Source organism: Coregonus clupeaformis, chromosome 40, assembly GCF_020615455.1.
Source record: "Coregonus clupeaformis isolate EN_2021a chromosome 40, ASM2061545v1, whole genome shotgun sequence".
NCBI lineage: Eukaryota > Metazoa > Chordata > Actinopteri > Salmoniformes > Salmonidae > Coregonus > Coregonus clupeaformis.
In genome coordinates this window covers 29431181-29719538 of record NC_059231.1, presented here as the reverse complement: position 1 = coordinate 29719538, position 288358 = coordinate 29431181, and positions in this window count along the sequence as shown.

The window sequence follows — 288358 nt, the reverse complement described above, 5'->3', positions numbered from 1 at the left end:
CAACCCACTCAAGTGACGCACCCCTCCCAGGGACGGCATGAAAGAGCACCAGCAAGCCAGTGACTCAGCCCCTGCAACAGGGTTAGAGGCAGAGAACCCCAGTGGAGAGGGGAACCGGCCCGGCAGAGACAGCAAGGGCTGTTCGTTGCTCCAGCCTTTCCGTTCACCTTCACACTCCTGGGCCAGACTACACTCAATCATATGACCTACTGAAGAGATAAGTCTTCAGTAAAGACTTAAAGGTTGAGACCGAGTCTGCGTCTCTCACATGGGTAGGCAGACTGTTCCATAAAAATGGAGATCTATAGGAGAAAGCCCTGCCTCCCGCTGTTTGCTTAGAAATTCTAGGGACAATTAGGAGGCCTGCGTCTTGTGACCGTAGCGTACGTATTGGTATGTACGGCAGGACCAACTCGGAAAGATAGGTAGGAGCAAGCCCATGTAACGCTTTATAGGTTAACAGTAAAACCTTGAAATCAGCCCTTGCCTTAACAGGAAGCCAGTGTAGGGAAGCTAGCACTGGAGTAATATGATCAAATTTCTTGGTTCTAGTCAGGATTCTAGCAGCCGTATTTAGCACTAACTGAAGTTTATTTAGTGCTTTATCCGGGTAGCCGGAAAATAGAGCATTGCAGTAGTCTAATCTAGAAGTAACAAATGCATGGATTAATTTTTCTGCATCATTTTTGGACAGAAAATTTCTGATTTTTGCAATGTTACGTAGATGGAAAAAAGCTGTCCTTGAAACAGTCTTGATATGTTCGTCAAAAGAGAGATCAGGGTCAAGAGTAACGCCTAGGTCCTTCACAGTTTTATTTGAGACGACTTTACAACCATCAAGATGAATTGTCAGATTTAACAGAAGATCTCTTTGTTTCTTGGGACCTAGTACAAGCATCTCTGTTTTGTCCGAGTTTAAAAGTAAAAAGTTTTCAGCCATCCACTTCCTTATGTCTGAAACACAGGCTTCTAGCGAGGGCAATTTTGGGGCTTCACCATGCTTCATTGAAATGTACAGCTGTGTGTCATCCGCATAGCAGTGAAAGTTAACATTATGTTTTCGAATAACATCCCCAAGAGGTAAAATATATAGTGAAAACAATAGTGGTCCTAAAACGGAACCTTGAGGAACACCGAAATGTACAGTTGATTTGTCGGAGGACAGACCATTCACAGAGACAAACTGATATCTTTCCGACAGGTAGGATCTAAACCAGGCCAGAACTTGTCCGTGTAGACCAATTTGGGTTTCCAGTCTCTCCAAAAGAATGTGGTGATCGATGGTGTCAAAGGCAGCACTAAGGTCTAGTAGCACGAGGACAGATGCAGAGCCTCGGTCTGACGCCATTAAAAGGTCATTTACCACCTTCACAAGTGCAGTCTCAGTGCTATGATGGGGTCTAAAACCAGACTGAAGCATTTCGTATACATTGTTTGTCTTCAGAAAGGCAGTGAGTTGCTGCGCAACAGCTTTTTCTAAAATTTTTGAGAGGAATGGAAGATTCGATATAGGCCGATAGTTTTTTATATTTTCCGGGTCAAGGTTTGGCTTTTTCAAGAGAGGCTTTATCACTGCCACTTTTAGTGAGTTTGGTACACATCCGGTGGATAGAGAGCTGTTTATTATGTTCAACATAGGAGGGCCAAGCACAGGAAGCAGCTCCTTCAGCAGTTTAGTAGGAATAGGATCCAGTATGCAGCTTGAAGGTTTAGAGGCCATGATTATTTTCATCATTGTGTCAAGAGATATAGTACTAAAACACTTAAGTGTCTCTCCCGATCCCAGGCCCTCGCAGAGTCTGTGCAGATCCAGGACAGCTAAGCCCTGGAGGAATACGCAGATTCAAAGAGGAGTCCGTAATTTGCTTTCTAATGGTCATGATCTTTTCCTCAAAGAAGTTCATGAATTTATCACTGCTGAAGTGAAAACCATCCTCTCTTGGGGAATGCTGCTTTTTAGTTAGCTTTGCAACAGTATCAAAAAGAAATTTTGGATTGTTCTTATTTTCCTCGATTAATTTGGAAAAGTAGGATGATCGAGCAGCAGTGAGGGCTCTTCGGTACTGCACGGTACTGTCTTTCCAAGCTAGTCGGAAGACTTCCAGTTTGGTGTGGCGCCATTTCCGTTCCAATTTCCTGGAAGCTTGCTTCAAAGCTCGGGTATTTTCTGTATACCAGGGAGCTAGTTTCTTATGACAAATGTTTTTCGTTTTTAGGGGTGCAACTGCATCTAGGGTATTGCGCAAGGTTAAATTGAGTTCCTCAGTTAAGTGGTTAACTGATTTTTGTCCTCTGACGTCCTTGGGTAGGCAGAAGGAGTCTGGAAGGGCATCAATGAATTTTTGTGTTGTCTGAGAATTTATAGCACGACTTTTGATGCTCCTTGGTTGGGGTCTGAGCAGATTATTTGTTGCGATTGCAAACGTAATAAAATGGTGGTCCGATAGTCCAGGATTTTGTGGAAAAACATTAAGATCTACAACATTTATTCCATGGGACAAAACTAGGTCCAGAGTATGACTGTGGCAGTGAGTAGGTCCAGAGACATGTTGGACAAAACCCACTGAGTCGATAATGGCTCCGAAAGACTTTTGGAGTGGGTCTGTGGACTTCTCCATGTGAATATTAAAATCACCAAAAATTAGAATATGATCTGCTATGACTACAAGGTCTGATAGGAATTCAGGAAACTCAGAGAGGAACGCTGTATATGGCCCAGGAGGCCTGTAAACAGTAGCTATAAAAAGTGATTGAGTAGGCTGCATAGATTTCATGACTAGAAGCTCGAAAGATGAAAACGTCATTTTTTTTTTGTAAATTGAAATTTGCTATCGTAAATGTTAGCAACACCTCCGCCTTTGCGGGATGCACGGGGAATATGGTCACTAGTGTAACCAGGAGGTGAGGCCTCATTTAACACAGCAAATTCATCAGGCTTAAGCCATGTTTCAGTCAGGCCAATCACATCAAGATTATGATCAGTGATTAGTTCATTGACTATGACTGCCTTTGAAGTGAGGGATCTAACATTAAGTAACCCTATTTTGAGATGTGAGGTATCACGATCTCTTTCAATAATGGCAGGAATGGAGGAGGTCTTTATCCTAATAAGATTGCTAGGGTGAACACCACCATGTTTAGTTTTGCCCAACCTAGGTCGAGGCACAGACACAGTCTCAATGGGTATGGCTGAGCTGACTACACTGACTATGCTATTGGCAGACTCCACTAAGCTGGCAGGTTGGCTAACAGCCTGCTGCCTGGCCTGCACCCTATTTCACTGTGGGGCTAGAGGAGTTAGAGCCCTATCTATGTTGGTAGATAAGAGGAGAGCACCCCTCCAGTTAGGATGGAGTCCGTCACTCCTCAGCAGGTCAGGCTTGATCCTGTTTGTGGGTGAGTCCCAGAAAGAGGGCCAATTATCCACAAATGTTATCTTTTGGGAGGGGCAGAAAACAGTTTTCAACCAGCGATTGAGTGCTGAGACTCTGCTGTAGAGCTCGTCACTTCCCCTAACTGGGAGGGGCCAGAGACAATTACTCGATGCCGACACATCTTTCTAGCTGATTTACACGCTGAAGCTATGTTGCACTTGGTGACCTCTGACTGTTTCATCCTAACATCGTTGGTGCCGACGAGGATAACAATATCTCTTCGGTAGCCCTGCCCCCTGGTAAACAGTGTATGATCGCTGGGTGATTCGTTTTAAGTCTAATACTGCGGGTAATGGAGTCGCCAATGACTAGGGTTTTCAATTTGTCAGAGCTAATGGTGGGAGCCTTCGGAGTCTCAGACCCCGTAACGGGAGGAGTAGAGACTAGAGAAGACTCAGACTCAGACTCCGACTCGCTACATAATGGGGAAAACCGGTTGAAGGTTTCTGTCGGCTGAATGAGCGACACCGGTTGAGCATTCCAACAGTATTTCCCTCCAGAAGCCATGAGAAAGTTGTCCGGCTGCGGGGGACTGTGCGGGGGGATTTATACTAACATTACTGTCTGTACTTACTGGTGGCACAGACGCTGTTTCTTCCTTTCCTACACTGATATTACCCTTGCCTAACGATTGCGTCTGAAGCTGGGCTTGTAGCACAGCTATTCTCGCCGTAAGGCGAGAATTCTCCTGTATATTATGAGTACAGCGACTGCAATTAGAAGACATCATGTTAATGTTACTACTTAGCTTCGGCTGTTGAAGATGTTGATGAACCATGTCCAGATAAAGCGTCCGGAGTGAAAAAGTTGAATAAGGGAAAAAAGTTGCGATGGAAAAAGGAAAATAACGTAAAGTTGGCAGCTAAAACGCACAGGAAAAAGACTCTTCTGACTCTTCTGTCTCGGGATAAACGTCCGGGGTGAAAAAGTTTAACGAAAAAAGATGAGTGAGGACAAAACTAAAAAGTTGGTAAATTTGTTGAACACAGAGATTGATTAAACGTTTATTAAAAGTAAAACGTGAATAGTTTGTTAGGTAGCCAAGTAGCAACAAACAGCAGAGCAGCACGGAGACAATGCGGAAGCGAGACGGAAGTCACGTGACAGTCTCTCAGAATACATCAGTGTTATATTGAGTCTAAATCTGTGTTATATATAAATAGGGTTAATCAGTGTCAGCGAGTATAAATGAGTGTTATATTGAGTCTAAAACAGAGTCAGAAAGTCTAAATCATTGTCAGCGGGTCTAAGTCAGTGTTAGGGAGTCTAAATCAGTGTCAGCGAGTCTAAATCAGCATCAGCGAGTCTAAATCGGTGCCAAACAGAGAGAGAAACATGCTGTAAAGTGTGCAATTATATTTTTTTGTAACAAAGCAGTGAAGCTGCAGCCTATTGTGCAATAAGTCTGCGACTCAATTTCGAAGATGGAATGAGGCTTGTAAACATGTAATAATGGACCATCGGACTATCGAGTCTTCATCATCATATTTGACTATTTTACTCATTGAATGAGAAATGGTCCACTGAATCATGAACAAGACTGTATCCAATTCAGTTTGAATGGCTTTTGATTTAGTCAGTTTTGCCCAATACTCTCTTATTCATCAGCAGCTAGGCCCCTTTTTTGTCTCCTAGTCTTTCAAATCAATATTACGGAGTGTGGTTGTGGAGTGTGGGTTGGGTTTTTTCTTCAAAGTGGTAATTCTGGAGTGTTCAGCCATCTGCGCACTCTCTCGCTCTCTATCTATCTCTCATGCTCTCTCTCCCTCTCTCTCTCTCTCAGCAGTGCCGTTCATTAAACACACCCTTAGTAACAAGCCGCGAGTACCAATCTGTGCCGTGATACGGCCAAACCCTGTCGACTGGGAAGGGAACATCATTAAAACTATTTTGTGTTGCCATGGAAATAGAGACCTCAATAAGTTAATCTTTGCATGTGTGTGTTTTTTCGGGGCTTGGCAGTTGATTGGTTGGTTGGTGATTGCAGAACTGTGTGAGCTCTTGCCTCCCTGCACCAATGAGTGTGTGTGTGCATGTGTGTCTCTTTGCCTCCGTGTGTGCTTGCTTGCTTGTGGGTGTGGGTGTTTTAGGGCCTGCCAGTTGGTTGGTTGGTGGTTATGTGAGCTGTTGCCTCCCTGCACCAGTGTGTGTCCAGTGTGTGTATTCTCTACAGTCTACTCACACATTTCACAAAATGTAATGTCTGGCGAGGGGAGAGGGGATGAGAAGACAGAGTGAATGAGAGAAGAGCGAGAACAAGAGGAGAGAGGGATGAGTGGAGAGAGGGAATGAGAGAATAAGAAGAGTAGAGGGATGAACAGAGAGAGGGGATGAGCAGTGGGCTAGAGGCAGAAAGACTGAATGACTGACTAGTGACTACTAATCTGGTTTAGGTGATAAATGGCTGTGAAATGGGTCAGTGAACTATGTGTGATGCAATGTTTGAACCAAATTAGATCTGCTTGAAAATGTTGTAATTCATTACAGATGAGGTCAGTAGGTTATGTGATGTCTTTCTTCCCTCTGTTTGACATTGAGTGTTCAGTGTGTTAGCTGCCATCACGGTTTCCATTGATATTTTGGTAGTAGTAGTACGTAGTAGTAGTAGTAGTGGAAAAGGTGCCTTTGAAGAAAAATTTTTTTTCCAGAAACACTGAGGGAATACCAATGCACAGGTGTGAGAGGGGACCTCAGGTGTGTGTATATATTTGAGTGCAAGTGTATGTGTACATGCTTTCCTCAGTGTGTGTGTGTGTGTGTGTGTGTGTGTGTGTGTGTGTGTGTGTGTGTGTGTGTGTGTGTGTGTGTGTGTGTGTGTGTGTGTGTGTGTGTGTGTGTGTGTGTGTGTGTGTGTGTGTGTGTGTGTGTGTGTGTGTGTGCGTGCGTGTATGTGTTAACATGTGTGAGTGTGTGTGTATCTGCCTGGGTGTGTGTGTGTGCAGCTTGTTACAATGGAGTGTGATGCAGCTTGATCAAACGGTTTCTAGGAAGTCGTCCCTTTGATAATGTTATTTGTTTGAACTCTGTGAGGTAGCTGGTGTAATCAGAACATTTTATCTCACACTCTCTCTCTCTAAGGATATCTGTGGAGAAGAAAAAGAGTGTTGTGATACGTTCAGATCTGTGGTTTGATAACGCTGGTGTATTTATTGCTTTCTAATTATGTGTGGGAGTGTAAGTGTCAAATCAATCAAATTCAATTGTATTTGTCACATGCTTCGCAAACAACAGGTGTAGACCAACAGTGAAATGCTTACTTATGGGCCCTTCCCAACAATGAAGAGAGAAAAATATAAAAATTATAGAAAGGTAATAACCTGAGGAATAAATACACAATGAATAATGATAACTTGGATATATACACTGGGTATCAGTACCGAGTCGATGTGCAGGGGAACGAGGTAATTGAAGTAGATATATACATACAGTGCCTTCGGAAAGAATTCAGACTGCTTGACCTTTTCCACATTATGTTATGTTACAGCCTTCTACTAAAATTGATTAAATTGTATATTTTCCTCATCAACCTACACACAATGCCCCATAATGACGAAGCAAAAATAGGTTTTTAGAAATGTTTGTAATTTATATATATATATTTCTAAAAAATTAAATATTACATTTACATAAGTATTCAGACCCTTTACTCAGTACTTTGTTGAAGCATCTTTGGCAGCGATTACAGCACTGATTCTTCTTGGGTTTGACGCTACAAGCTTGGCACACCTGTATTTGGGGAGATTCTCCCATTCTTCTCTGCAGATCCTCTCAAGCTCTGTCAGGTTGGACGGGGAGCGTCGCTGCAAAGCTATTTTCAGGTTTCTCCAGAGATGTTCAATCGGGTTCAAGTCCGGGCTCTGGCTGGGCCACTCAAGGACATTCAGAGACTTGTCCCGAAGCCACTCCTGCGTTTTCTTGGCTGTGTGCTTAGGGTCATTGTCCTTTTGGAAGGTGAACCTTCGCCCCAGTCTGAGGTCCTGAGCAGGTTTTCATCAAGGATCTCTCTGTACTTTGCTCCGTTCATCTTTCCCTCAATCCTGATTAGTCTCCCAGTCCCTGCCGCTGAAAAACATCCCGACAGTATGATGCTGCCACCACCATGCTTCCCCCTTAGGGATGGTGCCAGGTTTCCTCCAGACGTGACGCTTGGCATTCAGGCCAAAGACTTCAATCGTGGTTTCATCAAACCATGTTTCTCATGGTCAGAGTCCTTTAGGTGCCTTTTGGCAAACTCCAAGCGGGCTGTCATGTGCCTTTTACTGAGGAGTGGCTTCCATCTGGCCACTCTACCATAAAGGCCTGATTGGTGGCGTGCTGCAGAGATGGTTGTACTTCTGGAAGGTTCTCCCATCATCACAGAGGAATTCTGGAGCTCTGTCAGAGCAAACATCGGGTTCTTGGTCACCTCCCTGACCAAGGCCCTTCTCCCCCAATTGCTCAGTTTGGCCAGATGGCCAGCTCTAGGAAGAGTCTTGGTGGTTCCAAACTGCTTCTATTTAAAAGGGATGGAGGCCACTGTGTTCTTGGGGACCTTCAATGCTGCTGAAATATTTTGGCGACCTTCCCCAGATCTGTGCCTTTCACACAATCCTGTCTCGGAGCTCTATGGACAATTCCTTCAACATCATGGCTTGGGTTTTGCTCTGACGTGCACTGTCAACTGTGGGACCTTATATAGACAGGTGTGTGCTTTTCCAAATCATGTGCAATAAATTCAATTTAGCACAGGTGGACTCCAATCAAGTTGTAGAAACATCTCAAGGATGATCAATGGAAAAAGGATGCACCTGAGCTTAATTTCAAATCTCATCGCAAAGGGTCTGAATACTTATCTAAATAAGGTATTTCATTTTTTTATTTTGAAGACATTTGCAAATATTTCTAAAAACCTGTTTTTGCTTTGTCATTACTGGATATTGTTTGTAGATTTTTGTCGACATGTGTGTAGGCTTTTGTCGACGTGAGCTAGCTAGGCTACATAACGTTACATACCATTCAGACAAGTCGCAGGACAGGGGTGGTTGAACTTGTTTTCCGAACTCACATCTTCTTCGTAGCTAGAAGCTAACGGCTCGTACATATATAGTTGGATATGTTGGAATTCTTTCTCCAGATCTTCTAAGGGAAGCGAATCTCCCTCGTGATGTAGTCAGACAAAAAGCTGCTCTCGCTGTCCGAGACGTCTTTGTAGCCCATTGTTCCATCGGTGATGTGTGTGTGTTGTTGACGGAACTAGTAGCACACGTACCCTCCCACTTTTGCAACGTAATGTTTGTCGTTTGACCTTACGCCTGCTCACATGTTAAAGTAAATCACATGATAAATGAGGTGAAAAGGAGGCTGGACGCCGTCTTCAAGGTGCCGCCAGCCGCCTGTGGTGTGTGTGTTTTAATGGTTCAAACACACTGTTGTGTGCAGGCTCTCTTTAATGGTTGCCATATGGTGTGTGTTTGTGTGTGTCTGTGCACGTTTGTGTGTGTCTGTGCACATTTTTTGTGTGTAGGTGGGCAGGCTGGCTTACCGCACGTGGTGTGTTGTGTTTGTGGTAGCAGAGTGTGTGTGTTTAATGTTTTTGTTGGCGCTGATAAAAACATGTAAGGAATTAAATCCACGATCCACGATCCGGACAACGTAATTACTTAATGCCATTACGATTAAAATCTTATCTGGGATGGTACCAGCGATGCAATTTGTTCCATTCCTTTTTATATTCAGATCATTTTAATTTCAAATAACAGATCCAATATAATTTAGTACATTTATGCGTAGGGAATTTAAATACAACTGACCCCATTTATTCATGTGAACCAAAACCCCTAGATCTCCTGGCCAAGTTTTTCCAGCCATAGTGAGGGGGGTCAAGAGTGGGAGTCACTAGGTTTAAAGTAAGGGTTGTTAACCTGTGTGTGTTCTATCTTATCAGCATGTAATCAGGAGGCCATCCTTAACTTGATAAAACTGATAAGGAGGGTCTGAAAGTGCATCTGTATGCCAGGCCAATTGTCATGCAGGAAAAAGGGAATTGTAGAGGAGAGTGGGAAAGAAAAAGAGTGTAAAGAGAGAGAGGCAGGAAAGCGAGGTGAATCTCCAATCCTTCGATTGCTTGGCCAGCAGAAGAGAGGGAAAATGGAAAGTGTAAGAGAGAGACAGTGAGAGAAAAGATAGAAAATAAGGCATGCACTGCTAAAAATACGTGTGCTTTGCGATTCTATATAGAACCTTTTGAAGTCCAGAATGAAGCAAGCCATTGAACCGTATTTAGTTCTATATAGCACCATTTCTTCTAGCAGTTTACAGAGAGAAAGAACAGGAGAGAGGGATGTAGAGAGAGAGAGAGAGAGAGAGAGAGAGTGAGAGAGAGAGTGAGAGAGAGAGATAATTAATTAATAAACAAATTAATGAATGAATGACTGAATTAACATATTTTAAATACATATAGAGTTGAGAGAGGGAGAGTGAGAGACAAGGAATGAGGGAGAGCGAGAAAGAGCGAAGGAACAAGAGAAAAGGAATAAGAAAGAGAATGAATGAGAGCGAGAGGAGGAAAGTAGGGTGACGTACCATGAATGTCGGAGGGGTTGGCTAACCTACTTTTCTGTCCTCTGGAAATGAAGATGTCATTCCATTAGCAGCTAAAAGGCCTTACTCACAGTTTAGCGCAGTTTAGAATGAAGGATTTCTGTATGCTGCTATAGCCCGGAGGTATGGGACAGAATGGAGAAGGAGATTTATAAGGATTAGTTCCCCACATGTTTCCCTTTATTATGGAAAAGAAGCCATACTCAATGAAAAGGTGAGTTGAGGAGAAAGGATGGAATACTGAGAAGGAGGGAGGGAGGGAGGGAAGGAGGGAGAGGAGAGGGGGAAGGGTATTTGTTCCTTCATATTCGTATAGGTAAGACACGCGTATGCATGCACGCACGCAAACACACACGGCAGCTTTTGCAGCTCTTTGAAATAGGAAAATACAGCCTGGCCCTTGTGTTTACAGTAATTTGTCTTTTAGATTTATTTTTATTTTTTGATGTACCTAAATGACAGAAATCATTTGTTATATTGTACAGTTTATCAGTTCCTCATGTTTCCAATTATATGTGCAATTTGACAACCAACAATCATAGAGCATACTGTATACAGTACCTTGCTGAAGTCAATATATTTCTAATGAACATGCTAAAAACATGCGGACTGTTTATTATCTGTCATGTTGCCTAGTCACTTTATCCATACCTACAATTGAAGTCGGAAGTTTACATACACTTAGTTTGGAGTCATTAAAGCTTTTTTCTTCAACCACTCCACAAATGTTTTGTTAACAAACTATAGTTTTGGCAAGTCGGTTAGGACATCTACTTTGTGCATGACACAAGTAATTTACCCAACAATTGTTTACAGAGAGATAATTTAACTTATAATTCACTGTATCACAATTCTAGTGGGTCAGAAGTTTACATACACTAAATTGACTGTGCCTTTAAACAGCTTGGAAAATTCCAGAAAATGATGTCATAGCTTTAGAAAGTTCTGATAGGCTAATTGACATAATTTGAGTCAATTGGAGGTGTACCTGTGGATGTATTTCAAGGCCTACCTTCAAACACAGTGCCTCTTTGCTTGACATCATGGAAAAATCAAAAGAAATCAGCCAAGAACTCAGAAAACTCTGGTTCATCCTTGGGAGCAATTTCCAAACGCCTGAAGGTACCACGTTCATCTGTACAAACAATAGTATGCAAGTATAAACACCATGGGACCACGCAGCCATCATACCGCTCAGGAAGGAGACGAGTTCTGTCTCCTAGAGATTAACATACTTTGGTGCGTAAAGTGCAAATCAATCCCAGAACAACAGCAAAGGACCTTGTGAAGATGCTGGAGGAAACAGGTACAAAAGTATCTATATCCACAGTAAAACAAGTCCTATATCGACATAACCTGAAAGGCCGCTTAGCAAGGAAGAAGCCACTGCTCCAAAACCACCATAAAAAAGCCAGACTACGGTTTGCAACTGCACATGGGGACAAAGATCATACTTTTTGGAGAAATGTCCTCTGGTCTGATGAAACAAAAATAGAACTGTTTGGCCATAATTACCATTGTTATGTACGGAGGAAAAAGGGGGTCCTTTGCAAGCCGAAGAACACCATCCCAACCATGAAGCACAGGGGTGGCAGCATCATGCTTTGGGGGTGCTTTGCTGCAGGAGGGTCTGGTGCACTTCACAAAATAGATGGCATCATGAGGAAGGAAAATTATGTGGATATATTGAAGCAACATCTCAAGACATCAGTCACAAAGTTAAAGCTTGGTCGCAAATGGGTCTTCCAAATGGACAATGACCCCAAGCATACTTCCAAAATTGTGGCAAAATGGCTTAAGGACAACAAAGTCAAGGTATTGGAGTGGCCATCACAAAGCCCTGACCTCAATCCTATAGAAATTGTGTGGGCAGAACTGAAAATGCCTGTGCGAGCAAGGAGGCCTACAAACCTGACTCAGTTACACCAGCTTTGTCAGGAGGAATGGGCCAAAATTCACCCAACTTATTGTGGAAAGCTTGTGGAAGGCTACCCGAAACGTTTGACCCAAGTTAAACAATTTAAAGGCAATGCTACCAAATACTAATTGAGTATATGTAAACTTCTGACCCACTGGGAATGTGATGAAAGAAATAAAAGCTGAAATAAATCATTCTCTCTACTATCATTCTGACATTTCACATTCTTAAAATTAAGTGGTGATCCTAACTGACCTAAGACAGGGAATTTGTACTAGGATTAAATGTCAGGAATTTTGAAAAACTGAGTTTAAATGTATTTGGCTAAGGTGTATGTAAACTTCCGACTTCAACTGTACATACAGTGGGGCAAAAAAGTATTTAGTCAGCCACCAATTGTGCAAGTTCTCCCACTTAAAAAGATGAGAGAGGCCTGTAATTTTCATCATAGGTACACTTCAACTATGACAGACAAATTGAGAAAAAAAATCCAGAAAATCACATTGTAGGATTTTTTATGAATTTATTTGCAAATTATGGTGGAAAATAAGTATTTGGTCACCTACAAACAAGCAAGATTTCTGGCTCTCACAGACCTGTAAGTTCTTCTTTAAGAGGCTCCTCTGTCCTCCACTTGTTACCTGTATTAATGGCACCTGTTTGAACTTGTTATCAGTATAAAATACACCTGTTCACAACCTCAAACAGTCACACTCCAAACTCCACTATGGCCAAGACCAAAGAGCTGTCAAAGGACACCAGAAACAAAATTGTAGACCTGCACCAGGCTGGGAAGACTGAATCTGCAATAGGTAAGCAGCTTGGTTTGAAGAAATCAACTGTGGGAGCAATTATTAGGAAATGGAAGACATACAAGACCACTGATAATCTCCCTCGATCTGGGGCTCCACGCAAGATCTCACCCCGTGGGGGTCAAAATGACCACAAGAACGGTGAGCAAAAATCTCAGAACCACACGGGGGGGACCTAGTGAATGACCTGCAGAGAGCTGGGACCAAAGTAACAAAGCCTACCATCAGTAACACACTACGCCGCCAGGGACTCAAATCCTGCAGTGCAAGACGTGTCCCCTGCTTAAGCCAGTACATGTCCAGGCCCGTCTGAAGTTTGCTAGAGTGCATTTGGATGATCCAGAAGAGGATTGGGGAGAATGTCATATGAAACCAAAATATAACTTTTTGGTAAAAACTCAACTTGTCGTGTTTGGAGGACAAAAGAATGCTGAGTTGCATCCAAAGAACACCATACCTACTGTGAAGCATGGGGGTGGAAACATCATGCTTTGGGGCTGTTTTTCTGCAAAGGGACCAGGACGACTGATCCGTGTAAAGGAAAGAATGAATGGGGCCATGTATCGTGAGATTTTGAGTGAAAACCTCCTTCCGTCAGCAAGGGCATTGAAGATGAAACGTGGCTGGGTCTTTCAGCATGACAATGATCCCAAACACACCGCCCGGGCAACGAAGGAGTGGCTTCGTGCGAAGCATTTCAAGGTCCTGGAGTGGCCTAGCCAGTCTCCAGATCTCAACCCCATAGAAAATCTTTGGAGGGAGTTGAAAGTCTGTGTTGCTCAGCGACAGCCCCAAAACATCACTGCTCTAGAGGAGATCTGCATGGAGGAATGGGCCAAAATACCAGCAACAGTGTGTGACAACCTTGTGAAGACTTACAGAAAACGTTTGACCTGTGTCATTGCCAACAAAGGGTATATAACAAAGTATTGAGAAACTTTTGTTATTGACCAAATACTTATTTTCCACCATAATTTGCAAATAAATTCATTAAAAATCCTACAATGTGATTTTCTGGATTTTTTTTCCTCATTTTGTCTGTCCTAGTTGACTTGTACCTATGATGAAAATTACAGGCCTCTCTCATCTTTTTAAGTGGGAGAACTTGCACAATTGGTGGCTGACTAAATACTTTTTTTCCCCACTGTATCTACCCCCATTATCTCGTACCCCTGCACATCGCATCAGTACTGGTTCCCCGTATATATAGCCAAGTTATCGTTACTCATTGTGCATATATTCCTCATGTTATTATTTTTATATTTTTGTATTATTTCTCTTTTTTTTCTCTCTGATTGTTGGGAAGGGCCGGTAAGTAAGCATTTCACTGTTCGTCTACACCTGTGGTTTACAAAGCATGCGACAAATACAATTTGATTTGATTTGAAATGGCACTCTATTCCCTGCATAGTCACTACTTTTGACCAGAGCCCCATGGACCCTGGTCAAAAGTAGTGCACTATAAAGGGAATAGGGTGCCATTTGGGACGCAGCTGTGCGCTCAAATCCAGATAAATGATGATGATGAGGCTCTTTGCATTTTCACAGCAGAGATCGCTCAACACACATGAAATGGAGGGTGGGGACCCATCCTAACCACTCTTGTTTGGTGTGTGTGTGTGCCTGAGCGTGTGCGTTTGTGTGAGAGAAAGTGTGTGTGTGTGAGAGAGTGCACTGTGGCTATCTGATCAGCCAGGTCGTTCAAGATTGAAGTCGAAATTAGACAACTTCTAAATTTGACATTTGGAGAAGGTGTAACGTCTAATTCTGCAGTGAGATAGTGAGAGCTTGTTGATCTGATATGCTTGAGTTGTGAAGTTAAAGCCTTCATTATCTCGGCATGAGGCACAAGGTGTCACCTTCACTGGTCCTGACACAAACGCTACTCAACCCATGGGAAACCACACACACACATAGCTGCAAGAAGTACTTTGGGGTGCTGAGAAATGTTGTTTTTCTTTGGGAGGCGGGGACATCTATATCAGTCTGCTAATACAGGAAGACGTCTATATCGATCCGCTAATACAGGACTAATAAAGTCCCAGTGCACTACTTTTGTGAACATATTTAAACTAAATGTAATTGAGTGTTTACCAGCATTTGTAATTTGAGTCTGATAATGATCTGTACAAAACAGTTAATCTGATAATACCTGTGGAATATAAAATAATTGCTTAATTGTGACACTCTGGCTCTAGGACTTTTGTATGTGAGCTAGAGTGTATGTTGTTTTGTTGGGGATTTGGGTGTTTTTCTATGTTGGTAGTTCTGTCGGGTGTATTTCTATGTTTGCAGGTCTGTGGGTTGTTTTGCTAGGTGGTTGTATGTTGTAGTCAATGACTCCCAATCGGAGGTAACGAGTGTCAGCTGTCGGCTCGTTATCTCTGATTGGGAGCCATATTTAAACTGTCAGTTTTCACCTTTGTTTTGTGGGTTATTGTTTCCGTTTCAGTCGTGTCACTGAGGACTTCATGATCGTGGTTTATTGTTTTTATCGTGGTTTCTTTATAAATAAAGTCATCATGTTCACTCCACGCGCTGCGTATTGGTCCGCTCCTTCCGACGATCGTGACAGAATAACCCACCATAAAGGAACCAAGCAGCGCGTCCAGGAACAAAGGGTCTGGACATGGAAGGAACTGGTGGAAGGTAAAGGGTCCTGGACTTGGGAGGAGATCCTAGATGGTATGGATCGCCGACCATGGAACGAGACGGTGGAGAGGCGACGGCGAGAGGAGCAACGGCATCAGCAGGGCCATCATCGTCGGAAGGACGAGAGGCAACCCCAAGAAATTTTTTGGGGGGGGCACATGGCTTGGGCGACGGAGCAGCAGGAGGCTGCCACAAGGCAGAGTCAGAGGGCTGCCAGGTTAAGGGGGCTGACGGAGGCAGAGAAGGGACGGATTCAGTGGGCTACCAGGTCAAGGGGGCAACTGGGTAAAGCAGGGAAGGAAAGCGTTGAGGCACGGCGTGAGGTACTGGGGTGTGTAACCAGTTCGGTCCGGCCCGTTCCTAGTCCCGTGGTGCAGCCAGTAGTGTGTGTTCCCCGTACGGTACGGCCTGTTCCGGTCCCTCGCACTAAGGATACGGTGCGCGTCGCCAGCCCGGCCCGGCCTGTTCCTACTCCTCGCACCAGGGATACGGTGCGCTTCGCCAACCCGGCCTGGCCTGTTCCGGCCACTCGCACCAGGGATACGGTGCGCGTCGCCAGCCCAGCCCGGCCTGTTCCTACTCCTCGCACCAGGGATACGGTGCGCCCGCCAACCCGGCCCGGCCTGTTCCGGCCACTCGCACCAGGGATACGGTGCGCGTCGCCAGCCCAGCCCGGCCTGTTCCTACTCCACGCACCAGGGATACGGTGCGCTTCGCCAGCCCGGCCCGGCCTGTTCCGGCCACTCGCACCAGGGATACGGTGCGCGTCGCCAGCCCCGCCCGGCCTGTTCCTGCTCTCCGCACTAGGCGTTATGGGAGTCCCCAGGGTCCAGCATGCCCTGTTCCGGCTCCCCGCACTAGGCGTTATGGGAGTCCCCAGGGTCCAGCATGCCCTGTTCCGGCTCCCCGCACTAGGCGTTATGGGAGTCCCCAGGGTCCAGCATGCCCTGTTCCGGCTCCCCGCACTAGGCGTCATGTGCGTTCCCAGGGTCCAGCAAGCCCTGTTGCTTCTCTCCGCACTAGCCCTGAGATGCGTGTCCTCAGCCCGGTACCTCCTGTTCCGGCACCACGCACCAGGCCTACGATGCGCCTCAGACGGCCAGAGTCTGCCGTCTGCCCAACGGGGCCTGAACTGTCCGTCTGCCCAACGCCGTCTGAACTGTCCGTCTGCCCAACGCCGTCTGAACTGCCCGTCTGCCCAACGGGGCCTGAACTGTCCGTCTGCCCAACGCCGTCTGAACTGTCCGTCTGCCCAACGCCGTCTGAACTGCCCGTCTGCCCAACGGGGCCTGAACTGTCCGTCTGCCCAACGCCGTCTGAACTGCCCGTCTGCCCAACGCCGTCAGAGCCTTCCGCCAGACAGGATCAGCCAGAGCCTTCTGCCAGACAGGATCAGCCAGAGCCTTCCGCCAGACAGGATCAGCCAGAGCCTTCTGCCAGACAGGATCAGCCAGAGCCTTCTGCCAGACAGGATCAGCCAGAGCCTTCTGCCAGACAGGATCAGCCAGAGCCGTCTGCCAGACAGGATCAGCCAGAGCCTTCTGCCAGACAGGATCAGCCAGAGCCTTCTGCCAGACAGGATCAGCCAGAGTCTTCCGCCAGCCAGGATCCGCCAGAGCCGTCCAGCCAGGATCCGCCTGAGCCAGCCAGCCAGGATCTGCCCCTCAGTCCGGTGCTGCCCTTTAGTCAGGTGCTGCCCCTTAGCCCGGTGCTGCCCCTTGGTCCGGTGCTGCCCCTTAGTCCGGTGCTGCCACTTAGTCCGGTGCTGCCCCTTAGTCAGGTGCTGTCCCTTAGTCCGGTACTGCCTACTAAGCAGTTTGTGACTGTGGTAGGGTGGGGATCACGACCGGGGCCAGAGCCACCACCGTGGACAGACGCCCACCCAGACCCTCCCCTAGAGCGTATGCTGGTGCGCCCGGAGTGCGCACCTTTAGGGGGTACTGTGACACTCTGGCTCTAGGACTTTTGTATGTGAGCTAGAGTGTATGTTGTTTTGTTGGGGATTTGGGTGTTTTTCTATGTTGGTAGTTCTGTCGGGTGTATTTCTATGTTTGCAGGTCTGTGGGTTGTTTTGCTAGGTGGTTGTATGTTGTAGTCAATGACTCCCAATCGGAGGTAACGAGTGTCAGCTGTCGGCTCGTTATCTCTGATTGGGAGCCATATTTAAACTGTCAGTTTTCACCTTTGTTTTGTGGGTTATTGTTTCCGTTTCAGTCGTGTCACTGAGGACTTCATGATCGTGGTTTATTGTTTTTATCGTGGTTTCTTTATAAATAAAGTCATCATGTTCACTCCACGCGCTGCGTATTGGTCCGCTCCTTCCGACGATCGTGACATTAATATATGTTTTCCTGTTTCTTGAAATACTTTGCAAATGCAACTTATTTCTATGTGAAAGCTGAAATGGTCTATTCATTCCTATTAAGTAGACGCTCACCCAGAGCAACTTACAGTAGTGAATGCATACATTTTCATACTTTTTTGTACAGGCCCCCAGTGGGAATCAAACCCACAACACTAGCATTGCAAGCGCCATGCTCTGCCAACTGAGCCACATCATCACAAACCACTTGATGTCAAAATCGACTCTTACTGTATTGTGCACTGTTTTTCTTCATGGTGATGGAAAGTGTATAAATACAAACCTAGATGACCAGCCTATGTACAATACTGTAATGTACATTTACATTACATGGTTTGTAGGTTGGTAAATTAATACTGCACAAAAAGTGGTTGTTGGAAACTGAGACAAAAGGCTGTGAGAAGGGGGTTTAATTGAGGATACGTGGAAAGTGGGGTGTATACGGAGGCTGTGGGGCAACAGAAGGCGAACAGCAGAGGGGCTAAGGACCTTATAGATGGGGAAAGGGCCGATAAAATGGGGGGAACGTTTGCGGGACTCCACCCAGAGGGGCAGATCCCGAGTGGAAATCCATACCCTCTGCCCAAGACTGTAGCGGGGAGAAGGGGTCCGGTGGCGGTCCGTCTCTCATCGATACCTGGAGGTGGTCTTGAGAAGAGCGGCCTGGGCTCTCTTCCAGGTACTGCAACAGCTACGGATGAACATCTGGGCAGAAGGTATGCTGACCTCTTCCTCTTCCTCTGCTACTCTTGCAGAAGGTATGCTTCCTGATATTCCAGGGAAAACTCAAAAAGGCGAGAGACCAGTAGCAGAACAGGGAAGGGTGTTGCGGGCATATTCCACCCACACGAGTTGCTGGCTCCAGGTGGTGGATTAGTGGAGACGAAGCAACGAAGAGTCGTCTCCAGGTCCTGATTGGCTCGCTATGATTGGCCGTTAGACTGGGTATGAAATCCAGAGGACAGGCTGGCAGACGACCCAATGAGGGTGAAAAACACCTTCCAGAACCGGGATGAGAACTGAAGACCGCGATCGGAGACCATGTCGACCGGAAGTCCATGGATCCGGAAGACATGCTGCACCATGAGCTGGGACGTCTCCTTAGCTGAGGGCAACTTAGGAAGGGGGATAAAATGGGCGGCTTTGGAAAACCTCTTCACCACAGTAAGGCTGGTGGTGTTGCCCTCTGACGGAGGGGGACCTGTGACGAATTCCAAGGATATATGGGACCAGGGGCGGTGAGGAACAGGGAGTGGTTGAAGGAGGCCAGCCGGAGCTTGCTGTGGAGTCTTGTTCTGCACACACACAGTGCAGGCGGCAACGAACACGGAGACGTCAGGAACCATGGTAGGCCACCAAAAACGTTGTCGGACGAAAGCCAAGGTCCGACTTGAGCCAGGATGAGAGGTGAGTCCGGAGGACCGGAGCATGGGCAGAGTCGGGGACAAACATCCGGTTAGCCGTTAACATCCACTGCGCCTTGCGGACCAGACTCTCTATTCCCCAGATGATGGCAGCCACTAGACAGGAAGTAAGGAGGATGGTCTCGGTGTCTGATGGTGTAGTAGCGGGGTTATACAGATGTGAAAGTGCATCAGGCTTCACATTCTTGGACCCCGGGCGGTAGGAGATAGTGAAATGGAAACGAATGTCGCCTGCCTGGAGCTGAGGCCCTTGGTGGTGCGGATATATTCAAGGTTCTTATACCCAAGAATGGGTGTTCCGCTCTTTCTAACCAGTGCCTCCACTCCTCCAACGCCATCTTGACTGCGAGTAATTCTCAATTTCCCACGTCATAGTTCCTCTCAGCAGGGTTAAGATGATGGGATAGGAAGGCGCAGGGATGCAGCTTCTGGTCCTGGGCAGAACGCTGGGAAAGGACAGCCCCCACTCCAACGTCCGAGGTGTTGACCTCCACCACGAACTGACGGGACGGGTCCGGATAGATTAGGATGGGAGCTGAGGTGAATCACTGAATGAAGTCTGAGAATGCCCGGTCAGCTGCTGGAGACCATATGAACGGAATCTTGGGAGAGGAGAGTGCAGAGAGGAGGGAAGCAAGGATGCTGTAACCCCGGATGAAACAACGGTAGAAATGAGCAAACCACAGGAAATGTTGCAGCTGCACTCTGGATGTGGGTTGTAGCCAATTCACCACTGCTCTCACCTTGTCAGGGTCCATCTGAATATTCCCTGCTGCGATGACGTATCCTAGGAAGGAGATGGTGGAGCGATGGAACTCATATTTCTCCGCCTTCACGAAAAGCTGGTTCTCTAGGAGACGCTGGAGAACCTGTCGGACATGGAGAACGTGCTTTTGAGCTGATCGGGAATAAATGAGGATGTCGTCAAGGTAGAAAAACACAAATTGGTTCAACATATCACAGAGCACATCCTTGACCAGGGCCTGGAACACTGCGGGAGCGTTGGTTTGGAAAACCTCTTCACCACAGTAAGGCTGGTGGTGTTGCCCTCTGACGGAGGGGGACCTGTGACGAATTCCAAGGATATATGGGACCAGGGGCGGTGAGGAACAGGGAGTGGTTGAAGGAGGCCAGCCGGAGCTTGCTGTGGAGTCTTGTTCTGCACACACACAGTGCAGGCGGCAACGAACACGGAGACGTCAGGAACCATGGTAGGCCACCAAAAACGTTGTCGGACGAAAGCCAAGGTCCGACTTGAGCCAGGATGAGAGGTGAGTCCGGAGGACCGGAGCATGGGCAGAGTCGGGGACAAACATCCGGTTAGCCGTTAACATCCACTGCGCCTTGCGGACCAGACTCTCTATTCCCCAGATGATGGCAGCCACTAGACAGGAAGTAAGGAGGATGGTCTCGGTGTCTGATGGTGTAGTAGCGGGGTTATACAGATGTGAAAGTGCATCAGGCTTCACATTCTTGGACCCCGGGCGGTAGGAGATAGTGAAATGGAAACGAATGTCGCCTGCCTGGAGCTGAGGCCCTTGGTGGTGCGGATATATTCAAGGTTCTTATAACCAAGAATGGGTGTTCCGCCCTTTCTAACCAGTGCCTCCACTCCTCCAACGCCATCTTGACTGCGAGTAATTCTCAATTTCCCACGTCATAGTTCCTCTCAGCAGGGTTAAGATGATGGGATAGGAAGGCGCAGGGATGCAGCTTCTGGTCCTGGGCAGAACGCTGGGAAAGGACAGCCCCCACTCCAACGTCCGAGGTGTTGACCTCCACCACGAACTGGCCGGGACGGGTCCGGATAGATTAGGATGGGAGCTGAGGTGAATCACTGAATGAAGTCTGAGAATGCCCGGTCAGCTGCTGGAGACCATATGAACGGAATCTTGGGAGAGGAGAGTGCAGAGAGGAGGGAAGCAAGGATGCTGTAACCCCGGATGAAACAACGGTAGAAATGAGCAAACCACAGGAAATGTTGCAGCTGCACTCTGGATGTGGGTTGTAGCCAATTCACCACTGCTCTCACCTTGTCAGGGTCCATCTGAATATTCCCTGCTGCGATGACGTATCCTAGGAAGGAGATGGTGGAGCGATGGAACTCATATTTCTCCGCCTTCACGAAAAGCTGGTTCTCTAGGAGACGCTGGAGAACCTGTCGGACATGGAGAACGTGCTTTTGAGCTGATCGGGAATAAATGAGGATGTCGTCAAGGTAGAAAAACACAAATTGGTTCAACATATCACAGAGCACATCCTTGACCAGGGCCTGGAACACTGCGGGAGCGTTGGTTAGTCCGAACGGCATCACCAGGTACTCGTAGTGCCCGCTTGCCGTGTTGAAGACTGTCTTCCACTTGTCTCCTTCCCGTATCCGAACCAGATAGTAGGTATTCCGAAGGTTCAACTTGGTTAAGATGACCGCCCCCTGGAGAGGCTTAAAAGCTGAGGAGATGAGTGGTGGTTTTTAACCGTAATGTCATTAAAACCCCAGTAGTCGATACACGGATGCAGGGTCTTGTCCTTCTTCTCCACAAAGAAGAACCCTGCACCGGCGGGGGAGGCAGATGGATGCATAATCCCTGCAATGATAGAGTCCTCAACGTACCCTTCCATTGCTTTGGTCTCCAGACCCGACAGGGAATAAAGTCACCTCCGAGGCGGTGCTGTGCCCGGGAGAAGGTTGATCGCAAAGTTGTAGGGCCAATGCAGAGGAAGAGATGTGGTGTGGGCCTTGCTGAAAGCCCCCCGGAGATCCTGGTACTCCGCGGGAATGGCGGAGAGGTCCGAGGCTTCTTCCGAGCCCACAGGAAGACGGCACGGGGCAGGCTGACTCCAACCCATGATGGAACCCTTAGCCGAGTCGATTTGGGGGTTGTGCCTCTGGATCCATGAAAACCCCAAAACCATGTGTACATGAGGAGATTCCAGGAGAAGAAACTGCATAACCTCACTGTGGTTGCCTGACACTCGCAGGTTGATAGGAACCATATTGTGAGTGACTCTGCCCATAGAGCGCCCATCCAGCGCTCTGACGTCCATCGGGATGGAAAGGGGTTGAGTGGAGATACCCAGCTCCAACACCAGGGTAGTGTCCATAAAGCTCTTGTCGGCCCCAGAGTCAATGAGCACCCGGATGAATTTGGACAGGTCTCCCCACAATAGGGTAGCATAGAGGGGGTTACGAGTAGAGGGAGATTGGAAACTCCCGTTATGGCTCACCAGTGTACTCGTACCTACTGATGAGCCTGGTCTTTTGATGGGCAGGTAGATAAGAAATGTCCCGTAGCTCCACAATACAGTCAGCTCTTAGTGTTTAGTCTGCATAAGCGTTCAGCAGGAGACAATCTAGCCCTGCCCACTTGCATGGGCTCCGGAGGAGGAGGTGAGTCGGCAGCCCTCTGTGAACTCTGTGGGAATGCGGGTGACACCGGACTCTCTCGGAAATGTAGACTTCGGGGATCTTCGGGATGCCTCTGAGGCAAGGTGGAATTCGAGGACGAGCGAGGGCAACAGGGAACAGACTCCCTCTCCCTCCTACTTTCCCGTAGCTGCCCATCGATCCGGATGGTCAAGGCTATGATGCAGTTGAGGTATATGGGCAGCTCCCGGGCTGTGAGCTTATCTTTAATTACCTCCAATAATCAGTAAAGGAACGTGTCGAATAGGGCTTCCGGGTTTTCAGCCGCTAACGTGCGAAAATCCACCAGGTAGTCTGCTACACTACGGGAGTCTTAAAGTAGATGGAGCAGCTTAAGAAGAAAGAAGAAGCGCTGCTGGTGGTGGAGTTGCTGAGAGTCTGGGGGGTTACTGTTGTGGCTTGCTGCCTAGTTGGGAATCCACAGAATTGCTCCAGCAATGTCTTGAACGCATGGTCATAGCGTTCTGCCATGGTATGGAGTCCCTCCATAAGGATTTGTAGTAACCCCTCATGTTTTCCAATGGTGGCTCCTTGGGAGGAGACAGCGTTGCGGAGCTGGTCCGAGTCTGCTGGGTCAGTCATGGCCAGTTCGTACTATCACGGCTCAGGCTAAGACCCAGATGCAGACACTGGAGGCAGATTGTACGAGTCTCAGAGTTTATTACAGTACAAGGGGCAGGCAATCGGTAGGTCAAGGCAGGCAAAGAGTTGTAATCCAAATCAGAGTCAGGCAGGTACAGGACAGCAGGCAGGATCAGGGTCAAGACAGGCAGAAAGGTCAGAACTGGGAAGACTATAAAAAGCAAAAACTAGAGCACAGGAAACACGGGAACAAGCTGGTAGGACTTGACGGGACAAGACGAACTGACAACAGACAAACAGAAAATGCAGGTATAAATAAATAATGAGGTAATGGGAGACACCTGGTGGGGGTTGGAGACAATCACAAGACAGGTGAAACAGATTTGGGTGTGACACCATTTGATGTAAATGTTTGAGGACAGGGTTTTGTTCTTTCTGCATGCCATTTAGATTTACAATCGCAGAAAAAATTACAGGGCAACAACTCTTACAACTATTGAATCTATTGAATCCTGCAAGATACTGTTTTTAATTATACAACTACCTTTTTTGCCAAAACAGAGATGCTGAAAAAAAAATGTGGGCCATACTACAGACGTCTATATCGGTCCGCTAATACTATACTTCTCAAAAATATAAACGCAACATGTAAAGTGTTTATTAATTTTTTAGGGGGTAGATCAGCTTTAATATTGCAGATAGATTGTAACTTCCATCAATGTAATTGTCTGCATTCCTTCCAATCCCCAATATGTTTTTTTCTCTCGCAAATATACAGTGAGGGAAAAAAAATGTTGATCCCCTGCTGATTATGTACGTTTGCCCACTGACAAAGAAATGATCAGTCTATAATTTTAATGGTAGGTTTATTTGAACAGTGAGAGACAGAATAACAACAACAAAATCCAGAAAAACACATGTCAAAAACGTAATAAATTGATTTGCATTTCAATGAAGGAAATAAGTATTTGACCCCCTCTCAATCAGAAAGATTTCTGGCTCCCAGGTGTCTTTTATACAGGTAACGAGCTGAGATTAGGAGCACACTCTTAAAGGGAGTGCTCCTAATCTCAGCTTGTTACCTGTATAAAAGAGACCTGTCCACAGAAGTTATCAATCAATCAGATTCCAAACTCTCCACCATGGCCAAGACCAAAGAGCTCTCCAAGGATGTCAGGGACAAGATTGTAGACCTACACAAGGCTGGAATGGGCTACAAGACCATCGCCAAGCAGCTTGGTGAGAAGGTGACAACAGTTGGTGTGATTATTCGCAAATGGAAGAAACACAAAATAACTGTCAATCTCCCTCGGCCTGTGTGTTTTGGGTGATTGTCATGCTGGAATACCCATCCACGACCCATTTTCAATGCCCTGGCTGAGGGAAGGAGGTTCTCACCCAAGATTTGACGGTACATGGCCCTGTCCATCGTCCCTTTGATGCGGTGAAGTTGTCCTGTCCCCTTAGCAGAAAAACACCCCCAAAGCATAATGTTTCCACCTCCATGTTTGACGGTGTGGATGGTGTTCTTGGGGTCATAGGCAGCATTCCTCCTCCTCCAAACACGGCGAGTTGAGTTGATGCCAAAGAGCTCCATTTTGGTCTCATGTGACCACAACACTTTCACCCAGTTCTCCTCTGAATCATTCAGATGTTCATTGGCAAACTTCAGACGGGCCTGTATATGTGCTTTCTTGAGCAGGAGGACCTTGTGGGCACTGCAGGATTTCAGTCCTTCACGGCGTAGTGTGTTACCAATTGTTTTCTTGGTGACTATGGTCCCAGCTGCCTTGAGATCATTGACAAGATCCTCCCGTGTAGTTCTGGGCTGATTCCTCACCGTTCTCATGATCATTGCAACTCCACGAGGTGAGATCTTGCATGGGGCCCCAGGCCGAGGGAGATTGACAGTTATTTTGTGTTTCTTCCATTTGCGAATAATCACACCAACTGTTGTCACCTTCTCACCAAGCTGCTTGGCGATGGTCTTGTAGCCCATTCCAGCCTTGTGTAGGTCTACAATCTTGTCCCTGACATCCTTGGAGAGCTCTTTGGTCTTGGCCATGGTGGAGAGTTTGGAATCTGATTGATTGATTGCTTCTGTGGACAGGTGTCTTTTATACAGGTAACAAGCTGAGATTAAGAGCAATCCCTTTAAGAGTGTGCTCCTAATCTCAGCTCGTTACCTGTATAAAAGACACCTGGGAGCCAGAAATCTTTCTGATTGAGAGGGGGTCAAATACTTATTTCCCTCATTAAAATGCAAATCAATTTATAACATTTTTGACATGCGTTTTTCTGGATTTTGTTGTTGTTATTCTGTCTCTCACTGTTCAAATAAACCTACCATTAAAATTATAGACTGATCATGTCTTTGTCAGTGGGCAAACGTACAAAATCAGCAGGGGATCAAATACTTGTTTCCCTCACTGTATGTTTCCATTTATTACTTTCCAACCCCACCACCCCTTAACACCATCCATACTGGATTTCTATTTGCCATATATTTTTCAACTGTACTGTGATGTTTTACAAAAGTTCTGAACCTTTCTATTCTCATTGTTTCTACAGATTGTAAATTGAAAATAAACATTTTTGCTAAAAGTATTATTATACTATTGATTGATTGACTATGACTTTTCAGATCACCCAGTAATGCTATCTGCAGGGTTATTTCCAGGTAAATATTGCAATCCTTTAGCCATTCCTGGACCTGTGTCCAAAAACAAGCTACAAATGGACAGTACCAAAACAAATAATCTAATGATTCTGTTTCTTCGCAGCAAAATCTGCAGAGCTGGGAAGATTGTATCTCCCATTAAATAACATTCTATTGGTAGCAAGAATTTTATATAATAATTTAAATTGAAAAATTCTAAGTTTTGAATCCGGCGTCGTTTTGCGTATCAGTTCATAAACACTATGCCATGGGATCCGTACGTCAAAAATCTCTTCCCAACTATTTTGCAATCTATATGGGACGGCTGTCAATCCTTTGGTCCTTCAATGAAACTGGTATACTTTTTTATTTATCACAGTTTTCTTTAACCAATTATGTTCTTTAATGCAAGGCCGACAGACAAGTTCTGTCCACTTTCCTCTTCCATTTTTGCGGTAATGCTGCAAATATTTGGTTGTAATTTTGGGTAGAGCAGACATTTCCATATGTTTTTGTTAGCTGCATGTTCGACATAACTCCACCAGTCCTTCCGATGATATCATTTACGAAGATTATACCTTTTTTAACATTTTGTAAAAAAAAACATGTTTTTTTATCAATTAGTATATTTGAGTTTAACCACAATATTTGTCACATTATTTGTTCTGTCGCTTCTGGAGGATTAAATTGAAATTGCAAGCAACTTTCTACAGTATGGCTTGTTTTAGAAATAGTGATATTAGGGAGATGATTTCCTTTTCAAATAACTGAAAGTGAGAGGTTGTAATCTGAATAAAGAGAAAAAGGCAATTCTTGAACATTGGGTGAGACAATCTTACTAATTTGCTAGAGAACCAGTTCGGATTTAAGTATAACTTTTGTATGACTGAAGCTTTTAGTGATAGGTCTAATGCTTTAATATTTAATAATGTCTGTCCTCCGAATTCATATTCATTATATAAATAGGCCCAATTAAGTTTGTCTGGCTTGCCATTCCAAATAAAATGGAATATTTTTTTCTCATATAATATACAAAAGTGTTAGCTAGGCGTAGGCAAGACCATAAGCAAATAGGTAAACTGGGATAATACTAAAGAGTCAATCAGGGTGATTTTTCCACAAATTGACAGATATTTACCTTTCCATGGTAGCAAGATCTTATCTATTTTTTCTAACTTTCTATTATAATTTATTGGAGTGAGATCATTTATTTCATTTGGGATAGGTATTCTGAGTATATCCACATCACCATCAGACCATTTTATTGGTAAACCACATGGTAATGTAAAAGTTTTATTTTTTTGTGATCCAACATGTAATATAGTATATTTATCATAATTTGGTTGTAATCCAGAGAGGTTAGAAAATGTATCTAGATCCTCTATGAGACTGTGGAGGGATTCAAGTTGTGGATTTAAAAGAAAACATGAATCATCAGCGTACAATGACACCTTTGTTTTTAAGCCCTGGATTTCTAAACCCTTGATATTATTGTTGGATCTGATTTTAATAGCTAACATCTCGATGGCCATAATAAATAGATATGCTGATAGTGGACAACCTTGTTTCACTCCTCTTGACAGTTTAAAACTTTCTGAGAAATATCCATTATTTACTATTTTACACCTAGGGTTACTATACATGATTTTAACCCATTTTATAAGAGATTCTCCAAAATTGAAATGCTCCAGGCATTTATATATAAACCCCAGTTGTACTTTATCAAATGCCTTTTCGAAGTCTGCTATGAATAGCAGGCCTGGTTTCACAGATTTTTCATAGTGTTCTATTTTTTCCAGTACTTGCCTTCAATGTATCTTCCATGTAAAAAAAACCTGTCTGATTAGAATGAATAATGTCCGACAATACATTTTTAATTCTATGCTCTATACATTTTGCTAGAATTTTTGCATCACAACACTGAAGTGTAAGGGGCCTCCAATTTCTTTAATGGACCGTATCTTTATATTTTCCACTAGTATCCTGTTTCAGTAATAATGAAATATCTACAATTAGCTTCAGTTAGAGGAGATGGAGGCGACTGAAACGAAAACATTACATTTCCGTCATTTAGCAGAAGCTCTTATCCAGAGCGACTTACAGTTAGTGAGTGCATACATAATTTTTTTAACTGGCCCCCCATGGGAATCAAACCCACATCCCTGGCGTTGCAAACGCCATGCTCTACCAACTGAGCTACATCCCTGCCGGTCATTCCCTCCCCTACCCTGGACGACGCTGAGCCAATTGTGCACCGCCCCATGAGTTTCCCGGTCGCGGCCGGCTACGACAGAGCCTGGATTCGAACCAGGATCTCTAGTGGCACAGCTAGCACTGTGATGCAGTGCCTTAGACCACTGCGCCACTCGGGAGACTAAACATATCCTTAAAGTACTTTGTTTCCTCCTTCAACATATAATTTGGTGAATCATGGGTGACTCCGTCATTTGTAACCCGTTTCAGTAAATTCTTTTTGGTAGCATTCCTATGTTGAAGATTAAAAAATAATTTTGTGCATTTTTCCCCATATTCCATCCCGTTTGCTTGGTTTTTTATGATCTATTACACTTGATCTTTCTTGAATAAGTTTCTCCATTTCTTTTTGTTTTTCCTCTATTTTATTCTGAGCCTCTATGTTACAGTTTTTATTGCTATCTACCGTGGGGAGAACAAATATTTGATACACTGCTGATTTTGCAGGTTTTCCTACTTACAAAGCATGTAGAGGTCTGTAATTTTTATCATAGGTACACTTCAACTGTGAGAGACGGAATCTAAAACAAAAATCCAGAAAATCACATTGTATGATTTTTAAGTAATTAATTTGCATTTTATTGCATGACATAAGTATTTGATCACCTACCAACCAGTAAGAATTCCGGCTCTCACAGACCTGTTAGTTTTTCTTTAAGAAGCCCTCCTGTTCTCCACTCATTACCTGTATTAACTGCACCTGTTTGAACTCGTCATCTGTATTAAAGACACCTGTCCACACACTCAATCAAACAGACTCCAACCTCTCCACAATGGCCAAGACCAGAGAGCTGTGTAAGGACATCAGGGATAAAATTGTAGACCTGCACAAGGCTGGGATGGGCTACAGGACAATAGGCAAGCAGCTTGGTGAGAAGGCAACAACTGTTGGCGCAATTATTAGAAAATGGAAGAAGTTCAAGATGAAGGTCAATCACCCTCGGTCTGGGGCTCCATGCAAGATCTCACCTCGTGGGGCATCAATGATCATGAGGAAGGTGAGGGATCAGCCCAGAACTACACGGCAGGACCTGATCAATGACCTGAAGAGAGCTGGGACCACAGTCTCAAAGAAAACCATTAGTAACACACTATGCCGTCACAGATTAAAATCCTGCAGCACACGCAAGGCCCCCCTGCTCAAGCCAGCGCATGTCCAGGCCCGTCTGAAGTTTGCCAATGACCATCTGGAGGATCCAGAGGAGGAATGGGAGAAGGTCATGTGGTCTGATGAGACAAAAATAGAGCTTTTTGGTCTAAACTCCACTCGCCGTGTTTGGAGGAAGAAGAAGGATGAGTACAACCCCAAGAACACCATCCCAACCGTGAAGAATGGAGGTGGAAACATAATTCTTTGGGGATGCTTTTCTGCAAAGGGGACAGGACGACTGCACCGTATTGAGGGGAGGATGGATGGGGCCATGTATCGCGAGATCTTGGCCAACAACCTCCTTCCCTCAGTAAGAGCATTGAAGATGGGTCGTGGCTGGGTCTTCCAGCATGACAACGACCCGAAACACACAGCCAGGGCAACTAAGGAGTGGCTCCGTAAGAAGCATCTCAAGGTCCTGGAGTGGTCTAGCCAGTCTCCAGACCTGAACCCAATGGAAAATCTTTGGAGGGAGCTGAAAGTCCGTATTGCCCAGCGACAGCCCCGAAACCTGAAGGATCTGGAGAAGGTCTGTATGGAGGAGTGGGCCAAAATCCCTGCTGCAGTGTGTGCAAACCTGGTCAAGACCTACAGGAAACGTATGATCACTGTAATTGCAAACAAAGGTTTCTGTACCAAATATTAAGTTCTGCTTTTCTGATGTATCAAATACTTATGTCATGCAATAAAATGCAAATTAATTACTTAAAAATCATTCAATGTGATTTTCTGGATTTTTGTTTTAGATTCCGTCTCTCACAGTTGAAGTGTATCTATGATAAAAATTACAGACCTCTACATACTTTGTAAGTAGGAAAACCTGCAAAACCGGCAGTGTATCAAATACTTGTTCTCCCCACTGTATCTGTTAGACCTTCTATTTCCTTTGTTAGTATGGACTCTTTTGACCTAAATTGCTTTTGTTTTCAAGATGAGTACTGAATTGCATGACTTATGGATTTTTGTTTTAGATTCCGTCTCTCACAGTTGAAGTGTACCTATGATAAAAATTACAGACCTCTACATGCTTTGTAAGTAGGAAAACCTGCAAAATCGGCAGTGTATCAAATACTTGTTCTCCCCATGGTAGATAGCAATAAAAACTGTAACATAGAGGCTCAGAATACTTGTTCTCCCCACTGTATTTGAAATTCTTCAAAATAACCACCCTTTGCCTTGATGACAGCTTTACATTCCCTCAACCAGCTTCATGAGGTAATCACATGGAATGTTTTTCCAACAGTCTTGAAGGAGTTCCCACATATGCTGAGCACTTTTTGGCTGCTTTTCCTTCACTCTGCGGTCCAACTCATCCCAAAACATCTCAATTTGGTTGAGGTCGGATGATCTGATGCAGCACTCCATCACTCTCCTTCAAATAGCCCTTACACAGCCTGGAGGTGTGTTTTGGGTCATTGTCCTATTGAAAAACAAATTATAGGCCCACTAAGCACAAACCAGATGGGATGGCATATCACTGTAGAATGCTGTGGTAGCCATGCTCGTTAAGTGTGACTTGATTTCTAAATAAATCACAGACAGTGTCACCAGCAAAGCACCCCCAGACCATCTAACCTCCCCCTTCATGCCTTAAAGTAATGATGGACTGTCGTTTCTCTTTGCTTATTTGAGCTGTTCTTGCCATAATTTGAACTATATTATGTATACCACCCCTACCTTGTCACAACAGAACTGATTGGCTCAAACTTATTAAGAAGGAAATAATTTCCACAAATTAACTTTCAACAAGGCACACCTATTAATTGAAATTCATTCCAGGTGACTACCTCATGAAGCTGGTTGAGAGAATGCCAAGATTGTGCAACGCTGTCATCAAGGCAACGGGTGGATACTTAAACAAATATATTTTGATATGTTTAATACTTTTTTGGTTACTTCATGATTCCATATGTGTTATTTCATAGTTTTGATGTCTTCACTATTATTCTACAATGTAGAAAATAGTAAAAATAAAGAAAAACCCTTGAATGAGTAGGTGTGTCCAAACTTTTGACTGGTAGTGTATATCAGCATAAAGCCCCCAGATTTTACATATTCTACTCCTATCAGTCATTATATACAGGTCATAGGCCAATCAGCTATTCCTGCCAGCCACTATAGGCCTACTTTCCACTCAGTAGTGCTTGAGGGTGTGCACATGTATTAGAGTTGAATATTTTCCCGGTATTTTACAAATGTTCCATACCGAGAATAAATCATTTTTCTCCCTTACCCGCCAAAACCAGAAGTGTCATTCAAAAGCATATAAAGCATATTAATAGCCTATGTCTGGACTTGATTAGAAATTGCTAAAAAATTCAGGCCTGATGCTACCTGAGCCTGATGAGCGATACATTAAATACATTTCATGAGCCCTACATTAAAGACATTTTATGAGCCCAAGCCCCCCAAAAAACAAATCCAATACATTTATGATGAATAGGCTTCTGCACATTAAACATGACAGAAAAACATAAAAGCCCATAGATGTAGCTAGCTATATGCTCTCTTGGGTAAGTAAATGAAACAAGCTCCAGTAGGCTAATCTTTTTGAGTGTGGACTGTAGTGTATTATATCATACTGTATTATAATGACTGGAATTACGCACCTTGTTCAAACCATGATAAAGAGAACATTTGATTCTGGTGCAGCCCATGCGGCCTACAAAGTTACAAGCATAGGCTTGCGAATTTGATTTACATTTTGAAATATATTTGGGCCTATTTGTATAATTAGTAGACTGATGCATATATTGTACCATTGATAATATGTCCCTTATGTTATTAGCCTACCTCCTCTTTCTCTCTCTAGTGTTGCCTCATTCCTTCCTCGTTTTCAACAGTTAAATGAAATAAGTTCCATTGTCCTTATCTTAATAGTTCTAATGACATGCTTGAATAATACAGGACTAGAATTGGATGCAGATGGCTTTCACTTCTCTTCACGAAGATTGAATGGTTATAAGTCTGAATAAATAACTGCTATATCCTACGTTCGCTCTTCTTTCAAACTACCGGTGAGTTCTATTGGCTGCTGTATTTAACATTCAGAAAACAAGAGCTTTCTTTGAATTGTCTATTGGAATAAGAAATTAAAAAATAAATAATAATAATGTCCAGCAAGCTATTCTAGTCTAGATTTCCGTGCATGGGACCCCAAGGAGAGAGGCCAGCGGTGTCACGATCGTTTAATGACTGGTCGAACCAAGGCGCAGCGTGATAAGCGTACATATTTATTTAAGTACTGAACATGACAAAACAACAAACAAACGATACGTGAAGTCTTAAGGTTGACTAATAACATACCTTTACGGAACAAGATCCCACAAACTAACTGGTGCCAACAGGCTGCCTAAGTATGGTCCCCAATCAGAGACAACGAGCTAGAGCTGCCTCTGATTGGGAACCACCCTGGCCAACATAGATCTAAACGATCTAGAACTAACCATATAAAAACACAACATAACACGGAATATACACACCCTGACTCAACAAATCAACGTCCCCTGAGTCAGGGCGTGACAAGCGGAGTACAGCTGCATGTGTATTTTGAAAGAGACAGAGGCTAGTTAGAAGCTTACTTTGCATAGGACTGCTCGTGCATGCTCTGATTTAAGCAACAATATTCAAGTGATAGGCTGTTTCAAACCTCTGCAGCTGCAATAAATAAATAAAATGTTACATCAAAAAAGTAAAATGATCCCGAAAGCCAGCTGGAAATGTGTAAATTAGATGCGCATTCGGTCCTTATATTTCTGTAGCATAGGCTATGCTGCATCAAATGTAGGCCTACCTGTCATAAGAAAAAAGTTACCATGATGAGATGATAGGTCTACATGTATTGTGAACTGCACTCCATACTGAGATGGGCTGTATGTCCCCACCATGAGCGTTGATGATTGATCATGCAGAGAGCAGAGAGAAGGCCGTAGAGAGCCAGATTTAGACATTGCATATCATTTAACAGTTCCATTTAACGTCATGCTGTTGATATAAATTATTTATTATAATTTACAGGTTTCTCGCAGTTTTTTATCCGGGGAAAAGGGAGTGGTATGGGCGGTAAATCTCTGTAAATCTCAGTAACCGGGTTCCCGCCATTCAACACTAATGTGTATGCAACAGCCACAGAGATGGTGAATGAGAGTACTTAAGGATAAGTGGTGTGTTAGACTCTGCTCTCACTACTCCACTCCTGCCTAAAAGGAGCACTAAAAAAGAGATCTGTTGAATGAAAAGTTTCCTCCTCTAATAACACTCTATCAGTCATCCCTCCTTCACCATTATGGGAGGAGAGGCCCCTAATAGTCTGCATTTGGCAGCTTTAACACTTCCTCTCCAAGTGGCCATTAAGTGAGTGTCCTCACATAACTGCTGCTTTATAGGGACAAAGAGCCTCAATAGAGTTGACACACACGCACATACACACTCATACACTATCGTACACTCACCCATGCATGACGCACGCAAACACACACACACAGACACTATCGTACGCGCATGCACGTATGCATGCACACACACGTCCCTGAAATGGGCTGTGAATTAACACCCCATTTAAAGGAGAGGAGAGATGGTAGGCCATACATTTGGTGCAGTGTGTGCAGTCCCATTGCCAGGAGGAATAGCTCTCAACTTGCTCTCAAAGTCTAAGTCAGAATTTGACGTTCATCCATGTTTCTCAAACGTCAAACGTTGAAGTTATTGCAAACATCACATTTCTAGGTGTTTAAGGTTAAGTGAAGGCAATAACTCCACATTTTTTAAGTTAGGGTTAAGATTAGGCATTAACTCGAAATCTTAGGCGTTTACTCTGAATGGTTAAGGTAAGGGTTAAGGTCCCATCCCCGTTTACAATGCCTTAGCAAAACCTAAACCCACTTCAAGGTAACAGCGCTCACTGTTGCCCCTTGCGGCCAGTTTCCACGTCATCTTCCGACGTCCTCAGACATGGATGGACGTCGAATACTGTTTTGAATCATGGGTGACCTGGCTGTAATTTTTTTATATCATGCAAATCGATGTGGTAAAAGCAGATTGCGACTGAAAACGTGGGTATAAGTGAATTCACCGCGACAAGGTGTTTTATATGGAAGCCCATACCCGCCACCCAAAAAATTCTATAAAATGCCTCATGATTTGTCAACGTGCTCAATTAATCTGTGCTTGATCAACTGTAACCTACTGATAACAACCATAGCTGCAGGTAGCCTAGAGAAGCCTACAGTTGAAGTCGGAAGTTTACATACACTTAGGTTCGATTCATTAAAACTCGTTTTTCAACCACTCCACAAATCTCTTGTTCACAAACTATAGTTTTGGCAAGTCAGTTAGGACATCTACTTTGTGCATGACGCAAGTAATTTTTCCAACAATTGTTTACAGACAGATTATTTCACTTATAATTCACTGTATCACAATTCCAGTGGGTCAGAAGTTTACATACACTAAGTTGACTGTGCCTTTAAACAGCTTGGAAAATTCCAGAAAATTATGTCATGGCTTTAGAAGCTTCTGATAGGCTAATTGACATCATTTGAGTCAATTGGAGGTGTACCTGTGGATGTATTTCAAGGCCTACCTTCAAACTCAGTGCCTCTTTGCTTGACATCATGGGAAAATCAAAAGAAATCAGCCAAGACCTCAGAAATTTTTTTTGGACCACAAGTCTGGTTGATCCTTGGGAGCAATTTCCAAACGCCTGAAGGTACCACGTTCATCTGTACAAACAATAGTAGGCAACTATAAACACCAAGGGACCACGAAGCCATCATACCTCTCAGGAAGGAGACGCGTTCTGTCTCCTAGAGATGAACATACTTTGGTGCGAAAAGTGCAAATCAATCCCAGAACAACAACAAAGGACCTTGTGAAGATGCTGGAGGAAACAGGTACAAAGGTATCTATATCCACAGTAAAACCAGTACTATATCGACATAACCTGAAAGGCCGCTCAGCAAGGAAGAAGCCACTGCTCAAAAACCGCCATAAATAGCCAGACTACGGTTTGCAACTGCACATGGGGACAAAGGTCGTACTTTTTGGAGAAATGTCCTCTGGTCTGATGAAACAAAAATAGAACTGTTTGGCCATAATGACCATTGTTATGTTTGGAGGAAAAAGGGTGTTGCTTGCAAGCCGAAGAACACCATCCCAACCATGAAGCACGGGGGTGGCAGCATCATGCTGTGGGGGTGCTTTGCTGCAGGAGGGACTGGTGCACTTCACAAAATAGATGGCATCATGAGGAAGGAAACTTATGTGGATATGTTGAAGCAACATCTCAAGACATCAGTCAGGAAGTTAAAGCTTGATCTCAAATGGGTCTTCCAAATGGACAATGACCCCAAGCATACTTCCAAAGTTGTAGCAAAATGGCTTAAGGACACTAAAGTCAAGGTATTGGAGTGGCCATCACAAAGCCCTGACCTCAATCCTATAGAACATTTGTGGGCAGAACTGAAAAAGCGTGTGCGAGCAAGGAGGCCTACAAAACTGACTCAGTTACACCAGCTCTGTCAGGAGGAATGGGCCAAAATTCACCCAACTTATTGTGGGAAGCTTGTGGAAGGCTACCCGAAACGTTTGACCCAAGTTAAACCATTTAAAGGCAATACTACCAAATACTAATTGAGTGTATGTAAACTTCTGATCCACTGGGAATGTGATGAATGAAATAAAAGCTGAAATAAATCATTCTCTCTACTATTATTCTGACATTTCACATTCTTAAAATAAAGTGGTGATCCTAACTGACCTAAGACAGGGAATCTTTACTAGGATTAAATGTCAGTAATTGTGAAAAACTGAGTTTAAATGTATTTGGCTAAGGTGTATGTAAACTTCCAACTTCAACTGTATACTTTAGGAGTGTTGGCTCAACGAGACAATTCTGTTGACACTGCTCTGCTTCAAGTGGGGCAACTGTTGGGTGAGTGTCGTGCTCTACCTCCAGAGGTTAGGTTTATGGGTTAGAATATGTGTAGCAGACAGTATTTTTAGGAAATGTATAGTAAGTGTGAAGAGGCTCTTTGAGTTTAATTAACAAGCCCTTACTGGGGCAGACAAGCTTGTCACGGTTTACTAAGCCAGAACCCAGAAGCAGACCAGGACAAGGTAAATTGAACCAAAGGTGAGTGTTTATTTCATAGATCCACGAGTGAGGCTGAATAATCCAGGGAACAGAGCGGGTGGCGTGGATGGGTTGTTGAGGGTGCAGTGGTAGGTCCAGTAATGGCTCGGCAGCCGCCGACCATCAGGCAGAGGTTGGGTGAAGGTTCCGGGTGAGTGACTGCAGATAGAACAAAACGGAGGTAAGTATACAGCAAGTCAAAAAGGTGCAAAACAACAAAACTAACGCTAGAAGTTCCAAGGCTGATACACGGACAAACATACTGTTCATGGCTAACGATCCGGCAGGGAATGGATGTTAGGACAGAGCCTAAGAAGGGTGATGATCAGGACCAGGTGTGCAGATTGCTGATGGGATGCAGGTGCGGAAATCAAGAGAGCTCCCGCCTAGCAACGTTGCCCGGCAACCAGGCAGGGAGCGTTCCAGAACCCTCGGGAAACTGGAGATCCCGAGCAGAAAAACTAATACCCAGACAGAAACCGACTCAGACTGCAGGGATCGTTACAGTACCCCCCTCCGACAACGCCACCGGGCGGACTCCCCGGAGCGCCAGGATGGAGGCGGTAGAAGTCACGAATGAGGTCAGCATCTAGGATCTGTCGCCGCGGAATCCAACTCCTCTCTTCAGGACCATACCCCTCCCAGTCCACGAGATACCGGAAACCCCGGCCCCGCCGTCTGGAATCCATGATGCGTCGCACCGTGTAGGCAGGACCACCTCCGATCATCCGAGGAGGAGGAGGAGGAGGCGGAGGAGGCAACAGAGGACTGAGGAGAACAGGCTTGAGGCAGGAGACATGAAAGGTGGGATGGACTCTGAGCGTCCTCGGTAGTTTGAGTCGAACTGCCACCGGATTGATCACCTTCTCCACCACAAACGGACCAATGAACTTCGGTAACAACTTCCTAGACTCAGTCCGTAAAGGAAGATCCCGTGTGGCCAACCAGACCCTATCTCCGATGGTATAGGTGGGAGCGGGGATCCGGCGACGATTCGCCTGGAGCTGATACCGGTCCGAAACTCTAAGGAGTGCCTTTCTGGCCCGATGCCAGGTCCGGTGGCAACGACGAATATGGGCCTGAACAGAGGGCACTGAGAGCTCCTTCTCCTGAGAAGGGAACAAGGGAGGTTGGTAGCCATACAGGCACTGGAAGGGAGACATCCCAGTGGCAGATGTAGGGAGAGTATTGTGGGCATACTCAACCCAAGGCAACTGAGAGACCCAGGAGGTGGGGTTGGAGGAGACAAGGCAGCGTAGCGTGGATTCCATCTTCTGGTTGGCTCTCTCCGCCTGACCATTAGATTGGGGGTGAAAACCAGATGTGAGGCTGACTGTAGCTCCAATGGCCAAACAGAAGGACTTCCAGACAGCAGAGGTAAACTGAGGGCCACGGTCGGAAACGATATCACTGGGCAAACCGTGGACCCTGAAAACCTCCCTAACCAGGATCTCGGACGTCTCCGAGGCAGAGGGAAGCTTGGCAATAGGCACAAAGTGGGCGAACTTGCTGAATCTGTCCACGATAGTCAGAACGACTGTGTTTCCCTCAGAAGCGGGCAACCCAGTGACAAAGTCCAGGGCCAGATGCGACCATGGTCGCCGGGGAATAGGAAGGGGGTGAAGTAGTCCAGAGCTGGGCCGATTGGTACTCTTATTCTGCGCACACACTGGACAGGCAGCAACATAACCCCGAGTATCCTCGGCCATGGCAGGCCACCAAAAACGTCTGCGAAGAAACGCCATCGTCCGAGCCACGCCAGGGTGACAAGCCATCTTGCTGGCGTGGGACCATTTGAGGACAGCAGGACGAACCGACTCAGGCACAAACAACCGACCGGGTGGACCGTTACCGGGACCGGGCTGCGTCCGAAGGGCCGCCATCACCTCCTCCTCAATCTTCCACCTAACTGCTCCCACGACGCAGTTCCGGGGGAGAATTGTCTCGGTCTTGGACCCACTCTCCTCCGTCTTGGAGAACATCCGGGACAAGGCGTCCGCCTTGCCGTTCTTAGATCCAGGTCGGAACGTCAGGGAAAAAATTGAATCGTCCGAAAAACAACGCCCACCTGGCCTGACGGGAGTTGAGACGTCTAGCCGATTGCACGTAAGCAAGATTCTTGTGGTCAGTCCAGACAATAAACGGTTGCTCCGCCCCTCCAACCAGTGGCGCCACTCCTCCAAGGCAAGTTTCACCGCGAGAAGCTCCCGGTTACCCACATCGTAATTCCTCTCCGCAGGCGAAAGGCGACGAGAGTAGTAGGCGCAGGGATGGAGTTTACTGTCCGTGGAGCATCGCTGCGACAGGATGGCGCCAACTCCCACATCAGACGCGTCCACTTCAACGACGAACTGACGGGCCGTGTCCGGTTGAGAGAGAATCGGTGCGTTGGTGAATCGCCTCTTCAAATCCAGAAACGCTCGATCCGCCTCCGGATTCCACTTGAAGATCCTGATACTGGAAGTCAAGGCAGTTAATGGAGCGGCCACACGGCTGTAATCCCGGATGAATCTGCGGTAGAAATTCGCAAACCCCAAAAATCTCTGGAGCTGCAATCTCGTACCGGGCTGGGCCCATTCCAGAACCGCTCTAACCTTCTCCTGGTCCATCCTAATCTCTCCCCTGGAGATGATGTACCCGAGAAAGGATGTCGTGTGGGCGTGAAACTCGCACTTCTCGGCCTTCACGAACAGGCGATTCTCCAACAATCGCTGCAGAACCTGCCGGACATGCTGGACGTGGTCGGAAGGTTCCTTCGAGAAGATCAGAATGTCATCCAGGTAAACAAACACAAAGAGACCGATCATATCTCTCAGGACGTCGTTCACCATACTCTGGAATACCGCTGGAGCATTGGTCAGTCCAAACGGCATCACCTGATACTCGAAGTGACCCATCGGTGTATTGAAACCCGTCAACCACTCGTCCCCCTCTCTGATCCGGACCATGTGATACGCATTGCGTAGGTCTAGCTTGGTGAACACCGTAGCACCCTGTAAGGAGTCGAAGGCAGAACTCATCAAGGGCAGGGGATACTTGTTCTTGACCGTGATGTCATTCAACCCCCGATAATCAATACACGGTCGAAGAGAGCCATCCTTCTTACCCACAAAGAAGAATCCTGCCCCCAGGGGTGATGACGAGGGATGAACGAGACCAGCAGCTAGGGACTCCTTGATGTAGGTCTCCAAAGCCTCACGTTCAGGTCGGGAGATACTGTATAACCTTCCCTTGGGGTAGACAGCTCCAGGGAACAGGTTGATGGCACAATCATATGGTCGGTGGGGAGGGAGTGACAGAGCCTTCTGCTTACTGAACACCTCCCCCAAATCGTGATATGTCTCGGGAACCAGGGACAAATCTGGGGGTTTAGCCTCAATCACCTGACTGGGAACCGAATGGGGACAGGCAGTCTTGAGACAGTTAGCATGACAATCAAGGCTCCAACTCGTTACCTTGCCCGTCACCCAATCGAACGTGGGATTGTGTTCCTTCAGCCAGGGGTATCCAAGGACCAGAGGAACATGGGAAGACGGCAGAATAAAGAATGAAATCATCTCCGAATGATTCCCCCGACAACAGCATCTTAACCGGTTCAGTCCTCATCGTGATACGTGCCAGACTACTGCCGTTCAGAGTGGTCGCTTCAATGGCTTCCGGCAATTGCTCCTTGGAAAGCCCCAGCTGTTCCACCAACTCGGCATCAAGAAAGCTTCCACCGGCACCTGAATCGATAAAAGCGTTAATCGCTAAGCTCTGATTCCTGTTCATAAGGGTAGCCGGAAACGGGGTCTGACAGAGGTATTGAGAGGTCGAAACTGGCTCGCTAAAAGTCCTCCCAACTTTAGCGAGCCGCGCAGTTTGACGACCGCCGGGAACAGGTGGCGAGGTAATGTCCCGAACCACCACAGTAGAGGCAACAGTTAGTCCTACGTCTGAGTTGGCGTTCCTCCTTGGTTAACCCGTGCCGCCCTACTTGCATTGGTTCAGAATCGGGAGACAGGACCTCTCCACTAATCCTGTGTGGTGGACGATGATCGACGTATTCTGGTCCAATCCCCGACCCGACTGGAACCTGAGAAGCTGATCGATTGGACGGAACCCATTGCTTCTCCCTCCTTCGCTCTCGGACTCGATTATCCACCCGAATAGACAAGGCTACCAAGCTGTCCAGGTCACTAGGCTCCGGATAGGAGATCAACTCATCCTTGAGCTGCTCCGACAGACCCTGGTAAAAGGCCGCTTGCAGAGACTCCTCATTCCACCCACTCTCCACAGCCAACGTCTTGAACTCGATCACGAAGTCGGCCACGCTGCGAGTTCCTTGGTGAAGCGAAAACAGGCGCCTAGCTGCGTCCCTCCCTCGGACGGAATGGTCGAAGAGCTTCCTCATCTCGGCCGTGAACCCCTGGTATGACGCCATGCAGGGGTCTTGTCGTTCCCAAACGGCTGAAGCCCACTCCAGCGCTCGACCACGCAGCAACTCAATCACAAAGGCTATCCTAGCCTTGTCTGTGGCATAAGAGTAGGGCTGTAGATCGAACACTAACCCACACTGCATAAGGAAAGAACGGCATCTTCCCAGCTCCCCCTCATATTTATCCGGCGTCGGAACCTTGGGCTCACGGAAGGACACAGCTCCAGAAGCGGTAGGCGAGATGGGTGAAACCGGTAGTGGATCCTCCACCGGAAACTTGCGCTGGTTCTGGACCTCCGTCAGACCGGTAGAAAGGTTCCGAACTGCCAACGCAATCTCCTGTAGCTCCGTGCTATGATGGCCCAACATCTTCTCCTGATGGGTAATGGCATGGCGAACAGAGTCCAGGTCCGCTGGGTTCATTACTGGCCGGATCGTTCTGTCACGGTTTACTAAGCCAGAACCCAGAAGCAGACCAGGACAAGGTAAATTGAACCAAAGGTGAGTGTTTATTTCATAGATCCACGAGTGAGGCTGAATAATCCAGGGAACAGAGCGGGTGGCGTGGATGGGTTGTTGAGGGTGCAGTGGTAGGTCCAGTAATGGCTCGGCAGCCGCCGACCATCAGGCAGAGGTTGGGTGAAGGTTCCGGGTGAGTGACTGCAGATAGAACAAAACGGAGGTAAGTATACAGCAAGTCAAAAAGGTGCAAAACAACAAAACTAACGCTAGAAGTTCCAAGGCTGATACACGGACAAACATACTGTTCATGGCTAACGATCCGGCAGGGAATGGATGTTAGGACAGAGCCTAAGAAGGGTGATGATCAGGACCAGGTGTGCAGATTGCTGATGGGATGCAGGTGCGGAAATCAAGAGAGCTCCCGCCTAGCAACGTTGCCCGGCAACCAGGCAGGGAGCGTTCCAGAACCCTCGGGAAACTGGAGATCCCGAGCAGAAAAACTAATACCCAGACAGAAACCGACTCAGACTGCAGGGATCGTTACAAAGCTAATGAAGGGAAATTACCAGTCAGTTTTTGTGTTGTCTTCGTAAGCATGGGACACATACAGTATATGTAGGGTAGAGGGCCAAAATATGGTTTGTGGCTATGAAGTTAGCTGGAATTGTGGCTATATTTAGTAGGGGAAATGGCCAAACCATGGTTTGCGGCTTGGCAAGTGGCCTGAATCTTTGGTAAATCTTAGGATTTTAGGTTGAGTGAATGTTCAATTCAACTTGGGCCCGATTCCGACCCGAGTTAAGCGAGTGTAAATGGAACGTAATTCCCTTGTAATGCACTTTTCTCACTATGCGTATTCTGACCTTGAACTTAAGGATGAAAATAGCGTGCTATTCACCTGCTATTCGGTTTGGGTGGAGATAGAACAAATGAAGGTGTGGGGGAGGTGTGTCCTTGACTTAATTCCCTAATAATTCCACCACCTGTCTAGCGAACCTACCGGCTCCAAGTGGAAAAAGTATCTACTTAATTTTTACGATAGAAATAACACCATTCTCCATGCACTGTAATTTATAACTTGATAAGAGCTAGGTAAATGAGTTTGGATAAGGGAATTGTAAATATAAATGATACTTGTTTTAGATATTTTACCTTATAATCGCTGGAGACAAATTTGAAAGCAGTCATATGGCAGCAAACTGAAGCATATCAACATATCAACTTTCCAACAGTAAAGTTTATGAAATGCTGTGCCATTATGCAGAATTTAAATTGTACAGTCTTAACTTGCAGGGATGGGCACTCTCGAATGTCTTAATTATAGGCTATCCCAACCCTTTTCTGTTTCCTATCATGTTAAATATGATCCACTATCAGTATCGACCATCAGTAGGCCTTATAACAACACATATTCAACTGCCAATGTATTGTTACTTCCCTTCAGTTGGTATAGCCTAAATTATCATTCAATTTAATTACATTGTTTCGTTTAACTTCATTAGCTTCCTCTTTAAACTCTATCATGGCCATGTGGTTGTTGCTGAGGATCATTAGTAACAGTTGATTAAAAAAAAAAAGAAGACATGTAGGCTAATTAAATCATTACAGAGCGGAGCACAGACCAAGCCGTAACAGTTTGAACCCGACGCGTGGCCCAATCAATACTTGGCTGTCATCTCACAGTTCCATGGATAGTGCAGGCAATAGACAAGGGTATAGCCTACTATTCTACACTCTTCTCCCTATTGTAATTATATGTACACTAATCTTCCAACATTACCATGGGGTTAAAGAACTGAATGTGGAGATTTTCTGAATTAATCAAACCACCGTTTTCTTTCTTTTGTGTGTAAAGGCTCTCCAAACCTCTTTTTTTTATGATTCATAAATACTTTCCTAACCCTAAATAAGCTACAAGATCAGAGTGTTTCTAAATCTATCAATTTGTGCTGAAATGGAGACGAATGTGCATATATTTTAATGGCTTTGTTTCATTGATCCCTAAAATTCTGAACCTGTTCTCTTGATAAATTCTATTGAGTCTGTTGACAAAATTCAAACTAAAAAGGTACACCGTATATAAAGGGAGGGCTTAAGATAAATGTACTGAAAATCCTATTGAATGAAAACTCCATGAGAAATTCTGTTGGCCAGCAAGTGGAAGGGGCGGCAGGTAGCTTAGTGGTTAAGAGCGTTGTGCCAGTAACCGGAAGGTCGCTGGTTCTAATCTCCGAGCCGACTAGGTGAAAAATCTGTCTGTGCCCTTGAGCAAGGCACTTAACCCTAATTGCTCCTGTAAGTCGCTCTGGATAAGAGCGTCTGCGAAATGACAAAATGTAATCAACGGTTTAATTACATTTACTCAGCTTGCGCAAGGGAACCACCCTGCAAAGCCCGCTACTGTGATGGGTGATTTGAAGGAGTCAGGCGCAGGAGGGTAAATCACAGAATAACAGAGTTTATTCCGGAATACAGAATTACGCAGTAATGCGTCAAAACAGTCCAGTGTGCAAAACAGGCGCACTGGAACCAACAAGGCACACAGGGAAATACCCCGGCAATACAAAATACAAGGAGCTCAACCGAGCTTTACTTTCCTCACAATAAACAATCACACACAAGGACAAGGGGGCAGAGGGAACACTTATACAGGTACTGATGAGGGGATATGAACCAGGTGTGTGTAATAAACAAGACAAAACAAATGGAATGATGAGATGAGGAGCGGCAGTGGATAGAAGGCCGGTGACAACGAACACCGAAGCCTGCCCGAACCAGGAGAGGAGGCAGCTTCGGAGGAAGTCATGACAGTACCCAGCCTTGACGCGCAGCTCCAGCAGTGCGCCAACACTGGCCTCGGGCACGACCATGAGGACGCGGATGGTGACGGTGGAAATCCCGCAACAGGGAGGGATCGAGGATATCCCTTACAGGGAAGCAGCACCGCTCCTCCGGACCGTACCCCTCCCACTCCACGAGGTACTGAAGACCCCCCAACCGATGCCTCAAATCCAGAATGGAACGGACGGAGGATGCCGGGGCCCCCTCGATGTCCAGAGGAGGTGGAGGGACCTCCCGCACCTCAGACTCCTGGAGCGGACCAGCCACCACCGGCCTGAGGAGAGACACATGGAACGAGGGGTTAATAAGCTATAGGTAACCTCGTTTATTCTCCTCAGGACTTTGAATGGCCCCACAAACCACGGGCTCAGCTTCTGGCGGGGCAGGCGGAGGGGCAGATTCCGGGTCGAGAGCCAGACCCGATCACCCGGTACAAAGTCCGGGGCCTCACTGCGGTGGCAGTTAGCGTTGGCCTTCTGATGACCCACGGCGCGTTGGAGGTGGACGTGAGCAGCGTTCCACATCTCCTCCACGCACCGAAAGCAATCATCCACAGCATGAGCCTCGGTCTGGCTCTGCTCTGATGCCACGGTGCCAAAACAGGTTGATAATCTAAAACACATTGGAATGGCGTTAGGTTAGTGGAGGAGTGACGGAGAGAGTTCTGGGCATATTCGGCCCATGGCAAGAACACCGACCACTCCCCAAGCCGGTCTTGGCAGTAGGACCGCAGGAACCTACGCACATCCTGATATACCCGTTCCACCTGCCCATTAGACTCAGGGTGAAAACCAGAGGTCAGGCTGACCGAGACCCACAGACGTTCCATGAATGCCTTCCAGACCTTGGATGTGAACTGGGGACCGCGAAGTGCCGGAAGATGTGTGTAAACAGGGCCTCCGCATTCTGCAGGGCCGTGGGGAGACTGGGCAGAGGAAGGAGGCGGCAGGCTTTGAAAAAGTGGTCCACAACGACCAGGATGGTGGTGTTACCTTGAGAGAGGGGAAGATCAGTAAGGAAATCAATACTCAGGTGGGACCATGGCCGTTGTAGAACTGGTAAAGGCTGTAACTGACCCGCTGAAGGGTGCCTAGGTGCCTTACTCTGGGCGCACACCGAGCAGGAGGAGGCATACACACTCACGTCCTTAGCCAAGGTAGGCCACCAGTACTTTTGGTCAGGCAGCGTACTGTACGACCGATACAGGGGTGACCAAAGGAGGAGGACGTGTGTGCCCTGTAGATCAGACGGTCACGGACAAGAGCAGGCATGTACTGCAGCCCAGCTGGACACTGAGGTGGAGATGGCTCTGTGCGTAACGCCTGCTCTATATTCGCGTCCATCGCCCATACTACTGGTACCACAATGCAGGAGGCCGGGAGTATGGGGGTGTTGTCTCTGGGCCTCTCATTTTACATTTACATTTACATTTTACATTTTAGTCATTTAGCAGATGCTCTTATCCAGAGCGACTTACAGGAGCAATTAGGGTTAAGTGCCTTGCTCAAGGGCACATCGACAGATTTTTCACCTAGTCGGCTCGGGGATTAGAACCAGCGACCTTTCGGTTACTGGCACAACACTCTTACCCACTAAGCTACCTGCCGCCCCCTCTCCTCTGTGTCGTACAGCCGTGACACGTGTTTGCCTTCACATTCTTCATATCTGGGATGTATGACAGTATAAAAGCAAACCGGGTGAAGAATAGGACCCACCTGGCCTGGCGAGGGTTCAGCCTCCTCGCTGCCCGGATGTACTCCAGGTTACGGTGGTCCGTCCAGATGAGGACGGGTGTTTCGCCCCCTCGTGCCAGTGCCTCCACACGGTCAGGGCTCTGAAAACAGCAAACAGCTCCCGATCACCAACGTCGTAGATCTGCTCCGCCGTGATGAGCTTCTTGGAGAAGAAGGCACAGGGGCGGCGCTTGGGTGGCGTGCCCGAGCGTTGAGATAGGGATAGGCGCGGTCCTATCTCGGATGTATCCACCTCCACTACGAACGGTAGTGATGGATCGGGGTGGGCCAGTACCGGGGCTGAGGTGAACAGACCCTTCAGGTTACTGAAGGCCCTGTCAGTCTCAGCAGACCAGTGGAGCCGGGACGGCCCACCCTTCAACAGAGATGTCATGGGAGCTGCGACCTTGCCAAAACCCTGGATAAACCTCCGATAGTGGTTGGCAAAGCCAATAAAGTGCTGCACCTCCTTTACCGTGGTTGGAGTTGGCCAATTACGCACAGCTGAAATGTGATCTCCCTCCATCTCCACACCTGTGGTGGTAATGCGGTATCTGAGGAAGGAGACGTACTGTTGGAAAAACAGACACTTTTCTGCCTTGGCATAAAGGTCATGTTCCAACAGTCGGGCCAGCACTTTGCAAACCAGGGACACATGCTCGGCACGCATAGCGGAATACATCAGAATGTCATCGATGTAGACCACTACACCGCAACCAAGCATGTCCCGAAACACCTCGTTCACAAAGGACTGGAAGACGGATGGAGCATTCATCAAACCGTAAGGCATCACCAGGTATTTTTAATGCCCCATGGTTGTGCTGAATGCTGTCTTCCACTCGTCCCCCTCTCGGTCACGCACCAGGTTGTACGCACTCCGGAGATCTAATTTTGTGAAGAAGCGTGCCCCATGCATTGACTCGATCACAGATGGAATGAGGGGTAGAAGATAACTAAATCGTATCGTCCCCTTGTTCAGTGCTCGGTAATCAATGCAAGGGCGCAGACCTCTGTCTTTCTTCTTCACAAAAAATTAACTTGAGGAGGCGGGCGAAGTGGAGGGACGTATAAACCCATGGCGCATGGACTCGGAGATGTATGTCACCGTAGCCTCCATTTCAGCCTGTGACAGGGGATACACATGACTCCGCGGAGGCACAGCGTCTACCCGGAGGTTTATCGCGCAATCCCCCGCCCGATGAGGTGGTAATTTGGTCGCCTGCGTTTTGGAAAACGAGTGCGCCAAATCGAGGTATTCGGGGGGAATGCGCACGGTGAAGGTACTGTCTGGATTTTCCACCGTGGGTGCACCAACGGAAACACCCAGACACCTACCCTGACACTCTCGCGACCACCCCGTGAGAACCCTCTGTGGCCATGAAAAGGTGGGGTTGTGGAGTGCTAACCAGGGAAGACCTAACACAACAGGGAAATCAGGAGACTCAATAAAAAAGTGACTTGCTCTCGATAAGTCTCGTGTGTAACCATAGTGACTGGTGCTGTAACCTCCCTAACGAACCCGGACCCTAATGGTCGACTGTCAAGTGCTCTGATGGGGAGTGGAATGGATAGTGGAACCAATGTAATGCCTAGACTATGTGAAAATGACCTGTCCATAAAGTTCCCAGCTGCGCCTGAATCGACCAGCGCCTTACATTGGGGAACTACGTAATCAGGAAAGTGGATGGGTAGGGTACAGTACGCAGCAGAGGGCTCTGAACAAGTGTGGGTGTTCGATACCTAGGGTGACGCGAGAGTACCCTGCCTGCCACCTCCAGACCCAAAAGAACGCTGACGACATCGTGCAGTGAAATGTCCTCTCGTGCCACCAGTGACACTGGCGCTGTCGTCCTCCGCTCTCCTTGATCGCCGCACCACCCAGCTCCATCAGCTCGTGATCCGGGTCGGGCGTGGTTGGAACGGGCAGGCCCATTCCAGGATGTCCTCTGGCCGCCAGCAGGTTGCCAACCGGATGGCAATGTCCACAAGTTGAGTGAAGGACAACATGGTGTCCCGGCAGGCTAGCTCCCTTCGGACGTCCTCCCGTAGATGGCACCGGAAGTGGTTGATGAGGGCCCGCTCGTCCACCCGGACCCAGCTCCTAGAGTCCGGAACTCCAGGGCGAAGTCCTGCACGGTCCTCGTCCCCTGCCTCAGGTGGACCAGCCGCTCGCCCGCCTCTCTACCCTCGGGCGGCTGATCGAAGACAGCCCGAAAAAGGTGAGCGAACTCCCCGTAGTTGTCCAATGCGGCTCCTCTTTCATTCCAGACCACGTTGGCCCACTCCAGGGATTTCCCCGAGAAGCAGGAGACGAAGGTGGACACCTTCTCCCGCTCCGATGGGGCCGGGCTGATGCTTGAATAGTAAAGCTCCAGTTGGAGGAGGAATCCCTGGCAGAGAGCAGCTGTGCCGTCGAAATCCCGTGGTCGGGACATATGGATCCCTCTTGGTGCTGGGGTGTGTTATTCTGTGATGGGTGATTTGAAGGAGTCAGGCACAGGAGGGTAAATCACAGAATAACAGAGTTTATTCCGGAATACAGAGTTACGCAGTAATGCGTCAAAACAGTCCAGTGCGCAAAACAGGCACACTGGAACCAACAAGGCACACAGGGAAATACCCCGGCAATACAAAATACAAGGACCTCAACCGAGCTTCACTCTCCTCACAATAAACAATCACACACAAGGACAAGGGGGCAGAGGGAACACTTATACAGGTAATGATGAGGGGATATGAACCAGGTGTGTAATAAACAAGACAAAACAAATGGAATGATGAGATGAGGAGCGGCAGTGGCTAGAAGGCCGGTGAGGACGAACGCTGAAGCCAGCCCGAATCAGGAGAGGAGGTAGCTTCGGAGGAAGTCGTGACAGCTACGCACATTCATAAGGTAAGTCTGAATACCAACTATTGAGAAGTGCGTAGGAAAGGTGTGCATAAAAAATACGTAATTTCCTAAGTCAGACTCGTGCCCCTTGAGAATGTATTCTACCTTATTTGCATATTTCCCAGAGTGCCTTTCAAGTGAATTGTAGCCTAGTTACCAGCCATGACTGTATTTGTTAGTGACAGAGACATGGTGTGGTGCTAAATAATATTTAACAATTTACATTTAATAAACCTGACTATCTGACTCTATTTGATATTATAGTAAAACCATGTGCAATCAAATTGTGCTTTAACTGACTAAGATCAACGAATGGTCAAGCGAATATCAAAGCAACTTTGTAAAATGAATGGATTCACATACAAGGCATAAAGCTTAAGTTACAAGTCAATGCTGACATTAACATAGAATACACAATCTAGGCATACAAATCTTATGGTTACAAGCCAAAGCATGAACAAAGAGATACCTAGTAAGCCAGAGGCCTTGAAGCCTAGGAAATGAGAACAACAGACCATTCCATATATACCAGACTTGTTTGTATTCAAAATCAATTGCTGACCAATCCTCAGACCAAACCACAGGTAGTAAAACGAAGATATCCAATCAGATCAAAACAGCCAACATCCTCTAGGAAGGGGGTCGCATCTATGTCTGATGACCTGAGGGAGGGCAATTGCATACAGTAATCATATCATATGCCATTTAGCAGACGCTTTTATCCAAAGCGACTTACAGTCATGCGTGCATACATTTTTTTTTTTTGTGTATGGGTGGTCCCGGGGATCGAACCCACTACCTTAGCGTTACAAGCACCGTGCTCTACCAGCTGAGCTACAGAGGACCACTGTGTCGTTAGAGTTCACACTGAACAACTACAAGTAACCACAGAGATCCGTATGGATAGCTTCAGAGTTCTATTCAGAAGACATGTTTTAGATAGATATCAAACATGGCTACAATAGTGTTAATCTAACACACATTTCTGTAGTCAATTCTCTGCTTACTGTTGGAGAGAGATATATACATTATGGCCCCTCAGAGGGGGGAAGGGCATACTGGCCCTTAAATAATTGTCCTTAGTGTCTTCCTTGTGATCCTGGGCCATTTGCCATGCAGTCCCAGGTGACAGAGAGCACATAGTTTAGGGACAAGCCTACAATGGTTGTTGTATTCAATGGTTTTCAGTACTTTAGCCTTCACAAAGTGAGTGTCTAAGTGAATAAGATCTTTCAAATCTTTCTAATTAAACTCGTTATGACAAAACATTACAAGTACAATACAATACATTACAAGACAAAACAATACATTATATGTAATGTATTGTCATAATGAGTTTAATTTTAAAGATAACATTCACTTGGACACTCACTTTGTGAAGGCTATAGTACTGCAAACCATTAAATACAACAATGTGCCAGTAACCGAAAGGTCGCTGGTTCTAATGGTTCTAATCCCCGAGCCGACTAGGTGAAAAATCTGTCGATGTGCCCTTGAGCAAGGCACTTAACCCTAATTGCTCCTTTAAGTCGCTCAGGATAAGAGCGTCTGCTAAATGACAAAATAAAATAAAAATAAGGCCTTTCTCTGAGGGCTTAGTTACACCCTAACACAGTGGTCTGAAACTCCTGATTTACAGGCCACATCAGGCCTGCAAGTCACATTATGCTGGCTTGCAAAGTGATGTGTAATTCCTATTGGAATCCAGTCAGAGTGAGGATATCCACAATTGGAACTTTTAATCACCTGCAACCTGCATTCAGAATGACTGCCAGGTTAGAGAAGATTGATCATTCAGACTACCTACATCATATAAACTGGAACATCCCTCTCAGTAATTGGTGCAATATGTCCAACTACTAACATGTTGGATTAGTTTAGCAAGAGAGCATGCTGCAAAATATGATAATGATGGGTTTTGAGTTGTTTTGAGCAAACATGAAGTTGTAATGTTACTCAACAAGCTTTTTCAAATTCAGTTGACTTCGAGCAGAGTTTGTTGAGTAAACACACTTTAACACATTAGCTCAAATTCTCGTCGTTTTGAAGTCCACTCAACTCATAGAATAACGCTGATTAAGCAATTGGTTAAGTTGGCTTTTCTGTGTGTGTGCACGTGCGTGAGAGAAAGAAAGAGATGAGCTTGTCAGTGGTCACAGTAAGGAGCTGTAAAGCCTCTCAGGTTTCAGTGTAATGTTTTAGAGTCAGCCCCCTGGAGCTTCTGACATGTCTCAGCTGACATCTCACAAACAGACACACAGTCAATCTCTTCTCTTTACACATGTTAGAAAAAGATCATCCATCATAGTCAGTTAGCTAAGAGGGTAACTATTGTGGTCCTCTGTAGCTCAGCTGGTAGAGCACGGCGCTTGTAACGCCAAGGTAGTGGGTTCGATCCCCGGGACCACCCATACACACAAAAATGTATGCACGCATGACTGTAAGTCGCTTTGGATAAAAGCGTCTGCTAAATGGCTTATTATTATTATTATTTTGATTAGCCGATGATAAAACCACATGCTGATCCAACTTCAGGCCTGCTTACATTCTGAATTCTGAAACTAACGTAAACTACTGTATGTTACTCACAAATTGTGTGTGTGTGTGTTTGTGTGCACTTGAGTTCTACCTGGTGTGTGTGCGTAATTGCCTGTGTGTGTGTGTGTGTGTGTGTGTGTGTGTGCGTGTGTGTCTGTGACAGTGCTACCTGTGTGTGTGTGTGTGGTTGTGTGTGTGTTTCTGCCCCCAGCAGCTCTGTGCCTCAGGCCTGTAGCCAGTCAGGTCAGAACAATAGAGGAGCTGCTCCCCCTGCTGCCACTCCCCTGAACTGTTCTCTCTCCTTCTGGTGTGTGTGTGCGTGTGTGCATGTAACTGCACATACATGTGTAACTGTACTCATTTGAAAGTGGTCTAAATGAGATGTTGCCCAGTGAAAAGGGCTAAGTAAATGAGAGACAGTAGAGTTGTCCTTGTCCACAAGTGCTGCTCCTGTCACTACTCTGCTCTGTGCTGGTTGTTCCTTTTCTTTCAGGAATGAGGTGTGTGTGTGTTTGTGTGCGCTTGAGTTCTACCTGGTGTGTGTGTGTAGTTGCGTGTGTGTGTGTGTGTGCGTATGTGAGTGTGTGCGTGCGTCCGTGTGTCAGTGCAGACATGCGTGTGTGTGTTACAGTGTTCATTATGCAGACAATTTCCATGACCTTCCTTTAAAAAACAATAATGCAGTTGGTTCATTTAACTTCTGTAGTAATAAAACCCATCCATGTGCATCCATTTATTGATTCACCATCATTTCCCCAAGTAGGCTATCCATAAGACATTTTCTCTAGAATAACTAATCCGACCAAGACGTTATTGTCCAGCACACTGACTAAAGGCATATGGCACAAACGGAACACTGGACAGATATTTTTCTACAACAACAGTAACTGACCAAGATGTCATTGGATGAGTCCCAAATGACTTTGACCAGGGCCCAGGTCAAAAGTAGTGCACTACCAGTGGCGACGCATTATTCTTTTTTTGGGGGGAGCCTGTTTTGCATGTTATTTTGGCATTAATACATGTCACATATCAGTTTGCAAACAATGTAAAAAAATAATAATAATTGAGTTAATAAAGCCGCATACAAACATGGTCTCTTTTTTCTTTCTTGAGTAAGGCAGCTCCAAAATGCAGGTGTTTCAGCTTAGCTCAGTGCTTTCCGTGGTGGAGGGGCAGCCAGCGGAATATACAGAGCGTAGGGGTTGGTAATGTTCTCTAGTTGCGCCGTGATTGGCTCAGTGTTCTGTCACTCATTGTGACACCAAGTCACCGCAAAATCTATGGGTAGAGCAAAAAAATTCAAGCCCCTTGGGTGCTGCCATGAACTTACATTAGAAGTGCCCATCCAAGAAGGCTCAAGGCAAATCCTTTTCAATCCTTGTCATATGAAGAGAAATTATAGATAAAACGTATCGGTGCTCATCAGCCATTGGATATGAAGATTACACAACAAGTTGGAAATCGCAAATTCAGCAATGAGTGCTAAGGCGCCACCACAGCCCCGGGTTCGATACCAGGCTGTGTCACAGCCGGCTGTGACCGAGAGACCCATGAGGCGGCGCACAATTGGGGTTTGTCCGTGTTAGGGGAGGGTTTGGCCGGCCGGCCGGGATGTCCTTGTCTCATCGTGCTCTAGCGACTCCTTGTGACGGGCCGGGAGCTTGCAAGCTGACTAAGGTAATCAGTTCGACAGTGTTTCCTCTGACACATTGGTGAGGCTGGCTTCCGGGTTAAGCGAGCAGTGTGTCAAGAAGAAGTGATGAGACAAGATTGTAACTATCAATTGGATATCACGAAAAAAGGGGGTAATGCCATGGGCCAGAAAAGTTTGAATACATTGGCCATGCTGTCAATCCAGCATGACTTCTGCCGCATTCAAAACAACTGGAAACTCGGAACTGGGAAATGTTTGACTTCAGTGAGTTCAAGACAACTGGGAACTCTGATAAAACTAGCTCCAACTGGGAAAATACAGAAAATAAACTTGGAATTCCAAGTCGGGATTTCGGGCCTCTTTCAAGAGCCCAACAGAAAGGACCGCCACACAACCTTCATGTTCAAGTGAGCACAGCACAACCAGGTGAGTCCAAAAATGTATTGTATGCTGCTGCATAAATTATGTAATATTACCAGGGAGATATGTATACTGTAGCCTAGAAAGTAATACTAAGTGTATGTTGTGTAGTAAGCTGTTAGTAGCCTATGTGCCTCACCCTAATAATTTGGTCCCTTTCCTCCCTCAAACTTAGCCTACTGTTATGACTTGATGGTGCACATGTAGCCTACAGCCTGTTTTAGAGAAATGTAATCATCAAATATTGTAAGAGCTTTCATTGTCTGCTTATATGCCCCCTTTATTTATCCTACAGTTCTGACTTGGTGTACAGGGAGAATACTGTAAGAATGGTCCATGTTCTGAATTCTGTGCTGAACAAATAGTTATGTTGACTACGTCCGTCCTAGCTCGCTCATTAATGTCTTAATCAAAATTACGGATTGCCTCTTATCCGCTCGTCGTTCCCTTATGCCATAGTTTGTCAATCTCAATTGTCAGTAGAAACCACATTTTTTAAAGCAAGTCAGCCATATCAGCTATGTTTGTAAAAAAGGCAGAAAATGAGGTTGAATGAACTGTAGTGCAATTAATGCATTCTTTAGTGTTGTGTAAAATCGCCACTGTGCACTACATAGGGAATAGGGTGTCATTTGGGATGCATCCATTGTCTCAGTGTCAACTGACAACAGGCACATGGGCCTAACAAATAGAACATCGGACAGAAATGTGAAAGATATCCAAAGGTGTTCTCAGAGTTATTAATCCAATCGACAGAAGCTTTTTCCTCTCCTCTCCTTTTCCATTTTAGTCATTTAGCAGACACTCTTATCCAGAGCGGCTTACAGTTAGTGAGTGCATACATTTTCACACTGGCCCCCCGTGGGAAACGAACCCACAACCCTGGCGTTGCAAGCGCCATGCTCTACCAACTGAGCTACAGGGGACTCCTCCTTGCTCAGCGAGTGACGTGGGTCACACACACACAGCTAAGCACATCTAGAGAGTTTTAAGTGGCCATTGTCTGCTGTGTTATACGGGACATATGGTCAGCTGTCGTGTTGAACCAAATGATCAAAGGCTGAACTTGGCCCTAATTGTTCCACTTCAGCCCAGGCAGGAGCAGGTTGATGGGCTGGAGGAATGAGGTGCTCATTGAGTTGATTTTAATTTGTTGAAGGGGCCCCCATACCCCCGACCACCACCCCTCCTCCCTCCCCCATTAAAGGAGAAGTTCAGAAGTGTGTGTGTGTGTGTGTGTGTGTGTGTGTGTGTGTGTTTGACAGAGTGTTTCTCTCTCATTGTCTCTGAGAGAGACTTGGGGTGGTCTGGGGAGATAAACAGGACACAGCAGGCCTGGTGTTTGTGTTTACTCTGTGTTTGTACAAGTTTGTAAGTGAGGGAAATAGGGGAAGGTGTGAGAGAGGTATAAAAAGAAACAGAAAGGGAGTTTAAAAGGGGAAGAGTTTTTATATGGCAGTGCAGCAGCTGACTGACAGCACCTTGTCTCTGTAAAACACACCTCCATTCATCTATCTATTCCATCACCCCTCCATCTCGCTCTCCTCCCTGCTGAATGACAGATGGAAGTCATTTTCCATCAGTAATGTGAGTGTGTGCACGTGTGTGTGTGTGCATGTGTGTGTTTGCTTGACAGACAGTGTCTCTTTGCAATCGTTACCAATTTTGGGTAAAAAATGACCCCCGTTGGCGTTTTTAAGATACAAATATGTTGATGCTTTTAGGGTTGAAGACAGCCTAAACAGCCATGCATTACTTCACATTACCATTGACACTATTCAGTGGTCTCTTTTAACCCACAATCAACCGACCAACAAGCCCACCCACAACCACAACAGCCTTCCTACTCTACTCCTATCTCTGCCTCTGTCTCTTTCGCTTTCTCTCCTCTCCCTCCAATTCTCTCTCCCGCTCTCTCTATTCTTGTCTTCACTCATCTTTTCTTCCTCCTTCCTTTCTTCATACCTATCATTCTCTCTCCCCATATCTCATCTTTTCTCCCCCCCTTTCTACTTTTGGAACACTATTGAATCTTTTTTAGACATGCAAGTGTGAACTGGTTGGCGAAATAAAAAGAAAAGAAGTTCAGTGACATTTACATTTAAAGTTGGCCCTCCTAGCTGTTATATAATCCCATCTCTTTGTCTCTGACAATGTTTTTACATTTACAGATTCAGTGGGGGCTTGAACGGGAAGAGAGAGCAAACTAGTCTTAATTAGGTTGGGTATTATCTGGGCTCTGGGAGGATAGGGTTCTCACACCTGGACTGTTTCAAATTACCCTAATTGGATTTTGAACAAAAACTCAACAAATACGCCATGTTAAATAAATAGAGAGGGAGAAATTACGGAGTTTGGCATGGGAGGAGGACAAGAAAGGGCCCTTTTGGTTGGGTCACGGTCAAGTTCATCCTTTTCAATTATTTTAAAACACACAGTGGACAGACCTGACAGGCTTGCTCCAGGGTTAGCTGCATAAAGAGCTAGTGAGAAAAGGGGCAGGGGCCCCAGTACTGGTTAGGACACGTGTCAAACTCATTCCCCGGAGGGCCGAGTGTCTGCGGGTTTTCGCTCCTCCCTTGTCCTTTATTGATTAATTAAGGTCACTGATTAGTAAGGAACTCCCCTCACCTGGTTGTCTAGGTCTTAATTGAAAGGAAAAACCAGAAGACACTAGGCCATCCATGGAATGTGTTTGACACCCCTGGGTTAGGAGCTTGGGGATCTCGGTACTGTCTATTCTGTACTGAATACCCAGTTCTAAGATAGGGGCTGGGGAACCAGTACTGTGTGAAGTCAGGAAAGGGGGCCTCAGTACTGTCTAGGGGCTTCCGATTTTGACTAGGGTAGGGCTAGGGATCTCTCTATTGGCTAACTTGTCCTAGATGATGCCCTAAAAGAGAGACAAGTTGGTATCTCATAGAATACATTTTATTCAAGAGTATTAAGCATCAGGGTCATTAATGATATTATGAATAGGAAAGGCGGAGTTGTGTCACATGTGCAGCTAACAAAAATATATAGAAATGTTTGCTTTATCCAAATTTACAACCAACTGATTGCAGCATTACCACAAACATGGAGTGGATGGGGGAGATGGGAGGGAACTTCTTTGTCTACACTTTATTTAAGACCAAAATTGGCACAAAAGAAATCTTCATGAATAGAAAAATATAGCAGTTTAATTTGAGGACCAAAATGTTGACAGCGGATCCATACAGGTTGCAAAATAGTTGGAAAGAGATTTTCGATGTGCCGATTCCATGGCACATGGTTTATGAACTGATACACAAAACAACGCTTGATTTAAAACTTTAAATTATTATACAAAATTCTTGCCACCAACAAAATGTTATGTACTGTATATGGGGCATAAAACCATCTCAGCTCTGCAGATTTTCCTGCAAAGAAACAGAATCATTAGATCACTTATTTTGGTATTGCCCCTATAACACTGAACAAAAATATAAACGCAGCATGTAAAGTGTTGGTCCCATGTTTCATGAGCTGAAATAAAAGATCCCAGAAATGTCCCATACGCACAAAAAGCGTATTTCTCTCAAATATTGTGCACACATTTGTTTACATCCCTGTTAGTGAGCATTTCTCCTTTGCAAAGATAATCCATCCACCTGACAGGTGTGGCATATCGAGAAGCTTATTAAACAGCATGATCATTACACAGGTGCACCTTGTGCTGGGGACAATAAAAGGCCACTCTAAAATGTGCAGTTTTGTCACACAATAGAATGCCAAAGATGTTTCAAGTTTTGAGGAAGCATGCAATTGGCATACTGACTGCAGGAATGTCCACCAGAGCTGTTGCCAGATAATTTAATGTTAATTTATTTTCCATAAGCCGCCTCCAACGTCGTTTTAGAGAATTTGGCAGTACGTCCATCGGCCTCAGAACTGCAGACCACGTGTATGGCATCAGGTAGACGAGCCGTTTGCAGTTATCAACGTTGTGAAGAGAGTGCCCCATGGTGGCGGTGGGGTTATGGTTTGGGCAGGCATAAGCTACGGACAACGAACACAATTGTATTTTATCGATGGCAATTTGAATGCACAGAGATACCATGACGAGGTCCTGAAGCCCATTGTCGTGCCATTCATCCGCCGCTATTACCTCATGTTTCAGCATGATAATACACGGCCCCATGTTGCAAGGATCTGTACACAATTCTTGGAAGTTGAAAATGTCCCTGTTCTTCCATGGCCTGCATACTCACCAGACATGTCACACATTGAGCATGTTTGGGATGCTCTGGATCGACTTACAACAGCGTGTTCCAGTTCAATCCAATATCCAGCAACTTCGCACAGCCGTGCCTCTACTTCTGCATTGCTTGCTGTTTGAGGTTTTAGGCTGTGTTTCTGTATAGCACTTTGTGACATCTGCTGATGTAAAAAGGGCTTTATAGATAACATTTGATTGATTGAATTTGATTGAAGAGGAGTGGGACAACATTCTACAGGCCACAATCAAGGTATACAGTGGGGAGAACAAGTATTTGATACACTGCCGATTTTGCAGGTTTTCCTACTTACAAAACATGTAGAGGTCTGTAATTTTTATCATAGGTACACTTCAACTGTGAGAGACGGCATCTAAAACAAAAATCCAGAAAATCACATTGTATGATTTTTAAGTAATTAATTTGCATTTTATTGCATGACATAAGTATTTGATACATCAGAAAAGCAGAACTTAATATTTGGTACAGAAACCTTTGTTTGCAATTACAGAGATCATATGTTACCTGTAGGTCTTGACCAGGTTTGCACACACTGCAGCAGGGATTTTGGCCCACTCCTCCATACAGACCTTCTCCAGATCCTTCAGGTTTCGGGGCTATCGCTGGGCAATACGGACTTTCAGCTCCCTCCAAAGATTTTCTATTGGGTTCAGGTCTGGAGACTGGCTAGGCCACTCCAGGACCTTGAGATGCTTCTTACGGAGCCACTCCTTAGTTGCCCTGGCTGTGTGTTTTGGGTCGTTGTCATGCTGGAAGACCCAGCCACGACCCATCTTCAATGCTCTTACTGAGGGAAGGAGGTTGTTGGCCAAGATCTCGCGATACATGGCCCCATCCATCCTCCCCTCAATACGGTGCAGTCATCCTGTCCCCTTTGCAGAAAAGCATCCCCAAAGAATGATGTTTCCACCTCCATGCTTCACGGTTGGGATGGTGTTCTTGGGGTTGTACTCATCCTTCTTCTTCCTCCAAACACGCGAGTGGAGTTTAGACCAAAAAGCTCTATTTTTGTCTCATCAGACCACATTACCTTCTCCCATTCCTCCTCTGGATCATCCAGATGGTCATTGGCAAACTTCAGACGGGCCTGGACATGCGCTGGCTTGAGCAGGGGGACCTTGCGTGCGCTGCAGGATTTTAATCCATGACGGCGTAGTGTGTTACTAATGGTTTTCTTTGAGATGTGGTCCCAGCTCTCTTCAGGTCAATGACCAGGTCCTGCTGTGTAGTTCTGGGCTGATCCCTCACCTTCCTCATGATCATTGATGCCCCACGAGGTGAGATCTTGCATGGAGCCCCAGACCGAGGGTGATTGACCGTCATCTTGAACTTCTTCCATTTTCTAATAATTGCGCCAACAGTTGTTGCCTTCTCACCAAGCTGCTTGCCTATTGTCCTGTAGCCCATCCCAGCCTTGTGCAGGTCTACAATTTTATCCCTGATGTCCTTACACAGCTCTCTGGTCTTGGCCATTGTGGAGAGGTTGGAGTCTGTTTGATTGAGTGTGTGGACAGGTGTCTTTTATACAGGTAACGAGTTCAAACAGGTGCAGTTAATACAGGTAATGAGTGGAGAACAGGAGGGCTTCTTAAAGAAAAACTAACATGTCTGTGAGAGCCGGAATTCTTACTGGTTGGTAGGTGATCAAATACTTATGTCATGCAATAAAATGCAAATTAATTACTTAAAAATCATACAATGTGATTTTCTGGATTTTTGTTTTAGATTCCGTCTCTCACAGTTGAAGTGTACCTATGATAAAAATTACAGACCTCTACATGCTTTGTAAGTAGGAAAACCTGCAAAATCGGCAGTGTATCAAATACTTGTTCTCCCCACTGTATGTGACGAACAGATGCATATCTGTATTCCCAATCATGTGAAATCCATAGATTCGGGCCTATTGAATTTATTTCAATTGACTGATTTCCTTATATGAACTGTAACTCATTAAAATCTTTGAAATTGTTGCATATTGCATTTATATTTTTGTTCAGTATAGCTTGTTTCTGGTCACAGGTTCAGGAATGGCTGAAGAATCACAACATTTACCTAAAATTAACCCTACAAGTAGCATTGTTGGGAGACTTGGAACGCCATAGTCAATCAATCAACAATATAATAATACTTTTAGTACAAATATTAAACTTTAACTTACAATCTGTAGATACTATGCGGTTCAGAATTTATGTGAAACATCACAGCAGAGTTGAAAAATACATTGCACATGGAAATCATAAGAGGGCAGTTTATGGAGATAGGCATGATGGACTGAGAGTAGCTGAGGATTTAAACACTCATGTTTAAAAGCTTATGTTCTATAATAGTTATGACTAAAAACACGCTATACACTCAGCGGCCAGTTTGTTAGGTACACCACCCTGTACTTCCCTGTAATCTCAATCACAATTAGTATAAGAGAAATATGAATAATATGTAAGAAAAAAAAATATATGATCAAAAAGTAGTTTCTCTCTCATCCGACAGGATTTGAGTGAGTTTCGAGAGGAGCAAACTAGTTTATAGATTACATTGTGTGTATGCCGTGATGTTAGGTGAATTAATTAAGCATATTGATCGCGCAGCAGCGATGCAGTGTGGATTTTTTATTAGCGCATGCTTGAGTGTGTTAAAACTCCTCTGCTCTATCTGAGTGGAACCAAGTGGAACTGAGCACGTCAGCGGAAAACACTGCACATCGTCGCACACACTCGCCATGCACACTACCTCCCCCTAAATTCCAAAACCATGGATTAACTCCCCAAGTCCCATTCTCTGCCTGGAACTGGGCAACCATTTTAGGCCCAGAATAGTGATTCTTCCTCTGCCTTTCTGCCTTTCATTTTGAAGGATTAGGATTATGTTGCCCCTAGATACTGATCTAATGTCAGATTGGACCTCCCCCTAATGTAGAAGGTTACATTTAGGGGATGGTACACTGATCCTAGATCTGTTCCTATGAGACTTTTACCCAAAGCTAATTTTGAAATGGTGACGTAAAGCCTCTCAGTAACACCACAGAATGTCATGACACACACACACACACACACACACACACACACACACACACACACACACACACACACACACACACACACACACACACACACACACACACACACACACACACACACACACACACACACACACACACAGCTAAGCATATCTAGAGAGTTTTAAGTGGCCATTGTCTGCCGGGACATATGGTCAGCTGTCATGTTCACATGAACCAGATGAACAGACACACTCACACACAAACTTATGCACACAAATGCACACTCAACACAAACACAAACTTTTCCCCACACAACACACCCCTCCCCACCATTCCCCGCTCACACACTTGATTTTCTGTCCACTCTCTGGCCTCTATTTTAACAAACCTAACGCACTGGTAAATCTAAGCGTTACCGCTTTAGGGTTGGGGGTGTGTCAGAAATATTCTTGCCATTTTCACAACCAGATTTATGGGCGCAGTAATTGGCGCACTAGCAAGTTTTGGGTGTGTTGAGGCTTGGCGCCTCACTGGTCAATCAATATGTGCTCCATGACTAAATATGTGGTTGCTTAAAGTTGTGTATTTAGGGTATTTTATGTATTGCATTGTCATGAACTCCAACTGAAATGTTAGTCTGTTATAGCCTAATTCTTTAAATACATTGTTGAACATGTTTACAGTCCACATTGTTCTAATTGGGAAAGGGGAAGAGGACACCTAGTCAGTTGCACAACTGAATGCATTGAAACGAAATGTGTCTTCCGCATTTAACCGAACCCCTCTGAATCAGAGAGGTGCGGGGGGCTGCCTTAATCGACATCCACATCATCGGCGCCTGGAGAGCATTGCTTTAATATGGAAATACATTGTTAAACATAGGCTATTCACACTGATATAGGTGCTAGGCCTACTGTAAATTGCAGTCTGGACATGGACATGCTAAAAGTAGTCAATAAGCAAGATTAAATTCACTAGGCTATTGATAAGGCCTGAAAAGACAATTATAATCAAATGAAAAAATGGGGGCTGACGGACACTGACACACTTGCCCCACAGTAACCCCACTGTGTGCCCTCCCCTGGAGGACTCCTCTGGCCTCCCACAGACAGCCATATACTCACAGCTCTTCTCATATAACCCCTCATCACTCATCAATATAGTGACCAAAGCCGTGTTCAGAGCTTTTCTGTTTAGTTAATTGCTTTGGCTGAGTCACACCAGTTTTTCCCCAGGCCTGGCTTGGTCCTTCTAGACTAGAGTGGGTTATCTGCTCTGGTTAAAGATGACATCTCTACGATGCTACAGTAACATTACAGACACTGATAGAGGTGATTCTACCTCATTGGGAGAATCTCAATTGCATACTTCTCGCATCGCCTCCTTCTCAAAACCCATTGGAGGAGAAATATTGAGGTCCCTCCCCTCTGACCTTCTGCTCCAATGGGTTTTGAGTAGGAGGAGATAGGAGAGAGGACGTGAGGAGTATGCATTTGAGATTCTCCCATTTACATTTTAGTCATTTAGCAGACACTCTTATCCAGAGTGACTTACAGTTAGTGAGTGCATACATTTTTCATACTGGCCCCCCGTGGGAAAATAACCCACAACCCTGGCGTTGCAAGCGCCATGCTCTACCAACTGAGCTACAGGAGGCCTAGTAGCACCCAGTAGAATTCATGAGGTGAAGAGTTGAGGTGAAGAGTGCTCCAATATCCACAATATCATACCACTTAGAATGAGGCAATGTACTAGGCAAGTAGCCTGCTAGTGTGTGGCAATTTAGTGTGTTAAAACTCATATTGGAACAGAGTGCAACTCTGAATAAAACTTTTCAGAATGTTGAAGGAATTTTTTGTCATGTACATTTCTCTGGGTAGGTTTATTATGTTTAGAGAACATTAGGGAAATGGTGAGATAATGTTTCAAAAAAGTTCCAAGTGTATATAAGTTGTTAGGTACTGTGCAGTGTGTAGAAAATGTTCAGGACATGTTGAGGGAAGGCTTGTAATGGTTTCAGGAATTATTTGCGTGGGTGTTCCTTTACAGTCCCATATTTTGTGCACCTGTCTCAATAGCCCCCATTTGTCCATCTGTCTATCGGTCCAGATGCAGACATGACTGGTGTCAAACTGCTGTTTAGTTTTCCTCTCAGGGTGAGACCCATCCTGTTCTGTCCTCACATGGTACAGCCTAACGTGCTGAGGACCATAGATCGGGCCTGACCATGACACAGTTCCAGGTCGTCTTTTCTTTTCAGATCTCACAATGCTTAGAGAAGTGTGTTAAAGGGATAGTTTCCTGTCATTTAAAACATATCTTAACATCAAAAGGTTACTTAGAAATCTGTCTGTGGATGATTAATCACAGCAATCAACTGTTTGAGTACTGTAGATCGTCATGTTAGCATATTGCGAATGTTAGCATCTCATGGTACTCTAAACATCCCCATAAAGCTTGCACATACTGCAATCAAACCTATTTCGCAAAAATATCACTCTGCTCTATAAGTCCCATTCAGAAATAAATATTTTGGAACTGTTTCAAATGATTTAAAGTCAAACTTTTCTAGTCAAACCCCACTGGGCACAAACTGGTTGAATCAACGTTGTTTCCATGTCATTTCAATGAAATTACGTTGAACCAACGTGGAATAGACGTTGAATTGATGTCTGATTGCAGTTGGACTGCTCTCTGTGCAGTTTTACCTCATGCTTTGGAAGGTCCAACTTTAGATTTTTGTTGCATTTAGTTCTGCAAACTAGTATTATTTCCCTACTCCCTCTCTTATTTCCTTACTCCCTCTCGAACCTTGTCTCTGTGGCGTATTCCCTCTCTCCTCTCTCCTCTCTCTACTCCCTCACTTCTGGTGACTCACTCTGTCTGCTCTCACATCGATTAGCCAGCCTGCCGAGTGCTGTAACAGCCAGACCACCTCGCCACTGCTTTGCAGGCTTTCATGTTCTCTAAGTCAGTGGTTCTGTTCACTAAACTCCCCAGCACTGTTTGTTTACACTGTTTGTCAATCCAGGACCTCTTTATAGACCAACTTTCTCCCTGCCCTCACTTACGAGTGAGTCTCCCTCGATCTCCGCCCGCCTCTCGTAGTCTTTGTGTGTGTATGTGTATCTGTGTTTTTGTGCACTTCTTGATACATTTTTCGTTAGGGAAAATCAAGTCTGAAATTTCAAAGTGGAAATTACAGACTTCAGAAGGCTTTTTTAAAACTCAATATACGCAGCAAGTTTGCATTTCCTGCTGAGCAGGACAATTCTCAGCAACAATAGAGTGATCAAATTAAGGCGTGCAGGTTTTCTCGTGTATGCATATAGGACCACTCCAAAGCCAGTCCAGTACATGGAGAAACTTTCCCCTTGCCCTCCCACTGGATTTCTCCTCTCTTTCCTCTTTCCTCTTCCCCTGCTCCCTCCACCCTATACCTCTCTCTCCAGTGGATCCTTGCAGTTCAGAGACAGTCATTTCTGTTGATTAGGCCCGGTGTCAGTTTAGCCAACCTTATCGGTGCATATTTTAGCTATGCAGATGAGGGAGGGCCAGCGGAGGTTCACAACTCTGTAGGGCGGAGATGGGGGGGTGACTAAATATATCTCTTTCTCAATCTCTCTTTTTCTTTCCCTTTCCCTTTCTCTCACTCACACACACACACACACACACCGTGAGATCAAACACAGGGCCTGGGGCGGTCTCTTTATTATGTATGAGCGGGTCCAGCCTACAGGTGCCTAGTCTGAAGATTAGGAGAGACAGACAACCAGAGAGAGGCCCATGTTTCGTCAGCTGCTGACCCAGGGACGGTAGTGGGATGTGAGGTGTGGAGTGGCCTGGCGGTGGCCCGGTTGAGCCCTGGTGCTGGAGCTCAATGCAGCCTGGTCTCATAGACTAGACGTAACATAGTAAATGTAAATCCGGGACATTCAAATTATAGTAGTTTGATAAATTACGTTTGGTATGGTTACATAAAACAGAAGGTTACTTAAGGCAAAAACGAAAGGAAGGTGGTTGGTCGGTGTGGATGGGTGGGCATATAACACAAACGTCTAGCAACCAAAAGGTTGTGTGTCAAATCTCACCATGGACATCTTTAGTATTTTAGCTAATTTGCAACTACTGAATTATTTGTAGTAACTAATTAGCATGTTAGCTAACCCTTCCCTTAACCCTAACCTTAACCCTTTAACCTTACTCTTAACCCTAACCTTAACCTTATCTTAACCCTTTATCCGAACTCCTAACCCTAACCTTAACCCTAATCTTAATCCCTAACCCTAACACCTAGCCTACCTAATGTTAACCACTTAGCTAACATTAGCGTTAGACACCTAGCCACCTAGCTAATGTTAGTAACAACAAATTGGAATTTGTAACATATCATACGTACTTCAAATTCATAACACATTGTTATAATTGCAATTCGTAACATATCATATGAATTGATTTCGTAACATATCACATACAAATTGTAATTCGTTACATACAGTGTCTTCAGAAAGTATTCATAGCCCTTGACTTATTCCACATTTTGTTGTGTTACAGCCTGAATTCAAAATTGATTAAATTGATTTATTTTCTCACCCATCTACACACAATACCCCATTATGACAAAGGGAAAACATGTTTTTATAATTTTTTGCCAATTTATTGAAAATGAAATTCAGACATATCTCATTTACACAAGCATTTACACCCCTGAGTCAATACTTTACAGCAATTACAACTGTGATTCTTTCTGGGTAAGTCCCTATGTCACGACTTCCGCCGAGGCTGCCTCCCTTCCTTGTTCGTGCAGGTTTCGGCGTTCGTCATCACCGGCTTACTAGCTGCTGCGATCCATTTATCATCACTCCACTAGTCTTGTCTAATTAATCACACACACCTGGTCCTTATCCCCAATTAGTCATTGTATAAGTGTTCCCTCTGCTTCCTTGTCTGTGTGGGTGATTGTTTGTTGTGAGCTGTGTGTAGCTCGGTTGAGCTACCCTTACCTTGTTGTTGCCAGGGTAGATATTTCCCCTGTGCCTGAGTTTTGTTGTTGCATGCTTGCGCAACTGTTTATCGACGGAATAAACTTAAAGAGCTTTAAGAGCTTTCCACACATGGATTGTGCAACATTTGCCCATTACTATTTTCAAAATTCTTCAAGCTCTGTCAAATTGGTTGTTGATATTTGCTAGACAACCATTTTCAGTTCTTGCCATAGATTTTCAGGTAGATTTAAGTCAAAACTGTAACTCGGCTACTCAGGAACATTCACTGTTTTCTTGGTAAGCAACTCTAGTGTAGATTTGGCCTTGTGTTTAAAGTTATTGTCCTGGTGTAAGGTGAATTCATCTGTCACACCCTGACTGAGGGGACTCTTGTATGTTGAGTCAGGGTGTGGAGTTCTATGTTTTATTTTCTATGTTCTCAGTCTAGGTGTTGTATTTCTATGTTTGGCCGGGTGTGATTCCCAATCAGAGACAGCTGTTGCTTGTTGTCTCTGATTGGGGATCATACTTAGGCAGCCTTTTTGCACTCAGTTGTTGTGGGATCTTGTTCCGTGTAGAGGCTTGTGTTGTGTTTAGCCTGAGGACTTCACGTTACGTTGTTTTGTTGTTTTGTTCGTGTGTTTATTTTGGTTAATAAACATGTATGCATTTCACGCTGCGCCTTGGTCTGACCCGTCCTTCAACGAACGTGACATCATCTCCCAGTGTCTGGTGGAAAGAAGACTGAACCAGGCATGTATGCGGAGATACACACTGTATCGCCAATGCGCATGCACAGCCCAGTGCGTTCAGTGCCAGCGCCCCGCACGTGTCATGCGAAAGTGGGCAGCCAGCCAGGACGGGTTGTGCCGGCTCAACGCTCCTGGTCTCCAGTGCACCTCACCAGTCCGGCCCGGCCCGTGCCTGCTCCCCGCACCAAGCCAGTGGTGCGTTTCGCCAGTCCGGCCCATACCTGCTCCCCGCACCAAGCCAGTGGTGCGTGTTCCCAGTCCGGCCCGGCCCGTTCCTGCTCCTCGCACCAGACCTGTGGTGCGTGTCTCCAGTCCGGCCCGGCCCGCTCCTGCTCCTCGCACCAGACCAGTGGTGCGTGTTCCCAGTCCGGCCCGGCCCGTTCCAGCTCCTCGCACCAGATCAGTGGTGTGTCTTCCCAGTCCGGCCCGTCCCGTTCCTGCTCCTCGCACCAGACCAGTGGTGCATGTTTCCAGTCTGGCCCGGCCCGTTCCTGCTCCCCGCACCAAGCCAGTGGTGCGTGTTCCCAGACCGGCCCGGCCCGTTCCTGGTCCCCGCACCAAGCCAGTGGTGTGTGTCCCCAGTCCGGCCCGGCCCGTTCCTGCTCCTCGCACCAGCCCTGTGGTGCGTGTTCCCAGTCCGGTACGACCCGCACCTGCTCCCCGCACCAGACCTGTGGTGGGTGTCTCCAGTCTGGCCCGGCCCATTCCTGCTCCTCGCACCAGACCAGTGGTGCGTGTTTCCAGTCCAGCCCGGCCCGTTCCTACTCCCACAACAAGCCAGTGTTGCGTGTTCCCAGTCTGGCCCGGCCCGTTCCTACTCCCTGCACCAAGCCAGTGGTGTGTGTCCCCAGTCCGGCCCGGCCCGTTCCTGCTCCCCGCACCAAGCCAGTGGTGCGTGTTCCCAATCCTGTACGACCCGTACCTGCTCCCCGCACTAAGCCAGTGGTGTGTGTCCCCAGTCCGGCCCGGCCCATTCCTGCTCCCCGCACCAAGCCAGTGGTGCGTGTTCCCAGTTCTGTACGACCCGTAACTGCTCCCCGCACCAAGCCAGTGGTGTGTGTCCCCAGTCCGGCCCATTCCTGCTCCTCGCACCAGACCAGTGGTGAGTGTTCCCAGTCCGGCCCGGCCCTTTCCTGTTCCTCGCACCAGGCCAGTGGTGCATGTTCCCAGTCCGGTACGGCCCGTTCCTGTTCCTCACACCAAGCCAGTGGTGCGTGTCACCAGCCCGGTACGACCCGTACCTGCTCCCCGCACCAAGCCAGTGGTGTGTGTCCCCAGTCCGGCCCGGCCCATTCCTGCTCCTCGCACCAGACCAGTGGTGCGTGTTCCCAGTCCGGCCCGGCCCGTTCCTGCTCCTCGCACCAAGCCAGTGGTGCGTGTTCCTAGTCCGGTCCGGCCCGTGCCTGCTCCTCGCACCAGACCAGTGGTCAGTGCCTGGTCCGGCACCGGTCAGCGGCTCCACTCCGGAGCTAGAGCAGTCCGCTCCACCGGAGCCTGATCCAGCTCAGGTCGGTTGCTCTACTCCGGAGCCAGAGCGGGTCCGCTCCACCAGGGTCTAGTCCAGCTCCGGTCAGCTGCTCCACTCCGGAGCTAGAGCAGTCCGCTCCACCGGGGCCCAGTCCAGCTCCGGTCAGCGGCTCCATTCCGGAGCCAGAGCAGTCCGTTCCACCGGGGTCCAATCCAGCTCCAGTCAGCAACTCCACTCCGGAGCCTGAGCAGTCCGCTCCACCGGTGCCCGGTCCAGCTCTGGTCAGCGGCTCCAGTCCAGACCAAGACGTCAGCCCCTCTCCAGGTTCGGGGTCTCCCACACCAGGGTCCAGACAGGGCTTGGAGTATCGTGGGAGGAAGGAGAGGGGAAGCAGCGCGCCGAGGTCCAGACCCGACCAGGGGCACAACAGGGAGGCGGAAAGAATGTGGTCATCACGCCCGGAGCTGGACCCGCCTCCGAGGCGGAATGCCCACCCGGATCCTTCCCTGTTATGTCAGGTTTGTGCGGTCGGAGTCCGCACCTTTGGGGGGGGGGGGGGGTACTGTCACACCCTGACTGAGGGGACTCTTGTATGTTGAGTTAGGGTGTGGAGTTCTATGTTGTATTTTCTATGTTCTCAGTCTAGGTGTTGTATTTCTATGTTTGGCTTGGTGTGATTCCCAATCAGAGACAGCTGTCGCTCGTTGTCTCTGATTGGGGATCATACTTAGGCAGCCTGTTTGCATTCAGTTGTTGTGGGATCTTGTTCCGTGTAGAGGCTTGTGTTGTGTTTAGCCTGAGGACTTCACGTTGCGTTGTTTTGTTGTTTTGTTCGTGTGTTTATTTTGGTTAATAAACATGTATTCATTTCACGCTGCGCCTTGGTCTGACCCGTCCTTCAACGAACGTGACATCATCTCCCAGTGTCTGGTGGAAAGAAGACTGAACCAGGTTTTCCTCTATGATTTTGCCTGTTCTTAGCTCCCTTCCATTTCTTTTTTATCCTGAAAAACATAAGTATTCAGACCCTTTACTCAGTACTTTGTTGAAGCACCTTTTGCAGCGATAACTACCTCGACTATTCTTGGGTATGATGCTAAAAGCTTGGCAAATCTGCTCTGGAGCAGGTTTTCATCAAGGATCTCTCTGTACTTTGCTCCGTTCATCTTTCCCTCGATCCTGATTAGTCTCCCAATACCTGCCGCTGAAAAACATCCCCACAGCATGATGCTGCCACCACCATGCTTCACCGTAGGGATGGTCCCAGGTTTCCTCCAGACATGACACTTGGCATTCATGCCAAAGAGTTCAATCTTGGTTTCATCAGACCATAGAATCTTGTTTTGGCAAACTCCAAGCAGGCTGTCATGTGCCTTTTACTGAGTAGTGGCTTCCGTCTGGCCACTCTACCATAAAGGCCTGATTGGTGGAGTGCTGCAGAGATGGTTATCCTTCTGAAAGATTCTCCCATCTCCACAGAGGAACTCTGGAGCTCTGTCAGAGTGACCATTGGATTCTTGGTCACCTCCCTGACCAAGGCCCTTCTCCACCGATTGCTCAGTTTGGCTGGGTGGCCAGCTCTAGGAAGAGTCTTGGTGGTTCCATACTTCTTCCATTTAAGAATGATGGAGGCCACTGTGTTCTTGAGGACATTCAATGCTGCAGATTTTTTTGGTACCCTTCCCCAGATCTGTGCCTCGACACAATCCTGTCTCGGAACTCTACGGACAATTCCTTCGACCTCCAGGCTTGGCACTGTCAACTGTGGGACCTTAAATAGACAGGTGTGTGTCTTTCCAAATCATGTCCAATCAATTGAATTTACCACAGGTGAACTTCAATCAAGTTGTAGAAACATCTCAAGGATAATCAATGGAAACAGGATGCAACTGAATTCAATTTCGAGTCTCATAGCGAAGGGTCTGAATACTTATGTAAATAAGGCATTTCTGTTTTTTATTTTTAATAAATGTGCAAACATTTCTAAAAACCTGTTTTCGCTTTGTCATTATGGGGTATTGTGTGTAGATTGATGAGAAAATGATTGATTTAATCAATTTTAGAATAAGTCTGTAACATAATGTGGAAAAAGGGAAGGGGTCTGAATACTTTTCGAATGCACTGTAGCACTTTGCATTCTGGACAAAAAGTGAATTGCTTTGCCACTTCTTTTGCAAACAGGATGCATGTTTTTCTGTACAGGGTTCCTTTTTTTCACTCTGTCAATTAGGTTAGTATTGTGGAGTAACTACAATGTTGTTGATCCGTCTTCAGATTGGAAAACCTCCATTGTATTTGTGATTGAGTCTGTGTTTGAAATTCACTGCTCGACTGAGGGACCTTAGAGAAAATTGTATGTGTGGGGTACAGAGATGAGGTAGCCATTCAAAAATAATGTTAAACACTATTATTGCACACAGTTAGTCCATGCAACTTATTATGTGACTTGTTAAGCACATTTTTACTCCTGAACTTATTTAGGCTTGCCATAACAGAAGGTTTGAATGCTTATTTACTCAAGACATTTCAGCTTTTCATTTTTTATTAATTTGTAAACATTTCTAAAAACATAATTCCACTTTGACATTATTGTGTTGCCAGTGATAAAAAAATCTCAGTTGAATCCATTTTAAATTCCAGCTGTAACACAACAAAATGTGGAAAAATTGAAAGGGGTGTGAATACTTTCTGAAGGCACTGAATCATACGGAATGGATGATTGATATCCACAAATTAATACATACCTACGAAACGTAAGATATCATACCAAATGGAGTGTCTCCGATTTTACTTAAATAATAATACGAAATGCTCTGAGACCAGGTTACTCAGTGGGGTCCAGGGATAGTAGCCAGGGATAGTAGGGCTCCTGTGGAGGGACGCTGTGCTCGGAGGGAAATGGTGCAGGGCGGGGACAGCGGCAGTCAATGTGCCAGGCTCAGTTTGAAGTTAGGTTTATTCACCTCAGTGTGGAAATTTTTTTTTGGGTCAATAATCTTCAAACCAAGGTCTTTCTCTCTCCGTCTCTCTTTTTCTTTCTGTCTCTTTTTCTTGCAGTTTCTCTTTTCTCTTTCTTTCTCTCTCTCTCACTCTCTCTCGCTCTCTCTCCGTCCACCTCTCCTTGTCCACACCATCATTGATGGTGGCTTACACAGCAGTATCAGTCATTGACGTCCACAGAACCCATCATGTAGTTCATACTGATTGTGTCTCTTCTCATATTTGTGATCGCCACACTTCACATGTGTACAGGAAACATTGTGCTAGTGCGGATATAGCAGTCCTTAATGAAACACCCCTGTTCATGAGGCAGCTAGGTGGAGCGTTAGCCTGAGCTAGCCAGCCCTGCTCTATTCCCTGCTGTGTGTTGATAAGTAGCTCCTCTACCCTGTGGTCAGTGTTTAATTGCATAATTTTGAGTCCTCCAGTCAGTCAACCTCCTGCTTCCGAATGGAGGGGTGGATGGAGGGAAGGATGGATGGAGGGATGGATTGAAAGGGAAGCCTGCGTGTTTGATGGGGAAAGCCAGGGGAGGCGGAGCTCTACGAATCGTAATTGCACAAAGCCTATGATTTGGCAGAGAATACTATTTGTAGATCAGTGACTCTACACCTCACTTTGCTCAAGCTGATCCTCTCCAATGGACTTGGAAGTTGTAGCAAAAACATTGTCAATTAGGGGCAGTTTAGGGGGATATTCAATGAAACCAACCATGGAAGTATGTTGTAGCGAACGAGGGGGGCAGCCCAGGCCGGGACTCGAACCCTGGTCCAGCGACTTTCAAGCCAACATCTTAACCATTACACCAAGAGCTTAAGCGTTTGGTTGGGAAAATAAATTGCAAATGAGCACTATTTTGGTGGCATCTGGTACATTCTATTACCTTGATTCCATACAAAATATACAGCTACATTATAGAATATTTTAATTTAACCTCTTGAGTCCCACAGTAATGCTGGCTTGTTTTGAACTTCTAACCCCTTATAAACATTGCGTTGTTGTATTAGATTCATCTGTGTGATTAACGGGGGCTGAGCTTGAGTGATGTTTGTGAGACAAGGGCAGATCACGGAAATTGTTATTCTAAAAAGAAGGTCTGTAAAGTCTGAACAGTTTGAGCTACAAACTACAATCTCGCGAATACGTATGTGTGCACAAGAGTCATTAGAAGTTAAGGGGTTCTTCGACATAAAATATCATAGGAAGTCCCAGGACATAGTGTCTATAATACTGTAATAAGCTCACATAGTTGATGTCACAAACTCCAAACTGCACACAGTTGTCACTGACTAGTAGGATATTCATGTTCTACTGAGCAAACCATTTCTATACTTACAGCATTCTTATAGATTCGATGATTTTATAAGGTTCTTGCTTGGCGGACTATATTTATTTATTGACATTTGTCAATCAAAACTCCTGAATGCAACTGTTTATGTACAATTGTTTTGTGTTCTACTTGTAGCCCTAGTTGTCCTGAAAAGACAATGGTCAAACGCTTCAATGTGAGGCTAAATAGGGCAGAGTAAGCAGATGAATGAAAGTAGTGAATTTCAGCATGTTTTACTATGGGATGCCTGGTTCCAATAGAGTTAACGACTTTACCTCCCAGATTGGTAAAATGAGTTGTGGTGTTGAGTAGAAAGACATGACTTTACAATTCAAATGACTGAAAATGTATGAATTCAGTCTGTTGTTAGTTGTTTTGGACATTGTTTAGGTCTATATGATCAGGACTATTTTCTAAGAAACCTTTTTTACATTAAACTTGTCTTCTCTTGAGATTTAAGTCATATTTACAGTTTTACTGCAAGATATGAATTATCACAATGATGTTTGGTCTTCAAATTATGTATTTTATTGGCTCTGCTGCTGTGGACACTTAGGGTAAAGAAACCAATGTGTCATTTTGTAATTTGAGTGAACTATCCCTTTAACAGTTTGGCCTGTCAATCAATCACTGTGGGTGGGATTGTCAGGGGAGGGAGCAGGATGTTTGTGAGTCAAAGAATTGGTAGGGTTTAAGACCTGTCAATCAATCACTGTAGGTGGAACTTTGAGAGAGGGTGGTAGATTAGTAATCCAGTCTGAAAAACTAGTCTAATCTTTCAATTTGATTTACTGTGGCAAAAACAAACTCTAGTCTTTCATTTTATTTTTCTGTGGCAAAAACCTAAGAAAAAAGGTTGTGTTCCGTCAAGTAAATGTGGATAACACGACACAGGATGAGACCCAGTGTCACGCCCTGACGTATGGAACTCTTGTTGGTTTAGTCAGGGTGTGGGAATCTATGTGATGTTTTCTATGTGTAGGATCTAGATTCATATTTCTATGTTTGGCCGGGTGTGATTCCCAATCAGAGGCAGCTGTCGCTCGTTGTCTCTGATTGGGGATCATACTTAAGTAGCCTGTTTGCCTACTATGTTTGTGGGATCTTGTTCCTGTGTTTGGCTTGTATTGTGTATAGCCTTGGACTTCACGTTACGTTGTTGTTTTGTTTATTATTTAATAAACATGTTCACATCGCACGCTGCACCTTTGTCTGACCCGTCTCTCAACGATCGTGACACCCAGATGCAGACACAGGAGGCAGATGGTTCAAGTCTCTGATATTTATTAATCTACAAGGGCCAGGCAAGAGGCAGATTGAGGACAGGCAGAAGTCAAATAGGTACAGGACAGCAGGCATGCTCAGGGTCAGGGCAGGCAGAATGGTCAGTAATCCAGGGCAGTGTCAAAAGGTACACAACGGCAGGCAGGCTCAGGGTCAGGGCAGGCTGGATGGTCAGTAATCCAGGGCAGTGTCAAAAGGTACAAAACGGCAGGCAGGGTCAGGGCAGGCTGGATGGTAAAAACCCTGAGAACTACAAAACAGAGACTAAAGAGAACAGGAGTACAGGAAAAACACGCTGGTGGTCTTGAGGAGACAAGATGAACTAGCAACAGACAAACAGAAAACACAGGTAAAAATACACATGGGATAATGGGGAAGAATGGGAACACCTGGTGGGGGGTGGAGACAAGCACAAGACAGGTGAAACAGATCAGAGTGTGACAGTGGATTGCCTGTTGAGAAACAATACAATACAAAATTGTCAAAAAAAAAAGCTACATAAATCATGGGGAGGACCCACAGATCCCCTGTCAGATTGTGAAGCCCACTTTTATAAAAAGTCAGACGCCCATGAATAGTCCGACAGGTATGATTGAATAATGAAGCAGGTCTTAAACACGATCTTTGCTACACATAAAGCAGCAGTTGACTACTACATTGTCAAGACTTTAATCAAATCAGTAGGCCTATATCAATATCTTTAATAATACCATATAAGCATCATGACATTAGCTTTTATAACCTTCAATATGTTTTTTTAATCATATTTTGGACCAGAATGAGGCTCTCCACCATTGTCGATTTGAGCATGTCAATCTTGATGGGGCAAACTCAAATAGTAATTGGGGGATGCATGCCAGGAAAGCCACTACACAACACTAAACAATAGATTGATTGCACTATAACGGTGACAAACAGTGCCCACAAACTGTTAGGGCCTACATAAAGCTTTCCCAACAGCAGAGCTTTCTTTTTAGCACCATGGAGTGAATCCTTACCACTGCTACACCTGGCTATCAGCGGAGCCTTGTCTGGCAGCAAAGCAGTTCATTCAGCCTCATTTACTGCCTTTTCAAAAAATATAGCTGATATGGCTGACTTGCTTAAACAAATGTGGTTTGAGATGTAGAAACTATGGCATAAGGGAACGATAAGCGTATAAGAGGCAATCCGTAATTTCGATTAAGACATTAATGAGCGAGCTAAGATGGACATAGTCAATATAACTATTTGTTCAGCACTTTTGAAATGTACAGTGACAGAATTCAGAACATGGGCCGTTCTTACAATATTCTCCCAGTACACCAACTCAGAACCGTAGGATAAATAAAGGGGGCATATAAGCAGACAATGAAAGCTCTTAAAATATTTGATGATGACAGTTCTCTAAAACAGGCTATAGGCTACATATGCACCACCAAGTCAGAACAGTAGGCTAAGTTATGAGGGGGAAAGGGACCAAATTATTAGGGTGAGGCACATGGGCTACTAACAGCTTACTACACAACATACACTTGGTATTACTTTCTTAGCTACAGTATACATATCTCCCTGGCATATTACATAATTTATGCAGCAGCATACAATACATTTTTGGACTCATCTTGTTGTGCTGTGCTCACTTGAACAGGAAGGTGCACAGCGGTCCTTCTTGTGGGCAGATTTTGTAATCAAAGTCTGTCATCCTCTGGATTTATGGTGCTTTCAAGACAACTGAGAACTCTAAGAAAACAAAAAAGGTTGAATCATGACTTCAGTGATCTTCAGGTCGGAGCTCTACTTGGAATACCGAGTTGGATGACCGTTCAAAACGTATTTTCCCAGTCTGAGTCGTTTTTTTCCGAGTTCCCAGTTATCTTGAACTCACTTAAGTCTGAGATTTCCCAGTTCCGAGTTTCCAGTTGTTTTGAATACGGCAGAAGTCATGCCGGATTGACAGCATGGCCAATGTATTCAACCTTTTCTGGCCCATGGTGTTGCATGTCAATGTTTATCCTTTTAAGCTTGGAAAAGAGACCCTTAAACCCAGACTTGGACCACACACGCTCTCCACTGAATAGCAGGCTAGTGATTGCTTTGCAACGCTTGCAGTTAGCCACTGATTCCTTCCAAACCACTCCTTGTTGAATTTGCAATTTCCAACTTGTTGTGTAATGTTTATGCCCAATGGCCCATGAGCACCGATAGGTTTTATCTATAATTTATCTTCATATGACAAGGATTGAAATTTTTTTGCCAGTAGATTGTTGACTTGATGCATGATGATGACTGCTTGTCTAGCTTGCTAGCTAAGATTTAGAATGTAATATATTGACATGATCAGTCCAATCAAAGCTACGGTAGATATAACGTGATTTGACATCATTTTATCTGTGGCTAATGACCTTGAGGCTGCTTGGATGGGCACTTCTAATGTAAATCTATGGCAGCACCCCTTGTGGCTTGAATTTTCGAGCTCTGCCCATAGATTTTGCAGTGACGTAGTGTCCCCATGAGTGACAGAACACTAAGCCAATCACGGCGCAGCTAGAGAACATTACCAACCTCTACGCTCTGTATTTTCCTCTGGCTGCCCCACCACCACAGAAAGCACTGAGCTAGGCTGACACCTGCATTTTAGAGCTGCCTTACTCAAGAAAGCAAAAAACAGACCATGTTTGTGTCACGACTTCCGCCAAGGCTGCCTCCCCTCCTTGTTCGGGCAGGTTTCGGCGTTCGGCGTCACCGGCTTACTAGCTACTGCCAATCCATTTATCATCACTCCATTTGTCTTGTCTTCAATCACACACACCTGGTCCTTATTCCCTCAATAGCCATGGTATAAGTGTTCCCTCTGCTTCCTTGTCTGTGTGGGGGATTGTTTATTGTGGAGGTTAGTGAAGCTCGGTTGAGCTCGTGTATTGTGTATCGACGGGAGTATTTTTCCCGTGTGGCTTGTATTTTCCAGTGCGCCTGTTTTGTGCCCTGGAATGTGTTTGACGTATTTCTGCGTAAACCTGTATTTTGCAGATTAAAGCCTGTTATTCTGTGATTTACCCTCCTGCGCCTGACTCCTTTATCACCATCTCATCACAGAATCACCCACCCGCTATGAAGTCAGCAGGAGAGACGCACATGCCTGGAGTCGTGGAACGGATCCAGGAGCATTCAACTATGCTAGCCAGCTTGGGTGAAGCGATCGGTCGGGTTCCTCAGGTCGTCCAACGCCTGGAGAGGAGAGAGCCCGATCTGTCGAGTCCAGCTGGTCAACCGGATTCCGCCACCTACACCCCAGCACCCGGAGGGATCCAGATATCCCGACCAGGGGAGTTCGACGGGACAGCGGCGCTGTGCCAAGGATTCCTTCTCCAGCTGGAGCTCTACTTCTCCAGCATCCAACCGGTTCCATCGGAGCGGGAGAAGGTGTCTGCCCTCATCTCCTGCCTCTCGGGGAAAGCCCTGGAGTGGGCCACCGCAGTGTGGAACGAAGGAGGAGCCGCGTTGGAGAACTACGGAGAGTTCGCTCACCTCTTCCGGGCGGTCTTCGATCACCCGCTCGAGGTGATCGAAGACCGGGCGAGTGGCTGGTCCACCTGAGGCAGGGGACTTCGCATTGGAGTTTCGGACGCTGGCAACGGGGTCCGGGTGGAACGAGTGGGCCCTGATCGACCATTTCCGGTGCCATCTGCGGGAGGACGTCCGACGGGAGCTAGCCTGCCGAGACACCATGTTGTCCTTCAACAAACTGGTGGACATGGCCATTCGTTTGGACAACCTGCTGGCAGCCAGAGGATGTCCTGGTAGGGGTCTGCCCGTTTCCACCCCGGACGACTCGGATCCCAAGCCGATGGAGCTGGGTGGAGCTGCCACTCTGGTGGAACGAAGGGACAATACACCACACGTCGTAGTCAACGTTGTTTTGGGCCGGGAGACGGCAGGCAGGGCACTCTCACATCACCCCAGGTATCGAACACCCACACTCGTTCAGAGCCCTCTGCTGCGCACTGTAAAATACACATCTCCTTTCCTGAGCACATGGTAGTTCCCCAGTGTAAGGCGCTAGTCGATTCAGGCGCAGCTGGAAACTTTATGGACAGGGCATTCGCACACCGTATAGGCATTCCATTGATTCCCCTATCCATTCCACGCCCCATCAGAGCACTTGATAGTCGACCATTAGGGTCCGGGTTGGTTAAGGAAGTTACTGCACCAGTCACCATGATTACCCAGGAGACTCATTGTGAGCAGGTAACTTTTTCCATTATTGAGTCTCCTGCTTTATCTGTGGTATTAGGTATCCCTTGGCTAGCACTCCACAACCCCACCTTCTCATGGCCGCAGAGGGTTCTCACGGGGTGGTCTCGAGAGTGTCAGGGTAGGTGTCTAGGTGTTTCCATTGGTGCAACCACGGTGGAAAGTCCAGACAGTACCTCCACCGTGCGCATTCCCCCTGAATACCTCGATCTGGCGCAAGCGTTCTCTAAAATGCAGTTGACTAAATTACCACCTCATCGAGCTGGGGATTGTGCAATAAACCTCCGGGTAGACGATGTACCTCCCAGGAGTCATAAATACCCCCTGTCAAATGCTGAAACGGTGGCTATGGAAACATATGTCACCGAGTCCCTGCGCCAGGGGTATATACAGTGGGGAAAAAAAGTATTTAGTCAGCCACCAATTGTGCAAGTTCTCCCACTTAAAAAGATGAGAGAGGCCTGTAATTTTCATCATAGGTACACGTCAACTATGACAGACAAAATGAGAAAAATATATCCAGAAAATCACATTGTAGGATTTTTAATGAATTTATTTGCAAATGATGGAAAATAAGTATTTGGTCAATAACAAAAGTTTCTCAATAATTTGTTATATACCCTTTGTTGGCAATGACACAGGTCAAACTTTTTCTGTAAGTCTTCACAAGGTTTTCACACACTGTTGCTGGTATTTTGGCCCATTCCTCCATGCAGATCTCCTCTAGAGCAGTGATGTTTTGGGGCTGTCGCTGGGCAACACGGACTTTCAACTCCCTCCAAAGATTTTCTATGGTGTTGAGATCTGGAGACTGGCTAGGCCACTCCAGGACCTTGAAATGCTTCTTACGAAGCCACTCCTTCGTTGCCCGGGCGGTGTGTTTGGGATCATTGTCATGCTGAAAGACCCAGCCACGTTTCATCTTCAATGCCCTTGCTGATGGAAGGAGGTTTTCACTCAAAATCTCACAATACATGGCCCCATTCATTCTTTCCTTTACACGGATCAGTCGTCCTGGTCCCTCTGCAGAAAAACAGCCCCAAAGCATGATGTTTCCACCCCAATGCTTCACAGTAGGTATGGTGTTCTTTGGATGCAACTCAGCATCCTTTGTCCTCCAAACATAACGAGTTGAGTTTTTACCAAAAAGTTCTATTTTGGTTTTATCTGACCATATGACATTCTCCCAATCCTCTTCTGGATCATCCAAATGCACTCTAGCAAACTTCAGACGGGCCTGGACATGTACTGGCTTAAGCAGGGGGACACGTCTGGCACTGCAGGATTTGAGTCCCTGGCGGCGTAGTGTGTTACTGATGGTAGGCTGTGTTACTTTGGTCCCAGCTCTCTGCAGGTCATTCACTAGGTCCCCCTGTGTGGTTCTGGGATTTTTGCTCACCGTTCTTGTGATCATTTTGACCCAACGGGGTGAGATCTTGCGTGGAGCCCCAGATCGAAGGAGATTATCAGTGGTCTTGTATGTCTTCCATTTCCTAATAATTGCTCCCACAGTTGATTTCTTCAAACCAAGCTGCTTACCTATTGCAGATTCCTTTGACAGCTCTTTGGTCTTGACCATAGTGGAGTTTGGAGTGTGACTGTTTGAGGTTGTGGACAGGTGTCTTTTATACTGATAACAAGTTCAAACAAGTGCCATTAATACAGGTAACGAGTGGAGGACAGAGGAGCCTCTTAAAGAAGAAGTTACAGGTCTGTGAGAGCCAGAAATCTTGCTTGTTTGTAGGTGACCCAAATATTTATTTTCCACCATAATTTGCAAATAAATTCATTAAAAATACTACAATGTTATTTTCTGGATTTTCTTTCTCAATTTGTCTGTCATAGTTGACGTGTACATATGATGAAAATTACAGGCCTCTCTCATCTTTTTAAGTGGGAGAACTTGCACAATTGGTGGCTGACTAAATACTTTTTTTCCCCACTGTATGTCCCTCCACTTCACCCGCCTCCTCAAGTTTCTTCTTTGTGAAGAAGAAGGACGGAGGTCTGCGCCCATGCATTGATTATCGACCACTGAAAAGGGAGACGATAAGATTTAGCTATCCTCTCCCCCTCATTCCTTCAGTGATTGAATCAATGCATGGGGCGCGCTTCTTCACCAAATTAGATCTCAGGAGTGCGTACAACCTGGTGCGTATCCGAGAGGAAGATGAGTGGAAAACAGCATTCAGCACAACCATGGGGCATTATGAATACCTGGTGATGCCCTATGGTTTGTTGAATGCTCCCTCAGTTTTCAGTCCTTTGTGAACGAGGTGTTTCGGGACATGCTTGGTCGCGGTGTAGTGGTCTACATCGATGACATCCTGGTGTATTCCGCTACACGCGCCGAGCATGTGTCCCTGGTTCGCAAGGTGCTGGCCCGAGTGTTGGAAAATGACCTTAATGCTAAGGCAGAGAAGTGTATGTTTTTCCATCAGTCCGTCTCCTTCCTTGGATACCGCATTTCCACCTCAGGTGTGGAGATGGAGGGAGATTGCATTTCAGCCGTGCGTAATTGGCCGACTCCAACCACGGTAAAGGAGGTGCAGCGCTTCCTTGGCTTTGCCAACTACTATCGGAGGTTTATCCGGGGCTTTGGCAAGGTCGCAGCTCCCATTACCTCCCTGTTGAAGGGTGGGCTTGTCCCGGCTCCTCTGGTCTGCTGAGACTGACCTGGCCTTCAGCAAACTGTGGGGTCTGTTCACCTCAGCCCCAGTACTGGCCCACCCCGATTCATCACTACCGTTCGTAGTGGAGGTGGATGCGTCTGAGGTTGGGCTAGGAGCTGTCCTGTCTCAACGCTCGGGTATGCCACCCAAGCTCCGCCCCTGTAAGTTCTTCTCGAAGAAGCTCAGCCCAGTGGAGCAGAACTACGGCGTTGGTGATCAAGACTCGGACAACAGCAAACAGCTGCCGATCACCAATGCCGTAGGGTGATCGGGAGCAGTTGGCTGTTGTCCGAGTCTTGACCGTGTGGAGGCATTGGCTCGAGGGGGCAAAACACCCTTTCCTCTTCTGGACGGACCACCGTAACCTGGAGTACATCCGGGCAGCGAGCAGGCTGAATCCTTGCCAGGCCAGGTGGGCCCTATTCTTCACCTGGTTTGATTTCACTCTATCATACATCCCGGGTACAAAGAACGTGAAGGCAGACGCGCTGCCCCGGCTGTATGACACAGAGGAGAGGCCCAGCGACAACACTCCCATACTGCCAGCCTCCTGCATTGTGGCACCGGTAGTATGGGCGATGGACGCGGATATAGAGCAGGAATTACGCACGGATCCCTCTCCACCTCAGTGTCCAGATGGGTTACAGTACGTGCCTGCTCTTATCCGTGATCGTCTGATCTACTGGGCACACACGTCACCTTCCTCTGGTCACCCAGGTATCGGCCGTACAGTGCGCTGCCTGATCGGAAAATACTGGTGGCCTACCTTGGCTAAGGACGTGCGGGTGTATGTCTCCTCCTGCTCAGTGTGTGCCCAGAGTAAGGCACCTAGGCACCTCCCAGCTGGTAAGTTACAACCTTTACCAGTTCCAAAACGACCATGGTCTCACCTAAGTGTTGATTTTCTAACTGATATTCCCCTCTCCCAAGGTAACACCACCATCCTGGTCATTGTGGACCGCTTTTCTAAAGCCTGCCGCCTCCTTCCTCTGCCCGGTCTCCCCATGGCTTTGCAAACTGCGGAGGCCCTGTTTACACACGTCTTCCGGCACTATGGGGTAACAGAGGATATAGTGTCTGACCGAGGTCCCCAGTTCACGTCCAAGGTCTGGAAGGCGTTCATGGAACGTCTGGCGGTCTGGGTTCCACCCCGAGAGTAATAGCAGGTGGAATGGGTAAATCAGGAAGTGGGTAGGTTCCTGCGGTCCTACTGCCATGACCGGCCGGGGGAGTGATCGGTGTTCTTGCCATGTGCAGAATATGCCCAGAACTCTCTCCGCCACTCCTTCACTAACCTAACGCCTTTCCAGTGTATTCTAGGTTACCAACCGGTTCTGGCACCGTGGCACCGAGCCAGACCGAGGCTCCTTCGGTGGATGACTGGTTTCGGCACGCGGAGGAGACATGGGATGCTGCCCACGTTCACCTCCAACGCGCCGTCCGTCATCAGAAGGCCAACGCTGATGGCCACTGCAGTGAGGCCCCCGTCTTTGTAACGGGGGATCGGGTCTGGCTCTCGACCCGGAATCTGCCCCTCCGCCTGCCCTGCCGGAAGCTGAGCCCGCGGTTTGTGGGGCCGTTCAAAGTCCTGAAGAGAGTCAACGAGGTCACTTATAGGTTATTACTCCCCGCTGATTACCGTATTAACCCCTCGTTTCATGTGTCTCTCCTCAGGCCGGTGGTAGCTGGTCCGCTCCAGGAGGCTGAGGTGCAGGAGGTCCCTCCATCTCCTCTGGACATCGAGGGGTCCCCGTCGTACTCTGTCCGTTCCATCCTGGATTCGAGCTGTCGGGTGGGGGGCCTTCAGTAGCTCATGGAGTGGGAGGGGTACGGTCCAAAGGAACGGTGCTGGGTCCCGGTGAGGTATTTCCTCGATCCCTCCATGATTTCCACCATCGCCATCCGGCTCGCCCTGCTCCGCGTCCTCCTGGCTGTCCCCGAATCCGGGGTCGGCGCACTGCTGGAGCCGCGCGTCAAGGGGGGGGGGGGTACTGTCACGACTTCCGCTGAGGCTGCCTCCCCTCCTTGTTCGGGCAGGTTTCGGCGTTCAGTGTCACCGGCTTACTAGCTACTGCCGATCCATTTATCATCACTCCATTTGCCTTTTCTTCAATCACACACACCTGGTCCTTATTCCCTCATTAGTCATGGTATAAGTGTTCCCTCTGCTTCCTTGTCTGTGTGGGGGATTGTTTATTGTGGAGGTTAGTGAAGCTCGGTAGAGCTTGTGTATTGTGTATCGACTGGAGTATTTTTCCCGTGTGCCTTGTATTTTCCAGTGCGCCTGTTTTGTGCCCTGGAGTGTGTTTGACGCATTTCTGCGTAAACCTGTATTTTGCGGATTAAAGCCTGTTATTCTGTGATTTACCCTCCTGTGCCTGACTCGTTCATCACCACCTCATCACAGTTTGAATGCGGCTTTATTAACTCAATGATTCTCATTTTTTTTCATTGTTTGCAAACTGATATGTGACACGTATTAATGCTAAAATAACATTGAAAACAGACACACCTGCCCTGAATGACGGGTCGCTACTGCTCTTCACTACCTATTGTTCCTGCAGTGAGGATTCAACATCTTCATCGTTTTCATGAATTATCTACAGATAATCGCCAAAAAGCAGTAGTAGCCTACCAGTATGTAAGTTAGGGAGCCAAATGAACAGCTCTCTCAACGCCTAGCGATAGTAGGCCTAAGAAATTTGCTACAAAACATTAATAAAGTGGATTTCAACTCATCGTTACCACTAAGTGGTGGTAACGATGATTAGATTGCAGCCAACCAGAGCACACAAAAATACACAGGTACTGAGAGGCGGGACAGACAGCAGACTGATAAACCAGTGGTGTGCCCCTGTCATCTCTTGCTTTGTGACTGACAGGCGCCTGTCCTATCAATAGATCACTAGAAGATGCATATCGTTCATTCTAGCGGGAGAAGGCTATACAGACTTTTCTGACTAGCGAATTGAAACTTTCAAATTAAAAGAAGCCTAGTTGATTAATGAAGTGAAAGAATTGCCGGCTGGCAGTGAGCCTGTTATCGGCTATTTAGCCGACGGCCGGCGTTTATGAAAAACACTGACCCCAATGCCCTCACCTTTGCCCCTCTCTCTTCACAATGTAGGATAAAGACCATGGTGTTGTCGTAGTACTGTTTGAAAGTTGCTTTGTCAATGCTACAAGTATGCACGCACCGCTACCACACACAAACACATATGCACGCACACGCTCTCTTTCTCTCCCTCTATCTCACTCCCTTTGAAAACCCATGCCAGGATTTGAAATGAATTGGTTATGAATACGCAGGTCACAGAGAAGAGACAGTCCTATTCAGTTAACCCCAGCTGTAAAAGCTTTCACCTGGCTCCTATGAATGGCCCTTGGTCGTGGGTCCTGGGCCCTTAAGAGCACTGGCCGGATGTGCCCACTCATCTGAGAGATAGACCACAACAACATGCACACACACACACACACACAGAGAGACACCCCTGATCTCAGTCTGTGCTCGCTCATCTAAGTCAACACACACCACAACAATTTAGAGACTTCAGAGGCTCCAGTGGGGGCCGGCTGCACCTGCTCAGAATGGACCCTTGGGCAAGCGCTTGGAAGAGGTCCTCATTATGGAGGCCATTGTGTGCCGGTTGCCTTTGGGAGGAGGTGGAGTGGAAAGACCAGCCAGTGTGCTATGGAATGGAGGACCACCTCTCTCTCTCTCTCTCTCTCTCTCTCTCTCTCTCTCTCTCTCTCTCTCTCTCTCTCACACACACACACACACACACACACTCACACACACACCATGAAGAAAAGGGGACTGATTGGTGCAACAACCCCAACCCTACACACAAACACACACAAAGAAGTGATACATGTCACAGAGCATGGCTCTTCCTTGCACCTGAGTGCGGCCATTTAAACTACGACTACTGAAGTTATTATTTATCAATCCGAAGGTGCGCTTTAGTGAGCCTCTTTTAGATGGGACTCTCTGGACCTTGGTTTTGCTATCAAAAATCTCACAGTACAGACCGACGAGGTGTGTGTGTGTGAGTGTGTGTCTGCCTACTTGTGGGCCATGTGTGTCTATGATCTCTGTAATTGCAAACAAAGGTTTCTGTACCAAATATTAAGTTCTGCTTTTCTGATGTATCAAATACTTATGTCATGCAATAAAATGTGATTTTCTGGATTTTTGTTTTGCAAAATCGGCAGTGTATCAAATACTTGTTCTCCCCACTGTATGTTTGTGTTTGTGTGTCTTTAGACCTATGTATGTCCGGGTATCTGCCTACTTGTATGCCTAAGTGCACGTTTATGTGTGTGTGTGCCTCTCTGTACTTCTCCATGTGTGTGTGTGTGTGTGTGAGTGTGTTCTAAAAGGGAGGTCAGCCAGGAGTTCAGTGTGTCTCTCAGCTCCAGCGACTGAGATAATTTTCTCTACAGTTTCCCAGTGAGAAGCTGACACTGGGCTGGAGGAGCCACACCAGGGAAATGTATGTTGATGTCAGCAAGGAAAACACCACCAGCCCCAGCCTCTCCATAGTCCACCTGTGCTCCCGAAATGGTACCCTAGTCCCTTTATAGTGCACTACTTTCAACCAAGGCCCATAGGGCAGCTGTAGGGAGGTCCATGGCTCTCTCACAATGTTTGTCAAACAGCGGTCTGTTCATTCTTGAAAAAAAAGAAAGCTCTCAATCACTCTGTTGTTTCGTATTGATATATTTTGCTGGAATTGCGGATCAGAGCTGGTGAAGGTTTCACACACCGAGGGGGTTGTGTTTTCCAAGAGGCGATTGTTTAACGTGGGGGTTTTGGTCCGTCTTGGCCAGGCTGGTTTGAGGGGTGTATGGCGGTGGGGGGTAGGAGTGTGTGTGTGTGTGTTTGTTTGTGTATGTGTGTGTGTGTTCTTTTGCTTTGGGGCTGGACTGGTTGGGGTTACGACATGTTTTAATGGCACAAACTGTAAGGACTGGATTAAATCCATATCGCGGAGGTATCACGGAAGATCCGCGTCAAAGTTTAAAGGTAATTTCTTTGAATGCAGTCTTCACGAATAAAGGAACATTGCCTTTAAATTTCAATCGAGCTATAACACGGATCTTCCGCGATACTTCTGCAATACGGATTGAATGCAGCCTTAAGTTCTCTGGCCCGTGTGACATCTCGGCTTACATACATAAACAATGAAATAAAAAATAAAAAAACAATGACTAAATTAAAATGACTTTAAGTTGCATCATTTGGGATAAGCAATCTTTCGTTATTCTATGGCTTTATGCATCAAATAGGTCAACACATAAAACTAATCAACTTAAATAATTTATAACCCTCATGGTTGGTTGGAATCAGATAAAGCCATCATATACAAATGTGTTTCATTTATTTATCATACATTTTGTATTAATTAATTAATTTGTATTTTAACCTTAATCTTTTTTAACTAAACCAGAGCCTCTACAGAGGACATTGGAGGACATTTTCTGTCATAGCTTTTTCCCATGTTTGGAGTGTGTTTGGAGCGGCTGTGGGTGTGTGCTTGTGTGTTTGTGCGTTTGAAGCTCTTTGACCGCACACACGCTGAGACATGTTTGGCACACTCCTGAATGCTTTCTGAACAGCTCCTTTCTCTCTGGCATTGTGTTTCATTTTCTGTGGAAGAAAGCAAATCTTGTTATCAGTCCTGATGGACATGGTCAAAGGTGTGGTATTGGCCTTACCGAGGGTTTGGCCAGACAGCATATGCCTTGGAAAGTGCAACTCACGTGCATACTGAGGTACACATACACACACACACCCACCCCCCACCCACCCACACACACTATTGCCTGAAGGTCAGTGATAACAGCCAGGGCTCATTCTGATTGGATAAGAGATCCACAGCCTGGGCTTCCACACAGGAGAGACAGGTTAACAGATTAGACCTGGAGATGACCAGGGGTTTAAAGTAGTGTGTGTGTCAGTGTGTTTGTGTGTCTGAGCGCACGTACATATGTGTGTGTGTTGTAGACAAGCAAGGTTTATAGTATTAACAATAAAGCTGGTTGGGATGTATCTATGGGCTGTTATGGTTGACCTAACTGCATTGGAGCTGTCAAATTGGTGAGCAGCTGCTCTTGATCATTGTCATGAAGCCAAACCCTTCCCACTCGAGTTAGAAGTTCAGAACGAGAATGTGTAGGCTATATAGAAATAATGACTCTCAAATAGAAAATCATGAAACAAAATAATGAGGATTTTTATCAGCCTAATCGAGGTGTAGATTACATCTCACATTCCAGTGTTCGAACTTGTAAACAAGGCTGAATGGGATTTCTCTTAACTTTTTACTGCAGTGGGCAAAATCAGGGTCACACAGAGTGTTCTTGGTAGTCTTCAACAAATCTACTTTGAAACACCTCACATACAGTGGGGAGAACAAGTATTTGATCCACTGTCGATTTTGCAGGTTTTCCTACTTACAAAGCATGTAGAGGTCTGTAATTTTTATCATAGGTACACTTCAACTGTGAGAGACGGAATCTAAAACAAAAATCCAGAAAATCACATTGTATGATTTTCAAGTAATTAATTTGCATTTTATTGCATGACATAAGTATTTGATCACCTACCAACCAGTAAGAATTCCGGCTCTCACAGACCTGTTAGTTTTTCTTTAAGAAGCCCTCCTGTTCTCCACTCATTACCTGTATTAACTGCACCTGTTTGAACTCGTTACCTGTATAAAAGACACCTGTCCACACACTCAATCAAACATACTCCAACCTCTCCACAATGGCCAAGACCAGAGAGCTGTGTAAGGACATCAGGGATAAAATTGTAGACCTGCACAAGGCTGGGATGGGCTACAGGACAATAGGCAAGCAGCTTGGTGAGAAGGCAACAACTGTTGGCGCAATTATTAGAAAATGGAAGAAGTTCAAGATGACGGTCAATCACCCTCGGTCTGGGGCTCCATGCAAGATCTCACCTCGTGGGGCATCAATGATCATGAGGAAGGTGAGGGATCAGCCCAGAACTACACGGAAGGACCTGGTCAATGACCTGAAGAGAGCTGGGACCACAGTCTCAAAGAAAACCATTAGTAACACACTACGCCGACATGGATTAAAATCCTGCAGCGCACGCAAGGTCCCCCTGCTCAAGCCAGCGCATGTCCAGGCCCGTCTGAAGTTTGCCAATGACCATCTGGATGATCCAGAGGAGGAATGGGAGAAGGTCATGTGGTCTGATGAGACAAAAATAGAGCTTTTTGGTCTAAACTCCACTCGCCGTGTTTGGAGGAAGAAGAAGGATGATAACAACCCCATGAACACCATCCCAACCGTGAAGCATGGAGGTGGAAAAATCATTCTTTGGGGATGCTTTTCTGCAAAGGGGACAGGACGACTGCACCGTATTGAGGGGAGGATGGAAGGGGCCACGTATTGCGAGATCTTATCGTCTCTCACAGTTGAAGTGTACCTATGATAAAAATTACAGACCTCTACATGCTTTGTAAATAGGAAAACCTGCAAAATCGGCAGTGTATCAAATACTTGTTCTCCCCACTGTACATGGTTATGGGCTTTAAAAAAATAAGACACGTGTAGCATGTCAGATATATACTTGAAATGAATTCAATTTTGAGTTTGCGTCCCAATGTTACATTTTAAATACAGTACCAAGAGTGTGCAAAGCTGTCATCAAGGCAAAGTGTGGCTATTTGAAGAATCTCAAATGTAAAATATATTTTGATTTGTTTAACACTTTTTTGTTTACTACATGATTCCTTATGTGTTATTTCATAGTTTTGATGTCTTCAATATTATTCTACAATGTAGAAAATAGTAAAAATAAAGAAAAACCCTTGAATGAGTAGGTGTGTCCAAACTCTTGACTGGTACTGTACATCACAGAATACTTAAATAAAACAAAACCGTTTGACATAGAAACACATAGTTTTCAGCAGGTTTCTTTAAATAGTGTTTATTAGTTATGAAATTATGAAAAAGATTAATATAATTCCACCCATGAGGCCACTAGGTAATTTGACTGCAGGAATGAGCTACTGCGACTCCGTGCAGTAGCTTTAGGTATAATGGCAGGAACTGGTTGTGGATATGACAGCTCTAATGCAGTTCCACCTCTGACACTGCCAAAACGACCAATATGCGGATGTCGGCTAAAGTGGATCTCATTGAATCGAGCCCGTAATTTTAGTTTTTGTGTTATGGACAGAAAGCATGCGTGGGAGGCTAGGAACCATTTGGGCTGTAGAGTAAATGTTTTTGGTGGGGGGATCACTTCTTGCAACTGAGGGGCAGAAATGCATAAGATGATGGTTCAGGTCATAGGTTAGTTTAAGCCTTCTCATGATTCCAGTGCTACGTGGTGATTATTGATGTGTAGACAGAGTGTTGGTACAGTTGTGGTCAATTGTTCAAATGAGAACCCTATGGCTGTATGTCCTTGGGTTCTCGAGAGGTTAGGTTCAAATTATAAAGTAAATCTCAATGTAACCCTGTCAACAGGCTATTGCGCACAACACATATAAGCCTGGTACATCAACGATTCAAAGTTGGCTTTAGTAGGAGGGACCATAGAATTCTATGGGAGTGACCTTACTGAGTAAAGTATTTGTTATCATTTAATTTTTGCTAATCACACGACTGTGAGGAGTGGCTCTGTGATTATGGTGTGCTAGCGTACAGGGGAGGGTTAGGGGGGAAGGTGTTGTGGGAGATGATTGGTGGGAAGATTAACCTGATTAAGCCACTACCTATGCGCCGGGAGTTCCTCCCGGTCTTTCTGTACTGGCTAACAAAGGCCAAGTTTGATGCTTGGTCCACCAGACTCTTCGTGCTTTTTGGCGGAAGTGTTTGGGATGAGATTAATCTCAATGTGACTTGGATTTTAAAGGAATAGCGCCGAGACTTGTGCTAAAAATATGTTGGAAGGAAACTTTATCTTGCCCATGTTTACACCAATCCAATGCTTTTTTACTTTAGTGGTACATGTAAGAAAAGTCACGTTAGCTAGTGATAGCTAGTGATAATGATGCACAAGCTAGGCCTTTTAGATTTTTGCCCAAAGTTGAGTAAAATATTTAAATCTGAACATAATTCATGATGGCTTTTATTTAAGTTTTAGTTTTGGAGTGAAATATAATAGTTTCAGTACCGTTTTAGTTTGTCAAAAAAAAAAATCATGATTAGTTTTTGATTTAGTTTAAATTTCAGTTTACAGAGAGATAGAGAGAAACATTTATGAGTAGTGCCAGTTCTTGCTTTTGTTAAAATAAAGATGGAAAGAGATAGATGGATAAAACCTGAGAACGATGAAAAGATATGTGTGTTTCTGTCTGTAGGTACATCTGTGGTAATGTGAGTGTCTACAATACACCACACAATCTGCCTCCCTGTCCCCCAGGCTGGGTGAGATTTGGACCGGGGCCATGCCTCCAGGCTGTTCCAACACCCCACCTCCAATCAGCCCAGGCCTCCCTCTGCTGGGGAGGAGTGCAGAGGCTCACCCCTGGTCTGGTGGAGATTATTTAGATTTTCAGGAGAGAATTAATACTGCCTGTGTTGGTTTGGTGTTTATTTTTTACATTTTAGTCATTTAGCAGACGCTCTTATCCAGAGCGACTTACAGTTAGTGAGTGCATACATTTTCATACTGGCCCCCTGTGGGAAACGAACCCACAACCCTGGCGTTGCAAGTGCCATGCTCTACCAACTGAGCTACACAGGGCCTTGATGAAATGTGAGAGCATCAGAAGCATTGACAGCATACTTAATTGACAGGTAACATACAAAACATAATTGTACACACACACACCTGGAATAATACAAATTGTGGACAAGGGTTGCAGATGTGTGTAATCCTATGACTCTGGATCAGAAGGTTGTATGTTTGATCCCAGTTGTGGACTCTGGTTTTATTTTTTTATTTTTTACCCTATTGCAAACCTTACCCTAAACATTCGGAAGGAGTGCCTAAACTTAATATTTGAACCTTTTCCAAAACCTTAACCCTTAACCTTCTAAATTTGACGTTTGGAGAAACATGGATAAACATCTAATTCTGCAGTGAGACTGAGAGCTTGTTGAGAAAACCTGCCTTACTCAGAGCTATTCTACATTTGTACATAATACAACATTAAAGCTCCTTCTTTGCATGTGTCCTATCCATTATTTATGCCGTGTTCAATCTGTAGGAATATTTTATGTTCTACATTTTTTTTAGGGTAGCCTACCAGAGCCTATAGTTGTGCATCAATATCCTTGTCTCACCTTTTTCTGTTTTTGAATTTTGTAGCTTTGTTTAGATCTTACGTTGTTGGATCGGTATTATCAGTTGAGGAACACAGTTGGAAAATTTTCCTTTTGCTTTGTTTTTCTGCAGGTCATTGCATCAGGTTTGTATAGTCGTTACATTCGGACTGTTAGCTGTGTGAGCTGGAGAGGTAGTATTTTGAATTTGAGAAGTGAGAGATTTCAGACATGTCAAAAATACTGATTTTATGTATACATTTGTCATATGGGTGGCTTAGCCAGGAAAAAGGGCTTACCCAGGAAAATATTCCAATAATGGACTGTTGGAGCACTCTATAAAACACATGCAGATATTTACTTCATCTTAGAATGTCCAGGCTTTATTCCATGAGATAAACAGGACAACTATACTGACATTTTGTTTTCATAATATTATAGACCGGAACCCCACTGCCTGGTGCCTGCCATCTTATTAGTTGGCATGCCTCTTTCCTTCCATCATCACCATGGCAATGTGGGTGTCCTCCTGGTAATCATCACCATGGCAATGGGAGTGTACCCACAGCAACCATCGCCATGGGCCATATGTAAGCCAGAGATACTTAGAAAAGAGGAGATGGGAATCCCACCGGCCAATGAATGGAGAAACGTATAACGCCCCACCCAGCAGACTGTCGACCAATCGCTTTCACGTTGTCATACTGCGTCACGTGGTTGCTAAGCTAATCGTCACGCAATCCCTTCTAAAAGTCAGGGTATGAGTCAAGAAACCTGCCTATGTCAAGATTTCAAAGCTACACGATATTACAGAGAACAAGTTCATTATCTCACATCTCTGAAAAGATTTGTAATGTTGTACTTCTTGTTCACGTAATTCATGCTACTGTTGAATTTTTGCATTCCTTGTCCCATAATCACCCAGAATGCACTGCACAGCCCATTGACGACGTGTGGGCAACGTACACAATGGCCGTTAATACGATTCCAATGGAATTTCCCATCTCCTCAAAAGTATCTCTGTGTAAGCATCTTAACCAGGATTTCTATGGCAATGTGTGTCCGTCTGCCCTTCCTAACCACCATACAAACAGTTTTCAGAGCCATTGTAGCATTAAGTTAATTGTTAGTTAATTGTTGGATCCCGCAGGTGCCTTAGCATCATAGTAGTTTCCCGAAAAACAATAGTTGAAACAATGGCTATTAACGTTGCACTTTAGTAAGAATGCATCTATCGTAAAAAATAACCTAATAATTGCCCTAGTGTGTGTGTGTGTGTGTGTGTGTAGTTGGCTAGGTGGCTAATGTTAGCTAGCTGGCTAACATTAGCAAGGCTAAGGGTTAGGGGTTAAGTGTAGGAGTTAGGTTAAAGGGTTAAGGTTACGGTTAGGGGAAGGGTTAGCTAAAGGGGTTAAGGTAAGGGGAAGGGTTAGCTAACATCCTAAGTAACCCCCCCCCCTGAATCTAGCAATAAAAACAGATTAACAGCAATAGAAACAGATTTCAACTCATCGTTACCACTTACATTTCATGGGACGTGTAACGAGTAAATTAACTCACAGGAGACGATTTTATTTTTTATTTTTTTACCTTTATTTAACCAGGTAAGCCAGTTGAGAACAAGTTCTCATTTACAACTGCAACCTGGCCAAGATAAAGCAAAGCAGTAAGATAAAAACAACAACACAGAGTTACATATGGGGTAAAACAAAACATAATGTCAAAAAAAACTACTGAAAATATATATACAGTGTGGGCAAATGTAGCAAGTTATGGAGGCAAGGCAATAAATAGGCCATAGTACAAAATAATTACAATTAGTATTAACACTGGAATGATAGATGTGCAAGAGTTGATGTGCAAATAGAGATACTGGGGTGCAAATTAGCAAAATAAATAACAATATGGGGATAAGGTAGTTGGGTGGGCTAATTTCAGATGGGCTGTGTACAGGTGCAGTGATCGGTAAGGTGCTCTGACAACTGATGCTTAAAGTTAGTGAGGGAGATAAGAGTCTCCAGCTTCAGAGATTTTTGCAATTCGTTCCAGTCATTGGCAGCAGAGAACTGGAAGGAATGGCGGCCAAAAGAGGTGTTGGCTTTGGGGATGACCAGTGAGATATACCTGCTGGAGCGCATACTACGGGTGGGTGTTGCTATGGTGACCAATGAGCTAAGATAAGGCGGGGATTTGCCTAGCAGTGATTTATAGATGGCCTGGAGCTAGTGGGTTTGGCGACGAATATGTAGTGAGGACCAGCCAACAAGAGCGTACAGGTCACAGTGGTGGGTAGTATATGGGGCTTTGGAGACAAAACGGATGGCACTGTGATACACTACATCCAATTTGCTGAGTAGAGTGTTGGAGGCTATTTTGTAAATGACATCACCGAAGTTAAGGATCGGTAGGATAGTCCGTTTTACGAAGGCATGTTTGGCAGCATGAGTGAAGGAGGCTTTGTTGCGAAATAGGAAGCTGATTCTAGATTTAACTTTGGATTGGAGATGCTTAATGTGAGTCTGGAAGGAGAGTTTACAGTCTAACCAGACACCTAGGTATTTGTAGTTGTCCACATACTCTAGGTCAGACCCGTCGAGAGTAGTGATTCTAGTCGGGTGGGCGGGTGCCAGCAGCATTCGATTGAAGAGCATGCATTTAGTTTTACTAGTGTTTAAGAGCAGTTGGAGGCTACGGAAGGAGTGTTGTATGGCATTGAAGCTCGTTTGGAGGTTTGTTAACACAGTGTCCAATGAAGGGCCAGATGTATACAAAATGGTGTCGTCTGCGTGGAGGTGGATCTGAGAGTCACCAGCAGCAAGAGCGACATCATTGATATACACGGAGAAAAGAGTCGGTCCAAGAATTTAACCCTGTGGCACCCCCATAGAGACTGCCATAGGTCCAGACAACAGGCCCTCCGATTTTACACATTGAACTCTATCTGAGAAGTAGTTGGTGAACCAGGAGAGGCAGTCATTTGAGAAACCAAGGCTATTTAGTCTGCCAATAAGAATGCGGTGGTTGACAGAGTCGAAAGCCTTGGCCATGTTGATGAAGACGGCTGCACAGTACTGTCTATTATCGATCGCGGTTATAATATCGTTTAGGACCTTGAGCGTGGCTGAGGTGCACCCATGATTAGCTCGGAAACCGGATTGCATAGCGGAGAAGGTACGGTGGGATTCGAAATGGTCGGTGATCTGTTTGTTAACTTGGCTTTCAAAAACTTTCGAAAGGCAGGGCAGGATGGATATAGGTCTGTAACAGTTTGGTTCTAGAGTGTCACCCCCTTTGAAGAGGGGGATGACCACGGCAGCTTTCCAATCTCTGGGGATCTCAGACGTTACGAAAGAGAGGTTGAACAGGCTAGTAATAGGGGTTGTGACAATTTCGGCGGCTAGTTTTAGAAAGAAAGGGTCCAGATTGTCTAGCCCAGATGATTTGTAGGGGTCCAGATTTTGCAGCTCTTTCAGAACATCAGCTCTCTAAATTTGTGTGAAGGAGAAGCGGGTGGGGCATGGGCAAGTTGCAGCGGAGGGTGCAGAGCTGGTGGCCGGGGTAGTGGAAGCCAGGTGGAAAGCATGGCCAGCCGTAGCAAAATGCTTGTTGAAATTCTCGATAATTGTAGATTTATCGGTGGTGATTGTGTTTCCTAGCATCAGTGCAGTGGGCAGCTGGGAATAGGTGCTCTTATTCGATGAAGAAGCATCATGCTCTCTCTCCTCCTTCCTCCATGAAAATAAATTTGATCGCAGCCAACCACAGCGCACAAAAATAACACAGGTACTGAGAGGCGGGACTGACAGCAGACTGACAAACCAGCAGTGTTTCCCTGTTATCGCTAGCTTTGTGACTGACAGGCGCCTGTCCCATCAATAGATCTCTAGAAGATGCATATTGTTCATTCTAGCAGGAGAAGGCTATACAGACTTTTCTGACTAGCGAATTGAAATGTTACATGAAAGCCTAGTTAATGAAGTGGAAAAAGCAGCCGGTTGACAATGAGTCTAATCGGCTATTTGGCCGAAATCCGGAGCTTATGTAAAACACTGCATGATGCTTAGGATCATGTATAAAAATGCCCAGTTGTACATTATTTTGGATATCATGGCTAGAAGAACAGATCTCAGTGACTTTGAAAGATGGGTCTCAAAGGAGCATAGGGGGTTTAAAGGGTGTGTGTGTGTATGATGGTTGGTTGCTGACGGGAGAGGTTGTGTTTTCTCTAGCAGGAGAGGTAAGCTTGGCTTCGTTTATGGTGTTGAGTTAAGCTTAAACCATGTATTTAGTTTGTAGGTAGGTATTGTAGTTTGGTATTATAGGTAGCTTACTCCGGTAGTTATTGTAGGTTATTATTGTAGGTAATTATTGTAGGTAAGGATTTTATTCGGCGGAGCCCAGGCGAAGCACGAGGCTAGCTTACCCACTACCTGGACCAACAAAGCTAGCTAGCTAGAGGGTAGCTACCGGTAACTTTTAGCAACAGTGGTTAGCTGTTTCCAATGTTATTTCACGCTTAAGAGTACCTGTAATTGAGCCAGCTAGCTGCCACCTTCAGCTGTTTTTTTTCTAACCTCATTATCATTAACGTTAGGTGGTCGGTAGCTGCTGTACCTAATTTCGGCTACTGATTGCAGTCTGCCAGTTTGCCTTTATACATAGCTTGGGCTTTGTCGAGTAAGGCTTAAACTATGTATTTAGATTGTAGTTAGGTACTATAGGTAGGCATCGTGGGCTGTATATTATTAAGTAGTATAGGTAGGCATCGTGGGCTGTTGCGGGTAGCTGTTGTGTAGTTATTGTAGGTTACTTTTGTATTCGGCGGTGCCGGATGTAGCACGAGCTAGCTCGCTAACTCACCTCCTGGATTAGCTGGCGAGTTGCTATTAGCAACGGTAGCAACTAAAAACAATATCCTTTTAGCCAGCTACATTCGCTCACAGCGACGCCGCTTTTTCAAACAAAGTCAACACAGTAGCCATTGCTAGCTAGCCAACACTACCAGCAGGCTGTGGTAGCTAAATACAATATCTTTGTGCTAGCTACCCAACGTTTAATCATTGCTGCGTTATGAAAGGTAAGCTTGGCTTCTTATATGGTGTTGAGTTAAGCTTAAACCATGTATTTAGATTGTAGGTAGGTATTGTAGTTTGGTATTATAGGTAGCTTACTCCGGTAGTTATTGTAGGTTATTATTGTAGGTAATTATTGTAGGTAAGGATTTTTATTCGGGCGGAGCCCAGGCGAAGCACGAGGCTAGCTTACCCACTACCTGGACCAACAAAGCTAGCTAGCTAGAGGGTAGCTACCGGTAACTTTTAGCAACTGTGGTTAGCTGTTTCCAATGTTATTTCATGCTTGAGAGTACCTGTGATTGAGCCAGCTAGCTGCTACCATTCAGCTGTTTTTCTAACCTCATCCGAGGCATTAACGTTAGGTGGTTGGTAGCTGCTGTACTTAATTACAGCTACTGATAACAGTCTGCTGTAGCTTACAACAATTCTAATTTCTAAAGTGGAAGTTGGGAGAGTTTTATTCGGGTGGTTCAGTGAAACAATTATAGTTTCTGAGGTGGAAGTTGGGAGAGTTATATATTTATTTATTTTTTTGGTGAGGGAGGCCTGCTCTCTCCTTTCCCTGATGTTCAGTTCATTTCATCCCGATCTCCTCTGCATTATTGTAGCCATCTGTTGCAGCCTGTCAACTATGCCTCTGCCTATCCCTGTTCTCTCCTCTCCGCACAGGCTACACAAACGCCCCACACCGCGTGGCTGCTGCCTCTCTAACCTGGTGGTCCCTGCACGCACCCCACACCTGGAGTTCCAGGTCTCAGGCAGCCTCTGGAACTGCCGTTCTGCTGCCAACAAAGCTGACTTCATCCCAGCCTATGCTAATCTCCAGTCCCTCGACTTCCTGGCGCTGACGGAAACATGGATTACCACTGAAAACACTGCTACTCCTACTGCTCTCTCCTCATCTGACCATGTGTTCTCGCATACCCCGAGAGCATCTGGTCAGAGGGGTGGTGGCACAGGAATCCTCATCTCTCCCAAGTGGACATTCTCAATTTTTCCCCTAACCCATCTGTCTATCTCCTCATTTGAATTCCATGCTGTCACAGTCACTAGCCCATTTAAGCTTAATATCCTTGTCATCTATCGCCCTCCAGGTTCCCTTGGAGAGTTCATCAATGAGCTTGACGCCTTGATAAGTTCCTTTCCTGAGGATGGCTCACCCCTCACAGTTTTGGGGGATTTCAACCTCCCTATGTCCACATTTGACTCATTTCTCTCTGCCTCCTTCTTTCCACTTCTCTCCTCTTTTGACCTCACCCTCTCACCGTCCCCCCTACTCACAAGGCAGGCAATACGCTTGACCTCATCTTTACTAGATGCTGCTCTTCTACTAATCTCACTGCAACTCCCCTCCATGTCTCCGACCACTACTTTGTTTCCTTTTCTCTCTCGCTCTCCTCCCACACTACTCACTCTGCCCCTACACAGATGGTAATGCGCCGCCGCAACCTTCGCTCTCTCTCTCCCACTACTCTCTCCTCTTCCATCCTATCATCTCTTCCCTCTGCTCAATCCTTCTCCCTCCAATCTCCTGATTCTGCCTCCTCAACCCTCCTCTCCTCCCTTTCTGCATCCTTTGACTCTCTGTGTCCCCTATCCTCCCGGCCGGCTCGGTCCTCCCCTCCAGCTCCGTGGCTTGATGACTCATTGCGAGCTCACAGAACAGAGCTCCGGGCAGCGGAGCGGAAATGGAAGAAAACTAAACTCCCTGCCGACCTGGCATCTTTTCACTCCCTCCTCTCTACATTTTCTTCATCTGTTTCTGCTGCTAAGGCCACTTTCTACCACTCTAAATTCCAAGCATCTGCCTCTAACCCTAGGAAGCTCTTTGCCACATTTTCCTCCCTCCTGAATCCCCCCCGCCCCCCCCTCTCTCTCTGTGGATGACTTCGTCAACCACTTTGAAAAAGAAGGTTGACGACATTCGATCCTCGTTTGTTAAGTCTAATGACACTGCTGGTCCTACTCACACTGCCCTACCCTATGCTTTGACTTCTTTCTCCCCTCTCTCTCCAGATAAAATCCTGCGACTTGTGACTGCAGGCCGCCCAACAACCTGCCCGCTTGACCCCATCCCCTCCTCTCTTCTCCAGACCATCTCCGGTGACCTTCTCCCCTACCTCACCTCGCTGATCAACTCATCCTTGACCGCTGGCCATGTCCCTTCCGTCTTCAAGAGAGCGAGAGTTGCTCCCCCTTCTCAAGAAACCAACACTCGATCCCACTGATGTCAACAACTACAGACCAGTATCCCTTCTTTCTTTTCTTTCCAAAACTATTGAGCGTGCCGTCTTTAGCCAACTCTCTTGCTATCTCTCTCAGAATGACCTTCTTGATCCAAACCAGTCAGGTTTCAGGACTGGTCATTCAACTGAGACTGCTCTTCTCTGTGTCACGGAGGCTCTCCGCACTGCTAAAGCTAACTCTCTCTCCTCTGCTCTTGTCCTTCTAGACCTGTCTGCTGCCTTTGATACTGTGAACCATCAGATCCTCCTCTCCACCCTCTCCGAGCTGGGCATCTCCGGCGCGGCTCACTCCTGGATTGCGTCCTACCTGACCGGTCGCTCCTACCAAGTGGCGTGGCGAGAAGCTGTCTCCGCACCACGTGCTCTCACCACTGGTGTCCCCCAGGGCTCAGTCCTAGGCCCTCTCCTTTTCTCCCTATACACCAAGTCACTTGGCTCTGTCATATCCTCACATGGCCTCTCCTATCATTGCTACGCTGACGATACACAACTAATCTTCTCCTTTCCCCCTTCTGATAACCAGGTGGCGAATCGCATCTCTGCATGTCTGGCAGACATATCAGTATGGATGACGGATCACCAACTCAAGCTGAACCCTGGCAAGACGGAGCTGCTCTTCCTCCCGGGGAAGGACTGCCCGTTCCATGATCTCGCCATCACGGTTGACAACTCCGCTGTGTCCTCCTCCCAGAGTGCGAAGAGCCTAGGCGTGACCCTGGACAACACCCTGTCGTTCTCCGCCAACATCAAGGCGGTGACCCGCTCCTGCAGGTTCATGCTCTACAACATTCGGAGAGTACGACCCTGCCTTACACAGGAAGCGGCACAGGTCCTAATCCAGGCACTTGTCATCTCCCGTCTGGACTACTGCAACTCGCTGTTGGCTGGCCTCCCTGCCTGTGCCATTAAACCCCTACAACTCATCCAGAATGCCGCAGCCCGTCTGGTGTTCAACCTTCCCAAGTTCTCTCACGTCACCCCCCTCCTCCGCACACTCCACTGGCTTCCAGTTGAAGCTCGCATCCGCTACAAGACCATGGTGCTTGCCTATGGAGCAGTGAGGGGAACGGCACCTCTGTACCTTCGGGCTCTGATCAGTCCCTACACCCAAACGAGGGCATTGCGTTCATCCACCTCTGGCCTGCTGGCTCCCCTTCCTCTGCGGAAGCATAGTTCCCGCTCAGCCCAGTCAAAACTGTTCGCTGCTCTGGCACCCCAATGGTGGAACAAGCTCCCTCACGACGCCAGGACAGCGGAGTCACTCACCACCTTCCGGAGGCATTTGAAACCCCACCTCTTTAAGGAATACCTGGGATAGGATAAAGTAATCCTTCTACCCCCCAAAAAATTGTAAAGTGGTTATCCCACTGGCTATAGGGGTGAACGCACCAATTGGTGAGTCGCTCTGGATAAGAGCGTCTGCTAAATGACGTAAATGTGCCCTTGAGCAAGGCACTTAACCCTAATTGCTCCTGTAAGTCGCTCTGGATAAGAGCGTCTGCTAAATGACTAAAATGTAAAATGTAAATGTAAATGTATGAATGTGTAGTAAACAAACAATAATTTGACCAACTGGGGACATTTTGTTGGTCCACACAAGGTCAAATGCTATTTCTAGGGGGTTTAGGGTTAAGGTTAGAATTAGGTTTAGGGTTAGGTGCTAGGGTTAGTTTTAGGGTTAGGAGCTAGGGTTATGTTTAAGGTTAGGCTTTTGGATTAAGGGTTAAGGTTAGGTTTAGGGAAAATAGGATTTTGAATGGGACTGAATTGTGTGTCCCCACAAGGTTAGCTGTCCAAGACTGTGTGTGTGTGTGTGAGTGTGAGGTCTACCATGGCTTGAGTAGCGTGTGTGTCAGGGCAAGGTGCCGAGATAATGAAGGCTTTAACTTTACAACTCAAGCATATCAGATCAACAAGCTCTCACTGTCCCACGTTCTCCAAATGTGAAATGTAGAAGTGTTTTTGTTACTCCTGCTGCTCTATATCGTTCCACTACTCCAAACGACAAATTTTAAGTTTAGGCACTCATTCCAAATGGTTAAGGTAAGGGTTACGATTTGGGATAGGGTTAAAACATTAAATTTAGGCACTCATTCCAAATATTTAAGGTAATGGTTAAGGTTTGGGATAGAGATAAAACCCCAAATGTCCCAAAATACCAGACTTCCTATAATACCATCCATTATGTCCAAGAGTCATGGGATTATGCAAAACCAAAGCCTACTTGATGGTAAAAGCACTCATTGTTGCTCCTAGTGGCCTATTTTGAAAGCATATCCCGACGTCCTCAGGACATGGATAGACGTACAATTTCGATGTCGATCTTGAACGACCTGGCTGATCAGATAGCCACACTGTGCTCACACACACACATCATTTCTCTCACACAAACGCACATGCTCAGGCACACACACACACACACACACACACACACACACACACACACACACACACACACACACACACACACACCACACAGCAGACAAGAGTGGTTAGGATTTGTGTGTGTGTGTGTGTGTGTGTGTGTGTGTGTGTGTGTGTGTATCAGTCACCAGATCTCAACCCAATTGAACACTTATGTAATTTCTGGCGTGGCGCCTGAGACAGCGTTTTCCACCACCATCAACAAAACAACAAATTATGATTCCACATCCCTCCAATAGAGTTCCAGACACTTGTAGAACCTATGCCAAGGCACATTGAAGCTGTTCTGGCTGCTCGTGGTGGTCCAACACCCTATTAAGACACTTTATGTTGGTGTTTCCTTTTATTTTGGCAGTTACTTGTACCTCCCTATGTACTCTATACCACGTATCATATACAAAACCAAATTAGCCTTTTTTTTGCATATAAAAATCTGCCAATGGTATAACAACTTGAGCTACAATACATAACTCATTATACAGTATACGCTCTGTATGAATCAAAGGAGAGAGCTGTATTGGTGTGCATTCTCCGAAAAGTTGTTATTCTAGGGCAAATCTTATTATAAATTATTACTAAATCTATTTCTCTCAGCAACTGTATTAGTATAAAACAATATCATTTTCATTTTTTTTAGGAGCATTCAATATAGCTCACTATTGGTATTATTTATTGTATACAGTCTCCTTTGCCCATCTTTATCAAGGGAGCCAATAACTGTATACTGTATACTTAGTTGCAGCTAAAACAGCTTATACAAATACTTGATAGAACTGTAATACAGAAACCAGGTAGCCCCTGAATGTACACATAGTACTGTATTGGTATGTATTCTTCGAAAAACAGTTACAGTTGGTGATGAACATGAATTTATCACGCCCTTAAATTTTGCAGTCATGTCGCAAATGACAATATGCTGTTAAATACTTCCACATGTTTCTAGTTTGACCAGCTGTTTTCAGCAACTGGTTTTGTTGAATTTGGTTGTTATGTTGGCAGATTTGCTAGCAGCAAACTATTTAGCTAGTGTTACATTTGCAATGCGATCTCCTCTACTATAATGAACAGGGTCCTGACGAGAGAGCAAATGTTCTATGCCAGGCGAAATCGCACATCATCAGCTCATTGTTATGTATCCAAATAAATGTCACTAGAAAACAGCTTAAACAAATGCAAATGCCGCTACTTTGCTGTGCACTTTGTCTGCATTGTTTGACATGACTGTATTAGCCGTATTTGGCTAGCTAGCAAACAATAGATAAGAACATTGTCAGCCAGCATGGCAACAGGACATTTAGAATTAATGACTGGGTTGTGTCAAAGAACAAAGACTTAACTGAGTGGCGTCTCTGACAACCTAATCGATAGAACTAACAACAATGTTTGGTCGGAGGATGAAAAAGTATGAATTTAAAATAACAATGAAAATGTGTAAATGTGTGCTTTAATATTGTTTTCTTTGGCAACTGTGGTATATGCGGGATAAACGCCTGCGTTCTTTAAATTACCTTGGAACTAATCCCCTGTAACTCAGTAGGTAGAGCATGGCCTTGCAACGCCAGGGTTGTGGGTTCGTTTCCCACGGGGGGCCAGTATGAAAATGTATGCAATCACTAACTGTAAGTTGCTCTGGATAAGAGTGTCTGCTAAATGACTAAAATGTAAACTAATGAACAGCTCCTCCTCGTCCCACTCCGGTACACAAACCAAAAACAGATGTAATGTATCGCTCAGTTATGTATAGAGCCATGTCATCGTGAAATGCTCTGTCAGCAGAGGTTACTCAGGCAAAAAACAAGTTCAGCTTTAAAAAACAGATTAAAAAAACATGTATCACAGCACCTCTCCTCTTTCTAAAGATCTAATTTAACTGTTCTGTATATAAGAATATGTATATACTGTATGAATACTGTTGACATTTACATACACTCAATTAGTATTTAGTAGCATTGCCTTTAAATTGTTTAACTTGGGTCAAACGCTGTGGGTAGCCTTCCACAAGCTTCCCACAATAAGTTGGGTGAATTTTGGCCCATTCCTCCTAACAGAGCTGGTGTAACTGAGTCAGGTTTGTAGGCCTCCTTGCTCGCACACGCTTTTTCAGTTCTGCCCACACATTTTCTATAGGATTGAATGGCCACTCCAATACCTTGACTTTGTTGTCCTTAAGACATTTTGCCACAACTTTGGAAGTATGCTTGGGGTCATTGTCCATTTGCAAGAACCATTTGCGACCAAGATTTAACTTCCTGACTGATGTCGTGAGATGTTGCTTCAAAATATCCACATAATTTCCCTTCCTCATGATGCCATCTATTTTGTGAAGTGCACCAGTCCCTCCTGCAGCAAAGCACCCCCACAGCCACCCCCGTGTTTCACGGTTGGGATGGTGTTCTTTGGCTTGCAACAACCCCCTTTTTCCTCCAAACATAACGATGGTCATTATGGCCAAACAGCTCTATTTTTGTTTCATGAGACCAGAGGACATTTCTCCAAAAAGTAAGATCTTTGTCCTCATGTGCAGTTGCAAACCGTAGTCTGGCTTTTATATGGCAGTTTTGGAGCAGTGGCTTCTTCCTTGCTGAGCGGCCTTTCATGTTATGTCGATTTAGGACTCGTTTTACTGTGGATATAGATAATTTTGTACCTGTTTCCTCCAGCATCTTCACAAGGTCCTTTGCTGTTATTCTGGGATTGATTTGCACTTTTCGCACCAAATTACGTTCATCTCTAGGAGACAGAATGCGTCTCCTTCCTGAGTGGTATGACTGCAGCATGGTCCCATGGTGTTTATACTTGCGTACTATTGTTTGTACAGATGAACGTGATACCTTCAGGCATTTGGAAATTGCTCCCAAGGATGAACCAGACTTGTGGAGGTCTACAATTTGTTTTCTGAGGCCTTGGCAGATTTCTTTTGATTTTCCTATGATGTCAAGCAAAGAGGCATTGAGTTTGAAGGTAGGCCTTGAAATACATCCAAAGGTACACCTCCAATTGACTCAAATTATGTCAATTAGCCTATCAGAAGCTTCTAAAGCCATGAAATTATTTTCTGGAATTTTCCAAGCTGTTTAAATGCACAGTCAACTTAGTGTATGTAAACTTCTGACCCACTGGAATTGTGATACAGTGAATTATAAGTGAAATAATCTGTTTGTAAACAATTGTTGGAAAAATTACTTGTGTCATGCACAAAGTAGGTGTCCTTACCGACTTAGCAAAACTATAATTTGTTAACAAGACATTTGTGGAGTGGTTGAAAAACAAGTTTTAATGACTCCAACCTAAGTGCATGTAAACTTCTACTTCAACTGTATATACATTTGAAGTCAGAAGTTTACATACACTTAGGTTGGAGTCATTAAACTCATTTTCCAACCACTCCACAAGTTTACATACAATAAGAAACTTCCCTTTTTCAGGACCCTGTCTTTCAAAGATAATTCGTAAAAATCCAAATATCTTCACAAATCTCCATTGTATAGCGTTTAAACACTGTTTCCCATGCTTGTTCAATGAACCATAAACAATTAATGAACATGCACCTGTGGAATGCTCATTAAGACACTAACAGCTTACAGACAGTAGGCAATTACACTGCCTTAGGCATGCTGCAGGTAGGCATCAGGTCTGCAGATGTGGCCAGGGCAATAAATTGCAATGTCCGTACTATGAGACGCCTAAAACAGCGCTACAAGGAGACAGGACGGACAGCTGATCTTCCTCGCAGTGGTAGACCACGTGTAACAACACCTGCACAGGATCGGTACATCCGAACATCACACCTACGGGACAGGTACAGCATGGCAAAAACAACTGCCCGAGTTACACCAGGAACGTACAATCCCTCCATCAGTGCTCAGACTGTCCGCAATAGGCTGAGAGAGGCTGGACTGAGGGCTTGTATGCCTGTTGTAAGGCAGGTCCTCACCAGACATCACCGGCAACAACGTTGCCTATGGGCACAAACCCACCGTCGCTGGACCAGACAGACTGGCAAAAAGTGCTCTTCACTGACAAGTTGCGTTTTTGTCTCACCTGGGGAGATGGTCGGATTCGCGTTTATCGTCGAAGGAATGAGCGTTACACAGTGGCCTGTACTCTGGAGCGGGATCGATTTGGAGGTGGTGGTCTGGGGCGGTGTGTAACAGCAGCATTGGACTGAGCTTGTTGTCATTGCAGGCAATCTCAACGCTGTGCGTTACAGGGAATACATCCTCCTCCCTCATGTGGTACCCTTCCTGCAGGCTCATCCTGACATGACCCTCCAGCATGACAATGCCACCAGCCATACTGCTCGTTCTGTGCGTGATTTCCTGCAAGACAGGAATGTCAGTGTTCTGTCATGGCCAGCGAAGAGCCCGGATCTCAAACCCATTGAGCACGTCTGGGACCTGTTGGATCGGAGGGTGAGGGCTAGGGCCATTCCCCCCAGAAATGTCTGGGAACTTACAGGTGCCTTGGTGGAAGAGTGGGGTAACGTCTCACAGCAAGAATAGGCAAATCTGGTGCAGTCCATGAGGAGGAGATGCACTGCAGCACTTAATGCATCAGTCCACACCATATACTGACTGTTACTTTTGATTTTGACCCCCCCTTTGTTCAGGGACACATTATTCAATTTATGTTAGTCACATGTCTGTGGAACTTGTTCAGTTCATGTCTCAGTTGTTAAATCATGTTATGTTCATACAAATATTTACACTTGTTAAGTTTGCTGAAAATATACGCAGTTGACAGTTAGAGGAAGTTTCTTTTTTTGCTGAGTTTTACATGTATATATATATATATATATATATATATATATATATATATATATATATATATATACATACAGTTGAAGTAGAAGTTTACATACACTTAGGTTGGAGTCATTAAAACTTGTTTTTCAACCACTCCACCAATTTCTTGTTAACAATCTATAGTTTTTGCAAGTCGGTTAGGACATCTACTTTTTGCATGACACAAGTCATCTTTCCAACAATTTTTAACAGACAGATTATTTCACTTAAATTTCACAGTATCACAATTCCAGTGGGTCAGGAGTTTACATACACTAAGTTGACTGTGCCTTTAAATAATAATAATAATAATATGCCATTTAGCAGACGCTTTTATCCAAAGCGACTTACAGTCATGCGTGCATACATTTTTGTGTATGGGTGGTCCCGGGGATCGAACCCACTACCCTGGCGTTTAACAGCTTGGAAAATTCCAGAAAATGATGTCATGGCTTTAGAAGCTTCTGATAGGCTAATTGACATCATTTGAGTCAATTGGAGGTGTACCTGTGGATGTATTTCAAGGCCTACCTTAAAACTCAGTGCCTCTTTGCTTGACATCATGGGAAAATCAAAATAAATCTGCCAAGGCCTCAGAAAAATAATTGTAGTCTGGTTCATCCTTGGGAGCAATTTCCAAATGCCTGAAGGTACCACGTTGTCACGCCTTAGGCTCTGGGGACTCTTAAATGTTGAGCCAGGATGTGTAGTTTCTATGTTGTGTTTTCTATGTTTAGTTTCTAGATCGTTTAGATCTATGTTGGCCAGGGTGGTTCCCAATCAGAGGCAGCTGTAGCTCGTTGTCTCTGATTGGGGACCATACTTAGGTAGCCTGTTGGCACTAGTGGGTTGTGGGATCTTGTTCCGTGTTAAGGTATGTTGTGTTGTGCTGCCTTGGACTTCACATATCGTTTGTTTATTGTTTTGTATTTGTGTTTATTCGTTAATAAACATGTATGCGTATCACGCTGCGCCTTGGTCCATCCCGTTCGTCAACGATCGTGACAGAAGATCCCACCAATCCTGGATCAAGCAGCGTGACGAGGAGAGAGGATGGACTTGGGAGGAGATGAGCGAGAGTCTGGCAAGAGGGATGGAGGCCATGATCACGGGGGAGAGACAATCCCCAAAAAATTTAGGGGGGGGGCTCACGCCGTGGACGACGAGGCAGCAGGAGGCCGCGATAGAGCGGTTCCGCTGTGTAGCAGAGGAGGCCACCAGATTAGGGGGGTCATTGGTTCAGAGGGAGCAGAAGGAAAGTGTAGAGGCACGGCGAGAGGAGCTTGTTAGGCAGCAGAAGGAGCGGGGGTTAATGAAGGAACCCAGTCCCGCTCCTCGCACCAATCAAGTGGTGCGTGTCGCCAGTCCGGTCCGGCCCGTTCCTGCTCCTCGCATCAAGCCAGTGGTGCGCGTCGCCAGCCCGGTCCGGCCTGTTCCTGTCCCTCGCACCAAGACAGTGGTGCGCGTCGCCAGCCCGGCCCGGCCTGTTCCTGCCCCTCGCACCAAGCCAGTGGTGCGCGTCGCCAGCCCGGTCCGACCTGTTCCTGTCCCTCGCACTAAGTCAGTGGTGCGCGTCGCCAGCCTGGCCCGACCTGTTCCTGCCCCTCGTACCAAGCCAGTGGTGCGGGTCGCCAGCCCGGTCCGACCTGTGCCTGTCCCTCGCACCAAGCCAGTGGTGCGCGTCGCCAGCCCGGCCCGGCCTGTTCCTGCTTCCCGCACCAGGCCAGTGGTGCGCGTCGCCAGTCTGGTACGGCCCGTTCCTGCTCCCCGCACCAAGCCAGTGGTGCGCGTCGTCAGCCCAGTCCGGCCCGTTCCTGCTCCCCGCACCAAGCCAGGGGTGCGCGTCATCAGCCAGGTTAGGCCCGTTCCTACTCCCCGCACCAAGCCAGTGGTGCATGTGTCCAGTCCGGCACGGCCCGTGCCTGTTCCACCGGTGCATGCTCCGGCACCGGTCAGCTGCTCCACTCCGGAGCCAGAGCAATCCGCTCCACCGGGGTCCAGTCCAGCTCCGGTCAGCGGCTCCACTCCGGAGCCAGAGCAGTCCGCTCCACCGGTGCCTGATCCAGCTCCGGTCAGCGGCTCCACTCCAGAGGCAGAGCAGTTCGATCCACCGTCGTCGGGTCCAGCTCCAGTCAGCGGTTCCAGACCAGACCAGGGGCATAACAGGGAGGCGGATAATAGGGGGTGGTCACGCCTGGAGCCGGATCCGCCTCCGAGGCGGAATGCCCACCCGGCCCCTACCCTGTTATGTTTAGGTTGTGCGGTCGGAGTCCGCACCTTTGGGGGGGGTACTGTCACGCCCTGGCTCTGGGGACTCTTAAATGTTGAGCCAGGGTGTGTAGTTTCTATGTTGTGTTTTCTATGTTTAGTTTCTAGATCGTTTAGATCTATGTTGGCCAGGGTGGTTCCCAATCAGAGGCAGCTGTAGCTCGTTGCCTCTGATTGGGGACCATACTTAGGTAGCCTGTTGGCACTAGTGGGTTGTGGGATCTTGTTCCGTGTTAAGGTATGTTGTGTTGTGCTGCCTTGGACTTCACGTATCGTTTGTTTATTGTTTTGTCGTTGTGTTTATTCGTTAATAAACATGTATGCATATCACGCTGCGCCTTGGTCCATCCCGTTCGTCAACGATCGTGACACACGTTCATCTGTACAAACAATAGTACGCAACTATAAACACCATGGGACCACGCAGCCGTCATACCACACAGGAAGGAGACGCGTTCTGTCTCCTAGAGATTAACGTACTTTGGTGCGAAAAGTGCAAATCAATCCCAGAACAACAGCAAAGGACCATGTGAAGATGCTGGAGGAAACAGGTTCAAAAGTATCTATATCCAAAAGTAAAATGAGTCCTATATCGACATAACCTGAAAGGCCGCTCGGCAAGGAAGAAATCACTACTCCAAAACCGCCTTAAAAAGCCAGACTACGGTTTGCAACTGCACATGGGGACAAATATTGTACTTTTTGGAGAATTGTCCTCTGGTCTGATGAAACAAAAATAGAGCTGTTTGGCCATAATGACCGTCGTTATGTTTGGAGGAAAAAGGGTGTGGCTTGCAAGCCAAAGAACACCATCCCAACCGTGAAGCACGGGGGTGGCAGCATCAGGCTGTGGGGGTGCTTGTCTGCAGGAGGTACTGGTGCACTTCACAAAATAGATGGCATCATGAGGAAGGAAAATTATGTGGATATATTGAAGCAACATCTCAAGACATCAGTCAGGAAGTTAAAGCTTGGTCGCAAATGGGTCTTCCAAATGGACAATGACCCCAAGCATACTTCCAAAGGTGTGGCAAAATGGCTTAAGGACAGCAAAGTCAAGGTATTGGAATGGCCATCACAAAGCACTGACCTCAATCCTATAGAAAATGTGTGGGCAGAACTAAAAAAGAGTATGCGAGCAAGGAGTTCTACAAACCTGACTCAGTTATACCAGCTCTGTCAGGAGGAATGGGCCAAAATTACCCAACTTATTGTGGGAAGCTTGTGGAAGGCTACCCGAACCGTTTGACCCAAGTAAAAAAATGTAAAGGCAATGCTACGAAATACTAATTGAGTGTATGTAAACTTCTGACCCACTGGGAATGTGATGAAAGAAATAAAAGCTGAAATAAATCTTTCTCTCTACTATTATTCTGACATTTCACATTCTTAAAATAAAGTGGTGATCCTAACTGACCTAAGACAGTGAATTTTTAATAGGATAAAATGTCAGGAATTGTGTAAAACTGAGTTCAAATGTATTTGGCTAAGGTGTATTTAAACCTCTGACTTCAACTGTATATATATATATTGTGACGTCACGAGAGGCTACACAGCTTTCAGCGGGATTGCTCAAGTAGTGCAAGGAGACAAGGTTCAAACAAAACAAGGATTTTATTATAGGTCTTGGGAAATTAACGAAAATATAACAAAATTCTGTTCTCTTGTGGCTCTTTAAGGGTTAACAGTTCAGGGATGTCTCTTCCACATCCAAAATCATAATTCTCACTCGCTCAGATAACTTTTCCCCAGCCTTACTGTAGTCCACGTTGCAGCTAGTGGCCAACCCAGCAAAAAGTCCTTCCAAATGTCTCTCACGTATTTCCACAGGTGCATATATCCAAAGGTGAGTATTTTCCAAAGGTAAGTATCTCCAAATCCTTATATTCCTCATGGAAGTGGACGTGCAGCACTCTTGTCCTCCAGAGAGCCCAGGTTGGAGACTGTGTCTCTTCACCCCCCACACACTCCCTCCGTGTGTCTCTTCCCTTCCCAAACCTTCAGCTCATCAGCTCCTCATTTGTTTCAGCTGCGTGGGAAGATTGGCCATAGAGGGGTGGAGTTCCCGACCCTACCAGCAGATGGAGCCATAGCTGTCTGGGTTTGCAGCCACCTCAGGGGGATGTAACGTCCCTCCAGGACACAGCCTCTCGTGACATCACAATATATATATTTAAACAGTACCTGTCAAAGGTTTGGACACACCTACTCATTTAACGTTTTTTCTTTATTTTTAAAACATTTTACATTGTAGAATAATAGTGAAGACATCAAAACTATGAAATAACGCATATAGAATAATGTAGTAACCAAAAAAGTGTTAAACAAATCAAAATATATTTTAGATTTGAGATCCTTCAAATAGCCACCCTTTGCCTTGATGACAGCTTTGCACAGTCTTGGCATTCATGAGGTAGTCACCTGTTTTTTTATTTTTTATTTATTTCACCTTTATTTAACCAGGTAAACCAGTTGAGAACAAGTTCTCATTTACAACTGCGACCTGGCCAAGATTAAGCAAAGCAGTGCGATAAAGACAACAACACAGAGTTACATATGGGGTAAAACAAAACAAAGTCAAAAATACAACAGAAATAAATATATATACAGTGTGTGCAAATGTAGCAAGTTATGGAGGTAAGGCAATAAATAGGCTATAGTGCAAAATAATTACAATTAGTATTAACACTGGAATGATAGATGTGCAAGAGATGATGTGCAAATAGAGATACTGGGGTACAAATGTGCAAAATAAATAACAATATAGGGATGAGGTAGTTGGGAGGGCTAATTTCAGATGGGCTGTGTACAGGTGCAGTGATCGGTAAGGTGCTCTGACAACTGATGCTTAAAGTTAGTGAGGGAGATAAGTGTCTCCAGCTTCAGAGATTTTTGCAATTTGTTCCAGTCATTGGCAGCAGAGAACTGGAAGGAATGGCGGCCAAAAGAGGTGTTGGCTTTGGGAATGACCAGTGAGATATACCTGCTGGAGCGCAGACTACGGGTGGGTGTTGCTATGGTGACCAATGAGCTAAGCTAAGGCAGTGATTTATAGATGGCCTGGAGCCAGTGAGTTTGGCGACGAATATGTAGTGAGGACCAGCCAACAAGAGCGTACAGGTCACAGTGGTGGGTAGTATATGGGGCTTTGGAGACAAAACGGATGGCACTGTGATAGACTACATCCAATTTGCTGAGTAGAGTGTTGGAGGCTATTTTGTAAATGACATCGCCGAAGTCAAGGATTGGTAGGATAGTCAGTTTTACGAGGGCATGTTTGGCAGCATGAGTGAAGGAGGCTTTGTTGCGAAATAGGAAACCGATTCTAGATTTAACTGTGGATTGGAGATTCTTAATGTGAGTCTGGAAGGAGAGTTTACAGTCTAACCAGACACCTAGATATTTGTAGTTGTCCACATACTCTAGGTCAGACCCGTCGAGAGTAGTGATTCTAGTCGGGTGGCAGGTGCAAGCAGCGTTCGGTTGAAGAGCATTCATTTAGTTTTACTAGTGTTTAAGAGCAGTTGGAGGCTACTGAAGGAGTGTTGTATGGCATTGAAGCTCGTTTGGAGGTTTGTTAACACAGTGTCCAATGAAGGGCCAGATGTATACAAAATGGTGTCGTCTGCGTAGAGGTGGATCTGAGAGTCACCAGCAGCAAGAGCGACGTCATTGATATACACAGAAAAAAGAGTCGGCCCAAGAATTGAACCCTGTTGCACCCCCATAGAGACTGCCATAGGTCCAGACAACAGGCCCTCCGATTTGACACATTGAACTCTATCTGAGAAGTAGTTGGTGAACCAGGCGAGGCAGTCATTTGAGAAACCAAGGCTATTTAGTCTGCCAATAAGAATGCGGTGGTTGACAGAGTCAAAAGCCTTGGCCGGGTCAATGAAAACGGCTGCACAGTACTGTCTATTATCGATCGCGGTTATAATATCGTTTAGGACCTTGAGCGTGGCTGAAGTGCACCCATGACCAGCTCGGAAACCGGATTGCATAGCGGAGAAGGTACGGTGGGATTCGAAATGGTCGGTGATCTGTTTGTTGACTTGGCTTTCAAAAACTTTTGAAAGGCAGGGCAGGATGGATATGGGTCTGTAACAGTTTGGATCTAGAGTGTCACCCCCTTTGAAGAGGGGGATGACCGCGGCAGCTTTCCAATCTCTGGGGATCTCAGACGTTACGAAAGAGAGGTTGTTTTAGAAAGAAAGGGTCCAGATTGTCTAGCCCAGATGATTTGTAGGGGTCCAGATTTTGCAGCTCTTTCAGAACATCAGCTGTCTGGATTTGTGTGAAGGAGAAGCGGGGGGGGGCATGGGCAAGTTGCAGCGGAGGGTGCAGAGCTGGTGGCCGGGGTAGTGGTAGCCAGGTGGAAAGCATGGCCAGCCGTAGCAAAATGCTTGTTGAAATTCTCGATTATTGTAGATTTATCGGTGGTGATAGTGTTTCCTAGCCTCAGTGCAGTGGGCAGCTGGGAGGAAGTGCTCTTATTTTCCATGGACTTTACAGTGTCCCAAAACTTTTTGAAGTTAGTGCTACAGGATGCAAATTTCTGTTTGAAAAAGTTAGCCTTTGCTTTCCTAACTGCTTGTGTATATTGGTTCCTAACTTCCCTGAAAAGTTGCATATCGCGGGGGCTATTTGATGCTAATGCAGTACGCCACAGGATGTTTTTGTGCTGGTCAAGGGCAGTCAAGTCTGAGGAGAACCAGGGGCTATATCTGTTCTTAGTCCTGTATTTTTTGAATGGGGCATGTTTATTTAAGATTGAGAGGAAATTACTTTTAAAGAACAACCAGGCATCCTCTACTGACGGAATGAGATCTATATCCATCCAGGATACCTGGGCCAGGTCAATTAGGAAGGCCTGCTCGCTGAAGTGTTTTTGGGAGCGTTTGACAGTGATGAGGGGTGGTCGTTTGACCGCGGACCCGTTACGGACGCAGGCAATAAGGCAGTGATCGCCGAGATCCTGGTTGAAGACAGCGGAGGTGTATTTAGAGGGTAAATTAGTCAGGATGATATCTATGAGGCTACCCATGTTTACGGATTTAGGGTTGTACCTGGTAGGTTCGTTGATAATTTGTGTGAGATTGAGGGCATCTAGTTTAGATTGTAGGATGGCCGGGGTGTTAAGCATATCCCAATTTAGGTCACCAAGCAGTACGAACTCTGAGGATAGATGGGGGGCAATCAATTCACATATGGTGTCCAGGGCACAGCTGGGGGCTGAGGGGGGTCTGTAGCAAGCGGCAACAGTGAGAGATTTATTTCTGGAAAGGTGGATTTTTAGAAGTAGAAGCTCAAACTGTTTGGGCACAGACCTGGATAGTGTGATAGAGCTCTGCAGGCTATCTCTACAGTAGATTGCAACTCCACCCCCTTTGGCAGTTCTATCTAGACGGAAAATGTTATAGTTGGGGATGGAAATTTCAGAATTTTTGGTGGCCTTCCTAAGCCACGATTCAGACACTGCTAGAACATCAGGGTTGGCGGAGTGTGCTAACGCAGTGAATAACTCAAACTTAGGAAGGAGGCTTCTGATTTTTACGTGCAGAAAACCAAGACTTTTATGGTTACAGAAGTCAACAAATGATAGCTCCTGGGGAGTGGGAGTGATACTGGGGGCTGCAGGGCCTGGGTTAGCCTCTACATCACCAGAGGAACAGAGGAGGACTAGAATAAGGATACGACTAAAGGCTTTAAGAACTGGTCTTCTAGTGCGTTGGGTACATAGAATAAAGGGGGCAGTTCTCCGGGCGTTGTAGAAAAGATTCAGGGCATTATGTACAGAAAAGGATATGGAAGGATATGAGTACAGTTCAGGTAACCCTAAGCGTTGGGTAACAATGAAAGAGATAGCATCACTGGAGGCACCGATTGAGCCGGTCTCGGCGTGTATGGGGGTGGAACAAAGGAACTATTTGAGGCAGTTTGAGAGGGACTAGGGGTTCTACAGTGAAATTGTATAATAAGAACTAACCCAAACAGCAATAGGCAAGGCATAATTGACATGGGAGAGAGGCATAAAGCAGTCACAGGTGTTATTAGAGAGAGCTAAGACAACAACTGGTAATAGCGATAACGTTTGGGCTAAGGCTAAACAGAATAAACAGGACAGGGTACCGTGTAAAGGAACAGTCCAGCAGGCATCAGCTGTGCAGCTGAGTGATCATAAGGTCCAGTGAACAGCAATATGTGAGTCCGAGAGCAGTTCAAATTGGTGCTTCAGCACAGCTAGCAGGGAGCACAGTTGTAGTTTGCGTGTGCTAGCGGGCCGGGGCTGGCAGATGGATCTTCGTGGTCGTCGCAACGGGAAGCCTGTTGAAACCACATCAGACGATTTCGTCGGCAAACCAGTCGTGTTGGATCGGCGGGGCTCAGTGTCAACACTAGGAGGTCCCGTCCGGTTGACAGAGAGGCCGTCATCAGGCCGTCATGGTCGGATTGCTGCAAAGAAACCACTACTAAAGGACACCAATAAGAAGAAGAGACCTGCTTGGGCCAAGAAACACAAGCAATGGACATTAGACCTGTGGAAATGTGTCCTTTAGTCTGGAGTCCAAATTTGAGATTTTGGTTGAAACCATTGTGTCTTTGTGAGATGCGGTGTGGGTGAACGGATTATCTCCGCATGTGTAGTTCCCACCGTAAAGCATGGAGGTGGAGGTGTTATGGTGTGGGGGTGCTTTGGTGGTGACACTGTCTGTGATTTATTTAGAATTCACTCTTAACCAGCATGGCTACCACAGCATTCTGTAACGATACACCATCCCATCTGGTTTGGGCTTAGTCCCACTATCATTTGTTTTTCAACAGGACAATGACCCAACATACCTCCAGGCTGTGTAAGGGCTATTTTACCAAGAAGAAGAGTGATGGAGTGCTGCATCAGATGACCTGGCCTCCACAATCCCCCGACCTCAACCCAATTGAGAAGGTTTGGGATGAGTCGGACGGCAGAGTGAAGGAAAGCAGCCAACAAGTGCTCAGCATATGTGGGAACTCCTTCAAGACTGTTGGAAAAGCATTCCAGGTGAAGCTGGTTGAGAGAATGCCAAGAGTGTGCAAAGCTGTCATCAATGCAAAGGGTAGCTATTTGAAGAATCTCAAATATAAAATATATTTAGCTTTGTTTAAAACGTTTTTGGTTACTACATGATTCCATTTGTGTTATTTCATAGTTTTGATGTCTTCACTATTATTCTACAATGTAAAAATAGTAAACATTAAGAAAAACCCTTTAATGAGTAGGTGTGTCCACACTTTTGACCGGTACTGTATATATACCTTTCTTTTTTTTGTTTTTGTTTTTGACCAAATCTATACATTATTTGTTTTTAATTGGGGGTGGGGGGAGGGGCTACATTCATAATACAGAGATATATACTTTTATAGTTAGCTCGCATCACAGAGAGATAAAGTAACAATACATCTTGTATGTAAAAAAGAAAAAGAGAAAAAAAAAGAAGTGAGCCTCCACCCCCAACCACCCACCCCATTCCCCCAACCCCACCTATCCAACATGTCACCTCCAACCAACCAACTCCCGCCCTCCACCCAGAAACCATGTTTTCCACCACTCCCAAACCACCCGAACACCTAGGGTTGCTTGTCAGTTTTATTTTGAATTTAATTTAATATCTTGTCTATAACTGTTCTGTACTTTTATGTGGACCCCAGGAAGAGTTACTGCTGCATGGGCAGTAGCTAACGGGAATCTTAATAAACTAAACGCTGTCGTCCATTATTTCCAAGGTAATGTACAGAACATTGCCGTTTATCCCTTACATATTATATATGTGCAACTTGTTACGATATTTTGTTTGATATAATATTTTGTTTGATGTGAATTTGAGGATTTACTCTGACACATTGGTGCGGCTGGCTTCCGGGTTAAGCGGGCGGGTGTTAAGAAGCGCGGTTTGGCGGGTCATGTTTCGGAGGACGCATGACTCGACCTTCGCCTCCCAAGCCCGTTGGGGAGTTGCAGCGATGAGACAAGGTCGAAAAAAGGGGTAAAATACATGTTTTTTTAAAATGAAAATATATAAAAGAACTTGTTAGAAAATAATTTGAAATTGACAAGTTGAAACATAGCCTATGTATAATAAGCAGGCAGCGTGTGTTAACTGTCCTGTTGCGTAACGATCACATTTTGGAACAGTGAGTGCATTCTGACATCACGTACATAAAACAACTAGATATTTCGAACACGTGTGAAAAGATAAATGCATCTGCCATTCAACTGTATTAGGGCAAAATTTTGGAGTGACAGTGGAATCAACCAATCACATTTTGACAAAAACGTATTGGAACTTCTGCCTTCTTGAAGGCCAACAGGTCACTGCGAAATAGCGAGCAGTAGTTTTTCCACGGTCTAGTTAACTAGCTTTTGTTGTTGGCTAGTTTGCAGCGGCTGCAGCAGGTGTTATCAAAGAGGATGTTGTTGCTAATTTGTTAGCCTATTGAAATCACTGCCACCTATTGAAATCACTGGCCACTTTAAGAAATTGAACACTAGTCACTTTAATAATGTTTACATATCTTGCACTACTAATCTCATATGTATATACTGTATTCTATTCTATAATATTCTACAGTATCTTAGTCCATGCCGCTCTGTCGTTGCTTGTCCATATATGTATATATTCTTAAATCCCATTCCTTGCTAGTTTTGTGTGTATTGGGTATATGTTGTGAAATTCTTAGATATTACTTGTTAGATATTACTGCACTGTCGGAGCTAGAAGCACAAGCATTTCGCTACACCCGCTATAACATCTGCTAAACACGTGTATGTGACCAATAACATTTGATTTGATTTGATTAGCTTCTCCCTTTTCAAGAATAACTTTCAACAAGAAGTTCAGTTTCAAATTATCATCAACTGGTGAGTGGAACTGTGTTTTTTATTGCAGCGCGCTTGCTGTTGTTAGCCATCTCTTTGAAAATAACTTACGTGTGTTAAACATTGTTGCATTTTAAGTGGAACTGACAGCATTTTAGCAACATGAAATCTTATTAAAATCTGGTCATATACACCCCCAGATAGAATGAGACAATCTGACAAGCGACCACTAAGATATGGTCCTTTTCATGTTTGTATAAATTCTTAGCATGTTTGTGAATGATGTATCCTAAGGCATTTGTGAAAATTCTAGAGCAATGTAGAATGGGAAGCGGCCGTGTGTTTGGACAATTAATAGGAACTGCAGTAAATAAAACCGAACAAAAACATCTGTCTAGTCCAGGACCAGAGTCTACGCTGACCAGTGCGCTATAGCCAATCAGACATACAATAGGCCTTTATACAAACAAGCGATTTGCCACAAGTGTCTGCCATTGCCACAAGTGTCTGCCATCATTCACTTTGAAATGGACTGTGTGTTTACAGGCAGTTGCAACAGATCATTGCAACGCATTCGCCAAAAGCCACAAAATACACCTGAATGGATTTCTGCAAATATGTAAACACCATGGGAGTCCGCTTATATTTGGGAACTTTATAGTCCTATTGATCAAACAACCATGAAAAGGTTGCACATCAACAACAACTAGATCAACATCTAATGCTAGCCAGAGCAAGATGAGCTAAAATCTAACAAAGGAACATTAGATAAACTATCTCAAACTTTTTCAGCTAGTTGGCTGTCAAACTTGCACTGATAAATGATGGGGAATTATAGCCTCCTTGTCCTTCTGCAGCTTGCCTGCTGATGCATGCTTGTCCCAATCAAGCACCCAAGCTAACAGGCTAAAGTTGCCTAGCTTGCTAGCTACTTCCAGACACAAATGAGAGAAGACCTCTCTGACCATTTTACTCACCATAGCAGAGCTGGTTAGGTTGTTCACATGTTATCTAGAGCATTCTGGACTGACATATTCAGCGGGCATTGCATGTTCGTAAATTCATCAGTTGTTCTGCGATCTGGCACACTCACACTAGAGTGCTCTGATATCAGAGTAGATAGCCAGAGTGAATTTGCAAACGCAAGAGATATGATAACTGGATAACAGTCGTTCAAGTTCTTGCTAGCTAACCAAATGACACCTGCATCTCTAGCTGTGTATAGCCACCGGAAATCTAAAAAAAAAAGTCAGTCACTCACCCACTGGCATTACATAACATTCTCCTAGCAGCTAGCTAGCTAGCTATCTAGCTAACGTTAGACTATGTGTTTTTATCTTACTACATAAATGTATACATTTACAATGGCTGACTTGTGATCATTTCTCTTGCTAGTTTGATTGTATTGACAATCCCAGCCTTAGTTATATTTGTCAATTTTTGTCCAGAATATTGAGTCATTGAAACTGAAACAGTGCATCCTGAATGGATGCAGCAAACAATGTACCAGGCCAGCTGTGATTTACAACCTGATAGCAATATATTTTTTTGGACTACCAAGAAATATATTGGTGAATTATATTAATAATGTATTGAACTGCATCCATCTTTTCTGACAACAATGTCTTAGTGTACATCATAGAACATTTAGTCAAATAAAAACTATTTTTAAAACCTCTTAAAAAGTTTGTTATGTAGCATGAACTGGGACAATTATTTTTTTGACTGATATTATGATTGTCTGTTTGTTTCGTATCTGCAAAGTAGTTAAAACGCTGTCAGTTCCACTTTAAACTTTAGGTCACCGGTTACTTTGTGTGCTAAACGTCAAATGTTTTTTGCAATGTACATTTCGATTGGGAAATGCTTAATGGTTGTGTTTTTGTATTCTTATGATTGGGACCTACTGGCTTATTATGTCAGAGTTTATGGACCGTTATCCTTTAACATCATGCTGCTGTCTTTCCTTTGCCCCTATGCAGTGGTGTAGTGGTGCCTGGAGAAGTAGGTATACTCACATTTTGCCAAAAAGTTCCCAAACGGCCCGCCCAGTGAAGGAAAGGCTCCCTGTGTGAAACATTCTATGTTTTCCTATGTTTTTTGAAAATTAGTTTTCATATAGATTTTTCAGATTGTCAACCTCAAAATCATACTTCTTTTATTATTCTAGAAAAAATGTGATGGTCCACAACAATGCTTAAACCACATCAATCTGATTGGGTGGGCCTGTCAGGGCCTGGCTCCCCAGTGGGTGGGCCTTAGTCCACCCAGGCCCATCCATGTCTATGCCCCTGATGCAAACAGAGCATGTTAATTGCGCATCACAAATAGCCTACTAAACAACACTTCAAACTAAACTTTTTCAATACCTGGTTTGCATACCCATTGTTGCCTTAGTTAGCATTTACTGGTAGATATCATTAGTTGAAAAGTCTTTCCCACCCTACTGGCTACGGATATGATTTTTCTGTGCGATGTTCCATGCCAAAACCAGTTGAGAGCTGCACACTCTTCTTCCTGCAGATGATATTCTGCTGAAATCTAGGCTATGTGTGCGGCTCGCTTGTGAATATATTTAATGTGCTTTGCGATTGTGTAGGCTACTTTGTGCATGATTTCTCTATTGTACTACATAATTGATAAGTCGTATACCTCTACTACACTACTTTGATACGCATCAGTAGGGATACGCAATGCCCACTGAAAAAAAAGTGGGTATACGTGTTATACCTGCGTATAGCCTGCACTACACAACTGGCCCTTTTGCGTTTTACAAAAAGTGGTATTATGGTTGCTGTCCTTTCAGAATCACAAACCTGGCACACGCTGAAGGCCTATAGGTTCGCCACTGAGCAAACATGTCTATAATTGATATGAAGGCTGTTAACATACTGTATTAATGTTTCAAGAAAGGAGTGTATATATTTGGTCTGGATTAGCAGGTTTAATGTGCTGACTGAATGGAGGCTGATAATTATGAGTGTTTTACTCCACTGATTTCGGCTGGTCTCTGGAAGAAATTAGAGTCCTCACTGTCCGAGTCAAGACCGAGTACAAATGTATCCGACACCGAGACAAGACCGAAACACTTAATATGTGGTCTTGAGACCGGTCTCAAGTACAACAGTAATGATTACAGTTATGAAATGTATTATTTAGCACCAAGCCAGTGGCAACCGCTCATTCAGGGCAGGTGGGACAGAGCACCAACTTTTAAGCAAATACAAATAATATATACACCACCTGTCAACATTTTTGAACACCTACTCATTCAAGGGTTTTTCTTAATTTTTACTATTTTCTACATTGTAGAATAATAGTGAAGACATCAAAACTATGAAATAACACATATGGAATCATGTAGTAACCAAAAAAGTGTTAAAAAAATCAAAATATATTTTAGATTTTATATCAAATAGCCACCCTTTGCCTTGATGACAGCTTTGCGCACTCTTGGAACCAAAAATCTCAAATTTGGACTCCAGACCAAAGGACAATGTCCACTGTTCTAATGTCCACTGCTCATTACTCTTGGCCCAAGCAAGTCTCTTCTTCTTAAAATAAATAATATCCGCAAAACACCAGTCTCAACGTCAACAGTGAAGAGGCGACTCCGGGATGCTGACATAGGCAGAGTTGCAAAGAAAAAGCCATATCTCAGACTAGCCAATAAAAATAAAAGATTAAGATGGGCAAAAGAAAACAGACACTGGACTTTTTCTTTGCAACTCTGCCTAGGTAAGCATCCCGGAGTCGCCTCTTCACTGTTGACGTTGAGACTGGTGTTTTGCGGGTACTATTTAATGAAGCTGCCAGTTGAGAACCTGTGAGTCGTCTGTTTCTCAAACTAGACACTCTAATGTATTTGTCCTCTTGATCAGTTGTACACCGGGGCCTCCCACTCCTCTTTCTATTCTGGTTAGAGCCGGTTTGCGCTGTTCTGTGAAGGGAGTAGTACACAGCGTTGTACGAGATCTTCAGTTTCTTGGCAATTTCTCTCATGGAATAGCCTTCATTTCTCAGAACAAGAATAAACTGACGAGTTTCAGAATAAAGTTATTTGTTTCTGGCCATTTTGAGGCTGTAATCGAAACCACAATTGCTGATGCTCCAGATACTCAACTAGTCTCATGAAGGCCAGTTTTATTGCTTCTTTAAATCAGCACAACAGTTTTCAGCTGTGCTAACATACAGTTGAAGTCGGAAGTTTACATACACCTTAGCCAAATACATTTAAACTCAGTTTTTCCCAATTCCTGACATTTAATCCTAGTATAAATTCACTGTCTTAGGTCAGTAAGGATCACCACTTTATTTTAAGAATGTGAAATGTCAGAATAATAGTAGAGATAATTATTTATTTAAGCTTTTAGTTATTTCATCACATTCCCAGTGGGTCAGAAGTTTACATACACTCAATTAGTATTTGGTAGCATTGCCTTTAGATTGTTTAACTTGGGTCAAACGTTTTGGGTAGCCTTCCACAACCTTCCCACAATAAGTTGGGTGAATTGTGGCCCATTCCTCCTGACAGAGCTGGTGTAACTGAGTCAGGTTTGTAGGCCTCCTTGCTCGCACAAGGTTTTTCAGTTCTGCCCACAAATGTTCTATAGGATTGAGGACAGGGCTTTGTGATGGCCACTGCAATACCTTGACTTTGTTGTCCTTAAGCCATTTTGCCATACATTTGGAAGTATGCTTGGAGTCATTTTTCATTTGGAAAACCCATATGCGACCAAGCTTTAACTTCCTGACTGATATCTTGAGATGTTGCTTCAATATATCCACATAATTTTCCTTCCTCATGATGCCATCTATTTTGTGAAGTGCACCAGTCCCTCCTGCAGCAAAGCACCCCCACAGCATGATGCTGCCACCCCTGTGCATCACGGTTGGGATGGTGTTCTTCGGCTTGCAAGCAACCCCTTTTTCCTCCAAACATAACAACAGAGGATATTTCTCCAAAAAGTACGATCTTTGTCCCCATGTGCAGTTGCAAACCGTAGTCTGGCTTTTAAGGCGGTTTTGGAGCAGTGGCTTCTTCCTTGCTGAGCGGCCTTTCAAGTTATGTCGATTTAGGACTCATTTTACTGTGGATATAGATACTTTTATACCTGTTTCCTCCAGCATCTTCACAAGGTCCTTTGCTGTTGTTCTGGGATTGATTTGCACTGTTCACACCTAAGTACGTTCATCTCTAGGAGACAGAACGCGTCTCCTTCCTGAGCGGTATGACGGCTTTGTGGTCCCATGGTGTTTATTCTTGCATACTATTGTTTGTACAGATGAACGTGGTACCTTCAGGCGTTTGGAAATTGCTCCCAAGGATGAACCAGACTTGTGGAGGTCTACCATTTTTTTTCTGAGGTCTTGGCTGATTTCTTTTGATTTTCCCATGATGTCAAGCAAAGAGGGACTGAGTTTGAAGGTAGGCTTTGAAATACATCCACAGGTACACCTCCAATTGACTCAAATGATGTAAATTAGCCTATCAGAAGGTGTTTTCCAAGCTGTTTAAAGGCACAGTCAACTAAGTGTATGTAAACTTCTGACCCACTGGAATTGTGAAACAGTGAATTATAAGTGAAATAATCTGTCTCTAAACAATTGTTGGAAAAATTACTTGCACAAAGTAGATGTCTTAACCGACTTGCCAAAACTATAGTTTGTTAACAAGACATTTGTGGAGTCGTTGAAAAATGTGTTTTAATGACTCCAACCTAAGTGTATGTAAACCTCCGACTTCAACAGTAATTTCAAACGGGTTTTCTAATGATCAATTAGCCTTTTAAAATGATACATTTGGATTAGCAAACACAACGTGCCATTGGAACACAGGCCTCTGTCACGATCGTTCATGAACGAGAAGGACCAAGGCGCAGCGTGATATGCATTCATATTTATTAACGACTAAACACACGACATAACAACAAACGAAACGGGAAGTCCAAGGTAGCATACAAACAACATACCTTTACGGAACAAGATCCCACAACCCACTAGTGCCAACAGGCTACCTAAGTATTGCCCCCAATCAGAGACAACGAGCTACAGCTGCCTCTGATTGGGAACCACCCTGGCCAACATAGATCTAAACGATCTAGAAACTAACATAGACAAACCCAACACAGAAAATACACACCCTGACTCAACAAATACAAGTCCCTAGAGTCAGGGCGTGACAGCCTCTGTACGCCTATTTAGATATTCCATAAAAAATCAGCCGTTTCCAGCTACAATAGCCATTAATAACATTAACAATATCTACACTGTATTTCTGATCAATGTGATGTTATTTTAATGGACAAAAAATTTGCTTTTCTTTCTAAAACAAGCAAATTTCTATGTAACCCCAAACTTTTTCCACTTTTTGTTACATTACAACCTTATTTTAAAATGGATTAAATTGATTTTTTTCCCTCATCAATCTAAACACAATACCCCATATTGGCAATATTTTTGCAAATGTTTTGAAAATAAAGAAGGTAAATATCACATTTACATAAGTCTTCAGACCGTTTTCTCAGTACTTGTTGAAGCACCTTTGGCAGCGATTACAGCCTCGAGTCTTCTTGGGTATGACACTACATGTTTGGCACACCTATATTTGGGGAGTTTCTCACATTCCTCTCTGCAGATCCTCTCAAGCGCAGTCAGGTTGGATAGGGAGTGTTGTTGCACAGCTATTTTCAGGTCTCTCCAGAGATGTTCGATCAGGTTCAAGTCTGGGCTCTGGCTGGGCCACTCAAGGACATTCAGAGACTTGTCCCGAAGCCACTCCTGGGTTGTCTTGGCTGTGTTCTTAGGGTCGTTGTCCTGTGGGAAGGTTAACCTTCGCCCCAGTCTGAGGTCCAGAGTGCTCTGGAGCAGGTTTTCATCAAGAGTCTCTCTGTACTTTGCTCCTTTCATCTTTGCCTCGATCCTGACTAGTCTCCCAGTCCCTGCCTCTGAAAAACATCCCCACAACATGATGCTGCCACCACCATGCTTCACCGTAGGGATGGTGCCAGGTTTCCTCCAGACATGACGCTTGGCATTCAGGCCAAAGAGTTCAATTTTGGTTTCATCAGACCAGATAATCTTGTTTCTCATGGTCTGAGAGTCTTTAGGTGCCTTTTGGCAAACTCCAAGCAGGCTGTCATGTGCCTTTTACTGAGGAGTGGCTTCACTCTACCATAAAGGCCTAATTGGTGGAGTGCTGCAGAGATGGTTGTCCTTCTGGAAGGTTCTCCCATCTCCACAGAGGAGCTCTGTCAGAGTGACCATCGGGTTCTTGGTCACCTCCCTGACCAAGGCCCTTCTCCCGTGATTGCTCAGTTTGGCCGGGCGGCCAGCACTAGGAAGAGTATTGGTGGTTCCAAACTTCTTCCATTTAAGAAGGATGGACACCACTGTGTTCTTGGGGACCTTCAATGCTGCAGAAATCTTTTGATACCGTTCCCCAGATCTGTGCTTCGACACAATCCTGTCTCTGAGCTCTACGGACAGTTCCTTCCACCTCATGGCTTGGTTTATTCTCTGGCATGCACTGTCAACTGTGGGACCTTATATAGACAGCTGTGTCCCTTTCCATATCATGTCCAATCAATTGAATTTACCACAGGTGGACTCCAATGAAGTTGTAGAAACATCTCAAGGATGATCAATGGAAACAGGATGCATCTGAGCTCAATTTCGAGTCTCACACTAAAGGGTCTGAATACTTATGTAAATAAGGAACTTCTGTTTTTTATTTGTAATTAATTTGCAAAAAAATCAAAACTGTTTTCGCTTCGTCATTATGGGGTATTGTGTGTAGATTGCTGAGAAAAAGAAAATATTTAATCCATTTTAGAATAAGGCAGTAACGTAACAAAATGTGGAAAAAGTCAAGGGGTTTGAATACTTTCCGAAGGCACTGTTGTTGTAATTTTTTTATTTTTTATTTTTTGGTTGCCGGTTTTGCATGTTATTTTGGCATCAATACGTGGTCCTCTGTAGCTCATCTGGTAGAGCACGGCGCTTGTAACGCCAAGGTAGTGGGTTCGATCCCCAGGACCATCCATACACTAAAAAAAAAAGTGTATGCACGCATGACTGTAAGTCGCTTTGGATAAAAGCGTCTGCTAAATGGCATATTATTATTATTATTATTATTACATATCAGTTTGCAAACACTACGAAACCGCCAAATCTAAGGGTAGAGCTCGAAAAATCAAGTCCCTTGGGTGTTGCCATAAATTTACATTAGAAGGGCCCATCCAAGAAGGCTCAAGGTCATTGGCCACAGATAAAATGACGTCAAATCACGTTATATCTACAGTAGCTTTGATTGGACTGATTCTGTCAACATCATACTTTCAAAATCTTAACTAGCAGTCATCATCATGAATCAAGTAGACAATCTACTGGCAAATCCTTTTTAATCCTTGTCATATGAAGATAAATAATGAAGATAAATTATAGATAACGTATCGGTGCTCATCGGCCATTGGACGTATACATTACACAACAAAATGGAAATCGCAAATTCAGCAATGAATGGTTTGGAAGGAATCAGTGGCTAACTGCAAGCATAGCAAAGCAATCACTAGCCTGCAATTCAGTGGAGTGGGTGTGTGGTCCCAAGTGTGGGTTTAAGGGTCTCTTTCCAAGCTTTAAACTATAAACATTCAACATTGGCCATGCTGTCAATCCAGCATGACTTCTGCCACGCTCAAAATAACTGGAAACTCGTAACTGGGAAATCTGACTTCAGTGAGTACAAGACAATTGGGAACTGGGACGCTCCAACTGAGAAAATACATTTTGAACAGTCATCCAACTCGGAATTGTAAGTTGGGAACTTGGTCCTCTTTCTAGATCTCCCAACCTGAAGATCACTGACGTCATCATGATTCAACCTTGTTTTTTTCCAGAGTTCCCAGTTGTCTTGAAACACCATAAATCCAGAGAATGCCGGACTTTGATGACAAAGTTTGGTGACAAAATTTGTCCACGAAGGACCGCCGTGCCATCTTCCTATTCAAGTGAGCACAGCACAAGGTGAGTCCAAAAAATGTATTGTATGCTGCCGCATAAATGATGTAATATGCCAGGGAGATATGTATGCAGTAACTAAGAAAGTGATACTAAATGTAAGATGTGTAGTAAGCCGTTAGTAGCCCATGTGCCTCACCCTAATAATGTATTCCCTTTTCCCCTCTTAATTTCGGCTACTGTTCTGACTTGGTGGTGCACATGTAGCCTATAGCCTGTTTTAGAGAAATGTAATCATCAAATATTGTAAGAGCTTTCATTGTCTGCTTATATGCGCCCTTTATTTATCCTACGGTTCTGACTTGGTGTACAGGGAGAATACTGTAAGAATGGCCCATGTTCTGAATTCGGTCGCTGTACATTTCAAAAGTGCTGAACAAATAGTTATATTGACTATGTCCGTCCTAGCTCGCTCATTAATGTCTTAATCAAAATTACGGATTGCCTCTTATCCGCTCGTCGTCCCCTTATGTCATAGTTTGTACATCTCAATTGTCAGTAGAAACCACTTTTGTTTAACCAAGTCAGCCATATCAGCTATGTTTTTTTAAAAGGCAGTAAATGAGGCTGAATTAAATGTTTCGCTGCCAGACAAGGCTCCGCTGATAGCCAGGTGTAGCAGGTGTTGGGACTCTGTTGTTGGGACAGCTTTATGTACGCCCTAACAGTTTGTGGGCACCATTTGTCACCGTTATAGTGCAATTAATTTATTGTTTAGTGTTGTGTTGTGTAGTGGCTTTGCTGGCATGCATAAAAAATGTTGTTTTGTTTTTGCTCCACCAAGATTTACATGCTAAAACTGCCATTGCACCTAGCACACTATTACTATTTTACCTGACTTGATTCTAAATGTATGTTGTTTTTATTGTGCATGAAAACAACATACATTTAGAATCATGGCAGATAAAATAGCAATAGTGTGCTAAGTGCTAAAAATACATTTCAGATTGGGACTAGGGCTATGAGAAAGACAGTCTGTTGAAGTGGGTTTTAAGGCCTGTTTTAAAAGTACAGAGTGACAGTAATATTATGACAGTCATAGTAACAATGTAACTAGTAAAGGTACCTACATTGGTTCTCTTCAAATTTCCCATGGTCCGGGTTTTCAATGACTTTTTTGTTGTCCATAGCATCACCATAGTAGTATGTTATCTCCCCCCAGAGATCTAGGATTACATCCCCCTGGAGCTCAACTGAGGGAATGACCTGCTGCTCGGACTTCCACAAGCATCTCAGTCACCTAAAACAACATGAACAGACACAAGCATGACAAGTTATACAGTGAGGGAAAAAAAGTATTTGATCCTCTGCTGATTTTGTACGTTTGCCCACTGACAAAGACATGATCAGTCTATAATTTTAATGGTAGGTTTATTTGAACAGTGAGAGACAGAATAACAACAACAAAATCCAGAAAAACGCATGTCAAAGATTTGCATTTTAATGAGGGAAATAAGTATTTCACCCCTCTGCAAACATGACTTAGTACTTGGTGGCAAAACCCTTGTTGGCAATCACAGAGGTCAGACGTTTCTTGTAGTTGGCCACCAGGTTTGCACACATCTCAGGATGGATTTTGTCCCACTCCTCTTTGCAGATCTTCTCCAAGTCATTAAGGTTTTGAGCCTGACGTTTGGTAACTAGAACCTTCAGCTCCCTCCACAGATTTTCTATGGGATTAAGGTCTGGAGAATGGCTAGGCCACTCCAGGACCTTAACGTGCTTCTTCTTGAGCCACTCCTTTGTTGCCTTGGCCGTGTGTTTTGGGTCATTGTCATGCTGGAATACCCATCCACGACCCATTTTCAATGCCCTGGCTGAGGGAAGGATGTTCTCACCCAAGAATTGATGGTACATGGCCCCGTCCATCGTCCCTTTGATGCGGTGAAGTTGTCCTGTCCCCTTAAAAGAAAAACACCCCCAAAGCATAATGTTTCCACCTCCATGTTTGACGGTGGGGATGGTGTTCTTGGGGTCATAGGCAGCATTCCTCCTCCTCCAAACACGACGAGTTGAGTTGATGCCAAAGAGCTCGATTTTGGTCTCATCTGACCACAACACTTTCACCCAGTTCTCCTCTGAATCATTCAGATGTTCATTGGCAAACTTCAGACGGGCCTGTATATTTGCTTTCTTGAGCATGTGGACCTTGTGGGCGCTGCAGGATTTCAGTCCTTCACGGCGTAGTGTGTTACCAATTGTTTTCTTGGTGACTATGGTCCCAGCTGCCATTAGATCATTGACAAGATCCTCCCGTGTAGTTCTGGGCTGACTCCTCACCGTTCTCATGATAATTGCAACTCCACGGGGTGAGATCTTGCATGGAGCCCCAGGCCGAGGGAGATTGACAGTTATTTTGTGTTTCTTCCATTTGCAAATAATTGCACCAACTGTTGTCACCTTCTCACCAAACTGCTTGGCGATGGTCTTGTAGCCCATTCCAGCCTTGTGTAGGTCTACAATCTTGTCCCTGACATCCTTGGAGAGCTCTTTGGTCTTGGCCATGGTGGAGAGTTTGGAATCTGATTGATTGATTGCTTCTGTGGACAGGTGTCTTTTATACAGGTAACAAACTGAGATTAGGAGCACTCCCTTTAAGAGTGTGCTCCTAATCTCAGCTCGTTACCTGTATAGAACACACCTGGGAGCCAGAAATCTTTCTGATTGAGAGGGGGTCAAATACTTATGAAATGCAAATCAATTTATAACATTTTTGACATGCGTTTTTCTGAATTTTGTTGTTGTTATTCTGTCTCTCACTGTTCAAATAAACCTACCATTAAAATTATAGACTGATCATTTCTTTGTCAGTGGGCGTACAAAATCAGCATTGGATCAAATACTTTTTTCCCTCACTGTATAGCAGGGGTAGGCCACATCTCCAACAACATCTTTAATATTGTAAATGTGGATGTTTTCTCAGTCAATTGACCTTGTCCTGCTGTGGACAGAGTTTGGCTCCAACAAAATCTGGTTATTGGCTAGTTTCTAAGCTGGACAATGGTCTTCCACAGAGGCAGGTCTCAACACGCGGAGCGCACCATCCTCTGTCTTCATCGTGGTACTATAGGTATTTCCACACTCGGTAGATAATGTTCTTGTATTCTATTCTATTCTACAGAAGGTAGATGAACTTGAAAGGAACCCCATCTCTACATCTACTGCTGGCTCTGTAGATGCCATGATAGAAGTAAAGCTTGATGCTTATTGGCGACTCTCAGATCAAAGTTACGTATGCCAGCATCCAACTGGGCTGAGATAGCCACCTCCTGGAGGGAGCAAGGAGACACAACTATTCATAGGACGCAGCAAAATCTTTGCAATCTAGCAGAAGTTAACAGAGGAATGTATGTGTTTTTTAAATCATTTTATTTAGTATTTCCTTATTGTGTACTTTGAATTGTTTTGCTGATTTTTGTGAACTGGGTTCCATTGCAAAATATACATTCTCAATGGGACTTACCTGTGTAAATAAATATTTCAGAAAGTTATTCATGTTCAATGGAGGCAGTCCGTACCACTGTGGCTCATGCAAGGATTGAACCAGGATCCCCACCACAGAGTGAAGTATATGGTTCTGGAGGCGAGAGTGTTACCCTCTCAACCAGACTTCCGGTCCCACCAGTCCATTACTTTTGAGCAAGACATCACTCAAAACACACCCAAAACAAACTGCAAAACGCACTCAACGAGTTTGTAGTCTCAAGCTTGATGTATTCCTTGTGTGCAAGGGATATGAGACCAAATACTAAACTTGTGACTACTTGAGTACAGTAGCATTAAAACAGCAATCAGTAGTAGAAAAAACAATGTAATTTCCCCGCCCCTGTTTCGGTAAGAAGCTGAGAGATGGGTCTGGAAAAATTTAACCACTCTCAAATCCATAGACAGAGCAAGGACTAACCATAGTTTTAACCACAGTTTTAACCATGTTTTGAGACTATATAGTGTTTGTTTACATTCATTTGCCATTGCACCTAGCACACTATTACTATTTTACCTGACTTGATTCTAAATGTATGTTGTTTTTATTGTGCATGAAAACAACATACATTTAGAATCATGGCAGATAAAATAGCAATAGTGTGCTTAGTGCTAAAAATACATTTCAGATTGGGACTAGGGCTATGAGAAAGACAGTCTGTTGAAGTGGGTTTTAAGGCCTGTTTTAAAAGTACAGAGTGACAGTAATAGTATGACAGTCATAGTAACAATGTAACTAGTAAAGGTACCTACATTGGCAGTTGAACTAAGCTTATAAGGCATTTATAAGTTATATACATATAATTAATTTATAAGTCAAAAATGTATGTAGCAACTGCTTTTTCAAATAAAAAATAAAAATAAAATGTCACATGGTTTGTAAACAACAGGTGTAGACTAACTGCTTACTTATGGGCCCTTCCCAACAATGCAGAGAGAAAAAATTGAAATAATCGAAAAATAATAACAAAAGGAATAAATAAACAATGAGTAACGATAACTTGACTATATACATTAATAACTTGGCTATATACACAGTTGATTGCCACTTCATTGTCAAATTGTATGATTTGTTTTTTTTGGTTGCATTCTAACAACCCCTCCCATAGAATTGTGCACTAGTTCTTCTCGTGGATTTAATGAAGGGACAGGTATAAGAAATGTTGTGTACACTTCAGGGAGAAAGGTATGTCATTTTTTTAAACCTGGTATAGCCCGATTCCACAGTGTTTCCCCTTGCAGCGATTCAGATAGCTGAGACATACAGTCAGTATTCCTTTTAACCTTTATAGCCATTTCCAAATATATAGAACAATATACAGAACAGGCTATGATGATACATTTGATAAATATGATGAACTTTACGAAATGGTATTAGCCCTCAAGCTTCCAACATATTTTGCATACACTGCCTTCGGAAAGTATTCAGACCACTTGACTTTTTCCACATTTAGTTACATTACAGCCTTATTCTAAAATGGATTAAATAAATACAAATCCTCAGCAATCTACACACAATACCCCATAATGACGAAGCAAAAACTGGTTTTTAGAAATGTTTGCAAATTAATAAAAAATTAAAAACAGAAATACCTTATTTACATAAGTATTCCGACCCTTTGCTATGAGACTCGACATTTAGCTCAGGTGCATCCTGTTTCCATTGATCATCCTTGAGATGTTTCTACCACTCGATTGGAGTCCACCTGTGGTAAATGGAATTGATTGGACATGATTTGGAAAGGCACACACCTGTCTATATGAAGGTCCCACAGTTGACAGTGCATGTCAGAGCAAAAACCAAGCCATAAGATCGAAGGAATTGTCCGTAGAGCTCAGAGAAAGGATTTTGTCGAGGCACAGATCTGGGGAAAGGTACCAAAACATTTCTGCAGCATTGAAGGTCCCCAAGAACACAGTGGCGTCCATCATTCTTCAATGGAAGAAGGTTGGAACCACCAAGACTCTTCCTAGAGCTGGCCGCCCGGCCAAACTGAGCAATCGGGGGAGAAGGGCCTTGGTCAGGGAGGTGACCAAGAACCCGATGGTCAGTCTGTGGAGATGGGAGAAACTTCCAAAAGGACAACCATCTCTGCAGCACTCCACCATTCAGGCCTTTATGGCAGAGTGGGCAGACGGAAGCCACTCCTCAGAAAAAGGCACATGACAGCCTACTTGGAGTTTGCCAAAAGGCACCTAAAGACTCTCAGACCATGAGAAACAAGATTCTCTGGTCTGATGAAACCAAAATTGAACTCTTTGGCCTGAATGCCAAGCATCACGTCTGGAGGAAACCTGGCACCATCCCTACGGTGAAGCATGGTGGTGGCAGCATCATGCTGAGGGGATGTTTTTTAGCGGCAGGGACTGGGAGACTAGTCAGGATTGAGGCAAAGATGAAAGGAGCAAAGTACAGAGAGATCCTTGATGAAAACCTGCTCCAGAGCGCTCAGGACTGGGGCAAAGGTTAACCTTCCAACAGGACAACAACCCTAAGCACACAGCCAAGACAACTTAGGAGTGGCTTTGGGACAAGTCTCTGAATGTCCTTGAGTGGCCCAGCCAGAGCCCTGACTTGAACCCGATCAAACATCTCTGGAAAGACCTGAAAATAGCTGTGCAGCAACGCTCCCTATCCAACCTGACAGAGCTTGAGAGGATCTGCAGAGAAGAATGGGAGAAACTCCCCAAATACAGGTGTGCCAAGCTTGTAACGTCATACCCGAGAAGACTCGAGGCTGTAATCGCTGCCTAAGGTGCTTCAACAAAGTACTGAGTAAAGGGCCTGAATATTTATGTAAATGTGATATTACTGTGTTTTATTTTTTATTAATTTGCAAAAATGTCTAAACTCGTTTTTGCTTTGTCATTATGGGGTATTGTGCGTAGATTGTTGCGGGGGATGCTCTTGATGGTGCAGCTGTATAACTTTTTGAGGATCTGAGGACCCATGCCAAATCTTTTCAGTCTCCTGAGGGGAAATAGGTTTTGTCGTGCCCTCTTCACGACTGTCTTGGTATGTTTGGACCATGATAGTTCGTTGGTGATGTGGACACCAAGGAACTTGAAGCTCTCAACCTGTTCCACTACAGCCCCGTCGATGAGAATGGGGGCGTGCTCAGTCCTCTTTCATCTCCTGTAGTCCACAATCATCTCCTTTGTCTTGATCACGTTGAGGGAGAGGTTGTTATCCTGGCACCACACGGCCAGGTCTCTGACCTCCTCCCCATAGGCTGTATCATCGTTGTCGGTGATCAGTCCAACCACTGTTGTGTCATCGGCAAAATTAATGATGGTGTTTGAGTCAAGGCTGGTCATGCAGTCATGGGTGAACAGGGAGTACAGGAGGGAACTGAGCACGCACCCCTGAGGGGCCCCCATGTTGAGGATTAGTGTCGCAGATGTGTTGTTACCTACCCTTACCACCTGGGGGCGGCAAGTCAGGAAGTCCAGGATCCAGTTGCAGAGGGAGGTGTTTAGTCCCAGGATCCTTAGCTTAGTGATGAGCTTTGAGGGCAATATGGTGTTGAACGCTGAGCTGTAGTCAATTAATAGCATTCTCACGTAGGTGTTCCTCTTGTCCAGGTAGGAAAGTGCAGTGTGGAGTGCAATAGAGATTGCATCATCTATGGATCTGTTGGGGCGGTATGCAAATTGGAGTGGGTCTAGGGTTTCTGGGATAATGGTGTTGATGTGAGCCATGACCAGCCTTTCAAAGCACTTCATGGCTACAGACGTCAGTGCTACGGGTCGGTAGTCATTTAGGCAGGTTATCTTAGTGTCCTTGGGCACAGGGACTCTGGTGGTCTGCTTGAAACATGTTGGTATTACAGACTCAGTCAGGGACATGTTGAAAATGTCAGTGAAGACACTTGCCAGTTGGTCAGCACATGCTCGGAGTACACGTCCTGGTAATCCGTCTGGCCCTGCGGCCTTGTGAATGTTGACCTGCTTAAAAGTCTTACTCAAATCGGCTACGGAGAGTGTGATCACATAGTCATCCGGAACAGCTAATGCTCTCATGCATGCTTCAGTGTTGCTTGCCTCGAAGCGAGCATAGATTTGATTTAGCTCGTCTGGTAGGCTTGTGTCACTGGGCAGTTCGCGGCTGTGCTTCCCTTTGTAGTCTGTAATAGTTTTCAAGCCCTGCTACAACCGACAAGCGTCAGAGCCGGTGTAGTACGATTCAATCTTAGTCCTGTATTGACTCTTTGCCTGTTTGATGGTTCGTCGGAGGGCATAGCAGGATTTCTTTTAAGCTTCCGGGATAGAGTCCCGCTCCTTGAAAGCGGCAGCTCTACCCTTTAGCTCAGTGTGGATGTTGCCTGTAATCCATGGCTTCTGGGTTGGGGTATGTATGTACTGTCACTGTGGGGATGACGTCATCGATGCACTTATTGATGAAGCCGGTGACTGATGTGGTGTACTCCTCAATGCTATCTGAAGAATCCCGGAACATATTCCAATCTGTGCTAGCAAAACAGTCCTGTAGCTTAGCATCATCATCATCTGGCCACTTTTCTATTAACCGAGTCACTGGTGCTTGCTGCTTTAGTTTTTGCTTATAAGCAGGAATCAGGAGGATAGAGTTATGGTCAGATTTGCCAAATGGAGGGCGAGGGATAGCTTTGTATGATTCTCTGTGTGTGGAGTAAAGGTGGTCTAGAGTTTTTTTTCCTCTGGTTGCACATTTAACATGCTGATAGAAATTAGGCAGAACGGATTTAAGTTTCACTGCATTAAAGTCCCCGGCCACTAGGAGCGCTGCCTCTGGATGAGCGTTTTCCTGTCTGCTTATGGCCTTATACAGCTCATTGAGTCCAATCTTAGTGCCAGCATCGTTTTTTGGGGGATAGGTAGACAGCTACAAAAAATATAAATGAAAACTCTCTTGGTAAATAGTGTGGTCTACAGCTTATCATGAGATACTCTACCTCAGGCGAGCAAAACCTCGAGACTTCCTTAGTATTAGATTTTATGCACCAGCTGTTGTTTACAAATATACACAGCCGCCACCCCTTGTCTTACCGGAGTCAGCCGTTCTATCCTGCCGATGTAGCTTATGCTGTAGCTGTATGTTATCCATGTTGTCGTTCAGCCACGACTCGGTGAAACATAAGATATTACTGTTTTTAATGTCCCGTTGGTAGGATAACCTTAGTCTTAGGTCATCCAATGTGTTCTCAAGTGATTGAACATTGGCTAATAGGATTGATGGAAGAGGCAGTTTACTCGCTCGCCGTCGGATCCTTACAAGGCACCCCGACCTACGTCCACGATATCTCTGTCTCTTTCTCATGCGAATGATGGAGATTTGGGCCTTGTCGAGTGTCTGTAGAATATCCTTCGCGTCCGACTCGTTGAATAAAAAGTATTTGTCCAATATGAGGTGAGTAATCGCTGTCCTGATATCCAGAAGCTCTTTTTGGTCATAAGAGACGGTGGCAGAAACATTATGTACAGAATAAATAACAAATAACGCGAAAAAACACACATAATAGTACAATTGGTTAGAGGGCTGTAAAACGGCAGCCATCTTCTTCGGCGCCATCTTTGTTAGTCCTTTGTTAGTCCTTGAGATAGAAGCTGTTTTTCAGTCTCTCGGTCCCTGAGGCAAGGGGGTGCAACTAAATATTAGGAAGGTGTTCCTAATGTTCTGTACACTCAGTGTATGTTCAATAGTCCCATCCTCAATTTAACAGGGCTGCCCTGTCTTTGAGGAACCGGCCTCAAAACAGTTAATGGAATAGGGACTAGATTACTAGATTTGATCCAGGCTGTTTTTGTTGTCTTTGTAGTCTGGGCCTTGGTGTACAGGTTGGACGGAATGAATAAAAGTTTGCAAAGGAGTCACTACTACACTGGCCTACATTTTTAAACACTAGCCTCTATTTTTTTGTACTTCTTCCACTAACACAAACATATGTTTGACCAGCTGAAGCAAGGCACACCATTTTTCTTAAAGAATTACTTACTTTTACTAACCATTGAAAAAACAGAGGAGCTGCAGGATTTGTATTGCCCACAGTATCACCTCGTTCAGCCCTTATGTTTGGGGCTGGAGCCTCCTCAAGGCCCTTTCCAACAATATCTACTCCCTCAGTGGATCAGGTGACTGCCTGGGCCCGTTCCCAGTGCTCCCATTGTATTTATCATATGTAAAGAGGAGCTCCGCAGGAGTCCTGAATGACACGCATATGCCAGAGTAGTCTGCCATTCCGTCTCTCTCACTCTCCCTCTCTATTTGCTCGCTCGCTCACTCACTCTCACTCTCCTTCTCTCTCCCTCTCTGTCTCTGTTTCTCGCTCTCCACCACTCCAGAATACCTTGGGCACCTTGGGGAACGGAGTGTCCCTATCTGTTTGTGACATCATCTTGTATGTCCTGCAAGACAATAGTGAAAGCTGTCAGAACTACAGCGTGTGAATCTGCTGTGGGACTACAGAGAGAGAGAGAGGCATGGGGACATGGTACACACACACATGGTACACACACACACTATGTGTGCAAGAGTACACACACACATGCAAAAACTAAAATGTGCACACTTGAGAGCACTCACTCATGTAGGTGCAAACACAAACACACAGCCTCGTATGTGACATTTATCCACAATCAAATACAGGCACACACAGACATACAAGCACACACACACACTGTACCCCGCTAATCAAATCAAATCAAATCAAATCAAATTTTATTGGTCACATGCGCCGAATACAACAGGTGCAGACATTACAGTGAAATGCTTACTTACAGCCCTTAACCAACAGTGCATTTATTTTAAACAAAAAAGTAAGAATAAAACAACAACAAAAAAGTGTTGAGAAAAAAAGAGCAGAAGTAAAAATAAAGTGACAGTAGGGAGGCTATATATACAATAGAATAAAGTGACAGTAGGGAGGCTATATATACAGGGGGGTACCGTTGCATAGTCAATGTGCGGGGGCACCGACTAGTTGAGGTAGTTGAGGTAATATGTACATGTGGGTAGAGTTAAAGTGACTATGCATAAATACTTAACAGAGTAGCAGCAGCGTAAAAAGTATGGGGTGGGGGGGCAGTGCAAATAGTCCGGGTAGCCATGATTAGCTGTTCAGGAGTCTTATGGCTTGGGGGTAGAAGCTGTTGAGAAGTCTTTTGGACCTAGACTTGGCACTCCGGTACCGCTTGCCGTGCGGTAGCAGAGAGAACAGTCTATGACTAGGGTGACTGGAGTCTTTGACAATTTTGAGGGCCTTCCTCTGACACCGCCTGGTATAGAGGTCCTGGATGGCAGGGAGCTTTGCCCCTGTGATGTACTGGGCCGTACGCACTACCCTCTGTAGTGCCTTGCGGTCAGAGGCCAAGCAGTTGCCATACCAGGCGGTGATGCAACCAGTCAGGATGCTCTCGATGGTGCAGCTGTAGAATTTTTTGAGGATCTGAGGACCCATGCCAAATCTTTTTAGTCTCCTGAGGGGGAATAGGCTTTGTCGTGCCCTCTTCACGACTGTCTTGGTGTGTTTGGACCATGATAGTTCGTTGGTGATGTGGACACCAAGGAACTTGAAGCTCTCAACCTGTTCCACTACAGCCCCGTCGATGAGAATGGGGGCGTGCTCAGTCCTCTTTTTTTCCTGTAGTCCACAATCATCTCCTTTGTCTTGGTCACGTTGAGGAGAGGTTGTTGTCCTGGCACCACACGGCCAGATCTCTGACCTCCTCCCCTATAGGCTGTCTCATCGTTGTCGGTGATCAGGCCTACCACTGTTGTGTCGTCGGCAAACTTAATGATGGTGTTGGAGTCGTGCCTGGCCATGCAGTCATGGGTGAACAGAGAGTACAGGAGGGGACTGAGCACGCACCCCCTGAGGGGCCCCCGTGTTGAGGATCAGTGTGGCAGATGTGTTGTTACCTACCCTTACCACCTGGGGGCGGCCCGTCAGGAAGTCCAGGATCCAGTTGCAGAGGGAGGTGTTTAGTCCCAGGATCCTTAGCTTAGTGATGAGCTTTGAGGGCACTATGGTGTTGAATGCTGAGCTGTAGTCAATGAATAGCATTCTCACGTAGGTGTTCCTCTTGTCCAGGTGGGAAAGGGCAGTGTGGAGTGCGATAGAGATTGCATCATCTGTGGATCTGTTGGGGCGGTATGCAAATTGGAGTGGGTCTAGGGGTTTCTGGGATTATGCTGTTGATGTGAGCCATGACCAGTCTTTCAAAGCACTTCATGGCTACAGACGTCAGTGCCACGGGTCGGTAGTCATTTAGGCAGGTTATCTTAGAGTTCTTGGGCACGGGGACTATGGTGGTCTGCTTGAAACATGTTGGTATTACAGACTCAGTCAGGGACATGTTGAAAATGTCAGTGAAGACACTTGCCAGTTGGTCAGCACATGCTCGGAGTACACGTCCTGGTAATCCCCGTCTGGCCCTGCGGCCTTGTGAATGTTGACCTGCTTAAAAGTCTTATTCACATCGGCTACGGAGAGCGTGATCACATAGTCGTCCGGAACAGCTGGTGCTCTCATGCATGCTTCAGTGTTGCTTGCCTCGAAGCGAGCATAGAAGTGGTTTAGCTCTGCCTCATGAATAATCGTGCATATTCATGAGTGTACATACAGGGTGTTTCGTTCTGCATGGATGCCTTTTATTGTTTCCATGGTGTGTGCAGTGTGCGCGCACACACACACACACACACACAATACCCACATCTGTGTGTTCCTGTGTGTCTGCATGTGTGTGTGTTTCGCTAAAGATCCCGCTGGGTATCAGGAGGCATAGCTTTAAGGTATGATATGTTAATAAAATGTGTCAAGATGTCTGGAAGCCCCTTCTCTCTTTATAAACAAACTTACAGGCAGAGCAGCGTTAATTAGCTTTGCCATCTGCTCAGTTTAGCAAAGTTGTCGAGGTTTACCAGAGAAACTGTAAAAAGACAAGCTCCACACAGCTACCCTATCCACACAGCAGATGACAAGTGTTGGCTCGAAATCCCCCATTCAATTACCCAGTCTGGAGCCTTATGTGTTTTTGGGGGGCTTTTTGTAGTATTTAATGTATTTATTTGATAAAGGAGAAGTCATTTTGTACTTTGCTGTATATCCTATGTTCTTCTGTCAATATGATGTGGTGGTACATGCACACATACATGCACGGACACACGCTTGTATATACTCTCACACATGCACACTCACATGGGCAAGCACACAACACATAAACACAGTTTTGATGTATCAATAATAATATCACTTTTGAGTCTCTGTAGAGGAGAGAGCTTAGAGGCTTGTTAGAGAAATAACCACTGGCACTCTGCTAGTGATGGTAGCTATGCTCAGTAGAGTCCTGCACGGGTCCGTTTTTTGACCAGAGGGGGTTGTATTGGGGGTCCCCCTGATAGCATAAGATAGCAAAATGTAGGAATGCAGGAAATTACCTTTAAAACTGTAACATTTTCTCTCTGCCCCATGGCAAAAAGTTTAGAATTGCAGGAAATAAGCTTTAAAAATGCTAAATGTGTAGAATAGCATTAGAAAACTGCTATTTCTTTCCCTCTGCACCATTAAAACATCTGTTGAAATGCAGTAAGTTAGCCCCAAATGCGGTAGTCCGGCCCTGGACCCAACCCACATAGAATTGTTCAGAGAGCAGACCCATTACCTGCCAATAACATCAATGTATTTAGCACTTCAGACAGAAGGCTATTCCCCAAGCAATTAATTTGTCTGCATGTCAACTTTATTTTCAAGTAGTATATATACAGTGGGGAGAACAAGTATTTGATACACTGCCGATTTTGCAGGTTTTCCTACTTACAAAGCATGTAGAGGTCTGTAATTTTTATCATAGGTACACTTCAACTGTGAGAAAATAACATTGTATGATATTTAAGTAATTAATTTTCATTTTATTGCATGACATAAGTATTTGATACATCAGAAAAGCAGAACTTAATATTTGGTACAGAAACCTTTGTTTGCAATTACAGAGATCATACGTTTCCTGTAGGTCTTGACCAGGTTTGCACACACTGCAGCAGGTATTTTTTGGCCCACTCCTCCATACAGACCTTCTCCAGATCCTTCAGGTTTCGGGGCTGTCGCTGGGCAATACGGACTTTCAGCTACCCCCAAAGATTTTCTATTGGGTTCAGGTCTGGAGACTGGCTAGGCCACTCCAGGACCTTGAGATGCTTCTTACGGAGCCACTCCTTAGTTGCCCTGGCTGTGTGTTTCGGGTCGTTGTCATGCTGGAAGACCCAGCCACGACCCATCTTCAATGCTCTTACTGAGGGAAGGAGGTTGTTGGCCAAGATCTCGCGATACATGGCCCCATCCATCCTCCCCTCAATACGGTGCAGTTGTCCTGTCCCCTTTGCAGAAAAGCATCCCCAAAGAATGATGTTTCCACCTCCATGCTTCCCGGTTGGGATGGTGTTCTTGGGGTTGTACTCATCCTTCTTCTTCCTCCAAACACGGCAAGTGGAGTTTAGACAAAAAAGCTCTATTTTTGTCTCATCAGACCACATGACCTTCTCCCATTCCTACTCTGGATCATCCAGATGGTCATTGGCAAACTTCAGACGGGCCTGGACATGCGCTGGCTTGAGCAGGGGGACCTTGCATGCGCTGCAGTATTTTAATCCATGACGGCGTAGTGTGTTACTAATGGTTTTCTTTGAGACTGTGGTCCCAGCTCTCTTCAGGTCATTGATCAGGTCCTGCCGTGTAGTTCTGGGCTGATCCCTCACCTTCCTCATGATCATTGATGCCCCACGAGGTGAGATCTTGCATGGAGCCCCAGACCGAGGGTGATTGACCGTCATCTTGAACTTCTTCCATTTTCTAATAATTGCACCAACAGTTGATGCCTTCTCACCAAGCTGCTTGCCTATTGTCTTGTAGCCTATCCCAGCCTTGTGCAGGTCTACAATTTTATCCCTGATGTCCTTACACAGCTCTCTGGTCTTGGCCATTGTGGAGAGGTTGGAGTCTGTTTGATTGAGTGTGTGGACAGGTGTCTTTTATACAGGTAACGAATTCAAACAGGTGCAGTTAATACAGGTAATGAGTGGAGAACAGGAGGGTTTCTCAAAGAAAAACTAACAGGTCTGTGAGAGCCGGAATTCTTACTGGTTGGTAGGTGATCAAATACTTATGTCATGCAATAAAATGAAAATTAATTACTTAAAAATCATACAATGTGATTTACTGGATTTTGGTTTTAGATTCCGTCTCTCACAGTTGAAGTGTACCTATGATAAAAATTACAGACCTCTACATGCTTTGTAAGTAGGAAAACCTGCAAAATCGACAGTGTATCAAATACTTGTTCTCCCCACTGTACTTTACCCAATAGCAATAGCGTAAATTAATGATTATGAACAACTGATTTCTTAGCTACCTTTATCCATCTATTTATCAAATTGTCTCCATCTCCTCCCAAAACATGCTCTCTCCTTCAAAATGCGCTCCCTTTTGCTGCAGCATTATCTGTACAGTGCGCATAACTCTGCACGTTCTCCGGTTAAATATGTAAAAATATGCTCAAATCCGACCTGAATTGCCACTCTGCCTGCTTAAAGTAGCTACCAAAATTAATTCTTGGTGAGTGTGGATATTTATAAGGAAAAGAAAGTGAATCATCAATGTAATGAAAACCCACACTGAAATCAACTAGGCTAGCAAACTTCAAGTCTGTGTGCCTGAGAGAGGCATGAGCACTGTGTGTTTGTTTACTAAGGTTGCTAGGCAACCCAACACTACATACTGTAGGGTGGGCTGCCTAAAGGGTCTATGTAGAGTGGGCTGCCTAAAGGGTCTATCAGGGTGCCAAATGTGTAGGTGTACCAGCAGTGTTCTAGATTCCGTTGGCATTCATACTTTTCTAATTCTTAGCGCAGCTCAAGCAATTTCTCCAACTGTCAACACATTCAAATTAATAGAGCTTTGTCCACAGAAACTGAGGGGGGATAGGCGTCCAATTGTGACATAGCTATGCAGCTCTGAGACCACCATTCCAAACCAATGTGTCTCCGGTACCCATCCTCTATTCATTTGAATGTGTTGACAGTTGGAGAAATTTGATTGAGCTGTGTTGAGAATTTGAAAAGCATGAATGCCAATGCTCCAATATTTTAGAACACTGCTGTGCGTACGCATACACGTTTTGGACTATGATGCACAAAGGGGGCGATGAAACAACAGAAGCCCATTCATTTTCAGGGCGAGGGAGTGTGAACAGGACAGGACCAAAGTTGGGGAAAGTTCAACTTTTGTAGTGTACTCCGCGACATCGTGTTGCTATTGACCAATCGAAGCTCACTATAGTTTCCAGACCCTACTGGATTGGCTGTTAATACCTAGCACTACATAGCCTGCTTGCTAGCACCAACATGAGGGCGAAGCAAGCTTGGCTATCCGAATTTATAAATTAAAAGGATCTCAGCCGATAGTCCGGCATCCCATTGTGACTTAGCTACACGGCTCTGACACCGGAAATCCATCTAGCATGTTGGGGGCGATGAAATAAATGAAGGGAATCGAAGTGGGTGGGGACTGTTGGGCAATGTGAGCATGGGCAATGGATCGTGAACAGGCAAGCTTGGCTATTCAAATTTACATGTTAAAGGGATCTCTGCTGTGAGACCATCATCTGTCCACCATCCTTCCACCTTGAAGGAACCGCACAGCCCGAACGCGCACCTCCCCCTAGGAACATTTTCGGAAGTTGGGGAAAGCGGAACTTTTGTTGCGTACTCCGCGACATTGCGTTGCTATTTACCAATTGAAGCTCACTATAGTTTCCAGCCCCTACTGGATTAACTGTTGATACCTAGCACTACCTAGCCTGCTTGCTAGCTGGCTACCACCAACATGAGGGTGAAGCAAGCTTGGCTATTCAAATGTACATGTTAAAAGGATCTCTGCTGTGAGACCACCATCCTTCCACCATCCTTCCACCTTGAAGGAACCGCACAGCCCGAATGCACACCTCCCCCTAGGAACATACAAAGAAGGAACTGTTAGATGCATCATAATACCCCCACAACTAGCCTCACTGGGATCCAAATTGGAAATGGAATTAATTGAATTCATGGAGCAGGTTGGAAAAAATTGCATTAAAACACGATTTAAATGTATTTTCGGAAAGGCTGTGGTTACCATTCATGTAATACATTAAATTAATACAATATATTAGACGGTATTGGGGAGCTATTTGGTAGTTTTTTCACGGGGACATTATTTTCCCATTTCAATCTTATAGCAACCCTATGCTTGGCATGACTGTAATGGGCAGAGCAGACCATTCGATTTGCACTTAAATATTGTGACATGCAACCTTGAATTGTAATTTAAGTGGCCAGTGCTTCTATAGTGAAACGAATCTCACATCCGTGCAATTTGCGAACAATGTTGTTAGGCTAAATTGTTAATTGTTTCGTCATCAGAGTGCACTGGTGAGCAACAACATAATTTCACTTCACCAAGACAACCATGAGTTCTTCAAGTTTAGCACTAGGCCTATATCCACACGTTTGAATGATGATGATGATGATGATGATAATAATGGTGAAGGGGTTGATTGAATTTACAATATATAAGGGGGGGTTGGCAGCTAGGTTTGGCCTCCAGCCAATTTGTTCCTGCTCTTGTAGCTAGTCGGTGGGTCAGAGCATAATTAGCCTATTAGCAAACAGCCTACTAGCTGCCCAATTCATAGCCCTAAACAGTGTAGGCTACACTATACATTTATCACATGTGGTTAGTGGGCTAATCAATTCAATGACAATAACATAATCATTTCGATCTGATTACAGTGGTAAAATCACTAATGTATATGTTAATAGGACTACCTACTCTAATAAAATATATTCATCGTACCGTATTTCTCCAATGCCAAACCAATGTGTCTTGTTTGCAATGAAACTGTAGCTGTTTGCAAATAATTCAATCTGAGATGTCATTATGAATCTAAGCTTGGTACTTTCAGAAGTTGATTTTCCACCCCAGACATGAGGCCCAAGTCAGATACAGAAAGGAGGTAGTCCTAATTAAGGAGTGCATGGTGACAGTATTGGAGGAAATAGCTATTTGCCAACTGACAAATATATGAATAACATAATTGCGTCTGTCAAACCGGTAAGCCTACCTCGTAACCCTTTCTTGCAGTCAATGACAAAAAGCACCCTCTTTGGCTTTATGGGTGCAATGTTATCAATATTTGTCATAATTTCATAATTATTAACGTTGTTTTTTTACATTGAAAATCTGGTGTTTCTATGTCAAACAGTTTTGTTATATTTCAGTCTTCTGTGATGTATATAAAGTGTAATATTGGGATGCAAACTCAAAATTGTATTCATTTCAAGTCTATATCTGACATGGACAGAAAGTTTTAAATTGTCAAGAGGAGTAAAACAAGGTTGTCCATTATCGGCATATCTATTTATTATGGCCATCGAAATGTTTGCTATTAAAATCAGATCCAACAATAATATCAAGGGATTAGAAATCCAGGGCTTAACAATATAATATAATTATAATATGCCATTTAGCAGATGCTTTTATCCAAAGTGACTTACAGTCATGTGTGCATACATTTTTACGTATGGGTGGTCCCGGGGATCGAACCCACTACCCTGGCGTTACAAGCGCCATGCTCTACCAATTGAGCTACAGAGGACCACACAAAGGTGTCCTTTTACGCTGATGATTCATGTTTTCTTTTAATTCCACAACTTGAATCCATCCACAGCCTCATAGAGGATCTAGATATATTTTCTAACATCTCTGGATTACAACCAAATTATGATAAATTTACTATATTACATATTGGATCATTAGAAAATACACATTTTACATTACCGTGTAGTTTACCAAATAAATGGTCTGATGGTGAGGTGGATATACTCGGAACACATATCCCAAAATAAATAAATGATCTCACTCCACAAAATTTTTATAGAAAGTTAGCAAAAATAGATAAGATCTTGCAACCATGGAAAGGTAAATACCTGTCTATTTGTGGAAAAATCACCCTGATTAACTCTTTAGTATTATCCCAGTTTACCTATTTGCTTATGGTCTTACCTACGCCTAGCTAACAGTTTTTTTAAATGATATGAGAAAAAAGAATAAATTTTATTTGGAACGGCAAGCCAGTCAAAATTAAACGGGCCTATTTATATAATGAATATGAATTCGGAGGACAGAAATTATTCAATACTAAAGCATTAGACCTATCACTAAAGGATTCAGTCATACAAAAGTTATACTTAAATCCGAACTGGTTCTTTAGCAAATTAGTAAGATTATTTCACCCCATGTTCAAGAATGGCCTTTTTCCCTTTATTCAGAATACAACCTCTCACTTTCAGTTATTTGAAAAGGAAATAATCTCCCAAATATCACTATTTCTAAAACAAGCCATAGAAAGTTGGTTGTAATTTCAATTTAATCATTCAGAAACAACAGAACAAATAATGCCTCAAATATTGTGGTTAAACTCAAATATACTAATTGATAAAATAAATAACAAATTTGGAATAAAATAAAGAAAATGGATAATCTTCGTAAATGATATCATAGGAAGGGCTGGTGGAGTTATGTCGCACATGCAGCTATAAAAACATATGCAAATGTCTGCTCTACCCAAAATTACACCCAAATAATTGCAGCCTTACCGCAAACAGCCGTCCCATATAGATTACAAAATAGTGGGGAAGAGATTATACCGATTCCATGGCAAATGGTTTATGAACTGATACGCAAAACGAAGCCGGATTCAAAACAGAATTTTTCAATTTAAATGATTATACAAAATTCTTGCTACCAATAGAATGTTATTTATATGGGGGATATAATCTTCCCAGCTCTGCAGATTTTGCTGAAAATCATTAGATCATTTGTTTTGGTGCTGTCCATTTGTAGCTTGTTTTTGGTCACAGGTCCAGGAATGGCTGAAGGATTGCAATATTTACCTGGAGCTAACCCTGCTGATAGCACTACTGGGTGATCTGAAAAGTCATAATCAATCGATCAATAATATAATAATACTTTTAGCAAAAATGTTTTTTTTTTCAATTTACATCTGTAGAAACAATGAGAGTAGAAGGGTTCAGAACTATTGTGAAACATCACAGTACAGTTGAAAAATATACGGGGGGTTGGAAAGTAATAAAGGAAAATATGTGTATATATTTGTGTGTATATGTATTTATATGAATGTATGTATGTATGTATGTATGTATGTATGTATGTATGTATGTATGTATGTATGTATGTATGTATGTATGTATGTATGTATGTATGTATGTATGTATGTATGTATGTATGTATGTATGTATGTATGTATGTATGTATGTATGTATGTATGTATGTATGTATGTATGTGTATATGTGTATATGTATGTATTTATATGTGTGTGTATGAATGTATGTATATATGTATGTACAGTGAGGGGAAAAAGTATTAGATCCCCTGCTGATTTTGTACGTTTGCCCACTGACAAAGACATGATCAGTTTATCATTTTAATGGTAGGTTTATTTAAACAGTGAGAGACAGAATATCAACAAAAAAATCCAGAAAAGCGCACGTAAAAATTTTTATACATTGATTTGCATTTTAATGATGGAAATAAGTATTTGACCCCTCTGCAAAACATAATTTAGTACTTGGTGACAAAACCCTTGTTGGCAATCACAGAGGTCAGACGTTTCTTGTAGTTGGCCACCAGGTTTGCACACATCTCAGGAGGGATTTGTTCCACTCCTCTTTGCAGATCTTCTCCAAGTCATTAAGGCTTCGAGGCTGATGTTTGGCAACTCGAACCTTCAGCTCCCTCCACAGATGTTCTATGGGATTAAGGTCTGGAGACTAGCTAGGCCACTCCAGGACCTTAATGTGATTCTTCTTGAGCCACTCATTTGTTGCCTTGGCCATGTGTTTTGGGTCATTGTCATGCTGGAATACCCATCCAAGATCCATTTTCAATGCCCTGGCTGAGGGAAGGAGGTTCTCACCCAAGATTTGACAGTACATGGCCCCGTCCATCGTCCCTTTGATGCAGTGAAGTTGTCCTGTCCTCTTAGCAGAAAAACACCCCCAAAGCATAATGTTTCCACCTCCATGTTTGACAGTGGGGGTGGTGTTCTTGGGGTCATAGGCAGCATTCCTCCTCCTCCAAACTTGGCGAGTTGAGTTGATGCCAAAGAGCTCGATTTTGGTCTCATCTGACCACAACACTTTCACCCATTTCTCCTCTGAATCTTTCAAATGTTAATTTGCAAACTTCAGACGGCCCTGTATATGTGCTTTCTTGAGCAGGGGGACCTTGCGGGCGCTGCAGGATTTCAGTCCTTCACGGCCTAGTGTGTTACCAATTGTTTTCTTGGTGACTATGGTCCCAGCTGCCTTGAGATCATTGACAAGATCCTCCCGTGTAGTTCTGGGCTGATTCCTCACCGTTCTCATGATCATTGCAACTCCACGAAGTGAGATCTTGCATGGAGCCCTAGGCTGAGGGAGATTGACAGGTCTTTTGTGTTTCTTCCAATTGCAAATAATCGCACCAACTGTTGTCACCTTCTCACCAAACTGCTTGGCGATGGTCTTGTAGCCCATTCCAGCCTTGTGTAGGTCTTCAATCTTGTCCCTGACGTCCTTGGAGAGCTCTTTGGTCTTGGCCATGGTGGAGAGTTTGGAATCTGATTGATTGACTGCTTCTGTGGACAGGTGTCTTTTATACAGGTAACAAGCTGATATTAGGAGCACTCCCTTTAAGAGTGTGCTCCTAATCTCAGGTCGTTACCTGTATAAAAGACACCTGGGAGCCAGAAATCTTTCTGATTGAGAGGGGGTCAAATACTTATTTCCCTCATTAAATTGCAAATCAATTTATATATTTTATATATATATATATTTTTGTTGTTATTCTGTCTCTCACTGTTCAAATAAACCTACCATTAAAATTAAAGACTGATCATTTCTTTGTCAGTGGACAAACGTACAAAATCAGCAGGGGATCAAATACTTTTTTCCCTCACTGTATGTGTATATTTATGTATTTATATGTGTTTGTATGTATGTATGTATATATGTATGTATGTATGTATGTATGTGTATATATATATATATATATATATATATATATATATATATATATCATATACAGTTGAAGTCGGAAGTTTACATACACTTAGGTTGGAGTCATTAAAACTCGTTTTTCAACCACTCCACAAATTTCTTGTTAACAAACTATAGTTTTGGCAAGTCGGTTAGGACATCTACTTTGTGCATGACACAGGTCATTTTTCCAAAATAATTTTACAGACAGATTATTTCACTTATAAGTCACTGTATTACAATTGCAGTGGGTCAGAAATTTACATACACTAAGTTGACTGTGCCTTTAAACTGCTTGGAAAATTTCCAGAAAATGATGTCATGGCTTTAGAAGCTTCTGATAGGCTAATTTACATCATTTGAGTCAATTGGAGGTGTACCTGTGGATGTATTTCAAGGCCTACCTTCAAACTCAGTGCCTCTTTGCTTGACATCATGAGAAAATCAAAAGAAATCAGCCAAGACCTCAGAAAAACAATTGTAGACCTCCACAAGTCTGGTTCATCCTTGGGAGCAATTTCTAAACACCTGAAGGTACTACGTTCATCTGTACAAACAATAGTACGCAAGTATAAACACCATGGGAACACGCAGCAGTCATACGTCTCAGGAAGGAGATGCGTTCTGTCTCCTAGAGATGAATGTACTTTGGTGCGAAAATTGCAAATCAATCCCAGAACAACAGCAAATGACCTTGTGAAGATGCTGAGGAAACAGGTAATAATGAAAATAATAATAGTATGCCATTTAGCAGACTATTTTATCCAAAGCAACTTACAGTCATGCGTGCATACATTTTTGTGGATTGGTGGTCCCGGGGATCGAACCCACTACCTTGGCGTTACAAGCGCCGTGCTCTACCAGCTGAGCTACAGAGTACAAAATTATCTATATCCACAGTAAAACGAGTCCTATATCGACATAACCTGAAAGGCCGCTCAGCAAGGAAGAAGCCACTGCTCCAAAACCGCCATAAAAAAGCCAGACTACGGTTTGCAACTGCACATGGGGACAAAGATCGTACTTTTTGGAGAAATGTCCTCTGGTCCGATGACACAAAAATAGAACTGTTTGGCCATAATGACCATCGTTATGTTTGGAGGAAAAAGGGGGTAGCTTGCAAGCCAAAGAACACCATCCCAACCGTGCAGCACGGGGGTGGCAGCATCATGCTGTGGGTGTGCTTTGTTGCAGGAGGGACTGGTGCACATCACAAAACAGATGGCATCATGAGGAAGGACAATTATGTGGATATATTGAAGCAACATCTCAAGACATCAGTCAGGAAGTTAAAGCTTGGTCGCAAATGGGTCTTCCAAATGGACAATGACCCTAAGCATACTTCCAAAGTTGTGGCAAAATGGCTTAAGGACAACAAAGTCAAGGTATTGGAGTGGCCATCACAAAGCCTTTACCTCAATCCTATAGAAGATTTGTGGGCAGAACTGAAAAACCTTGTGCGAGTAAGGAGGCCTACAAACCTGACTCAGTTACACCAGCTCTGTCAGGAGGAATGGGCCAAAATTCGGCTACCCGAAACGTTTGACCAATTTAAAGGCAATGCTACCAAATACTAATTGAGTGTATGTAAACTTCTGACCCACTGGGAATGTGATGAAAGAAATAAAAGCTGAAATAAATCATTCTCTCTTCTATTATTCTGACATTTCACATTCTTAAAATAAAGTGGTGATCCTAACTGACCTAAGACAGGGAATTTTTACTAGGATTAAATGTCAGGAATTGTGAAAAACTGAGTTTAAATGTATTTGGCTAAGGTGTATTTAAACTTCCAACTTCAACTGTATATTTGCGCAAAAATATATGAGGGATTGGAAGTGATGCAGACAATACATTGATGGAAGTGACAATCTCTCTGCAATATTAAAGTTGATCTACCCCCTAAAAAAGTTTAAATAAATGAATATTGGGATGCAAACTCAAAATATAATACATTACAACTCTATTTCTGATATGGTACAAGTGTCTTCTTTTTAAGCCCATATCCATGTATTTGAGGTGTATACTTTTGTTTCAAAGTAGATTTGTTTTAGACTACCAAGAATCACTCTGTGTGACCCTGATTTAGCCCACTGCAGTAAAAGGTTAAAGGCATATCGGATGGTCTGCCCTGGCCATAAAAGTCACGCCAAACATAGGGTTACTATGAGATTAAAATGGGAAAATAAATGTACTTGTGAAAAAACTACCGTCTGATATATATATTTAATGTATTACATGAATGGTGACCACAGCCCTTCCGAAAATACATTTAAATCATGTTTTAATGCAATCTTTCCCACCCTGCTCCATGTATTCAATGTATTCCATTTCAAATTGGGCTCCCAGTCAGCTTTACTTCCGGGCTATAATGGCGAATCTGACAGTTCCTTCTCTGTATGTTCCTAGACCTCCCCACAATTCCCAACAAACACGGCTCCGGAACACATCCTTTATTCATTTGAATGTTAGTGATGTTCAGTTTGCGAACGATTCGTTCTTTTTGAATGACTCTTTTTACTGACTCGAGAGTCATGATTCATTTTTCTGAGTGACTCGTTCATTTTATTTGTTCCTTTGACCTGTTAGTGCTGGCCTCAATGAGTCCAACAGCAGGATTAATGCACACTCCTCCGGCTCAGCGGCATCAGAGGCGTGCACCGAGCACCAACTGTATGTCATGTGCGCGCAGGAAAATAGATCATGAGCATAGAAAAGAAAAATACATGTTTAGAACTGATAATTGATTGCATGGTGCAAGAATGACTTGATCATTGATTATTGAATGTTATGATGTACACCGCTTTGTAGAACCAAAACATACACAGCCTCTGCTCAACAAATTCAAACTTGAGAACGAATCATTTGGGGGACTGTAGTTCGCAAAGGACTGTGCCAGAGATTTTTATATAATGACGAGTTATGTACGGTATGTTTCCAACCAAAAATGGGATTTGTTGTCCACAGAGTGGAACGGCGGGATGTCAAGCTCCCACCTATTCCTCTTTTTGGATTGGTGGATACATCTCGTTATTTTATTACGTTTTTGAATATTCGATGAGGGGTTTTGACGTCAACCGCCTGTATTCAATGGAGAGAGAGGCTATATTATTAGCCACATGTCATAAATATGCATAGCCATCTCGAGACAGCTCCGATATATAGTGTTTTTTCACAAAGTTGCCAGGATGTCACGTGTCCTACTTATATCAGTACACTCGTTACCACCTAAGCTTGATGAGAATTATATTAGATCAAATAAATCTCACGTAGCAAATAAGCCATTACAGTTTTTGTTTAACAAATTCGACATACTCTCTCGTTGACCTCCTCGCTTTTTTGAGCGAAAGAAACTAAACAACGTCACCTGCTGGAGAAGACAGATTTTTTTTACTTAAAATGTACCACTCTCATGGCAGTCAAGCAATGCATTCTGCCAAGAGTCGTTCACAATCTACTCCAGTTGCAGCCACAACTAGACTTAGTTTCAAATGTATCTAGAAATAATCGTATTTGTATGCCTAGCATACATTGTTTAAAGCACACGTTTAGAAGTCTCAGTCACAAATGACAGCTCCAATAAACCCCCTATGATGAACGACATGTGAATGAGAGGCTCATAGAAACATGATTTACGTGTTTTCAGTTCATCGTTCGCCGGTAGGGGGTCCTGAGTGCTCTGGCAATATTGAGCACGGTTACATGCACACAATAATATGATTATTCTGGATAGTCAGATTAATATAATAGTTTGTTTAAAACGGTAACATATCTAGAAAGAAGAACAATTTCCCTAATAATCCTGTTTACATGGACACATCTGAGTTTGTATGTGAAATCTATTTCTAGGATGCATACTTTCTGTTTTTCCAAACTCATTTCACTCGTGCATAAGAGGGATGCTTGCGCTACCGGTACTGGCACATGTTCAGATCAAATACACCACTGTCCTAATAATTTGAAAGGTTGCTCAGAAAACCAGGTGTTTTAATCAGTGTATGCTTACTTCGATTATGACCTTACGGCGATTAAGATAAGCAGAGTAAGGTGTTTACGTGACTAATGCCATATTCGGCCTTCTGCTATAATAAGTTTAATATTTAATTATTAGTGTGAATTTAAACGTACTCACTGACTAAAATGAACGAAATAAATCAACATAGTAGTCATTTTGACTGAACGAGTCGAAAAGATCAGAGTCAGTAAAAAGAGCCGAATTTCCCATCACTATTGAATGCATTGACAGTTGGAGAAATTGCTTCAGCTGCGCTGACAATTCGAAAGGTATGAAAGCCAACGGTCAAATATTCTAGTACACTGCTGTGTGTGCGCATACATGTTTTGGACTACAATAGAGGCTTTATCCTACAGCTGCAGCACCGCAGCAGAGAGAAAACATTTTGACCCGCAATATAGTTGTTCTGAACCGTGATCCTACCCACGAGTTGAAGGAATATTTTCATTCCACCCACCAGCTGATTTTTTTGTGGGTCACCCATGGAACCGTGGGTACCTGACCTGATCCAGGACTCAAATGTTCAGTGAGAAAGAGAGAGAGTGTGTGTAAGAGAGCGAGAGAGAGAGAGAGAGAGAGAGGTTGGCAGTATACTTTACAAAGATGGTGCCTTCTATTCCCTGTGAAGCAGTGGCAATTTGCTGAGACTACACTGATTGAACTGGCTGGGGCCCAGGTATTGTGCACACTAAGCACTCCACGGTTGTCTGAGGGTAGGTGTGTGTGTGTATGTGTGTGAGGGGGGTGAAGCGAGGGGTCCATCTGCTCTCTTCTGCTCCTCTGCACTGATATAAGATTACGTTAATCTGGGTACTTGTCAGGACAGGTTAGTGAAAGCAGGCGATTGGGTGAGCTCACGCTAAACTGGTTGGCTAGAAAACGGCTGTTTCTGCCCCCTTACTCTGTGGTGTCGAGCATGGCAGAGGACAGCGACAGATCATAGGCCACACTTGTTCAGTGTGTATGCTGTCTTTCAATAGGCTTGCGATTAATGTACAGGGAGGCTCCATATTTTGTGGCCATGGATGATAATGTGTGCTTGTGCGCATGTGTGATACAATGCCACAATGTTGTTTAAAATGTGTGTGTGTGTGCGCGCGTGCGTGCGTGTGTGTTCGTGCGTGTGCATGTGTCTGTCAGTGTCCCAGGCCCTCCTATGGAAGTCAGGCCTCAATTTCTGTCTGGTCCCTCCCCCAGCCTTGCCCTCACATGTTAGGTCCCCCTTTCCCCACCCTCCCCAAAACCTCCCCAAAATGTTTTATTCAATTAAATAGCCCTCCTAAACCCCTGGCCTACATCCTGTGTACGTCTGATGTTGTTTTCTCTCCAAGCACTTTAAGGCCGTAATGATTTTCTAACTTGTTATGCTAATTAAGATGGCCCGGCCTCTCGGGATCTTTCTGCCACGGCTCAGGATTTATTGGCCGTTCGCTTGGGGGGGAAGAAAAGAAACACACACGCAATAAAGCCCCCCCCCCCCACACACACACACACACACACTCACACAAGAAGTTAGGGACTAAGTAATCCCGTTAACCAAGGAAAAATGGGCGCAGTAACAGGGAGGAAAGGAGTGGCAGTTAACCCTGCTTCCTGTCTTTTATTTTCCTGTTAATGTTTCCTCTTGTTTTAACTTCCTCTCAGGATCCCTACTAATCCTCATGCCTGTTCCTAATTGGTTGATTCCCACAGCAGCAACAGGGGCCAGTCTGTGTGAGGAGAGAGGAACAATGCTTTAAAAAAGGTAATGATTGGCTTTATGTTACAGAGCATATAAAACTAATAATGTATTACATTTCTATAGCGCTTTAAATAGAATCACAAGAGCTTCGAGCAAAAAAAACTTGCATTTTTATTAAAATATCTTTATAATCATAAACATTACATTACATTATGAGTACCTAGAGATTTAGCCTATTAGATTAAATGTATTAATATTGTTCCTGTACTGTGAAAATGAATAGTATTCTTAATGGTAGTGTAGAATATTGTTTACTTATAGTGAACAAATATCAAGACATATTTCCCCTTTAAATGCTAATATTAATATTTTATTATTGGCTTCCTGAAATGCTATTTTGATTGAATCCCTCCCTTAACCAGCAGAAAACCAGATAGGACATTTATCTGACACACTGATACACATGGTTGACTCAAAATTCCAGCTTTGTACTAAAATTCTAATTATCAAATCAAACAAAATATGAGGAAAATTATAAATGGAATTAATCTGCAAAGCATTGTCCCCAAAAAATGTAATTTCAACTCTCCACAAACCACTAAAGAATGCCAAACCTTAAACAATTAAATTCATTCAAATTTGTGTTATATTCCTTTATGTTGGATATTTACATTTCTATTCCCATAATAACAGCAAGTAGGCCTATGCATTTACACGTAATATATCAACCTTATTAAAGGCGACATCAAGATACAAATAAGCATTTTCAAACAATGCTTTATTCCTCACTCATTTCTCATTAAGTTTTCTCGTGACAAAATGGCTCACCTGTTTGTTTCAATGTGGAGAATACCCTATTTTTCTTGTCCAAAATGACCTATTTTCTTATATTCTTATAACATTTGTTTTAGTTTCTGAACCACTCAATTTAGCAATTGGAAGTAAAAAGCTCATTTTATTTGTTCTACGTTTCTGAACCATTGCCTTTTAAAGATCAGCTGAAATAACAGCTATAGCGCTAACTCCGTCCTTGCCTACACAGCCTTTCCCTCTTCTCCCTCAGCAGAAAAGGATTTGTCCCAAATAGCACCTTTTTCCCTATATAGTGCACTACGTTTGACCAAACCCCGTAGGGGCCCAGTCAAAAGTAGTGCACTATATAAGGAATAGGGTACCATTTGGGACACATTATTCCCTATAAAGTGCACTACTTTTATACTTTTTTATAGTGCATGGGCCCTGTTAAAAAGAAGAGCACTAAATAGGGAATAGGGTGCCATTTGGGATGTAGACATAGAGTCATCTGACTCCCTGGATCCCATGTGCCCGGAATAACAGTAATAGGCAGATCCCAATGTCTCCCACTTCCAGGGAATTTAAACCCTTAAACTAGACCTCCTTGAAGTCTGTTTGTTCTGGTGTCACAGTTCCCTCAGCCAGAACCCAAAAGCAGACCAGGACAAGGAGAGTTGAACGAAGGTGAGGGTTTATTGGATACGACAAAAAGGTGCAGTATAATCCAGGGACAGAGCGGGCGGCGTGGTTGAGTAGTTGGGGGTGCAGTCTGGGTCCAGTGATGGCTCGGCAGCCGCCGACCATCAGGCAGAGGTGGAGTGAAGGTTCCGGACGTGTGACTGCAGGTGGAACAAAAACGGAGGTAAGAACACAAAACTCAACAAAGTACAAAATAACAAAACTCACGCAAGATACTCTTAAACTGATACACAGTACACCTACTGTTCATGGCTAACGATCCGGCAGGAACTGGATGTTGGGCCAGAGCCTAAGAAAGGTGCTGATTAGGCCCAGGTGTGCAGATTGCTAACAGGAATCAGGTGCGGAAACCAGAGCGCTCCCGGAGCGTTCCCGAACCCTCGGGAAACTGGAGACTACGACCAGACCCCGACTCAGACAGCCGGGATCGTTACAGTACCCCCCCCCTCCGACGAACGCCACCGGGCGGACTCCCGGAGCGCCAGGATGGAGGCGGTAAAAGTCCCTGATGAGATCCGCATCTAGGACCTGTCGCCGCGGAATCCAACTCCTCTCCTCCGGACCATACCCCTCCCAGTCCACGAGATACCGGAAACCCCGGCCCCGCCGTCTGGCATCCATAATGCGACGCACCGTGTAGGCAGGACCACCTCCGATCATCCGAGGAGGAGGAGGAGGAGGCGGAGGAGGCAACAGAGGACTGAGGAAGACAGGCTTGAGGCAGGAGACATGAAAAGTGGGATGGACTCTGAGCGTCCTCGGTAGTTTGAGTCGCACGGCCACTGGATTGATCACCTTCTCCACCACAAACGGACCAATAAACTTCGGTAACAACTTCCTAGACTCAGTCCGTAACGGAAGATCCCGTGTGGCCAACCAAACCCTATCTCCGATGGTATAGGTGGGAGGCGGGGATCCGGCGACGATTCGCCTGGAGCTGATACCGGTCCGAACCTCTAAGGAGTGCCTTTCTGGCCCGATGCCAGGTCCGGTGGCAACGCCGAATATGGGCCTGAACAGAAGGCACTGAGAGCTCCTTCTCCTGAGAAGGGAACAGGGAGGTTGGTAGCCATACAGGCACTGGAAGGGAGACATCCCAGTGGCCGATGTAGGGAGAGTATTGTGGGCATACTCAACCCAAGGCAACTGAGAGGCCCAGGAGGTGGGGTTGGAAGAGACCAGACAGCGTAGCGTGGATTCCATCTTCTGGTTGGCTCTCTCCGCCTGACCATTGGATTGGGGGTGAAAACCAGATGTGAGACTGACTGTAGCTCCAATGGCCAAACAGAAGGACTTCCAGACAGCAGAGGTAAACTGAGGGCCACGGTCGGAAACGATATCACTGGGCAACCCGTGGACCCTGAAAACCTCCCCTAACCAGGATCTCGGACGTCTCCGAGGCAGAGGGAAGCTTGGCAATAGGCACAAAGTGGGCGAACTTGCTGAATCTGTCCACGATAGTCAGAACGACCGTGTTCCCCTCAGAAGCGGGCAACCCCGTGACGAAGTCCAGGGCCAGATGCGACCATGGACGCCGGGGAATAGGAAGGGGATGAAGTAGTCCAGAGCTGGGCCGATTGGTACTCTTATTCTGCGCACACACTGGACAGGCAGCAACAAAACCCCCGAGTATCCTCGGCCATGGCAGGCCACCAAAACGTCTGCGAAGAAACGCCATCGTCCGAGCCACGCCGGGGTGACAAGCCATCTTGCTGGCGTGGGACCATTTGAGGACAGCAGGACGAACCGACTCAGGCACAAACAACCGACCGGGTGGACCGTTACCGGGGCCGGGCTGAGTCCGAAGGGGCCGCCAGCACCTCCTCCTCAATCTTCCACATCACTGCTCCCACGACGCAGTGCCGGGGGAGAATAGTCTCGGTCTTGGACCCACTCTCCTCCGTCTTGGAGAACATCCGGGACAAGGCGTCCGCCTTGCCGTTCTTAGATCCAGGTCGGAACGTCAGGGCAAACTTGAATCGTCCGAAAAACAACGCCCACCTGGCCTGACGGGAGTTGAGACGTTTAGCCGATTGCACGTAAGCAAGATTCTTGTGGTCAGTCCAGACAATAAACGGTTGCTCCGCCCCTCCAACCAGTGGCGCCACTCCTCCAAGGCAAGTTTCACCGCGAGAAGCTCCCGGTTACCCACATCGTAATTCCTCTCCGCAGGCGAAAGGCGACGAGATAGTAGGCGCAGGGATGGAGTTTACTGTCCGTGGAGCATCGCTGCGACAGGATGGCGCCAACTCCCACATCAGACGCGTCCACTTCAACGACGAACTGACGGGCCGTGTCCGGTTGAGAGAGAATCGGTGCGTTGGTGAATCGCCTCTTCAAATCCAGAAACGCTCGATCCGCCTCCGGATTCCACTTGAAGGTCCTGATGCTGGAAGTCAAGGCAGTTAATGGAGCGGCCACACGGCTGTAATCCCGGATGAATCTGCGGTAGAAATTCGCAAACCCCAAAAATCTCTGGAGCTGCAATCTCGTACCGGGCTGGGCCCATTCCAGAACCGCTCTAACCTTCTCCTGGTCCATCCTAATCTCCCCCTGGAGATGATGTACCCGAGAAAGGATGTCGTGTGGGCGTGAAACTCGCACTTCTCGGCCTTCACGAACAGGCGATTCTCCAATAATCGCTGCAGAACCTGCCGGACATGCTGGACGTGGTCGGAAGGTTCCTTCGAGAAGATCAGAATGTCATCCAGGTAAACAAACACGAAGAGACCGATCATATCTCTCAGGACGTCGTTCACCATACTCTGGAATACCGCTGGAGCATTGGTCAGTCCAAACGGCATCACCTGATACTCGAAGTGCCCCATCGGTGTATTGAAACCCGTCAACCACTCGTCCCCCTCTCTGATCCGGACCAGGTGATACGCATTGCGTAGGTCTAACTTGGTGAACACCGTAGCACCCTGTAAGGAGTCGAAGGCAGAACTCATCAAGGGCAGGGGATACTTGTTCTTGACCGTGATGACATTCAACCCCCGATAATCAATACACGGTCGAAGAGAGCCATCCTTCTTTCCCACAAAGAAGAATCCTGCCCCCAGGGGTGATGACGAGGGACGAACGAGACCAGCAGCTAGGGACTCCTTGATGTAGGTCTCCAACGCCTCACGTTCAGGTCGGGAGATACTGTATAACCTTCCCTTGGGGTAGACAGCTCCAGGAACCAGGTTGATGGCACAATCATATGGTCGGTGGGGAGGAAGTGACAGAGCCTTCTGCTTACTGAAAACTTCCCCCAAATCGTGATATGTCTCGGGAACCAGGGACAAATCTGGGGGTTTAGCCTCAATCACCTGACTGGGAACCGAATGGGGGCAGGCAGTCTTGAGACAGTTAGCATGACAATCAAGGCTCCAACTCGTTACCTTGCCCGTCGCCCAATCGAACGTGGGATTGTGTTCCTTCAGCCAGGGGTATCCAAGGACCAGAGGAACATGGGAAGACGGCAGAATGAAAAAATGAAATCATCTCCGAATGATTCCCCGACAACCGCATCTTAACCGGGTTCAGTCCTCATCGTGATACGTGCCAGACTACTGCCGTTCAGAGTGGTCGCTTCAATGGCTTCCCGGCAATTGCTCCTTGGAAAGCCCCAGCTGTTCCACCAACTCGGCATCAAGAAAGCTTCCATCGGCACCTGAATCGATAAAAGCGTTAAGCGCTAAGCTCTGATTCCTGTTCACAAGGGTAGCCGGAAAGCGGGGTCTGACAGAGGTACTGAGAGGTTGAAACTGGCTCGCTAAAAGTCCTCCCAACTTTAGCGAGCCGGGCAGTTTGACGACCGCCGGGAACAAGTGGAGATGTAATGTCCCGAGCGACCACAGTAGAGGCAGCAGTTGGTCTTACGTCTAGGTTGACGCTCCTCCTTGGTTAACCCGTGCCGCCCCACTTGCATGGGTTCAGAATCGGAGAGAGGTCCTCTCTACTAATCCTTAGTGGTGGAGAATGATCGACGTGTTCTGGTCCACCACCCGATCCGACTGGGAACTGAGAAGCTGATCGATTGGACGGACCCCATTGCTTCTCCCTCCTTCGCTCTCGGACTCGATTATCCACCCGAATAGACAAGGCTACCAAGCTGTCCAGGTCACTAGGCTCCGGATAGGAGATCAACTCATCCTTGAGCTGCTCCGACAGGCCCTGGTAAAAGGCCGCTTGCAAAGACTCCTCGTTCCACCCACTCTCCACAGCCAACGTCTTGAACTCGATCACGAAGTCGGCCACGCTGCGCAGTTCCTTGGTGAAGAGAAAACAGACGCCTAGCTGCGTCCCTCCCTCGGACGGAATGGTCGAAGAGCTTCCTCATCTCGGCCGTGAACCCCTGGTATGAAGCCATGCAGGGATCCTGTCGTTCCCAAACGGCTGAAGCCCACTCCAGCGCTCGACCACGCAGCAACTCAATCAAAAAGGCTATCCTAGCCTTGTCAGTGGCATAAGAGTAGGGCTGTAGATCGAACACTAATCCACACTGCATAAGGAAGGAACGGCATCTTCCCAGCTCCCCCTCATATTTATCCGGTGTCGGCACCTTGGGCTCACGGAGGGACACAACTTCAGAAGCGGCAGGCGAGATGGGTGAAACCGGTAGTGAGTCCTCCACCGGACACTGGCGTTGGTTCTGGACCTCCGTCAGGCCGGTAGAAAGGTTCCGAACTGACAACGCGATCTCCTGTAGTACCATGCTATGATGGCCCAACATCTTCTCCTGCTGGGTAATGGCATGGCGAACAGAGTCCAGGTCCGCTGGGTTCATAATTGGCCGGATCGTTCTGTCACAGTTCCCTCAGCCAGAACCCAAAAGCAGACCAGGACAAGGAGAGTTGAACGAAGGTGAGGGTTTATTGGATACGACAAAAAGGTGCAGTATAATCCAGGGACAGAGCGGGCGGCGTGGTTGAGTAGTTGGGGGTGCAGTCTGGGTCCAGTGATGGCTCGGCAGCCGCCGACCATCAGGCAGAGGTGGAGTGAAGGTTCCGGACGTGTGACTGCAGGTGGAACAAAAACGGAGGTAAGAACACAAAACTCAACAAAGTACAAAATAACAAAACTCACGCAAGATACTCTTAAACTGATACACAGTACACCTACTGTTCATGGCTAACGATCCGGCAGGAACTGGATGTTGGGCCAGAGCCTAAGAAAGGTGCTGATTAGGCCCAGGTGTGCAGATTGCTAACAGGAATCAGGTGCGGAAACCAGAGCGCTCCCCGGAGCGTTCCCGAACCCTCGGGAAACTGGAGACTACGACCAGACCCCGACTCAGACAGCCGGGATCGTTACATCTGGGTTACATACCAAATGGCACACTATTCCCTACATAGTGCACTATGCACTATGTATGACCTATGGGCCCTGGTCAAAAGTAGTGTACTAAATAGGGAACAGGGTGCCATTTGGGACTCTCATTGGAGTTAAGAAAATAAGCTTTGGAATCCTTGTAAATGGTATCATGGCTGTATCAAAGAGCTGTCTAGTTATTCAGAGAATGTAGCTAGAGGGATATGAATGTTAACCTTTTACTGTGCTGTTTTCATAATTCCTCTGTTGTTAAAATTACATTTACTGCACAATTACTAGTTTTTCCTTTGGGTATTTTGGTTCGAAAATATTTTTTTATTTTTGTAACTTTAGCAGGGTTTTAATAAGAGTATAATGATTTATGCCAGTCAGATGGTGAAAAACATAGTTTATCGAACATAAAAAATTTAAATAGTTAATTTGTTAAGAAAACAAAATCAAAGATTCCGACTTTCTGCTCTTAATTAAATTGATTATTTACCTTTTCATGGGCTTTTGTTTCTGGGTCTCATTATTAGTCACATTAGGTCACATTAACTTCCACTGAGGGCAACCATAAGGAGACACACACACACGTGCGTGCACACACTCACACGGCGGGCATGCACACACGCACTCTCGCACGCACACATGCACGCACGCAAACACATACACACACACTAGACCTCGGCTTAATTAGCACGACCAACTTAAATCAACCTTCAGAGCGTTAGGAGAAAGTGTATGTATTTCTCAATGTGAACTTGTAGTCCTGCCTCCCACTCTTCAGAAAGGGGCTGTGTAGCATCTGCAGTATGGCTACCGTCACTGTCAGCCATAGGATAGGAGGCAAGGGCATGGGAGAGGATGGAGGGAGGAGAAGAAGCAGATGAGGAGGTAGAGAGGCAGCCAAGAGCACTTGACATCACCTTCTGAAGCAAACCCCCATGTTAATTACCCAACTTAAATAATTATTTTCATGATTTGTTTGTGGTTTTTTTCATTTCCCCTCATTTTCTCTCCCCCTCCCCCCTTTTTTGCTTTTCATCCATGTTTATTTCTTTATTTGTTTGTTTGTTTGTTTATTTATTCCCCCACCCCTCCTCTCTGGGACTTTTTCCACCATATGGTTGCAGATCAAATAATGTCAAACATTTTGCCCTTGCAAGTTTTTGCAATTTGCAGTTTCCAAACATGCGACCTGTTGAAAGCAGGAGTGATAATGGACACGCTCTACCCCCCGCCGTCCCAGTCCCACCATATCTCCCTTCAATTAATGCTACAGCGGGAGTTTCATGTAATAACACTTTCGCTTGTGAGCTGTCCACGTGAGAGGTGGAGAGGGGGGGGGGGTAGTGGAGAGGGTAGCACAAAGCACAAAAAAAACTATTAAAAAGCCTCATGTGGTAGGTGGTAGTGGCAGGCCCTGTGTTGTGTGTCCATGTGAATGTTGCATGTTAGCTAAATGAAGCAGAGAGGATGGGGTCATGCGATTGGCAAAGGTGCATGCTAAGCTTGTCTATCATTGTTGCTGGGTGGAACCAAACCTCTGCAGGCAGGACGGTGGATGCGTTGACAGCTGTAATTACCCATCGCCATGGCGATCACTTTTGGCCTGTCATAGGCGGCCAAAGGAGGGCTCTCCTCTTCCTGGTGATTTTAATCAGATTGGGCTGTCACTCTGTAGACCGGTAGACAGAGGCCGGGCCAGGGGAGTGTGTGTGGGGTGTATGGGACGGAGGTATGTGTGTTTTGGAGGGGCGTTCAGTTTTGTGTGTGTGTTTTGCAGCCATCTGTCTCTAAACCCCAGTTAAGAATGTTTAATTAGGCCCTCCAGATCAATCCTTTACATAAACACATATGCACTCACACACAAACACACACACTGTCAAAAATATAAATGAGAAAGAGATAGTAATGTATTTTAGGAGAGAGAAGAGTAGGTGCGTGCCTGTTTTAAGAGGATGCAGCTTTGTGGTTATGTATAGATTGTGCCTTTGATTTCCCAAATAAAAGCAAACACCATCGACTGTTTCCCTAATACTTTCCTATTGCTGTCTCATTTATAGTTAGGGATGATTTATTGTTGTTTGGTTGGTTTTATGTAATTATAGGACCCAACTGTGCTTAGTGATCATGGTATTTTACTGTAGCCTATCGGAAATAGATTTATATTTTCAAGTCAAACAAATAATAGAATAGAACAGAACAGAACTTTATTGCCCATCTAAGGGTGGAAATTGTTCTTTGGCGTCACTGTGCAAGAATGAAAAGGATCACATGCACCTCATACACATTGACAACAGTCAGCCTACTACAATGTATACATAAACACAGAGAGAACATTGACACATTCATTCATTACTGTCTGCTGCCTTTATTGCATTGTTACATGTACACTTTGACGGGGATGTCTAATCAGGTGTCCATACTAACTCATATAAATAAATAAATACGTGTTTTATTCTTTACCTCTTATTCCCCTTTTTACTTTATAGTCTCCTTCCAGCCCTCTTAACAAATGGGTTCTAGTTAGACGTTCTAGTTAGATATTTCCATGACTTTCAGTTACCCCTTATTTTATGGGGTACTTTTACAAAAAGAAAATACAGAATTTATCAAATCATGGCTATTCACAGATGGCTGGGTAATTTTCTAAATAATCTTATGATAATTTTGATGTCTTGTTGGTTTTCAATGAATATGTCTTAGAAATACCTGGCATAGCTTAGTACTACCACTCGCAGGTAACCAGAAAACATTTTAGATTCAAATGACTTTAATTCTCTCTTTCTCTCTCTCTCAAGAATTGTATTTCTTTACTGATACAGATATGTCATCAAATATCTTCTCTGATATTGATGTGGCTGAGGCCCGTGGCACTGCTATCATTAGAGCCAGTGTAACCCAGATAGAGTTGAGGAGCCAACCAGCCTCTGGTGTAGAGGACTGCCTAGCACACAGGAGACACACAGCTGGAGCAGGTTTAATTAACCAATTGAATAAATTGAATATCATTTTGCTCATTAGCTAGAAATGAAACAGAAATTAAATACAAATCAGGCATTGAGTAGCCAGATCACCAATGAAAAAATCGGATTAATCTAATGTAGAACGAGACTGCCCTTTATTGTGCAACTGGTAACTATTAGAATATTGGAAAGCTAGTGTTGTAAAGTTGGATTTGATTGCAAAATGGTTGTAAAGACTTTGCGTGCATGTCACAGTGTGTGTGTGTGAGAGTGTGTGAGTGTGTTCATTACACCTTTTAAGATTGCCAGATGGAGTTCCTTGCTGTGAGAGGAGAGTCATACAGCTTAAGTGTATATATTTAGAAGCAGGTCATTCCCGTCCTGGGTGACTTTGAGTTTCTTGAGATACTTTGACATTTTGGATCATGCAACTCGACATTTTACATAACTCCATATAATTCCATAAAACATTACATTACTTAATTAAACATTTGATATGATTAATTATGATGTAAGTACACCCCACTCTTCAGTATCCCTCAGGTGCAAAAACACACTACATCTTCTGGTGCAAACCTCACGGCTGGTGAGCAAGGTCTCTGTCTGATCATTACTGTTGTGACAAGCCAAGAAACATGACAAGAGTTTACCCGTCTCGCATAAGGATGATACAGATACATCGAACTAAAATAAAGTGAGTGTGTGTGTGTATATGTCTGTGTCTGGGTGTGTGTGTGCATACATCTGTGTTTGTGTGTGATCATGCGTGTGTGTTCACTGAGCTAACACAGGGCTTGATAACTACACAAGAGCGGCTGGTATATCCTATTGTCTGTAATGATGTGTAGTGTCAGTATTAGGATAGGATGATAGGCCTCACTGCACCAGAGAGAGAGAGAGAGAGAGGGGCCCTGTTAGTCTGTTCTCATCTCCGAGGTGAAGGGCCTGTCAGTCAGAGAGTTGGACTGCAGCCAACTTTCACTGTGTGCTTAGAAAATGACTCGTCCAGTGCCAGCAATGTCCAACTCTGGAACACTGTGTACTTGTTTGATTTCCACTTACAAAATGAATTTGTTGCTGCAAACGTCCCGCAAGATCGTGGCTAATTTGCTGCAAACCAAATAGTGTGCCACAAAATGTTGCCAGAAGTTTTCAAATGTGTTTATTGCCGCTAATGGCAAATCGATTTTTTCTAGCAAAAAATTATCTTGAGATTCTATTTTCATCTGTGGCAAACCTGGGACAACAGTATGTATTGCCACTAGTGGCAAATAGTTACTGGTGAACACATTAGTTCCAAGACCAGTAACCTTTGATGATCAGTCAGGGGGAGAAGAAAAATCAGTTGGAAATGGAAACCAAGCAATCTACAAAGTTGTCCAGTGAGTGTCTAACTTATTGATTTAACTATCTAATATACTTTAAATTGTGTTAGCTAATTGATGCATGGTTAGCAATGCCTGGTTAGCAATGTCATGTTTTCAAGTTCCTCAGCATGCACATCACTGACAACCTGAAATGGTCCCTTCACACAGACAGCGTGGTGAAGAAGGCGGAACAGCGCCTCCTCAACATCAGGAAGCTGAAGAAATTTGGCTTGTTCCCTAAGACCCTCACGACCTTCTACAAATGTACCATTGAGAGCATCCTGTCAGGCTGTATCACCGCCTGGTATGGCAATTGCACCGTTCGCAACCGCAGGGTTCTCCAGATGGTGGTGCGGTCAGCCCAACACATCACCAGGAGCACACTGCCTGCCCTCCAGGACATCTACAGCACCCGGTGTCACAGGAAGGCCAAGAATATCATCAAAGACCTCAGCCACCCAAGCCACGGCCTGTTCATCCTGCTACCATCTAGAAGGCGGAGACAGTACAGGTGCATCAAAGTTGGGACTGAGAGACTGAGAAACAGCTTCAATCTCCAGGCCATCAGACTGTTAAAGTCACCACTAGCCGGCCTCCGCCCAGTACCATGCCCTGAACCTTAGCCACTGTTCTAACCGGCTACCACACGGTACTCTACCCTGCACGTTAGAGACTGTTGTCCTATGTACATAGTCATTGAACACTGGTCACTTTAATAATGTTTGCATACTGTTTCACCCACTTTATATGTATATACTGTATTATAGTGATGGCTCATCCTATATAACATTTTATTTTCAGCATTGTATGTGTATTTTAGCATTTTTTTAGCTAGGTATTACTGCATTGCTGGAGCTAGAAATACAAGCATTTTGCTGCAACTGCGATAACATCTGCAAATCTGTGTACGCGACCAATCAACTTTGATTTGATTTTGTGTTCTATGGGATAGAGTGAAACACATTTTTTGCTAGCTATATCAGTTTCAACCTGTTAGTGCCACTGACTGGCTAGCTAGTTAGTTATCATATTTTTTGCACAATCAATGTGATAGCTAGCTAGCTAACTAATGATTTACTGGATATTGTAAACACTGATATTTTTGGGTGATGACATGTTTGAGCTACACTGTTCAGTAGCATGTTAGTAAGCACTACAGCTGAAGTAGCAACAATATGACTTGACATCAGATGGATACCCTTCCCCTATCCATGGTGTCAGAAGAGGCTGCATTGGGAAGAGGATGCATCAACACCCTGGAAAGATGTTTGTGGTGCACTCACTCACACTTTTTGAGTGATAAATAAGGGTATCATCTTCAAGCTTGATAAGGTAACCAAATGCATGTAGTATTCTCATAAATGTAGCCCATACATTCATTTTTTGTAACAATTAGATCATTCATTGCTTTAAACTAGTAGCTAGCTCATCTCAATCATGTGTTGTTCTCTCTTTCTTTCTAGAAGCAATCAGTTACCAGGCAAAAATATAGATTGAAGCCTTCAATCAAACTGAGCACAGAGAAATATGTGTGCACTACCAGGTCAAGACTTCTTGCATGCATGGCCTTGAGATAAGTTAACAATAATTCATTTTGGAAAAATAATATGAATTGCCATATTAGGCATAACTCAATTCTGATGTTGCTTTTCTTCCACCCAAGCCTTATACACCTGAGTCGGAAAGAAGTCACAACTAGTAGACAACTGGCTCTTGATGATGACGTCCACAGTCTAGATTGAAGATCATAATTAGTTGATTAGTTTGAATCAATTGTGTTGAGGCTTGGCTGGAGAAAAACGTTGCATACTGTGGCACTCTAGGAACATGTGAGTATTTAGTATAGGGTCCAATCTGTCAAAATGTGTTTATGTTAATGAGGGAGGCATGTCTGGGGTTATACAGGTGTGATTCATGAGGGGTCCTGATGGTTATAAAACAGTGGAATTTTACCACGTGTTTTACACATGTGATTTTACCCTGGGATGTAAACCTCAGTTAACTTTTTGGCTTGTGGGGGAATGATCTGGGGGGATGGTATTTAGGTTGGGGTGTGTGCTCCTGTGGCTCTGGGGTTTAGTTATGTTAATTAAGACTGTATATGTTAGGGTGAATAAGGTTTGTGTGGGTTGTCTATGATTGACAGCTGTTTATAACATATCATGTAATGTCAGATAGAAACTGACCCAGGAGGCATGACTTATGACCACAGATTTAAAGTCTGTGATTAGCGGTCAATTTCTATAGAATTGTGTCTGTACTTACAAGTACGATGTAACATTTGAAATTTTATTTAGTCAAAAATGCGTACAATTATATAAGATCTCTTACACAGTGATGGGGAAACAATGGCTACATGAAGCATTGAGGTTTTCCAGCCAATTGTGTCGAAAATAGGTTCATTACTCAAGGCTTTGATCAACACAGTACACTGGTGGCATCTGCTGGTCATAAGAATTTAGAGCAGCCAAATTATTATAGATGACATCCCACACCCCATAGCGTGTACACAGCGTAGCCTTTTTGTCTTCTACCAAACCAATACCAAACCAATCAGGTGATTGTTCGACAAAGCTTTGGATGTCATTGATCAAATGATTCTGGTAAAGTGATAGAGGCATCGGTACACCGCTTCGGGAATTCAAAGCATTCCTCGGAGCTCTGGCATCAAATGTAACATCACTACTCTTAAGCACATGAACATGTGTAACATTAACATTTTAATTAGACCACATTTTGTAAGGTAAGATCATTGAAGATCTCTTGCACATATGAACATAATTCTATCCACTGATGCTGCAGACATCAGGTTTCTAGAAATTAACTTTTTAGACCCGAAATAGAATTCTAGAATGCTGCTGTAGATTACTGAGAATTAGATAAAGCTAAGTTTTGCACACATGTCAAACAAACAGACATAGCTCAAAAACAAAGATTACAATTACAAGTTAACTTAGTTTTAAAGAGCACAACCTCTTCTTTAATTTGACACATTCATGTCAATAGGAATAACACTAATTTTGTCTTCCATTGTCTTCACTATCAAAAAAACGATTACCACTCAACACAACAAAAAACACTAGAGTATTTAAAGTGTGGTACATTTGACTAAATTACTCACAAAAAATATAAAAAGTATAATATATTATAACTATAAATATTATTTACATTGATACAAATACAAGAAATTAGGACAATATTCAGAAACTATTTCAAAACCCAAACAAAGTAGGCTGTTTGTTTGACAACGATTCTTACTTCTTTAACAATGTAAAAATGCAAATAACTATTCAGAGACCATATCAAAATGTAGATAACCTTGCTCAATAAGATTTAGTACAGACCAGGCCTGATACAAAATGTAGAAATAGTAACTTACTTTGACAACAATTCAGTAGATTCAACAAGCACTAGATAGAGACAAATAAAGAGAGAAGATACAAAACACAATAACTGTTGACAGACCATTTTTTAAAGTACACAATTTCCCTATGAGATTTGCGGGACAAATTCATGTTACACTGTCCCTTAGGGCTGGGCGATATCGGCAAAATATCATATCATAGTATTTTTTTTTATGGTTACGATATGACGGTATTTGATGATATTTCATGTTTTTGAATGATAAAAGTTCTAAATTTGCATTATGAGTAGTGCATGACCCTAGAGTGGCAACACATACATTCTAAATTATTTCAATGGTTCTTTCTCCATTCTGATTCTTTAGACCATCAACTTCAACCAAAAATAATTTTCTGCATTTTCATCAATTTCTGCATTTCCTACACTCATTTCAGATCATTTCCACACTACCCAAATGGGCAAACAATCTAGGCCTTATTTTTAACCAAATGTTGCAATTGCGATTTGACTTACAATTTAGAGCAAAATACTTAGGTGAACTGTTGGAATCATGGAAATAGAATGATTATTCTAGTTATATAGTTAGAATATAATAGTGGGCACTTTGAATACAGTGTTGATTGACATGACAACGAATGAACATCCCAGGGAGGAGTTATTGTGACAGGGTAATTTTTTATTTATTTTTTCACCTTTATTTAACCAGGTAAGCCAGTTGAGGACAAGTTCTCATTTACAACTGCGACCTGGCCAAGATAAAGCAAAGCAGTGTGATAAAAACAACAGCAGAGAGTTACATATGGGTTAAACAAAACATAAAGTCAAAAATACAACAGAAAATATATATACAGTGTGTGCGAATGTAGTAAATTATGGAGGTAAGGCAATAAATAGGCCATAGTGCAAAATAGTTAAAATTTCGTAATAACACTGGAATGATAGATTTGCAAAAGATGATGTGCAAATAGAGATACTGGGGTGCAAATTAGCAAAAATAAATAACAATATGGGGATGAGGTAGATGGATGGGCTAACTACAGATGGGCTGTGTACAGGTGCAGTGATCGGTAAGCTGCTCTGACAACTGACGCTTAAAGTTAGTGAGGGAGATAAGAGTCTCCAGCTTCAGAGATTTTTGCAGTTCGTTCCAGTCATTGGCAGCAGAGAACTGGAAGTAATGGCGGCCAAAGGAGGTGTTGGCTTTGGGGATGACCAGTGAGATATACCTGCTGGAGCGCAGACTACGGGTGGGTGTTGCTATGGTGATCAGTGAGCTAAGATAAGACAGGGATTTGCCTAGCAGTGATTTATAGATGACCAGTGGGTTTGGCTACGAATATGTAGTGAGGGTCAGCCAACAAGAGCGTACAGGTTACAATGGTGGGTAGTATATGGGGCTTTGGTGACAAAACGGATGGCACTGTGATAGACTACATCCAATTTGCTGAGTAGAGTGTTGGAGGCTATTTTGTAAATGACATCGCCGAAGTCAAGGATCGGTAGGATAGTCAGTTTTACGAGGGCATGTTTGGCAGCATGAGTGAAGGAGGCTTTGTTGCGAAATAGGAAGCCGATTCTAGATCTAACTTTTGATTGGAGATGCTTAATGTGAGTCTGGAAGGACATCTTACAGTCTAACCAGACACCTAGGTATTTGTAGTTGTCCACATACTCTAGGTCAGACCCGCCGAGAGTAGTGATTCTAGTCGGGTGGGCGGGTGCAAGCAGCGTTCGGTTGAAGAGCATGCATTTAGTTTTACTAGTGTTTAAGAGCAGTTGGAGGCTACGGAAGGAGTGTTGTATGGTATTGAAGCTCGTTTGGAGGTTTGTTAACACAGTGTCCAATGAAGGGCCAGATGTATACAAAATGGTGTCGTCCGCATAGAGGTGGATCCGAGAGTCACCAGCAGCAAGAGCAACATCATTGATATACACAGAGAATAGAGTCGGCCCGAGAATTGAACCCTGTGGCACCCCCAAAGAGACTGCCAGAGGTCCAGACAACAGGCCCTCCGATTTGACACATTGAACTCTATCTGAGAAGTAATTGGTGAATCAGGCGAGGCAGTCATTTGAGAAACCAAGGCTATTTAGTCTGCCAATAAGAATGCGTGAATAAGTGCTTCCTAGGAGACACTATAATCTTTGGCTTTGAATGTTTTCTCTGAGCTACTTCATGTAGCTAACATATTCTTGCTTCACATATTCCTCTTTGATTTAGAAGATACTGTTGCACAAACAACATGATGATTTAGGTCTACACCATCACTGGTATTATCAGGCTGTATAGCTAGTTACGTTTGCTCTGACTCAGTACATTTATTAGCTAGCTAGCCAGCTAACTAGCGATTTAGGCCCAACTTGCTAAGAAAAGACAAACTAGCCGTTTGCAGATGTAAGAAACACAAACTAATAGTGTAATTATAGAACGCTAGTGGATTTATATTAACCACCATATACTAAAATATCCACACAAGTCACTAGCCAGCCAACCATATATCATGAGATTATGAATATTATAATATCTCTTACAGCATCAACAAGGCCTCACAGCCTCACACATAAAACACTCAAGCACACATGCACACAAACACACACACACACACACACACACACACACACACACACACAGAGAGACAGACAGACAGACAGACAGACAGACAGACAGACAGACAGACAGACAGACAGACAGACAGATACACAGACACACACTTTAGCCCTTTGTAGTTTCCCTGTTATTTAAAGCCTCCTTATTAACATTATTGATGTGTGGATAAAACTGTTATCTAAAATGACGTGTAAAAGGATGTTTGTGTACCATACATTTGTAACAAAGTCCCTAAATGCAAGCCAGCCCTAAAATCCTAAAAGAGCAGAGGCAACAGCAAAATCAACAGTGTGTTAAGCTTTCGACAACATTTATTTATTTGGAACCACTAGCTTTATATCTGCAGACCGGAGTGGGCTTTCTCTGCCTCAGATCTGCCTTTTCCACACAATAGGCACAACAAAGAGGCTTACTTATTGTTGTTGCCTAGTTAACCATGTTAAAGGGGATTAAGCTTCGAACATTAATGTTATTATAAAGGCAATGTTGGGTTCCTGCTCCCCGCCACACCAACGGAGGTTAGAGCTAATGGAGCTAAGGCTAAGTCATTAACGTTTTGTTTTTAGGTAAGAAAAAGAGTGTGTGATGTTTGATATTTGATATTTTTGTCCGCTTCCTCTCTCTCTCTCTCTCTCTCTCTCTCTCTCTCTCTCGCTCTCTCTCTCTCTCTCTCTCTCTCTCTCTCTCTCTCTCTCTCTCTCTCTCTCTCTCTCTCTGTTTCTTGTTTCTTCTGTCCTCCCTCCTTCCCCTGGTGACCAAAGCCGCTCAAAGCGTGCGGACACAGGCTCACAGAAATAGCCACAGCCACAGACAGACATACAAGCACACACACACACGCACTGAACTCTCTCTACTTCCTTCCTTCCTCTCTCAATCTCTCCCTCCCTTTTTTTTTCTCTGAAATAAGCAGTATTCTCTGCTCCTCTGTTTGATCCTTTCACTATGAAGGGGCTTCATGTCTGGCCAGTGTTTTTGAATCAGCAGGTAGTCGTAGGCAAGCTGTTAGAGGGTCATCACTCTTCTTCCCTCTCTGCTCTCCTCCTCTCTGTTCCTCACACACACAGATGGGGACCTCCTGAACTCTGACACAGGTCATTTTCAAAATTACATATTTTATACATTCTTGTTTTAGTTGAGGCTTTTTTTGAAGGGAACTCGCGGTACCCACATTGTAAGGGAAGAATGCTTTGACTATATTTTCGTTCTCTCCTCAGATTTAAGGTGTTATGAGGGGCGTTACTGATCTTTTTTTTACCTACCTAAGTCATAGGAAATGTAATTATCTGTGCCTTTTATTTTTTATTTTTTGTGTGAGGGGCAAGTTGAAAGGAGTGTCTGAAGTTTGTGTGTGTGTGTGCGTGCATGCATGTGTGTGTGCGTGTGCCTGTGCATGCATGTCAGTGTGTGTGTGTGCGTTTGTGAAATGTACAGTGTTTGGAGAGAAGACATTTTGGCTCACGTCCAGCTCATTGTAGACTAGTCGGAGTCTGGGCTGTCTTTTATGGCGTCTTTACTCACTCTAACACAGACAGTTGGCATGGTAATATCTGCCCCGTCTTTTAAACACAACAATAATAATAGCAGCATGTTTACCATATCAAATAAGTCATGGATTGAAAGTCTTCTCTAAGATCCTTGGTTTCTCAAATGACTGCCTCGCCTGGTTCACCAACTACTACTCAGATAGAGTTCAATGTGTCAAATCGGAGGGCCTGTTGTCTGGACCTATGGCAGTCTCTATGGGGGTGCCACAGGGTTCAATTCTTGGGCCGACTCTTTTCTCTGTGTATATCAATGACGTCGCTCTTGCTGCTGGTGACTCTCAGATCCACCTCTACGCAGACGACACCATTTTGTATACATCTGGCCCTACATGGGACACTGTGTTAACAAACCTCCAAACGAGCTTCAATGCCATACAACACTCCTTCAGTAGCCTCCAACTGCTCTTAAACACTAGTAAAACTAAATGCATGCTCTTCAACCGAACGCTGCTTGCACCCGCCCACCCGACTAGAATCACTACTCTCGACGGGTCTGACCTAGAGTATGTGGACAACTACAAATATCTAGGTGTCTGGTTAGACTGTAAACTCTCCTTCCAGACTCACATTAACAATCTCCAATCCAAAGTTAAATCTAGAATCGGTTTCCTATTTCGCAACAAAGCCTCCTTCACTCATGCTGCCAAACATGCCCTCGTAAAACTGACTATCCTACCGATCCTTGACTTCGGCGATGTCATTTACAAAATAGCCTCCAACACTCTACTCAGCAAATTGGATGTAGTCTATCACAGTGCCATCCGTTTTGTCTCCAAAGCCCCATATAATACCCACCACTGTGACCTGTACGCTCTTGTTGGCTGGCCCTCACTACATATTCGTCGCCAAACCCACTGGCTCCAGGCCATCTATAAATCACTGCTAGGCAAATCCCCGCCTTATCTTAGCTCATTGGTCACCATAGCAACACCCACCCGTAGTCTGCGCTCCAGCAGGTATATCTCACTGGTCATCCCCAAAGCCAACACCTCCTTTGGCCGCAATTCCTTCCAGTTCTCTGCTGCCAATGACTGGAACAAATTGCAAAAATCTCTGAAGCTGGAGACACTTATCTCCCTCACTAACTTTAAGCATCAGTTGTCAGAACACCTTACCGATCACTGCACCTGTACACAGCCCATCTGAAATTAGCCCGCCCAACTACCTCATCCCTATATTGTTATTTATTTTGCTCATTTGTACCCCAGTATCTCTATTTGCACATCATCTCTTGCACATCTATCATTCCAGTGTTAATACTAATTGTAATTATTTTGCACTATAGCCTATTTTATTGCCTTACCTCCATAACTTGCTACATTTGCACACACTGTATATATATGTATTTCTGTTGTATTTTTGACTTTGTTTTGTTTTACCCCATATGTAACTCTGTGTTGTTGTTTTTATCGCACTGCTTTGCTTTATCTTGGCCAGGTCGCAGTTTTAAATGAGAACTTGTTCTCAACTGGTTTACCTGGTTAAATAAAGGTGAAATAAATAAAAAATAGTAATACCCTGTCACAATAACTCCTCCCTGGGATGTTCATTCGTTGTCATGTCAATCAACACTGTATTCAAAGTGCCCACTATTATATTCTAACTATAGAACTAGAATAATCATTCTATTTCCATGATTCCAACAGTTCACCTAAGTATTTTGCTCTAAATTGTAAGTCAAATCGCAATTGCAACATTTGGTTAAAAATAAGGCCTAGATTGTTTGCCCATTTTGTGTAGTGTGGAAATGATCTGAAATGAGTGTAGGAAATGCAGAAATTGATGAAAATGCAGCAAATTATTTTTGGTTGAAGTTGATGGTCTAAAGAATCAGAATGGAGAAAGAACCATTGAAATAATTTAGAATGTATGTGTTGCCACTCTAGGGTCATGCACTACTCATAATGCAAATTTAGAACTTTTATTATTCAAAAACATAAAATATCATCAAATACCGTCATATCGTAACCATAAAAAAAAAATACTATGATATGATATTTTGCCGATATCGCCCAGCCCTAAGGGACAGTGTAACATGAATTTGTCCCGCAAATCTCATAGGGAAACTGTGTACTTTAAAAAATGGTCTGTCAACAGTTATTGTGTTTTGTATCTTCTCTCTTTATTTGTCTCTATCTAGTGCTTGTTGAAAACGTGATGTATGTTCTTTATATTTTAGTATCTTCTTGTCATTATAAAGCTTGTATTAGGATCCACATCACCATTTATTGATTATTTATTCCAGATATTCTGTTTTTGTCCAGCCAGGTCACCAGTGATACAAGTCAGTATTCAACATCCATCCATGTCTGAGGATGTCGGGAGATTATGTGGAAACCAGCCACTAGGAGCAACAGTGAGCACTGTTACCTTCAAGTAGGTTTCAATTTTGCTAGGGTCTTGATGGGGATGGTGGATGAGTGTAAGCGTCTGCTCTCTGATTCTAAACGTTGCAAGTTCAAATCCAGCGATCGAAAGTTGTTTTTTATATTTTGTTTTACGCCTATCCCAAACCTTAACCCTTACCTCAGCATTTCCCAAACTCGGTCCTCAGGACCCCAAGGGTTGCATGTTTTGTTTTTTTGTCCTAACACTACAAAGCTGATTCAAATGATCAAAGCTTGATGAGTGGTTGATTATTTGAATCAGCTGTGTAGTGCTAGAGCAAAACATAGAACATCGCATATTAAAAATCTTCATATCTGCTTATACATCTGAACTATGCAGCAAAATTATCTGTCAACTATATAATGGCTTCTTAAAGTCCAAATTTGAAAATACACTATACATAAAGGAGAAATGGGAAAGGGAGGGGAACATGGTCATTTCTGTGGAGAAGTGGGAAACCTTATGCCAATCACAATGGAAATGAACAAGCTCATTGACTTGGAGGGAATTTGGATGGAAAAATATTATGCGATTCTTTACCACTCGTCTGCAGAAAAGACATCAGGGTAATGGAATGGGATGTTGGAGATTATGTGGACCTAATGAGGCAAACCATTATCACATATTTTCGGGAATATCCTAAGCTTGTCCCATACTGGCAGGATGTGCATAAATGCATGGAAGCCATATTTAAGGTTGATGTCCCATGCAGAGGTGAGTTCCTACGTATATTTAGGGAACATTACATTTGATCTCAGGGACGCTTTAGAAAAACATTTGATTAGGTTACTCCTAGTAGCAAGTAAGAAAGCCCTGACTATAAAATGGCTACAATTAGAGGTGCCCATGACATATTATTTGATAGATCTATGTGATGGAGAGACTGACCTCTTCTCTGAGACTACATCTACTTCATTTTCAAGGGCCCGGCTGTTGAATGACAATTTATTCCCTTTAAGGTCCCCCACTTCAAATTTAGATGTACTTTTGTAATTTTTGTAAATGCATCCCTTTAAGATTCAAGTTGCTGGTGTTCATTTGGTCTGGCCTGTGCGGTTAATCATTTGGTCTGGTCTGTTTGGGTAATCATTTGGTTGGTCCTTTCGTGTTGTCGTTTGGTCTGGCCTGTTTGGGTAATCATTTAGTCTGGTCTGTGAGGGTAATTGTTTGGTCTTGTCTGTGTGGGTAATCGTTTCGTTGGTCTGTTTGGGTAATCAGTTGCCTCAGCAGAATCTCCAGCAGCATCTGTCATCAAGCGTCTTCTCACCAGGGATCCAGAGTGCTGCCGGAGACACAGGGATATCTGCTCTCAAACTCTGAACATGACATCTGAGCACACACACTCATGGGTGCAAACGCACAGACACACATGCAAGGGCAAACACAGAAAAACACAGACACACACACTAACTTAAACTCACACAAACCTACACACACAACAGCCTGGTCTCATGCTGTTTTAAAATATTTAAGTTTTAGACAAAATGTTGACCGATTTATTTGCTATGATAAATATATTAACGTTTTTCCTGGTGCTAGGTTTGGTGCTAGCCAATTTGTAATTAAGATTATATTTTGAACCCTAACCGTAACTGGTATATCAGAAAAATAATCGTTTTCTCATGGCTCTCTCTTGTCCCTCTGCAGCAGACATATGGTGAGCAATATGTTTGGAATATGGAATCGCATAAAAATAACAGTATTGAATCGCAATACATATAGAATAGTGAGGATCGCAATACATGTTGTATCGGCACCTAAGTATCGTGATAATATTGTATCGTGAGGTCTCTGGCAATTCCCAGCCCTAGTGGACAGGTTGTATCAAAGAATCACTAGCGGCTCCAAACAGACCCCAGACACTAGAGGGCTGAGATAGTCTAAAAGGAACCAATTAATGTATTGTGCTGTCCAACCTGTGGCTGCATGTGTGTTGGACAGCAGAGCAATTGTTGTTGTAGTCTCTGTGTTTGTGTTTGTGGTATAAAACCAGCATGAACCCATCGGAGCAGTGGTGGAGGACAAACACACGCACACATACATGCACGAACGTGCACAAACACACACACACACAATTTTGCCAGGAAAAATAGCTGTGTTTGTTTGTGTACGTTTGTGCATGTGTGTTTGCGTGTGTGTTTGTCCTTCCCTCCACAGAATGCAGAGCCCGAGGGCTGTTGTGCCTGCTGTTTGCATTGTTTACTGTGCACTCCCCCAGCATGTGGATACAGGAGGAGATGGTCGTGCACTTAGGCCCCGCTCTAGCCTTTTAATTATTTACTCTGATTGGATTGGACAGCACAACTGTAGGCCTGTAGCGTGCTACAGGGAGGGAGAGGAGAAGAAATAGTGCAGAGAGGAAGCAGGAGGATGAGAGGAGAGGAGAAGTGGGAGAAAGAGATGAGAGGAGAGGAGAGAAGCAGGAGGAGGAGAGGAGAGGAGAGGAGGTGATGAGGATGCAATACAATGCACTTCAGTCATTTGCACTTGCTTGCATCTGAAACGTTTTTACTTTACTTTCTCTGACTTTAATTGTTCCCCTTTTCCTGCCTTTTTCCTTGCCTTTCTCCTCATCCCTCTGCTCCGTGGGTCACCAGCTGTCAGGCAGCTAGCGGAGAGGGCACCATCCCTCTCTTCCTCTCCTCCTTTCCCCGTCTCCCTCACTCCACCTCTCCGTTTGGAGGCGCGTGCCTCTCCCCTTCCGGAGCATCATGGGGGAACCTCAGGTAAGTGAACCGAACTCTACACCTCCCAGATGTTCCTCTCCTTTTTTTCTCTCCTCCCACCGTCTCTCTTTCCTTTTTCCCTCCTTCCCTCCCTCTTTCCTGCCGTAAGTCTTAAAAAGCTCATTGAGGAGAGTGGAGCTGGAGTTAAACCCTCTTCATTAACTCTCCCCTGAGAGACGGGGGGAGAAAGGTTGAGATAGGGGGGAGACGGGGGGACATAGGGAGATGGGAGGAATAGGGGAGATTTGGGGGAGAGAGGTGGGAGGCAGGTTAAGATTGGGGGAGACAGAGGGGGGAGACAAGCGAGATAGGGGAGGCATGGAGAGACAGAAAGGACATGGGAGATATGGGGAGACGAGACAGACAGGACGGATGCAAGGGAGGAGGTAGAGAACCAGGTAGGCTGCTATTTTGTCCCAGTAGTAGCTACACTCTTCCTTTGGGCACACAGGCAGGTGTACACCACCCCACCACACTTTCCCTCCATCCCCTCCTTGCCTCGCTACCAATCCAGTTATGTGTGTCTATTAAAGTGATAAGGCTGAGGGGTCTAGTTAAATCCCTAGTCCTCCTGTCATGGTGGATGGGGTGTAGGGGCCCTATCGGCCCCAGACAGGGCTTCTGGCCTGGTGGGAAGAGGTGGCCCAGGGAAATTGAATTAGCCATTGTGTCTGAAACACCATCGATTGACTGCTAGAGTTGCCCGAGAGCTGGGGTGGAGAGGAGAGGGTTGGAGGAAATGGCGGAGTGGGGCTGAGGGAGAGATGTGTACCTGTTATATGGAGCTTAGATATCAGAGTGGTAATGGACTTGTCCTTGATCATTTCAGTGGCTTCACACCTGCCATAACACATATGTGCAGTTGCTAACAACTTGTGATGAAGGTCTCATCACAGAAGAGGCAGTGGTCTGTGTCTCTCAGAATCCAGCGGTCATTGTACGTACAGTACCAAAATTACCTCATAGTTAATTTGGCTGTACAATTCAGAGGATGATATTCAGAGGGTACCTATAAAATATGATTCAATAATTATGAGTCCCAAGCCTAGTCCCCTGCAGCTTGCCTATACCACTCAAACCGGTCTCTAGATTACTGGCTATCCACAGCGTTCTGGCCATCTGGACAAACACAACACATATGTGCGAATCCTGTTCGTCAATTACAGCTGTACTTTTAGTAGATATGACAGAACTGTTTTTCTTTTATGATCTTACCACTTAGCACTTTAAATTTATGTTTTTTAAAAATTATATTTTAGTTTTTATGTTTATGTACAGTACATACAATTCTAATATATGTATTACTTTTAATACCAGCAAATGGCAAATAAACTACATGAACTTGAATTTCAGACTAGAAAGATGATTTATGTGGCTAGGAATGTATGAATTAATAACAATATAACTAACAAATTAAGAGGGTACTAATGTGAGTCAATAATAATGAGAGTCTTTACTAATATGAGTCAATCACGATATGAGTCTATAGCCTGGAGGGATGACTGATGAGGCAGTGATGCTCACACTTCCTGTTTCTCTGCTCCACAGTGAGGATGAAATGATCAGGCTTTATTTTGCTGCTCTGGAGGAACAATTGGTCACAGGATGAACGAGTACATCCTGACCCCCCTCCCCCAACACACACACACACACACACACACACACACACACACACACACACACACACACTGGTCTCTCTCTCTCTCTCTCTCTCTCTCTCTCTCTCTCTCTCTCTCTCTCTCTCTCTCTCTCTCTCTCTCTCTCTCTCTCTCTCTACAATTCAATTCAACAGGCTTTATTGACATGGGAAACACATGTTTACATTGCCAAAGCAAGTGAAAAGGAAAGACAAAAGTGAAATTAACAATAAAAAGTGAACAGTAAATATTACACTGACACAAGTTCCAAAAGAATAAAGACATTTCAAATGTCATATTATGTATATATACAGTGTTGTAACGATGTGCAAATAGTAAATCAACATAAATATGGGTTGTATTTACAATGGTGTTTGTTCTTCACTGGTTGCCATTTTCTTGTGGCAACAGGTCACAAATATTGCTGATGTGATTGCACACTGTGGTATTTCACCCAATAGATATGGGAGTTTATCAAAATTTGATTTGTTTTCAAATTCTTTGTGATTCTATGTAATCTGAGGGAAATATGTGTCTCTAATATAGTCATACATTTGGCAGGAGGTTAGGAAGTGCAGCTCAGTTTCCACCTCATTTTGTGGGCAGTGTGCACATAGCCTGTCTTCTCTTGAGAGCCAGGGCTGCCTATGGTGACCTTTCTCAATAGCAAGGCTATACTCACTGAGTCTGTACATAGTCAAAGCTTTCCTTAATTTTGGGTCAGTCACAGTGGTGAGGTATTCTGCCACTGTGTACTCTCTGTTTAGGGCCAAATAGCATTCTAGTTTGCTCTCTTTTGTTGTTAATTCTTTCCAATGTGTCAAGTAATGATCTTTTTGTTTTCTCATGATTTGGTTGGGTCTAATTGTGTTGCTGTCCTGGGGCTCTGTGGGGTCTGTTTGTGTTTGTGAACAGAGCCCCAGGACCAGCTTGCTTAGGGGACTCTTCTCCAGGTTCATCTCTCTTTAGGTGATGGCTTTGTTATGGAAGTGTCACGATCGTCGGGAACAGAGGAGGACCAAGGCGCAGCGTTGCAGGCAAACATACTCTTTATTTAGCGATGTATAGACAAAATAAACAAAATGATAACGTGACAGTTCACGGTCTAACACAAACCAACTAGAAACACAACACAAATCTACACACCCTGGCTCAACATAACAGTGTCCCCAAAGCCAGGGCGTGACAGTACCCCCCCCCCCTAAAGGCGCGGACTCCGACCGCGCCAACCAAATACCACAGGGGAGGGACCGGGTGGGCACTCCGCCTAGGCGGCGGATCCGCTCCCTCTCCAACCCCCCAAAGTACCCCTGGTCCGGTCTGGCCCCGCTGGCCGGAGCTGGACTGCACACTGGTGGAGTGGATTGCTCTAGCTCCGGCGTGAAGCATCTGACCGGTGCCGGACCAGGCACCGGTGGAACAGGCACGGGCCGTGCCGGACTGACGACGCGTACCATAGGCTTGGTGCGGGGATCAGGAGTGGGCCTGACCGCACGGTCGACGCACACCACTGGCTTGGTGTGGGGAACAGGCACGGGCCGTGCCGGACTGACGACGCACACCACTGGCTTGGTGTGGGGAGCAGGAGCGGGCCGGACCGGGCTGGCGACGCACACCACTGGCTTGGTGTGGGGAACAGGCACGGGCCGTGCCGGACTGACGACGCACACCACTGGCTTGGTGTGGGGAGCAGGAGCGGGCCGGACCGGGCTGGCGACGCACACCACTGGCTTGGTGTGGGGAACAGGCACGGGCCGTGCCGGACTGACGACGCACACCACTGGCTTGGTTTGGGGAGCAGGAGCGGGCCGGACCGGGCTGGCGACGCGCACCATAGGTTCGGTGCGGGGAGCAGGAACAGGCCGGGCCGGGCTGGCGACGCGCACCATAGGCTCGGTGCGGGGAGCAGGAACCGGCCGGACCGTACTGGGGACACACACCACTGGCCCTATGCAGGGATCAGGAACGGGCCGGACCGGACTGGTAACACACCCCAGTGCCTCTACACCAGGGTTCTTCAATCCTGGTCCTGGAGGGCCGAAACACTTCTGTTTTTTATTTCTACCTGGTAGTTAATTGCACTCACCTGGTTTTCCCAGGTCTGAATTAGCCCCTGATTAGAAGGAGAGGATGAAAAACAGAGGTGTTTCGGCCCTCCAGGACCAGGATTGAAGAACCCTGCTCTACACCTTCCTTCCCCTCTTCGACCAGTGGACCCGGAACCTGGCGGCCTCCTCTGCCAACCCGCTGGGCTGCTCTGTCGCGGTCTCCTGCTGCCCCGTCGTCCACGGCGTTAGCCCCCCCCTAAAAATGTTATGGGCTTCACTCCTACCCGTGGACCAGGTCTCCATACTTTTTGCCAGCCTTTCGCCCTTCTGCTTCCACGTCAAGCCCCTCTCTTCCTCACATGGCTTGACCCAGTCGAGGAGGCGAAGGAGATCCGCTAGAGATCTCTCAGGCGATGGCTCCTGGACTTGCTGCTCTGGTCCAGTCTTGGTGGGATCTTCTGTCACGATCGTCGGGAACAGAGGAGGACCAAGGCGCAGCGTTGCAGGCAAACATACTCTTTATTTAGCGATATATAGACAAAATAAACAAAACGATAACGTGACAGTTCACGGTCTAACACAAACCAACTAGAAACACAACACGAATCTACACACCCTGGCTCAACATAACAGTGTCCCCAAAGCCAGGGCGTGACAGGAAGGTTTGGGAATCGCTTCCTTTTAAGTGGTTGTAGAATTTAACGGCTCTTTTCTGGATTTTGATAATTAGCGGGTATCGGCCTAATTCTGCGCTATATGCATTATTTGGTGTTTTACGTGGTATATGGAGGATTTCTTGGCAGAATTCTGCATGCAGAGTCTGAATTTGGTGTTTGTCCCATTTTGTGAATTCTTGGTTAGTGAGCGGACCCCAGACCTCACAACCATAAAGGGCAATGGGTTCTATAACTGATTCAAGTATTTTTAGCCAGATCCTAATTGGTATGTCAAATCTTATGTTCCTTTTTAATGGCATAGAAGGCCTTGTCTCAGATCGTTCACAGCTTTGTGGAAGTTACCTGTGGCGCTGATGTTTAGGAATGTATCGTTTTTTTGTGTGCTCTAGGGCAACGGTATCTAGATGGAATTTGTATTTGTGGTCCTGGTAACTAGACCTTTTTGGAACACCATTATTTGTGTCTTACTGAGATTTATTGTCAGGGCCCAGGTCTGACAGAATCTGTGCAGAAGATCTAGGTGCTGCTGTAGGCCCTCCTTGGTTGGGGACAGAAGCACCAGATCATCTTCAAACAGTAGACATTTGACTTCAGTTTCTAGTAGGGTGAGGCCGGGTGCTGCAGACTGTTCTAGTGCCCTCGCCAATTCGTTGATATATATGTTGAAGAGGGTGGGGCTTAAGCTGCATCCCTGTCTCACCCCACGGCCCTGTGGAAGGAAATGTGTGTGTTTTTACCAATTTTAACCACCCACGTGTTGTTTGTGTACATGGATTTTCTAATGTTTTATGTTTTTCCCCCAACACCACTTTCCATCAATTTGTACAGCAGACCCTCATGCCAAATTGAGTCAGAAGCTTTTTAGAAGACAACAAAGCATGAGAAGACTTTGCCTTTGTTTTGGTTTGTTTGTTTGTCAATTAGGGTGTGCAGGGTGAATACGTGGTCTGTCGTTTGGTCATTTGGTAAAAAGCCAATTTTACATTTGCTCAGTACATTGTTTTCACTGACTAAATGTACAAGTCTGCTGTTAATGATAATGCAGAGGATTTTCCCAAGGTTGCTGTTGACGCATATCCCAGTTATTGGGGTCAAATGTGTCTCCACTTTTGTGGATTAGGGTTATCAGTCCTTGGTTCCAAATATTGGGGAAGATGCCAGAGCTGAGGATGATGTTAAAGAGTTTAAGTATAGCCAATTGGAATTTGTGATCTGTATATGTTATCATTTCATGTAGGATACCATCAACACCACAGGCCTTTTTGGATTGGAGGGTTTGTATTTTGTGCTGTAGTTCATTCAATGTAATAGGAGAATCCAGTGGGTTCTGGTAGTCTTTAATAGCTGATTCTAAGATTTGTAATTGATCATGTTTTTGCTGTTTATTCTTTGTTATAGAGAAGTTATTTGAGAAGTGGTTTATCCACACATCTCCGTTTTGGATAGATAACTCTTCGTGTTGTTGTTTGTTTAGTGTGTTCCAATTTTCCCAGAAGTGGTTAGATTCTATGGATTCTTCAGTTACATTGAACTGATTTCTGATGTGCTGTTCCTTCTTTTTCAGTAGTGCATTTCTGTATTGTTTTAGTGATTCACCATAGTGAAGGTGTAGACTCAGGTTTTCTGGGTCTCTATGTTTTTGGTTGGATAGGTTTCTCAATTTCTTTCTTAGGTTTTTGCATTCTTCATCAAACCGTTTGTCATTGTTGTTAATTTTCTTAGTTTGTCTGCTTGAATTTTTTTGATTTGATAGGGAAGCTGAAAGGTCAAATATACTGTTTAGGCTTTCTACTGCCAAGTTTACACCTTCATTATTACAGTAAAATGTTTTGTTCAGGAAGTTGTCTAAAAGGGATTGAATTTGTTTTTTGCTAGGTTTCTACACTACTTTCCTTCAATCTATAGCATTTCTTAATATTGTGCAGTTCCTTTGGCTTTGATGCCTCATGATTGAGTATAGCTCTGTTCAGGTAGACTGTGATTTTGCTCTGACTGTGAACGCTCTGAGAGACTCTGGGTTGAGGTCAGTGATAAAGTAATCTACAGTACTACTGCCTAGGGATGCGCTGTAGGTGTACCTACCATAGGAGTCTCCTCGAAGCCTACCATTGACTATGTACAGACCCAGCGTGCGACAGAGCTGCAGGAGTTGTGACCCATTTTTGTTGGTTGTTTTGACATAGTTGTGTCTAGGGTGGCATATTTGGGAGGGAATGCTGTCACCTCCAGGTAGGTGTTTGTCCCCCTGTGTGATGAGAGTGTCAGGTTCTTGTCCATTTCTGGCATTTAGGTCGCCACAGACTAGTACATGTCCCTGGGCCTGGAAATGGTTGATCTCCCCCTCTCGGATGGAGATTATGTCATCATTAAAGTATGGTGATTCTATTTGGGGGATACAGGTAGCACACATGAGGATATTTTTCTCTGTTGAGATAATTTCTCTCTCTCTCACTCTCACACCACACACGCACACACACACACACACACACACACACACACACACACAGAAAAAAACAACAGGAGAGGTTTCCCTTCTCCCTTAAATCAATACTTTCTTTGCCTTCCTTCTTGTAACCGTAAAAAAAATCAATATCAAAGGTAAATGTAGAAATGCAGAGAATGCTGTCCATGGGGTGTCCTATAGAAGCCCAAACAGTGGGTGTGATGGACTAATTAGCGAGACGTAGTGCATTCCAAATGGCACCCTATTCCCTATATTGTGCACTAATTTGGACCATGGCACGTAGAGGTCTGGTCAAAAGTAGTGCACTATGCATGGTATAGGATCCCATTTGGGACGCATCCACAGTCTACTCAGACATCAATAGGTTCCATCAGACTGCACATTGCCCAATAATAGCTGTCCTCCTTTACCCCATTATAGAGGGATGCAGATTCCTTCGCTATAGGAGCTCAAACAAACAGACCAGACTCACAGAAACTCATATTCTCCAAGATGACATAGCAGTGCGGTTGTGTATTATGTTGTGTCCTCGTGTAAATAGCCATTTTTTTAGTTTTTCTTGGTCTTTTTTCATATATATTTCTCTATCTCACTTTCCATCCTTAACTAAATATACTTTCCTGCAACCCGCCTCACCCAATGTGGAACGGATTCTATTATTTCTTCATACCTTTGATCAAGAACCCACAGCTCAAACTAGCCAGCTAACTAGCTACTTGCTATTAGCTATTGCTATTAGCCACCGTTAGCAGTCTTCACCACTGTCCGTGGCCTGCACTACCTACCAGCCAGCTCTAGCCTGGACAATTATCGGCCAGTATGCACAGCGTGCTATCGACCCAGAGCATTTCGGATGTTCTGCCGGAATCACTGAATCACTGGACCTTAACACCGGATCATCACAACTAGCTAGCTGCAACCGAATGGATGTTGTTGTTGGCTAATCACCACTTGTCCCGAAGCTAGCACCAGTTAGCCTTGAGCTAGCCTCGAGCCAGGCCCATCTCCCAGCTATCCACCTCTCTGTCAACCGGACTGGACCTCTTAGTGTCGACACAGAGCCCAGCCGATCCATCACGACTGGTCTGCCGACGTAATCATCTGATGTGGTTTCAACAGCACCGGCCCGCTAGCACGCGCAATCAACAGCTGTGCCTCCTGCTAGCCTGTGCTGTAGCAGCCTACGAACTGCTCCCGGACTTACCCATTGCTGTTCACTGGACCTTATGATCACTTAGCTACACATCTGATGCCCGCTGGACTGTTCCTTTACACTGTACCCCATCCTGTGTATCTGTTTAGCCTCAGCCCAAACTTTCGTCGCCATTACCAGTTGTTGTCTTAGCCCTCTCGAATAACACCTGTGTTTGCGTTATGCCTCTCTCCCATGTCAATATGCCTAGCCTATTGCTGTTTGGGTTAGTTGTTATTGTACTATTTCACTGTAAAGCCCCCAGTCCCGCTCAACCTGCCTCAGATAGCTTATTTGTCCCACCCCCCATACACGCGGAGACCGGCTCAATCGGTACCTCCAGTGATGCTATCTCTTTCATCGTTACCCAATGCTTAGGTGTACCTCCACTGCACTCATATCCTTCCATATCCTTGTCTGTACATAATGCCCTGAATCTATTCTACAACGCCCAGAAATCTGCCCCGTTTATTCTCTGTACCCAACGCACTAGAAGACCAGTTCTTAAAGCCTTTAGCCGTATACTTATTCTATTCCTCCTCTGTTCCTCTGGTGATGTAGAGATTAACCCAGGCCCTGTAGCCCCCAGTATCACTCCTACTCCCCAGGCGCTATCATTTGTTGACTTCTGTAACCGTAAAAGCCTTGGTTTCTTGCATGTTAACATCAGAAGCCTCCTCCCCAAGTTTGAGTTATTCACTGCGTTAGCACACTCTGCCAACCCTGATGTTCTAGCAGTGTCTGAATCCTGGCTTAGGAAGGCCACCAAAAATTCAGAAATGTCCATCCCGAACTACAACATTGTCCATCTAGATAGAACTGCCAAAGGGGGCGGAGTTGCAATCTACTGTAGAGATAGCCTGCAGAGCTCTATCATACTATCCAGATCTGTGCCCAAACAGTTTGAGCTTCTACTTCTAAAAATCCACCTCTCCAGAAATAAGTCTCTCACTGTTGCCGCTTGCTACAGACCCCCCTCAGCCCCCAGTTGTGCCCTGGACACCATATGTGAATTGCTTGCCCCCCATCTATCCTCAGAATTGGTACTGCTTGGTGACCTAAACTGGAATATGCTTAACACCCCGGCTGTCCTACAATCTAAACTAGATGCCCTCAATCTCACACAAATTATCAAGGAACCTACCAGGTACAACCCTAAAACCGTAAACATGGGCACCCTCATAGATATCATCCTGACTAATTTACACTCTAAATACACCTCCGCTGTCTTCAACCAGGATCTCAGCGATCACTGCCTCATTGCCTGCGTCCGTAATGGGTCCGCGGTCAAACGATCACCCCTCATCACTGTCAAACGCTCCCTAAAACACTTCAACGAGCAGGCCTTTCTAATTGACCTGGCCCGGGTATCTTGGATGGATATTGACCTCATTCCGTCAGTAGAGGATGCCTGGATGTTCTTCAAAAGTGCTTTACTCTACATCTTAAATAAGCATGCCCCATTCAAAAAATTTAGAACTAAGAACAGATATAGCCCCTGGTTCACCCCAGACTTGACTGCCCTTGACCAGCACAAAAACAACCTGTGGCGTACTGCATTAGCATCGAAAAGCCCCCGCGATATACAACTTTTCATGGAAGTCAGGAATCAATATACACAATCAGTTAGGAAATCAAAGGCTAGCTTTTTCAAACAGAAATGTGCATCCTGTAGCACTAACTCCAAAACGTTTGGGACACTGTAAAGTCCATGGAAAATAAAAGCACGTCCTCCCAGCTACCCACTGCACTGAGGCTAGGAAACACTGTCACCACCGATAAATCTACGATAATCGAGAATTTCAATAAGCATTTTGCTACGGCTGGCCATGCTTTCCACCTGGCCACCCCTACCCCAGCCTCCAGCTATGCACCCTCCGCTGCAACTTGCCCATGCCCCACCCGCTTCTCCTTCACACAAATTCAGATAGCTGATGTCCTGAAAGAGCTGCAAAATCTGGACCCCTACAAATCAGCTGGGCTAGACCATCTGGACCCTATCTTTCTAAAATTAGCTGCCGAAATTGTCGCAACCCCTATTACTAGCCTGTTCAACCTCTCTTTCGTATCGTCTGAGATCCCCAGAGATTGGAAAGCTGCCGCGGTCATCCCCCTCTTCAAAGGGGGTGACACTCTAGATCCAAACTTTTACAGACCTATATCCATCCTACCCTGCCTTTCGAAAGTATTTGAAAGCCAAGTTAACAAACAGATCACCGACAACTTCGAATCCCACCGTACCTTCTCCGCTATGCAATCTGGTTTCCGAGCTGGTCATGGGTGCACCTCAGTCACGCTCAAGGTCCTAAACAATATAATAACCGTGATTGATAAAAGACAGTACTGTGCAGCCGTCTTCATTGACCTGGCCAAGGCTTTTGACTCTGTCAATCACCGCATTCTTATTGGCAGAATAAATAGCCTTGGTTTCTCAACTGACTGCCTCGCCTGGTTCACCAACTACTTTTCAGATAAAGTTCAATGTGTCAAATCGGAGGGCCTGTTGTCTGGACCTCTGGTCGTCTCTATGGGAGTGCCACAGGGTTCAATTCTCGGGCCTACTCTATTCTCTGTGTATATCAATGATGTCGCTCTTGCTGCTGGTGACTCTCAGATCCACCTCTACGCAGACGACACCATTTTGTATACATCTGGCCCTTCATTGGACACTGTGTTAACAAACCTCCAAACGAGCTTCAATGCCATACAACACTCCTTCCGTGGCCTCATACTGCTCTTAAACGCTAGTAAAACTAAATGCATGCTCTTCAATCGAACGCTCCTTGCACCCACCCGCCTGACTAGAATCACTACTCTCGGTGGGTCTGACTTAGAATATGTGGACAACTACAAATACCTAGGTGTCTGGTTAGACCGTAAACTCTCCTTCCAGACTCACATTAAGCATCTCCAATCCAAAGTTAAATCTAGAATCAGCTTCCTGTTTCAAAACAAAGCCTCCTTCACTCATGCTGCTAAACATGCCCTCGTAAAACTGACTATCCTACCGATCCTTGACTTTGGCGATGTCATTTACAAAATAGCTTCCAACACTCAACTCAGCAAATTGGATGTAGTCTATCACAGTGCCATCCATGTTGTCACTTAAGCCCCATATACTACCTACCATTGTGACCTGTATGCTCTCGTTGGCTGGCCCTCACTACATATTCGTTGCCAACCCACTGGCTCCAGGTCATCTATAAATCACTTCTAGGCAAATCCCTGCCTTATCTTAGCTCATTGGTCACCATAGCAACACCCACCCATAGAATACGCTCCAGCAAGTATATCTCACTGGTCATCCCCAAAGCCAACACCTCCTTTGGCCGCCATTCCTTCCAGTTCTCTGCTGCAAATGACTGGAACGAACTACAAAAATCTCTGAAGCTGGAGACACTTATCTCCCTCATTAACTTTAAGCATCAGTTGTCAGAGCAGCTTACCGATCACTGTACCTGTACACAGCCCATCTGTAATTAGCCCACCCAACTACCTCATCCCCATATTGTTATTTACATTGTTATTTATTTTGCTAATTTTCACCCCAGTATCTCTATTTGCACATCATCTTCTGCACATCTATCACTCCAGTGTTAATACTAAATTGTAATTATTTTGCACTATGGCCTATTTATTGCCTTACCTCCATAACTTACTACATTCGCACACACTGTATATAGATTTTCTATTTTCTATTGTGTTATTGACTGTACGTTTTTGTTTATTCCATATGTAACTCTGTGTTGTTGTTGTTTTTATCGCACTGCTTTGCTTTATCTTGGCCAGGTCGCAGTTGTAAATGAGAACTTGTTCTTAACTGGCTTACTCTCTTTGTCTAGTTGACTTACATTGAATCACACCACTGGCGTACTACACACCTCCGCAAGACAAGGGGGCCCACAGGCTTTGGGGACCCTCAACCCCCTGGAGGTCGCCCTCTTAGAATTAGGAATTAGAATAGTAGAATGGACATTAACCTTCTTATGATGGGATATAAGTCAGCCATTTTGGTCAGGGAGTTGGTCAACCATGTTTTGCCAGTGCTGTGATAAGATGTTGTGTAAAATAATGAAGAGTTTATCTACACTATATATTTGTTAGCTAGCTAGCCATACAGTTTTAGAGGAATGATTCCGTAATTTCTTCAAATTAACTGCCAATATGCCAACATTCCATTCAAACCATGCAGTCAATCCACAGCCATACACTGGCTGAAATCAGTAGATGATAGGACTTAGACAAGTTGTAAATTCAACAAGTAATGATATTGTGTCATATAATAGCATTCTCAGCTTTCCAATATATATTTTTAGAAATTGATGGTCTGTTTACATATATTTTTATAGGCTATTTATACAGAACATTTGTATAAAACCTATATAAACTGCATTTATGATTATATTACAATATTTTAGGTTGACAATATTTGTAATGCACAATTTCTGATGAGCAAAATCAGGATTATGCCTTGACTGCCATTCATTCAAATAGGTTGTTATCAATAAAAAGTCACAAATACAGTGGGGAAAAAAGTATTTAGTCAGCCACCAATTGTGCAAGTTCTCCCACTTAAAAAGATGAGAGAGGCCTGTAATTTTCATCGTAGGTACATGACAATTATGACAGACAAAATGAGAAAAATAAATCCAGAAAATCACATTGTAGGATTTTTAATGAATTTATTTGCAAATTATGGTGGAAAATAAGTATTTGGTCAATAACAAAAGTTTCTCAATACTTTGTTATATACCCTTTGTTGGCAATGACACAGGTCAAATGTTTTCTGTAAGTCTTCACAAGGTTTTCACACACTGTTGCTGGTATTTTGGCCCATTCCTCCATGCAGATCTCCTCTAGAGCAGTGATGTTTTGGGGCTGTCGCTGGGCAACACAGACTTTCAACTCCCTCCAAAGATTTACTATGGGGTTGAGATCTGGAGACTGGCTAGGCCACTCCAGGACCTTGAAATGCTTCTTACGAAGCCACTCCTTCGTTGCCCGGGCGGTGTGTTTGGGATCATTGTCATGCTGAAAGACCCAGCCACGTTTCATATTCAATGCCCTTGCTGATGGAAGGAGGTTTTCACTCAAAATCTCACGATAAATGGCCCCATTCATTCTTTCCTTTACACGGATCAGTCGTCCTGGTCTCTTTGCAGAAAAACAGCCCCAAAGCATGATGTTTCCACCCCCATGCTTCACAGTAGGTATGGTGTTCTTTGGATGCAACTCAGCATTCTTTGTCCTCCAAACACGACGAGTTGAGTTTTTACCAAAAAGTTATATTTTGGTTTCATCTGACCATATGACATTCTCCCAATCCTCTTCTGGATCATCCAAATGCACTCATCCAAATGCAAACTTCAGACGGGCCTGGACATGTACTGGCTTAAGCAGGGGGACACATCTGGCACTGCAGGATTTGAGTCCCTGGTGGCGTAGTGTGTTACTGATGGTAGGCTTTGTTACTTTGGTCCCAGCTCTCTGCAGGTCATTCACTAGGTCCCCCCGTGTGGTTCTGGGATTGTTTGATCATTTTGGGATCTTGTGATCATTTTGACCCCACGGGGTGAGATCTTGCGTGGAGCCCCAGATCGAGGGAGATTATTAGTGGTCTTGTATGTCTTCCATTTCCTAATAATTGCTCCCACAGTTGATTTCTTCATACCAAGCTGCTTACCTATTGCAGATTCAGTCTTTCCAGCCTGGTGCAGGTCTACAATTTTGTTTCTGGTGTCCTTTGACAGCTCTTTGGTCTTGGCCATAGTGGAGTTTGGAGTGTGACTGTTTGAGGTTGTGGACAGGTCTCTTTTATACTGATAACAAGTTCAAACAGGTGCCATTAATACAGGTAACGAGTGGAGGACAGAGGAGCCTCTTAAAGAAGAAGTTACAGGTCTGTGAGAGCCAGAAATCTTGCTTGTTTGTAGGTGACCAAATACTTTTTTTCCACCATAATTTGCAAATAAATTCATAAAAAATCCTACAATGTGAATTTCTGGATATTTTTTTTCTGATTTTGTCTGTCATAGTTGACGTGTACCTATGATGAAAATTACAGGCCTCTCTCATCTTTTTAAGTGGGAGAACTTGCATAATTGGTGGCTGACTAAATACTTTTTTTCCCCACTGTAGATGCAGAGCTTTCAATATGCCTGACCCCCAGCTCCACTAAAACCATTGACAACTGCGTGCTGTTTTCAAGGGATTGCTAAATAAAGTTAACTATTTGTAATATCATCACCTCTTGAAGAGCATAGTCAGAACTACAAATGTCCGATTATTACATGGAAAACAATTGCGCACATTTAGCTCTATCATTAGCGTTATTCCAATCAAATCAAATCAAATTGTATTTGTCACATGCGCCGAATACAACAGGTGTAGACCTTACAGTGAAATGCTTACTTACAAGCACTTAACCAACAATGCAGTTTTAAGAAAGAATACACAAAAAAATCACACAAAAAATACAATATAAAATAATAAGAAATAAATGTAACAAATAATTAAAGAGCAGCAGTAAAAATAACAATAGCGAGGCTATATACAGGGGGTACCGGAACCAAATCAATGTGCAGGGGCACCGGTTAGTTGAGGTAACTGAGGTAATATGTACATGTAGGTAGAGTTATTAAAGTGACTATGCATAGATAATAAACAGAGAGTAGCAGCAGCGTAAAGGGGGGGGGGGGGGACAATGCAAATAGTCTGGGTAGCCATTTGACTAGATGTTCAGGAGTCTTATGTCTTTAGGGTAGAAGCTGTTTAGAAACCTCTTGGACCTAGACTTGGCGCTCCGGTACCGCTTGCCGTGCGGTAGCAGATCGAACAGTCTATGACTAGGGTGGCCGGAGTCTTTCACAATTTTTTGGGCCTTCCTCTGACACCGCCTGTTATAGAGGTCCTGGATGGCAGGAAGCTTGGCCCCAGTGATGTACTGGGCCGTACGTACTACCCTCTGTAGTGCCTTGCGGTCTGAGACTAAGCAGTTGCCATCTTCTTTTTCCTGTAGTCCACAATCATCTCCTTTGTCTTGATCACGTTAAGGGAGAGGTTGTTCGCCTGGCACCACACGGCCAGGTCTCTGACCTCCTACCTATAAGCTGTCTCGTCATTGTCGGTGATCAGGCCTACCACTCTTGTGTCATCGGCAAACTTAATGATGGTGTTGGAGTCGTGCCTGGCCATGCAGTCATGAGTGAAAAGGGAGTCAAGGAGGGGACTGAGCACGCAGCCCTGAGGGGTCCCCGTGTTGAGGATCAGCGTGGCGGATGTGTTGTTACCTACCGTTACCCCCTGGGGGCGGCCCATCAGGAAGTCCAGGATCCAGTTGGAGAGGGAATTGTTTAGTCCCAGGGTCCTTAGCTTAGTGATGGGCTTTGTGTGACTATGGTGTTGAACTCTGAACTGTAGTCAATGTATAGCATTCTCACATAGGTGTTCCTTTTGTCCAGGTGTGAAAGTGCAGTGTGGAGTGCAATAGAGATTGCATAATCTGTGGATCTGTTGGGGTGATATGCAAATTGGAGTGGGTCTAGGGTTTCTGGGATAGTGGTGTTGATGTGAGCCATGACCAGCCTTTCAAAGCACTTCATGGCTACCGACATGAGTGCTACGGCTCGGTAGTCATTTAGGCAGGTTACCTTAGTGTTCTTGGGCACAGGGACTATGGTGGTCTGCTTGAAACATGTTGGTATTATAGACTCAGACAGGGAGAGGTTGAAAATATCAGTGAAGACACTTGCCAGTTGGTCAGCGCATGCTTGGAGTACACGTCCTGGTAAACTGTTGACCTGTTTATAGGTCTTACTCACATTGGCTATTGAGAGCGTGATCACACAGTCGTCTGGAACAGCTGATGCTCTCATGCATGTTTCAGTGTTAGTTTCCTCGAAGTGAGCAGAGAAGTAATTTAGCTCGTCAGGTAGGCTCGTGTCACTGGGCAGCTCGTGGCTGTGCTTCCCTTTATAGTCTGTAATAGTTTGCAAGCCCTGTCACATCCGACGAGCGTCGGAGCCGGTGTAGTACGATTAGATCTTAGTCCTGTATTGACGCTTTGCCTGTTTGATGGTTCGTCGGCGGGCATAGCAACATTTCTTATAAGCTTCCGGGTTAGAGTCATGCTCCTTGAAAGCGGCAGCTCTACCCTTTAGCTCAGTGCGGATGTTGCCTGTAATCCATGGCTTCTGTTTCGGGTATGTACGTACAGTCACTGTGGGGACGACGTCATCAATGCACTTATTTATGAAACCAGTGACTGATGTGGTGTACGCCATCGGAAGAATCCCGGAACATTTTCCAGTCTGTGCTAACAAAACAGTCCTGTAACTTAGCATCTGTTTCATCTGACCACATTTTTATTGACCGAGTCACTGGTGCTTCCTGCTTTAATTTTTCTTGTAAGCAGGAATTAGTTTCCCTGCATTAAAGTTCCTTTCACTAGCAGCGTCATCTCTGGATGAGCGTTTTCCTGTTTGCTTATGGCTGTGTACAGCATATCTTTCTCAGACCTTGCGGTAATCCACTGACTCACATAGCAACCACGTCACAGAGTTGCTATAGTTTAGCGTTATAACAATATTTGAAGAAATCTCACCTGTTTTAAGCTAACCTGATGTGATATGCTAACCTGAGCCTGTATTCCAGACAACAGTATGTACTGTATGTTGCTGAACCAGGCCACAGTTGCTCAAGCATTCTTACATAATAAGAAAGGGCTGCAATGTTTCTAATAAGTAATTCCAGCAACCGTCCTTCCAGAGAATTACAGTACTTATTATCTGCCCTGGGAATTCAGTAACAGAGCCACACACCCACCTCGTCTCATTGCAGCATTACACCTGTGGAGTCGAGAGACAGAGTAACGTACGTGTGTGTGTGTGTGTGTCTGTACTATACGCCCCTACACTGTCACACCGTGGTCCTCTGTAGCTCAGCTGGTAGAGCACGGCGCTTGTAACGCCAAGGTAGTGGGTTCGATCCCCGGGACCACCCATACACAAAAAATGTAGGCACGCATGACTGTAAGTCGCTTTGGATAAAAGCGTCTGCTAAATGGCATACTAAGGGCCACCAAGGGCCGTGTGGTACCCAGGGTGTATGTGTTACGGTCACCTGTGAGTGTGGATGTGCTTCAACCATACTTCCTGCAGGAAACAGGCTGTGATGATGGAAGAGTGTTTCATTGTTAAACCCCTTGGCATGTCTGATACTGTTATGTTAACGTTCCCCTATTTAGACTGCCCAGGGAGGCTAGAGGCTGTAGTCTAGTACACCTGATAAGGCTTTAAATCCGATCTGAGGTCATTTTTCTTATATACTGTAGATGTTCTTGACATGTTATATTAACAATTACATGTTATCATAATGATGGATTTAGTTTAGATGTAATAGAATAGATGATTATTGATCCCCAGGTTAAAATAAGGGTGTCACTCCAAGTGCTCAAAGTGCTGTACACTGTAAAGGTAGGAACTCACCTCATCTACCACCAATGTATAGGGCCCATAATATGACATATCTGATGGACAAGATTAAAAAAAAAACATAACAGGTGTCGGTAAACAATGGATTTGTTCAAACATCTCGGGTTTATTCGGGATGCTTTCAACGTTAAATCAATGTTCCGAATGGTAAATACTCATTGGCCAGCTCTTTATTTTCCCAGCAGGCTTAGCAGTGGTGTTAGAGACCCTTTATAGGTGTGGCCGCGACACACTGTGTGTGTGTGTGTGTGTGTGTGTGTGTGTGTGTGTGTGTGTGTGTGTGTGTGTGTGTGTGTGTGTGTGTGTGTGTGTGTGTGTGTGTGTGTGTGCGTGTGTGTGCGACCACACCTTGTCTGTGTGTGTGTGTGTATGTGCCCTCAAGTGTGTGTGTGTGTGTTTGTTGGCAGCCCAGAGCATTTTCCTTTTTGCTTTTATTCAGCAATCCCTTTTTGATCTTGTGTGAAATACTGTAGGTGAAGGGTCTTTTCCTCCCCCCCTAGGCCTGACGCCCATGGTTTATGAGAGGTAGAAAGCCCCCCCCCCCCCACCCCACACACACACACACACACACACACACACACACACACACACACACACACACACACACGCAAACACACACACACACACACATTATGAGCTATGGGTCAGTCAGTGGTACCAGGGGCCAGAGCCGACCTCTAGTGTGTAAGTGTGTGTGTAGCATTATTCTAATCATTACCCTGCTTACTGACAGGTTAACTGCTGACCCTTTAACCCAGGAAGCTCTCCAGTGTCAGCCTCCACGTGTTCTCTGTCCACTGTTATCGGCAGGGAAAATAACATGTAAATTAAACGCAGCATTAAAATAGATGATGGGGGCTTGTACCGCCTTTTTTCCCTCCTTTTTCACTCCCTCTCTCCATCCCTGTCTCCCTCTGTCCCTCTCTCCTTCCATTCGCTGGTGCGGTCGTAGTTTTGGTTTGGAATATTTCACCCATACTCTCTTTCTCTCTCTCTTTCTACTCACCTCCTGATTTCCTACTTTCTATGCCAAATGTCACATTAATTCTGGCATTAGCTCGTATCTGGGTTGATTTAGGCATCCAGTGTATATGCCTGTTGGTAAGCAAAGAAAACACATACCAGCCAAGAGACCAATGTACTGTATATCATGTATGAGGGAGAGCCCCCTAATCCATGTTATTCACACCAGAACAAAATGATAAAGCTCTCTCTCTCTCTCCTGTTCTCTGTCTTTATCTCCGTTCTGTCTTTCTCATCTCTGTACAGTATGTGCCTTTTGGCAGACGCTTTTTTCCAAAGTGCCTTACAGTCATGCGTGTACACATTTTACGTATGGGTGCCCTGGGAATTTAACCCACAATACTGGCATTACAACCGCTATGCTCTCTCTTGCTCGCTCTCTCTTCCGTCTCTCGCCTTCTCTCTCTGTGATGGTGATAGCCAGTTTGATCTGGTGTTAGCGTCTTTCAGAACGGTCGAATGGCGCTTGAATTAGACTGCATTGTTGTTGCGTGACCTTCTAAGGGGTCCCCCTGCAATGCAAGGGCTCTAAAAGCCGGGGCACACTCCATCAGTATTATTGTCGTTCTTCAGCTTGGAGGTTATTGGGCAGCTGCTGGCTGCCCCCCACTGGCAGAGCCCCATTCACGCCGCCTCTCCTTTCACCACACCACTACTCCATTGATCCCCCTCTTTTCTCCTCTATACTTTCCTCTATCCTGGCTCCCTCATTCATTTAGGATTGCTCGGATAGGAAACATTTTAATTTCCAGCGCTCCTAGTTCCTCCAGTCAGATAACAATCTATCTTTCTCTCTCTCTCTCTCTCTCTCTCTCTCTCTCTCTCTCTCTCTCTCTCTCTCTCTCTCTCTCTCTCTCTCTCTCTCTCTCTCTCTTTCTCTCTGTGTGTATGTGTGTGCAATATGGCTGTGTGTGCATTTGTCCATGCATATCTTTGTTTGTTTGTGCATATCTGTGTGTGTGGGTTTCTGTGTGTCTAGTCTGTGTGTTTGAGCTCCTATAGCGAAGCAATCTGCATCCCTCTATAATGGGGTAGAGGTCAGCTATTATTGGGGCTATGTGCAGTCTGATGGAACCTATTGATGTCTGAGTAGACTGTGGCTGCGTCCAAAATGGTACCATATTCCATACATAGTGCACTACTTTTGACCAGAGCCCTATGTGCCCTGGTCCAAATTAGTGCACTATATAGGGAATACGGTGCCATTTGGGATGCATTCCATCTCCCTAATTAGTCCATCACACCCTTAGTTTGGGCCTCTATAGGACACCCCATGGACAGCATTCTTTGCAGTTCTACATTTATCTTTGATATTGAAAATGTGTTGGGTTTTTGTGTTGGGTTTTTGTGTTGGGTTTTTTACAGTTTTGTATAGTAAAAAAAAAAGTATTGATCTAAGGGATAACTGAAACCTCTCCTGTTGTTTTTCTGTGTGTGTGTGCGTGTGCATTAGTGTGTGCCTGTGCTTACTGTCCGGGAGTGTGTTTTCACCAGTGTGTCTGACACAATCTGTGGCACACCGTGTTTTGCACACTAATCCCAGTGCCTCACTCCCGGCACATCAGATATTTTAGAGTGTGTCATTGATTTGCGGATCGAGCTCTGCGCTCCTTGTCCTTCACTTAGTGTTGAAATCAATGCTCCTTGCCTCTGACCATGCATTAAAACCCAACCCTCTACCCCTCCTCTCTGGAACATTGACTGTGGCTTACAGCCTGTGGTAGTCTAGCTGTGTCTGTCCTTGAACCTGTGCTCTGGCCTGTGATGTATCCTTGACTGTGTAATTATCAAGAAATGTGTTTTTATCTGTTTAAAATTCACCAAATTGAATTCACTTTGTTGTGTGGTTATGTGCTTGACCATGTGTTTCATTACAATAAAGTACAGTCAACTTCTACTGTATGTGACAATGGGTAAAAGAGGAATAGAAGGAGGATGAAAGGAGGAGAAAGGAGTGAGGGAGGAGAAGACTAGAGGGACTAATAGGAGGAGAGAATGAAAGAGGAGGAGGAGGAGAGAGGAGAGAGGATTGGTTGAGGGAGGAGAGAGGAGGGGGGATAGATAGGGGAAAAGGGGAGACAGAGAAGATGAGGAGGAGGGGAAGGAGGAGGAGGAGGAGGAGGAGGAGGAGGAGGAGGAGGAGGAGAGGAATTGAGTAAAAGAAGGTGTCTGGAAACTCCTCCTGTTCTGTTGTCTTTTGTTGCTATTGATTGACTTTCTGACTAGTGAACAGCAGAAGTGGCAGGCAGCACCCTACCGCTCAGTAGACAGCTAGACTCATACCGGGACGGGTGTGTGTGTGTGTGTGTGTGTGTGTGTATGTGTGTGTGTGTGTGTGTGTGTGTGTGTGTGTGTGTGTGTGTGTGTGTGTGTGTGTGTGTGTGTGTGTGTGTGTGTGTGTCTGTGTGTGTGTGTGTACAGAATGTATGTGAGTGTGTGCGTGCATATTCAGTTGAAGTCGGAGGTTTACATACACTTAGGTTAGAGTCATTAAAACTAGTTTTTCAACCACTCCACAAATTTCTTTTTAACAAACTACAGCTTAGGTTAGGACATCTACTTTGTGCATGATACAAGTAATTCTTCCAACAATTGTTTACAGACAGATTATTGCACTTATAATTCACTGTATCACAATTTCAGTGGGTCAGAAGTTTACATACACAAAGTTGACTGTGCCTTTAAACAGCTTGGAAAATTCCAGAAAATAATGTCATGGCTTTAGAAGCTTCTGATAGGCTAATTGACATAATTTGAGTCAATTGGAGGTGTACCTGTAGATGTATTTCAAGGCCTACCTTCAAACTCAGTGCCTCTTTGCTTGACATCATGGGAAAATCAAAAGAAATCATCAAAGACCTCAGAAAAAAATGGTAGACCTCCGCAAGTCTGGTTCATCCTTTGGAGCAATTTCCAAATGCCTGAAGGTACCACGCAAGTATAAACACCATGGGACCGCGCAGCCATCATACCGCTCAAGAAGGAGACGCGTTCTGTCTCCTAGAGATGAATGTACTTTGGTGTGAAAAGTGCAAATCAATCCCAGAACAACAGCAAAGGACCTTGTGAAGATGCTGGAGGAAACACGTACAAAAGTATCTATATTCACAGTAAAACGAGTCCTATATCGACATAACCTGAATGGCCGCTCAGCAAGGAAGAAGCCAATGCTCCAAAACCGCCATAAAAAAAGCCAGACTACGGTTTGCAACCGCACATGGGGACAAAGACCATACTTTTTGGAGAAATGTCCTCTGGTCTGATGAAACAAAAATAGAACTGTTTGTCCATAATGACCATCGTTATGTTTGGAGGAAAAAGGGGGTCCCTTGCAAGCCCGAAGCACACCATCCCAACCGTGAAGCACGGGGGTGGCAGCATAATACTAGGATTAAATGTCAGGAATCACGAAAAACAGAGTTTAAATGTATTTGGCTAAGGTGTATGTAAACTTCCGACTTCAACTGTATATTTTTGCATGTGTAGTCAGAAGTGACTGTGTGCATGCATTAAAATATATGTGTGTGTGTGCTTGTGTGTGCGTGCGTGCGGCCGTGCACGTGTGGGAGTGTGTTTGTGTTTTAGCGTTTTGTGTGTGAGTATGTGTAAAATAATCAAACATACCATATAGCTGGACTGCCCATCACGTTACCTTGCCCCTGCAGGTTTCACCTCTAACCTTTGCATTCCTGTAGGAAAGTTCACTGTGTTTTCACTCACCACCTGCAGAGACATTGGCTCCAGACTGCTAGCCTAGCATCCATCACTGTAGTGCTGTGATGTGTGTTAACCCTCACATGTGAAATAGCTGTTTTCAAAAGTTGAGCTTAAATTTCATGTTAACACCACCTTTTCACATGTGAACAGAATATCATGTTTTAACCTCACGTGAAAATCAATAGATACATATGGCGAGACATGGCTTAATGTGACCACGCCCCGGAGTAGGGTACAGCCATAGTGTACTCCCGTTACCCTTATGTTAAATTGCCTACTTTACTCACAACCCGACAATGTCTGTATATATATTTTTAAATCTTTCTATAAACATTTTGGATATGCTTTTGGATGTCATTTGTAACATACTTCCATGTCGTCTTAATCAACAAACTACTGTACATCATACCTAAAAACACTTTCATTCTAAAAGTAAAAATGTTAGCATGAACAGATAGACTGTCGCATGGAATGTACGTCCCGATTACCAACCAAAGAGCCGATTCCAACTGACTTTCTACCAACTACAGTGAGGGAAAAAAGTATTTGACCCCTGCTGATTTTGTACGTTTGCCCACTGACAAAGAAATGATCAGTCTATAATTTTAATGGTAGGTTTATTTGAACATTGAGAGACAGAATAACAACAAAAAAATCCAGAAAAACGCATGTCAAAAATTTTATAAATTGATTTGCATTTTAATGAGGGAAATAAGTATTTCACCCCTCTGCAAAACTGTCACGGTTCTCTAAGACCGAACCCAGAAGCAGACCAGGACAAGGTGAGTTGAACGAATGTGAGTGTTTATTTCAGATACAAAAGATGCAGAATAGTCCAGGAGACGGAGTGGGTGGCGGAGATGAGTAGGTGGTGGTGAAGTGGCAGATTAACTGATGGCACGGCAGGGGTTGGGTGAAGGTTCCGGGAGAATGACTGTAGACAGAAAAAACGGAGGTAAGTACAAGGCAGGTCAACAAGGTGCAAAAAACAACAAAACTAACGCTAGTACTCAGAGGCTGATACGCTGGCAAAACATACTGTTAATGGCTAACGATCCGGCAGGGAATGGATGTCAGGTCAGAGCTTATGAAGGGGTGATGATCAGGACCAGGTGTGCCGAAGCTGATGAGAAGCAAGTGCGGGTAATCGAGAGATCACCCGCCTAGCAACGTCGCCCGGCAACCGGACAGGGTGCGTTCAGGCACCTTCGGGAAACAGGAGATTCAGAGCAGAAAAATGGCAACACAGGCAGGAACAGACTCAGGACGCAGGGATCATGACAGTACCCCCCCTCCGACGAACGCCACCGGGCGGACTACCCGGAGCGCCAGGATGGAGGCGGTAGAAGTCACGAAGGAGGTCAGCATCAAGGATCTGACGCCGAGGAATCCAACTCCTCTCCTCAGGACCATACCCCTCCCAGTCCACGAGATACTGGAAACCCCGGCCCCGCCGTCTGGAATCCATGATGCGGCGCATCGTGTAGACAGGACCTCCTCCGATCATCCGAGGAGGAGGAGGAGGAGGAGGAGGTGGAGGGGGCAACAGAGGGCTGAGGAGAACAGGCTTGAGGCAGGAGACATGGAAGGTGGGATGGACTCTGAGCATACTAGGCAACTTGAGTCGAACCACAACAGGATGAATCACTCTCTCCACCACAAACGGACCAATGAACCTTGGCGACAGTTTCCTTGACTCAGTCCGCAGAGGAAGGTCCCGTGTAGCCAACCAGACCCTATCTCCGATTGCATAAGCGGGGGCTGGAATACGGCGACGATTCGCCTGGAGCTGATACCGGTCAGAAACTCTAAGGAGGGCCTTTCTGGCCCGATGCCAGGTCCGGTGGCAACGACGAATGTGGGCCTGGACAGAGGGAACCGAGAGATCTTTCTCCTGAGAAGGAAACAAGTGGGGTTGGTAGCCGTATACGCACTGGAAGGGAGACATCCCAGTGGCAGAAGTAGGGAGAGTATTGTGAGCATACTCAACCCAAGGCAACTGAGAGGCCCAAGAGGTGGGGTTGGAGGAAACAAGGCAGCGCAGCGTGGATTCCATCTTCTGGTTGGCTCTCTCCGCCTGTCCATTAGATTGGGGATGAAATCCAGATGTGAGACTGACTGTAGCTCCAATGGCCAAACAGAAGGATTTCCAGACAGCAGAGGTGAACTGAGGGCCACGGTCGGAAACTATGTCACTGGGCAATCCGTGGACCCTGAAAACCTCCCTAACCAGGATCTTGGACGTCTCAGAGGCAGAGGGAAGCTTGGAGATGGGCACAAAGTGGGCAAACTTGCTGAATCGGTCCACAATAGTCAGAATGACCGTGTTCCCCTCAGAAGAGGGCAACCCAGTGACAAAGTCCAGGGCCAGATGCGACCATGGTCGCCGGGGGATCGGTAGGGGGTGAAGAAGTCCAGAGCTGGGCCGATTGGCACTCTTGTTCTGCGCACAAACTGGACAGGCAGCAACAAACCTCAGAGTATCTTCTCCCATGGCAGGCAACCAAAATCGTCTGCGTAGAAGCGCCATCGTCCGAGCCACGCCAGGGTGACAAGCCATCTTGCTGGCGTGGGACCATTGGAGGACAGCCGAACGAACCGACTCAGGCACAAACAACCGACCGGGTGGACCGTTACCGGGGCCGGGCTGCGTCCGAAGGGCCGCCATAACCTCCTCCTCAATCCTCCACATAACGGCTCCCACGACAAGGTTCCGGGGAAGAATCGTCTCAGTCTTGGCCCCACTCTCCTCCGTCTTGGAGAACATCCGGGATAAGGCGTCCGCCTTGCTGTTCTTAGACCCCGGTCGGAACGTCAAGGAAAAATTAAAGCGTCCAAAAAACAACGACCACCTGGCTTGACGGGAGTTGAGACGTTTAGCCGATTGCACGTAAGCAAGATTCTTGTGGTCAGTCCAGACAACAAACGGTTGCTCCGCCCCCTCCAACCAGTGACGCCACTCCTCCAAGGCAAGTTTCACCGCAAGGAGCTCCCGGTTACCCACATCGTAGTTCCTCTCCGTAGACGAAAGACGACGAGAGTAGTAGGCGCAGGGATGGAGTTTACCGTCAGTGGAGCATCGCTGGGACAGGATGGCGCCAACCCCCACATCAGACGCATCCACTTCAACGACAAACTGACGAGCAGTGTCAGGTTGAGAGAGAATTGGAGCGTTGGTGAATCGCCTCTTCAAATCCAGAAATGCTCGGTCCGCCTCAGGATTCCAACTGAAGGTTCTGGTACTAGAAGTCAGGGCAGTTAAAGGAGTGGCCACACGGCTGTAATCACGGATAAATCTACGATAGAAATTCGCAAACCCCAGAAACCTCTGGAGCTGCAATCTCGTACCGGGCTGGGCCCAATCCAGAACTGCCCTAACCTTCTCTTGGTCCATCCTAATCTCTCCCCTGGAGATGATGTACCCGAGGAAGGATGTAGTGTGGGCGTGAAATTCACACTTCTCGGCCTTCACAAACAGGCGATTCTCCAACAATCGCTGCAGAACCTGCTTGACATGCTGGACGTGGCTGGAAGGCTCCTTAGAGAAGATTAGAATGTCATCCAGGTAAACGAACACAAAAACACCGATCATATCTCTCAGGACGTCATTCACCATACTCTGGAACACTGCTGGGGCATTGGTCAGTCCAAACGGCATCACCTGATACTCGAAATGACCCATCGGTGTATTGAAACCAGTCAACCACTCGTCCCCCTCTCTGATCCGGACCAGATGATACGCATTGCGTAGGTCCAGCTTGGTGAACACAGTAGCACCCTGTAAGGAGTCGAAAGCAGAGCTCATCAAGGGCAGGGGATACTTGTTCTTGACCGTGATATCGTTCAACCCCCGATAATCAATACAAGGTCGAAGAGAGCCATCCTTTTTACTCACAAAGAAGAATCCTGCCCCCAGGGGTGATGACGAGGGACGAATGAGACCAGCAGCTAGGGACTCCTTTATGTAGGTCTCCAAAGCCTCACGTTCAGGTCGGGAGATGCTGTATAACCGTCCCTTGGGATAGGCAGCTCCAGGGAACAGGTTTATGGCACAATCATATGGTCGGTGGGGAGGGAGTGACAGAGCCCTCTGCTTACTGAACACTTCCCCCAAATCGTGATATGTCTCGGGAACCAGGGACAAATCTGGGGGGTTAGCCTCAATAACCTGACTGGGAACAGAATGCGAACAGGCTGTCTTGAGGCAGTTAGCATGACAATCAATGCTCCAACTAGTTACCTTGCCAGTCACCCAATCGAACGTGGGATTGTGTTCTTTCAGCCAGGGGTATCCAAGGACCAGAGGAACATGGGAAGAAGGCAGAATGAAGAATGAGATAACCTCAGAATGATTCCCTGACAACAGCATCTTAACCGGTTCAGTCCTCATCGTGATACGTGCCAGACTACTGCCGTTCAGAGTGGTAGCTTCAATGACTTCCGGTAATCGCTCCTTGGAAAGCCCCAGCTGTTCCACCACGTCGGCATCAATAAAGCTTCCATCGGCACCTGAATCGACGAAAGCGTTAATCGCTAAACTCTGATTCCTGTTCATGAGGGTAGCCGGGAAACGGGGTCTGACAGGGGTATTGAGAGGTTGAAGCTGGCTCGCTAAAAGTCCTCCCAAACTTAGCGAGCCGAGCAGTTTGACGGCCGCTGGGAACAAGTGGAGATGTAATGTCCCGAACTACCACAGTAGAGGCAGCGGTTGGTCTTACGTCTATGTTGGCGCTCCTCCTTGGTTAACCCGTGCCGCCCCACTTGCATGGGTTCAGAATCTGGAGGCAGGACCTCTCCACTAATCCCGTGTGGTGGACAATGATCGACGCATTCTGGTCCACCTCCTGACCCGACTGGAAACTGAGAAGCTGATTGATTGGACGGGCCCCATTGCTTCTCCCTCCTTCTCTCTCGAACTCTGTTATCCACCCGAATAGACAAAGCTACCAAACTGTCCAGGTCACTAGGCTCCTGATAGGAGATCAACTCATCCTTGAGTTGCTCCGACAGCCCCTGGTAAAAGGCCGCTTGCAGAGACTCCTCATTCCACCCACTCTCCACAGCCAATGTCCTGAATTCGATTACGAAGTCGGCAACGCTGCGAGTTCCTTGGCGAAGAGAAAACAGGAGCTTAGCTGTGTCCTTACCTCGGACTGGATGGTCAAACAGCTTCCTCATCTCTGCCGTGAACTGCTGGTATGACGCCATGCAGGTGTCCTGTCGTTCCCACACGGCTGAAGCCCACTCCAGGGCTCTACCACGCAGCAATTCAATAACAAAGGCTATCCTAGCCTTGTCTGTGGCGTAAGAGTGGGGCTGTAGATCGAACACTAATCCACACTGCATAAGAAAGGAACGGCATCTTCCCAAATCCTCTTCATACTTCTCAGGCGTCGGAACCTTGGGCTCACGGAAGGGCACAGCTCCAGAAGCGGCAGGCGAGAGAGGTGAAACCGGTGGTGGATTCTCCACCGGCAAACTGAGCTGAGCCTGGATCTTCGTCAGACTGGTAGAAAAGTTCAGAACCGATAACGCTATCTCCTATAGCGCCGTGCTGTGTTGTCCCAACATCATTTCCTGATGGGTAATGGCATGGCGAACAGAGTCCAGGTCCGCTGGGTTCATTTCTGGCCGGATCGTTCTGTCACGGTTCTCTAAGACCGAACCCAGAAGCAGACCAGGACAAGGTGAGTTGAACGAATGTGAGTGTTTATTACAGATACAAAATATGCAGAATAGTCCAGGAGACGGAGTGGGTGGCGGAGATGAGTAGGTGGTGGTGAAGTGGCAGATTAACTGATGGCACAGCAGGGGTTGGGTGAAGGTTCCGGGAGAATGACTGTAGACAGAAAAAATGGAGGTAAGTACAAGGCAGGTCAACAAGGTGCAAAAAACAACAAAACTAACGCTAGTACTCAGAGGCTGATACGCTGGCAAAACATACTGTTAATGGCTAACGATCCGGCAGGGAATGGATGTCAGGTCAGAGCTTATGAAGGGGTGATGATCAGGACCAGGTGTGCCGAAGCTGATGAGAAGCAGGTGCGGGTAATCGAGAGATCACCCGCCTAGCAACGTCGCCCGGCAACCGGACAGGGTGCGTTCAGGCACCTTCGGGAAACAGGAGATTCAGAGCAGAAAAACGGCAACACAGGCAGGAACAGACTCAGGACGCAGGGTTCATGACAAAAACATGACTTAGTACTTGGTGGCAAAACCCTTGTTGGCAATCACAGAGGTCAGACGTTTCTTGTAGTTGGCCACGAGGTTTGCACACATCTCAGGAGGGATTTTGTCCCACTCCTCTTTGCAGATCTTCTCCAAGTCATTAAGGTTTTCTATGGGATTAAGGTCTGGAGACTGGCTAGGCCACTCCAGGACCTTAATGTGCTTCTTCTTGAGCCACTCCTTTGTTGCCTTGGCCGTGTGTTTTGGGTCATTGTCATGTTGGAATACCCATCCACGACCCATTTTCAATGCCCTGGCTGAGGGAAGGAGGTTCTCACCCAAGATTTGACGGTACATGGCCCCGTCCATCATCCCTTTGATGAGGTGAAGTTGTCCTGTCCCCTTAGCAGAAAAACACCCCCAAAGCATAATGTTTCCACCTCCATGTTTGACAGTGGGGATGGTGTTCTTGGGGTCATAGGCAGCATTCCTCCTCCTCCAAACACGGCGAGTTGAGTTGATGCCAAAGAGCTCCATTTTGGTCTCATCTGACCACAACACTTTCACCCAGTTCTCCTCTGAATCATTCAGATGTTCATTGGCAAACTTCAGACGGCCCTGTATATGTGCTTTCTTGAGCAGGGGGACCTTGCGGGCGCTGCAGGATTTCAGTCCTTCACGGCGTAGTGTGTTACCAATTGTTTTCTTTGTGACTATGGTCCCAGCTGCCTTGAGATCATTGACAAGATCCTCCCGTGTAATTCTGGGCTGATTCCTCACCGTTCTCATGATCATTGCAACTCCACAAGGTGAGATCTTGCATGGAGCCCCAGGCCGAGGGAGATTGACAGTTCTTTTGTGTTTCTTCCATTTGTGAATAATCGCACCAACTGTTGTCACCTTCTCACCAAGCTGCTTGGCAATGGTCTTATAGCCCATTCCAGCCTTGTGTAGGTCTACAATCTTGTCCCTGACATCCTTGGAGAGCTCTTTGGTCTTGGCCATGGTGGAGAATTGGAAATTGATTTGTTGATTGCTTCTGTGGACAGGTGTCTTTTATACAGGTAACAAGCTGAGATTAGGAGCACTCCCTTTAAGAGTATGCTCCTAATCTCAGCTCGTTACCTGTATAAAAGACACCTGGGAGCCATACATCTTTCTGATTGAGAGGGTGTCAAATACTTATTTCCCTCATTAAAATGCAAATCAATTTATAATTTTTTTTTACATGTTTTTCTGAATTTTAGTTGTTGTTATTCTGTCTCTCACTGTTCAAATAAACCTACCATTAAAATTATAGACTGATAATTTATTTGTCAGTGGGCAAATGTACAAAATCAGCAGGGGATCAAATACTTTTTTCCCTCACTGTAGCTAACTAACCCTGCTTTTAAAATGCCAAAAGCTGTTGCTTACCATTTTATTTGAACAATAGTAGGAGAAAAGACCATCAAATTAAGTTTTATTAACTGCCCCTGGACCAGGTTAGATGAACCTCATGGTTTCAGGCTACTATGCCGCGATGATGATGGAAAGCTGTGGGCTTTGTTTACCCAATACATTTATGTGCGTTCAAAGCACTTCATCACCGGTAAGTTGCTAACACTTGTTTGTATCTAGCTAGCTATGTGTATTGCATAACATTTGCTAGTTAGCTTGTTGTAAGGACTATTGAGCTGTATGTCCAAACAACAGCTGTAATATTCTTCCGCATTTGGATATTTATGCAAACCTGGAGATTCCACCAAGTAGGTGTTGATATCACCATAGGCTACTTTGGGCCATTTTGGTCTCTGGCAAGTTGAAAGGACATATAGGCAAGCCAACAAGAATCAACTTTTTTTCTAAATACCTTGACCGTTCAAGGGCAGGCAAAGACTGGAAGTAGTTACGCAACATATCCAAGACTAGCGAATTAGATTGAGATTAACTTTTCTCACTAGCCAGACAGCTAACGTCAGCTAACAAAAGGCTAGGGGTAAACAAACAGTGACATAGGTATAATGCGACAGCTTTACTAGCTTTACTGTCAGTGTTTGCAGGTCAGGTAACAAATTAGTCGCAGAATAAGTTTCATGCAAATAATTTGTTTTTGTGACAGCCAAGTATGTTAATAACCACATGTGAGCTGCTGAAAACGTTTATTGAAATTACAAAAAGTGTTGGTTGTTTTCTTAGGATGACACCAAAGTTAGGCAAATTACATGGTAGTAATGGGATTACCCTATGAAAAACGTTCACATGTGAAAATCAAATTTGCAAGATCACATGTAAGATAACTCCTCATCTGAAAATCTCGTTTTCACATTTGAAAACCATTCACATGTAAAAAACCTCCACAGGTGAAAATCACACTTTCACATGTGGAATTGCATGTAAAAATTGTATTAGTAGTTTGATATGTGAAAAACTTTTGTTAAACGTTTATTTATTTTTTATATTTACACGTGTCCGAAAACAATGTGGTTTTTTTCACTTCATTTTTCACTTTTTTTTTTTTTTGTAAGGGAAGTAGTGTGTTGGGCTGGATTTAATGTATGCCCAGTATAGTCAAAACTTTCCAAGCTGAACATTTATGTTTAAACTGTATAACTATTTTAGTGGAATATTTTCTATTTTGGCTTCAAGGATAAAATCACAAACTGCCTCCAAAAGCAAAACGTTGCTTGTCATGATGTGTTTTTCTCAAAGAAGTTGAAGTTACTTTACCAACGGGAAGAGTTTGCACATACAATAGGTCTCTCTGGCTGTTACTGTAATCTTTACTGGAATGAGGAAATTAAAAGACTGCTGAACGCTGCATTTAGAGCTGCACTCAGTTATGTGGTGATCTTTTTAGAGTGCTATTTGTTATCATTTTCCTGCTTACACAGAGAGAATGCGAAAGTGGTAGCATGAGAGAAAGAGAGGTAGAGGTAGATGGAACAAATGAAGGAGTGAGGCATCGCTTCCCTGTGTGCCCCATGGGGACAGATGAATAGGGCCTTAGGTCTGAGTCCTGGTGTCAGAGCATTGGGCCACTAACTGTCATTGTACCTATCTCTGTCCCCTCAACCCCCATGACAATAGGATGTCCCCTGTTGGTGTCTGGCTAAACATTGACGGTGGTTGGGGGTTAGAGGTGTGTGTGTGTGTGTGTGTGTGTGTGTGTGTGTGTGTGTGTGTGTGTGTGTGTGTGTGTGTGTGTGTGTGTGTGTGTGTGTGTGTGTGTGTGTGTGTGTGTGTGTGTGTGTGTGCGTGAGTGAGTGTGCTGGACATGTTGGACTAAAGTGAAAATCAATGTTGCTCTGCTGTGGCCGCAGATTGTGTGTGTGCGTGTGCGTGTGCTGGACATGTTGGACTAAATTGAAAATCAATGTTGCTCTGCTGTGGCCGCAGATTGTGTGTGTGTGTGTTTGTGTGTGTGTCACACAGCGAACACAGGTGTGTGAGGTAATGGCAGAACCGTCACAATCAGAGGACACTGGAAAGGTCAGTCCAGGGCATGTTTACCTTTAAGTGAGCCCTGTCACCTATGACACACACACAGGCTTATGACACACACACACAAAAAAACACTGCTCTCCCACTGTTATATTCTCAGCTCTTATACAATGGACACAAGACATATTTACCATGTGTGAAATATATGTTACAAAAACAGCTATTTTCTGAAGTACAGATTATCACAAATAAAATAAGTCCATCCACCACATTTTCTTTAGGTTTTTTTGGTGGCAAGAAACACCAAATCTAATTAATGTCATTCCAGAAAACCCATTTTCTGAGGCGCCCCTCTTTTCTCCCTTCATTGCCCAAGCAGAACGGGCTTTAATAAAGTAACTCTATAATGAGTGTCTGAGCTGAGACAGACGGGCCTACGGGCCCTACAAACGCACACACCTAACCCCCCAGACACACACACACACCTGCCCTTAGGATGGATTTTAAAGGGGTTAATAAACGGTGTTCAGTTTCGGTGGTAGAGTTGGAACAGGATCTGAGCATCAACCTGTTTCAACTACAGTTAGAAGTTAGAAAAATGTATTGAAGTGTCATTCCGCAATGATACAATAATACAAAATACAGACATTTTAGAAAAACACTCAAATTGAGTTTTGAGACACTAAAAATAATCCTGGTCAAACATGGTACACGCATCATCTGTCATACATTACATCATCTATACACATGGATGCATAAAAAATTATTATTACAAAATAATTGTAAAAAATGTTAAAAGGACAATTAACCCTTTGACGTACCAACACAAGGGTGTGATCATTCTCAAATCAAATTAAATTGTATTTGTCACATGCTCCGAATAGAACAGGGTGTAGACCTTACCGTGAAATCCTTACTTACAAGCCCTTAACCAACAACGCAGTTTTAAGAAAATAGAGTTAAGAAAATGTTTCCAAAATAAACTAAAGTAAAAAATAAAATTTTTAATATTATTATAATTATAACACAATAAAATAACAATAATGAGGCTATATACAGGGGATACCGGTACCGAGTCAATGTGTGGGGGTACAGGTTAGTTGGGGTAATTTGTACATGTATGTAGGGGTAAAGTGACTATACATACAGTTGAAGTCGGAGGTTTACATATACCTTAGCCAAATACATTTAAACTTAGTTTTTGACAATTCGTGACATTTAATCCTAGTGAAAATTGCCTGAATTAGGTCAGTTAGGATCACCACTTTATTTTAAGAAAGTAGAATGTCAGAATAATAGTAGAGAGAATTATTTATTTCAGGTTTTATTTCATTCATCACATTCCGGGCAGCGGAGCGGAAATGGAAGAAAACTAAACTCCCTGCCGACCTGGCATCTTTTCACTCCCTCCTCTCTACATTTTCTTCATCTGTTTCTGCTGCTAAGGCCACTTTCTACCACTCTAAATTCCAAGCATCTGCCTCTAACCCTAGGAAGCTCTTTGCCACATTCTCCTCCCTGCTGAATCCCCCCCCTCCTCTCTCTCTGTGGATGACTTCGTCAACCACTTTGAAAAGAAGGTTGACGACATCCGATCCTCGTTTGTTAAGTCTAATGACACTGCTGGTCCTGCTCACACTGCCCTACCCTATGCTTTGACTTCTTTCTCCCCTCTCTCTCCAGATAAAATCTTGCGACTTGTGACTGCAGGCCGCCCAACAACCTGCCCGCTTGACCCCATCCCCTCCTCTCTTCTCCAGACCATCTCCGGTGACCTTCTCCCCTACCTCACCTCGCTGATCAACTCATCCTTGACCGCTGGCTATGTCCCTTCCGTCTTCAAGAGAGCGAGAGTTGCACCCCTTCTCAAAAAAACCAACACTCGATCCCACTGATGTCAACAACTACAGACCAGTATCCCTTCTTTCTTTTCTTTCCAAAACTATTGAGCGTGCCGTCTTTAGCCAACTCTCTTGCTATCTCTCTCAGAATGACCTTCTTGATCCAAACCAGTCAGGTTTCAGGACTGGTCATTCAACTGAGACTGCTCTTCTCTGTGTCACGGAGGCTCTCCGCACTGCTAAAGCTAACTCTCTCTCCTCTGCTCTTGTCCTTCTAGACCTGTCTGCTGCCTTTGATACTGTGAACCATCAGATCCTCCTCTCCACCCTCTCCGAGCTGGGCATCTCCGGCGCGGCTCACTCCCTGGATTGCGTCCTACCTGACCGGTCGCTCCTACCAAGTGGCGTGGCGAGAAGCTGTCTCCGCACCACGTGCTCTCACCATTGGTGTCCCCCAGGGCTCAGTTCTAGGCCCTCTCCTATTCTCCCTATACACCAAGTCACTTGGCTCTGTCATATCCTCACATGGCCTCTCCTATCATTGCTACGCTGACGATACACAACTAATCTTCTCCTTTCCCCCTTCTGATAACCAGGTGGCGAATCGCATCTCTGCATGTCTGGCAGACATATCAGTATGGATGACGGATCACCACCTCAAGCTGAACCTTGGCAAGACGGAGCTGCTCTTCCTCCCGGGGAAGGACTGCCCGTTCCATGATCTCGCCATCACGGTTGACAACTCCGTTGTGTCCTCCTCCCAGAGTGCGAAGAGCCTTGGCGTGACCCTGGACAACACCCTGTCGTTCTCCGCTAACATCAAGGCGGTGACCCGATCCTGCAGGTTCATGCTCTACAACATTCGGAGAGTACGACCCTGCCTTACACAGGAAGTGGCACAGGTCCTAATCCAGGCACTTGTCATCTCCCCGTCTGGATTACTGCAACTCGCTGTTGGCTGGGCTCCCTGCCTGTGCCATTAAACCCCTACAACTCATCCAGAATGCCGCAGCCCGTCTGGTGTTCAACCTTCCCAAGTTCTCTCACGTCACCCCGCTCCTCCGCACACTCCACTGGCTTCCAGTTGAAGCTCGCATCTGTTACAAGACCATGGTGCTTGCCTATGGAGCTGTGAGGGGATCGGCACCTCTGTACCTTCAGGCTCTGATCAGTCCCTACACCCAAACGAGGGCATTGCGTTCATTCACCTCTGGCCTGCTGGCTCCCTTCCTCTGCGGAAGCATAGTTCCCGCTCAGCCCAGTCAAAACTGTTCGCTGCTCTGGCACCCCAATGGTGGAACAAGCTCCCTCACGACGCCAGGACAGCAGAGTCACTCACCACCTTCCGGAGACATTTGAAACCCCCACCTCTTTAAGGGAATACCTGGGATAGGATAAAGTAATCCTTCTACCCCCGCCCCCTATTTTTTATATATATATATATATATATATATATATATATATATATATATATATATATATATATATATATATATATATATATAAAAACATATTGTAAAGTGGTTATCCCACTGGCTATAGGGTGAATGCACCAATTTGTAAGTCGCTCTGGATAAGAGCGTCTGCTAAATGACGTAAATGTAAATGTAAATGTAAATTCCCAGTGTGTCAGAAGTTTACATACACTCAATTAGTATTTGGTAGCTTTGCCTTTAAATTGTTTAACTTGGGTCAAACATTTCGGGTAGCCTTCCACAAGCTTCCCACAATAAATTGGGTTAATTTTGGCCCATTCCTCCTGACAGAGCTGGTGTAACTGAGTCAGGTTTGTAGGCCTCCTTGCCCGCACACGCTTTTTTAGTTCTGCCCACACATTTTCTATAGGATTGAGGTCAGGGCTTTGTGATGGCCACTCCAATACCTTGACTTTGTTGTCCTTAAGCCATTTTGCCACAAATTTGGAAGTATGCTTAGGGTCATTGTCCATTTGGAAGACCAAGCTTTTAACTTCCTGACTGATGTCTTGAGATGTTGCTTCAATATATCCACATAAATTTCCTTCCTCATGATGCCATCTATTTTGTGAAGTGCACCAGTCCCTCCTGCAGCAAAGCACCCCCACAGCATGATGCTGCCACCCCCGTGCTTCACGGTTGGGATGGTGTTCTTCGGCTTTCAAGGTTCCCCCTTTTTCCTCCAAACATAACAATGGTAATTATGGCCAAACAGTTCTATTTTTGTTTCATCAGACCAGAGGACATTTCTCCAAAAAGTACAATCTTTGTCCCCATGTGCTGTTGCAAACCGTAGTCTGGCTTTTTTATGGCGGTTTAGGAGCAGTGGCTTCTTCCTTGCTGAGCGGCCTTTCAGGTTATGTCGATATAGGACTCGGTTTACTGTGGATATAGATACTTTTGTTCCTGTTTCCTCCAGCATCTTCACAAGGTCCTTTGCTGTTGTTCTGGGATTGATTTGCACTTTTCGCACCAAATTACGTTAATCTCTAGGTAACAGAAGGCGTCTCCTTCCTGAGCGGTATGATGGCTGCGTGGTCCCATGGTGTTTTTACAGTGAGGGGAAAAAGTATTTGATCCCCTGCTGATTTTGTACGTTTGCCCACTGACAAAGACATGATCAGTCTATAATGTTAATGGTAGGTTTATTTGAACAGTGAGAGAGATAATAACAACAACAAAATCCAGAAAAATGCATTTGTCAAAAATGTTATACATTGATTTGCATTTTAATGAGGGAAATAAGTATTTGACCCCTCTGCAAAACATGACTTAGTACTTGGTGGCAATACCCTTGTTGGCAATCACAGAGGTCAGACGTTTCTTGTAGTTGGCCACCAGGTTTGCACACATGTCAGGAGGGACTTTGTCCCACTCCTCTTTGCAGATCTTCTCCAAGTCATTAAGGTTTCGAGGCTGACGTTTGGCAACTCGAACCTTCAGCTCCCTCCACAGATTTTCTATGGGATTAAGGTCTGGAGACTGGCTAGGCAACTCCAGGACCTTAATGTGCTTCTTCTTGAGCCACTCCTTTGTTGCCTTGGCTGTGTGTTTTGGGTCATTGTCATGCTGGAATACCCATCCACGACCCATTTTCAATGCCCTGGCTGAGGGAAGGAGGTTCTCACCCAAGATTTGACGGTACATGGCCCTGTCCATCGTCCCTTTGATGCGGTGAAGTTGTCCTGTCCTCTTAGCAGAAAAACACCCCCAAAGCATAATGTTTCCACCTCCGTGTTTGACTGCGGGGATGGTGTTCTTGGGGTCATAGGCAGCATTCCTCCTCCTCCAAACACGGCGAGTTGAGTTGATGCCAAAGAGCTCGATTTTGGTCTCATCTGACCACAACACTTTCACCCAGTTCTCCTCTGAATCATTCAGATGTTCATTGGCAAACTTCAGACGGGCCTGTATATGTGCTTTCTTGAGCAGGGGGACCTTGCGGGCGCTGCAGGATTTCAGTCCTTCACGGCGTAGTGTGTTACCAATTGTTTTCTTGGTGACTATGGTCCCAGCTGCCTTGAGATCATTGACAAGATCCTCCCGTGTAGTTCTGGGCTGATTCCTCACCGTTCTCATGATCATTGCAACTCCACGAGGTGAGATCTCGCATGGAGCCCCAGGCCGAGGGAGATTGACAGTTATTTTGCTTTTCTTCCATTTGCGAATAATCACACCAACTGTTGTCCCCTTCTCACCAAGCTGCTTGGCAATGGTCTTGTAGCCCATTCCAGCCTTGTGTAGGTCTACAATCTTGTCCCTGACATCCTTTGAGAGCTCTTTGATCTTGGCCATGGTGGAGAGTTTGGAATCTGATTGATTGATTGCTTCTGTGGACAGGTGTCTTTTATACAGGTAACAAACTGAGATTAGGAGCACTCCCTTTAAGAGTGTGCTCCTAATCTCAGCTCGTTACCTGTATAAAAGACACCTGGGAGCCATAAATCTTTCTGATTGAGAGGGTGCCAAATACTTATTTCCCTCATTAAAATGCAAATCAGTTTATAACATTTTGACATGCGTTTTTCTGGATTTTTTTGTTGTTATTCTGTCTCTCATTGTTCAAATAAACCTACCATTAAAGTTATAGACTGATCATTTCTTTATCAGTGGGCAAACGTACAAAATCAGCAGGGGATCAAATACTTTTTTCCCTTACTGTAGTTTAGCTGTTATTTTAACCCATAGGAAACCCTCCACTGAGTCATCAATAATCTCATACTGATAATCCAAACACAGTTGGTCTCTGATGAAAAGGCCCAAGCCCCCTGAACCAGTATGTTCACGGAGGTGAAGTCTAGTCCTATTCTGGACAAACCAGGAATAATCTGGACAGGTAGCCACTTGGGAGCAAGGTAAATGAGTTTCTGCCACTCCAACTATATCCAGGCCAAGGTGCTGTGAACAATGAGAACTGGTTTTATTATTGTCTGATGAAATGTCAATATTCCAGCTCTGTACATCCCAAAAATCCGCATGAGACCTAACGTCGGGGGGTGGCATGCCCTGCCCCATGCGCACTGCTCGGCCTGGTAAACTTCACAACCCTCCCTCCCCTCTGACAGTGAGTTTATCTGTGCCTATTTCCTTTATGATGGCTTGGAAACTAGGAGCAGAACCTTTTTGTCCATTGCAGATTTATTGTGTTCCTGACTGCTACATTTGGTGATTATAACTCCTGGTCTGTCATTGTGTAATTGCTTCCTTTCTGCTGTCACACACTATGTCCTTAATTTTCAGTCCGTCTTTAGTAATACAGTTCACAGTGTTCAGGGTGACTTTGTTTACTTTGTGTGGGACATTTCTGATTACCACATTAGGTGCAATGTCATTTATGCCGGCGTCTGAGGACGCACAGAAGCTGGATTCTAGCATTTTCAGACAGACATCTAGAGCACTAACCTCGGAGTCTTATAGAGACACTGCGGGAGAGGGAATATTTTTTATGCCCGCCTTTAAGTTAGAGACTCGGTCGAGTAGATCCTCAATGTTTTTTTTAATACTCCATATACTCTCTGATGGCAGCTGCCACTTTGTCAGCGATGGTATCCTCCAAACTTTTAATGCTTGTGGAGAGTCTGCATTCCATATTATTGATTGCTTGTAGGATGTAATTTGTGGTCATTGAATCATCGCCCAACTTGTTTGCGTTCGAGCGGAGGGACTTTGCTTGCTGTTTGCTGGCTTTGATCGGCATAGTGCTTACTTGCATAAAAACAATGAAAACTGACTGACGGTTTAATCGCCTCAATGCAAAAAAGCTTACAATTTATATAAAAGCAAAACGCTTTGGATTTGGGTTATTAGCTAATTTAAATATAAACACTTCACAAACATTTGCCAGGAGACATACAGAGACCAGCCGGATGTGTCTGTGTGTGTCAATCGCCTCACAGTAGAATGGCTACATCGCCAGCCTAAATCTAATTCACTGATCTATCTAATGCCATGGCGTCTTTGAGAAGGAGATATCCAAGCGTATGATTAGGATGAGGCAGAGAGTAGAGACCGTGGGTGGGGTGGACAGAGGGATGGAAGGAAGGATGGATGGATGGGTGGGTTTGAGGAGGGTTTTAGTTTCTCTCTGTGTTTTTCATGCTTGTTCTCTCATACACACACATACGCACACACAAGCACACACCCTGGTGGTCCCATGGAGTGCAGCTTAGCCATGGAGGACAATAGCAGTGGAAATGGATTATAATGATAAAGGATAGGTAGTGGGATAGGCCCTACCGACCACGTGGACCATGAATACGGTAAGCACACCTTGGTAGAACACCGCATTGATTTGTTCAAAAGACTTGAGTGTGAAGGTTTGATACAGTCAAATAATAAGGATTAATTTGATAGAATCACTCAAGGTATACTGTAACATTTCTAGGGGGATAATTTGTTGCACATTTCAGACATTTGATATGAGGACTGCTTTATTAATAATTAATGATCTCTAAATTCATAAAACATTGTCTTGTCCCCAGCAAGTAACATTTGATACAACATCTAAGGCCTAGAGCAGGGCTGTTTGCCAGACTCCCATCAAATGAGATTTTTTTTTCAATACTCCCCGAGCCGACTAGGTGAAAAATCTGTCGATGTGCCCTTGAGCAAGGCACTTAACCCTAATTGCTCCTGTAAGTCGCTCTGGATAAGAGCGTCTGCTAAATGACTAAAATGTCAAATGTAAAATACTGACTAGCATGTTTCTCCCCTCAAAGATTCCTAGTGGCCCTTAAAGAGAAAATAGATAGGGAAAGAGGGAGACAGGGAGGAGAGAAGTCCCCTGCTATCTATTTTTTTTGCTGCCGCAGTTCCTTTTTGAAAGTCTTCCATTTGATACCTTGCCTTTTCCTCGCTCTTTCTTATTTTCCCTCCTCTTCTCATAATGTCAATTTAATTCAATCTGAGGGATTTCAGGCAGCCCAGTATCTTTTAATGTCTCTTTGGAAATAGCTCTTGTAACACATCGCATTTACTCTCACCTTTCCAGGGGGATTTGAAAGGGGTGAAATAAAGATAACTTATTTGTAGAATCTGAAGTTTCATTAAAAAACACTTTCTCTCTCCCTGTGTCCTCTCATCATTTAAGTGGGCCACCTGTCTAAACATTTTGGCGTTTTTTTCCAGATAATTTCCCTAGCCTTATTCAGGATCCCTGGGAGGCCATCTTTGTTGTTGGCGGCGATGCTGGAGTATATTCTACTACCCCCATGGACTGAATACAGCTCTGGGCCTCTGCCTCTCTCTCTTTGACGCCACAAAACACCCCCTCATCCTCCTCTACCCGCATACCCTCCACCTCTCCCCATGTCTCCTAATCTCCCCTCCTTTTGCCTCTTCCCTCTTTTTCCCTCAGCCTGGAGATCCTCTGAACTCGATTCACATAAACGTGCAACCTTTCAAGACATGCTCTCTGTCTCTATTGCGCTCTCCATTTTCTCCCTCTACCTTGCTCTCTCACCATCTTTCTTTCTTTCTCTACATCTTTCTCTCTTTCCTTCTTCTTCCCTTGCCCCTGCTGCACCCCTTATCTCTCTCTCCCTCTCTAACTCTCATTCGATCTTACTCTCCATTTTCCTTCCCTGACTCCCTCTTCTCTCTCTCTCTCTCTCTCTCTCTCTCTCTCTCTCTCTCTCTCTCTCTCTCTCTCTCTCTCTCTCTCTCTCTCTCTCTCTCTCTCTCTCTCTCTCTCTCTCTCTCTCTCTCTCTCTCTCTCTCTCTCTCTCTCTCTCTCTCTCTCTCTCTCTCCTCCTTCCCTTCCTCTCCTCCTTATTGTAGGATTGGTATGCAGGCAGTGACCTGGGTGGGTGTCTACAAAGCAGCACACATTATTCTTGATCATTCCTCAGGCCCCCTACAGAGACGGTTATGAAGAGGGATCCATTAATGATGCTGCCACTATTAACACTGCTATAACACCAAATTCCCCTCTCTTTCCTAACCAATTGGTACTATATCAATATTAGAACAGGCTCCATTGAAATTACAGTGGCATGGTTTGATTATTTGGTCAAACATCCCAAATGCCCATATGATTGAGATTATTAGGGTAGTTGGGTAAGGGAGGACTATGGGTAATGAAGTCTATGGTGCAGCTGTGATTCCAGATGATTCTGGCATGTTTTTACCAGGAAACCAAAGCCCTAGTCTGGTACAGTGTCATGCTGCTTTGCCTTAACACCCCCAATTTTTTGCATATTTTTTCTTCTCAACGGCAATCCCTCTGTATTTTTTAAATAAGAAATCATGCAATCGTAACACACATACACACACACACACACACACACAACCACACAGTCTGCTCTGACCAAGGTTATTATAGTAAACCAAAACATTTTTTTTTTTATCAACTGAAATAAAGTAATTAACAAAAAACATTTGAAAAACTAAAACAATACTGAAACTATCTTTGACTGCAAAACAAACTAAAATAAAAATAAAAATGTATGGGATTGTTTTGAGTACATTTGGAAAGAACAAAAGCAAATGTATTGTAGTGTCAGCAGCGGGTGTGGAAGAGAGATAAAAAGGAAAACCCAACCAACCTCAAAGTAAATCTGAACAGCGCCCACAAAGAATCCTACAAACAATTTCAGGATAAAGACAAGGTGAGACAGCCACTAGCTATTAGTAGCTACACGTCAACGGCAACGTTAGGACAACCAACTTTACCAGTTTGCTTGAAAAGAGCAGAAACATGACAACCTAATTTAATTGAGTTTTAAAAAAGAGAAGCAGAACTGGTTCATTTATTCATCCATTCCGGCAAATCCACGAGAAATTTAACCAAACACTTGATCCCAAATTGAAAACTCCTGGTGCTGCTAAAGTAAACGGGTTGATTGCTTTACAAATGGATACAACAACCCCAAAATTTAAGAAAATTCTGAAAGAGGCATGAAAAATAAACCTGTGTGTAGACGGATGGAGCAAGAAAAGACTGACTGCTTCGTTTATGGGCATATCAGCCTGCTTCTATCACCCCTTCTCCAACAAGGCACAACATACGTTGCACAACATCTATCGGATTTAGCATCCACACACCAGAGAGGTAATTGACTGCACATTGGACGCATGGGACACACCAGAGGAGAAGATCCAACTCGTCAAAACTGACAACGGGGCGAACATAGTCAAGACTATCAAGCTAGTACAGAACAGGCAAGAGAATACCCGTGACCAACAATAACCAGAGCTGGCCATAGATAGCCTTGATCTGCGATGGACACCGACCATTATTATTTTAAATCCAAGTCACATTAAGATTGATTTATAATGTATACATAACCAAACCTAAGACCTGACCCATCACCTTATGTATTACTGCCCCCCATTGGCAAGACGTGACATACCAAAAAAACACTAACTATAGGCCTACAACACAGAGGTCACGTACACCAACGCGCTCTAACAGTGTGTGTGTGTCTCTGTGTCTGTCTGTGTGTGTGTGTGTGCACATGTGTGTCTCCAACCGTACCATCTTCAAGACCCTCTCTCTGTTTCCCCTAGTGCTTACCGTGGGCACAGTGGCTACTGGAGGCAGAAAAACACAATATTAGAGTATTAGCACAGGGGCACTGCATTGTTGTAAGTGTGTGTGTGTGTTTTATTTAACCTTTATTTAAGCAGGCAGTCATGCTGAGGCCATGGTTTCTTTTGCAGATGAGGCCTGCATGAACCCGTCAATAAACAACAATTACACTATACATGAAAAGCAAACACAAAACACAAAATGCTAAACACAATCATATGCAACAAATACATTCTTCAATAAAAAGGCCCTCTAACTTCCGCCTGAATTGCCCTCGAGGCACTAACTCCCCCAACTTTAAGGACTTTAAAAGCAGATTTACCTAAATTGATGGAGATTGAAGGGATCTCCAGGATTAGACATCCCTGAGTCCGGGGCTGGTAATGTATACGTCTGAAGCACAGGAGGTTGGTGGCACCTTAATAATTGGGGAGGACGGGCTTGTGGTAATGGCTGGAGCGGAATCAGTGGAACAGTATTAAACACATGGTTTTATGTGTTTGATGCCATTCCATTTTCTCCGTTCCAGCCATTATTATGAGCCGTCCTCCCCGAAGCAGCCTCCACTGGTCTGAAGGTTAACAATGAGGTAAGGTATTGCGGAAGTTTATACAAGATGGCTTTATAGACAAAAAGAGCACAATGCATCAATCTATAAGACTTCAAGGAGGGCCAGCCTACTTTCTGATACAACATGCAATGATGTGTACTGAACCTATCGGCTGTAATAAAGCTTCATTACAGTGGTAGCTGCATTCATATAGATGATATCACCATAGTCAATAACCGGAATAAATGTTGACTGAATTATTAGTTTTCTGCTATTTAACGAAAGACAGGACCTGTTCCTATAGAAGAAGCCTATTTTAATTATTATTTTCTCAACTTACTCATCAGCATGCTTTTTGAAAGATAGCTTTTTATCAATCCAGATGCCCAGATATTTATAAGCGTGAACACAATCAATGAGGGCACCATACAAAGTACGTATGCATAAATCAGCAGATACATTTTTATGTGATGGAAAATAACATATACCTGGTTTTACCTGTATTAACCTTTTCACACGTGATTCCAAATATCTCTAATGGTTACCCCAGCGTGAGTTGTTTTATGCACGTGATGTCAGAATGCACTCACTGTTCCAAAATGTGATTGTTACGCAATAGGACAGTTAACACACGCTGCCTGCTAATTATCTATAGGCTATGTTTCAACTTGTCAATTTCAAATTATTTTCTAACTATTTGTATTTTCTAACAACAGTTTGAATTGAGGTGTGTTCTGCCTCTTTATGTTTGAGGCTTTTACTGAGCTGGACAAACTTCCCTCTTCGAGGAGAGCCCTTCCCCATTTTTTCTGCACATCAAGTATGCAGACATTTGTGCAGTCTTCCAAGAAGTTGCATATTTTCTGGCTGGTGCTTGAATTATTGCATGGTTGTTTTCCTTATAAATAATACCTTTGGACATGTTTGCGTTCCTATCAAAGTAAGTGCCTTATTTTCTGTATATCGTGTTGTCGTTTCTACTGTAGGATACAGTATGTATGTATGTATGTATGTATGTACAGTGGGGAAAAAAAGTATTTAGTCAGCCACCAATTGTGCAAGTTCTCCCACTTAAAAAGATGAGAGAGGCCTGTAATTTTCATCATAGGTACACGTCAACTATGACAGACAAAATGAGGAAAAAAAATCCAGAAAATCACATTGTAGGATTTTTTATGAATTTATTTGCAAATTATGGTGGAAAATAAGTATTTGGTCAATAACAAAAGTTTCTCAATACTTTGTTATATACCCTTTGTTGGCAATAACACAGGTCAAACGTTTTCTGTAAGTCTTCACAAGGTTTTCACACACTGCTGCTGGTATTTTGGCCCATTCCTCCATGCAGATCTCCTCTAGAGCAGTGATGTTTTGGGGCTGTCGCTGGGCAACACGGACTTTCAACTCCCTCCAAAGATTTTCTATGGGGTTGAGATCTGGAGACTCCAGGACCTTGAAATGCTTCTTACGAAGCCACTCCTTCGTTGCCCGGGCGGTGTGTTTGGGATCATTGTCATGCTGAAAGACCCAGCCACGTTTCATCTTCAATGCCCTTGCTGATGGAAGGAGGTTTTCAATCAAAATCTCACGATACATGGCCCCATTCATTCTTTCCTTTACACGGATCAGTCGTCCTGGTCCCTTTGCAGAAAAACAGCCCCAAAGTATGATGTTTTCACTCCCATGCTTCACAGTAGGTATGGTGTTCTTTGGATGCAACTCAGCATTCTTTGTCCACCAAACACGACGAGTTGAGTTTTTACCAAAAAGTTATATTTTGGTTTCATCTGACCATATGACATTCTCCCAATCCTCTTCTGGATGCACTCTAGCAAACTTCAGACGGGCCTGGACATGTACTGGCTTAAGCAGGGGGACACGTCTAGCACTGCAGGATTTGAGTCCCTGGCGGCGTAGTGTGTTACTGATGTTAGGCTTTGTTACTTTGGTCCCAGCTCTCTGCAGGTCATTCACTAGGTCCCCCCCGTGTGGTTCTGGGATTTTGCTCACCGTTCTTGTGATCATTTTGACCCCACGGGGTGAGATCTTGCGTGGAGCCCCAGATCGAGGGAGATTATCAGTGGTCTTGAATGTCTTCCATTTCCTAATAATTGCTCCCACAGTTGATTTCTTCAAACCAAGCTGCTTAGCTATTGCAGAGTCAGTCTTCCCAGCCTGGTGCAGGTCTACAATTTTGTTTCTGGTGTCATTTGACAGCTCTTTGGTCTTGGCCATAGTGGAGTTTGGAGTGTGACTGTTTGAGGTTGTGGACAGGTGTCTTTTATACTGAAAACAAGTTCAAACAGGTGCCATTAATACAGGTAACGAGTGGAGGACAGAGGAGCCTCTTAAAGAAGAAGTTACAGGTCTGTGAGAGCCAGAAATCTTGCTTGTTTGTAGGTGACCAAATACTTATTTTCCACCATAATTTGCAAATAAATTCATTAAAAATCCTACAATGTGATTTTCTGGATTTTCTTTTCTCAATTTGTCTGTCATAGTTGACGTGTACCTATGATGAAAATGACAGGCCTCTCTCATCTTTTTAAGTGGGAGAACTTGCACAATTGGTGGCTGACTAAATACTTTTTTCCCCCACTGTATGTATGGAGAATAATGTATTTACAGTTTTATTCACATGTTTTCAAGTACTGGTGACAAATAATGCATTCCAATTATTGCATAGATTGTAATGGACACCTATGATGTGTGTAAAATACTTTTGGGGTATTTTGTTGTACTGATTATAATGAGCTAATGCTAAGCTATTTGCCAGCTATGTGTGGCGCCGTGTTTGTTGACATTATACAATGAATTCTGGGTGTCACATAAATGTCTGTCAGACCAAAGATGTTATAATGAGGTGAAGGAATGGGTCACTCATCTTTCAAGTAAACTTCCGGAAGTGAATGAAGGGAAGTGAATGAACGTAGACGACACACCCCCTTCAACATGCATACTGCAAACAGACCAAACTCATATTGTCTCCTCTTATTATCTTTGGTTGACGCGAAGAAATAAACATGGCGGCGCGCACAAACTACCCATCGTCAGATTACTTTTGATTTCTATAAAGTGTTTTACTCAGTTATTTAGATCAATGTTGAGCTCACCGGTGATGTGATGAATTATAAATAGTAATTGCTATTAGCTAATTCATTTTGTGGATTCTGACAGCCGAGAGTTATCTAAATATGACCGCTTGTGTTAGGTCAATCTTTCCTCAGTTAGCGCTAGGACTAATGTAGCCTACATCTTCCGGTTTGGATGATTGTGCATGCTGTCGCTACTTCTGTGAATGTCTGAACATTGCATCCCAAAAATAAACTGGTCACATTCAGGACATAACTTTGTAAGGACTGCGTTTGTGCAAAATGTTTCTGTGAAAAAACAGCGTGGCTAGCTCAAATGCTGACTGTTGCGTCAATCGAAACTGGATGTTCTAAATAAGCGTTCTAATCACACCTGTTTGAGCGTACGCTGCAGGGACCACTGATCACACCCATTTGTTGGTACGTGTGAAAAGGTTAAGTTCCAATTTCAGTTCAACAAAGGCTTTCTGCAGGGCAATAAAAGCCAATTGGACCTCTGTCAGAGCCTGGTCAGCTGTGGGGGCAATAGCATACACCTGTAAGGTTCTATATTTATTTTCTTAGTTCACCTTGTGTTCTTGAACGTAGCCCTGTTTCTTTGTGTTCTTGAACGTAGCCCTGTCTTTCATTTTTGTTCATTGATTTCACCTGTGTTAGTTACTCACCTGGTCTCATCAGCTCCTTATTTAGTTCAGTTCATTCTGTTTGTGCCTTGTGAGGTATTGTTCATTTTGACTCTACTAAGCCTTTGCCTAGCTCGTTTGTGAGAATCAGTTATAGCGTTCAGTCCTAGTTTTGATTCTCCTGCCTGTTTGCCTACCTGTGTATGGCCATTGCCTGCCTGTGACCACGATTCCTGCCTTCTGTGAAGGCGAAATAAACACCTGCCGCGCTCTGCGCGTGAATCTACACCTTTTTCTCCCTGAGTGTTCATTACAACACCACAGTTTCATCTGCATAAAGGTAAACATTTTTACAGATAAATCAATATTGTTAATGTAAATAGTGAAAAGAACTGGACCAGGAATCGATCCCTGTGGGACACCCTTTGTTATGTCCAAAAAACCTGATTCAACACCATCAGTAAGTAAACACTGTGTTCTGTCCTTTAAATAATTGGCAAGCCAGCTACATGCAGCCTGGTCCAGGCCAATTGATGAAAGCCTCTGAATAAGTAAAGAGTGATCCACAGTGTTGAAGGCTTTAGACAGGTCAATAAAAGGGCCACAAAAAAAAGTATTTAGTCAGCCACCAATTGTGCAAGTTCTCCCACTTAAAAAGATGAGAGGCCTGTAATTTTCATCATAGGTACACGTCAACTATGACAGACAAAATGAGAAAAAAAAATCCAGAAAATCACATTGTACGATTTTTTATGAATTTATTTGCAAATTATGGTGGAAAATAAGTATTTGGTCAATAACAAAAGTTTCTCAATACTTTGTTATATACCCTTTGTTGGCAATGACACAGGTCAAACGTTTTCTGTAAGTCTTCACAAGGTTTTCACACACTGTTGCTGGTATTTTGGCCCATTCCTCCATGCAGATCTCCTCTAGAGCAGTGATGTTTTGGGGCTGTCGCTGGGCAACACGGACTTTCAACTCCCTCCAAAGATTTTCTATGGGGTTGAGATCTGGAGACTGGCTAGGCCACTCCAGGACCTTGAAATGCTTCTTACGAAGCCACTCCTTCGTTGCCCGGGCGGTGTGTTTGGGATCATTGTCATGCTGAAAGACCCAGCCACGTTTCATCTTCAATGCCCTTGCTGATGGAAGGAGGTTTTCACTCAAAATCTCACGATACATGGCCCCATTCATTCTTTCCTTTACCGGATCAGTCGTCCTGGTCCCTTTGCAGAAAAACAGCCCCAAAGCATGATGTTTCCACCCCCATGCTTCACAGTAGGTATGGTGTTCTTTGGATGCAACTCAGCATTCTTTGTCCACCAAACACGACGAGTTGAGTTTTTACCAAAAAGTTATATTTTGGTTTCATCTGACCATATGACATTCTCCCAATCCTCTTCTGGATCATCCAAATGCACTCTACCAAACTTCAGATGGGCCTGGACATGTACTGGCTTAAGCAGGGGGACACGTCTGGCACTGCAGGATTTGAGTCCCTGGCGGCGTAGTGTGTTACTGATGGTAGGCTTTGTTACTTTGGTCCCAGCTCTCTGCAGGTCATTCACTAGGTCCCCCCGTGTGGTTCTGGGATTTTTGCTCACCGTTCTTGTGATCATTTTGACCCCACGGGGTGAGATCTTGCGTGGAGCCCCAGATCGAGGGAGATTATCAGTGGTCTTGTATGTCTTCCATTTCCTAATAATTGCTCCCACAGTTGATTTCTTCAAACCAAGCTGCTTACCTTTATTGCAGATTCAGTCTTCCCAGTCTGGTGCAGGTCTACAATTTTGTTTCTGGTGTCCTTTGACAGCTCTTTGGTCTTGGCCATAGTGGAGTTTGGAGTGTGACTGTTTGAGGTTGTGGACAGGTGTCTTTTATACTGATAACAAGTTCAAACAGGTGCCATTAATACAGGTAACGAGTGGAGGACAGAGGAGCCTCTTAAAGAAGAAGTTACAGGTCTGTGAGAGCCAGAAATCTTGCTTGTTTGTAGGTGACCAAATACTTATTTTCCACCATAATTTGCAAATAAATTCATAAAAAATACTACAATGTGATTTTCTGGAGAGAAAAAAATTCAATTTGTCTGTCATAGTTGACGTGTACCTATGATGAAAATTACAGGCCTCTCTCATCTTTTTTAAGTGGGAGAACTTGCACAATTGGTGGCTGACTAAATACTTTTTTCCCCACTGTATATTGGCAAGGGTGTTGTTAGGCCCAAAACGAAGTCTAGGGTCGTTAAACCGTGCCAATACATCCTCCAAACACCGGCTTCGAGGGTGTTATCAATTTTATACAACGGGTTACCAACATATTCAAATAATGATTGACATATTTTCATTAAACTTTTTATTCATACTATTTCATCCTTCCATGAGATGCAGTCCTGACACAAATCGGTTCGGTTGCCATTCTTTAAGTATTTTTGTTCTAAATTTATGGACGCGACCCGGACATTTGTTTGAAATATTCTGTTGTCTTAATGGCTGGCAACGTTCTTATCCCTTGCTTGCTAGCTAGCCAACTTTGGCTAACACAGTCACGTCAAACAGTGCAGCCAGAATAACAGCAAAGTAAGTGCATTTGCATTTGTTTAAGCTGTTTTCTAGAGATTTCTTTTGTGGGATACATTCATAACAATGAGCTAATGATGCGCAATTTCACCTGGCATAGAAAATTAGCTCTCTCTCCAGGATACTGTTCAGAGGAGCTAGCCAACTACACAGCTAACACAATCCCTTCAAACTGAAGCTGGTACGACAGCAAACTAGTTGCATTTTGTGTTTTTCTATTGGCATTTCTTTGTATATATCCATGGAAATTATATTGATTCATGATTTCTACTGGCTGAGAAAAGCTGCCTGTCTGTCTCGTCCTGACCCCGACACGTTCATTACTATGGGACAGCTGGAGATCAAATTTTTATATTGAAACAATGTTGCAATTGTCGGAGAAACAGAGACCAAGGTTTATCCAAACCTCCGCTGTTGAAAACCAATTGCTAGTCTAAAACAAATTGTAGATAATGTCTAGATGCTTTTTATAGTGGAGATCAAGTTTATAACTTGCCTGCCTAGGCTGATGAGACAGTGGATTATGCATGGATTAGTGTCTGTTGTCCGACTGCCAGCATTGTGACTGTAGCGGAGCCATCCATGCCCAGGCCCCCTCCACTCCCGACCCCGTTCCAGGCTGGTCCCCTCGTCTATGGGCAGCCAGGGGGCAGCCTGCCCTGGAGCCAACTTGGAGGTGTTGGTTTAGGCTCTCTGCCAAGAAAGGATTAGTGACAGACATTATTGGGTGTGTCCAGATATCTAGTTTGAGCTGGCCTTCACTGGGGGAGGGGGAAGGAGGAGAGGAGAGGAGAGGAGAGGAGAGGAGAGGAGAGGAGAGGAGAGGAGAGGAGAGGAGAGGAGAGGAGAGGAGAGGAGAGGAGAGGAGAGGAGAGGAGAGGAGAGGAGAGGAGAGGAGAGAGGAGAGGAGAGGAGAAAGACATGGCTTGAGGTTTGTGTGAAATGTATGATAAGTAAATACAGTTATATTGACCAATATTATTATTATGTTTTCTTACATTTAAGAAAGAGAGTTCTTTCATTTATGACCATTTTTATCAAATAAGATCCATCTCTTCATAAATAATGCAAACAACACACTCAACATCATATCATATATAGTAATATTTGATAGAACACTGCTTCATCCAAATATTTGAACTCCTCACACATCACATGAATTAGAAAAATATCAAGCATAATAACATAGATCTTGGTAAATCTGAAAACATATTTGGGGTGGAGTTCCTATTGAAGGAACATTCCTTTAAAGTCCAGACTATTTTGTTGCTTCATTGTTGCAGCTTAATGTGTCAAGAGTAATGCTAGCTGACTTCAAATAAGTCCACGGCCCAACATTACTGTGGTGGGAAGCCCTTGCAGCCGAAACTAGACCATTGTAAACCACCAACAGTTTTGGATGGGAATACCAGCATACAGTTATTTTCTTGTAAAAAAAATAAAAAAAAATAATAATAAATAAATACAAATTCCCTCTAAATGGCTCTAAATTCTAAATGGATTCATGACCTAGATTCGGGTCATATTAACTTATCATCCTAATGATGCCGGAATTCAATACCAAACGTGACTTCCCTGATGCTCATCTAGGAATACGCCAGGCATATCAAAGTTCACATTTAATGTGTTTTTTCGGAGCGAGTGGGAGCCACCAGAACGCAAAGGGAGCAACATGGAAAATAGATCATAATTGTTGTTTCTTTTTGTCTTATTCTTTTTTAATAAACCAAAGCAATATGTCAGGAATTAACGACAATCAGACGTTTTCAATATTGTCTAAGCTGATTTGTGTGCGTTGTGAGTAGGAGACGAAGACTTTGGCTGCTGTAGCTGAGTTTTGCCGAGCAACCAATTCACTCAAGAGTCCAAGCTTGCGTCTAGGCACCTAAGGTGGAGCCTACACACAAACCTACATGCCTTCTGAGTAGAGTGATGAACCGTCCTAAATCGCTGTTCATTTGAGTACGGGGGTAGACACAAGGAATGTCTCAGGACTTGTCATCGGTTGTGTGCGTGTGTGCACGTGTGTGTATGTTATGTGTGTTTGTATCTGTGTGTCTGAGCAGGGGCGTCAGTGGCCAGCAGGAGTTGGAGAAGTTGGGATTGTTGTATGGTTCTGGAGGGAAGGGGACATGCTATCACACATGCTATCACTGTCTACATCACAGGAGAGGCCTCTGTGGGGGTAAGCGAGTGCCCTCTCCAAAACATCCATCCTGCTATTGCACACACCTCCACACACATTCTTTACATTCTCTCTCACATACGCTTTCTCTTTATTTCTCTCTCTTTCTCTTTTTCTCTCTCTTTCTCGTTCTCTTTATTTCTCTCTCTGTATCGCTCTGTTTATTTCTCTCTCTCTCTTTATTTACCTCTCTCTCTTTATTTCTCTCTCGCTCTCTCTCTATTTCTCTCTCTCTTTATTTCTTTCTCTCTTTACCTCTCTCTTTTTATTTATCTCTCTTTTTGTTGATCTCTATCTCTCTCTCTTTATTCTCTCGCTCTTTATCTCTCACGATCTTTACCTATGACAGCCTGTGACATCCTCAACAGTCTTTGCTACAATTTAATGGAAGGAAGATTCATCACTTGTGGGTGTTCTTAGATGTGTGTAATTACAGTAAGTGAAAAGAATGAAGAGAGAGAGAGGTAAAAACAGATAAGGAATACAAATTACCCATTCTGACCCATTCTGTAGTTTGAATTAACATAAACAGTATAAACCAACAAGCTCTCACATTATCCATGTTTCTCAAACGTCAAATTGTAAAGTTGTTCCAAATGTCAAATTTCAATTAATTATCTTTATCGTTCCAAGGTTAAGTTTAGGCATTAACTCCGAATTCTTTACTTTTTCATGTGTGAGTTCCAAATATCTCTAACGGTTGCCTCAGCGTGAGTTTTTTTTAATGTGTTTGATGTCAGAATGCACTCACTGTTCCAAAATGTGATTGTAACGCAACAGGACATTTAACCCATGCTGCCCTCAAACCAAGGCACGCTGCCTGCTAATTATCTATAGGCTATATAAAATTATTTTCTACAGTTAGAATTAAGGTGTGTTCCGCCTCCTCATTCATTCACGTAAGAAGTAGCCCATTTCACTGTTGTGGACAATTTATGTTTGAGGCTTTACTGAGCCGGTCGACGAGAGCCCAAGCACACTCCCCGGTGTTTCCCCAGATCAAGTATGCAGACATTTGCGCAGCTCTAGTCAGAACAGGCCTTGCACAAACTATTTCCCCCTGGCACATTTTCTGGCTGGCACACGCATTGTTTTCCTTACAAATAATAACTTTGGACATGTGTGTGTTCCTATCAAAGCAAGTGCCTTATTTTCTGTATATCGTGTTGTCGTTTCTACTGTAGCATGTATGAAGCATAATATATTTACTGTTTTATTCACGTTTTCAAGTAATGGTGACAAATCATTCATTCCGATTCTTGCATATATTGTAATAGACACATATTATGTGTTTAAAATACATTTTTGAAGGTTGTACTGATTATGATGAGTTAATGCTAAGCTATTTACCAGCTATGTGTGGCGCCATGTTTGTTGATATCATACAATGCATTCTGGTTGTCACGTAAGCGTCTGTCAGACCAAAGATGTTATAACAAAACGAGGTGAATGGATGGTTCACTCGACTGATTGATGTTGCTTTCAAGACAACAGGGAACTCTGAAAAATACGAGGTCAAATCATGACATGGGTGCTCTTCAGGTCAGAAAGTCAGAGCTCTAGAAAGAGGCCCGAGTTCCCAAGTTGGAATTCCGAATTTAAAGAATTTTTCCCAGTCTGAGCTAGTTTTTTTCGGAGTTCTCAGTTGTCTTGAATTCAATGAAGACGGATGTCGGAGATTTAAGAGTTCCCAGTATCGGGTTCCCAGTTGTTTTGAAAGCGGAATCAGATTGTAACTATGGTACACTACATGACCAAAAGTATATGGATACCTGCTCGATGAATATCTCATTCCAAAATCATTGGTATTAATATGGAGTTGGTACCCCCTTTGATGCTATAACAGCCTCCACTCTTCTGGGAAGGCTTTCCACTAAATGTTGGAACAATGCTGTGGGGACTTCCATTCAGCCACAAGAGCATTAGTGAGGTCAGGCACTGATGTTGGGTGATTAGGCCTGGCTCGCAGTCGCCGTTCCAATTCATCCCAAAGGTGTTCGATGGGGTTGAGGACAGGGCTCTGTGCAGGACAGTCAAGTTCTTCTACACCAAACTCAACAAACCATTTGTCATACAGGAAAGGGCCTTCTCCAAACTGTTGCCACAAAGTTGGAAGCACAGAATCATCTAGAATGTCATTGTATGCTGTAGCGTTATGATTTCCCTTCACTGGAACTAAGGGGCCTAGCCCATACCATCAAAAACAGCCTCAGACCATTATTTCTCCTCCAACAAACTTTACAGTTGGTACTATGCATTGGGGCAGGTAGCATTCTCCTGCCATCTGCGAAACGCAGATTCGTCCGTCGGACTTCCAGATGGTGAAGCATGCTTCTTCACTCCAGAGAACGCCTTTCCACCGCTCCAGAGTCCAACGGTGGCAAGCTTTACACCACTCCAATTGACAGATGGCATTGGCCATGGTGATCTTAGGCTTGTGTGCGGCTGCTCGGCCATGGAAACCCATTTCATGAAGCTCCAACGAACAGTTCTTGTGCTGATGTTGCTTCCAGTGGCAGTTTGGAACTCGGTAGTGAGTGATGCAACTGAGGTCAGATGATTTTTACATGCTACGCGCTTCAGCACTCGCGGCCCCGTTTTGTGAGCTTGTGTGGCCTACCACTTCGCGGTTGAGCCATTGTTGCTACTAGACGTTTCCACTTCACAATAAAAGCAGTTGACCGGGACAGCTCTATCAGGGCAGACATTTTACGAACTGAGGTTCCATCCTAAGAGGGTGCCACGTTGAAAGTCACTGAGCTCTTCTGTCAATGTTTGTTTATGGAGATTGCATGGCTGTGTGCAAAATTTTATACACCCGTTAGCAATGGATGTGGCTGAAATAGCCGAATCCACTAATTTGAAGGGGTCTCCATATACTTTTGTATATATAGTGTACCTCAGGGTTTTCTGCTCAGACCCCCTTTTCCAGGGGTTTTATTTGTATTTAGCCGTTAACGTCTCCTGTGTTTGCCCCCCATTTATTGATAAATCCCCAATCATAGTAATATTTCCTGCATCTTATCTCACCATGACACCTTCCCCCATTTCTACCCCCCATGGACTTGAAAACCCCCCACAAATGAAATGAACCCCCCCCCCCACCAACCCCCCTAAAATGGATTCTACCAAATCTGGCAACCCTGTTTAGCTGTCATGCTACGGTTAGGCTAGGCAGTAGGCTTGTATTTGGGGTGATGATCTGTGAGGTGATACAATTTTATTTGCTTTATGATTTGGCAAAAACTGTAAACAACTTCTCAAGTCATGTGCTCCGGTTCTTGTATAAACTGTAACAAGTACATCGAAGATTTGTAATATGCTGAAAAGTGACCAAACTAAGTTCATATTTTCAGGCAATTGGCACAGCCATCTTTGACTTTGTTTATTTGCATCTTATAGTGAATGGCATTCTGGGATTAGGGAGTTTTCACTTGTCAAACATAAACAAACATGGCTGCCATCATAAAGAATTTAGCTGCTGTTAGCTTAGCGGACACACATCTCTTTTCTAAACAATATTACATTTTCCTCTTGTGCTCACCAGAGATGTGGTACATTGTAAACAAGTCTAGCTGTTAGGTCGCTAACTTACAGTATGTTTTGTTTTTTGTCAGCGCAACCTGCTATTTAGACTGGTTTGTGGAATGAGTTTGGCTGTGGATATGTTCCGTGTGACGCTTGGATGATGAAGTTTGCATTTATCTTTTACAATACAAGGTGAAATTGAGCAATAAAGTTGTGAAGAGCTTTATTTCCCATCAGTACAAAACATTGTTTAGATGCTTTTCAGACAACAATGCAGTTTAGACACGCTTGTTGCATCATACGTTCTGTTGCTACTGTTCCAATCACATATTTGCGATGATACGCTGCAAATATGTGATCATACGCATCAAAGGGATAAAGTAGGCAATCCGTCATCCCTGTTCACAACACCTACTTGAAGGTAACAGCACTCACTGTTGAACCTAGTGGCTGGTTTCCACATCATCTCCCTACATCCTCAGACATGGATGGACGTCGAATACTGACTTGTATCACATGTGACCTGCTTGGTATAAACAGCACTTACTGGATAAGCTCTGTTAACATGTAATAGGAATGGTTTATAGAGCAGCCTAACATAGATAACACAAGTGTGTGTGTGTGTGTGTGTGTGTGTTTGTGTGTGCGTAAATTTGTGATTGTGTGCAGCTTATGTGTTTTTGTGTGCTTCCATGCGTATACCTGTGTGTGTGTGCGTGTGTCATACCTTAAGGAGTGTGTGACAAAACAGGGTTGTCTTCCTACCTACTGTTGCTTTGCATCACAGCCCCTCAGTAACAAACATCCCTGTACAACCACCCCCCCCACCCCCCATCTCATATCCCTAATAAGAACACATTTACTCAACCACACCCTTCATTAATTAACCAAGTTTTAACGAGTTTTGTAATGAGATAACACACACACACACACACACACACACAGGATTTTCTACGAGTGTGTTTTAGTTTTCCTCAAACGCAAAACATGTATTTGATTAATTCTGATCCACTTAATTAGAAAGCAAATTATTTCCAGTGTGAATACTGAACACACACACACACACACACACACACACACTCACAGACACACACACTGTCTTTGAGTGTTATTGACTGAAGAATTAACCTTTTCACACGTGAGTTCCAAATATCTCGGTCCCCCCAGCATGAGTTTTTTATGCGAGAGATGTCAAAATGTGCTCACTGTTCCAAAACAGGACAGTTAACCAATGCTGCCCTCGAACCAAGGCACGCTGCCTGCTAATTCTCTATAGGCTATGTATAGGCAATGTTTCAATTTGTCAATTTCGAACAGTTTTATTTTCAAACAACAGTTTGAATTGAGGTGCATTCCGCGTCCTTATTAATTCACATACAAGTAGCCCATTTCACTGTGGCGTTCAATTTGCGTTAGAGGCATGCTATGACAATATAAGGCAAGGATTAGATGAGCCTGACAATTTCTCTCTTCAATGAGAGCCCAAGCACTCCCCAAGGGTTTCCCCAGGTCAAGTATGCAGACATTTGCACATTTCCAGTCAGAATTACTGAGTGTAAAAAATGTATTAGGCCCTAATCTATGGATTTCATAACTGGGAATACAGATACGCATCTGTTGGTCACAGATACGTTTTTTTTTTAAAGGTAGGGGCTTGGATTATACAACCAGTCAGTATCTGGTGTGACCACAATTTGCCCCATGCAGTGTAACACATCTTCTCATAGAGTTGATCAGGCTGTTGATTGTGGCCTATGGAATGTTGTACCACTACTCTTCATAGGCTGTGCGAAGTTGCTGGATATTGGCGGGAACTGGAACACGCTGTCATACACGTCGATCCAGATCATCCCAAACATCCTCAAATGCCAGGTGTGTGTAATGATGGATCCCAGGACCGGTGGTTAGTATACCGGCAACGTCGAACGCCGGAGGGGAGGAGCAGGAGTAGACGTGACACCCCCCTCAGTTTTCAACTGGAGAGGCCTGCCTCGGATGAATGAGACCAAGGGCAACCCCCCATTACCACTACCTCGTCTCACTGAAGAACGATGAAGGCAAGACTGAGTACAAGTACCGTACCATGGTCTAAGAAAGAGAGGTGACATGAATGAGTGGACACTTGATAAGTGGATCATTTGAATCGGCAGTGTAGTGCTAGGGCAAAAACAAAAATGTGCACCCCTTTGGGTCCCCAGGACCAGGATTAAGAAATGTTGTTCTATCTAGACTAATCACATTCCCCACCTCACCTCTTCCTGGCTACCATATATAGACATTATCCAACTCTGTGAACACATTGACTTCAATGGATGTTTGTTACGTGTACCTGTTTGCTTTATTTGCCGTTTAAGAAAAGTTTCAGTGTTGCTACAGTTTGCAAACAAAGTAATTGTGACATTATTTATGTTCTTCAGGTGATCATGGTGACGGTCAATACAGCCTCACAGTGAAGGTGTCATAATACCCATAAAACCAAGCGGTCAAACAGGGAAATGGTTCCAATCGTTTTTCCACCATTCATTTTTCCCATAGGGGATTTAAAATAAGGGCTGTGTTTCGTGTAGGCTTACCCTGGCGTGACATTTTGATAACCATGTACAGTGCATTCGGTAAGTATTCAGACCCCTTGACTTTTTCCAAATTTTGTTACATTACAGCCTTATTCTAAAATTGATTAAATCGTTTTTTCCCTCATCAATCTACACACAATACCCCATAATGACAAAGCAAAAACACGTTTGTAGAATTTTAAATAAAAATGTAAATATTACATTTACATAAGTATTCAGACCCTTCACTCAGTACTTTGTTGAAGCACCTTGGCAGCGTTTACAGCCTTGTGTCTTCTTGGTTATGACGCTACAAGCTTGGCACATCTGAATTTGGGGAGTTTCTCCCATTTTTCTCTGCAGATCCTCTCAAGCTCTGTCAGGTTTGAGTGGATTCGGCTATTTCAGCCACACCCGTTGCTGACAGGTGTGTAAAATCGAGCACACTGACATGCAATCCCAATAGACAAACATTGTTAGTAGAATTGCCTTACTGAAGAGCTCAATGACTTTCAACGTGGCACTGTCATAGGACGCCTTCTTTCCAACAAGCCAGTTCGTCAGATTTCCCTGCTAGAGCTGCCCCGATCAACTGTAAGTGCTGTTATTGTGAAGTGGAAACGTCTAGTAGCAACAACGGCTCAGCTGCGAAGTGGTAGGCCACACAAGCTCACAGAACGGGAGTGTCGTCTGTCCTCGTTGGTTCAACATAATTTCATTCAAATGACGTGGAAACAATGTTGATTCAGCCAGTGTGTGCCCTCCCTGTGTGTATGCCCTCCCTCCCAGTCCCAGCTGTGCCTCTCTCCCTTCCCATCCCAACCCAACCTGTCCCTTTCAGAATCATGGTCACACATGGTCTCAATCACTAAGATCTCCTTGGACAGCGCATAGTTTGTAGCACTAGATCTGGCTCTCTATTTGATCCATGCACCCAGAAACAGAGGTGTCACTACTTCAAAGAATTTGTTTCCCCAGAGGTTCTGAAGTTCTACTGCTGTTTGGATGTGAGATCAGCTGGCTTTGTGTTTACACAACTGGTTCTGTGTCAGACTTATCCCTCATCCAGCTTTATTTTGTGTGTGTGTTTGTGTGTTTTTGTGTGATCTGTGAGTGTGTGCGTGCATGTTCGTGTGAGCACATGCAAGTGTGTGTGTGTGTGCGTGTGTGTACTGTATGTGTGTGTGCCCGTGCTTGTATGTATGTGCGTGTTTGTGTGTGTGTGCATATGCTCAGGCCTACATGCGTTTGTGTGTTGGGGGGTGTTAAGATAGGAGCAATCAAATCAATGACATCTGGGAGCAGGTGAATAACACAATGTGCCTCCCTTCTTGTCTCTCTTTCAATCCCCTTAGTCACAGAGAAATATGATGAGATAATCTAACTGTACATTCATCCTACAGAGTCAATGAGAGAAATGCATGTAATGACGATTATATCACGATCTGACAAATGGGAGTAATAGAGAGCTGCCTGCAGTGTAACGGTGATTTGACAGTGTAACGAATGGCTAACAGATGAGGGGATCTGAAGTAGTGTGTGTGTGTGTGTGTGTGTGTGTGTGTGTAAGAGCATGTGAGAATGCCTGTAAGTATGGATTTGTGTGTGGGTGTGTGTGTGGACATGTTTAACTATTCTTGTGGGGACCAAAAGTCCCCACAAGAATAGTAAACAAACAACAATTTGACCAACTGGGGACATTCTGTTAGTCCCCACGAGGTGTAATGCTATTTCTAGGGGGTTTAGGGTTAAGGTTAGAATTAGTGTTAGGGTTAGAATTACGTTAAGGGTTAGGGTTAGGAGCTAGGGTTAGTTTTAGGGTTAGGGTTAGGAGCTGGGTTAGGGTTAAGGTTAGGTTAGGGGTTAGGGAAAATAGTATTTTGAATGGGACTTAATTGTGTGTCCCCACAAGGTTATCTGTACAATACTGTGTGTGTGTTTTTCAGTCTTTAGGGGGAGGCGTTACGTACACTAAATCCCTCAAGTCATATTTAGCTGAGCTAGACCTGAGGCAGTGGGATTATCTACAGTGGTGACACATTTGCCACAGAACTCTTTATCTGGTGTAATTCAGACGTAATTGTCCGATTGGAATTATGTATGTAGGGATTAAATGTCAGTATCAGACCTGCTTATGCTGCAGACACCTGTGTGTGTGTGTATGTGCGTGTGTGTATGTGTATGTGTGTACTGTAGCTACAGCTAGACCCCCCTAACAGCTCAACAAGGTGTCCAAAACATGTACGCGTCCACACAGCAGTGTTCTAGAATATTGGACCGTTAGCTTTCATACTTTTCGAATTCTCAAGCAATTTCTCCAACTGTCACCGCATTCAAAAGAATAGGAGCCATGTACGCAGAGCTGCATTGGTTGGGAATTTTGGGGAGGTGCGCAGTTGGGATGTGCGTCCCCTGCGGACAGTGGTCTCAAAGCCACGTATCTATGTCACAATGGGCTGCCGGACTATTGAGGCTCTGCTGCTTTGGACTCTGAATTAGCCTTATGTCACTTGAGCTGCCATATCAGTTTTAAATTACTTTTGGTGGCATATTAGGTATGGTGACGCTGCCCCTCTAGTCATATTTAAATAAAGCTATTGGTAATACAATGCTTCAATCAACATGGTCTTGGTCAGAAAACAGTGAGCAGACATACCTTTTCAACTATTTAGTGTTTCTTATTTTCATCCAGCTGATGCGCAAACCTCCTTCCACCTTTGTGAAACCAGTTTACAGTTCTACTGTCCAGTATTGGTTGTTTATTTCCCGGGTTGATTGGGCGTAAAACCTATAAGAAAAAGTTAAATTCCCTTTTGACCTCTGCAAGTCATCTCCCTGTTCCCAGGGTGCACTTTGTCTCTTAAGGTGTAGCTACTCACCCGTGGCTGTCTGGCACATAGACCTTTTTAGGAGACCATTTTGTGTGTGTGTGTGTGTGACGCCACTTCTCCGCCATCATCTCATGCCTCGGATCTTATAAATGATTTAAAGGCCACTTGAGGCCCTGGAACTGAAGAGCACTTCTGCAGGCCTTTAGTCATGGCCTTTAGTTCGCCCCACGCAAACATACGCTCAATGCTTTGCTCCAAATACACCCCCCACCACCACCAAACACAAACACTCGCAGACACAAAAGTATACTCATTCTGTCAGGCCAAGTAGCCCAGGTCCCCACTAAAAACTCCACTTAATATGTCAAAACAATTAATAGGGACAAACATTTACAGTAATACAGAAACGCTTCCCCCCAATGCTTTTTCATCATATTATTCTGTGTATTAACTTCACTATTTGATAGGTTATACCCAGACAAGATGAGTTCTGAACTATGGAGGTGAGACAAAACACCTGGGATTTTAAGGTCTCATCTGTTGGTCTGCTTCAGACTTATTGTGTCTGGGGGACAGAGAAATGGAGGAATAGGGAGAGTGAAAGAGAGTACAGTAGACACAAACCTAGAGAAAAACCGAGAGTGGGAAAAACCAAGTGAGAGAGAGAGAGAGAGAGAGGGTAGAAACCGAGAGGGGGAGAAACTGAGTGAGAGAGAGAATGAGAGAGAGCGAGAGAAAGGCCAGCCATGGGGTCAGAGTAGCCATCTTGACTCCAGAGGAGACGCAGAGAGACGCAGAGAGACATCCAGCAGCACCTGCCTCATTACTCTCCCCTCCCTCTCTCCCCATGTCCTCTCTCTGACGTAACCCCGGCAACCCCGGTTGAATCTACAGCAGGCCTATAGGGCCATGCGAACACATTTGTTCAAGTTTTTGGCGATTAACTAATTCAAAAGTGGAGCTTCATTATCCTCCCTCCCCCCACCCGTCTTAATTGAGATAACAATGCAAATTTCCTTCATTAACTGTGACACGGACAATTTCTCTAGGACTCCACGGGGACCTGATTATATGCAGAGCCCGCGGAGCAGGTTGCCAGGTGTCACCGGGTATTCAAATGGCATGCTTGTTTAATTGCAGTAAATGTAGCATGTCACCGGATAAGCTTGGCGGAGGAGTTTTAGATTGTGTGTGTGTGTGTGTGACGTGCAAGTTGTATGGTGATGGCTGAGGAGCAAGGCAGGTCGAGGTGTGTATGCATTTACGTGCGCTTTGTTTTTGTTTGTGTGTGTTTATGTATTTGTACTTCCTCCGCTGTGTGTGTATGTGTGTGTGCGTCTGTGTGTGTATGTCTGTGTGCGTGCGTACAAGCGTGCCTGTGTGTGCTTACATGCATCTGTGTGTGTTATGGGCCCCCCAGGCAGCTGTTAGCAGGGCCCTGTGTAGGTCCCAGGGGTCTCCTGAGGGACAGTGTTGTTGGACTTTTGTCTGTTATAGAAGCAGCAGTAAACATGACAGGCTGTTTGGAGACCATCTGGTTAAAATGGCCACCACATGGTAACAGGGAGCTAGAGATGAGAGCTGTTCTGGGATGTAGATAACAGTCTCATCTACCTGGCTGTCTTAGAGAGAGAGAGAGAGAGAGAGAGAGAGAGAGAGAGAGAGAGAGACTTAAACAGCAAGTACACTTAACCCTATACACTCCACTAACACACACATTAAAACAACAAAACCAGATTAAGTGAGCAAACTCTCGGAGCGTGACAGATTGAGTTAAATTGCTCAAGTGTTCGCTGGCTGCTGACAATCTACTGTCAAAACCCCTCTCTCCCTGAAGACTTCCCCTTGCCAATTGGAAATGAAGACTGAAGGAGCTTGTCACACATTTTATAACAGATTTCATTAATATGGCATAAACATGCATCCTTTCACGCAGAATCTTTATTTAATTGATTTCTTACTTATCGTCATTCAAATGTAAATGTACATTTTGATACTTGACCTTGTGACTTTTTTACTCAGTTCAAATGTAGACACACGTTAGTATATTTATTGAAACTTCTCATGATATGTTGATGCTGATGACACAGTAGGGTTTTGGTGTTATTACTTTCAATTCATAATAAACTAAATAAACAAAACATACCAAGCTAACCAATCATCTTCATTATTTCCTCTTCTGATTATCTATGTTAATGCCTGTCTTTAATATATTATTGTATTATATATATATTATTATTTAAGATACTATTTCAGTTATTAAAGTCATATTTCCAAATACATTTTTAAACACATCACAGTAAGTTTGAGAGGATCACTGACCATCTCCCCATATACAGTGAGGAGAACAAGTATTTGATACACAGCCGATTTTGCAGGTTTTCCTACTTACAAAGCATGTAGAGGTCTGTAATTTGTATCATAGGTACACTTCAACTGTGAGAGACGGAATCTAAAACAAAAATTCAGAAAATCACATTGTATGATTTTTAAGTAAATAATTTGCATTTTATTGCATGCATTAAGTATTTGATTCATCAGAAAAGCAGAACTTAATATTTGGTACAGAAACCTTTGTTTGCAATTACAGAGATCATAAGTTTCCTGTAGGTCTTGACCAGGTTTTCACACACTGCAGCAGGGATTTTGGCCCACTCCTCCATACAGACCTTCTCCAGATCTTTCAGGTTTCGGGGCTGTCGCTGGGCAATACAGACTTTCAGCTCCCTCCAAATATTTTCTATTGGGTTCAGGTCTGGAGACTGGCTAGGCCACTCCAGGACCTTGTCATGCTTCTTACGGAGCCACTCCTTAGTTGCCCTGGCTGTGTGTTTCGGGTCGTTGTCATGCTGGAAGACCCAGCCACGACCCATCTTCAATGCTCTTAGTGAGGGACGGAGGTTGTTGGCCAAGATCTCGCGATACATGGCCCCTCCATCCTCCCCTCAATACGGTGCAGTCGTCCTGTCCCCTTTGCAGAAAAGCATCCCCAAAGAATGATGTTTCCACCTCCATGCTTCACGGTTGGGATGGTGTTCTTGGGGTTGTACTCATCCTTCTTCCTCCTCCAAACACAGCGAGTGGAGTTTAGACCAAAAAGCTATATTTTTGTCTCATCAGACCACATGACCTTCTCCCATTCCTCCTCTGGATCATCCAGATGGTCATTGGCAAACTTCAGATGGGCCTGGACATGCGCTGGCTTGAGCAGGGGGACCTTGCGTGCGCTGCAGGATTTTAATCCATGACGCGTAGTGTGTTACTAATGTCTTTCTTTGAGACTGTGGTCCCAGCTCTCTTCAGGTCATTGACCAGGTCCTACCGTGTAGTTCTGGGCTGATCCCTCACCTTCCTCATGATCATTGATACCCGACGAGGTGAGATCTTGCATGGTGCCCCAGACCGAGGTTGATTGACCGTCATCTTGAACTTCTTCCATTTTCTAATAATTGCGCCAACAGTTGTTGCCTTCTCACCAAGCTGCTTGCCTATTGTCCTGTAGCCCATCCCAGCTTTGTGCAGGTCTACAATTTTATCCCTTATGTCCTTACACAGCTCTCTGGTCTTGGCCATTGTGGAGAGGTTGGAGTCTGTTTGATTGAGTGTGTGGACAGGTGTCTTTTATACAGGTAACGAGTTCAAACAAGTGAAGTTAATACAGGTAATGAGTGGAGAACAGGAGGGCTTCTTAAAGAATAATTAACAGGTCTGTGAGAGCCATAATTCTTACTGGTTGGTAGGTGATCAAATACTTATGTCATGCAATAAAATGCAAATTAATTACTTAAAAATCATACAATGTGATTTTCTGGATTTTTGTTTTAGATTCCGTCTCTCACAGTTGAAGTGTACCTATGATAAAAATTACAGACCTCTACATGCTTTGTAAGTAGGAAAACCTGCAAAATCGGCAGTGTATCAAATACTTGTTTTCCCCACTGTACATTTGTCCCATCAGTACATTCTTTCTATTCTCAAAATCAATTACTTAGTTATTTTAAATAGTATCAAGTTATTAATTGAGTCACATCTAGTATGTTGAAGTCTATTCACACACATTTCCTTTAGATAATATCTCAGTTAAGTACCCACACCCTTCTCTTCCCCCACCCTGTATCACCCCCGAACATAGTCAGCCATTAAAGAGTCGCCTCGGTCCGTCGCTGATTGTCACTCTCCGCATTTACATTGAATAAGTCATTGGGACCCAACTAAGTGGAACTAATGTGAGACAGGATAGCAGAGGGATTGGGTTTAGTGTTACACGAAACCCCCGGCTCTGTAATGAGGGAATGGCTGATTGCTGTTAAGTAGGGGAGTAGGTCCCTCTCTCACTGATCCCACTTGCTCATGACTGTGTGTGTGTGTGTGTGTGTGTGTGTGTGTGTGTGTGTGTGTGTGTGTGTGGGTGTAGCCATATTACCAGCCTGATTCACTGTTGCAAGGACTGTCAAAGTCTGTTTAAAATGTGTGTGGTACATCATTACCATACAATAGCATATAATGCAATCATACATTATACTGTACAACACTATAAATACATTGCATTAATAATCTTAAATATCACATTTCAGTAATTTAAACCCTTCAAATTACAATAACTATATGCCACCATATTCACCTTTATATCTATAGGTGGCAGATGCATACATTTAAAATAATATATTGTAGATCTCCTACTGTTTTCCTGTTGTGCTGTCTGTGCCCTGTGTCATCTAGGTTCGGTAGTTGAGCTCTGATTATGCAGGATCTGAGATGCAGAAGTCTAGGCCATATGGTAGATGTCTTCCCTCTCTCTTAGGCACACACACACGCACGCACACACATACAAACAAACACGCACGAAGGCAAGCATGCTGGCACGCACGAAGGCAAGCATGCTGGCACGCACGCAGGCAAGCATGCTGGCACGCACGCATACATGCATACACACACACACAGCCTCTGACAGATGAAGGAGCTGGGAAGGAACAGGTCACCAGGTCAGACGTACTGTATAATGTAAAAATAGAAGAATACAGGAGAATATACAGTGGCAATTAAATGAAAGTCAAAATCTGCTCCCTGTTTGTTGCTTGAGTTAGGCTTGCACTTACAGAAGGAGCAGTGGACAGCTTTTTCAGTACAGTATACCACAGTACTGTCACAGAATCAGCCGAGGCTGCCCCTCCTCCTTGCTCGGGCAGGCATCGGCGTTCGTCGTCCCCGGAGTACTAGCTGCCACCGATCTATGTTTCGGTGTTTGTCTAGTTTGTCCTGATTGTTTGTACCTGTTTCCCATTATGTTATATTGTATTCCCTTTATAAACCCCTGTCTCTCATTGGTTATTGGTTGTGATTGTTTTCCGTTAGGTCGGCAGTGCTGGTTGTATGCGTTATTTGTTCCTCCCTGTTTGGAGGTTTGTTTTGTACTTTCTTTACTGTGTTAAGTAAAGTACGTTCTGCCAGTAGTTCGGTGTCCTGCGCTTGACTTCGTTTCCCGCATACACCTTGACAAGTACATACAGTATATACAGTAAGTATGTAGCTTGCTGTTTATTCAAACAGTTAGGTTGCTCATTTTTATTTCAGAACTATGTTTTCTACAGTATGTTTCCTCATGCAATGTCCTATCTCAGTAGTTGTGCGTCATTTGTATTCAGCACTTTTCATTGACTAGTCTATTGGATCTGCATACCCTCTTGGTACAGTATGCATTGTGACACATTCAGTAATATGTCCCTAATTTCTTCAACCCATCTATCTATGGGAATTCTAGAGTTGGACTAAATGTGTTCCCTGCTGCAGTATAGTGTTTCTCTGTGGGCTGGGCTGGGAGTTTGAGCTGGGATATGTGGATGGGGTGAATGCTCTCATCCATGGGTTACCAAAGTGGGTGGGAACACAGTAGGGATTAACATAGGTAACTGGGATTCCGGGACTGTCCCGGGAACACTTCATATTTCCCCAAAAAATTTTATGACAAGACCCTGGAATTACAATATTTTTCCCCAATGTCGGCACGACTGCAATTCCACAAAATACACAACATGTGCAGCATCAGATTAACAAAACAAAAAAAAAGCTATCACCTTGAAACCCAAAATCCTGACTCCTGTCTCGCATGAAAAGTCGTCAAGGTGGCACAGCGCCCGTTATTTCAACTAGCTCTCACAGTCCTACGTCAGAATTAGACAGACGTTCATACATTTTTCTGAAAAGTCAAATTTTGAAGTTGTTCCAAACATCAAATTTTGAAGTGTTTAAGGTTAAGTTAAGACATTAACTACGATTTTTTAAGGTGAGGTTAAATTTAGGCATTAACTCCGAAATCTTAAGGTTAGGTATTAAAGTTTGGGATAGGCTTAACACAAAAATCTGAAATTTGAACATGCAACCTTGCAATTTTTGTTGCATGTTTGAATCCAGCGATAGAAAGTTGTTTTTGAGGTTTTTGTTTTAAGCCTATCCCAAGCCTTAAGGCAGAGGCAGATGCTTACGCCCGTCCGCCATCCCCGTCCACAACGCCCTAGCAAAGCCGAAACCTACTTGAAAGTAACAGTGCTCACTGTTGCCCCTAGTGGCCGGCTTCCACGTCATCTCCTGATGTCTTCAGACATGGAAGGACGTCGAAAACTGACTTGTATCATTAACACACTAAACAATCACAATACAGTAACTATTGGTCACTCTATTGTATATTATTATTCTAATATGTATTCATTATCTAATTGTGTCAGTTATTAATTATATTAATTATAAACCTTTTTTACTGCACTCTAGAGACTTGTAGGCCTATATATCTTACAATGTATTTGCATATTTACAGACTGTGTGTGTGTGTGAGAGAAAGAGAGGAGAGAGTGTGTGCATGTTGTGTTTAATTTTTTCCTTGTCAGCCAGCCATCTCTGCTTTTCTGCTTCATAAAAAGCTGAGGTCTGGAACACCTTCCAGGTCATCTCTCTCTCCATTCCTTAGCTACATTAATTCATTGTGGAGAACAAATGTCAGTTTGGCCGGAGTACTTTTGCAGGATAATAAACATATTTGCCTGCCACTCCTGGGAACCCTGTACATATTTGAGGGCTGTTGGGGCCCTGTTTCAGCTCCAGATGACAAAACCAGCACACACTCCTAGAGGGTTGCAGGTTTGCCGACTTCCTTTTGGTCATTCATTTTAATCAGAGAAATATCCAATAAACCAAACTGTTGCTTTAACTGTGAATGTACTTTATTGTATATAATCCTCAAATAAAATGGAGCATACATAAAATAAACAATGTATTTACATTGTGTCTAATGTGTGTGTGTGTGTGTGTGTGTGTGTGTGTGTGTGCGTGTGTGTGTGTGAGAGAGAGAGAGAGGGGCATGTTTTTCAACTCAGAAAAAAGCACACAGAATTTCCTCATAAACTGTACACATTAAGCAATACTATTTTACAATATTATCAATCACACTTTGTTTGACAGATATTTAGAGTAATTATGTAGATATTGATAATGGATATGTAGGCGTAGATATATCCAATCCTAAAATAAAATGGAGCATACATAAAATAAACAAGTAATTACCATTTATTTACGTAAGGGATGTGTAAAGTACGTTTCTGCAGATGTTTTCTTTATTAGTGATTTTAAAATGAAGAATCTAAGTAATCTTGATGTCTCTGTGTGTGACAGAGAGATAGAGAGAGTGTGTGTGCATGTTGTTTTAGATAGGCCCAGTGTATGCACTTCTGGGTGAGGCTGTCAGGCAGTGGTGGAGTGCATGGCAGATCTGAAAGAGAGATGCACAAAATGACAGTAAGTATACAGCTCAACAACATGTTTGTGTGTGCACATCTGTGAGTGAGTGAGCGTATGTATATGTAATATAATTCTGAATTACCTGTATCCATCTGGAAATCATCTGAAGTTTCTCCCTTAATGGCCAGTGTAGTAGGAACTGGTAAAAAATACCACAGCAGAGGACTGCTGTGAATGAAGCTGAACTGCCGGGGGTGGCAGATCTAAAAGAGAGAGGCCCAATTTTCTTAACTGACAATAATCATACAGCTAAACAGGCTGAATGAGTGTAAGGCCTAGATTCAATCAGATCAAGCGTTAACCGCTGAAAGCCGACACCCGTATAGCTGATGTTTTGGTGGTGTCTGATGTGTAACTGCGTTGGATCTGTCAAATCGGTAAGCAGCTGCTCTTGATCATTGTCATGAAGCCACATCCGTCCTACTCACGTTACAAGTTCAGAAAAATAAAGTGTAGGCTATAAAGAAATAATGACCCTCAAATTCAAAATCATGAAACAAAATAATGAGGATTTCTATCAGCCTAATTGAGGTGTAGATTACTTCTCACATTCCGGTGTTCAAACTTGTAAACAGGGCTGCATGAGATTTCTGTTAATTCGACTCCATGCAGCCAATGGCAATGTCCGCTTTAGGTATAATACCAGGAGCTACTTGTGGATTTGACAGCTCTAATACAGTTCCACCTCAGACAATGCCAAAACAACCGCTATGCGGATGTCGGCTAAAGCGGATCTGATTGAATAGAGCCTCAAGTGAGTATGCATGTCTGTATACATGTATGTGACAATTACCTGTATCACCTGTCGCGGCCAGTGTAGCAGGTGCAGGGGCAGACGACTTCAGCTGTGAGGGCCAATAGGGGAGTCAGCTCTAAATGAGAGAGGCACAATTTTTTTAAGCTAAAATAATTATCCAAAACAGAGTGAGTGATTGAGTGAGTGTGTATACGTGTGTGTGATAATTACCTGGACCACATCACACTGCTTCAGCTTCACAAGCCTCTGGAAGTTCCAGCGTGTCACTCCAGGCCTGGAACAACTTGGTGGAAACACAGTTACCTGTCACCCACCGAGCCTGGTTGGTGGATCTGAAAGTTAGGCACAATATTAATTGACTGACAAAGCCTTGACTACACACTAACGTAAATTAAGTGTGTGTGTGTATCGGGGAACCACGCAGCAGACTTTATTTCCCAACTGCTCATTGTACTTGCCCTCGCAATCTGTGGTGTGTGTGTTCTGTGTTATTGTGACTCAGAAGTGTGTCAACCTGACCACATCCTTGTAGTAGGACATTCAGTGATTAGCTTTGGAAAAAATGACTATCAACAGTGTACAGTAAAAAGGATATCAAATATTCAGATCTGGATTGACAAGTAGGCTAAAATGTATTCATGTGAAGTTACAAAACCTATAGGACTCAGTCTACACTTAAATTAAATAAAGGATGCAAGACCTGAGTTCTAGGACCATGTCTCAGGACTACCTGGCCTGAAGACTCCTGGCTGTCCCTGTCCCCAGTCCACCTGGTCGTGCTACTGATCCAGTCTCTGCTGTTTCTGTCTGCGGCTATGGAACCCTGACCTGCTCAGGGCTCACCGGACGTGCTACCTTGTCCCGGACCTGCTGTTTGACTCTGTCTCTCTCTACCGGACCTGCTTTCTAAACCTCTAAATGCTCGGCTATGAAAAGCCAACTGGCATTTACTCCTGAGGTGCTGAACTATTGCACCCTCTATAACCACTGTGATTATTATCTATTATCTATGAATGTTTAAACGTCTTGAAGAACGATCTGGCCTAAATGGCTGTACTCTTTTATAATCTCCACCAGCACAGCCAGAAGAAGACTGACAACCCCTCAGAGCCTGGCTCCTATCTAGGTTTCTTCCTAGGTTCCTGCCTTTCTAGAGAGTTTTTCCTAGCCACTGTGCTTCTACATCTGCATTGTTTGCTCTTTGTGTTTTTAGGCTGGGTATCTGTACAAGCATTTTGTGACAAGTGCTGATGTTAAAGGGGCTTTATAAAATACATTTGATTGATTGCTTGTATTTGGTTCTATTAATGTCAGTAACACTAAATCTAAATATGACATTGAGTTATCTTACATTTCCTCAATAGGAAGTTGAACCTTAAGCCAACACTTTTTCCTGGTCTTTCCTGCTGGGGACAGGGGGCTTCAGTTTTGGGAATGGAGGACCTAGAGAATTGGAATATTAACAATAATTTGTGCCCACATTTATGAATGAAATTCAATTTGGGTTAGCTGTGTATCTCATCTGATTGAGGATTGCTGATGATATACTGTATATGTCTATTTTCCTTTGAAAATCTGCCACTGAACCACACAATTCTATCTAGTGAGAGTACACACAACCGTTAGCTTATTTTACCAGGTCAACAATAACATCATTTTTTCAAGGGAGACCTGGCAAAGAGGGCAGAGCTCTCAAGTAAAAGGCATATCCATAGCAGCAGCTATGGTACGATAAAGACAATGTGACACCACCACATTTGCATGAATGTGTGAACTCTCTAAAATATTAGCTAATTTAACCATTTCCAAACCCAACAGATAACAGAACAGTAGGAAAGCTACTGTTGCTGTATTGTAGCCTACTCTACCCCACCCCATCAACCAACTACTAGCTAGTGACAAGGCTACATTGTTATCATTTAGAAGTGTTGTACTGTAGCCTACTGTACCCATAACAACCAACTTGCCAACTAGTAGTGACAAAGCTAAATTGTTGTCATTCAGTAATACTGTAATGGTACTGTAGCCTCCTGTACACCACATTAACCACCTAGCTAGCTAGTGATAGCCTAGCTAGCTAGCTCCAAAGAAACAACCAATGACATCAACAGGCTTTTTAACTAAATATATACAGTTGAAGTTGGAAGTTTACATACACCTTAGCCAAATACATTTAAACTCAGTTTTTCAAAATTCCTGACATTTAATCCTTGTAAAAATTCCCTGTCTTAGGTCAGTTAGGATCACCACTTTATTTTAAGAATGTGAAATGTCAGAATAATAGTAGAGAGAATAATATATTTCAGCTTTTATTTCTTTCATCACATTCCCAGTGGGTCAGAAGTTTACATACACACAATTAGTATTTTGTAGCATTGCCTTTAAATTGTTAAACTTGGGTCAAACATTTCAGGTGGCCTTCCACAAGCTTCCCACAATAAGTTGGGTGAATTTTGGCCCATTCCTCCTGACAGAGCTGGTGTAACTGAGTCAGGTTTGTAGGCCTCCTTGCTCATACACGCTTTGTCAGTTCTGCCTACACATTTTCTATAGGATTGAGGTCAGGGCTTTGTGATGGCCACTCCAATACCTTGACTTTGTTGTCCTTAAGCCATTTTGCCACAATTTTGGAAGTATGCTTGGGGTCATTGTCCATTTGGAAGACCGATTTGCGACCAAGCTTTAACTTCCTGACTGATGTCTTGAGATGTTGCTTCAATATATCCACGGAATTTTCCTTCCTCATGATGCCATCTATTTTGTGAAGTGCACCAGTCTCTCCTGCAGCAAAGCCCCCCCACAGTATGAAGCTTCGGCTTGGAAGTTACCCCCTTTTTCCTCCAAACATAACGATGGTTATTATGGCCAAACAGTTCTATTTTTGTTTCATCAGACCAGAGGACATTTCTCCAAAAAGTACGATCTTTGTCCACATTTGCAGTTGCAAACCGTAGTCTGGCTTTTTTACGGCGGTTTTGGAGCAGTGGCTTCTTCCTTGCTGAGCGGCCTTTCAGGTTATGTCGATATAGGATTCGTTTTACTGTGGATATAGATACTTTTGTACCTGTTTCCTCCAGCATCTTCACAAGGTCCTTTGCTGTTGTTCTGGGATTTATTTGCACTTTCGCATCAAAGTACATTCATCTCTAGGAGAAAGAACGCATCTCCTTCCTGAGCGGTATGACGGCTGCATGGTCCCATGGTGTTTATACTTGCGTACTATTGTTTGTACAGATGAACGTGGTACCTTCAGGCATTTGGAAATTGCTCCCAAGGATGAACCAGACTTGTGGAGGTCTACAATTTTTTTTCTGAGGTCTTGGCTGATTTCTTTTGATTTTCCCATGATGTCAAGCAAAGAGGCACTGAGTTTGAAGGTAGGCCTTGAAATACATCCACAGGTACACCTCCAATTGACTCAAATGATGTCAATTAGCCTATCAGAAGCTTCTAAAGCCATGACATCATTTTCTGGAATTTTCCAAGCTGTTTAAAGGCACAGTCAACTTAGTGTATGTAAACATCTGACCCACTGGAATTGTGATACAGTGAATTATAAGTGAAATAATCTGTCTGTAAACAATTGTTGGAAAAATTACTTGTTTCATGGACATAGTAGATATCCTAACCGATTTGCCAAAACTATAGTTTGTTAACAAAACATTTGTGGAGTGGTTGAAAAACGAGTTTTAATGACTCCAAACTAAGTGTATGTAAACTTCCGACTTCAACTGTATCTTGCTAGCTAGTATGATTGCATGTAAAACAACGTTAGAGATGATTGCAAAGTTTGAAAGCAAAGTTGACTTAAAGGTAGTGTTGTGTTCGAGACCAACGAAAGCAAGACCGATTCAAGACCAAGACCGGGAGGTACCATGATTGTAATTTTGTCAAATCACCACCATTATAAAAGTTCAAAATGTCCAATATTTCTGTGTTCATATTTCAGAACAACATATGGATTCTTTAGACATTCAGAATAGTGAAAGAATGCATGCTGAGGGAAAATAGAGCCACTCTACAAATTATTAATAGCCCAAACACAGTGAGGAACAGTGGGACTTCCACGCCTTCAGAGAAGGGCTATGGATTTATAAAATAATAATAATAATTATTATTATATTATTGTTTTCAATTATGTTCTGATTAAATCTTTTCCGTTTTTGTTGGAAAGGAAAGGGTTAATACTGAAGAGAAAAAAAGATCCAATCAGGATTTTTTACCAAAAGCCACAAAATACACCTGAATGGATTTCTGCAAATATGTAAACACCACGGGAGTCCTCTTACATTTGGGAACTTTACAGTGAACTTTACAATGCACGTCTGTCCCAACCAAGCACCCAAGCTAACTAGCTAAAGTTGGCTAGCTTGCTAGCTAGCTACTTCCAGACACAAATGAGAGAACACCTTACTCTGACTATTTTACTCACCGTAGCAGAGCTGGTTAGGCTGTTTACATGTAATCTAGAGCGTTCTTGACTAACTATTACTTTTTTGTGTCAAGGTAGATGTAGGTGGGTGTGGGTGGAATCAGGCGCAGGACGCAGTACGTTAGTCCAACAGACTTTAGTGATGCACAGCAAAACAAACACGAAATAACTGCCCTGAGGCAAAAGCTCCGCACGTAGGCGAAAACACAAGCGCACAAACAGGTGCGACAAAATACTCCAAAACTAAGGAGCAAAATAGCTCAACCGAGCAAACAGTAATAATCCAGCCTACCGGCACGACAGTAAAACAATCACACACAACACTAGACAAACACAACGAGAACTTATAGGACACTAATTACACTAAACGATAACAGGTGTACAACAATCAGACAAAAGCAAACGAACATAGAAACATACAACGGTGGCAGCTAGTATTCCGGAGACGACGAACGCCGAAGCCTGCCCGAGCAAGGGAGAGAGTCAGCCTCGGCCGAAACCGTGACAGTACCCCCCCCTTGACGCGCGGCTCCAGACGTGCGCCGACTCCGGCCTAGGGGACGACCAGGAGGACGCGGAGCAGGGCGCGTCGGGTGCCCACGATGGAATTCCGTCAGGAGAGACGGGTCTAAAATGTCTCTCCTCGGCACCCAGCACCGCTCCTCCGGGCCGTACCCCTCCCACTCCACTAGATATTGGAGACCCCCCATCCGACGTCTCGAATCCAAGATGGACCATACGGAGTACGCCGGTGCCCCTCGATGTCCAATGGGGCGGAGGAGTCTCCTGATCTCACTTTCTTGGAGTGGGCCAGCTACCACCGGCCTGAGAAGAGACACATGGAACGAGGGGTTAATACTCTTATACTCAACAGGTAGTTGTAATTTGTAACACACCTCGTTCAACCTTCTCAGGACTTTAAATGGCCCTACAAACCGCCCGACCCAGTTTCCGACAGGGCAGGCGGAGGGGCAGGTTTCTGGTAGAGAGCCAGACTCGATCACCAGGTGCGTACACCGGTCCCTCACTGCGGTGGAGATCGGCGCTCGCCTTATGACGTCGGAGGGGCCCGCTGCAGGTGGACGTGTGCAGCGTTCCATGTCTCCTCCGAGCGCCGCGCCCACTCATCCACCGCAGGAGCCTCGATCTGGCTCTGCTGCCAAGGTGCCAGAACCGGCTGGTAACCTAACACACATTGAAAAGGGGGTTAGGTTAGTGGAGGAATGGCGTAGGGAATTCTGGGCCATCTCGGCCCAGGGAACGTACCTTGCCCACTCCTCCGGCCGGTCCTGGCAGTAAGTTCTAAGAAACCTACCCACATCCTGGTTCACGCGTTCCACCTGCCCATTACTCTCCGGGTGGTAACCCGAGGTGAGGCTCACCGAGACCCCCAACCGCTCCATAAAGCTCTCCAGACTCTGGAGGTAAATTGGGGACCTCGATCAGACACAATATCCTCGGGTACCCGTGAGTGCCGGAACACATGGGTGAATAGTGCTTCGCGGTTTGCAGGGCAGTAGGAAGGCCCGGCATAGGGAGCAAACGACAGGCCTTAGAAAACCGGTCCACAACGACCAGTATAGTGGTATTCCCCTGTGAAGGAGGAAGGTCAGTGAGGAAATCCACCGAGAGGTGAGACCATGGTCATTGTGGAACGGGCAGGGTAGTAACTTACCCCTAGGCAGATGTCTAGCGCCTTACACTGGGCGCACACCGAGCAGGAGGAAACATAAACCCTCACATCCCTCGCCAACGTGGGCCACCAGTACTTGGTACTAAGACAGTGCACTGTCCGGCCCGATACCAGGGTGTCCAGAGGAGGGTGACGTGTGAGCCCAATAGATCAAACGATCCCGAACCTCGAGCGGAACGTACTTCCGACCCTCCGGGCATTGAGGTGGACTAGGGTCGGTGCGTAACGCCCGCTCGAGTTCGACATCGACCTCCCACACTACCGGTGCCACCAGACAAGACTCCGGCAGTATGGGAGTGGGCTCCACGGACCTCTCCTCCGTGTCATACCGCCGAGACAGTGCGTCTGCCTTACCGTTCTGTGACCCAGGGGTGTACGTGATCTTAAATGTGAAACGGGTCAAAAACATATTCCACCTCGCCTGGCGAGGGTTCAGCCTCCTCGCTGCCCGGATGTACTCCAGGTTACGGTGGTCCGTCAAAATGAGGAAAGGGTGTTGAGCCCCCTCAAGCCAGTGCCTCCACACCTTTAGGGCCTGTACCACGGCTAACAACTCCCCTGTCCCCACGTCATAGTTTCGCTCCCGCCGGACTGAGCTTCTTGGAATAAAAGGCACAGGGGTGGAGCTTAGGTGGCGCGCCGGACCGTTGCGACAGCACGGCTCCTATACCGGCCTCTGACGCGTCCACCTCTACCTGAAATGGCAAAGAGGGATCCGGATGCGCCAGCACCGGAGCCGAGGTAAACAGGTCCTTCAGCCTCCCAAACGCCCTGTCCGCCTCGGCTGACCACTGCAGACGCACGGACCCCCCTTCAAAAGAGACGTTATGGGAGCTGCCACCTGTCCAAAACCCCCGGATAAACCTCCGGTAATAATTTGCAAACCCCAAAAACTGCTGCACCTCCTTCACAGTAGTTGGCGTTTGCCAATTACGCACGGCTGACACCCGGTCTACCTCCATCTTCACCCCTGACGCAGACAACTGATAACCCAAAAAGGAGACCGACTCCTGGAAGAACAGACACTTCTCTGCCTTGACATACAGGTCGTGCTCCAACAGTCTCCGCAACACTCGGCGCACCAGGGCCACATGCTCGACTCGGGTAGGTGAGTACACGAGAATGTCATCGATGTACACGACCACCCCCTGCCCCTGCATGTCCCTGAAGATCTCATCCACGAATGATTGGAAAACTGAAGGAGCGTTCATCAACCCGTATGGCATGACAAGATACTCGTAATGGCCCGAGGTGGTACTAAAGGCTGTCTTCCATTCATCGCCCCCCCTAATGCGCACCAAGTTGTACGCGCTCCTGAGATCTAATTTAGTGAAGAATGGTCGCAATCAGCGGGAGTGGATAACTGTACTTCACCGTGATCTGATTGAGACCACGGTAATCAATGCACGGGCGTAATCCTCCATCCTTTTTCTTCACAAAAAGAAACTCGAGGACGCAGGGGAAGTGGAAGGCCGTATGTATCCTTGTCTCAGAGATTCGTCTATGTACGTCTCCATAGCTCTCTTCTCCTCCTGAGACAGAGGATACACATGGCTCCGTGGGAGCGCAGCTCCTGCCTGGAGGTCTATCGCACAATCTCCCTGCCTATGGGGAGGCAACTGCGTTGCCCTCGACTTACTGAACACAATAGCCAAATCCCCATACTCAGGGGGAACGTGCAATGCGGGCACCTGGTTTGGACTCTCCACCGAGGTAGCCCCTATGGAAACGCCTAAACATCGACCCACACACTGGGCAGACCACTCCATCAGAGCCCTCTCCTGCCACGAAATCGATGGGTTATGGGTACTCAACCAGGGCATGCCCAGCACCACCAGATACACAGGCGAGTCGATCAGAAATAGCTGGATCATCTCCTGATGACCCCCCTGCGCACACATCCTAAGTGGCGCAGTGACCTCCCTGATCAAGCCCGCACCCAACGGACGGCTATCTAGGGCATGAACGGGGAAGGGAACGTCCACAGGGAGAAGGGGAATCCCTAAGGCTAAACAAAACTTCTTATCAACAAAATTCCCAGCCGCGCCTGAATCTACCAGCGCCTTATGCTGGGAATGAGGTGCTACCTATGGAAAACGCACAGATATACAGAAATGTGCAACAGAGAGCTCTGGGTGAGTGGGGCGCCTACTCACCTGGAAGGACTCCCCAGTGCGGGACCTGTCGTCCTCTCCCCGAGGAGGCCATCCCCAGCACCCTAGCCGCGGTGTGTCCTCCCCGACCACAGTTGGTGCAGGAGATGGACCCCCTCGTAAGCCGACCCCTCCTCTCTCTAGCGCCAGCGCCCCGAGCTCCATGGGGCACGGCTCGGAGGCGCTGGAGGGTGAAATGGACGGACCCCCTCGGAACGTCCGCGGGTAGCTAGCAGGGTATCCAGCCTGATGGACATGTCGACCAACTGGTCGAACGAGAGGCTGGTGTCCTTACAGGCCAGCTCCTACGGACGTCCTCGCGTAGACTACATCTGTAGTGATCAATGAGAGCCCGCTCATTCCACCCTGCATCCGCCACTAGGGTCACGGAACTCCAAGGCGAACTCCTGGGCACTCCTCTTCCCCTGCCTGAGGCCGACCAGACGCTCCCCCGCCGCTTTCCCCCGGGGGATGGTCAAACACCGCCCTGAAGCGGCGGGAGAACTCGTCGTAGGTGATGGTGTCAGCGTCGATCCTCCTCCACTCTGCGTTGGCCCATTCCAACGCCTTCCCGGAAAGGCAGGAGATCAGGGCGGACACACTCTCGTGTCCCGAGGGCGCCGGGTGCACGGTGGCCAGGTAAAGCTCCACCTGGAGAAGGAATCCCTGACACCCGGCCGCGGTCCCATCGTAGGCCCTCGGGAGCGAGAGTCGAACTCCTCTGGGTTCCGGAGCGGGAATGGGCTGAGTGGCCGATGGTGCGGGCAGGGAGGATGGCGGTGGAGGAGTCCCTCGGGTCTCCCAGCCTCGGATGGTGGTGATCACCTCCTGCAGTGCGGACCCCATCCGCAGGATCTGGTCATTCTGCTCACGGACCCTGTCCTCCAACGTCGCCTGTGCTGCTGCGGCTCCTGCTGATTCCATCGAGTATGGTGTGTGATTCTGTCAAGGTAGATGTAGGTGGGTGTGGGTGAATCAGGCGCAGGACGCAGTACGTTAGTCCAACAGACTTTAGTGATGCACAGCAAAACAAACACGAAATAACTGCCCTGAGGCAAAAGCTCCGCACGTAGGCGAAAACACAAGCGCACAAACAGGTGCGACAAAATACTCCAAAACTAAGGAGCAAAATAGCTCAACCGAGCAAACAGTAATAATCCAGCCTACCGGCACGACAGTAAAACAATCACACACAACACTAGACAAACACAACGAGAACTTATAGGACACTAATTACACTAAACGATAACAGGTGTACAACAATCAGACAAAAGCAAACGAACATAGAAACATACAACGGTGGCAGCTAGTATTCCGGAGACGACGAACGCCGAAACCTGCCCGAGCAAGGGAGAGAGGCAGCCTCGGCCGAAACCGTGACATTTTGCCTATATTTACTGACACCGGTCATATTCAGCGGGTGTTGCATGTTCGTAAATTCATCAGTTTTACTGCGCTCTGGCTGAATTAGCAAATTCAAGAGATATGCTAACTGGATAACAGTTGTTCAAGTTGTTGCTGGCTAACCAAATGAGAACTGCATCTCTAGCTGTGTATAGAAACCGAAAAAGTTAAGCTCCGTGTTTTTTGCTTGCTACATAAATAGATACGCTAGCCTATTAGCCACATTATGACTGACTTGTGATCATTGCCCTTGCAAGTTTGATTGTATTGACATTCCCAGCCTTAGTTACAATTCTGCCATTTCTGTCCAGAATATTGAGTCAATGAAACTGAAACAGTGCATCCCGAATGCAGGCAGAAAACAGTGTACAAGGCCATCTGTGATTTACAAACTGATAGCAATATTTTTTGGACTACCAAGAAATGTATTGGTGAATTATATTAATCATGCATTGATCTGAATCCATCTATTCTGCCAATAATGCCTTAGTGTACCTCATGGAACATTGAGTCAAATAGAACCTATTTGTATAACCTCTTATGAAGTTTGTTTTGTAGCATAAACTGGGAATTCTATGTTTTTGACTGATATTATGATTGTCTGTGTGTTTCATATCTGCAAATTAGTTAAAAAGTTCCAGTTTAAACTTTAGGTCACCAGTTACTTTGTGTGCTAAACGTGAAATGTTTTTTGCAATGGGAAGTAATAGTTGTACATTTCAATTGGGAAATGCTTAGTGGTTGTGGTTTTGTATTCTTATGATTGGGACCTACTGGCTTATTATGTCAGAGTTTATGGACAGCTTATCCTTTCACATCATGCTGTGTGTGACTGCTGTATTTCCATCGTCCCAAGGATGAACCAGACTTGTGGAGGTCTACATTTTTTTTTCTGAGGTCTTGGCTGATTTCTTTTGATTTTCCCATGATGTCAAGCAAAGAGGCACTGAGTTTGAAGGTAGGCCTTGAAATACATCCACAGGTACACCTCCAATTGACTCAAATGATGTCAATTAGCCTATCAGAAGCTTCTAAAGCCATGACATCATTTTCTGGAATTTTCCAAGCTGTTTAAAGGCACAGTCAACTTAGTGTATGTGAACATCTGACCCACTGGAATTGTGATACAGTGAATTATAAGTGAAATAATCTGTCTGTAAACAATTGTTGGAAAAATTACTTGTTTCATGGACATAGTAGATATCCTAACCGATTTGCCAAAACTATAGTTTGTTAACAAAACATTTGTGGAGTGGTTGAAAAACGAGTTTTAATGACTCCAAACTAAGTGTATGTAAACTTCCGACTTCAACTGTATCTTGCTAGCTAGTATGATTGCATGTAAAACAACGTTAGAGATGATTGCAAAGTTTGAAAGCAAAGTTGACTTAAAGCTAGTGTTGTGTTCGAGACCAACGAAAGCAAGACCGATTCAAGACCAAGACCGGGAGGGACCAGGATTGTAATTTTGTCAAATCACCACCATTATAAAAGTTCAAAATGTCCAATATTTCTGTGTTCATATTTCAGAACAACATATGGATTCTTTAGACATTCAGAATAGTGAAAAAATGCATGCTGAGGGAAAATAGAGCCACTCTACAAATTATTAATAGCCCAAACACAGTGAGGAACAGTGGGACTTCCACGCCTTCAGAGAAGGGCTATGGATTTATAAAATAATAACAATAATAATAATAATAATTATTATTATATTATTGTTTTCAATTATGTTCTGATTAAATCTTTTCCGTTTTTGTTGGAAAGGAAAGGGTTAATACTGAAGAGAAAAAAAGATCCAATCAGGATTTTTTACCAAAAGCCACAAAATACACCTGAATGGATTTCTGCAAATATGTAAACACCACGGGAGTCCTCTTACATTTGGGAACTTTACAGTGAACTTTACAATGCACGTCTGTCCCAACCAAGCACCCAAGCTAACTAGCTAAAGTTGGCTAGCTTGCTAGCTAGCTACTTCCAGACACAAATGAGAGAACACCTTACTCTGACTATTTTACTCACCGTAGCAGAGCTGGTTAGGCTGTTTACATGTAATCTAGAGCGTTCTTGACTAACTATTACTTTTTTGTGTCAAGGTAGATGTAGGTGGGTGTGGGTGGAATCAGGCGCAGGACGCAGTACGTTAGTCCAACAGACTTTAGTGATGCACAGCAAAACAAACAGGAAATAACTGCCCTGAGGCAAAAGCTCCGCACGTAGGCGAAAACACAAGCGCACAAACAGGTGCGACAAAATACTCCAAAACTAAGGAGCAAAATAGCTCAACCGAGCAAACAGTAATAATCCAGCCTACCGGCACGACAGTAAAACAATCACACACAACACTAGACAAACACAACGAGAACTTATAGGACACTAATTACACTAAACGATAACAGGTGTACAACAATCAGACAAAAGCAAACGAACATAGAAACATACAACGGTGGCAGCTAGTATTCCGGAGACGACGAACGCCGAAGCCTGCCCGAGCAAGGGAGAGAGGCAGCCTCGGCCGAAACCGTGACAGTACCCCCCCCTTGACTTTTTTTGCCTACATTTACTGACACCGGTCATATTCAGCGGGTGTTGCGTGTTCGTAAATTCATCAATTTTACTGCGCTCTGGCTGAATTTGCAAATTCAAGAGATATGCTAACTGGATAACAGTTGTTCAAGTTGTTGCTGGCTAACCAAATGAGAACTGCATCTCTAGCTGTGTATAGCAACCGAAAAAGTTAAGCTCCGTGTTTTTTGCTTGCTACATAAATAGATACGCTAGCCTATTAGCCACATTATGACTGACTTGTGATCATTACCCTTGCAAGTTTGATTGTATTGACATTCCCAGCCTTAGTTACAATTCTGCCATTTCTGTCCAGAATATTGAGTCAATGAAACTTAAACAGTGCATCCCGAATGCAGGCAGAAAACAGTGTACAAGGCCATCTGTGATTTACAAACTGATAGCAATATTTTTTGGACTACCAAGAAATGTATTGGTGAATTATATTAATCATGCATTGATCTGAATCCATCTATTCTACCAATAATGCCTTAGTGTACGTCATGGAACATTGAGTCAAATAGAACCTATTTGTATAACCTCTTATGAAGTTTGTTTTGTAGCATAAACTGGGAATCCTATATTTTTGACTGATATTATGATTGTCTGTGTGTTTCATATCTGCAAATTAGTTAAAAAGTTCCAGTTTAAACTTTAGGTCACCAGTTCCTTTGTGTGCTAAACGTGAAATGTTGTTTGCAATGGGAAGTAATAGTTGTACATTTCAATTGGGAAATGCTTAGTGGTTGTGGTTTTGTATTCTTATGATTGGGACCTACTGGCTTATTATGTCAGAGTTTATGGACAGCTTATCCTTTCACATCATGCTGTGTGTGACTGCTTTATTTCCATTGGCCCTATGCATTTGTGTAGTGGTGCCTGGAAAAAAATCCAGTTTTCCTATGTTATTTTTTTTTTTTGATTTGTCTGATTTTCACTCTCAAAATCATACTTTTTCTAATAGAAAAAATACAGAAATGTGATGTTCTAAGTCCACAACAATGCTTAAACCACATCAATCTGATTGGGTGGGCCTGTCAGGGCCTGGCTCCCGATTGGGTGGGCCTGTGTCAGAGCGACTTACAGTTAGTGAGTGCATACATTTTTCATACTGGCCCCCCGTGGGAAACAAACCCACAACCCTGGTGTTGTAAATGCCATGCTATACCAACTGAGCTAAACAGGGCATATGATGACAGTTGCTCATCAAAAATAGCCGACTAACCAACACTAAACTTTTTCAATACCTGGTTTGCATACCCATTGGTGCCTTAGTTAGCATTTACTGGTAGATATCACAAGTTGAAACATCTTTCCTACCCTACCGACTTCCGATGTCATTCTTCTGTGAGCTGCTCCGTGCCAAAATCAGTTGAGCGCTGCACACTCTTGCTGCCTGCAGATGATATTCCGCTGAAACTAGGCTACATGTGTGGCACGCTGTGTGTATATTTTCACGTGCTTTGCGATTGTGTAGGCTACTTTGGGCATGATTTCTCTATTGTACTACATAATTGATAAGTCGTATACCTCCACTACACTATTTTGATACGCATCAGTAGGGATTAAGACGTGAGTATATGTAATGCCCACTGAAAAAAAATACCTGCGAATACCCTCCACTACACTACTGGCCCTTTGTGTTTTACAAAAAGTGGACTCCTACATGAGTGCACTGGTGTTACGGTTGCTGTCCTTTCAGAATCACAAACCTGTCACTCACTGAAGGCCTATAGGTTCGCCACTGCGCAAACATGTCTACACTAGATAAGGCTGTTAAGATATTGTTTCAAGAAAGGAGTGTATATATTTGACCTGGCAATGCGGTTTTATGTGCAGACTGAATGGAAGCTGATAATTATTAGTTTTTTACTCCGCTGGTCTCATGACGAAATTACGAGTCCTTCCGCGTGGCAGCCGGGTGATTTCCCATAGGGAACACTGTAAACAGGAAGAGGTGCATATTTCTTCGCCCAGCAGCAGTCACTGAGCTAGCAAGCTAAAGTTAGCTAATAAGTCACAGAAATGTACGTTCAGCCTGTTAATTATTTCAGTCCGATTGGACTTATCTTACTAAATCAGCATGGCTTAACATAGTTTCTTTCGTTTTTGACCTCAACATTCTTGCTTTATAGATAGTTTGATAGCTAATATGCTAGCGCTGCAAGCTGGCTATTGCTAACGACGCTAACGGCGCTAGCTAACTTCCTATGTGGATGCCTCCATCTAGTTCCCAAGAGCAGCAGACTGGTAAGCAGTGTTGTAGTACTCAAGACCAGTCTTGGTCTCGAGACCACATATTGAGTGTCTCGGTCTTGTCTCGGTGTCGGATACATTTGTACTCGGTCGTGAGTCGGTCTCAGGCGCACCGCGCCGCACGAAGGTTGCAAGTTCGAATCCAGCGATAGAAAGTTGTTTTGGATATTTGGGTTTTAAGCCTATCCCAAACCTTAACCCTTAACTTAACCATTCGGAGTTAATGCCTAACCTTAAGAACTTGGAGTTAATGCCTAAACCTAACTTTAAACCCTTCGAAATTTGACATTTGAGGCAACTTCAAAATTTGAGAAACATGGATGATCGTTTAAGTCTGACGTGAGACTGTGAGAACTTGTAGGAGCTATAGTGTGTCATTTGGCTGTGGACCTACACAGTGTTAAGCTCTCGCTCGCCACCAAAGCTACCACGCGTGAATCCACTATGACTGGATTTAGCTAGCAGTATACGAAGCAAGGCGAAAGAGAGAGATAGATCAAATATGGAGTGAGTTAAGGAAGGGCATCAACACATCAAAGGGCTGGATCGGGAGGGAGAGAGAGAGATTAAAGGAAGCCTTGAAGTAGTGGGTGAAGGAGACCAAGGCCTGGGGGTTGTAGCCACACAGGCTGGGCCAGTCAATACTTGACCCAGCAACACTGCTCCTTTGACAGGCAGAGAGCCATGCTCCAGGCTCTCAAGGACTTAGAGAACAACATTGAGATGGGAGGAGAGGAGAGAGGGGGAGAAGAGGGGGTAGAGAGGATGGGGGAAGACACTGAGTCATCGGTGGTATGATGTGATGGTCATATGATGGTCATTGTCTTTTCTCTCTGCCTCTCGCACTTGTGTGGTAGTTATGTATTTTTTCATTTCTTATTCTTGTTTCAAAGGTCAAACAATAAATACTGCTCTTCTCAATAGCATAAATATCTACGCCCTTAGACGACATTGTGAAAAAGACCAGATAACTGTATATTAACTTGATTATCCCAAACCTCACCTGTGCTGGCCCAGCCCTTGTCCTGTCCTGCATTGCTCAGGCCTGCCCTGGCCCGCTCTAGCCTGCCTCACTGTGCATAGGCGGACTGCACTCATTAACATGTATTGGGATAAGCTGCAGAGTCCCCATGCTCTCCACTTTGCCTCGCTCACCCAACCCTTCTGCTATTTTAACAGGTGAATCCTTCACAAGTTATAGTTTCCTGAAGCTCTTACAGTAAATGTTGAACAGATCACTCAGAGCAAAAACTGTAGATCAGATAGAAATGTGATTCCCTGGATGTGTCAAATAGAGACTTGTCAGCTCTACATGTTACGTTTCTATCTCCTATTTCTTCTCTAAGGCATTTAAGGCCTTTTATTTTGTCACCACCCAGTCATTTCGTCAGCAGAGAAGCCCTTTGAATGCACGCGAGCATGCATGCATACTCACACAAACACACACAAAGGGAATTAAAAGATTTGTGTCCCAGGCATGAAGTCTTGGGAGAATGCGTGCCTGACTTACCTCTCTCTCTCTCTCTCTCTCTCTCTCTCTCTCTCTCTCGCTCTCTCTCTCTCTCTCTCTCTCACTCTCACTCACTCACTCACTCACTCACTCACTCACTCACTCACTCTCTGGCTGTGATGACTTCATTTGTGACAGAGCTAGACTGAGGGCTGTCTCTTAACTGTAACACATGAAGCCCACTGACTGACATACAAAGGGATGTAAGGAACGGATTCAATTATGTGTGTGTGCATGCATGTATGATGGTATGCATTTTGTAGCAGTACCCCTTCTTATAGACACATAAAAGCCCCATCCCACCCCCTCCTCTCCCTCTGCATCCCCATGTGCGTGGGCTTTGCAACATGCTTAGGGAGAACGTGTACATCCCCTCCTTTGTAAAAAAAAACCTAAAGAACTGTCACTATTCATATTACAGTTTTTTCAATTGCTAATGTGCATTGGTCAAAACTGAAGTCACATTGTCAAAACTCTTCACACATTCAACGAAACAGAAGTGTATGTGGACCAAACTGTGAATCATTTTTCATTGCTTTCACACAAAATGCATTCAATGATCACATTCTCCGAAATCCATGAAGTCTTTTCTCATTCATACTCCACCACCTGCAAAACGACATATTTGCAGGACATGTTTTCAATTGCTAACACACTGTTTCCAAAACTGTTAAAAACACATTCAAAACAGAATGATGGCAAATGTCGTGTATTTCTGCAGTAACCAGATTGAAACATACAGTATAGAAAATCTCAGCAGAATATTTCATCATTCCAAACACAGCTGAATGCAGTTTCAGCTGAAAGCCTACCGAAGTGTCCTGTTTTTAATCTCGTTAACAAACAGACAAAAGAGGACGGCTTCGGAATGATTTCGTTTGGAAACATGGATCAAGGAAGACAGGTTGTTGGGGAAAGAAGAGTGGCAGGGAGAGGGAGAATGCGTGGAGGATAAAGGAGAGGAAGACCAAGAGCGGTGGTCTCAGATGAGATAAGAGCCACAATTATTGACCATGTTGTAAACCATGTTGTAGACAGTATGCTGGCAGACAATATCACTTTTAGGAATGTGAATACGGTCAGCACAACGACAATTGCCAGAGTCCTAGAGAAACATAAAATAAGGATGAAGCAGTTGTACAGTACACTGTACCCTTTGAGAGAAACGGTGAACGTGTGAAATAACTCCGGTATCAATATGTCCAGGGAAGATGTCTGTTCAATAGCCAAACAGGGTACATACACAGCTATGTATAATGTAAAGTATTGTAAAACTGTGGATTTACTGTATTTTAGATAGTAATGGAGATGGAAGCCAGGCAAACTGCACATACATTCATCTTTGTGGATGAAGCTGGATTCAACCTGGCAAAAACACGCCGCAGGGGAAGAAATGTGATTGGACAGAGAGCAACCGTGGATGTCCCAGGCCAGAGAGGAGCTAACATCACAATGTGTGCAGCACTGTCCAATGATGGTTTGCTGTTACACAAACCACTCATTGGCCCCTAAAATACAGAGAGGCTCATTTATTTTCTGGAAGACCTGCATAATCGACTTGTGCCAGCGGAGGAGAGAGGGGCAAGAAACTCCTCTACCTTTGTTGTTGTGTGGGATAATATGGCATTCCACCACTCTGCTGCAGTCACAGACTGGTTTGCTGCACATCCTATTCCTGCCTCCATACCCTTCCTAAACCCCATAGAGGAGTTTTTCTCTGCATGGAGGTGGAAGGTTTATGACCACCATCCACATGACCAGATGTCCTTACTGGATGTCAAGAATGCAGGGTGTGGAGACACTTCTCCTGAAGACTGCCAGGGTTGGATTAGACATTCCAGAAGATACTTTCCAAGATGCATCGCCAGATAAGAAATAAGATGTGTTGTTGATGACAACTTTTGGCCAAATGCAGGAGAGAAGGAGAACTAGAACCCTCACAGTATTGTACAGTATGAGTGATTATACTATACAGTGCCTTGCAAAAGTATTCATCCCCCTTGGCGTTTTTCCTATTTTGTTGCATTACAAACTGTAATTAAAATGGATTTTTATTTGGATTTCATGTAATGGACATACACAAAATAGTCCAAATTGGTGAAGTGAAATGAAAAAAAAACTTGTTTCAAAAAATTCTAAAAAGTAAATAACGGAAAAGTTGTACGTGCATATGTATTCACCCCCTTTGGTATGAAGCCCCTAAATAAGATTTGGTTCAACCAATTACCTTCAGAAGTCACATAATTAGTTAAATAAATAACAATCGAAGTGTCAAATGATCTGTCACTTGATCTCAGTATATATACACCTGTTCTGAAAGGACCCAGAGTCTGCAACACCACTAAACAAGAGCCACCACCAAGCAAGCAACACTATGAAGACCAAGGAGCTCTCCAAATAGGTCAGGGACAAAGTTGTGGAGAAGTACAGATCAGGGTTGGGTTATAAAAAAATATCAGAAACTTTGAACATCACACGGAGCACCATTAAATCCATTATTAAAAAATTGAAAGAATATGGCACCACAACAAACCTGCCAAGAGAGGGCCGCCCACCAAAACTCACAGACCAGGCAAGGAGGGCATTAATGAGAGAGGCAACAAAGAGACAAAAGATAACCCTGAAGGAGCTGCAAAGCTCCACAGCGGAGATTGGAGTATCTGTCCATAGGACCGCTTTAAGCCGTACACTCCACAGAGCTGGGCTTTACGGAAGAGTGGCAAGAAAAAAGCCATTGCTTAAAGAAAAAAATAAGCAAACATGTTTGGTCTTCGCCAAAAGCCATGTGGGAGACTCCCCAAACATATGGAAGAAGGTACTCTGGTCAGATGAGACTAAAATTGAGCTTTTTAGCCATCAAGGAAAACACTATGTCTGGCACACTCAAGTTTTGTGTTTTTTTGTCTTATTTCTTGCTTGTTTCACAATAAAAAAAAATATATTTTGCATCTTCAAAGTGGTAGGCATGTTGTGTAAATCAAATTATACAAATCCCCCAAAAATCCATTTTAATTCCAGGTTGTAAGGCAACAAAATAGGAAAAATGCCAAGTGGGGTGAATACTTTCGCAAGCCACTGTACATGTTGTTGATGTTTTATTTATTTATTATTATTGCAACCCTGGAATTTCAGGAATTTGTTTTTGTTTCAACTTTTTATTTTTCACAAGTAAATTACTATATGCAAAGATATAGAAAAATAAAGGCTATTGAAGCAAATTGCTGCATTTCTGAATCATTCTTGTTACATATACTTTAGTACAGTCAATAAAGTGAAAAGGTGTTATTCTTATTCTATAATAAAATACTGATTTATGTGAAAAATCATTCAAACTTCTAAGAGAAAAGTTAATCATTTATGTAATGCTCTCTGTTGTTAGTGTTTTTTAGGTCAGTGTCTTATGAGTGACAATGTATGCTTTCTGAGTGAGAATTGTTGCCAGTGTTATGGTCGAACAAGCTTATTTTGAGACATGTATATTGGTGGTTTGAGTTAGTTTTGGAGGTGAGATTAACTGTTTGGCAAAGATGCATGTTGGTAATGCAGACTGTGTGAAGAGTTTTGAAAAAGTGGCTTCAGTATTGACCGATACTTGTTAGCAATTGAAAAAAACTGTAATATATTTTTTCCCCCTGATTTTCCTCATTGTTTTCAAAGCCCTGCGTTAATCAGGAGTGTTGTAATGTGTCAGGGCTTCTTCACATCCCTCCTTGCCTGATGAGCTCTGATGATTCTGACAGTTCCTGACCTGCTTTTCAGGAAAACCATTGTGTGTCGGCTGTAGACAAGACTAAAGGCTCTCTGTGTTCTCAAAGAAACAGCCTGAGACCATTGGCATTCCGCGACAATGCGAGCCCATTTCTGTATTGTCTTTCACGGAGCCAAAGACAGGGGTGTGGGAGGGTGGGTTGTGTGGTGTGTGTGTGTGTGTGTCTGGGTGTTTGTCTGTGCATGAGTGTTTGTGTGTGTGTGTGTGTGTGTGTGTGTGTGTGTGTGTGTGTGTCTGTGTGTGTGTGTCTGTGTGTGTGTGTGTGTGTGTGTGTGTGTGTGTGTGTGTGTGTGTGTGTGTGTGTGTGTGTGTGTGTGTGTGTGTGTGTGTGTGTGTGTGTGTGCATGCCTGGCCGCATGGGCATGTACACTACCGTTGAAAAGTTTGGGGTCACTTAGAAATGTCCTGGTTTTCGAAATACATTTATTTGTCCATTAAAATAACATCAAATTGATCAGAAATACAGTGTAGACATTGTTACTGTTGTAAATGGCTATTGTAGCTGGAAATGGCTGATTTTTTATGGAATATCTACATAGATGTACAGAGGTCCATTATCAGCAACCATCAGTCCGGTGTTTCAATGGCACGTTGTGTTTGCTAATCCAAGTTTATCATTTTAAAAGGCTAATTGATCATTAGAAAACCCTTTTGCAATTATGTGAGCACAGCTGAAAACTGTTGTGCTGATTAAAGAAGCAATAAAACTGGCCTTCTTGAGACTAGGTGAGTATCTGGAGCATCAGCAATTGTGGGTTCGATTACAGGCTCAAAATGGCCAGAAACCAATAACTTTCTTCTGAAACTCATCAGTCTATTCTTGTTCTGAGAAATGAAGGCTATTCCATGCGAGAAATTGCCAAGAAACTGAATATCTCGTACAACGCTGTGTACTACTCCCTTCACAGAACAGAGCAAACTGGCTCTAACCAGAATAGAAAGAGGAGTGGGAGGCCCCGGTGCACAGCTGAGCAAGAGGACAAATACATTAGAGTGTGTAGTTTGAGAAACAGACGCCTCACAGGTCCTCAACTGGCAGCTTCAATAAATAGTTCCCGCAAAACATCAGTCTCAACGTCAACAGTGAAGAGGCCTCTCTGGGATGCTGACCTTCTAGGCAGAGTTGCAAAGAAAAAGCCATATGTCAGACTGCCCATCTTAATATTTTATTTTTATTGGCCAGTCTGAGATATTTTACATTTACATTTACATCATTTAGCAGACGCTCTTATCCAGAGCGACTTACAAATTGGTGCATAGATATGGCTTTTTCTTTGCAACTCTGCCTAGAAGGTCAGCATCCCGGAGGCGCCTCTTCACTGTTGACGCTGAGACTGGTGTTTTGCGGGTACTATTTAATGAAGCTGCCAGTTGAGGACCTGTGAGGCATCTGATTCTCAAACTAGACACTCTGTTTCTTGGCAATTTCTCGCATGGAATAGCCTTCATTTCTCAGAACAAGAATAGACTGACGAGTTTCAGAAGAAAGTTATTTGTTTCTGGCCATTTTGAGCCTGTAATCGAAACCACAATTGCTGATGCTCCAGATACTTAACTAGTCTCAAGAAGGCCAGTTTCATTGCTTCTTTAATCAGCACAACAGTTTTCAGCTGTGCTCACATAATTGCAAAAGGGTTTTCTAATGATCAATTAGTCTTTTAAAATAATAAACTTGGATTAGCAAACACAACGTGCCATTGAAACACCGGACTGATGGTTGCTGATAATGGACCTCTGTACGTCTATGTAGATATTCCATAAAAAATCAGCCGTTTCCAGCTACAATAGCCATTTACAACAGTAACAATGTCTACACTGTATTTCTGATCAATTTGATGGACAAAAAAATTGCTTTTCTTTCGAAAACCAGAACATTCCTAAGTGACCCCAAACATTTGAACGGTAGTGTGTGTGTCTCCTTCAGTACTCTGGTTCAAAGACAGAGGACTAGAAAAGGAATCATCATCATAATGACTGAGGCCCAGTCAGGTAGAGGGAGTGCTGTGCAACCTTCCCTGTAACCTAACCCTAACAATTACTGTCTGCCCCTGTCCCAATCCTACTTCAAATACAGATCTGGCACAATGTACATTTTACAGTATGTAAATGTCTCTCAACTTGGTTGATTGGCAATTAACTTTTCTGACAAGCTGCACAGTATTCTCTTTTGTAAGAAAGTTATAATAAAATATCACTGATGGAGTACATTTAGGTAGTATGGGGATCATTGACAGTGTGCTAAGTGTATCCCAGACTACATTTTATATTTATGTAATTTAGCAGACGCTCTTATCCAGACCGACTTACAGGGTAATTAGGGTTAAGTGCCTTGCTCAAGGGCACATCGACAGATTTTCACCTAGTCGTCTCTGGGATTCGAACGAGCAACCTTTCGGTTACTGGCCCAACACTCTTAACTGCTAAGCTACCTGCCGCGCAGACTAGCCTGAGCCCGCTCACTAAATCCAGCCAAGCCCAGCCTTATACAATCCAACCTTCCTTCCCTGGGAAATAGAAACATATGTTAATGCCAAGGCATTAGCTTAGTGGGCTAACGAGATCTTGTCACAGGCAGACAACCTGGTTTGGCTTAATGGCTAGTTCCACCATACACCAGCCAATACCAACCCTACCAACGCATATCCCAGCCTATAGCAGAGATCCCAGTGCCCTACCTGTCATCTTCTCTAGGGCACCTGTGCTGACAAGGGGAGGCCACTTTACCCGACTCCACTCCAGCCTTGCAGCCTGGCCCCATTCTACACCAGGCCCAGGCCAGCCTGGCCCGTTTCTACACCAGGCCCAGGCCAGCCTGGCCCCATTCTACACCAGCCCCAGGCTGGCGAGATAAATCCCATTGCCCTACCTGTCATCTTTTCCAGGCTCCTGTGCTGACGAGGGGACGAGGGGTGGCTGCTCCGGCTGTCTGTCACAGGGTTATTCGCAGGGTGGAGACGCTTCAGCTGATTTGCTGACACCGGCTGGCTCGCAGGGTGGCTGGAAGGGCGTGAGAGTGTTGGGGGGGTTTGGTGAGGAGGTACCGGGGATAGCCCAGCCAGCTGACAGGTAGGCAAGGGGAGGGAAGAGATACTATCAGGGTTGGCCCCAGTCACACACGCACACGCAAGTGCACAAGCACAGAAAAGTGTGCACACACACTTTTATATTTCATCCCTCTCTAATTAAAACACACATCTCTGCATATGTGTGTTTCAGAGAGAGAGAGAAAGAGAGAGAGAGAGAGAGAGAGAGAGAGAGAGAGAGAGAGAGAGAGAGAGAGAGAGAGAGAGAGAGAGAGAGAGAGAGAGAGAGAGAGAGAGAGACCATGAAGGACTCCACATACTTTTATGTCAAAGTTCTGTGAGGACAGTTTACTGTCGAGTGTATTCAAAGCTACATTTATAATGTCAACACATACAAGGTCAACAGCTTACATCAGATGGTTGCAGATAAAACATAGCCGTCCATCTCCTAACCTTCTGATGACGTATCAAAGGTACTATATCTCATACAATAAAAGGATTCCAAGATATCTTGTTATACTGTAGTCGCTACTCGCTAATAAAACTTGAGTAGGCATCACCACCTTCTGACACTGGGACACACTCATGTACTCTGTGTGTCTGTGTGTGTGTGTGTGTGTCTGTGTGTATGCATGTGTTTCTGTTAGTGCATGTGTGTGTGCCCAGCTTCATGTGCGTGCATCATCATGTACATTATGCTTGTGTACGTCTGTGTGTGCAGTGTGGGTGTGGTCTGAACAGTCAAATATCTCTACCCAATCCAATAGATGTTAGGTTCTCCCCTCCAGCCCAGTGGTGTATACTCTTGCATGGGGTTGAGGGTCTGTGGTGTCTGGGGCTTGGTTCCCAGGGGAACTGCAGGCGTGGTGGTGCTACGGTGCTTGTGTAGAGATATGAGTAGCCAGCTCAGGTTGCTTTTCTGGGGCTCTGATAGCTAGTTTGTGAGCCGCTGATGTGTGTGTCAGTCCTGGGATCCACAAATATGAAGCTTAACTGTGTGTGTGTGTGTGTGTGCGCATCTATGTGTGTGTGAGCGCATGTTTGTTTGTGTGTGTGTGTGTGTGAAAGAGAGTGTGTTTTGTGCATATGCGTTAATGCTCGCTCTTGCATGTGTGTGTGTGCGTGTGTCTGTGGTCCCAGCGCAGTGCCACTGTTGACATAGGCCATTTGAGTCAGGTCTGCCCAGGCGCCAAGGCCAACCCGGCCCTCTCATGTGGTGCTATGGGTATAGGTCTTAGACAAACAGGGTCGTTTTACAAAGGCATTGGACTGACATGGATCCACTGGTTTCTAAGTAAAGTTTTGGTCATTTATCAAACATTCTTATTCAAAGCTACTTACAGTCAATGAAAATACTAGTGTTGAGTAACACCATGGATACTATTGTTGTATTCTCGTTAAGTAAAGTGTGTCTTTTGATAGTATTTGTGTCATTATTGGCATCTTCAAAGTAACTTGTGTTCTCTTTTGTCATTCCTTTTTCGGTGAATATAAAATATATAAGCGAAGGACACAAACTGCATGACATTGCAGTTACAAAAAAGCTTTCCATCAATCTCTCCAAATACCACGTCGTTCAACATTCTTTGTTTGTCCTTTTTCGCATAGCACTTCACATAAAGAAACTGTCAATTATTTTGAGAGATTTTCACTCACTATCATCTTCTCCGCTTTTACCTTAGACCCCAATTATCCTCAGGAGAATTTCTCGATTGCACATTAACTAAATGGAAATTGACTTTCTCTGGGTTTGTATATTAATAGAGGCATAATACAGGCATCCTGACATTGCAAATGAGATAGGGTTCAAACATTTAGTGCGCTATTAATTTGACCCCGGGGCGCCTCGACGCAATCAGATCGGTGGCGAAGCACTTAGCCTATTGCTATGGATTAATGACGGCCATCTAAAACAATTTGGTTCCCAATCAGTTTAACTGAGGAGGGTAAATCTAATATGATAATTTAGCCCGTGTCGACAAGAGGCAGACTAGCGGGGAGGACTCCATCTGATACCATTACAGACACTTATTTGCGTCTTTCTGTCATGTCAGGGCACCTACCTTCATTCCCCTCCATTACTATTTCCATAATATGCCCCACTCCCCCCCTTTGCCCTGACATGACAGCAAGACGCAAATAAGTGTCTGTAATGGTATCAGATGGAGTTCTGTGGAGGACAGAGTGTATTAATGTCCTCATAAGAAAGGAAGGGAAGGCAACTCCCCGCAGGACTCTTATTGCATCTGTATAAAATCAGTTAGACATCGGTGACAATAGGCTCTTAATTGATTCGTTTAATTAGCCGGAGACGGAGCTAGTGCGGGCGGTGGAGGCAGCGGCAGCGGAGGCCCTGTCAGCTCATAACGTAGGGGGGTCTCTCCTTCCTAGGATGATGCTTTGCGATACTTACCATGCCCCTGCTTTGCCATGCAGTCACCCTCCTCTCTTATCCTGTCATTAGATGGGGGGGCGGGGGGTGGGGGGGGGGGGGGCAGACCCAACCAACCTCTTACATCCCACCTCTCGTCCTCTATACCCTAGAACTTATCAGGTGTAGATCTTCTAAGGAGACTGAGAGGTGTCTATCGGACTCCATGATCAAGATGCGATTACAGCGACTTCCAATGACTTCCTTTGGGGTCAATGGGGGGGTGCAGATGTCGGCCCTTCAGCCACGCAGAACAATAGCCTCAAAGGCTCCTTCCACACAATAGACCCCCTTTTCTCACTCAGCCGGAGATGTCTCTCTATCGTCTCTCTATAGTAGCCACCGCTAGCCTTGGTGGATGCTAAGCAGGTGGCTCAAACAGACACATAGTCAGAGAGACCCAGTCAAGCCCCGTCAGGCCCCTTACTAGTCCCCATGGCTGCAAGGGCCAAGGACTCAATGGGGCTCGATACCGTGGAGGGAGGGCAGAGGAGAGGAGGCCCGGGGATGGCTGGCTGCTGTAGCGGTGGTCAGTGTGGGTATAAGTGTCTAGAGGTGTCATTTAGCTGTGGATTAGCCTTGCTGGCCGTTCACTAGGGGATTTTCTCCCATTGATGCAGGGTGGGGAAACCCAGGGAGACTCTCTTTCTCTCTCTCTCTCTCTCTCTCTCTCTCTCTCTCTCTCTCTCTCTCTCTCTCTCTCTCTCTCTCTCTCTCTCTCTCTCTCTCTCTCTCTCTCTCTCTCTCTCTCTCTTTCTCTCTTTATCTCTTTCTTTCTTTCTCTCTCTCTCTCTCTCTCTCTCTCTCTCTCTCTCTCTCTCTCTCTTTCTCTCTCTCTCTCTCTCTCTCGCTCTCTTTCTTTCTCTTGCTCTCTCTCTTTCTTTCCATTTCTATCTCTGCTCTTCTCTCTTTTGTATGATGATGCTGGGTTTAGGATCTGTCTCTCTCTATCTCTCTCTCAATCTCTTCTCTCTCCCTTGAATATTCCATCATAAGGATATTGTAAAAATGACTACAATATTGGTTTAAAACCTTTAACTGCATTGGGCTAAATCAGTGTCACAAAGAGTGATTCTTGGTAGTCTTAAACAAATCTACTTTGAGACAAATGTATACACCTCACACACGGTTATGGGCTTAAAAAGAAGAAGACACCTGTACTATGTCAGCTATAGAGGTGAAATGTATTACATTTTTAGTTTGCACCCCAATATTACACTTTATATACATCACAGAAGACTGAAACATAACAAAACTGTTTGACATAGAAACATCAGATTTTCGTAGGTTTTGGTTATTGGCTGCAGGAAAGAGCTACTGAAAGTCAATATCAGTTAATAAAAACATTAAGTTGCCCCTATTACTGTGTAACTACATAGTTATAACTGTAGTAACAACAAAGTTATATAGGTGTTACTATGTAATTACACAAGGTTGAAACGCTATCAGTTATTACAGAATTGGAACAAGCAATGTGTAATAACACATCAACTTGCTGAAGGTTATTCCACATGTGTATTTACTGATGTTATTACACATTTCCTTGTTCCACTATTTAACTAATGTTTTGCAATTACACATTTGAAAGTCACCTGTGAATTACAACTCAAATCAAATGTACCGTGAAATGCTTACTTACACACCATTAACCAACAATGAAGTTGTAAGAAAATAGAGTTAACACAATAACAATAACAATAACGAGGCAATATACAGCTGGTACCGGTACTGAGTCAATGTGAGGGGGTACAAGTTATTACCATGTTAATACAAATCAATTTCTTTCCCCAATTGTGTAATAACTGATAGCGCTATAACTTTATTACCATGTAATTACATAGTTACACCTATGTAACTACTAAGTTTTTACTACAGTTATTACTGTGTAGTTACATAGTATTTGGGGCAACTTAATGTAATGTGTTGTCAATAAAGGTTTATTTATTATCATTTTTAATAGGATTTTTTAAATCATTGGTGGTGGGGGCTATGGATTTGGATTTGGATTTGTGTATGTGTGTGTGCGCGTGTGCGTGTGCCCACGCACATGCGTGTGTGTACGTGCGTGCTTTTGTGTGTTTGTGTTTGTGTGTTTTTGTGCTTGTGAGTATTATACTGCTTGAGTGTGTGTGCACGTGTGTGTAAATTACGCACCACGCACGTGTACCGCCATGAAAAGCCCTGGCTCTCGTGGATGTGCAGATTTAAATATGCGAGGGCCCTGCCACCCACTGAGTGTTTGGCAGTTTCTCTCCAAGGAGTAGGAATAATTTCCCAGAGTCTTCCGACTCTTCCCCGACTGCATGGCATTACCGTGGTATTCCCAGGCTCAGCAGCGAGCTGCCGTAGACCAAATGAAGAACGGTCACCCGGCACTGCCACCCAGGCCTCATAGAGTTAATGTTTAATGGACAAATTAATACCTAATGAGGGAGGACGCCGTCGTTAAATGCCCATCTGCGTTCAACGTCACTGAGGGAAATGTGTTGAACAATGTTGAATGCTCCTCGTGCATCTTGTGTTTTAATGTTAATGTTGTATTCTTTAATTGTGTTTAATTGTTCTAACAACACAGGTCTTGGCGAAGACCCAGTTGGTGTTGAAATGTTGTGCTAATGAACTAAGTGCTCGTACTAAGCACAATGTAGATGTGTTGTTGTTCTACTCTAACCCAGTACCTGAGAAAAGCTTTTTTCTTTTCTTACAGCTACTACCCTTCCAGAATATGTTTTGTGCTAGTGAGCCTCAAGCCAAATAAATTGTTGATTGTCTTTTAAATTTGACTGACATTAAAGCTATTTTGAAATTGAATATCAGTTACAGTTACAAGATATCAATGGAGAAAGAGTTTGTCATGGCTTTGCCCGAATAGTATTGATTTCTCCTTGTGGGAGAAAGCCTTTTTTCTTTTTTTCTGTTGTAATTGATTTGAAGCTGGTGGAAAAAACTGAAGTTCATCCTTATTTAGCCTAATGAACATGGCATTTAACACTTGTTGATGTTCATTAGGCTAAATCTAATGGAATCCATCTCCCATTGATGTCAATGCAGCCGTGCTAGTATTTGGCATATCAGTCGTTTAGCTATTGACTGTGGCCCAGCAGTCACTCTTAGATGAAAGAGCTCAAAGCTCAGGCATTTCCGTTCATTCTGCTCCAACCAACACACACACACACACACACACACACACAAACACACAAATGGTCAATATTAAGGAATACCCACCTCCAAGATTTAAAGAGTTAATTGTACTAAAAGAGTTCTTCGCTCAGAGAAGTAGCTATAAGTGAGAACATATCGAAAAGACTGAGAAACACTCTGCAGCCATCTTGTATTTCAGCATCAATCCTTGTCCTTGACAACATTGAGATGTCACTGGATCCCGCTGCATTATTAAAGATTAATTGATTGATTGATTGATTGATTGGAGCGATTAGTTGCCCTTAGCCAGTGGGAGGTACATTATATTGCAGGGAAGACGAGTCATACCTTGAAAGGTAAGAGAGATGATATCCCAGAGTATGCATCTATCCAGGGAAAGGTTCTAGTTTAGAGAGGATTATGTAATTGGGATTTTAATCCCATCAAATGCTCTTATCTCTGGTTTAAAACCCTGGAGCTAAACTACAGTGGACGTTTCACTAAAAACCTGCGAAGTAATTTCTGCTGACTCAGCTAAAAATCCTATTCCTAGAAATAAAGCAATTGACTATTTATGATGTGTTTCCATGTGGAGTCTGGAGAAAGCCGTGGAGAACGTTCTGCTGCCTGCAACATCCTCCAGCATGACCAGTTTGGCGGTGGGTCAGTCATGGTGTGGGGTGGCATTTCTTTGGGGGGCCGCACAGCCCTCCATGTGCTCGCCAGAGGTAGCCTGACTGCCATTGGGTACCGAGATGAGATCCTCAGACCCCTTGTGAGACCATATGCTGGTGCGGTTGGCCCTGGGTTCCTCCTAATGCAAGACAATGCTAGACCTCATGTGGCTGGAGTGTGTCAGCAGTTCCTGCGAGAGGAAGGCATTGATGCTATGGACCGCCCGTTCCCCAGACCTGAATCCAATTGAGCACATCTGGGACATCATGTCTCGCTCCATCCACCAAAGCCACATTGCACCACAGACTGTCCAGGAGTTGGCGGATGCTTTAGTCCAGGTCTGGGAGGAGATCCCTCAGAAGACCATCCGCCACCTCATCAGGAGCATGCCCAGGCATTGTAGGGAGGTCATACAGGCATGTGGAGGCCACACACACACTACTGAGCCTGATTTTGACTTGTTTTAAGGACATTACATCAAAGTTGGATCAGCCTGTAGTGTGGTTTTCCACTTTAATTTTAAAGGTGACTCCAAATCCAGACCTCCATGGGTTGATACATTTGATTTCCATTGAATTTTTGTGTGATTTTGTTGTCAGCACATTCAACTATGTAAAGAAAAAAATATTTAATAAGATCATTTCATTCATTCAGATCTAGGATGTGTTATTTTAGTGTTCCCTTTATTTTTTTGAGCAGTGTATTTTCTCGTGTTTGTAGTAGTAAGTAGTATTGTGCTGTGTGTGGCTGTAGAAGGAAGAATTTCCTGTAGCTAGCGGGGCCAACATACAGTTCCGCACTGGCCCCTATTGACCCCCTCTCTGTGCACAGGCATTGGATCAAAGGGCCGATTGGGAATCATTCCATGGCTGCTAAGAATATCACATTGCCTCCGGTTTACAGGTTAATAGGCCTCATCTCTGGCCACTACATTATTTACACTCTGAAGCTGACCGCTGACTGGTCAATGGGCTGACTTGTCCCTGCATTACCTGCAAGGTCAGACCTCTCATTGGTCAACAGTCAATTCAACTTCCTAATGATTTTGTATGCATCATACTCTAAGTAGTATTTAGACTGCAAATAGTATGTTATGCTAAATAGGGTGTACAGTAAATTACTTGTTGGTTGATTTTAGAAGGGTAAGTGATTGATGTAATGGATTTTTATTCTTTTTTTTAAATAACATCCTGATATCCAGGGACATTGAGAATAGACACATTAGGAGTCAAAGACTGTTCCGGAATAATAGAGCGACTCAGAGATAATGAAGACTCACGAGGGGGCCTCAGCATTAGCAAGCGCCCAGCAGGCCTCCCCACACACTCACTGTAGCCCCTAGTGGCTGGTTTCCACATCATCTCCCAACATCCTCAGACATGGATGGACATCAAATCCTGACTTGTTTCACGGGTGACCTGCCTGTATAGCTCACAGTGACTGATTTATATCACAGAGGGCCTTGGGAGGCAGCACAGTTTTAATAGTTTTGTACAGACACACACACACACACACACACATGCACTCACACATCAGTGGCGGTCGGTGCCGTTTAAGATGAGGGTTGATGATAATTATTTTAATGAACATGGCCTTATTTCTATTACAGCATATTGGATGACTGTCATTCATATTCCATTCACCCAGCTGCTGCTGAGGCTACCTGTCACGCCCTGGCTCTGGGGACTATGTTATGTTGAGCCAGGGTGTGTAAGTCTATGTTTTGTATATCTATGTTGGCCTGAGTGACTCCCAATCAGAGGCAACGAGTGTCAGCTGGTTGTCTCTGATTGGGAGCCATATTTAACTATCGGTCTTTCCACTTTGTGTTGTGGTTTCTTGTTCCTTTTGGTTTGTGTGTATCGAAGGACTTCACGTTTCGTTCGTTGTTTTGATCGGGTGATCTGGTTAATAAATAATATGTACGCATTCAACGCTGCGCATTGGTCCTCCTCCTTAAGCGAACGTGACAGAAAAAACCACCAAGACAGGACCAAGCAGCGTGAAGAGGAGAGTGGAAGGACCTGGGATCAGGGGAGTAGGAGTTTCGGCTGGGCCATGCTAAGTGAAGAGGAGAGAGGCTGGTCTATGAAGCAATGGATCGAGAGTCTGGCGAGAGCTAGGGAGGCCTGGTCCACGGGGAGGAGAGAACCCCAGAAAATGTTTAGGGGGGGGCTCACGACGTGGACGACGGGGCAGCCGGAGGCCGCGATGGAGCGGTCCAGCGGGTGTGCAGAGGAGGCCGCCAGGTTAAGGGGGCCACTGGTCACAGAGGAGAGGGAAAGTGTGGAGGCACGGCGAGAGGTACTGGGGTGTATTACCAGTCCGGTCCGGCCCGTTCCTGATCCATGCATAGGGCCAGTGGCGTGTGTCCCCAGTACGGTTCGGCCTGTTCCTGCCTCTCGCACCGAGCCTGTGGTGCGCGTCGTCAGCCCTGTCCGGCCCGTTCCTGCTCTCCGTACCAAGTCGGTGGTGCGCGTCGCCAGCCCGGTCCGGCCCATTCCTGCTCTCCGCACCAAGTCTGTGGTGCGCGTCGCCAGCCCAGTCCGGCCCATCCAAGCTTCCCGCACCAAGCCAGTGGTGTGCGTCGTCAGTCCGGCACGGCCCGTTCCTGCTCTCCGCACCAAGTCTGTGGTGCGCGTCGCCAGCCCAGTCCGGCCCATCCAAGCTTCCCGCACCAAGCCAGTGGTGTGCGTCGTCAGTCCGGCACGGCCCGTGCCTACTCTCCGCACCAAGTCTATGGTGCGTTTCGTCAGCCCTGTCCGGCCCGTTCCTGCTCTCCGCACCAAGTCTGTGGTTCGCGTCGCCAGCCCAGTCCGGCCCATCCAAGCTCCCCGCACCAGGTCAGTGGTGCGCGTCGTCAGCCCGGTCCGGCTCATTCCTGCTCCCCGCACCAAGTCAGGGGTGTGCGTCGTCAGTCCAGCACAACCCGTGCCTGGGTCATGTCCGGAGCCGGATCCGCCGCCGAGGCGGAGTGCCCACCCGGTCCCTCCCCTGTTGTGGTTGTTTGGCGCGGCCGGAGTCCGCGCCTTTGGGGGTACTGTCACGCCCTGGCTCTGGGGACTATGTTATGTTGAGCCAGGGTGTGTAAGTCTATGTTTTGTATATCTATGTTGGCCTGAGTGACTCCCAATCAGAGGCAACGAGTGTCAGCTGGTTGTCTCTGATTGGGAGCCATATTTAACTATCGGTCTTTTCACTTTGTGTTGTGATTTCTTGTTCCTTTTGGTTTGTGTGTATCGAAGGACTTCACGTTTCGTTCGTTGTTTTGATCGGGTGATCTGGTTAATAAATAATATGTACGCATTCAACGCTGCGCATTGGTCCTCCTCCTTAAGCGAACGTGACACTACCGTAGACCTTAATTCCAAAACAGTGTTTTAATCAATTATTTGGTTACATGTAAATATATTTAGTATAGTTTAATCTAAAAAGGATAACTTTATTAATGTTTCACTATTTACATTTTTATGAAATTCACTGAGGAGGATGGTCCTCCCCTTCCTCCTCTGAGGAGCCTGTCACACGTACACACACACACACACATTAATGAATGAATGAATACACACACACCAATGCACCAATGATGTCCCAAATCCCTTAATGACAAAATATTATATTTAATTTACATGATAGAAGACATTAGTAGAAAAATTAATTATACCACAACATTTTTTACAAAACACGATTTCGCAGGTGTTATTTTTCAGAATGGGAGGGGACATTTGGCCCACAGACTTTCCTGAAACTGGCTTAAAGTTTCCGTTTATAGGGGTGGAGAATTTTCTAACACATCTTCCCCCAGAACTTCATCGAGCATCTGACTAAGTTACGCAAGATTTTAGTTCTGGATGTCCGAGAATAATTGCTAACATGCCTAAACCTGTCAAACTTGCTCGTAAATACCAGACGTTTTGTAACGATCCCGGCTGTCTGAGTCGGGGTCTGGTCGTAGTCTCCAGTTTCCCGAGGGTTCGGGAACGCTCCGGGGAGCGCTCTGGTTTCCGCACCTGATTCCTGTTAGCAATCTGCACACCTGGGCCTAATCAGCACCTTTCTTAGGCTCTGGCCCAACATCCAGTTCCTGCCGGATCGTTAGCCATGAACAGTAGGTGTACTGTGTATCAGTTTAAGAGGGTCTTGCGTGAGTTTTGTTATTTTGTACTTTGTTGAGTTTTGTGTTCTTACCTCCGTTTTTGTTCCACCTGCAGTCACACGTCCGGAACCTTCACTCCACCTCTGCCTGATGGTCGGCGGCTGCCGAGCCATCACTGGACCCAGACTGCACCCCCAACTACTCAACCACGCCGCCCGCTCTGTCCCTGGATTATACTGCACCTTTTTGTCGTATCCAATAAACCCTCACCTTCGTTCAACTCTCCTTGTCCTGGTCTGCTTTTGGGTTCTGCCTTCGACTCCTTACAGGGTGCTACGGTGTTCACCAAGTTAGACCTACGCAATGCGTATCACCTGGTCCGGATCAGAGAGGGGGACGAGTGGTTGACGGGTTTCAATACACCGATGGGGCACTTCGAGTATCAGGTGATGCCGTTTGGACTGACCAATGCTCCAGCGGTATTCCAGAGTATGGTGAACGACGTCCTGAGAGATATGATCGGTCTCTTCGTGTTTGTTTACCTGGATGACATTCTGATCTTCTCGAAGGAACCTTCCGACCACGTCCAGCATGTCCGGCAGGTTCTGCAGCGATTATTGGAGAATCGCCTGTTCGTGAAGGCCGAGAAGTGCGAGTTTCACGCCCACACGACATCCTTTCTCGGGTACATCATCTCCAGGGGTGAGATTAGGATGGACCAGGAGAAGGTTAGAGCGGTTCTGGAATGGGCCCAGCCCGGTACGAGATTGCAGCTCCAGAGATTTTTGGGGTTTGCGAATTTCTACCGCAGATTCATCCGGGATTACAGCCGTGTGGCCGCTCCATTAACTGCCTTGACTTCCAGCATCAGGACCTTCAAGTGGAATCCGGAGGCGGATCGAGCGTTTCTGGATTTGAAGAGGCGATTCACCAACGCACCGATTCTCTCTCAACCGGACACGGCCCGTCAGTTCGTCGTTGAAGTGGACGCGTCTGATGTGGGAGTTGGCGCCATCCTGTCGCAGCGATGCTCCACGGACAGTAAACTCCATCCCTGCGCCTACTACTCTCGTCGCCTTTCGCCTGCGGAGAGGAATTACGATGTGGGTAACCGGGAGCTTCTCGCGGTGAAACTTGCCTTGGAGGAGTGGCGCCACTGGTTGGAGGGGCGGAGCAACCGTTTATTGTCTGGACTGACCACAAGAATCTTGCTTACGTGCAATCGGCTAAACGTCTCAACTCCCGTCCAGGCCAGGTGGGCGTTGTTTTTCGGACGATTCAAGTTTGCCCTGACGTTCCGACCTGGATCTAAGAACGGCAAGGCGGACGCCTTGTCCCGGATGTTCTCCAAGACGGAGGAGAGTGGGTCCAAGACCGAGACTATTCTCCCCCGGCACTGCGTCGTGGGAGCAGTGATGTGGAAGATTGAGGAGGAGGTGCTGGCGGCCCTTCGGACTCAGCCCGGTCCCGGTAACGGTCCACCCGGTCGGTTGTTTGTGCCTGAGTCGGTTCGTCCTGCTGTCCTCAAATGGTCCCACGCCAGCAAGATGGCTTGTCACCCCGGGCGTGGCTCGGACGATGGCGTTTCTTCGCAGACGTTTTTGGTGGCCTGCCATGGCCGAGGATACTCGGGGTTTTGTTGCTGCCTGTCCAGTGTGTGCGCAGAATAAGAGTACCAATCGGCCCAGCTCTGGACTACTTCATCCCCTTCCTATTCCCCGGCGTCCATGGTCGCATCTGGCCCTGGACTTCGTCACGGGGTTGCCCGCTTCTGAGGGGAACACGGTCGTTCTGACTATCGTGGACAGATTCAGCAAGTTCGCCCACTTTGTGCCTATTGCCAAGCTTCCCTCTGCCTCGAGACGTCCGAGATCCTGGTTAGGGAGGTTTTCAGGGTCCACGGGTTGCCCAGTGATATCGTTTCCGACCGTGGCCCTCAGTTTACCTCTGCTGTCTGGAAGTCCTTCTGTTTGGCCATTGGAGCTACAGTCAGTCTCACATCTGGTTTTCACCCCCAATCCAATGGTCAGGCGGAGAGAGCCAACCAGAAGATGGAATCCACGCTACGCTGTCTGGTCTCTTCCAACCCCCACCTCCTGGGCCTCTCAGTTGCCTTGGGTTGAGTATGCCCACAATACTCTCCCTACATCGGCCACTGGGATGTCTCCCTTCCAGTGCCTGTATGGCTACCAACCTCCCCTGTTCCCTTCTCAGGAGAAGGAGCTCTCAGTGCCTTCTGTTCAGGCCCATATTCGGCGTTGCCACCGGACCTGGCATCGGGCCAGAAAGGCACTCCTTAGAGGTTCGGACCGGTATCAGCTCCAGGCGACTCGTCGCCGGATCCCCGCTCCCACCTATACCATCGGAGATAGGGTTTGGTTGGCCACACGGGATCTTCCGTTACGGACTGAGTCTAGGAAGTTGTTACCGAAGTTTATTGGTCCGTTTGTGGTGGAGAAGGTGATCAATCCAGTGGCCGTGCGACTCAAACTACCGAGGACGCTCAGAGTCCATCCCACTTTTCATGTCTCCTGCCTCAAGCCTGTCTTCCTCAGTCCTCTGTTGCCTCCTCCGCCTCCTCCTCCTCCTCCTCGGATGATCGGAGGTGGTCCTGCCTACACGGTGCGTCGCATTATGGATGCCAGACGGCGGGGCCGGGGTTTCCAGTATCTCGTGGACTGGGAGGGGTATGGTCCGGAGGAGAGGAGTTGGATTCCGCGGCGACAGGTCCTAGATGCGGATCTCATCAGGGACTTTTACCGCCTCCATCCTGGCGCTCCGGGAGTCCGCCCGGTGGCGTTCGTCGGAGGGGGGGTACTGTAACGATCCCGGCTGTCTGAGTCGGGGTCTGGTCGTAGTCTCCAGTTTCCCGAGGGTTCGGGAACGCTCCGGGGAGCGCTCTGGTTTCCGCACCTGATTCCTGTTAGCAATCTGCACACCTGGGCCTAATCAGCACCTTTCTTAGGCTCTGGCCCAACATCCAGTTCCTGCCGGATCGTTAGCCATGAACAGTAGGTGTACTGTGTATCAGTTTAAGAGGGTCTTGCGTGAGTTTTGTTATTTTGTACTTTGTTGAGTTTTGTGTTCTTACCTCCGTTTTTGTTCCACCTGCAGTCACACGTCCGGAACCTTCACTCCACCTCTGCCTGATGGTCGGCGGCTGCCGAGCCATCACTGGACCCAGACTGCACCCCCAACTACTCAACCACGCCGCCCGCTCTGTCCCTGGATTATACTGCACCTTTTTGTCGTATCCAATAAACCCTCACCTTCGTTCAACTCTCCTTGTCCTGGTCTGCTTTTGGGTTCTGGCTGAGGGAACTGTGACACGTTTTCCGATTCAGAGAATAGTTTGTAACGTTAGTCAGGCTGTGGGAATTTGGCCAATATGAACGTTTGTTGTGAGATCAAGTTGGTACTGTTGAATGGGGGTTGAGATTCTGTGGACCTTAGTGGAACTTAAAATACATCCACCGTCTATCAACCAGCAGCTTTCTCACGCACAGTATGAGACAGCAATTTGATATCTTTCTACAAATGAATGCTAAATCTATTTCTGCTGCCTGTATTTGCGTCATAAGCATACCGACCAGACCACAATGTCTGACAAATCCTGAATAAACATCTGAAAATGGTACAGATCAAAAGATTCTTAATCTGAGTCACAATATACTATGCTACAGCTATTTTTCCAGACAAGTGTGGTCTATCAATATCAGTGCATTGAGTTTACCTTGCTTTACTGGATTTATTTGTCAGCGACAATTCATATCGACGTAATCAACATGTCTGTAAAGGTGCCAGATTTAGCTCATGTGAGATATGGTTGCATGTAGTCCCTTGGCAGGTCGTTAAAAAACGTTTTAAGATAATTGAATATGGTCATGAAGTAGACACTTTTATCTAAAGTGACCTAAAAACCTGTCAACATTGACAGTAACACATATTCAGTATATGTGGCCCATGTGGGAATTGAACCCATAGACCTGATGTTGCCAGCATCATGCTCAGTCTAACCCACTAATCCTTTGGAACCAATTGGAATCAATGAAAGCATACAAAGGAGCACGTAAAAATGCACATATTTTACATAGCAATACATTTGAAGTGCTGCAGTACATTTAAAGCCAGATGAACACCCTGGACATGGCTACGTCCCAAATACAAATCCTATTGGCAGCAGAGACACAAATATGTGTTTATGTGTTAAGCATGCAATGCTACATCTATTGCTTTCCCCCCAAGTATACTTACCCTATAGCCGATTTGGCTCTAGTTGAAACATAGAGAAAAAGCATTTAAGGGATTATTTTTTATTGCACAAGGGGTCATGTTGCGAGCTCAATAAGCCGAGCATGTAGCCACAGACCCATAGGGCATCAATTAATTTTTAATGGAAGATGTCACACATTTCGTTTTGTACATTTCAGGATGAGCTCGATAAGGTAATTGTGTTTTGACTTTAACAAGAGCCAGTTAGAAATACTTGTTTCAAGGCTATTTTTGTGTTTTCTTATTATTATTTTTCCTTGTTTTTCTAGTCACTGAGGCAGGTGCATGTACTGTGAGGGCGTTAGCATACCTCAGTGTTGTAGTACTCAGTCAGGTCTTGAGACCACATATTGAGTGTCTCGGTCTTGTCTCGGTGTTGAACACATTTGTACTTGGTCTTGATTCGGTCTCGGACAGTGAGGACTCTGAATTTCTTCCTGAGACCAGCCGAGACCAGCGGAGTCAGAGCATAAAACTGCTTCGCCAGGCCAAATATATACACTCCTATCTTGAAACATAAATATCTTAACAGCCTTATATATAATAGACATGTTTGCAGTGGCGAACCTATACCCTTATGAAAAAAGATTGCAGTCAGAGTGCAGTAAAACTGCAGTACAATGTAGTATAACTGTAGTTAGAATGCAGTATAACTGCAGTTATTCTGCAATCACTGTGTCCAAAATACCACAGTCGACAGCAGTTACTGCACTTTTAATCTTTTTTTGTAAGGGTACTGTAGGCCTTGTGACAAGTTCGTGATTCTGAAAGGACAGCATCCGTAATACCAGCGCACTCATGTAGGAGAGTGCACTTTTTGTAAAACAGTGGACTATATTGAACCCCAAAAGATCAATGGACAAATGGATCCCTCTGTGCACAGTGCCGATCATTACAACATGAATGGAGAACATGCAGAGGAGAGCAAACCTTCTGTGCATTATAATAGGCATTCGGTGGGTATTGCATATACTCACTTCTTAATCCCTACTGATTCGTATCAAAGTAGTGTAGTGGAGGTATACGACTTATCATTATGTAGTACAATAGAGAGATCATGCACAAAGTAGCCTACACAATCGCAAAGCACGTGAAATATATTCACATGCGTGCTACATACATCACCTACTTACAGCGGAATATCATCTGCAGGCAGCAAGAGTGTACAGCTCTCAACTGGTTTTGGCATGGAGCAGCTCACAGAAGAATGACAGTAGGGTAGGAAAGACGTTTCCACTTATGATATCTACCAGTAAATGCTAACTAAGGCAACAATGGGTATACAAACTAGGTATTGAAAAAGTTTAGTCCGAAGTGTTGGTTAGTAGACTATTTGTGATGTGCAATTGTCATCATGCACTGTTTGCATCAGGGGCGTAGATATGGATGGGCCTGGGTGGCCACAGTCGCACCCACCAGGGGAGCCAGGTCCTGACAGGCCCACCCAATCAGATTGATGTGGTTTAAGCATTGATGTGGACTTAGACCATTAAATTGGTGTCTTTATTTGTATTTTTGTGTGTGATTTTGAAAGTGAAAATCTGAAAAATCTATATGAAAACTCATAAAAAACTATATGAAAACATGGTTTTTCACACAGGGTGCCTTTCCTTTGCTGGGTGGGCCGTTTGGGAACTTTTTGGCAAAATTAGAGTATACCCACTTCTCCAGGCACCACTACACCACTGCATAGAGCCAATGGAAAGAAAGTAGTCACACACAACATGATGTTAAAGGTAAGCAGTCCATAAACTCGGACATAATAAGCCAGTAGGTCCCAATCATAAGAACGCAAAAACACAACCATTAAGCATTTCCCATTCGAAATGTACAACTATTATTTCCCATTGCAGAAAACATTTCACGTTTAGCACACAAAGTAACCGGTGACCTAACGTTGAACTGACAGCGTTTTAACTAGTTTGCAGATATGAATCAAACAGACAATCATAATATCATTAAAAAAAATTGAATTCCCAGTTTATGCTACAAAATAGGTTCTCTTTGACGCAACATTCCATCATGTACACTAAGGCACTGTTGGCAGAATAGATGGATGCATTTCAATGCATGATAAATATAATTCACCAATACAGTAAGAATTCCGGCTTTCACAGATCTGTTAGTTTTTCTTTAAGAAGCCCTCCTGTTCTCCACTCATTACCTGTATTTACTGCACCTGTTTGAACTCGTTACCTGTATAAAAGACACCTGTCCACACACTCAATCAAACAGACTCCAACCTCTCCACAATGGGTAAGACCAGAGAGCTGTGTAAGGACATCAGGGATAAAATTGTAGACCTGCACAAGGCTGGGATGGGCTACAGGTCAATAGGCAAGCAGCTTGGTGAGAAGGCAACAACTGTTGGCGCAATTATTAGAAAATGGAAGAAGTTCAAGATGACAGTCAATCACCCTCAGTCTGGGGCTCCATGCAAGATCTCACCTCGTGGGGCATCAATGATCATGAGGAAGGTGAGGGATCAGCCCAGAACTACACGGCAGGACCTGGTCAATGACCTGAAGAGAGCTGGGACCACAGTCTCAAAGAAAACCATTAGTAACACACTACGCCGTCATGGATTAAAATCCTGCAGCGCACGCAAGGTCCCCCTGCTCAAGCCAGCGCATGTCCAGGCCCGTCTGAAGTTTGCCAATGACCATCTGGATGATCCAGAGGAGGAATGGGAGAAGGTCAATTGGTCTGATGAAACAAAAATTGAGCTTTTTGGTCTAAACTCCACTCGCCATGTTTGGAGGAAGAAGAAGGATTACAACCCCAAGAACACCATCCCAACCGTGAAGCATGAAGGTGGAAACATCATTCTTTGGGGATGCTTTTCTGCAAAGGGGACAGGACGACTGCACCGTATTGAGGGGAGGATGGATGGGGCCATGTTTCGCGAGATCTTGGCCAACAACCTCCTTCCCTCAGTAAGAGTATTGAAGATGGGTCATGGCTGGGTCTTCCAGCATGACAACGACCCGAAACACACAGCCAGGGCAACTAAGGAGTGGCTCCGTAAGAAGCCTTTCAAGGTCCTGGAGTGGCCTAGCCAGTCTCCAGACCTGAACCCAATAGAAAATCTTTGGAGGGAGCTGAAAGTCCGTATTGCCCAGCGACAGCCCCGAAACCTGAAGGATCTGGAGAAGGTCTGTATGGAGGAGTGGGCCAAAATCCCTGCTGCAGTGTGTGCAAACCTGGTCAAGACCTACAGGAAACGTATGATCTCTGTAATAGCAAACAAAGGTTTCTGTCCAAATATTAAGTTCTGCTTTTCTGATGTATTAAATACTTATGTCATGCAATAAAATGCAAATTAATTACTTAAAAATCATACAATGTGATTTTCTGGATTTTTGTTTTAGATTCCATCTCTCACAGTTGAAGTGTACATATGATAAAAATTACAGACCTCTACATGCTTTGTAAGTAGGAAAACCTGCAAAATCGGCAGTGTATCAAATACTTGTTCTCCCCACTGTACATACATACATATAAATAAATATACATACAGATATATACATATCCTTTTTAAATATATATATTTCCCTTTATTACTTTCCAACCCCACCACCCCTTCCCTAATTGGAGTAAACTAGTGAACAACTGCTTAGGCCTCTACTTCCAGCTTATACATACTATTTACATTTTACGGACACAGTCAACTTTACAATAATTCTATTTTGTTTGTTTTTACTCTTGAACTTCCTCTACGCTCAACCTCTCCGATCATTTTCAGGATGTCCAATAACATTCTATAGGTAGCAAGTATTTTGTATAATAATTTAAATTGAACAATTCTAAGTTTTGAATCCGGCGTAGTTTTGCGTATCTGTTCATAAACACTATGCCATGGAATCGGTACGTCAAAAATCTCTTCCCAACTATTTTGCAATCTATATGGGACGGCTGTCAATCCTTTGGTCCGTAAATGAAACTGGTATACTTTTTTATTCATCACAATTTTCTTTAACCAATTATGTTATTTAATGCAGGGCCAACAGACAAGTTCCTTGCTTTTTCCCACTTCCACTTTCCTCTCAATTTTTGCAGTATTGCTGAAATTATTTGGTTGTAATTTTGGGTAGGGCAGACATTTCTATATATTTTTGTTAGCTGCATGTGCGACATAACTCCCGAGTGGTGCAGTGGTCTAAGGCACTGCATCGCAGTGCTAGCTGTGCCACTAGAGATCCTGGATCGAGTCCAGGCTCTGTCGCAGCCGGCCGCAACCGGGAGACTAATGGGCTGTGCGCAATTGGTCCAGCGTCGTCCAAGGTAGGGGAGGGTTTGGCCGGCAGGGATGTGGGTTCGTTTCCCACAGGGGGGCAGTATGAAAAAATAAATAATAATAATACGTATGCATTCACTAACTGTAAGTCGCTCTAAGAGCGTCTGCTAATTGACTAAAATGTATATGTAATAACTCCACCAGTCCTACCTATGATATCATTTACGAAGATTATACCTTTTATTTAAAACAATTCCAAAAATAATGGTTTTTTATCAATTTGTATATTTGAATTTAACAACAATATTTGTTGCATTATTTGTTCTGTCATTTCTGGAGGATTAAATTGAAATTGCATCCAACTTTTTATGGCTTGTTTTAGAAATAGTGATATTTGGGAGATTATTTCCTTTTCAAATAAATGAAAGTGAGAGGTTGTAATCTGAATAAAGGGAACATTCTTGAACATTGGGTGAGACAATTTTACTAATTTGCTAGAGAACCAGTTCGGATTTAAGTATAACTTTTGTATGACTGAAGCTTTCAGTGATAGGTCTAATGCTTTAATATTTAATAATTTCTGTCCTCCGAATTCATATTCATTATATAAATAGGCCCATTTAATTTTGGCTGGCTTGCCGTTCCAAATAAAATTGAATATTTTTTTCTTCATATAATTAAAAAAACTGTTCTCTAGGCGTAGGCAAGACCATAAGCAAATAGGTACACTGGGATAATACTAAAGAGTTAATCAGGGTGATTTTTCCACAAATTGACAGGTATTAACCTTTCCATTTTAGCAAGATCTTATCTATTTTTGCTAACTTTCTATTAACATTTATTGGAGTGAAATCATTTATTTCATTTGGGATATGTATTCCGAGTATATCCACATCACAATTAGACCATTTTATTGGTAAACTACATGGTAATGTGTAAAAATTGTATGTTTTAGTGATCCAATACATAATATAGTACATTTATCATAATTTGGTTGTAATCAAGAGAAGTTAGAACATGTATCTAGATGCTCTATGACGCTGTGGAGGGTTTCAAGTTGTGGATTTAAAATAAAACATTAATCATCAGCGTACAATGACACCTTTGTTTTTAAGCACTAGATTTCTAATCCCTTAATATTATTGTAGAATCTGATTTTAATAGCTAACATTTCGATGGCCATAATAAATAGATATGCTGATAGTGGACAACCTTGTTTCACTCCTCTTGACAG